Source organism: Miniopterus schreibersii, assembly GCF_964146895.1.
Source record: "Miniopterus schreibersii genome assembly, chromosome: 3".
Taxonomy (NCBI): Eukaryota; Metazoa; Chordata; class Mammalia; order Chiroptera; family Miniopteridae; genus Miniopterus; species Miniopterus schreibersii.
Window position 1 is genome coordinate 40,433,103 of NC_138103.1, and position 275,307 is coordinate 40,708,409.

The 275,307-nt window shown below is 38.4% G+C and overlaps 3 protein-coding genes across 5 annotated transcripts; all 3 read right to left on the reverse strand.

Moving 5' to 3' along the window:
* Positions 1 to 10,950: 10,950 nt before the first annotated feature.
* COMMD10 (COMM domain containing 10) lies at positions 10,951 to 133,322 on the reverse strand. 2 transcript variants are annotated; one of them, XM_081133619.1, is made up of 7 exons: positions 133,030 to 133,322; positions 131,593 to 131,683; positions 125,559 to 125,669; positions 122,706 to 122,861; positions 112,993 to 113,103; positions 12,503 to 12,562; positions 10,951 to 11,794 (listed from the first exon to the last, which is right to left on the reverse strand). In XM_081133619.1, the coding sequence occupies exons 1-7, from the start codon at positions 133,068 to 133,070 to the stop codon at positions 11,756 to 11,758; spliced, it is 609 nt and encodes a 202-aa protein (XP_080989745.1). In that variant the 5' UTR covers positions 133,071 to 133,322; the 3' UTR covers positions 10,951 to 11,755. The 2 variants fall into 2 exon arrangements, with proteins under 2 accessions (XP_080989745.1, XP_080989746.1); XM_081133620.1 differs by lacking the exons at positions 10,951 to 11,794; positions 12,503 to 12,562 and adding an exon at positions 107,537 to 109,856 and having other exon boundaries at positions 133,030 to 133,141.
* Positions 133,323 to 150,318: 16,996 nt separating this feature from the next.
* Positions 150,319 to 173,089, reverse strand: ARL14EPL (ARF like GTPase 14 effector protein like). Of its 2 annotated transcripts, XM_081131763.1 has the most exons (4): positions 172,991 to 173,089; positions 154,353 to 154,470; positions 152,635 to 152,774; positions 150,319 to 151,559 (listed from the first exon to the last, which is right to left on the reverse strand). In XM_081131763.1, the coding sequence occupies exons 2-4, from the start codon at positions 154,446 to 154,448 to the stop codon at positions 151,337 to 151,339; spliced, it is 459 nt and encodes a 152-aa protein (XP_080987889.1). In that variant the 5' UTR covers positions 154,449 to 154,470; positions 172,991 to 173,089; the 3' UTR covers positions 150,319 to 151,336. The 2 variants fall into 2 exon arrangements, with proteins under 2 accessions (XP_080987889.1, XP_080987890.1); XM_081131764.1 differs by lacking the exon at positions 154,353 to 154,470.
* A 5,837-nt stretch (positions 173,090 to 178,926) lies between these two features.
* Positions 178,927 to 230,207, reverse strand: LVRN (laeverin). The gene is made up of 20 exons (XM_081133762.1): positions 229,338 to 230,207; positions 217,323 to 217,465; positions 216,091 to 216,230; positions 212,560 to 212,686; positions 208,777 to 208,931; positions 207,025 to 207,138; positions 200,358 to 200,501; positions 199,759 to 199,824; positions 199,602 to 199,667; positions 199,011 to 199,183; positions 197,447 to 197,523; positions 196,973 to 197,112; positions 194,847 to 194,902; positions 191,771 to 191,924; positions 190,209 to 190,303; positions 188,299 to 188,406; positions 187,414 to 187,581; positions 187,064 to 187,201; positions 182,993 to 183,068; positions 178,927 to 180,367 (listed from the first exon to the last, which is right to left on the reverse strand). The coding sequence occupies exons 1-20, from the start codon at positions 230,024 to 230,026 to the stop codon at positions 180,227 to 180,229; spliced, it is 2,970 nt and encodes a 989-aa protein (XP_080989888.1). The 5' UTR covers positions 230,027 to 230,207; the 3' UTR covers positions 178,927 to 180,226.
* Between the last annotated feature and the right edge of the window lie 45,100 nt (positions 230,208 to 275,307).

Sequence of the window (275,307 nt, forward strand, 5' to 3'; positions counted from 1 at the left end):
TTAAACTGTGCTCAGTCAACCAGTCTTTATTCAGACTCTTCTATGTATCAGGCATCAAAAATGGCAGGTACATGAAGTGATCAAAGACATATGACGAGATCCCTGCCCATAAGAAACTTTAACTATTTCCTTAACCTAGTCTGTGACTACACAGAGATTTAAATAAGGGAAGTTTAACAAAGAACTAAGTTCATTAAGATAAAATGCTAACTATAAACATAAGAGAACTTTATAGGGTCCCATAGGGCTGAGAGTGCCCAAGGAAGAATAAACTTGGAAGAGGATTCCCGTCCTCAAGGCTGGGGTTCATGCCTTGTTGGAGAAGGTGTAGCTGAAGTATATTTGAATGGAAAACAAGTGTGTTGGTTTGCCCAGGCCAGAGCTTGTCCATAGCCACTGGGAGAGCAGGAAACAACCCTCTGCAAGTCGGTAAGCCACAGCCAATAACCAGATGTTCACAGGTGCACAGAGAAAGTCACTGTTTGTAGAAGGCTTGATGCACCCAGTGTCCATGTCAGGACTGCAAACCTGAGGGGCAGGGGGCATGTGAGCAGAGGGAATCTGGGCACAGGTGAGTCATAGTTGGTGGGCAAGGGAATGGGCATGCAGAGGAGCTGGAGGTACTGCCCTGGGCAAGAGGCCTAGAGTATGCAGGCCACAGGGAAGTGCTCACCAAGCGAGGCCAGGGCTGCAAAGTGGTCAAAGGACTATTCTGGACCCATGGCTGAAGCAGAGCCCCATCAGTGCCCTCACATCTACCCTGGTGACCTCTTCCTCCTGCACTGTTCCTCCAGCGCCCTCCACTGAGAAAGCTTAACATGGTGCCCACTATAAAGGAGAAGAGCTTAGGGGGATTCCAACCATTATTATAGAGCAGGAATTAAAAGGGACATTCAGAGCTGAGGCAAAAATTGATATTAAAATAGTCCTAAACTAGGGCTCAGAAATTCTGAGTGTACCTGTGCAGTCTTGGACAAGTGACTTGCTGTTTACTCATCTATAAAATGTCCAATTTATTAAACAGGAATACTGTGAGGATCAAATGAGATTAGGGGTATGAAAGGGCTTTGTAAACCGTAAAGTGCTACACATTTCCTGTGGGTCACTGCTGTGTCCGTTATATTCAGTATTACGTTGGCTGCCCCATCCAGCTGGGTAATGTTCTGCCTGGTATTAAGGCCACAGAGATGAGACCTTGTCCTATTTATTTTGAGTTTCTGGCACCTAACACACTAACTGGCATGAAGCAGACAGTTAATTAGTCTTCATTAGTAGAACTGTACTGTTTCACTCATTTACTGACAGTCTCATTAACTGAGGAGCTGAAGCTGAAGGTAATGCTATGCCTGACCAGGACCAACCATAGCTCCTCAGAAGTGGCCCACACCCAGGGTTCCCACCTTCCCTCCCACCACCAGAAAGCTGCTGGAGGAGTGAGGAGGGAGAGCCTCTCTGCCCCCGATCAGCTTCTTCCCGAGGTCCTACAGGATCTACAATACCCTTACTGTAGATCCCGATACTCAAGCAGAATAAGAGAATCCCAGCAGAACCCCACTTGTTGGTCTACTCAATAGTTGGATAAATAAATGTGTAAGTGAATGAATGAATAAGCAGAGATGTCCAGCTAAGGTTTTGCCTAGCCTCCCATTTGAATATAATCATAAGACTACCAAATGCATTTTCCTTAACTATAATGCCCTGAACACACAGAGAAAATCTCTGACCACTTCTTTCTGTATTATTCCCTTCCTTTTTTTTTTTTTTTAATAAATAAAGAAATCAAGGCATATATGCAAAGCAACTGGTGATTCATTCATTCATTTATTGTATTTCTGCAGCAGAAACCTCAGAGTACAGCAGGGCTCTGTCTGGACAGCCGGGGCTGTTTAAGGTCGGAACCTGCCTGATTTCTGAAGAGTCTGTCTTTGCCTGAAGGGCAAGCTCCTGGTGGTCTGGGCTCCCACTCTGCCTGTCCTGGGACTGCTTCTGATTCATGTAAGGGAGGAAGCTGGGAACAAGCTGTGGCTGGAGGGGGCCAAAACTGAGGACATGCTGATGGGTCTGGGAGAGGAGCCTCTGCCATCTGGCTGTCCTCCCCCACAATGGCAGTCCTGAAGGAGAGGCAGGAAAAGACAAGCAAATTTAATTACTCTGAAACATATCCCGGGACATTTCAGAGCTCCCTGCAGGGGATCGAACTGCTCTTTAAAGCTAAGCATCACATATAATTAGAGAAAATTTTTTTGTCCTGCCTATAACACATTTTGTGGATGAAGTTCAGCTAATAGGCACATGGATTTGGGCATGGTAGTGGTTAACTGTTTGAGGCAGAAACAACTTGGCATTGCAGAATCAGCTTGCTCTGCTTTAGATACACACTGGGATGGGGTAGATATTTAGCGGGGTGGAACCAACACATGGAAGAAGTCTTTCATTCATTCCCATCTGAAGCAAATCCTGTGTGTTTCATTTGATGTGTCAGCCCCACTTGCAGATAACAAAACACATTTAGAAAAGAAGGCGCAGAGTAGCCCTCAAGTGGCTCGGACGTCTGCTGCCGGAGCACAAAGGGTAACCTGGTCAGTCAGTGAATCTCACCCCCCTTTTTCTCTGTTTCCTACTTAGCCATGCTGCATTGTAAACGCTTAGTCTGAAAAGAGAGGAGCACTGTTTTTTATTGTTCTTTTCCTTCTACAAATTCACCAAATGGTCAAAAGACAGAATCATATCAGGCTACCAAAGGCACATTCATACATCCTTAGCTTCCTAGGGAGCTGGAGGGGGAAGTTCCAGTTCAAATTCTTGCTCAGAAATGCACAAGAAGGTGACCATGAGGCCAATTTCCATCCCCGCGGGAAGGTCTATTGTAGCAGATGAGCAGCCAGCGAGCCTTGGAAATTGACTCAGTGAAGTCTCCCCTCTGTTCTGAGAGGAGCGGATGTTTTGCTTATTTAGAATGGATGGTTAGAAGTGTCAAGCTGATCTTCTCCAGAGGGAGTGGGAGTCATTGATTTTAAAGCCCTCTTCTCTTAGTCAATGCCCACTTGAGAGTTAAAAGGTATGAATGATGCCTTTGACATTTTTGTCCATAGCTCTCTACACATTTACCACTGAAAAATCACACAGATTTGCTAAAAAGATGTATAAGGGACAGAGAGTAAACTGTGATCGCATTTAATGGCATTTGACTAGAGAATTTCCAAATGCCCAAATCTTGTCCTGCCAATCACTCCTCAACCGTTGACACTCCCGAGGTAGCTGCATACAGAAAGACTAATAGCAAATAAGAAACAAAGTGACACTTTATTATTACCTTTCAGAGCTTGAAACCTAAGAGCTTGAAACTTTACCTAAGGCCAGAGCACATAGTTCACTCTTAGGGCCTAAGAAGGACCCTCCTGCCCTTCTCCCCCACACACCTCAGCTTCACCTCAAATTTTGAACTGTAACTAGTCCGTTTCAGCCACATGGCAAAAAACTAAAGCAATGATGCATTACCGAGGCAGAGAAAGGTGGCTAGGCCCTGAGGAATCGCTGGTTCTGCTGGCAATTCCAACCCATGGAATAAAAGCGGGAAGTGTCACAGAGGCTCACCATGAGCAGACACGGTCTTTCCACAGTACTCTGTCCATCAGTAAACATGGCCAATCAATATTTTATAATTGGCCAAACAGAATGGCAAGTCATTCTTCCTTAAGAGAAAGAAAAACAGTTAAGTAGTTGAAAAACAGAAGCATCTCTTTCCCCATAAAACATTAACCCTCTCCCCACAAAAATGTTCTATTAGAAACCCTATACAGAAAAGCTTATGAAAGAGATGGCTTCTTTAGTAAAACTTAAAATTCATATTTAGTCTTAGAGGGCTGATGAAATAAGGACTAATTATTTAATTATAAGAGAATTTTTTCACTTCTCAAAAAATACAATTCTAAGAAAGAAAATTTGACTTTGTGAGGTCCTACCTTTTCAGGCAAACACTTTTGAAACCCTGGAACACCCACCATAGGCTACAGAGTTAAATAGGAAAACTAATTTAAATGTTTTTGAGATTATCCTGATTACAAAATTTTTTTAAAAATATGTTTTTATTGATTTCAGAGAGAGGGAGAGATAGAAACATCAATGATGAGAGTCATTGCTTGGCTGCCTCCTACACGCCCCCTACAGGGTACCAAGCCCAAAACCCGGGCATGTGCCCCAACAGGGAATCGAACCATGACCTCCTGGTTCATAGGTCGATGATCCACCACTGAGCCACACCATCCGGGTCTGATTACAAATTGAACTGAAAGTGTAATCTAAAGAAAAGGAGCCCTAAAGTATAAATGCATTTATGGGAATAGCATTAACCAAGGAAAATGATCCAGGAAAAATCAGAGATGGAAGGAGTGGTTCCCAGAAGCCAACAGAGGAGAACCACAGCACTATAAAGTCAGCATGTTTGGGAAAATTCTCATTTAGTGCCTGAAGGAGTAGCCCTACAGATGGTGGTCATGCTCTACTGGTCCATCAGTTCAGAGAAACTATTAACACATCTGTGCCGACTACGCAGACGAACTTTTATAAGACCTCCGTTTACAACAGAGGTTAATAGCAAAGACGGCCACTCCCAGAGTGGGTCAAGCCTGCTCTGGGTAATTTGCAAGTCCAGAAAGCTGATGTACCCAAACTGGCTGAATTTTTCTTACTACTCTACTCAGTTTAGATCACACAAGAAAAGTACAGAACACACTTTTCAGCACGAAAACTCTGACAAAGATGGCCTTTTCTGCCATGAGGTAGAAAGATGTTTCAATCACTCTCTCGAGGAGAAACTGATCTCTAGTGTTGGACTGTGCATTTAAAGGCATGGTCTCGGTTGCATAGGGAACATTTTAAGTAAAATGACGCTGAACAGTTTCTCAGTTTCTACCTGGCTCTTGGCCTCTTGCTTGCATTCTACATTATCTATGTGAGCTTGTTCAGATTTTTATCCAGTCTGTATATTTGTGATAACTTGGAACACTCTTGTAAGGGGACACTTCTTTCTAAAACTTTGTCACTGACTTGCCCCACATCAGTGAGGAAAGCCTCTTTTGTAGGCAGTGCACATATGTGTATGTCTTTAATCAAGGCTACTCTTTTCTATAGGAAATTAAAATCTGGGTAATGAGCTCATAAAATCTATACATATTTAAAATACATCTCAATATAACAATATACTGAGATGTCTTTCTGGAGCACTTCATTGGGCCCTGTCACATAAATCACCTCTGAATTTGGTAGGAACACAGTTGTTTTTCAGTCTTTGCAGCACTAGTACCAGGACATGTCTAGGTCAACTTCGCTACTATTGTAAATCTCACAGCAGTGAGAACTTCTGTGAGAAGAACTTCACAGCTCTAGCATTCTGGACAAGTCAAGTGTAAAACATTCTTTGAGAAATCTGGGCCTCTAGCAGGTTATCAGGCTTTTATTCTCGTGTGTATCTCTAGCTCGTGTGTATCTCTCGTGTCTATCTCTAGTGAATGAAAGGATCAATGACTTCAGGAGATTCTCCCCAGAAGAGATGTGGCTACTCCCTAATGGGATTACCAATGTATTTGGCTAAAGCAGTTTGAAAACTACTCTTGTAAATCTGAGGTTTATGATGGTGTAGTCTGTTTTCTAGAATACAGACGGTACTGTGCAAATAAGAGAAACAGAGGGAGAAAACTACTTATGTACTCCATTAATTCACTCAGCCAATATTTCTTAAGTACCCTGATGTTCACAGGACTACTTACATCAGCGTGTAATAGAGTGAGAGGCTGGATTACAAAGCGGAACACATGGTCTGGGATGTGTGAGTCACTACTTTCTCCGATCGTTTGGAAAATTACTGAGCTCTGCTGCCAAAGCACAACCACAATCCTGGACAGAAAGGGATGCTGAAGCTTCCGATGTTGAAGGGTTAGAGCAGGCTGTTTCCGGGGACAGCTTTTTGCTTTGTTAATAAGTAGCCTGGTTGAACCTGTAGGAAGAGTCTGAAATGTGGACTGGAAAAAGCTCAAAAGAAACACGGCAATCTCAGAAGCAAGGAGATATGGGAAAAGACCTTGTGAAATCACTGAGCTCCATGCCTCACAGCAAATCTATTTATTATAGATGAGAAAAACATTATTGGCTTTTCTTTAAACAATTCAGGTTGGATGTACTGTATTCTTTAAAACTCAGTTTTGGAAATAAATGCAACTATTAAATTTACTATTAACTGCTTTTCCCTTCTTTCCTTTAGTACTTAGATTCCTTTGAAGAAAATATTATTTTTAAAAAACCAAGTCTTTTATAAATTGAGATGCATAAATTCTCATTAAAAGATGCTAAAAATGACTGAACTCTGGTTTTACTAAGGGAACATTATTATATATTCATTATTTTTCCTGCCTTGGAGATTAAAACATTTTCTCTAATCCTGTAGCATCCCTTCTCCTTACATGTTTATAGACTGGCCCCGCTTCAGCTTTCTTGTCTTTGCAGACTATTTCTTTTGAAACAAAAACTAACAACTTTCCATTTCAAATAAAACAAATAAAGCAGGCTATTAAAACTGCCACTACTTAGATATGAATTGTAGGCTTCCACTCAGCTGGCACACCTAACAATTCAGAGAAAAGCAAGACATTTACAAAGATTCAGGGCGGTTATCGAGGAAGCGATGATAAAATCTTGAAATTCTCCAAATTTATAAATGCCATTAAACTTCACTATAAAATCCCTCAAATAAATGTGTTCCTAATTTTAGCATTAAATGAGGCTGGTGTATTGAGAACTATTTGCATAATAAAGTTTCAAGGAAGCAAAATTGACTCATCTGAAACTTAAATTCTAATTCCTGAGCAGCTTCTGACTAATGAGCCTGAACAAGTCAGAATTGTCCTGGCCCTCTTCTTCAACAATAGAAAAGGGGTTATGTCAAGATTCTAGGGGAAATTTACAATATATACCTATGGTTTCTCAAACTTTTCCTTCCATGTAACCACACTGGGGGAATAGGGTGAATATATCCTCCTAGTAGCTCTGTGAATTTAGCCTGAAGTTGCCCATTTTCTCTTTAATGTTCACATGTATTTGAACTATATGACATAAAATATTCATTTCTCTGTAAAAATATGAATGCTCTAAATTATTGGCTAATTAAAATCATGTTATACTCACAATAGTAAGGCTATGGGCTAAAGCTGCTGTATTAATAAGATCCCAAATATACTTGCTCGAACAAGATGTTTTATTTTTCATGTTAACAGTCTGGAGATAGCAGCTTGTTAAGGGCATATCAGCAGTACTGCTCCATGAGGACACTCAGGGACCCAGCTTCCTTCCATGTTGTTGCTCCCTACCCTTTAAGGCATTGTCTTTGTCTACTCAGTCAAAACTCACTCAGCTCCAAATCTATTTTTCAGATTTGGAAACACAGAAAAGTGAAGATAAGTATCATTTCTTCTTATGTTTCATGGGTGAGACCTAGTCACATGGCTGCAGTAGCTGCAGAGGATGGGAAACATAATTTCTAATTTCCAAGTGATTGACAAAAATTAAAGTAAAAGTGATGCTATAGAAACAAATACCACATCCATCTTACAGGTTTATGTATCCCCTATCAACTGCTATATTCCTCAGAAGACCACCTCCAGGGAAGCATAATATAAGGCATTGGTCTGCAAACTTTTCTATAAAGAGCCAGGTAGTAAATATTTTAGGCTCTCTGGATCATATGCTCTCTGTTGCAACTACTCAATATTGCTGTTGTAGCACAAAAGGAGCCGTAGACTACATGACTGTATAAATGAAAGAATCAGAATCAAATATTTCTTTTTCTTTTTTTTAAAATATATCTTTATTGATCTCAGAGAGAGGAAAGGAGAGGGAGAGAGAGAGGTAGAAACATCAATGATGAGAGAGTCATAGATCGGCTAGCCCGCAACCCAGGCATGTGTCCTGACCAGGAATAGAACCCCGATCACCTGGATTCCAGGTTGATGCTCAACTGCTGAGCCATGCCCGGCGGGGCTCAAATATTTCTGATTCTGATCTCATCCCTTAATATACCTACTACCTTATTTTGTTAATAAAAAATTAAGAGTGGGATAGATTGGCATTATGTTTGAATCCAGTGATCATTTGAATCCGGTTGTTTTAGTTATCTATTATAGCATAACAAATTACCATAAATTTAGACATTTAAATGAATACACATGTATTATCTCATAATTACCATGAACCCAGAGTCTGGGTCCTTCATGTAGGATCTCACAAGGCTGAGATCATGGTCAGTTGGACTATGTTCTCATCTGGAGGCTTGATTGGGAGATAATCCACTTTCAATCTCATCCAGGTTGTTTGCAGATTTATTTCCTTGTAGCTCTAGGGCTGAGGGCCTAGGCCCTTAGCTTCTTGCTGCTCCTAGAGGTCGCTCAGTTCCTTGCTATGTGGTTCTATCCACAGCCCCTTTCACAACATAGCAGCTTGCTTCTTCAAAACCAAAAAGGGAAAATGTCCCTAGAGTGAGTTTGGTAGCACAAAAGAATTTTACATAATGTAACAATCAAGAAGCCAGGAACTGTATTTATTTTGCTCATAACTGTTACCACAGTGCCTCAAGTACGCAGTTCCTGGCAACCTTAGGAACTCACTGATTATTTGTTGAGGAAATAAATGTCTAACTTCAATGCTCTTATACTTAAATACTGTGCTATTGCCTCTTACATTTGCTGATTTTAGAAGAGGAAACTTCAATCCCTCTGGAGGTATCAAACTAAAAAATCCAAAGTAATTAGTGATGTTCGAGTCTTCAACCCACTCTCACTCACACTCTTCCCCAAACCCTATCGCAGGTTAAAAAGAACATTGAGAATGAAATGTACCATAGGAGGAGGGGCTATTAAAGTTTGTTTGAGGCAAGTGAATACTCATTTATTGTTGGTTAGAGAATAAACTGATATGAGCTTCTGGAGAAACAACTTGTCAATATCAAACATAGTCTTAGAATAAATATAAATAAATACTTATACAAAGAGGGGGTGTGTGTGTTGGCATTTACGTAAGATGTGTAAAACTTTATAAACCAAATGTTTCTAAGTAGTTGGTAGATACTTCTGGGGAATGAGATGGCAAAACAGAGGAGGACCTTACTTTTTTTTTTTTTTTTACAATGGGCAATTATTATTTTTATAATAAAATTCCATTAAAGATAAAGATAGAAAACAAATCTTCATACTTTTAACATAATAATCCCACTCCTAGGAATCTACGCTAATAATAAGAGATGTGGTCTAGGGTTTATATATAATGATATTCACCAGTGAGTTGTTTAGTTCTTTCAATTTTAAAAAACTGAAAATAACATCCAACAATAGATTGGATAACTAAATAAAGTGTAGCTCATTCAAATTTAATATACATGAAAATTATATTTTAGACAATAAGAAAAAGAAAAATGTTCATGTTATAATGTTATATAAGCAAAGCAAAGTATGAGACCGTATATATGGCATTACTCCAATTTGTTAGGAAAGGATGCAAAAAAAGAGAAAAAAGAGAAAGATATGGATAGAAAAAAAACTTCAATAAAATCTGGTAGATTTTGGTAAAATGCCTTTAATAGCCATTTCTAAATGATGTAATTCTATAAATTTAGGTTACTTATAAGTTTTGCTATTTCCTAATTTAAAATAATCATATTTTATAATTGAAGAATTATAGATATTTGCAATAGGTATGAAAATAGTACACTGGTTCCTTTCTAACAAGTAATTCTATTTTTATTCAGTCCTCATGTCAAACACTCATACAAGACATATTTATTTGCTAAGATAGTAGGTTCCAGTCCTCACTTATCCTCCCACCCTCCTTATTTCTATTAAAAATAACATGCACTTAATACTTTTTGGGAATGATATCTTCTTTGACCTGTGTATCCAAACAACAGTGGTGCCTTAGGGAATAAAATGACCGGCAATTAAATATACTTCAGGAAAAAATATGTTCATAGTTGAAATCAGACCTTCTACTTGTCCTTTCTTCAATGCCTGTGATCAGACTTTCTTGAACTAGACTAATGGAGAGAAAACAACCACATTTTTGTACAGGTGTAGATATACAGCTAGAGAATATAAAACCAGCTCTTTCAGGGAGCCTAAAACGAGCTACTATTAGAAAATTCATTTTGAACTGTCGCATTTAATTTAGATGCCTGCATTAGGAGTTGAGTCGGCTGTGAGGCCAATGAAAACTTCTACCTATCCATATGGTCAGGAAGCCCTAACGAACTCAACCCGAGTGGATATACGTTTATTCCACTGACAGAATATTTATCAAAATGTTTACAGTAGGTAGTTCCCTCCGGGGTCTGGCAGAACAGAGCGTAAGAAAATAAGACAGATCTATCCCATAAGACACATATGGAAACAAATCTTAGTATATTATAAATATGTCTTCCAGATATGCTGTCAATGGAAGTTCAAGTTTTAAAACTTTTTAAATCGATCAACTATGGACAGCAACTATAACATTTACTTTATGAAATAATCCAAACTCCCAATCCTTATGCAACAACAATGAAGTGCACATATAAATAAGGGCATAAATTCTATACAGTGAATATTTACTTGGGAGACATTTAATACTTGTATTACTCAGATACCTCATGTAAAAAAATGTGATTTAATATCAATGGCTCTGTCTGTTTAGGACATTTCTGAAGTCAAATTCCTTCATGTGAAGAAAAGTCATTTTGAATCAATCTCTCTCTCTCTCTCTCTCATTTTCTCCCCCTTCCGCTCCCCTCCTTCCTCCTTCCCTCCCTCTCTGTCTCTCTGAAAATAATATAGAAAAAAATATTTCATTAATAAAAAATTATATTATGTTTTACAGGCAACCATACTCATATATATGTATGTTCATAGCATAAAGTACTGTGCACTTCAGTTCAACTAATTCTAAGACAAAAATTTTATTGACTGAAATGAATTAACATATTTACAGAAAGAGAATATAAACGTTATCTGTTTTGAAATTTTAAGGATGCCCGTTCAGCACTCATTACAACTCTTTTTATTCATGACTGAATCTGTCTCCCACATTATGAAGTGAATCATTATTAATCTTCAGTACAAAGAAAAGCATACAAAGAACATGGACTGTTATTAAATCACTAAACTCACAGAAAAAGTAAAAGTGCACAGAGATGCTCACACTGGAATCACCGGATTAACTACTACTAGCTCTATTTTTAATTTATTTCCTATATTATTTCCAAAGCAAAATATACTCACTATAGTCAAGAAAAAATACTGTAATGTGTTTGATTACATGTGGCTACTATCTTAATTTTACTAATATAATTACTGAAGTTCCGTATTTAAGGTACATTATACCTTGTATCCATGGACCCTCCTTGATACTTACAGGTGTCATCAAGTAGGTAAAAAATAACCTTGTTAAGCAATAAAGCAACAACAGGACAGTAAAAACAATATGGCATTCACTTTTTTTTTTTTTTTAAAGCAAGTGTTCTTAATTACTTGCTGTTGGCTCATGGAACTAGAGAATGTATACTGGAACATCGGTCCTCATAAAATGATTTTCCTTAGCTATTATTTGTCTAAGAAGTGATAAACCATATAATTTACAAGAAGAAAACTACTGAATCCTTCAGAAAACACAGCCTGGCAGTCTATCTTCAAAGCAAAGTAATGAGGTGGCAGGAGCGTGATGGAAAAACTGGTCTTCAGAAGCATCATGTAAGGGAATCCAGTTGTGCCTGTATGGTCTCTAGCTATTTACAAAGACAAAAAGAAAGAAAGAAAGCTGGTGAAGAGAGAGAAATTCATATGAAGTGTTGTTTAGAAATATGCAAATAGAAGAGAGAGAATGGCATGGGCAATTATGCACATTAAATCCATTCACAACAATAAATATACCACTTAAAATTTTTTTCTTTTTATGTGACAATATCAGAATTGTTGCTTGCTAAGTTTTCAAATTTGTAAAGGAGGATTTCTAAATACTACTGTTTTAAATATACACAGCTATTTCATTTTAAATGCTCACTATATAAGATTTTTAAAGGTGGTGGCGATGGTGGGGGTGTTCCTAGATTACAAAATCAGTATTTAGAATTATAAAATAGGCTCAATGATAAATCTTTAAGGACTGGCATCTTCCTTTCCCCTTGTACCCAGAAATTAAAATATTTAGCATTACTTTATATCTAAAGTGCCAGTGGCTAGGTACCACATAATTCATTACTTATTGCTGTAAAGCAATAATCCTATTGATTAATTAAAACCATTTCCATCTTCTTCCTGATTTAGTTTGTAAGATTCTCATCTCAGCAATGCTTCCTACTGTGAAACATAAGGAGTTTACAAGTAAAGTTTAAAGAACTTAGTTCCATAATAGGGAATTTTAAAAAAGAATTCATAAAATGAAGGGAACATGAAGAAAAAACCCACTTCTCAGAAATTATTTTTAAAATACTGACCTTGTTATAGAAATCAAACAACTCCTTGTGACTAAATTCTACCAGAACTTTCTCTAGACTCTGTGAGAAAGAAAAAGAAAAAAGAATTTAGTTGTATACAATTTATATTGCATTTTTTCCCTCTCCAGCTAGCCCCCAAATATGCCATATTATTCTGAGTGGTTTTAAAAGAAATATCTACTTAACACCATTGTTCCTAGAACTCACAAAGGCACTTAATAACACTCTAGCAAAAGGTTTCAACTCTATAGGGACATCTGTTCTTTAGGTTGACTCCGCAACGGTTAATAAAATATATGCCAGCAAGAGAACAATTTCATTATCTATTTTTTTCAAGACTGAGATAATACATGAGATTATATTTCATCTTTCTCAGCAGTCCATTTGAAATCTAGTAAATGCCATTACATACAGACACTGGGGGCGGCATATCTGATGGAGCCCAGCCAGCCATTCACGCCTCACATCAGCACAGCTGCTGCCTCCAGGCATCTAACCGCTACGATCCTAACACGCTGAGGCTGCCACCTTTTCCAATGTACACACTCAGCAAAAGCTAACAATTAGCACAACAGCTTCCAAGCTGGGACTTAAACAGGGTCCTTCCTTTTACTTCACATGCTATAGAGAAGCCTTTATGGATGCTACAGATGCTAAATAATATTGCGTGTGGCTGTATGGGGGTGGAGGAAAGCGCAACATTAACCCAGCCCACTCCAGCCTGCCGTGGGTTGATTTTGTAAACTGAGGAAAACTTAAACTAGTTTCTGAGATTGCTCAAACATGTCTATTTTATTCAAGGTGCCTTTGGGAAGTAAAAGTTCATGAGAAAAATGCCCAGAATGTGCTACCTGCTCAGACCACACTGTCACGCTCACATGACATAAAATAAGCACCAGGAACTCAGAAGCAGAGTTGCAGATATTGATTCATGTACTTAATTGGTTGTGGTCTATTAATTCTAGTAGTCAGCGTCTATGTTGACTTTATTTCTTTGTTTTATATTTTTAAAATGACTTCCATTTCTCCTTACAAAGCCAACAGTTTTAAAACAACGTATCTCCAGCTAGCCCAGGAGAGTCAACAGAGCGATGGCACCTCCCTTTCCATGAAGCCATTTGATCCCACAAGCACATAAGATCAATTCCACACTTCATTTTCTCTTATACACCCACCTAAGTATTGATGCTTTAAAATGAATGAAAAAGCATATCTTCTTTAAAGCCTCATCCTTTGGGAATGATTTAAAACTATTAATTTTTCACACTGTATTATAAAAGTTAGTTGGCTTATTGGCACACATATCATTGAGCCTCCAAAGGCTGAATGGGCATGATACAGCAGTGCTACGTTTCCTCCCAGCAGTTACAGGGAGATGGCAGGCCTAGGTTTAACCGAGGGAAAAGCAAGGCAAGTTCATCACTCCCTGAGCCAAAAGTTAGGAGGTACTGAAGACTGAATAAGTGTGTCAACAACTGATTTGCTGTACCCCTAGATAGGCACACAGGGGAAACACCATGTAAAGACACTGAAGGAAGATGGCTATCTACGGGCCAAGAAGAGAGGCCTTAGGAAAAAACCAGTCCTGTCAACACCCAGATCTCAAACTTCTAGCCCCCAGAACTGTGAGGAAATAAGTTTGTTATTTAAGCTACCCAGTCTGTGCAGCCCTAGGAAGTTAATATAGACCCCACCCCATCACCTTTTCTGGGACTGACAGAGAGGTCTTTAAGAATAGTGGAAAGTTTTAAGTATGAAAATGATATAAATACATTTACATATTAACAACTCGCTTTGGCTTTTATTTGTAAATGGATTGGAGTCGGCCAAACTGGAGATGGAGAAACCAGTTAGCAGCCTACTGCATTCATCCAGGGAAAAGATCTAATGTAATGGCAACATTGATAGAAAAAAGGTGAAAATTTTGAGATGTGGTTTAGAGGTAGAAGAGTTAGCACTTAATGACAGACTTGAGTTGGGGTGGGAAGGTGAAGGAATAGAAAAAGTTAAGAACGACTCTCAGGTTTCTGGCAAGAGAAACTGGATGGATGGAACTGAGACAGGAAACTCTAGAAGAGAAGGTTTGAAGGGAAGAATCAAAAGTGCAGTTTCAGACATAACTAGCTTGACGTCTGTGAGATTTCCCTGAAAATATACGAAGTCATTCTGGAAAGCCAGAAAAGAGATTTAGGTAAGAGATATACATTTGGGAGTTACTGATATATTGATATTTAAAATTGTAAGAGTGGATGAAATTGCCTTGGAAAAGGAAGCAATATGAGAAGAGAGGGTAGCCTGGGGCTGAACCCTATGGAATGCCAATGTTTAGGGGAGGCAGGTTTTCCATATGTGATGAGTATCACTAGATTAATACACATTTTCTGTGTGGTATGTGGCAATTATGGTGGGCATTCATTACATGAATCAAAATAATTTAGTATGCTGGTATACAGGCAATTAAAACTGGTGGCTTATTTTTAAATATGCCTTCAATCTTCCATTTTCCAGTAGGACCTATTAAAATCACTAATATTGTTAACTAAACACACCCAGACTAGAAGATTTACTCTCCTTCTTCTGCCTTATACATATAAGACCACAACTAAGACCCCATTTAGGAAATTAACTACTGAGCTGGTCTCATGCATTAATTCCAAACTTAAACTTTCTGCACTCTATCTGAAAACACTGCAAAGTAAATATGAAAGTGCAAAGATTAACATCCTGCCAATTTCTTAAGAGAAGATGTATTTGCTTGCCCATTCCTTTTCAGTTTTAATTTGTAATCCTGTCTATGAGTAAGTACCTGGATTATGTTGCACATAGCCATTAGCAAAATTTCCATGGAAACAGAACCTAGTAAGGTCTTCAGAGGGGTCTAACTTGATGAAAGCTGACAGTAAAAATATCCTTTGCTTTTCCATTAGTTAGGAATTAGGAACACATATACATTTTCCAAGAGAGAAATGCATTAGCCTCTTCGGAAATTATCCAAGCAGAAATATCCCCTAAATAATACAGATATAAACCAGGTAAGAATTAAATCAAATTTACATTGCTTAGCTTTGAAACTTAAATTGGATACCAGAATTAGAAATGATACAATTATCTTTTCACCTAGAAAAGTATGAGTGGAGGATACTAGTAAGAGAAAAACTACTAGTATTTTGTTCTAGTTGAATCTAAAACTACTTTGCTAGGTACTTAAAAAGGAAGTTTTCTCCTTTTAAGTTACAGAAATAATTGACAGAGATAAAAATTAAATAATATTTCAAGTTCTACTGAATGGATTTAGAAAACAAAAATCATTAGGCATCATTTATGAAATAAATACATCTATAGATTATATTCTCTATAATTAATACAGTTATAGATAATTATAAATATAGTCCAATATCTTTATTATTATATGTTGTCTATCTTTACTAATTATTATTCTTCAAAAAACTAGGGATCTAATTTAAACTCTTAACATAGACTGAAAAAACCACCAAGCTCTACTCATACATACAAGCTTTTGCCAGTTCTGTTACCCATAATATTCAGTCATTCAATACACATTTAAAGAGTACCAATAAAAAAAATAAACCATGGGGAGGAGTATATTCTTCACCAAAGAAAGGTCTTTCTCTAGGTAGGCACATTACTGCTCATAGCTAAGCTCCCGACTACTGAAAGAATGTACATGGGACAGAAGGAAGGAAGGGATCCTCTGCCCACTTGTCAGATCAATAGAGCCAATCCTGGTAACCAAAGGGATAAGAGGTGACACAATCAGCTCTGATTCAGAAAGTGCCACCTCAAGAGGTGCAAGCAAAAGCATTCTGGGTAGAGGGTAAGAGCAAATTCCCACTTTTCTGAGAGGCAGCTTGACTACATGATTTCTCAAGGTTCTTTCCAATTCTATGACTCGAGGATGTTGAAAGGCACACCTACATTGGAAAAGTAAACTGGTGAACTGAGGCGGTGAGAGCGCCGTAGCATGTCAGTGAGCAAGAGCCCCAGCAATAACCTAGCTCGGCCCTCTTATTCAATAGACGAAGAAACTGGTCCCACAGGGTGACCTAACTCACAGGACACAGCGGCGGGGCTCGGCCCTGTTCTTTCCACTTCATCAGTTATAGAAACTCAAGATAAAACAGCACTTTCACCTGCATATCAAGCTGTTATAGAAAACAATCTGCATGATCACTTCCCTTCTCTAACTCATTCTACACAGAATTACATAAAAGCTATGCTGAGGGTAAATATGGTTGAAGAGGTGCCAAGCTGTCTTAAGTAATAGAAGTATAATGTGAGGTTAAAGTCTGTAATTTCTTACACAATTGGGGGTGGGGGTGGGGGTGGAGAAAGCAAATCTCTTTGTCTTGGTTACATTAATTTTTTAAAAAGCCACTGTGAAAATTTCACAAAAGTTAACACCATTGCTATGTTTAAAACTCTAATTACAAACAAAAATATGTTAGCCTGGTGAATGTACTACATACAGAAATAATCCCTTTCACCTGACCGTGGAGCTGATTTCCTTCTCCATCAGTGCTGCCCTCTGAGTCAGCAGGCTCCCACCCCTCACAGCACCGATGGCCCTGCTGTTTAGGAGGGCGGTGAGCACACTGAAAACCCTGATTATATCAAGGTTTGATAAAAGTTACAAAGGGACAACTGCAACGAATAAATGGAATACAAGCCAAAAAGGGCATTTCCCAGGGTTAAATCAACCAAATCTTTTTTCAATCTTTGAAAAGTTTGAAAAAATTCTTATCTATTTAAGAATATAGTCAGTATATAAACAGCAAAAGGAAATTTCAAGCTTTTTAGTATGGCATTCAAGACTTCCAAAATCTGGCCAGGATCCTCCCTGCAGCCTCATCTTCTAGCACCTCCTGCTGCACTAGATGCACCAGCAGGACCAGGACGCTTTGCACACTGCCCTTTGGGACTCTGTTCATGTTGTTCCATCTTTTCCCAGCAATGCTCCCAAGTGCTCTTCTGAGTACAGAGTCACTGATCAGCTGCCTCCTGCATGACCCCTACTGGGGATCGAGCCCGCAAGCCGGGTATGTGCTCTGACCTCCTGGTTCATAGGTTGATGCTCAACCACTGAGCCACACTGGCCAGGCTGTACCAGCTATTTCATTTGGCTAGATCCTAATACTCACTTTAGCTGACATCATATCTCTATCATTGCTTTTCCCTACTACACTGTATGAAAATAGCTACCTTTGTGCCACAGACGGTAGGCTCTTCAGGAGGATAGGCTTTGCTTTATTTTCATGATTGTAGTCCAATAACCTAGTAAGGTACCTAAGCTTAGTACTTAATAACTTATATGTTTATTGAGCTTAATTTTAAGAAAAGGAGGTTGCTAAATTAAACATGCTTTTGCCCTCACAGAGAAAAATACACTATACATGGAGAATATTAGAATGAATAGATTTTGTCTAAATGATCACATTTTCCAATTATACTATAATATTTGTCCCAATGATTACAGTAGTCCTGTAGGTCTCATAACTCTTGTTTACTCAGTAAATATGTGGGCCAAATTTCACAGTAATTGAACTCTAAGTAATTGAACTCTAAGTGTTGATAGCTTTGACTGTCAACATAACAACAAAGTATTTTTGACCAGAAACGTTTGTTCAATATAAAAATTGTATAAAACTTAGCATGAAATACAGCACTAAATGTGTAATCAGAAGTATCTACTTCAGCTGTTAAAACATTTAATCTGCTATCTGTATATGCCCTTTTCATTCTGGCTAAAATATTACTTTGTTCTTGTATAGACAATACATTGTGTTTGGCAGTCATATCATTACCATATTTTCTGTCCTCTTAAAAATTACAATGTTCTATGCATGAGCAGATCACAAACTAGGAGCCAATCAAAATGCACCTCCTATAGTACTCATTAACTACAATTCATTATGTGTCTGCTGATATGTCATCATGATTTTCAGCTTTGGTATTGAAATATTTAGCTATGGTTGCTGAATATAATCAGCAAGATATGAGATTTTGAATATGATTACATGAAGCTCCTTAAATGTAGTGACAAATTATGTTAAGAATAGCACTGACAACTATAAAATGGAGGATTTTTATGTAATAAATATTATAGGTGATGCTATCTTTTTGTGGAAATTATACTTTATTCTAATTATAAGTACTTATCTGATTACTAAAGCATTATCACTAGATTTAGAATAGCTGCATTACTTAACTTTTCAAAACGTGTTAGTATCCTAGATCCTAGCTGAGGAATTCCAGATAAATTAGAGATACCAGATTGAAATCATATTATGTCTCCAGTGTATAGTTTTAAAGACTGAGCTCAATGCCCTTTGTTCATAAAAATCACTTTATTGCATTCATACACAGAAATTTAGATGAGTGTGTACTTTCAAGAGCTACTGTGTGTTTTGCATCCTAAATTAAATAACCTAATAAATTCGCAGTGTTAAGAAAAGGTAATTAAAAACATACGTTGGTTTAATTTTTTCTATTTTGTGCTGTCATGACAGTGTTCAAAGAAAAGAGGACCAATATGTGCACCTAAATGAGTATTAATTTCAATTTAGTTACAATTTACATTTCTTCTAAGCTAATTGGAAGCTCTATTTCTGCAAAATAAAAAGGGTAAATTCAGCATTTGCTTCATGTTATGAAGAGTACTGAATTTATCACACAAGGGGCCCCCCGAGAATCCATTGTTAATCTGCAACATCATAATGGGGCAGCCCCTATTTCACCCTCAACACAGTAGACCCAAAGTCCGAAAGACAGGCAGGTACAATAACTAATGTGATTATGGGGTTAATTTAAGGCAGTAACTGTCTAGAAGAAACTGTTGTAAGCATGTTGTTCCATTACAAATTTTTAACTTGTAATGGTGACAGATGAAGACGGAGCTCATTTTTCCATCCAAATTAGTTCCTGCTAACCTAATTACCAGGTTACGATTTGCAAAATCCTCTTAGAATCACCAAATGAACTAATAATACATATTCTAAAACCACAATGGTTCTATTGAGTTTATATTTTTTATAATCCTGAGTATATCAGGAGCTCATAAATAAGGCTTTTATTTTACATTTGAAATACAGTGTTTGGGGAATATTACTATGAATCCAACCCAGATATTATTGGCAGATAGTTCAGTCCGTACTACGGTACTTGAGTAAATGGTGGAGCATGGGTTTTAGTTAGTTAGTTAGTTATTTTAAATATAGGTTTATTGAGTCAAGGACTAATGCAGTTTTATTTTAGATTCGATGACAAGGAGAATGTTACTGACATCGGCAGAGGTATCTTTGTATGAGCTGGTAGGGAAAAGCCAACCCCAGTTGATCAGCGGGGTGAATATAAAGTGAGGAAGTCAAAGGACTGTAGGCCAGGGGTTGGTAACTATGGTCCGCAGGCCAGTCCTGGCCGGCTGGCAGTCTGTAAACAAGGGGTCACTGGAACACAGCCACGCCCACGGTTTATGTAGTTATTGTCTTGGCTGCTTTCCTGTTAACACAGCAGCGCGGTATTGCCTGTAAGCTTGAAATAGTTACTATTTGCTCCCTTGCAGAAAAATGTTTGCCAAACCCTATTGTAGACAAATGTCTTAAATGATTAGTTCTGTTTACCAAAAGTGACCTACTAAGCATCCATAGACCACATTATGTTCACTATTGCCAGTTAAAAAGGACCTGTTGTTTCCATGTAAGTGGAAGTAAAATCAGCCGTGTTGAATACTGCGAAATTACTCATCTCGAGGTTGAAACTTCAGGCCCTCTTCACCACCACCTGATGCCCTCTTATTTTATAGGAAAGGCTGGTGACAGCTACAGAGGCTGTTAGATCTTATTTTTGGAATAAATAGGATATATCACTTTGCAGCTCTAATTTATATACATTTTCAAACATTAGTAAAGTCTTACATCATGCAAATTTCTTTAAGAGAACACAAATGTGATTTAAAAATTGATTTTAAAAAATAAATTTTGCCTCAAGTTTTATCTCTTTCCTAAAGTTCATTAGCAATAAGTGCCTCTTTCAAGGATTAGTTCCAGGTATTTTATTTTAATGAGTCATATATTCATATAAAGCCCATAAAAATTTTGTTTGTCAGTTTTAAAATTCCAGTTTATCTACATTAAGAAGAAGCCAAAGGTTTGAATCAGAAATATTAAAACTGGACTGTTCAGCTTTTGCTTGTTATATGAGGTCTTTCCCTGGAATGACTCACAGCATAATAAAACTACACAATTTGGTTTAATATTTTGTATCTGTTGATGATTAGAGAGGCTAAATGCCTCTCTAGTCATTAATATTAATGAGTTTTGTGACCTATGCCAACTTAATAAAACAAATCGTTAAATATCCTATTAAGAAGTTCTCAATAATAATTTTGAACTTGAAATTACGTTATAAAATTCTTTTATTGTGCTGAAAAATAAACAAGGGTTTCAAAGGCATTTCCTATGCTGAAAAGGGGGAAAAAAAATGGTGAGAACATCTATCAAACATCACTTTTTTATTACAGGTCACATCGGGCTTTGAAATCATAGATTCACAGATTAGGGAATTAAGACATAGATTCTTCCATAGTTGAATAGAATACAGTATAAGAACAGGTTAAATCTATTTAACCCCAAGGTGATTACAAGTAATTTTTACTTTCAAGTCAGATCTGAGTTAACAAATATAAAATTGATAACGTTGGTGGAAACTACCCAAATAGTTGAGAAAGATAACTCATTTGTGTCACAAAGTTGGAAAAGTCAATGATATTGTATTGAATATGTGTGAAGCAATGTTATGTAAGGTGGGGTTAAAGAATGGCTTATGGGTTTCTCTTTTAGACATTTATAAAGAGGGTGGCTCAAATAAAAGCTTGCAGAAACTGGTAGAAGCAGCCAAGGACTCTGTTGCAACTCAGAACTCTTCCAAGTAGACACAGGCTCCTCCTACATGGAACAGACTTGTTTGAAACCAGAATCATTGGTAACAGAGCTTCTTAGAAGTTGACCTCCCACGTGGTGGCTTAGGAGTAATAACCATATTATTGGTCATGATCTCAGTTTGGTCTTGGTTTGGCATGTTAACCTAGTTCATGCAGAGGGCTTGTGTTTATGTGGTAAGAACTGGATTTGAGATAGGTAGTAAAATACACTAAATGCACTGAGCAGGACTGTTAGGACACTCTAACTTTCATTCAGGAATGCTTACCAAAATGATCATATAAAGCAGCAGCATCCCTTCCCCTTTCCTTTCTATCCCTCATGCCACTACCTTGTGTAAAAACTTATTTCTCAAATGTTCGAATGCTTGCTTAAATTCCTTTTCTTCAGTCTCATCATTCTCTAGATCATTCTAAATACAGATGCCCAACTCAATTTTTAAAGTGTCACTTTCATTAGGTTGCTTTTCTACTAAAAATAGTCAATATCTCCCCAATTACCCACATTTAAAGTTCTATCTCTTTTCGCCTAGAAGTCAAAGCTTCCATAAACTGGTCCCAGTCTATCTTTTACTTTTTAATTATAAAATATTTAAAATATTAAAGTTACAGGGACTAATATAACAGATGCTCATGTAACCCAACACCTAGATATAACTCATTAACATTTTGCCTTTAAAGAATACAGTTAAAACCTGCCACCGCTCACCCCATTTCCTTCTCTTTAGAAGGATAAAGACTTGCTGGAAATAAAAATATAAAGTAGGAAATCAGAGACAGTGAAAACAAGGCTTAAAAATGTAAAAATATAATTATTAACGACATCAAGAGTAGATGAAGAATTTGTTTAAACACCACCTGTTTATTAGTCTTAGGCTGGAAAGTTGAAAACAACAAAGTAACAGTGAAGTGATAATCACTACCCTCTTTCCCCTTCATCTCAAATTTGCGCTAGAAGCAAAATTAGGCCTCGTCTTTGGAGACAGGATTTGAATATTCAGAAACAGGGTACAGTATTTACTAATTTTCCCCCTCCATCCCTATTTCCTCTTAACAAAAGGTGGAGAAGAGCGGGGAGACAAAGACCAGAAGCGATGAATCCGATTCTCTTTTCTAGTAACATATATGTGAGCTCGCCTGGCCAGGCGGTGCAGCCGGTGGGAGCATCGCCCCGCCCCCAGAAGGTTGTGGGTTTGATCCCCGTTGGGTGCATAAAGGCGGCAACCTATCGATGCCTCTCTCTCACAGCAGTGTTTCTTTCTCTCCCTTCACCTTTCTCTGAAAATCAATAAAAACATGTCCTCGAGTGAGGATTAAAAATAAGAATAATAATGTGTATGTATGCAAACCGAGATGCCTTACAATCTAAGGAATCGAAACAGTTGACAAAAATCATTTCTCAATACATAACTACATTCATGGGACAGTAGCAGAGAGATGCTTAAGAAGGAGCTAAAATATCTGAAAAAGAATCAGTATGGTATTGAAGTGGCGTTTTAAGGAAAAGATAAGAAATAAACCTAAAATTAAAAATATATCATTTATTATATAAAACCATAAAAATTAACATGAAAAAGCCTGGAAAAAGGTATTAGGGAAAAATATGGCTCACTCTGATCCATTTTTTTCTAACTTAAACTGAGTAAGATTTTTTATTTTATTTATTGCCTGAAATCCAAAGGTCAACATAGTCTATGAATTAAAATGTGAAAGTCAGAAGGAGAAATCATAATCTGCATAATGACCTCAGTATAATTTGGTTCACAAATTGGGTCAGTGAATCACAGGTTTGGTGGGTGGCCCAAGATTTCTCCAAGCGTATCAGCTTTCCCCTCACAGGCTTGGTAGGAAATCTTTCCTCTAGAAATACCGTGTTGAGAGAATACTATTTCAGTACTTTGAGATAAGGTATTCACATGTAACCATTCACATCACAGTAAAAATAAAATTTTGTTGTCAGTGCAACTCTCTTTAATGTTGTACTTTAAATATTGACAGGTTATGACAAGAGATTTAAATTAAAGAGTGTAACAGGAGCAGTTCTTTAGAAGGTAAGTTTATTTCGTTGCATCAACTCAGACCTATTTAGTTCAGCTACAGAAAATGTCTTCTAAGATTAGATATAAAACAACATTAAAATCTGTAAAATATTTTATAACATCTTTATAAGAAAGCAATCTTAGTTCTTAGGACCTTGAACAGATTCCAGTTTGGATAATTGCTTTCCATTGAAATTTTCTCCTACTGCCAAAAAAGAAAAATGTAACAACTCAATTTTAAAATAATATATAATTTGATTCTATAATTTACTAATACCACAAAAATGATGTAAAGTTTCCAATTTTAAATGAAAACATATGCATTATATTGATGGGTCTGTGTAAGTACATTAATAAACACTGCCTTTATAATTATTCAAAGTGTGTGTACACATTTGGGGGGGGACATCCTATATTTGATGCAATTCCTAAATACGCTCTCTGTCCAAGTTTTACAAAGTCTTAGGGTCATTCTTCTCTTCCCTCTCTGGCCCATCCAACTCTAATCATGGACTTCTTTTTCTGGAGTGCAGACCCTTGGAAGATTCTCCATTTCTGGCAGATGTTCATATACCCTAAGTGGCCACTTCAATCCTTCCACAGTCCAAGTTGGACTATCTCTTCCCTACTACCTCTCCACGGATGCTATACAAATTTACTAATTACTACCCTTGAACACTTTTGTATTTTCTCAAAACAATGCCTTTGTTCCCATGGCCCCCTTCAATGAGAATATACTCCTCAACTTCCACGGGGTAAATTTCTGCCGTTCTTCAAGGGTCAGCTAAGACTTCTTCCATGAGGCCCTCGCCGCCTCCCAGCAGGGACGCACCTCTCCTTCTGAGCCAGCAGTGCCGCGCCTAACACATCCTACCTTGTGCTGCGTCTTCCCTGGAAGGCATCATTTTTCTAGCACGGAGATGTTCAACCTTTTCCATCCCATGGCACACATACGCTAATTACCAAAACTCTGCAGCACACCAAAAATACGTGTTTTGCCAATCTCACACACACAAAAAATAGGGATAATTTTAATTCATTCCCACCAGACCGCTATTGTGTTGGCTGTTGTCATTTTTTTACTTGACAATCTATGGGAAAAGAGGTCAGTGCCCCTGACTAAATAGGTATTGCACGTTTTAAAATGTTTTGTGGCACAACAGTGTGCCATGGCACACAGGTTGAAAATCACTGTTCTAGTAGGATGAAAGCTTCTTTAGGGTAAAATCTTGTCTTCATTTTAGTTTAGCACAGTGGTTAAGAGTATAACCTCTGGGTGTCAAATTGCTTGTGTTTTAAACTTCTCACTAGTCCCTGTCTTGAGCAAACTGAAATGCGACGTGCCTCAGTTTCCTCATCTGTAACACTGGGATAATAACAGCACCTACTTGGCAGGAATATGAGGATTAAATAAGTATTATATGTAGAAGCACTTAGGCTAGTGGCCTGGTCTAGTATTCAGCAAGTAATCAATGACTGCAAGTGTCCGCAACCATTGTCATCATCATCATCATCATCATTGTAATGCTCCACATGTACCTAGCCTAGGGACTTGAACATAATAAATGCTTAATAAATGCTTGCTAAGTGGAATAGAATTATTTTTTTGGCTTTTCAAATTGAATGGAAAATAAAAGCACATGTAAAATGCTGAGAGGGAAAATAAAAACTCTCTCAAATATAATGTTTTAAATAAACAATAAGTAGATAAACAATGACATACGTAGAGTTATATAAATGTTGTCCAAATAAATTACTTTTCGGAAAGGGTATAACATCACTGTTTGGATATAACCTAAATATGACTACAATTCTGAAAGCTATTTTCATACTAATATAGATTGTCTGAGAGGCCCTTTATATATATAATGAAGGTCGATTTCAATAGTATCAGAACTGCATGAAAAACCCTGACTTTCAGGGAGAGTGAAAACAAAAATAGCCAGTATGCAGAATATTATATTCTAGGCAGAGAACATGCAGAGGGTTGGGTTCCTTTCCTACATGACATTGCTTCTTATCAAAATAGCAACTTCTGGCTATTTTGAAATGTAGTGTCTTTTGAAGGCAGAGCCCCAATAATGCAAAACTGTTACTGTTTTGTGAAGTAGATAAAATGTCTTTAATAGAATGAGTCTAAGAAGTTCACTTTCACTGATGACTTTATCTAGAGATTAAGCCTTAATGTTACTATCAGAAATATTTTCACTACTCTTTTGTACGAACACATGAAAACAAAATGAAATGCCAACTGCTCTGAATATATACAGTCAGTATCTGAGATTTTCAGGACATGAACTTATTCATGGTAAATATTATATGCCATTTACATAATTCAGATTTTATTTAAAGAAGTAAATATCATCAAGGCAAATAAATGATGTTTTAGACTAAAAGACTTACCAAACTTTGCATTTAGGTGACACCTATGTTCGAAGGGGCTCAAGACATTTTTGCAAAACCTGACAGAAATGGTCTCTCCCTCCATCAAGCTCCTAACTAGGAAACATCCATGCTAAGAAGGGCAAGTGAAAAATTAGCAATATGATCCTAATTCACGCCCAACAGTAATAAAAGAGATTACAATGCTGTGTCTGTTATGTCAACAGATGGGCCTCAAAACTGTAGGCTTCTATTTTCAAATCAAGCCTTGATTTGTCTTTTACATGGCATTGTAGGTAATGCCCCCACCTTCTGATAAGAGAGGAGACGGAGAAACCTAGAAAATCAAATCTTTGCATGCTAAGTGCTGTAGTGGAGATTAACAGTAATATTAGGTGCTACGAAATGAATTATAAAATGACACAGCTAGATTTTAGTGAAGGTATATCCTGATTAGCTGAACTTTCACGAAGCAGTAATTTTTGTAACGACTGAAGGGAATGAACTAGAATATTAAACAGTATTATGACTTTATACATACATTCAAAATTAGACCTGAATTATAGCTGAACAAACCTGCAAAATAAAATATCTTTCTTCCCCCAAGACCATGTTCTGTACTTTGTTCACTAGGATTCACTGAAGGACAATATATACCTCTCTGAGAAAGCAGAGCTAGATGAATCCTGTATGGCAAGATGTAGGTGGAACCTGGAACAGTTTGACTTGATGTAGGGGCCACACTATTAGTTAAAGACTCTGAAACTGGCATTTTTAAACACCAGGGTACAGGTTCACACTCTGGATAAACTCGAGCTTTCTCTAACTCTTAATCTTCCCAGGATATGGTTTGCTGCAATTTAAATGTATCTTAGTGTTTAACACATAAAAAAAAAAAAGTCCTAGAAGAGCAAAATAAAAACTATTTATCTTCTAAAATGTATGTGTGTGTATAAAAACTTGCTTACATATTAGTGAAGAATTTCTATAAAACCATAGAAATTTTGGTCATGACAACCAAATATCTGACCTCACTTGAAGTTTTTTCATTAGTAGATTAACTGTCTATTACAAAGACTAAAGAGACCATTTCCAAAGCACTGTTTTCAAATTTTACACTCATTTTTAAAAACAACAACAATGGTGCCTGATAGTACACTGCCCTGGTCATTTTAAATGCAAGATTTAAAAATATTTGACATAGAAATATAGTCAAATATTATTAAAATAAGCCTAACTTTATCTCAATTTTGAAAATGAGTAACAAAATTATTTTTAAAATTTCATTTTGTTGGTATAAAATAAAAGAACAAAATACATAGGCATTTAATCCTTAGTTCATTTCAGAGTAAAAGACTTGAAAATGCAGAAAAAGTTGGAGAAATCACTCTACCTGATATCAAACTATACTACAAGGCCATAGTAATCAAAACAGCATGGTACTGGCACAAAAATAGACATATAGATCAATGGAATAGAACAGAGAGCCCAGAAATAAACCCAAGCCTTTATGGTCAATTAATATTTGACAAAGGAGGTAAGAACATACAATGGAGTGAAGACAGTCTATTTAATAAATGGAGTTGAGAAAAATGGTGCAGAACAATGAAACTAGACCACCTTCTTAACCATACACAAGAATAAACTCAAAATGTATTAAAGATTAAATGTTAAGACGCAAAACCATAAAAATCTTAGACGAAATATAGACAGTAAAATCTCTGACATTTCTCATATAGCAATATTTTTCCCCCAGCAAGGGAAACAAAAGACAAACAAATGGGACTACATCAAACTTAAAAGTTTTTGCACAGCAAAGGAAACCATAAACAATATGAAAAGACAACCCACTGAATGGGAGAACATATTTGCCAAGGTTACATCTCATAAGGGGTTAATATACAAAATTTATAAAGAACTTATACAACTCAACACTAAAAAAACAAACAGTCCATTTAAAAAATGCTCAAAGGACCTGAATAGACACTTCTCCAAAGAGGACATACAAATGGCCAATAGACATATGAAAAGATGCTTGCCACACTAATCATCAGAGAAATGTAAATTAAAACCACAATGAGATATCACCTGACACCTGTCAGAACGGCTGCCAGCAATAAACGAACAAACAAGTGTCGGCGAGGGTGTGGAGAAAGGGGAGCCCTGGTGCACCGTCGGTGAGAATACAGACTGGTGCAGTCAAGGTGGAAAACCATATGGAGTGACCTCAAAAAATTAAAAATATGACCCAGTGATTCCACTTCTGGAAATATATCTGAAGAAACTGGAAACACTAATTCGAATGAATATATGCACCCTATGTTAATTGCAGCATTATTTAAAATAGCCGAGCTCAGGAAGCCGCCCACGCGCCCACAGTAGATGAGTGGATGAAAAAGCTGTGGGACATCTGCACGATGGAGCACTACTCAGCCATAAAAGGGAAGGGCATCTTACCTTTCAGGACAGCGTGGAGGGGCCTGGAAAGGATTATGCTGAGTGAAATAAGCCGTCAGAGAAAGAAAAATACCATATGATTTTACTTATATGTGGAATCTAATGAATAAAATAAACTGACAAACAAAATAGCAATAGACTCATAGATAGAGAAAACAGACTGACAGCTGTCAGAGGGGAGGGCGCTCGGAGAGCTGGGTGAGGGAGGTGAAGGGATTAAGCAAAATAAAACAACTCATAGACACACACAGTATGGTGACTCCAAGAGAGAAGGGGCTGCGGGCAGGTAGAAGAGGGTTAAAGGAGAGGTAAATGGTGACGGAAAGAGACTTGACTTCGGTTGGTGAACACACAAAACAATATACAGATGATGCATTATAGAATTGTACACTTGAAACCTATATAATTTTATTAACCAATGTCACCCCAATAAATTCAATAAAAATTAAAAAAGGGAACGCAAGGACTAGAACTTGCCAACTAATACTTAGACAATAATCAATTTTATAATAAGTAAAGTTATATATTTCCAAAGAATTAACATTGAAAAACTGGCCCTAAGTTCAACCTTCAACTCTAAGAGAATCATACCTCAGTTGCTAACGATGGAATCTGGGCATTGTATCTTATTACATTATTGGCAATTAAGAAACTGAGAATTATGGATAAAATAAAAACATATATATGTACGTCACCTCTAAATCCTCTTAGGCCTCACTTTGAACCTTGTAATGATTGTTCTAGTTAAATTTAATTTTAAAGGGCAACAAAAAGAAATTTGTCCATAACATTTATTACACTCCCACTCTATTGAGAGTTACATTAACTGATACTTGGACAGTTTTGAGGAATGCAAAAATTTAACATAATAGGAAAATGTGGGCCAAGTGAAAATATAAAAACCTAGACTCAAAAATCTAGACTCAGAAAAACACAAGAGGAAACCCTGATTTAAAAAGAAGTATGGTATCTCGAGGTTAAAAGCTCTTGAGTCAGACTGTCTGTGTTTGAGTCCTGGTTCCACCAAGTTACTGGCTGTGTGACTTCACACAAAGTAATCAATTTCTCTGTGCCTCACTTTCCTTATCAGTGAGTGGGAATAGTAATACTAACTTATCTCAGGATTGCTGTGAAGATCGTATGATATATAAAGTGCTTGGAATAGTGAACTATACAAAGTAAGTGCTCAATAAATATTAGCTTTTATTATTATAAAACTAAAGGAAAAATAGTATTTCAGACAAACACTAGCCCAAACACTAAGAATGGCTGGCCAGTAACACCAAAGGTTGACAAGAGATCTAGAAGACAGAAGCACTGAGTCTACTGATAAATCTTAAACAAAACCAATTTAAGTTGATAAATGAAGATAAAAGTCAGACACTAAAAATTAGTGTTGGTTGATAGGAATGAAGCAGCCAGGGATCCATACTTATGCAAAGGCTGCAAAATAAAAATGAAAAAAAATGGATGAAAAGAAAAAAAGAGGCAGGTATCAGGTATTTGGTTAGTAATAATAACAAGAAAAATGTCAAATAAATGAACTGAAACGAAAACTTCTAGCCATGGTAATGTATTTTTGGAAGTACCCAGCTACAGGCTGTACTGACCTATTTGACAAAAGAACTTTACTAATATATGAAAAAAATACACATCGACATCACTCTAACCTTACTTAAAAATAAAAATAAGGAAAATCACCATACCCCTCCCCAACCTCCCCTGTAAAAATCAAGAAAATCTTCCCAATACTTGTGGAAGAACTACTTATTATTACCCTGGCAAAATTAGTAAAACCTTAAAAGGAAAAAGCAATTGTCACGTCAAGATTTTCAGATTCAGTGTCTCCATGGGTACACCTCTGATTTCTGATTGCATCCAACTTTTCTGTTCAATAAAGAGTTTCGAACATTATAATCAACTTCTTTTTCATCAAAACTAGTCACACTGGGAAATTAGGTAGTGCTGAGAAATGTATTTCATTATGGGAGTTTTCTTTTTAAGTATGTTTTTAATCAGTTTTGGATGCAGGTGCATCTTAAAAGAAAAGTAACAAATTTCCATGGGATACTGATGTCTCTAAAGTAGAAACTGGTTTTGCTAGAAAAAAGAAAAAAATTGAAATCAAATTTTGTAAGTCTCCATGAGGTAGTTTATGTGCAAAGCAATCTTACTGATTTGTTAATAATTTCTAACTTTTGCAAAGAGAACGTGTTGTTTCAATCTTCCTATTTTTTAATAATTCAATGGGAGAAACATAATACTTATACTATAAATAAACCAGAACTATGTAAACTATTTCCTTCTTCTCTTCTAAATACCTATTAGCAAGCTTTGTTTCAAAATACAATTATGAAAAATATGACAAATTCAAGCCTGAGGTCTAATTTTAAATTAATTTATTTTCCAAAAATGTAATTAAAATGAGATTATAAATAAATCAATCTGTCCACTTTAGCAGATGCTAGTTAATTTACTTGTACATAATAGCTATTGCTTTGCATGACTATTAATATGTTACCTGGTTTTCTCTTTTTATTGAAACTTGACTAGAATAAGACAATGAAGTTCTTATAATCCCTGTTTATTTCTTTTAATATTGATAAATTAAAATTGACCAATCAAAATGCTGACATGTCATGCTACTTTTGAAAATAACATGCCTACTTAATAAAATATGTCAATACTGAGCACTAAATGTATCAAAATAATCCATTTGTTACCATAAAATATAAATACCACTTAAGCAACTTCTTTTAAATAGAATGAATAACAGTCAATACTGCCCAAGAAACTTCTCCCAAGTCAGTAGCTTAAATATGTTTTTTTGTGGGGGGGAAAAAAAGAATGCTGAAGAAAGTTAATGCTAAATAACTGACTTTTATTAACACATTAAGCACTATCAACATTTAGCACATTTTCCTCCTTTCAAAATTGTTGATAAGCCTCCACTAAATGGCTTCATAATCTTGATAGTTTCTCTTAATATCAAAATCTGTACTTTACATTTTACTTGAAGAAAAAATGGATCACGTTGGGAGAGGGACACATTTACCTCTTCCCTTTCCTTTCAAATGCCACATAGAGTATATTTTTTAAAAGAAGAAACTTTAATAGTTCGGGTAAATAAGAAAGGATACCATTGCATACCAGAAAATTTGAGGAAGCTCTATAAACTAAAAATCAGAGTAGATTTGATTAAAGGAAAAAAGTCAAATTAGACAAAGTTAAAGCTAAAACAAGCAAAGGAGAAACTACTGTAGAGGCCCAGAGAAAACAAAGTTCATATCAACAAATAACAAAAGCAGGAGTATATTTTCTCAAATGTGATTTCTGACTGTGAAGACTCTCAGAGTGGGGTTAGAGAAACAGAAGAAGGTGGCCGGTCATTTATGAGAAGGGAGTCTCAGCCCAGATGATAAACCCCTGCAACAAGGAACACCCCGCCCAGCCATGCTCCCTCCCTCCTCCGGCAGGTCACTGAGTGAGAGCTTCTGCAATAAGATCCTAACTCACAGACACTAGATAACAGTAGGGCGATTACCAAAGAGAAAGGGGTTGGGGGAGGTCAGAAGAGATAAAGGGGGATACATTGTGACAGAAGAAGGCTTGACTTGGGGTGGTGAACACGCAGTACAATATACAGATGATGTATTATAGAATTGTACAACTGAAACCTATATAATTTTATTAACCAATGTCACCCCAATAAATTCAATAAAAAATTTTAAAGAATCTTATTACCTCAATAAATAAAAAGGGATGGATTCATTTGGGCCGAGGAGTAAATGCTCTCCAGCCACCAAAACTACCCAGTCTAGTTTTTTAACTATACAAACCAAGAAGCAAGAATCACCAACCATTTGAGGAAAAATTAGCAAGGCAGTCACTGAATTTAAACTTAAGAAATAATGTTTAGGCAGAGTAAAAGAAACAGAAGAACACTTTAAATATAATTGAGATTCTCAGTGAGATGAAAAGAGATAGCACATCAACAACCACAAGAACAGCAAGTTATTTTGAAAAAGTTCTATGAAATTAAAAACATGCCTAATATAATGAGAAAACAAAACCTAAAAAAATGGACTGAAACAAAAAAATTTTTTAAAGATATATCTTTATTGATTTCAGAGAGAGAAAAGGAGAGGGAGAGAGAGATAGAAACATCAATGATGAGAGAGTCATTGATCAAGCCCGCAACCCGGGCACGTGCCCTGACCGGGAGTCGAACCCCGATCGCCTGGATCCTAGGTCGACGCTCAACCCCTGAGCCACGCACGCCAGGCTGGACTGAAAATTTAAAGGACCCAGCTAAGGATCAAATTATTCAGCCAGACAAAAACAACAGATTCTCCATCATCCACTGCAAATGAGAAAATCATAAACAAAAATGGAAGACAGATTTGGAAGCCCCAGTAGCTACCTAATAGACGGACCAGGAAGAACTGGGTGAAAAGGTAATTGCAGAAATAAAAGAAGAAAATTTTCCTTGGCTAAAGACAGATTCAGGCTCTCAGACAAAAGGGGGCAGAGGCACCTGAAGAAGAACTCTAATAAAAATAGACACTTAATCACATTCTAGTGTAGTATCAGAACTCCATGAATACAAATTTCAAAATCTTCTGGGGGTATAAAGTTAAGAAAATCATATTGGTATCAGAATTCCTTTTACCAAATACCAGTAAAAGTCAATATAATATTGTCTTCAAAACTCTAAGGTAAATTATTTAAATGTAGACTTCTGTCAAGTCTAAAGAGCAATCAAGTGAGAGATTAAATACACATTTTCAGTCATGCAAAGACTCAGACTAGGTTAAGACCTTCAGATAGAATCTAAAACAATTACTAAATGATTAATTATAGTAAAACAAAAAAATCATTGAGGAAGATGTGAAATAAATTGTGATGTCCCAAGTCAATAAAACTAAATTTACTAAATTAAATTTAGTAAAACTAAATGTAAATAATTATAGATTGATGCATAATGTTTAGAAAAATAACAATCTAAAATTAAAGTACAAAAGTGTTTTTGAATGACTATCAGGGAAGAAGAAATACATATATACTAAAAAACTCTAGACATTGTTAGAAAGAATACCAATATTCAGTATGAGAAAAGCTCTTGGATGTCCTCAAAATATTCCTTTTATTCAGTTATACAAAGAGATGCCTGACAATGGTAAAAAAAAGATCCAATTTCTGTGCCTTTAGATTTAATATAAGTTTGTTTTTCTCCATAGACACCCATATTTGTACATCAATAACTCCTTACTGGTGTGTTAACATCACCATTATACTGTTCCTGGAGCTGCTGAACCATCTTTAAAACTAATAAGATAAAAATGTTTATATATGGCCTTGAATGTCCTACATGAAAAAGAACCAAATAATGAAATCAGGTATATAAAACTGTGACTCAGAAAGCTTCAGCGTTAATTCTTAGAAAACTTTATCTTGCAGATACACTATATAAAAGCAGGCCTTATTTGAGAATCTTCAACTTATCTATTGCTAATGTTCTAATTAAAACTGACCTTGAACCCACCATAATAATCTTCATTTTGTTCAGTAAATAAGTTCATGTCTCATTTTTCTTTATGAAAAATTTAATTAATTTTGTAAAGAACTGGTATTTACAAAAAAGAACACGAAATTCTAAACCAGCTCCATGATTTTAAGTGGAGGACTTGCTGCTATGCTAAGAATGCTCATGGAAATTAATTTTGAGGGCCTAAATGAGCCTTCCATTTATAATGCACTCACTAAGAGCAAAACAAGGGTCTAAGCTGTTTTGTCTTCATTGTTTTGCTAAAATGCCTTCCTGTGCATTTTCTTTTATAAATTTCAGATAAAAATAAATGTTTCTACAGCACAGAGTATCTGGAAATGGGCAATACAGAAGTTCAAAATATTAAATAGATGAAAAACAAAAGAAGTCTATCTTTTTATTCAGTTGACAACAGGCTATATATTTAAAATGTTTGCAAAGGATCTTTGCAAGATCTAGAAGACTTGTTTATATCTTGCTTGAAATGTCAAAATGAGAGGGGAAAAATGGCTTCTTGAAACATAAATTCAAGAACCATTAATCAAGACCCTTTAGATTTCAACTGTCACATGAATGCATGGAAATGGTAATTTCTACAGCATCCAAAGCACAAAACATAAACTCTATTACTGATTAAAACCAGCAACACCTAAATTTACTTTGGCATAATCATGTCCATGCTTACTGACCTTCAGAAACAGGTATAACAGTATTCTTCATATACTCAGTAACTCTAAAACGAGTAAAAGTTGGAAATTTTACTACTTGAAGTTTCCACTAGTCTCCAAGGTCAGTCTCATTCAGTGATACAAGATCATTTTGGACTTTACAACAGTATAGTTAATTTCATTACATTTAGATTCTTTCTTCTGACCATATATCCATCCAGAAGCTAGGCACAGCATTTAAATGAAGTAAAATATGGACTTCGCCACCCTTGGGATATTTTTCAAATGCTTTTGGAAATTTTTATAGAAGGTAATTTCAGTCATGAATATTTGAGCTAATTTATTTAGCTGAGAATGAATACAAAATAGCTCCATATGCATATCCATGATAATTTAAGGAAATGAAAAAAAAGATTGGGTTCTAATTGCAATTTTTCTGAATACAACAATCACATTACTAAATGTTTTAAAAACAAGAAATATGTTCTCTTCCACTTAATGAGATCAACCTTTCTCAATGTTTTAATAAAACATTCTATATCTCTTACGAACAAAAAAGATACAACTCAAGAGACTAAGTAAATCTGAATTTGCTGTTAGCATAAATGTATACTATTAAATATCAATATTACCTTATGCCATCACTAAATTAAAACTAAGATTATAAAATGCAAATACTATCTAATTGTTCCTAAATCATATCCCACCAACATATTAGCAAATGAAGGTGTCTTCAAAGGGAAAAGTAGTTTCTGGTAGATTCCTAAGACTGGGCTGCCAACAGTGAATTGCTCTTGAAAATAGAGTTGGTTTCAATATGTGGGGAACAAACACTTAATGAACAATAAAAACAAAAATTAAAACCTAACAGAAAATAAGCATTTGTAGTAAGTAATAGAAGGGCTTCCAAGATAATGCACAAGCATAATAATGGAAACAAGTTTCATCTGTCCTCTTGCCTCCTTGGTAGCGTTAACCAGGAGCTGTGTGTGCATGGGGGGGCTTGGACACAGGCTGGCTTCAATTTAGGCAGGAGCTGAGCGAGCAGGTAGGAAGCCAGCTGTCAGGCTGCAAGCCCTCAAAGGCCAGAATAACGTAGGCCTACTTGTGGAGTGCCAAGATGTACAACAGAAACCCTGCGCCTGCCCATATGGTTCATTCCTTTTCTGAGATGAGGCTCTGGTTTCTAGCCCGGGGATGTAGAAGTGAGGTAAGGGAGCCAATTGTCCTAGTTTCATGAAGACATTTAATTAATCCTCCTGGTTTCAGATCTACATGTTTTTCCTGCGCTTCATACTTCGGGATCTCAGCCTTTTTATTCAAGCAGGCTCTTTTTTATTCAAGCAGGCTGATCTGTTTCATCTCACCTTTTCTGCAGCCTCCTCACAGCCCATTTCATCTGTCAATTCACTCCTATCTTTCCTTGTCCCAGAAACTTCTCGAAAACTTGCAAGCACTAATGAATCTCTGATTTTCTCTGCTGCATGGACCTGTTTCTTTATGAGCTTCTATGCTTCTGTTTTGGTGAAGTCTCAGGGAACATGGATGCTCAGGCATCTATCTTTTACCAAGTAGAACTACTTTAAAAAATTTTAATCAGACTACTTCCATCTAGTCCCTGTAACTGTGTATAAAAAATCTTATCTGCTAACTTGCTGAAAAGCTAACCTTTCTAAGATCTAAACAAATTTTAAAACTCCACAGCATTTCAATTTAACATAAATTGTCTATGGGTGGGAAATCAGTTATTTTCACACCTGAAGGATAGCAAATTCTTATAACTACCTATACCCAATGCTTCATTAAGAAAACATAATCCAACTAGTAATCTCAAAAAAGTTCAGCTTCTGTTTCAAATTCAAAGGTACCCTTACAAACTAAAAGATAAAATGTATTTTTTCCAATTATTTCAGTAATTGAATAATTATCAATTAGCTGTAAGATAAGGAAAACTAGATGTTTGAAAGTAAAAATTTTTCTTAATTTCCCCAAAGAAGGCAATGAGTAAAAAGGATCAACTACAATAGTACATGGAAGTTTGAGAGAATATAAATTATCATTATTCACAAAATCAAATTAAAAAAAAACACAGAGGATAATCCTTAAAAATTAGAAAACAGATATTAACTTTATGACAAACATACCACTGAATAACAAATATGACTGTTAAGTGACTTCTGTGATTCACAATTAATTGAATCATTATGTCGATTTATTACTTTACTGCCATTGTCTCATACTTGGTTCATAAAATCAGATGTGGCACAGATCTCTAGCCAAGAATTTCCACAGAAACAGAAATATAACAAGAAGCACGAGTTATATAAAGATAGTTTAAACTATGTAGTGTATTACACACTTTTTAAAAGATTTTAATTAGCTATAGAAACACATAAACATTTTTTTAAATTACAAAATAATGCTGTTATTTTATATAAACCCATAGAACATCTCAGCCATATTGGCATCATCTTTCAACCTTTGAGAATTCAAATTTTATGTAGTGGAGGAGGAGGGCCGTGATGGGAGTGGAGAGAGGATCTAAACTGACCTCAACTATCTCTTCTCATTTCTAAATTCTCTAGTCAATTTCACATTCTCAATTCTTTTTTAAAAAATTTATTTTAGAAAGAGGAAGAGATAGAGAGAAACACCGAAGTGAGAGAGAAACATCGATAGGTTGCCTCCCATACACTCCCCAACTGGGATTGAACCCACAACCCGGGTATGTGCCCTGACCAGAAATTGAAGCCACCATCTTTTGGTGTATGGGACAGCGCTCCAAGCAGCCAGGGCACAGCAGCCAGGGCATCCATTCTTTATTTATTAACGCTTTGCAGTCGTATTAAATTTGGACATGGGTGTCGTACTGGTCGGAATTAATTTCCATTGAAAGAGCAGTGATACATAACATGCAAGATTATGAAGGATAAACAAGAGAAATTATGAACTGATACATGAATGAACAGAGTTAAGATTCATATGGTTCCTTGCTGTGGTGGCTGAGAGCAGACATACAACCGGAACAGTAAAAAAGCTTTGGTGGCTGAGAGTAGACAAATGACCGCAAAGGGTTAATAATTTAATACTTCATTGCCATTGCAAATAAGTTACTTTTAATTTAATATCACTGTAACTTCAAAATCAGATATTAGACAACTGTGTTTAGAATTAAAATCCTACATTAAGACAAATGAACACTAGAAAATCAGAGTTCATAGTCTGCCATGGTAGGGTCATCGGATTTATCCAGATGTCTGAAAGATAAAAGATCCAAGTGCTAATCCACTATACTCATTGGAATAATTTTTGGGAACATCCCTAATTGCTGTCATAAAACAAAAAGTAAAGAATTTTAAAACAAAAGTATATACTTACTCGTAATCATTTATATATTTGAAATAGCCCCAACCACAGGAGTCCTAAATATATCAAGGTAAAAAGAATATGTGGCAAAGTGTTGATTTTAAAGGAAGAGTATAGCTGATAACCATGCTTTGAAGTGAACTAATAAAATAATAAATATTATTTCTTTCACTAAAAACAATAAAATTGCTAAAAACAATATTATTGACATCTAATACAACATAAAATTGTAATAATGGATAGTGTACCATTTGGAGTTTTTATTTTAGTGTTGTTTTTAAAGATGGGTGGGAAAGTAAAGTAAGATTATCTGCACAGCCAGGCCACAGTCATTTTCAACTTTGGCTCTAATAGAACCAATAGGAACTTCTATTAAATCTTTTTCTATGATCAGGGCTACTCCCAAAGATTCTATAAATCTTTAGGCCAGTACAGATATATTAAAACAAACAAAGCAACATTACACCAACAAAGACAAAACTGCCTAGGCTACTATGATGCTGAACTAAGGTCTGGCACACTTGGCACAGGCCAGCTTAATTTCTCATGACTTCTGTTGCCTTTCCCAAGTCCGTTGTAAAAATCTTCATTTTTTTCTCCACTTTAACTTCCTAACTTTCATGTTATACTTTTTCTAATTATTCCCCACAGGGTTGCCTTGTAGTTCATCTATATCAGAACTGAAACTTTCCGTGTTGCCCAAAAGCTACCCTGAAGTTGATTTATATACTCTAAAATTGTATTTAAGGGGAATTCAGGGTCACAGAGGGTGAGTGTTTTTTAATCCTTACCCAAGGATATGTTTATTGATTGTGTGTGTGTGTGTGTATGTGTGTGTGTGAGAGAGAGAGAGAGAGAGAGAGAGAGAGAGAAACATTGATTGGTTGCCTCCCGTGCCTGCCCGACCCTGGGGATTGGCCGAGCCTCGGTATGTGCCTGGACTGGGAGCTGAACCTGTAACCTTAGGTGTGCAGGACCCCGCTCCAATGAACTGGGCCACCCAGCCAGGGTGAAGGTGACTTTAATGACTATTCTAATGTCAGCACATGGTAGCGGAAAGCATAAGAAAAAAATACTCAAGTTTTGATCCTTTATGCCTTTAAGAAAAGCAACACATGACAAAGAGTACTAGTTTCTGGTGAAAAGCAGTGCAAGTGAATTCAAAGACATGTGACTTATACCTGGCCACCTTCAATACCCAAAAATAGGTTGGTTTGTAACTCAGCAATCTAAGGGAATCTTTTGGTAAAAAGCAACCTCAGTGATAAGGGATCTATTATCACTCTCAGTTATTACAGGGATCTATTATAGTGGCCTTGCAAGGTGCCTCCTCTTTTAGATTGATTAGATTATGTGGCCTAGAATTGGTTAGGTGTATTGTGGTTCAGTTTGAACTTCATGTCTCCAATTTCTTTTACATTTCTGAACATTTTAAAAAATGCTTATAATGCTTTCCAACAGACTTCATTTTACTTTAATAATTTCTAATTCCCATAGCAATTAGTAAGCTCATATGATATCACAATAATTACTACTAGTATTATGATGCTAACATAAATAATCTACTAACCTTCAGACTACATATGCATGTTAATGAATTCATTATACTTCAGAAATTGCCTTGATTACAATAAATTTTAACTACATCAGACATGTGCCTTTGTTTTTCACTCTTCATATACAAACCTAAAACTTTTAATTTTAGCTCAACAACATTAAAATTGCATCTCATCAGAATTCAATCGTTCTGATAACTATGTCATCACCTTTAAAAACAAATAGCTACACAGTAAAAGTTATTGGAAAACCAGATGCTTAAATAATTCCAGGAAACCTATCTCCTTGATTGTTTTGAAACCTAAATAATACTACATTATTATTTAAATTGTTTTTCTTTTGATCTTACTTCACATACAGATTATTTTAAAGTTCATAGGATTTTATTTTTTATGCAGGGGGAATACTTTATTTATTAATTTAAATATCAATCTAAAATTTATATATATATATATCTTTATTGATTTCAGGGAGAGGAAGGAAGAGGGAGAGAGAGAGATAGAAACATCAATGATGAGAGAGTCATTGATCGGCTGCCTCCTGCACGCCCCCGACTGGGGATCGAGCCGGCAACCCGGGCATGTGCCCTGACTGGGAATCGAACCCTGATCTCCTGGATCCTAGGCTGACGCTCAACCGCTGAGCCACACTCGGCTGGGCAGGGAGAATACTTTTAAATAACATTAAAAGAATAATAATTTAAGGTGAGAAATAACCCCTATTTTTTTTGTGTTTAAAGATCTCAAATTAAGTTGTCTGAGAGATGAATAGATTAGAAGGTCAAATAAACAGATAACTCTGAGTTTGTTTTAAGCTGAGTGAAGGTTTCTTTTAAAATATGGCAATTCCTGGAGAAAGTAGATAACATAAATGTGCTTTTACTCCAAAATACCATTTGTAAATGGTCTAATCTGGAGATTGCTGATCCCACATATAAGAAGCTTTATGACAGGGAGAGAAAGAATTGGAGGACATTTATTGGGCTTAGTTACTAAAGTCATCATAAACCACAAACTTATGTATTGGAAAATAGAACAATTCTTTAAAAAAAAAAAAAGTCTTTGCTCAGCTATTTTTAAAAAAGGAAAAGAGAATTGTGCAATTTTTTTTAAACTTTTCATGGTTAGTTCAAGCCTTTTGACTATCTAAGCAAGTCTTATAAAAGTAAGAAACTCTTCAGACAAATGTATACTGTAAGGAGCTGTTTGGTAAATCACTCAAGAACTTAAAGTAGGAAAACAAAATGATTAAATCTGTACTTTTTAAAAAATCAAGTATTTGCCAAATGTCTGCCATAAACCTAACTAATCTGAGGCTGTGGTAGCTCTTAAATTATAATATGTGAAAATTTGGGTAATAGCTTCTACCTTATAAAATACCTTTTCAAATTAATATCGAGTAAAAATTTCCAAATAAGAGCACTCTAGTTGGACTATCAATGAGTTAAGTTTCTTACTTGACAGTTCAAATAATTTACTTGAAAATATTACTTGATTCTAAGAAAGGTTTTCATAAAGCATGGTGTATATAAATCAGGAAATGCTCAGAAGGAAGTGAAGGGATAAGCCATAAGAATGCCCAAGTTGCGGGCTCGATCCCCGGTGGGGATGTGCGGGAAGCAGCCGATCAATGACTCTCTTATCATTGATGTTTCTGTCTCTCTCTCCCCCTTTCCCTTCCTCTCTCTGAAATCAATAAAGATATATTTTTTTAAAAAAGAAGAATATCTGGGAGAACATTCCAGAGAAACCAGCAAGAACAAAGTCCCTGAGGAGAAAGTGTACATGGTGTCTTCAAGAAACAAGGAGACAGTGTGACTGGAATACAGTAAGCAAGAGGGGGATTAGCAGATGAGTTGGTAAGAAAGGTAGTGGTGAGGATTTTGGTTTTTGTTTTTGGATGGGAAGTCATTTGAGGGATTTGCACAGAAAACCAAAACTTCAAAGTATTTTGGGCTTTAAGGGTTCTAGAAGAATCCTTGGTGACTGGAAAAGTGAGGTTTTGCAAAAACAGAAGAGGGGAAGAGTAATAAACAAAAATAGTATCATAATAAATAAAGTTAACATGTCTGAAAGATCAGAGTCTCTATTTGGCCATGTAAAAGGAAATGAGAAGAAGCTACAATTTTCACTAGTATTGTGGTTGGAAAGACTGAAGTCTGAATCGACATCTATTACAGAAGCCAGGTGACAGCGAGGCAGAAGTAACAGCAAGGTAGGAAAATTGGCAGCAGGATCACAGTGATATAATGAATTCCTCATACAAACTCAGGGAAAGACAGACAATGTCATTGGACAGCTTTGCCAATCAACTAGACTAGCCTTGCTAACTAATAAACACGTCAGAAATTTGAAACACTGCCTGTTTTAAAAACAAACAGAAAAGTACTGAATAGTGCTAAAAGGAAAACAATTTTTTAATAATCATTAAAACAAGGTCACACGAACAGGGAAAATACCCATAGTTCACATATAAATCCTCATGGTAGTAATAATCTAATGCATATGGCTTTGAAGATGGGTAAAATCATTAATTCAGTAAAACGGATGAGTAAGGAATGACACAGGCTGCTTATACAAATATACTGAAATGAAGTAAAATTCAGTGTTCAAATGGAGAAGCTGTTGAAGTGTCCAGTAATGAGGCATTTAAATAAGGCAATTTGGCTATAACTGCATTCATCTGTAAATAATTTACACACAGATAGAGTTATGAACTAGCTAAAAAATAGTATGAGTTCTAAAAACATACCCAATAGAATAATTTTGTCTCTAAGGTTAAAGAGTGCTGATTTTAAAAGGGTCTCAGAGTCCCTTTTGCAAAGAGATTCCTTAAAGTATAAAAGGTTGGCAGAGCACAGGAAACAGGTGACGTGGAGCCTCAGGAGTGCTGCGGGGAAGGACAACAGGTCTACTAATGAGCCACTCAAAAAAGAGTTGGAGTCAGAGCAGTCCCTGCAGGCTCTGAGACTTTTCATTTTGCTGGGAAATTCACCTCATCTTCTATCCAACTGTCCACATCCTACCAATGAACCTCAACCGTGAGGGTGTTATTTGTAAGAGGACATAGAGATCAACCATTCGTATGCTATAATTTCAGATCTCTGCTTTTTATACAAATTTTGTCACTTTTTCCCATTTGTGCCACAATCTACCTACCTCCATTATTTATTTATTTTCTACCCATCTACTTTAAAAAACAAAACAAAGAACACTGATACAATTAAGAAAAGACAGTGTGGCCTAATAATAGGAAGCTCATAAGTCAAAAACACAGATTAAATGGAGAACAGGTTGATAATGAATACTTGCTAATTTCTTTGAGGACTCTTTTTGGTCCTTCAAGAATCAGAATTATAAAAGCTGTCATTCCTTTGGCTGCCAATTGTAGGACTGCTGCTCGTTTGTTAGATTTGGAGTTCCAATATGAATCAGTTGCCTTCTTGGATGGCTGCAAAGCTGTCATGTATTTCAGGTATTGCACTTTCCTGTTACACCTCTGGGTTAGATTCACTGTTACGTGGCTCTCACCTCTTCATCTACTGTGATTTTTATTGGAGATGCACGTTCAGAGTTCTTGCATGTCTGAATTATCTTTGTTGGTTCTCACATTTCATGGAGAGTTTGGCTGGGTATGTGAACTTCTAGTTTCAAAATCATTCTCCCACAGAACCCTAACGACATTTCTCCATTGTGCCTTAGAATTCAGGGTTGTTGATGAGAAGGATAATACCAGTGTGATTCATGTTCTTTTGCTGGTAACCAGTTTTGTTTTCCTCTTTGGAATCTCTTAGGATTTTCTTCTTTATGTTTGGTAGACTGAAATTCCAAGAGTATGTGTTTACATGGGAGTATTTTATTCATTCCTTCTGCCTGATACTTGCTCAGCCCGTCCACTTGAAGATGAATTGCATTCTTCAGATCTTGTGATTTTTTAAATTATTTCCTTAACTTCCGCTCTATAGTGCACATACATTATTTGTGCCCATCATTATCTTTGAAAATTCTTCTATGTTTTCACACATTATGTTCTTAAAAGATAGAACATTATTTGGTTTGTTAGAAAGTGATAGATGCTATTGCAAATGAAAAAGCAGAGCAGTGTAAGGAAGCTCAGATGCTAGGGTTGGGGCAAGGAGGGAGTGCAGGTTGTAATTTTTTTAATAGGATAATCAAGGTAGGCCTCACTGAGAAGCTAACATGTGAGCACTGAGAAAAGTCTGTGTGGCTATGTGGGAAGAACATTCCGGGGAGATACTAGTACAAAGACCCTAGAGCAGAAAGCCCGTCTCATGTATGAGGAACAGTAAGAACGTTAGTGTGGTTGAATGAACTGAAGGACAGTAGTTTAAAATAAGATCAGAGAGGGGACCTGGAGGGGGCCATGCCATTTAGGATTTTGCAGACTAATATTGAGACTTCTCAGTCTGAGTGAAATGGGAAGTCTTTGCAAAGCAAAACAGTAACAGTTAAATTTGAGCATTTTCTCTTTGATTGGTGGTATTATCAAAATAGATTAATGTTCTAGTTATAAAAATTACATGATTTATTTTTAATTTATTTCTATCATAAGTTCAGAAACTATTTTTAAAAACACAAACACAATACTACCACATGCAGATAAAATGTAGGTGTTACAGAAAAAAATTATATGCAAGGTTGATAAGTTGAAGTACTCTTAGAAAATATTTTAATCATATAAGTAGTTATCATCTCTAACCTACTTTTTATTATATGGTCAAATTATTACTTAGCTTATTTGGTTATATTTATTAAAGAAAAAAAATGCAATAAATACATTTTACATTTCTTGCAAATCAACAAAGTTAAGTTTTACATCTCCTGATTTGTTCTAATACCGTCAACTCCTAGTGAGCAGAGTTAGGATAACAACAGAAACCTTGGGACAGATTAAATGACAGCTAAACTAAGGGGTCAAGATATAATGTCATGGTTGTTTCAAAGCAATTTTCTTAGTAGTAATCAAAGCTAATTTAATAAAAGTAAAAAAAAAAAAAATCTGCTCCTAGAATGTTACAATCTCCTGTTTTGAATAAATTTATGTTATCTGGAAATCAATATGGCTCATGTTGCACACAACAAGTCTGAAAATAGTAGCACCCCAGAGCTCCAACAGTATGCCATATCCTTGAACTTTTAAGACCAATATGAGAGGCTATTTCCTGGAAGAAATGATGATTCTGAGCAAGACATTGCTTAAAATACTATTTCCAGAATTACTTGTAACCACCATAATAAAACATTATCAGGAAATAATCAGCCTGATTGTTCACAGCATTGGTGACATAGAAAAAACTGCTCATATTTACTGGACCACATGACAATTAAGAACGGAATAGTTTTATGATTAATAGGTTAAAAGGCAGTTTTCAATGAACCTAGATTGGGCAACTTTCAAATCTTTGATGATTGCCCTGACCACTTTTAATGAGTTAATGTAATTTTACAATGTTTCCTAAATGTTACATCTGTTAATAGTTAGAGACCAGCTTAAGTTCCCATTAAGTTTTATTCAACAAACCTCAAGGTTCTGCTCTGAGCATTGCATAAGGAAGTACCCTCTAAGCTATAACAGGATTAGTAGTGTATTTCAACATTAATCTAACAGTTGGTTTTGTAAATTTTTTAAATGTGTAGCTCCCCACGAATTCATATTCCATAGGACAACGTCAATTCTACCTGAGTCATAAAAACTCACTTCTTCTGGCAATAACAGGAAAACTCATATTACGTGGGGCAAACCCCCAGGGGATGAGCCCTACAAAGCAGTGGACTATGGCCGGCACTAAGCTTTGACAAAGTACCACTGGCTAATACTTACACCAGTAATCATGTCTGTCACTTACCAGTTTGGATCAGTTTAATGTCTTCAACTGTTCGGACTAACCAGTTGATGATGCTATACTGATTTGAAGCCTTTACATTTAGTTTTCCAAGCTTATGTTTTTGGTTTTGCTTCAGACTTAAAGTAATTCTAGCCTCCTATAGCAGCAACATGGTGCATCAACAAGTGACTACTTAAAAATGCTTTCTATTTAAGAGATCGATGTTTCTGACTGTTTTCTGTTTAATTAAAGAGAACAGCAAAGCTTGTCAAGTGTCAATCACCAAGGTACACTCAATTTAGATTATGGATTTCAACCAACAATGCTATATTAATATAACTCTTCTCATAGAAGGGTCTTAGTGGATTTTTTCACACTCTCAGTTTACCAACAATTCTACCAAGATTTAGAACAATTTTTTAAAACAAACCTCCATTTCTCATATTCAAACTTTTATTTCCCTTCTACATTTTTTTCATAGAAATGAGTACAAAAAAAAATAGGAAGATCACAGGAGATCACTATATGAGGCCAGGGTGTGTCTTCTTTTAGATTCAATGAAGGGAAGACTGAATGGCAAGTGAAAAGGGCACATAAATATTATAAAGGAAGTGAATAGAGGTAAGTGCAGAAAACAGGAAAGGAAATGGAAGAGGTAACATAGGAAAAGGAAGACAGGTAAGTGGAGAAAGAAATAAGGAAAGAGAAAGGAAACATTAGGAGGGCAAAAAGAAAATAGAATGGAGAAGAGAGAAATGAAAAGCCTTCAAAGAAGCGCATTTGAGGCAGACCTTGACGAGCAGATAAAACAGATGCATCGTGACAATATCACGCTAAGTGAAGTCAGTCAGACAGAACAAGTCAAGAACCATATGATTTCATTCGTATGTGGGATATAAAACTGAAAGCAACAAATGAACAAACCAACAAAAACTCATAAGCACAGACAACATATGGTGGTTACCAGAGGGAAAGGGGTGGCGTAGAAAAGGGTGAGGGGTCAAGTGCGCACAGTGACAGGAGACCTGGCCTGGGGCGGTGGGCACGCCATGCAGCACACGGACGATGCATCACAGAATTGTACACCGGAAACCGATATAATTCTAGTAACCAATGTCACCCCAATACATTTAATAAATTTTTTTTTTAATTCTGACTAAGTTGAAGGAATTTATCTGGAGCCACATTAATGAAATAGCTTAAACTTTCAAATGCAATTCAAATGTTTCCTTTAATCCTCACATTTATGTTTATATAATAGTGCTCTGAACAGGAATTAAGGGCACAACCTGAAGTGATTGTATTGTCCAAGAAGTACTCCTAATGGGAAAATAGAAAAAACACACAACTTACCGTATTTTTAAATTACGGTAAATACTGACCGCACTGTGACTATAGAAAAGTGCAGTTGTAGTTACTACATTCTGCAACATAAACATCCTACGTATGATTTCGGCGCTTTTAAGACTATCAGACTATAGTTATAAGAAAGCCAAAGCCAGACTGTCCCAATTTACAACTAAACAGGTGTTCAGGGAAAACTTAAACAAAACTAAAAACTTTAAATTACACTCTTTAAAACTGAACTGGAGAATTTCTTGTATTCGTTGCCAGGAAATATCATCTACAGAAGTAAAAATGTCAATACCTTGGTTACTGAAATAATGACTTTGAAAAAAGTAGTTCAAAAAAAAAAAATTATAAATAATAATTCCTACATGCAGATAGAGCATGATTCTCCAAATACCCTGGTATTTGAGCACATAAGTAATAAAATATAGTTTGTCCAAAAATAAACTAGCTGACATTAAGAAGCTCTACTATGAGAAACAGCAACACCACAAATTCCAAGTAAATAAGCTGTAAATTTATTAGCTGGATTCATGCTGGGATGGCTATGCTTTTGTCACTCAAAAAACAAAAGATGACAAGTGAGGATGTGGCAACCTAATTCCTGTACACTGCTGGTGGGAATGTAAAATGGTGTAACTGTTATGGAGTCAGTATGGAGGTTCTTCAAAATATTAAAAATAAAAGTGTCAGGGCCTGGCCGGGTGGCTCAGTTGGTTACAGCATGGTCCAGATACCCTAAGGTTGCAGGTTCAATCCCTGGTCAGGGCACATACAAGACTCAACATATGAATGGATAAATAAGTGAAACAACAAATCAATGTTGTCCTCTCTCTCAAATCAATTTAAAAAAAATAGAAATATCATATGATTGAGCAATCACACTTCTGGGATTTTATCCAAGACAACTGAAATCAGGATCGTGACGTGGTATTTGCATTAACATTCACTGCATCATTATTCACAATAGCCAAGATGTAGAAGCGGCCTGAAGTGTCCATCACAGATGAACGGATAAAGAAAATGTGGCAGATACATATAATGGATTATTATTCAGCCTTTAAAAAGAGAGACGGAAATCCTGCGACATGCAATAACATGGATGAACTTTGAGTTCATGAGTCATGTTAAGTGACATGAGCCAGTCGTAGAAGGACAGATGTTACGCGATTCCACTTATATGAGATCTCTAAAATATAGTCAAATACACAGAAGCAGAGAGTAGAATGGTAGTTGCCAGGGGTTACGAGGAGAGGGAAATGGTGAGTTGCTGTATAATAAGTATAAAGTTTTAGTTACGCAAGATGATTAAGTTCTGGAGATAGCTGTACAGCACTGTGCTTATAAGCTAACAATACTGTATTATACACTTAAATTTTTTTAAGAGTAGAAATCATGTTAATTGTTCTTACCACAATAAAAAGAAAAAAGAAAAAAAACTCCTAGACCATTATCACTTAGCAAGCAACAGAGAAACAAATAACAAAAAATCAGATGTAGTGAGGCCGCTTCACCACATGGCCTCCTCTCACAAAGCTAAGCAGATAACTATGCTCTTTGAGGCCTACTTTCTAATAAACACAGTTCAGAATATCTGGACATGGGAAAAATAAACTGCATTTAAAATACATAGGAGACTTCCTGCAAAATAAAGTGAATGACTCTAGGATATTAGAGGCAAGGAAAGAATATTGGATGAAATCTAATAAAATTTATACTCAATGGATTGAGCCATTAAAAGTATTCTTGAGCCCTAGCCTGTTTTGCTCAGTGTTAGAGTGTCAGCCTGCGGACTGAAGGGTCCCAGGTTCAATTTTGGCCAAGGGCACATACCTCAGTTGCAGGCTCAGTTCCTGGCCCCGGTCAGCTTTGAGCGGGAGATAACCAGATGATGTGTCTCTCTCACATAGATGTCTGTCTCTTTCTCTCTCTCTTTCTCTCTCTCTCTCCCTTCCACTTTCTCTGAAAAAAAAGCAATGGAAAAAACATCCTCGGGTGAGGATTTTAAAAAAAAGAAAGTATTCCTGAATTTAATTAATGTCTCATATACTGAAGTGATCACGTATTTAATTTATGTTTAGGCTAGGCTAAAGGATACTTTAAATAAACATCATTTAAATTACTTCTTTTTTTTCCCCATTTTTAAATAACCCTGAATCTCAAATAACCCAGGCAATGTTACTTTATGTCACCATGCAGAATTTTACATCACAGAGATAGGTCTTTTCACTTGCCAGACAAATAACTGTGCTTGTATTTTGTTGCAAAACAGACTGACACTTGATTATATATTGTCATATTTTGCTCTCTGGTTGTTTCATATATGAATCATTTGTCTTCCAAATTAGATGATCAACTTCTTGAGGGCAAATCATACTCTTCCCCTTTTGCATCATTAGCAGCTTACACAGTGTTGGGCTACAGAACTGCTCAATAAATGCTTAATGAATTGAACAGCACCCTTCATCGTTGCCGTTTCTTTCCTCTGAAGTACAGTTGAATAGATTTAATGCTGCGGCACTGTCAGCTTTTATGCTCCATCCTGCTTCTGTGACCACCTTGCTAGAAGAAGGCAAATTCAGTCTTTACACTGATTCAATCAATGCTGCTCCTGCCAGGATTATCAACAATAATGACAATCAATGCAGTTCAAGTGGTATGTTTTATTACACACGAATACCTGTCACCTAGAGATTAAACCCAAAATACCTGTATCAGACTTAGTCATTTTTGTCTGCAACTGACTCAAAACAAATGATCAATCTTAAATATAAGTTTGCTGACTGTATCTTTCATTTTATAAGTGAAAATTTTTAAAAAATAGAAAAAAAGGTTAATAATTAAAATAATTACTTTTAAAGTAGATAAGTTGTAAATATTCTCTACATACTGGCATTTTCATGTCCAAATGTGAAGGCAAATTAGTTTATTCTAAAGTGAAATTCCTCTACTTTAAATAGTAATGTCTATAGACAGATATTTATTTTACACTATTTTACAAGAAGATAAAATAATCTACCTTAACCCTATCATCAGCTAGGAGTCAAAATAAAAAATATGATTCTCATAGTAAGTTAATTTTCCAATTATAAAACTAACTATGTCTCAATGCTTATTTAATAAAGAAAATTCTCCTTGCCAATAAAGAAATATTAAACTGAATTAAGATGTAGTTAAAACTTGCTTAATCAGAGCTAAGTTATAACATGAAACTAATAAGGAGAATCGCAGTGAACCTTAAAGGTCCTATTTTAATAAGCTTGAGAGGAAAAGGATCAGAATTCTGACTAAATTGTCATTTACAATCCTACAATTCACGACAAACTACAACTCATGCAACCATGAAGACATTTATTTAAAATCACAGCAGGACTATATTATCTCTTCAGGTTTAATTGAAACTTTGAAGAAGAAAAAAAGCAGTGGCCTATTAAAGGCTGTTTGACAAATCTATTTTATTATATCTTTGTTTCTTTTTTCTTGATATAAAAATATGGGAACATAATAAATGTGATTTTTCTTACTTTAATTACTTTGCCTAAATGAATTAAAATTTCATTTGTGTGGTACAAAATGAAAAATAATGAATAAAATCTTATTTTTAAAAATTCTATAACTGTGGCCTAAAACATGGATGATGTTAGTATCAAAATTGTGATTTTGTGGGTCACACTACACTGTTTTTCATTTCTCTAACCTGATTTTTAAAGGTGAATTGGAAGTGTATTCTAAAATCAAACCACTGCAATGGCTGTTATCTATTTGGTTGCAGAATTCTTATCTGTACCAACCTCCAATGGCAAAATTGAGGTTTCTTTCTAATTTAAGAAAAGCAGGAAAAAGGCCAAAATGAACACCTACCAAAGAGTTATAATGACAGTAACTATATTCACATTTATCTCTACAATGAAAAAAAAAGGGACAGAAACCATGCTAATCCTGATTCCTATAAAAGATGTTAAGTTCCATTGAAATGTAAGCATATGTGCATTATTCTGATGACATTTTATTCCCTCTCTTGCCTTGTTGACATTTATAACATGACCCAGTTTAGCTAAAATTACCATAGTGAAAAAGTAGCTGCATTGTGATAAGTGATTTTACCTAGACATGCTGTCTGGTTCCCACTGGTATACTCACACTGACATCCCTGGGTGAGAGAGACTAATTCCTTCTACTTGTCTTTTTCATGATAAAAGGCATCGATAGTAACTTTTTAAAAATTCTCTGCTTCTAAAATGAGAAACGGAAAAGCTGTGAATGCTAGGCATCACCAATCAAGAAAACTAAATCTTGTAACAACACAAGCTAAAGAAAATATCCTGAAGCTGATAGCTTGGGAAATGAAGATAACAGGAGTGAAATCACCTAAATTGGTGGTCTCGGTATTTCCGGCCATGTTCCCTACTCCCCACAGGTAACAGTGGACCGGCACCTCAGAGGCATATGAGACAAGCATGGAAGTGGAATTTCAAAGACAGTACTATTATTCCATGTTAAGTGATCTGGAAATATGAATGGAATAAAAATTCTTTGCAGGTAGATTAAATATGTAAAATAAAGGGTCTTTCAAAGATACTGTGAAATATGAAAAAGGAAAATAGAAGAACACCTAAAAATGAATTGAAGGAGAATAAAGAGCATGGCAATCATAGTCAATTTACCAGAAAATTATTAAAACTATTGGTAGAAATAATAATGTCTGCTCAAAGGAATCCAATCCATGTTGACTGAAAATATGAAGCTCCATTAAAGAAAATACTACTTAAGAGGCTCAGGACCCCGAAATAAAAAGAAGATAAAGGCTTTCTCTCATGAGGCTGCATCCAGTACTTAAGCAGCGATATTTTTTAAGTGATCAACTCAAACTTATGCCAAGGACAGAAAGCCAGTAGCACCAACAGAAATAAATCCTGTTCACGGCCCTTATGACCCAGGAAGGCAAAAGAGAGTGCAGGATACAGCAGAGCAGCAAACTTACCTACACCTTGGGCCTGGGACCCATAAACGATGTAAATTTGAAAGAAATGCAAGTGAAGTTAGAGAAGTCTGAAAAAGAGTGTTTAATGCTTTAAACTGTCAAGATCAGCAATTTGATTATATGCAAAACTCCCAAAAGCGTATGAGGGGTTATAATAAAGCATAACCACTATTTTTTATGAATAAATATGGAATGTCAGTGTTGCTGCAGTTACCCTGGAATTCAGAGGCACCTGGAGGTCTGCGGCAGGATGGTATGGCAGAGCTGGTAACACGCCAGCTGTGCGTATGACCTGACTTGCACAGCGAGCAGAAACCTCGGAGCAGCTGACTTGAGGGTGGGTAGAGGGGAGGTAAAGAAAAGACTAACACTGGGCCTACGGGGAGGGTCTATAAACAAAACTAATTTTCAGAAAGGACTCTGTGAGACATGATGCCCAGCCACAGCAGTGATGACTGAAGTGAATGGAATGCCATACTGAAAGCTCCAAATCTGCCTGTGAGAGCACCAAGGGACAGCATCTCTAATAAGGAGGGAGGGACCCAGTACATACATCACAGAGGCAGCGAGGGGGGTCTGCCCTCGTGCTGAGTGCGAAGACGGGGTGAAGGGGCATGTGGGGCCCGGGCGCACCAGCAAAATAGCATGTTTATAAGAATAAATGGGGGTGTATTGCACAGGGAGGTGGAAGCCTTGCATTATACAGTTAGGACATGAACAAAATATAATTGAGTTATTACTAGTAATGTGACTACATATGATGCCCAGAATGGTAACATATGGAGAAACTCAGGTTGGGCACAATTTGTGTCTTGATCGTCAGAGAATGATTATTCTTACAGACAAGATGAAGGATAGAGAACGATTTAGAAGAGAGTGGAGGTTGGGGGAAGAGTACATATCCTAGATTAGACTTATTCCAGATTGCTAAGAAAAGCAGTCTTCTCTATGACCCTTTTTATAATATTCTTAATGGTGTTGACTGGGGTCGAGGTGGAGTTTTCTTAACAGTGATGATGACAACCACAACAAATGATATTTGCCTAGTGCCAGCTACTGTGAAAAAGACTTAATTATTCATTAACTCAATGATTTCTCAATATAGTGTTATGGGGTAGGTGCTGCTATTATTAACCTCACTTGATTAATAATGGAACTGAGTTTAGAATCTATCCAAGGCTACATGCACGGTAAGCGGCGGCAGCAGCTTAGCCACATTTCAGCAAGGCCTCTGCCCCAGAAGCATTCTGTCCGGCAGCTCCTCTGAGAGCGCAGAGTGGAAACCGGGAAGTATCACTGGACAGGCTAGAAGCAGCAATAGGGCCGTGGCAACGAACCACGCCCTCAGTCTCCATCCGAGGCTAATCAAGAGAGGACAGACTCAAGTGTTCTGAGGAGGGCTCTGTAGTACTTTGAAGTGTTTCTGCAATATGCTGGAATTCTCCAACTGTTTCCACCTGTACCAAGAAAAGTCACTGCTTTTCAGCATAAGATGAATTTCCTCAAATTCAAGTGGATTGGAGTGCAAGTAAGACATAAAAATCACTTTAGTCTTATCAGGTCGACCTCTTGTTTCCCCTCAAACGGTAGGAACTCAACATTCTATAGTTCATGAATAAAAGTGTGGATTCCACAACTTTAAGATCCTCCCCACAAAACATAAACACATTACTATGTCCAACTGTCTGTAATTCACTTCAGACCCAACTACTACTCAGTGTCTAAAAAAGTTAGTTAGAAAAATGTTTTCCATTGAATTCTAAAAACTCTCTGCATACACTCCATAGGAAATAGACTACCTGAATTCCCCAAAATAAGTAATAAATAATAAGCATGCATAATACAAAATGTCATCAATATGAAGACCAAATACGAAATGGTCAAGCTAATTTATGTATAATCATTTAAAAGTGATAAATGTTTCACCTTTAAGCAAGACAAAATTTCAGTTGATAAGTAGTCTGGAACACAAGCACTTAAATTTTTAAGACACATTTACAGTCTAATGTTACACACTAAATGCCATATTTAAGTGTGGCAAAATAAATTTATGGCCACATTTAAAATGCAAGGCTAGATAAAATCAAATACATTTTGATTTCCCCTCTCCACACTCTCTCACTTAATCTGAACTACTAGTGAAAAAACTTTCATTCAAGCAGTTGATAAAAACTGAACGCTTATTATGGACCAGACAGTGTGTGTAGCTTCTTTTACCCTCATGAAATTTAAATTTTAGAAAGACAGACAAAAATATAAGAAAACAGGCAAAATAGCTGCAAGCTGTAATAAATGGTAAAAAGGAAACTAAAAATGAACTGAGATGGGCATGGTGCTCATGACACACTTCCCCAAGGACATAACATTTGAGTTGAGAAAGTGAGAAAAGGAGACAGCTATGTGCAAAGCTGGAAAAAGAGTTCTAGGCAGATGAAAAAACATGTGCAATAAACTGCAGCAGAAAAATACTAGCGTCTGAGGAACTACAAGGCCATCAATGTGACTGTGGTCCAAGAACAAGATCTGGCTGGAGAGCTAGTGTTGGGCCCAATAGACAAGGTATCATAAACCAAAGAAAAGAGTCTGAATATTTTCCTAAGCACAATGGACAGTTATTGAACAGTGTTTTAAGGAGGGAATGATGTGATCCAAATAACAATTGAAGGTGAACTTTCAACTGTGTAAAAATGGATCAGAGGGGCTCCGGTGGGGAGTCGGAAAGTTAAAGGATAATGACACTTTGGAACAGGTGGCAGCAGACATAACAAAATGAGAGTAGGTTCAAGAGAGAATTTGGAGAGAGAGGTGGTAATCTAAGAAATAGACGGAGAACACCAAAAAAAAAAAAAAATTAAGGAATGAATCCTAGGTATCTGCCTTAAGCGACTTTAAGGTAATGTCACACCAAAAGCTCTTCAAAACAAATATCTGAATCTTGGCACATTCAAAAGTCCATTTAGGAAAAGAGCTATGATGTAGAACAAGTATTTAAAATGTCCCACCAATGAAAGAAAGAGGGAGAGATAGGGAGAGAATGAGGAAAGGAGGAAGTAAGGGAGAGAGGGAGGAGTAGGGGAGGGAGGGAGGGAGGGAGGGAGGGAGGGAGGAAGGGAGGGAGGGAGGGAGGGAGGGAGGGAGGGAGGGAGGGAGGGAGGGAGGGAGGGAGGGAGGTTGGTTCAAGAGAGAATTTGGAGAGAGAGGTGGTAATCTAAGAAATAGACGGAGAACACCAAAACAAAAAAAAATTAAGGGGAGGGAGGGAGGGGAGTGAAAATCCCCGCCATGCTTCGAGTCATTCCAATATCCCAACCTTATGTTACAATACTGGATAAGGTATCATAGAGCACATCTAAGCCGATTCTTGTTATTTATCGGCCCATCTCAGAATTATTTTCCATTCAATAGATAATTTGCATAAAATAAGCATACTCTAAAATGAAAACTCATATTGGAAATAATTTCTTTTACAGTTGTTAGAAAAACCTCACCTACATATTTACTGATGTTTTATTCTAAATAAATTTTTTAAATATGTATTTTGCTGCATATAAATACTTTGAAACCTGAAGAAACAAAAGAAGCTATATCTGCTAATCAGATCTAGATAATCAGATTAAGAAAATTTTATATTATAATTGCTCAGTGGAATGTTTTCTTGAAAGTGACATGAAAAGTTTCTGAAAAAAATGACATCACTGTAATTGTTCTGAGGAGGGAGTAGAATTAGATGTAGTAGAACAGGCAATGAAGCAAGGTTTAGGTCGGGTTGAAGAACTAGTTTTGATAATATATATTAATATTTAACCAAGTATATTATTACTTTACCTGATTGTACTTTAGTTTTTTCACCAATAAAGTAGGTTGTGGTACTAATCATTTGTTTCCCTTCCAGCTCTAAAGCTCAATAATTTTATGAAACTATATTTAGAATAGTTAATTATAGAGGTAATATGTTAGAAAAGCTGGAGAAACAAAAGTTCCAGTTTCAACAGAGCAAGCACATTTTACATGTGAAGAGGAGTATTAATCCACATCACATACAAAAGGCAATAACATACTGTTTATTTATTTAAACTGGGAACAATTTGAAACATTCTGAGTGCATATCAGGTACAATGCTAGCCATTACAGAAAACATAAAAATGGGTTAGCTTATAATAAAAGAAAGTGTCCAGCAACATAGTGTGAATTAAAAGGTTCCTTTGAGAATAAAAATATTAGCACTGCCCTTTAATCCCAAATCCCCCAATAACATCACCAAGTCCAATGTGGAACTATTTTCCAACCAAATGCCTAGAGATCTTACAGTGGTAAAGACTGAGTAGTGACTTTAATTACACTATCTCACACACACACACACACACACACACACAATTTACAGAAACTGAGGAGAACCCATAGCTAAAATAAAAATTTGCTGACCTTTAAAAAAAAAAAAGTAAAAACTTTCAACATAAACCTGGAAGAATTCAGGTATAAGTCAATCTCTAAAAATTTCACTTAAATGTTATTGAATGTTTAGAGGTTTTTTTAAAAAATGTATATTAAAAAATTAATAGGATGAATAAGTTCAACTTCTGGTACTGGTGGACGACTGGTCACACCAAATGCCAGATATAACAAGAAAATAATGCTAGATTAGTACAAACAAGCAAACTACATAAAGGCACTGGAAAGCATTCAAAAGCAGATATAAGGCTGAAGAGAGTTTAATGTTGGCAAATGAAAGAAAAATGGGTAAGAACTGAGAATTCATGGCTGGTCCCAGGGCACTGACCAAGCTCTACATCTGCAGCTGCAGAAGATGGGGGAAACTAATACAGCCTTACTGGCTAAGGTTCTAGAAATTGGAGTTTACGGCTGAAAATATAAAGGGGAAACCTTGGCAGCAAGACAATCTCAGAAGGCAATGGCTGGGCACTGGAGATACAATGATGAATAAAAACAGAGATGGTTTGTACCTACATGTAGCTTTTCTAATCCTAATGAACAAACATAAAGCAAATTTCCCTACCAAAGTCCCCATATAAAGACCTATTTATTAAATGCAAGATTTATGGACTATTTCTTAATGATAATACATTGGTTCAATTTATAAAAAAGAATTGAGCTGAACTTCCAAACTAAGTTTCCTTAGAGAACTTGGATTCAAGGACAAAAAATATTGTAATTAAGTGAACAGACCTGGAGATGGAAGTTGAAAATGCTTTGTACTTAAAAATGTACAACAAAAGAAGAGATTAATAGTAAAACCATTTCCATGGACTTATAATGTTGCTTCTAACACGTTTTCCTTTTAAAAATATGTAAAATAAATTCAGGACTTAGAAACATAAAAGTGCTTTTAAGCAATTAGTCAAGGAGCACCAATTAGAATACCTTCGTTCTTAAGGCTCTGTTGACTACCTTATTTTAATCAGATGATTTCAACTGTTGCCTTTAAATCATTCCAGTCTGACTTCACCCCATCTCACTGCCTCCATTCCAGTGATCATGAGCATCTTTCAGAGATCCCCACAGGGTTCTTGAACATACTAATCACACTGCCTATATAACATTCTCTCCAAACGCCTTTTCTCTCTCTGGCTCTGACTCGGTCTTACAGTTTCTGCTCATGTCTCAGCTTAGGTTTTTCCCGAGGTCCCCTGGAATAGGTTAAGGCCTCCTGAACTGTGCTCTGAATATACCAGAAGCCTCCGCTTCTCAGAACTCCTAAAATTTCTAATTACAAATGTAATGTCTGATTCACCAATATGTTAGCAAATACTATATTTCTGGAGCCTAGGAAAGTCTCTGGCACCTAGTTTGGAATGCAATAAATATTTGTTAAATAAATGATGTTCAGATAAAATATGAATAAACATACTCATTATTTCCTGCCTCACATATTACAATGCACTGAAAAATCTTTTCTCTAATTAAAGAACAGGAAATTGTCATTCTGTCTACCTTGATTCCTGTGAAACCTCCTGTTATTTTTGTTTTCCCAAGAAGTGAATGAAGACTTAAGTCTGATACTGCAGAGAAGAATGTGCCTTGCATAGGAGTGACCCGAAATACCCGGCTAACAATTCTCTGGGTGAACCTGGCATTTTAAGTAGAATCTGGCAGTAGTTCACTTATAACTGCATCAAAAATGTCCATGTTTTAAGAAAAGTGACTTTTCTTAAACATCTTTTATTTTTGCCTTTGAAAGATTGAGTATCTTCACCATTACTGCTAATAAAATTAGTGACTTTTTTCTTTATTTTTTTCATCACCATTTATCCCTCCTACACTCTTCCTCTTCCCCACACCCCCCCATCACTACACTGTTGTCCATGTCCACGAGTTGTTTCTCTTTTTTTCTTTTTTGCTCAGTCCCTCCACCACCCCAGCATCCCACCGCCACCACGAGAACTGTCTGCCTGCTCTCTATCTATGAATCCATCTCTATTTTTGCTTATTAGTTCAGTTTGCTCATTAAATTCCACGTATGAGTGAAATCATATGGTACTTGTCTTTCTCTGACTGGCTTATTTCACTTAGCATAATGTTATCCGGGTCCATCCATGAATCTGTAACATTAAAAAAAAAAATCTTTTCTCTAGCATATATATATTATATATATATAATTTATTTTACACTTCTCATCACTGAATAAGTAGAAATCCACTGATGTTTCTGAAGTAGTTCTGAGATTTAATTTCCTCATACTTTATCCTGTTTCTCATCTTTTAAAATAATATCACTTGATATAGAATATATCTGATTTCTATACAGACTCTGCAATGCATAATTTATAGATGGACAGCTAAAAATACAGTGAAAGATGTCAAATTGAAAGAAACAGACAAAATTAAAATAACACAAAATACTATTAAATATTTTATATAGTCTAATCAAGAGCAATCTGCCAATATCACTCAACTAAAAGAACCATAATGTAAAAAAAGTCTAAATGTTGGTTTTTTTGAATTCTAGTTTCTTTTGTGAACAAAAGGTCAAAATTAATAACTGAGATAATTTCTTGTAAGATTATCTTTCTCACCAGCCTCGTGTTCCTGAACAGAATATTAAATTCACTCATAAAACATTGTGTCAACTTTATGACTACAAGTAGACTCTGTTCTACTTCTAAAAGCACATTTCCATTCAACTAGATGAGTCAATAAGTCAACTTAATATTATTTGGAATATAAGAGTTTAATAGCCTAATGGGTACAGAAACTAACCAAAATAATTCTAACCTGTATTACAAGTTTCCACGTTTTTACCAAGAGAGATTTCAGGATGAGATTTCCAAATTAAACTTACAAATTAATTCCAATAGTCAAAATTAACTTTTCTCAAGATCCACATAAGCTGTCTTCCTTTTCAACTTTGGTAATATTTTCATGAGAATAGAGTAACGGGCTTAAGTTGGACTTAACTATCACTAGAGACAAAGACATGACAATTTCCTCTTAATTGTGCTCTGTGCCCTTCCTCCACTCTTTAATACCTCCGGGAACATTAACAATTTTCCGCCTTCCATCACATCTTTATTCGGAACACAGCACACACTTATCACTGCCGCTGAGGCTCCGAGGCTTAGCCCCTCCACCTGCTCACTGAAAGGTCATGCGCAGATCGATGCATGCAGCCCGTCTTCTCACCAGTCCGCTGCATGGGTTTTATTTTATTTTTCTGGTGGAATTATGTCTTTGTCTCCCTATTACCTATCTAAGTACCTATTTACCTATCTAGTTCTTCTTCTCCGGTAAGAAAAAAATCTGGAAAAATAAAAGACTCTAAAACACCCTTATTTTCTTCTTGACTTTCTACCCATTTAAACAAAGAATGGTGACTAGAACTAAAACATAACATCCAAACCAATCAGCGGGGCCACCTCAAAAATAGTTTATTAAACTGAAAGTACAAAAAACTTAATTTAAAAACAATTTTATAAAATTAGGAGCTATCCTATAACTTTCAAAAAGCAACACAATAACTGTCAAGCTGCACAGGGCCCACGGTCAGGAGATACAGTTATCTATACTTTGTCAAAGTTCAACACCGCTACTTTAGTTGTATAGCCTAGCACACACCGAGGCTATATGGCACAGTCTATTGCTCCTAGGCTACAAACCTGCACATCATGGTACTGTACTGAGTGCTACAGGCAATTGTAACTCACTGAGTTATGATATTACGATGGCTACGTCACTAGGCAATAAGAATTTTTCAGTCCTACTGTAATCCTATGTGACTGCCACTGTACATGAGGCCTGTTGCTCACCAAAACATTGTTATCCAGTACACAGCTGTATTTCAACCAATCTGCAGCCAGTAATTGCCGATTAATAAGCAAAAGTGGAGGCATAGGAAATCTACTTCACTTACCTTTTACATAGGATTATAAAATGCAATCATATTTCTCCTAAACATTATGATAAAAGTTTGCTAACAAGGTGGCACATATTTCACTGAGTACATTTCCCTGTTGTGTGTATCAAGGTCTGAGGTCCAGAGGCCATAATTTAACCACAGGTAAATGGAGACATGGAAATGCTAAAAAAGGAAAGGATCAGAGATTCACAAATCACGCAATTCAATTTAACAAATATTGAACCCCTATTATTGCCTGCTTTTGAAGGTCCCAAAGGACACCTTGTACAAGTGACTCTGTGTTTTAGTGCCCACATGAAAATGGCAGTATTATTTACCTCATCCAGTTGCAAAAATCAAATGACGTGATATGTAAAAGTGCCTCTAACAGGGTAAAGACCCAATAAATGGCTGTTAATTTTAGTATTTTTATTAGCATAGCCAATGTGCTTCATTTCTTTGGTGACAGAAAATTTCTTGTTTTCAAAATGTAATTCCTAAATCAGCAAAGCAGCTCCACATTTGCTCATTAATGTAGGTGGTAAATTTAATAACTGTGGGTGCTGGAATTTTGGAACAAGTTACTCATTGTCTAGTTCTAAAATATTAATTAATGTTAGATTGTAAGTACATCTTCTAATTCTTCTCTTGCTCATTTCCAACTTTCTCTGTGGTTCTACTTTCTAGGAAGCTTGCTTTCTTTAGGCAACACAAAGGTCCAGGAAGCAACAGCTAAAACCTTAAAGATAGAATCTGACTCTATTATAAAGCCCAGTTCAAACAGAATATTTACACACACTCATAATAACCACTGTTTAGTCTGTACTGTACTGTTATTTTCTGTACAATAAGATCTTATTTCTACAGAATGAGTTAAGGTTATATACTTCCATAAAAACAGGTATTTTCTGACTATGAAATTTTTAAATTCAATCCAAGGTTTGTTTTAAAATACTCTACTTCATGTAGAGATATGCATGTAAAATATGAAAGATTCCTTCTTTCCCCCTTTTAATAATGAATTCAGGTATATAAATAATAAAACTATGTAAAGCATCATTCAAGTTTTATCAATCACATTCATTCAGTGACACTACATTTGCATTAAAATATTGATTCACATAAAAATACCACTGCATTATGAAAAGGCCACAAATTTCCTAGACTGTAAAATTAAAATAAGACTGATAAACACACATGACATCTTTATTCCTCCAGAGGTATATGCTGTATATAAAGGAAATGAGACAGCAAATGTTTACTCAGTGTAAAAAGACTTCTAAAGAGGTTATGAATCTGTTGGTCCTTAACCTTTCCTGGGTCCAGACTTGATAGTACTCATCAATGCGACAGACATCAGAAAAAAAAGTGTACGCACATACACACTCTCAGGATCTCCATAGCCTTCTGGAGACAGAACCCATACAGGTTAAAGATCCTTACATAGACCCTTGACATTGAGTGAGTATTTTCACTGTAACCCATGGGCCCAGAGCCTGTGGTCATCTGTTATTTCGCTAAGGCTAACATTGAATCACACTAAAATAAAGCCGAAAGACTGATGTGAACTAGCAAGGCCCCCAGCTAGTGAGGAGCCTGGCGTTCAATCTCAGTTTGACTTTGGCTTCTTTGCCACTCATCGTTAGTAGAATAATGATTGAGAACTGCTTTAGTGGCAATCGTTAATACATTCAGGTCTTTGAACTTCTCATAATAAAAAGGGAACACTGTTTGCGTAGGCTAAGGCTCCCTGGCAAGTTAGATCATGAAGATTCTCTAACAGAAAGCAGGCTTACAAAAGATAACAAACCAATAAAAGAAATAAAGTATGTTATCTCCATAAATAGTCATTCATTAACATATTAAATCCCTATTTTATAGAAGGTACTTCCTAGCCACTCTGTAGTTCACAGAGTTAAAAGATAAAAGACCCAGTCTTGTAACAACACTCAGTATTATGCAGCAAGTTTTTTTCTGAAAATACTGACTACAAAGAACCACATGACCAAATTTTATTACAGTCACCCTAAAAAAAGTAGTTATGTGTCAGATATATTTATAATTTTCTTCAATTCCTATAATCATTAAACTTCTAACCTGGGTTTGCTGATAGACTTCAATGTCTTTACTAACTTATATACTTTATATTAAAAAAAACATTAGAAATCCAGTTAGTTTTCTTAACATAAAGAAGGTTGGGATCATAAAATGTGATGAATCCATTCTCTAATTTCAGCAAAAAGGCCAAGAGTAATTTCTTGAAATAGTATACAAGAAGCATGTTTGTTTTGAAATCAGAAGTTCTATTAGACTTATCACATCAATTGGTTGCCCCCCTCATCAAGCCTGCAACCGAGATGCATGTCCTTAGCCAGAATCAAACCCAGGACCCTTCAGTCTGTGGGCTGACGCTCTAACCACTGAGCAAAACCAGCTAGGGCTTCAAGTTTTCTTAATACCTGTGATGTGAAGGTGAAAAGAATGGTTTAAGACATTTTCTTGACCTTTTTTTTAGGTATTTTATATTTTTCCAAGGTACGAAATAGAAAGGAACAAATAACATATACATACAAACACACACGTGTATATCCATATACAAATGCACATATAGGCACATGTGTATGTATATATATAATGCATGTACACTTTTTTTTTTAACAAATCATGTAACTGAAAGAAAGTCTAGAGAAATTACCTAGTGAAACAGAACACTGGAATCTTTCCTGCCAGGTAAGGAAAGATTACAGCAATGCTTTTAGATGCCAGTAAAAATTCAGTAACACCAGATGCTACTATAGGTAGTATGGCTAATAAAGATTTAATGTACTTTACTGCTTCAACAATTAAATGAGAGGGACTGCAGGGAACTGTTCTATATTGCTAGGAAAATCAGGTAATGGTCAGAAAAGTGAAAAGTACACTTCCATGAAAATGTATGTTTTCTTTCACTTGTTTGAGGAATGTTTTCACTTATGAGGAAGCCTCCTCCCTTTCATATGGAATTTAAAATGTATGTTGTAGATTTTATTGCATTTGCAGTAAGAAGGTTTTGGACACAGCAAATGTATGTCCATCTAGGAAATCAATGTTTAATTTGGAATAAAAAGAAGAGTTGCTGGAGCTTGGCAACCATTTTATTACTGTCTGATTTAGCAGCATCTAACAGAGATGGAAAGTTTTATGACGCACCTTCAACTACTAAATTCACAAAACAAACAGAAGGCTTACCATGGGAGGCAGAGAGTGATCAGGCTATATCCTCTAGTTACTCTTCCAGTAAAACAGCATGTGTTATCTAAAATTGCTATGGGAACCTGGGAGCTCATAAGGAAAATCGAGTTTTAGTTGAACGTCTTCTTTAATATCCTATACTACAACCTTCAGAGTAAATAAAAGTTTACATGCAGACATCCATTATCAGCAAAATCAAATATTAACATTAAAATGGAGTACAATGATATTAAACTTTGCAATTTAATTATGGTGCTGAATTCTTATTAAGCACATAAGTAGATTCATTGCATGATATTTGTGTTTGCAGAGTAGCATTGATTTTAACATATTCTGTAAATTCAAAGGAATAAAAGAGAAGACAGACTTGTGCTCCAGTTCCCTTTCTGCCTATAGTACAGAGAAAGAGGGTTACATTATTAGATATTTTCTCCTCAAAAATGGCAAGTACTCTTCTAAATATTCAGCACAATCAGGAACCAGATCCAAAAGGGAGATTAATAAAGAATTACTGAAAAGGGGGGAGGAGAAAAACACCTAAATGAATATGGTATCAGAAATAATAACTTAAGCCACAGTGTAACATTTCCCTATATGAGCCATTTATATTACTTTTCAGAAAGGTGAAATTTAGTACAGTAGAAAGAGAATTTGACTGAGAGTCCAAATATTTAGGTTCTAGTCCCCCCTCTGTCCTTTACAAGTGTGTAACTTTGGTTAAATAAAAAACCTTCCTGGCATTTGCTTTATAGACTTAAAAGCAAAGAGCAACTTCTCACTCTCTTCATTTAATGCTGCCGTGGAGTCAGGGTGTCAGTTTATGAAATTAAAATGACTTCCACAGTAACCAACCGATATCAATACAGTATTAGGCATCCTTCATCGTATCAGTCAAAGGCAAGAGACTAGCTTTCAAAGGTGAACATCTACTAAAAGCATCCAACTGTAATATACAGCAAGGAGAAAAACAAAATGTACTTGAAAATTAAACTGCTCCTTCAAGGTTTTCTTTTCTCTCTCCAGCTGTGACTAATATTAAACCTTTCTCTTTAAGGGTAACAAAAGACATTTCTGAGGATAACTTCACTCAAGGCTATAAAATGAAGTTTTAAAAAAACTACTCAAAACTGCGTGCGGGGTGTATGCATATGTGGTGGAAAAATTATCAAAATAACCAATACTATGTGTGTGAGATAGGAGGAGAGGGGAAGGGAGGGCAGAGGAGGGGAGGGGAGGAGAGGAGATACGACATGAGGTGACTACACCTTTGGTTGTCAAGCTTCTTGTAATAACCACAAGGAAAGCATCATGGCTCTGCTCTGAACTGACTTGAGAATCAGGGTCTTGCACTTCAATTCCACCTCTACTGCTAACTCAATACGTAACCTAGGCAAGTCATGTAATCTCCTTGTGCTTCGTATCTGAACTGAATTCTACTCAAAGGGCAACTGGCTATTTCCATGGGAGCCCATATAATAATTTACATTTTATTGCATTTTCAGAAAGCTAGAAAAGTAGCACAATCCTTCCACAAATTTTGTATTTCTATAAAAAACTCTCCTTACAATTACTATTGGCCAGAAAGATAAAAATAAACAAACTGTTTATATGAAATACAATGACATTTTAGCAAGTAAAAAATGTTGCCTAGGGTGTTACTTCCATATTAAATCTGCAAAGCACATTACTATCAAATGGATGGGGGAATGAATGAAATAACCTTTACAGTTTCTTCCAAAACTAAAGATTCTATGATTGTAACTAGCCTGAGAAATGTGAAAGAACCCCACATTTAAAAATGCCAAAAGTGTTGACTGCAGAAAATATAAACAATTATAGATGTTTGTTTGCCAAAAATAATTATCCTTTCTTGATTTATATACAGGATGGGGCAAAAGTAGATTTACAGTTGTGAGTACATGAAACATAGTTTATTTTTGTATTATTATTTATTAACTATTGTATTATTTTCCATATGAACAACTGTAAAGCTACTTTTGCTGCACCCTGTACTTATATAAATTACTGACAATATATAAAGGGAAAACATTTATCATTAAGATGTTATTTTTAAGTAAGCACATACTAAAAGACAGGAATACAGGTATAGCAATGCTCCCAAGCTTTATTTAGAAAATCATCTGTCACACTAAAACAGTATCCATTATTTTTTAGGTTTTGTTTAGTGTCATTTTTCCCTTCATAAGTGTAAAAATTAGTAATATGCTATCCCTTATATATGAAGATAAAAAGCCAACATTCATAATATACTACATCAGCTATTTTTTCCAATCAGATTATGTCAAGCCATTCATACCCACATATTTTGTATTTCTGTGACTAATAATAGCATGAAGAATGCTTACATGTAAGCATGCCTTGCACTATAGCCATAAATAGTAAACTTTCTTTCTTAAAAGTAAGCCAGGCCAATATCAACTCTGTAATTCTAACTCATTCTCATGTGTTAATTACCTATATTAAACAAAGCAGGCCTGGGAGGGTTGACAGATTTGGCCATTAAGTTTTTTTATACTGGAAAGACATCATTATAGCTTTGTGTGTCTAAGACTGTTCATTCATGAACTAATTCTCATTGATAACAAACCAGTTAAAGTGGTAAATATTTTTTGCTAATATGTCTAAGTATAATTACTCTGAATTATCTGAATATGAAAAGCCTTTAAAATATTCATCTGTACTCTAAATTACTGATAAAACAATGGACAACAGACTCACTTGACCGACCACTATGTGGCTGCCTATGTCTACCCTGGTGTATTTGTATAACTTTCATTGAGATCAGTTTTCATAACAATGAATAGTCTCGAGTTCAGGAGAATTCTTTGTCTGCTTACCATAACCACATTTCCTCATACTGAGTCAATCAGCCCACCACTGCAAAGGGCCACAAGTTATAATAAAACTTTTAAAGTGAAATCTTAAACATTTGTTTTTCTTAAATAGAAAAACAAAATGAAAAAGCTTGAAATTTCATTTGTAGCTTGATTAGGCTTCAAGTTAAACAGTTCCAAAAACAAGCCACACGATCATGATACAACTTCTTATAGCAGTTAGCAGCCTCTGTGAATATATTTTATTCTGCTAAAATATACTTCTAGCATTTTATTAAATGGGTTCTGACCCTTACTTGATTGCCTAGCCCTCATAAAAGGAACTATATATAATAAAAAACAGAGCAAAGAGAGGCAAATTTCACTGAAATATGAGCTATGTTACAAAAACATATTCTCTTCAAGTTGGAGAAAATTTCCCCCATAGAAATTATGAACAGCAGTTAGACTCCCAGATTCACTTGTAAAATCTGACATGAGTCTTAATTTAGTTGAACTACAGAACCATTTTTAAACTCCAAATCCTAGGTATCAGGGACCATTTGGGAACAGCAGTGTTTATTATTACTGTTACTAGTGGTGGAGAGAATATCAGCTATCACTTACTGAGCACCCACTATGTGCTAGGCATTGTGATAAGTGCTTTACATAACCACTATATAAGATAGGTATTATCTTCATCTTACAGGTTAAACAATCAGGCTTTGAAAAATTAAGTGACATTCTAAGGTCATACAGCTGGGAAGTGGCTAAGTCATATCCAGGTCCATATGACTCCAAAGTTCATGCTGTCATTAACTTTACTACACTGCCAACCTTCAAAATACCCACCACTTTCCTTTTCACAGCCCAAACCCCCAGTTCTTCAATACAGGTGATCCCAGCTACATATTAGAAGAAACCATTCTAAACTAATTTAGACAGGATATAAATAACTAAATCTTACCAGAAGTAGTAGGATTACTAGTTTTAAAAAGGAGACAAGTCAACTGAATTCAAGAATGGTATACTAGGTAGTGAAACAAAAGCAAGCAGAACAGCTTGTAAAACAAAGTAGATCAGCCCTGCCCAAGAAGATATCTATACTAGCCTGGCATCTTTTCTTTTTGGAAATATCTCTACTCCATTCAGTGGGATTCTGATATAGCTTATCAATCACGTGGTCTTCCTTCTCCAACCCCGGATGGCCATGAGAACCAAGCAGGACCAATATTCCCTCCTCCCCCGGGGAGGTTTTTAGTTCACTGGGAAAACAAGTCACCCTTATCTGAAATCTGTACTGTAAGAATGAAATACATCTGGACACATGCAGTCCGTGCAGAGCGCCTGTCAGAGAGTAAGCCCAGCGCAGAGCAAAGCAGAACTGAAGGACACACACACACAAGCCTGTGGGGGAACTGCTTGAACCCTTGGATCCTGCCGAGACTGAAGCTAGAGATTCACCTCTTGTTTCGTAGGAGCTCTGGCAGGAAACTGTGACTGAGCTAATCTGTGTTAGGTCTCTGACACTAGCCCCCCAAAGAATGCTGGCTGGCAGAGGTTTCAGAGTTTGCTCTGGAGGTCATCTTCCCTCGGGAGTCTCTCCATTAGTACTTTTCTTCATCTGCTTCAATACCCAAGGATACGGGTAAGAAAGAAAGTGAAGATCAGTTTCAATTTCAAATCAAGGATGATTAGTAAAGGATAAATAATAGGGATACAGCATGCAGTTGGGGCGGTTAAAGGCAATGTTAATAAATGTATTTTCCTACTTAAAATATCTATATACAAAAATTTGGAAATAGCATGATTCTCACCTATAAACTCGTATTTCCAGACACGGTGTTTTATAAAAAAGCACAATGTTACAATGTCAAAACTGTAGAAAGTTATATAATAAAGCAACAATACAGTATAAAATATAGACAAGTACTTATTACAAATCAAATTTATCCAACTATTTGTAATATGTTTGTTTAATTTGACTTTTTAAACATTTTACATGAGTTAAATGTTATTTTTAAGTTTTTGTTTCCCAACTTGTATTTTATAGATTTAAATCATATAGAAAGTAAAAATACAGTTATCTGAAAGTTTTATAAAATTTAAGGTTTGAATCTTCATGCTTTTCTCTTTCTGGATTAGTACGTTACCTTCAAGTATTAGTTGCTTTTCCTTTTTAGTATTTCAGATACAAGTTAGACATAACTTAGATATAAATAAAGAGTTAATCCTAAAAATGTGGTAGCAATATATCATGATGCCAATTCAAGATGATTTGGCATTTACATTCCAAAGAAGCTAGAGCTCTTGGCTGCCAATGACAGAAAACCTAAAGCAAACTGGCATACACAAAAAGGTAATGTATTAGTTCATAGGATTGAAAGTGTAAGAGCAGGGATAGCTTCTGGCAGAGCTGGATTTTGGTCTCAAAATAGGTCATCAGGACTCAGTTTCTCTCTCTCCACCCTCTTCTCAGTTCTACTTTCTGATATGTTGGCCTCCTTCTCAGACTCTCTGTGACATGTAAGGCTGTGATGCTTGAAGCTGCTACAGCCATCTCTCAAAGAATACTAATATATATGTGCCCAATCTGAACCAATCAATGTGTGTAAGGAGATACAGTATGCGGATTGCTTAGGTGTAGGTGACATACACCATCTCTGAGTTGGTGGCTGTGACCTTACCCCATGAGCAGGGAAGGGGTGGGTTCTTCAAAGGAAATCAAGGGATGCTTTTCAGAATATCAGGAATACAAGGCCAATACAAATTACATTCTTCCATAATAAAGATTATGTGAACAAACAACATCTACAAAAACGGCTTTAAATTTTTTAATTTTCTGAAAATTATAAACATTTTCTTAAAAATAATACTCATTAGACTTTTGTTTCTATCTGATATCAATACTTAAATAATTTAAACATATTTCCCCCTTTCAAATTCCTTGTATAATGTTAACTGAAATTGAGGGTTTTGACAACTGTAGCTATAAAAAAAATAGAATATATTTTCAAATAGCTAGAGATTAATACTAATTTTTGTCAAGCGTAATTGCACTAATCAGAGTGGCAAAGAGCAGAAGCAATCTCTATTAAGCAAAAAAGAACTCGGGTGGCACACAAAAATGATGAAGCTGAAGAAACAGACTTGGGAAACAAGCGGGAGCTAGAGAGGGGACTGGGAAGCCAGGTCGCAGCCAAAACCACCCCGAGGGAAAGTCAGCTTAGGAGCCTCTGCCGAGAACGCCGGCACCCTCGTCACCGCCGGCACAGTGCCCCCGCCGAACGCTGCTACAGCAGCTGCATGGGTGAATTCTCAACTGTCCCCCATTTCTTTCCTTCATTTTTCTTTTAGTCGTGAAGCTTCATGCAAAGATTTCTAACCGGCTGAGCTTAAGTCGTGTGCCCCAAACTCTAGCTATATCAAGGGCCATGAGAGGGACGATCTGCCCGATTTGGGCTTTCACAGTGGGAGATGAGGCCTCGAGCACTTAGAATGACCCCTAACATAGAATGAGCCTTGATTAAATATAATTTATTATGCTCATAAAAACACGGTGAAGTAATTATGTGGCAAATTCTATTTCATCATGACACTGTAATGATAATAGCATCATCTTCATTAAAAAGAAACATGACAGCCCCGGCTGGGTGGCTCAGTCGGCTGGAGCGTCGTCCAGGGCACCAAAAGGCTGCGGGGTCGATTCCGTCAGGGCGCATGCCTGGGCTGCCGGTCTGATCCCTGGCTGCGGTGCCTACAAGAGCCAACCAATTGATGTTTCCCTCTCATATCAATGTTTCTCTCTCCGTCTCTCTCTCTCTTTCTCTCCCTCCCTCCCCCCTTTTTTCTCTCTCTAAAAATCAATAAAAACATATCCTCAGGTGAGGATTAAAAAAATAATAAAAATAAATAAACTCCATTCCTCTCCCCCAAATGTATCCTGTCTGTACAACATAATTTAAGTCAAGTGGGCTTAATGAGGCAGTAAGTAATCCTGGAAGGCAATCCAAGTTTGACATTCTGGGATAGATTACGGCAGGTCAGGAACAAGTTACTTCTTTCACCATGAGTGGTAATTGGTCAAGCAAATTCAGTCATTTACTGCAAAGTAGGTACCAACATCCATCTAGATTAGTTTCCATTATAGCTATTAAAAACTAACAGAGTCAATCTTCTACTGCAAACTAACAGAATGATGTGTTAGCTCACTCCTAAAGATTCCTGTCCAAATTACGGATCTGCATACTTGGAAGGAAAAAGCTGTCATTTGGCTCCTATATTACCAACTGCTTCTGTGATTGCAAGGCAAAATCCATTGTTAGTCTCTCAGAATTCTACCCAAGTCACAGCACTATAGTCTAGAGAAAATAAAGTATATAAAATAAAGTATTTAAGAGGAAAATTTGGCTTAAAACATACAATTATTGTTTTAATTAAAGTATAAGCACTTAGAAACCAGCAATTTTATTTATTAAAAAGTATTTTTAAAAGAGAATTTAATTATTACAATATGTTTTGTCAACCCAGTTAAATACAAACTACATTCATTTCTAATTTCTGTTATGAGTTTGAATTAGAACATGCTGGAATATATTTTACATGTAAATGTTAATACATGAAATAATTAAGAGATCATTTCATCTAACCTACTTTGTAGTGCTAGCCCATATTCTGTTACTCTTCTTTGCCATATCCATATGTTGGATCGGATGATGGGAATTTTTTTTTACATCAATAAAGTAGCTGTGCAAATAATATAAGGTTACTTTTAAACACTAAAATACCTTCAGAATTCTGCTCTAACACTATTTACCAATCCACAAAATATGGTAGCAATCTCTGTGCATATGTGCATTAGATTGTATTTAAATGCACATATTATTATTTTGTGTATAAATGAGAATTCTACAGAACGAACATACTGTCACCATTATCTTCTCCTTTATATATTCATTAATTTATCAGCTGTACTTTTAGTTATCAAGTAGTTCTTAATTATAAAGGTTTTGTAATATTTTATTTGCTAGAGCATTAGGAACTGATACCTAATATATTTAGCAGATAGAAAAGAGAAAATATAATTTCAGGAGTCTCTTTTAAATATATATATTCCTATGCTGTTCTTAAACTATATTTTTAAAGAAATTAGAATCACTTATCTACATTTTAATTTTTCAATTAGGGGCTAAACTCAATAAATATGTCATTTAATTCAAAATGCCATAATAAACAAAATACTCAACTTCCTAATAAAAAAGCTTTAAATTATAACATATTACACTTTACAGGTTTTTTAAAAAAAGCAAAAAGCATAGGACAATAAGAAAAAAACTTAATATGCTGTGCAGCTATTATTCAATATTAACTATACACTACTTAATAAGCCTAGCAGAGGGACTCATTGTTTCATCTCCACTTGAAATTTATTACACTCTCAAGGAAAAGAAGTTCTCATAAGGTCAAAGACATAACTGACCTACTGAGCCAGGGAGGAATAAAGTTGTTCATTTATTCATTTCTACAACAAATATTTCTTGAGCTCCTTAAAAGTATCAGGTCTTAAGACCAGTGAGATCCCTACTCTCTGGAAACTAACATTAAAAGGCACAAGAAGAAAGACACTAAACAACTCATTGCAAATGTGATACGTGCTATGAAGAGGATGTCAAGTAGGACGACTCAGCCGGGTCAGGTCAGGGACAATCTCTCTCAAGGGACGACACTGATGAATGAACAGTAAGCACGAGGAGCTGGAGGAGCTGAGGAGAGTGTTTTCCAAGTATAAGAAAAGAACCTGCCCGGCTGGTGTGGCTCAGCAGTTGAGCATCGACCTATGAACCAGGAGGTCACAGTTCGATTCCCAATCAGGGCACATGCCCAGGTTTCGGGCTCGATCCCCAGCAGGGGGCATGCAGGAGGCAGCCGATCAATGACTCTCTCACCATTGGTGTTTCTCTCTCTCTCCCTTCCTCTCTCTCAATCAATAAAAACATATTTAAAAAGAAAAGAAAGAACCTGTAAAAACCCAAAAAGGAAAAAAAAAAATTAAGTATATTTGCTAAAATGATGGGAGTGTGTATGAATACTAAGGAGGAGTAGAATGGTATGGATATAAGGCTAAGGATATGGGACTCTCACAAGGTAACAAGAAAGCTGTTAAATATTAAGCAGGGAAGTGAAACAAATTTATAAAAACAGTTTTGGTTACAGGAGCAGAAACTCTATTGAAGTCTAAAGACTATGAATATAAACAATTTGCTTTAAAAGTTTGTAAGAAGATAAGAGGGTTGTATCTAAACAGCAGATGGATGCACTGGTTACTTCATTTGGTGCCTGGCTCCATCTGATCACATTTAAATGTGAGTAGTAAGAGGCCCAGGGTAAGGAAGGTGAGGAAGATGGAGGAGAGAGGAACCACCCAATAAACTGAAAGGAATGGGACCCAGAGCTCAGGAGATTTGGGGCAACGAATCAGCCTAGTGTGTGATTTTCTCCAGCAATGCTTCATGGCAGAGTGAAGTCAGGCAGACTCATCTGGAGTAAGAGTTCTTGCTGGTGGGTACAGGGGAGAAAGCTTCAGGCCACTGAAAAGATCCATCAAGTGATGAAATCAGAGTCTAAGAGTAATATAGAAGAAAACGAAAATAGGAAGGGTCAACTCCAGAGATCGCAATAAAACCAAATAGAAGTAAGTAGAGGCAAGATATCTCTATTTGCTATTTCAAAGTTGGAAAATTGTTGGTGATGGCTCAAAATGTGGCTTTGCGTGGCTGGAGATCAACGCTAGAGCTAAGCAGGCGAAGGGACTTCTCCACCATGAGAGTCCCTTTTGCTTGGGACCGTTATCCTTTCATGATGGCCTGGAGGGCCCGGGACTCCCTTCCCCTTGCTCCCACCCATTCCCACAAACTTCAAAAGGCCAAGGAGAAAGCAGAACCTGAGAGCAAATGAACCAAACCAAACAAACTCTTACTCAGACAACAGTATGACGGTTACCGGGGGGAGGGGGGGAGGGGGACCAAATACATGGTGACGGAGGAAACGAGACTTTGGGTGCTGAGCACACGACGCAGTGTACAGAAGGTATACTATTGAACAGTACACCTGAAACTTGTATGTTATTAACCAATGTCACCCCCATAAATTTAATTTTAAAAAAAGAAAAAGAGAGAGAGAGAAAAGGAAGTCAAAAAATAGAGTGCTTGAGCCTGCTTTTGTTTTTTCAAACTTTTTAAAAGACACAGACTCTTTTATTCAATCAATATCTTCCATGGAAACACAAAAGGTAAAACAAAAAAGTGTACTGCTCTGCTGGAAGTAGGACCAGGGGTCTGGTAAACTCCCTCTGCTCACCCCTCTCCTTCCCATATCCTAATATTTAGCAGCCACCTAGGATCTCAGAGCCCAAAGTGACCTTTTGTTCTAAGTATATAAAAAAGTAAAAATTCCACACCTCCTTAAAACACTTATCTTTGTTGGGATCATTGTGGATCACTTAGGGGGAGACAATACAGAGATCTATGGGCACAAAGCTCTAGACAATTATGAAGAAACTTTTCACATCTCTCTTTCTATACTTAGTAGTAGGATTGACTTGTTTTGGGAGAAAAATCTGTATGTGCCGTAAGTTTCATTAGACATTTTGTATATGTAATGTCATTCAGTTCTCTCAAAATTCTTGTCAAGAAGTCACATTATTTCCATTTTGCAAACAGGAAGCTGGGGCCTAGAGAGGTCAAGTAACTTGCCCACAGTTACAAAACTAGTAAGTGAAGAGGTCAGGATTCAAAGCATCTTACCCCAAAGCCCCAAAGTCTATTATAGTACACTGCCTCCAAGTTCATAAATGTTATGTTGTTCCTCTATTACCATCTATACACAAAATTCTCTGGCTAAAATCCCATAAAATGTTTTCTCATACCTAACATTAAAAATAGCTTAACCCTTGAGAACTGTAACTATTTTGCAGTAATTGTGCATAGCAAAGTCACTCTGCTTAATCTGGTTTTTTGCGGGGAGAGGGGAATATGAGTAAATAATGATTCTCTCCACTGCAGCTAGAGTAAAAGTTGATGTTACTTCTTTAGTTTCCATTATGTCCTAATTCCACATCTACACGATTCATGAGGTTCTATCCTAGTAATTAGTGTAAACCAGTATTATTAACCCAGAAAGGCTGGCTGAAGATGAAACTGCAACCACTAAAATGTAGCTACATAAAGTAACAAAGGTATTGGAAACAAATATTTGAGAAAATAATCACTGAATAACAGGAACATGAAAAAAAAGGAGCTAAAGTCAATTCTAATTATTCTAGAGAAAAGCTTATTTTAATCAAGAGCTTCAAAAAATATTTAAGAACAATAAAGGAAGTATGGATATATAATTAGGGAGTGAATACAAAAGAACTGACATGCTAGATTTAAACAAGAGAGAACTATCGACCAGATAGAAAGGTCTGTCATTTTTCTATATCTGACTACAGTAATAAATACACCTACTATACATCCAGAAATAAAACCAAGTAAAATGAGGTCTTGGGATATCTCATCTGTCATCCATAAAACTTATTTCAATAGTCATTGACAGTGTTTGTCTCAAAAGTATCATGAACTCAATCTTGAGTATATGGAATTTAAGAACAACATAGGAAACTGAACAAAATAATTAAAATCCACACAAATTCTAAAAGGAATTTATAGTTGCCTTAAAATAAGACCAACTTCTGTAATGCATGGAAACACATAATCTCAAAAACATTCTACCCATTTCTGATTGGCACTAATACTACAGGGTGTCCCAAACAAATGTTTATGCACTCTGAATGATTATAAAGTCAGTGTTTATTAACATACAGTTCATTTTCAAAATTTAAAAGAATCTACAGAAATGAATAATTTTTTTTGTCAATGCCTTTGTTCAAAATGATAGGGCAAAGCAATGGGATCACAAACATCAAGAATCATTTTGTCTGGCATTTGTGTGCCCTGCCCTCAATTCAAAAAGGTGTGAACTCCACCCTTGGGGAGCAGTCCTCTCTTCTGAGTTGTTCTGTCCTTAAATACTCTCCTTCAGCTAAAGGATATCTGTTACAGTTCTCTTTACATTTTATTTTTATTTTATTTTATTTTTTTCCATCACAATTTATCCCCTCTATGCCCTCTTCTGCCTCCATCTACCCCCCTCCCGACTCCCACAATCACCAGGCTGCTGTCCATGTCCATGGCAACTGTCTATTGAGAATCTACAAAACATCAAGTTTGGCTTCAGGTACCATGGAAGACATAAACGACAGAGTCCATGCCCCTTGCTCCGGTAATATCTCTTCTGGGATAGTTACTCACCTATCGTAGCTTAATAATTCTTTATATTAAACTTCCTCTGTTTAAATTACTTTGTAGTTTCTGTGCCCTGACTGGATCCAGAGAGATAGTGACAACAATAGTAAAAAATAAAAATAAATTATTACTTGAGACTGAATAACATGAGAATAACTAAGAAATTTTTTTACAAATAATAAAATGAGGAAATGAAAGTAAACCATCTATTAAGAGTACAACGTTGTAGGACCTCAATATCAGAAAACATAGAATTTAAAGCTTTAGGTTAAGAAGAATTTGAGATACATAATAAAGTAAAAAATATATATATTAGAAAATACCATAAGTAAACTTGAGCTTAATAAGAACCTAGAAATGAGGAAATACAAAATTAAAGGCCTCAAAATAATACTGTCAAGTTCCCAATTCAGTGACTGTTAAGTTAAATACTTCGGGTTCTATTTGTTAAAGCCTAATGTAGAACCATCAAAAAGTCTAAAAAGCTGACAAGGTCAAGGTGAGATTCAAATTCAGAACAGCCTGCTTTCAGGTCCATTTTTTTTTCTTTGTTTTTTTATAATTATTATTATTGTAGTAAAATATACATAACATAAAAATCACTATTTTAACCATTTTTATGTGGACAGCTCTGTAGCATTAAGTACATTCACATTGTTGTGCATAACTTTTTCATCTTCCCCAACTAAAATTCTGTACCCATTAAACAATAAACCCTTTCCCCCAGCCCCAGACAACCACCATTCTACTTTCCATCTCTATGAATCTGACTACTCTAGACACCTCACATAAATGGAGTCATACAATACCTGTCCTTTCATGACTGGCATAATGTCTTCAAGGTTCATCCGCATTGTAGAATGTCAGGATTTCATTCCTTTTTAAGGCTGAATAATATCCCATTGTGTGTATATATTATATTTTTATTCATTCACCTGTCAACAGCGGCTTAGGTTGCCTCTGCCTTTTGGTTATTGTGGATAATGCTGTTATGATCATGGGTGTCCAAATATCGGAGTCCCTGCTTTCACTCCTTCTGGGCACATACACAGAAGTGGAAATGCTGGATCATACAGTAACTCTGTTTAATTTCTGAGGAATCACAATACTGTTTCTACAGTGACTGTACTGTTTTACATCCCCACCAGCAATGCCCAAGGATGACCATTATTCTTTTCATGCTGCCATGTAATAAAAACCCATTCAATGCCACATACTGTGCTGCGTTTTCACATAAGGACATCAACTTCAAAGTATTCATTCATTCAATTCATGTATAGTTATTTACTGAGTAACTACTGCACATTAAGCACTATTCTAGCCACTAGGACTACAGCAGTGAAAAACATGCCACTGCCCTTAGGTTTATATTTCATTGGGGTGACACAGACAGGAAAATAAGAAACAAATATACGTCAGATGATGATAAATTCAATAGAAACAAAACAAGGTAAGGAGATAGAAAGTAATGCAGAGGTGTTTTAATTGGGTGGTGAGAGAAGTCCTTTTTGAATGGTGACATTTAAGGAAAGGCCTGCGGGAAGTGAAAGAAATAGCCAGGAGAGACCAAAACCAACAAAAGAGACTTGCTCCCCACCACACTAGTTCTTCATTTCTTCTAATCAGCAGGCTATATTTTATCATATCTACCATAAAGTACAATTATTTAAAGGATAAAAATTAATTTGCTATTTTAAATCATGTAAGAAAATTTAAAACCTTTAGTAAACATTTAGAATTTGAACATTTCTTTATAGAAAAGTTAAAATGGGACTTAAGGGAAGACTGCTGGTTTTGATGAACTCGGAGAGGCTACTATTTTGGCGGTGATCAGAATGGTTAGGCAAAGGTTTCTGGGAACATAGCAGTAGGTAGGTGAGAGCACATAAGCTATCCTTAATGACCCGCTTTCTCTCACACTTTATATCTAACCAACAAATCCCACCACCTTTACCTTCAGAGTATTCCAGAATCCCGTTCACCACCCCACCACAGTCATCCTGGTCTAAGCCACTATCATCTCTTGACTGAATTATGTACTAATCTACCAGTTGGTTATTCTGCTTCTGCCATGGTTCCCCTGCAATCTATTCTCTGTACAGTAGCCACAGTAATCCCTGTAGACTATAATTCAGATCATGCAAATCTTCTGCTCAAAATCATCCACTCAGAGTTCCTACTAAGACCCATGAGGCACTACAGGATCCCACCTCCGCCCACCCTCTATTACTAGTCTGAAACGCTCTTCCTCCTCTCACACACCCATTGCTCCTGCCACAGCAACCTCCTCGCTATTCTGCGAATACTGCAAGCACCCCTCCATCTCCGGGCCTTTGCACTTGCTGTTCCTTCTCATTGCATTGTTCTTCCTCAAGATATGCACATGTCATTCAGGTCTCCAGGTAGAGATTGCCTTATTAGGGAGAAAGGCCTTCCCTGACCACCTTATTTCAAATGGTGCCCCATTATTACTCACTGGCCCCATACTCCACTTAGCTTTTCTTCATAGCACTTATCACTACTTGACAGGGTATACATTAATTCACTGTTTATGTTCTTTCTCCACCTACAGAATGAAATATCTAAGAGGACAGAGACTTTCGTTGGATTACTACCATATCCCCAATACCTAGAGATGCCTGGCATATGGTATGCTTTCAATTGATGTTTGTTGAATGAAGTAATGAAGGAATCCCTATCACTAATATTCTGATTACTGACTGTTCACATTCCGGGGATCAGAGGGACAGCTCAAAAATGTGTCACCAAGGATAGTAACACCCAATGCTTTGGCTCCTCTAGTTAGAACCTGCACTTCCATTTGAATCTGTACAAATATGTCTATAGAAGGTAGATGATTTATGAAACTCCTCTACTGAAAACAAAGAACCGACTATAACATTTGGAATGACTTCTGATCACAGCTAGAGAGGTGGAAACTGAAAGCTACCCAAAGTGAAAGGCAGGTGCCAAGGTCCTCATTATCTAGGATGCAAAATCGTTTTTTTAAAAGCTGTTCACAATGTGATGTCTGAAAATAACCACTACCTTTTAAAATATATCTATACTAACTAAATGAATTAAATTGCAAGATCCAGTGTGCCAAAGCAAAGTAAAAAGTTAAAATGTTAAAAGTCAGGAAATTCCAAAGTTTATACTCCTACTCTTAACATTAACTTGTTTACCTTGGCTTACATAACATTTGAAAGGTATATATAACAGGAAAATTGAAAATTACTGCACTCATAGAAATAATGTTGAACTGCGGCTGCTAGAGGAAGTATAGCTTAGGAATTTCCTGATTTCTAAGAAGCAGAGTTTAATGCCAAGACTTTTTCCATTTGTAAATCTCTTTAAAAATGAAATAAATGGGGAACAGGAGGCAGCTGCTAGATGAATTAAGATTATATGACATTGTCTTGATCTTAACTCATTTACTATCTAAATATTTTCATTATATATTAAAAGAAAATGTGAATATAAAACAGAGGGTTATATATATTAATTCACATTATTATAAACCTCAGTGAAGGCTCCAATACTGCCATAATTTCACATAGTTTAGATTTTACAAACTTAACAAAAGTAAAAGACAAAGATTTGATTATATTACATAAAATTATTTAAGCTGTCCCCTTGTACTAATGCAGTCTATATATTACTCAGACTTTTACAAGAATACCACCACTGAGCCCAGCTGGGCGTGGCTCAGCGGTTGAGCATCGACCTGGGATCCAGGAGATCGGGGTTCGATTCCCGGTCAGGGCACATGCCCGGGTTGCGGGCTGCAGCCGATCAGTGACTCTCTCATCATTGATGTTTCTTTCTCTCTCCCTCTCCCTTCCTTTTTTTGAAAGCAATAAAGATATATTAAAAAAAAAAAGAATACCACCACTGAAATACCATTGAACAATTTTTCAAAAAGTTAAAAAGCATGAAGAGTTCAAGACCCAAAGCCTCACTATTTCAAATGCACAAGTGACATTAGTACCTTTTACTTTTACCTACACATATGCAGTCAGGACTCAGAGGAACACAGGTCTCTGTTCCCCTCTTCTCCATGGCTCCTGGCCTGGCCAGGGCTGTGACTATGGGGAGGACACCCTCGAGACATGGCCTCACAACAAAGAACAGTGCCAGTAAACTTTTTCTTCAAGTGGGAAATCAGCTCTCTTGTAAGGTATCAGCCTAAAACTCTGCAGGGCTGAAGAAAAAGCACTTAATATTTCCTACGTAGGGCAGATACCATAAAGCCATGATCAGTCTGAGCACATGCTCCAAGTCTGAGGGAACCCCTATGCCTCTGTAGAATCAAAAAGCTAAGGGTGCCTGACAATTCAGGGTAGCAAATATAGAGGAGGAAGAAGAGGCAGCATCTACACTCCTACAAAACACAATCAGCACTGGCACAGGGTTTTTCTTTATATGAGCTCTCCCACTCTTCCTCTCCCTACCTCTTACCCCTGCTTATCCCTGAGGCGGTGTAAATAATAGCCTCCCACTCCTGGAATAACCCAAAACTCTTCTCTCTCCCACCTCCATCCACCCTTAGGTATTAACTTAAATCTCCACGAAAATATCAGCTGGTAAGCCAATATGGATGTTTCCTTAACATTTTACATCCTTTGCAATATGTAATATATAAGCTGGTTGGGCTAAGAGATGTATCTTTGCAGTCTTCAGTTACTCTTCTGTAAGCTCTAGACATATCACTAAGCAAAATCTTTTATTTGGGACACCAACCAAAACAAAGTCTAGACATAATTCACAAAACAAAGCACAATGTTTTGGTTTTTTCGCACGAGATAGTGCAAATAAAACTTGTTGGGACTTTCCCAAGCATACTTGTCCATATAGAATTTACAATTACTTCGGGAAAATAGGCATTTTTGGCTACTTACAGAGTCCTAAACTTGGAATTAGAAGATCTGGGTTCAATTCCTTAAGCTTTGCAAACAGTAATAAAATAACACTGTGTACATCTTTATAAAAATAACTATCCTTTGCATCTTACTTTATAGTTTTCAACATATTTTCCCTTAAAGAATCATGACCAATAACAGCTCTGTGGAGCAATAGTCATGTTACAGAGAAACTGACTCAAGTTCACAGAGCTAGCTATGCCAGAGTTAAGGACTGAAATTACAGAATATTTTAATGTGCTGGCTGTATCAGCCATACAGTGTCCAAGTGTGCCAGAAGGAATGTAGAATAGCTCCCCAGAAGCAAAGAACATGCTTAGTGAGTTTGCCACCATTACACACTCACGGCAATGCAAACCTCTTAGGGGCAGATACATGGTAGCCAAGTGTTATAGACAGAATGCTTGTGCCCCCAAAGTTCACATGTTGAGGCCCTAACCCCCAGTGTGGCTGTACCTGGATGGAGCCTCCAAGGAAATAATTAAGATTAAATGAGGCCATAAGGGTGGAGCCCTGATCTGACAGGATTAGTACCCTTACAAAAGGCACCAGAGAGCTCACTTACTCTCTCTGAGCACCCACTCTGAGGAAAGGCCATGGGAGGACATGGGAGAAAGCAGTAGTCTACAAGCCAGGAAGAAAGCCTGCACCAGAAACTGAATTTGCTGGCACCTTGATCAAACCTCCAGAACTATGAGAAATAAATGTCTGTTGTTTAAGCCATCCACACTGTGGTACTTTGTTAAGGCAGCCTTAGTGGCTAATAGACTATGAACATATGACCTATAAGAGTAGCTAATTATTCATTTACAATAAGAAAGTACAATTACCAAAAATATGATATAGTCAACTGTAATCCTTGTTAGAATGGCCCTTGGAGCCAAAAACCAAAACCAGGGGAGCTTGATAGGTAGGATGTTTTAATGGCCTGAAATATCCTTCTCACCATAGGCACTCTCTCAACTACAGAACGAGATTATGCTCTTTTATGAGTTAAGTTTCCCTTCTTCAGGCACTGCCAATTCTGGTGTTTGTCTCAGACCCTCTTTGGGCTTCCACAGCACGAGGCCACTTCAACAACTTCAGAGGGGCACGCACTTTCTTCAGATATGTCAAAAAACTGAAGATGCTAGAAGCTACAGGCTTTATCAGTGACTTGCCATATCTTGGCCATGATTCATTTTGTGTATAGACAAAATAAACTCTCAGAGGGCAAAGCAATTTCTTGACTTCCAAGTCCTTGGGGGTGGTTTTACTCTTGCCCCCAAGGACTTCAAACACATTTCAGGGCTCAGACTGTAACCCCTGTGCATTCTATTTTACCAAGAGCATATTATAGCTTATTAAGTAGCTATATATAAAATATTATATTTGTTCTGTACAACACAACCCCTCTGTGAAAAGTTATACTTTTTTCCTCAAAAATTATGAAACTGAATCTTAGTAAGTGGTAAGCCTAGAACTGCACTTTTTTTTTTTTTACTACTGCAACATGAGTAAATAAATGAAGAATTCCAAAATTCCTTGAAATAAAAAGCTATACGGTTATTTGTAAACCACAAGTTAGCTTTTATAACTAATGCTTTAAAAGCTAGACAAGTACTATTTTAGCTTAACTCTTTTATTTCACCAGCAGTAATGGTATGAAGATTTGACACCGTAGGCATGCTTAGAAGGAATACTTATCTAAATTGATAAACATTTCATCATAGCTCTATCCAAAGCTTTATACAAACAACTGTCAAATGCCCACACTTATTTGGTGGAAAAGTTAACTAGTAATTCAAAATAGAGACCAATCCAGAGTTTGTTTCCACTGGTTAGAGAAAACAGTTACACAAAGTGATGTCAATCACTCCTGTGTAGCTGTAAACCCGTAACTTCAATGAAGAGAGGAAAGAAACCATGTTTATTTACTCATATACAAGTTATAACCAAAAACACATAAATTTCAAATAAAAATTTGATGGATTTTTCTTTGTATATCATTTAGTTTTTAAATTAAAATACCTATATAATTTAATCTTTTTTAGAAAACACAGAAAGTATTCTAGACAAAAAATGGTTTCAAAAGTAAAATATCACTATTTGGTGCTTTATATTATAGTGACAATAAAGTGATCTGTTACTAATTCAAAATGCATTGCCACAAAATAAATCTAACTATAAACTATTTACAAAATGATGAAGATACTTCCCTTGTTTTTTGAAGTTTTTTTAATTATAAGATCTTTTCAAAAAGAAAAAGCCAGCATTTAAAAAATAAATTTTAGAAGGTGCTTTAAAACTATCTAAACAGCTCTAGATAAGAAGTACTAACAAGGTTTTATCTTTTGATATTAAAAGCATTTGTATATATGTAGTTAACTGCTGTATTATTTTAAAATTTCTTACTAAGGTAAATAATTCTCTCCCTTTAGCTTATTGTTTAAGTCAAAGACTCCTCTTTTCTTATTTGAACCTCTAAAGAAGTGGTAAGAAGCCAAAGGCAGTAGAGAGGTTTCTAGGAATTGAGGGGGGAGTATGATACGAGCAAGTCAAATTATTAACAATGCCTGACTCCCTCACTCCTATCCAAAGAGAGAGAGAGAGAGAGAGAGAGAGAGACTCTGAATGTTTGACCTATTTGAAGAAAAGGTGTTGCATCTAAAATAGTTCCAAAATTACTGGTCCAAAGTAGGTCCCATAAGGTGTCCTATATATGATAACCAAACACTGATGGGGACATGTACCATATCTCTTCCAAAAAACTCAACAAACTATACAAATTTCACAAGATAGTATACTAAGTGCCTTTTCAGACACAGAGCACACACTGTTGCTGCTCATTATACTGTTGTATTATCCCACCAAAATTCATTCCAAATTAACCAAGTTCATTTATGGAAAATGATAAATATACATAATCCAGCCAAACGGGCTAGGGCTTGGTCACCCTCTACCACCAACACATATATTCCATCTTATAGCAAAGACACTTACCACAAGCCACTGGGTTAGATGGCAAGCTATCGTGGTATCAGGGTGCCTAATTAGAGAGAAAACAGCTCTAAATGTTACAGTCCATGTTCAATTAAAATTTTACATACACACACACTATAGATAGAAAGAGAATAGATAGATATGATATATATATTATATGTCATATATGCCAACTGTATCATACCTCTGTGTGTGTGTGTGTATAGACAGATGATAGATAGGTGATAGATTAGATGATAGATAGATAGATGACAGATGATAGATTAGATGATAGATAGATAGATAGATAGATAGATAGATAGATAGATAGATAGATAGATAGATAGATAGATAGATGATAGATAAAATAACTGAATGAGAGTTGACTTGCATATGTTTGGTCCAGTTGACCCACTTTACGTGGAAATCCCCAGGTGTTTAAAGCAATTTGAAAAAGCCTCTCTAGCATAAGTAACTTTTTAAAACTTCGTTGCTCATAAACCTGGGAAAAAAGTATCTGGTCATCTATTCCAATTGCCTACACCACGAAAGATTTCCTTTGGCTGATTTTATCCAACTGCCATGGCAACATATCAGTTGTCACTGCGTATCAGTGCAAGCAAGAGAGTTCAGTGATTAGATACATTCTGCCTCGGAATTATTAAAGATCATTAATGTGACCTTGGGGAAATCATTCTCCCTTTTTATAAAACTCCCAACTTATAAGAATAAGAATTAAAATGTTTCATAGAAGGTAAGAGAGAAAAGTAAAATGCTAAAATACACTGGGTCCTAATAAAGTTGTCTCTGTCATAAATAATGGCAACAAAAACAAAAAAACTACACTAGTTATCTTAAGATCTTATTCTGGTTATCACTACTCACCATGACTAGCTACCCCAGTTACTTAACCTACTTACCTTCATTTTCTCTCATCTATTAACATTAATAAAATATTAATATGCAGAGTATATACATAGAAGCATTAGTGGAATAATGTGTGAAAATACTTTAAAATAATGAAGAACACATGTCTGGATTATTATGAATTATAAGTATAAATAATGAGATTGGACAAAGATACTTTTAATACTTTAGTAAAATGACTTATTAGTGTAAAACTGGTGGGTTCATCACCACAGTATTTTCATTATCTGATTCACTTTACTACAATAAAATTTTAAATCTTTCCATTTTTCTCTAAATTTGATTTTTCCCCTTTGTTTTATGACTCAAATATGATATTAATTCAAGTAATTTAATATCAATACATATTTATTAAATTCCAAATAGGTAGAAGGTACTATGCCATGTCCCTTTATCAAACTGTGGATTGCCAAGGCCCCTTCCTTCCTTAATTTTTCTCTCTTAGGTTTACATTCAATTCAAATGATAATTTTACCTGATATTCCCTTCACCTCCAGCTACTTTTAAGAAGAAAAAAGAGAAGAAACTAAATTTATTCAGCTCTTATTATGCACTTGGCACCATATCATTTATATACATTATCTCCCTCCTCACAACTCCAGGTATTCTCATCCCATTTTACAGATGAGAAAGGTAAGAACCAGAGCAGAGAAAGAATTTCAACTAGGTTTGCTGAATCCAAAGCCTGTATCTTTCCACTAAAACAGTAGTTCCCAGACTTTTAGGTTTCATAGACAAGTACAATACACACACACACACACAAATTGGTGGACCTCATAAGGCTGGCAACATTTTATTTCCTACGAAATTATATATAGACATACTTATATATATACATACATGTGTGTGTGTATATATATATATGTGTGTGTGTATATATATATTTAAAGCTCTACTATTTACCATCAGCATTATTTTATAAAGGAAAGGATATTAACATGAGAAAGACAATCTCAAAATATAAACAAGCGTCCTGAAGAAAGAACAGTAGGCACCCTTAGATTTTCACCACCGAACAGCACAGGTCCTCCAGCAGAGTGCACCAAGTCCTACATACCCTTCCACCTCATTGCAAAGGTGATAAGAATGCATTCACCTTCACTAAGGCCATGGGTTTTTTCAAAGTTTTACATGCCAAGGTTCTGAGGACAAAAAAATTATAGAGGCTTAAAAATAAGTTAAAGAAGCTTCTGGTATCAACAGGTCGACATTTTCAGTGTTACTATGTATTTTCACAGATAGCAGTGCTTCTTTAGGCTTTTTCCTTCAAATAAAATCTTTACACCTGATGCAATCAAAGAAGTGGTTAAGAGTATAGCTCTATTATCTGGTACCTAAGAGACTCATCCATCTTCACTTGTTCACCTGTCTTTCCAGCCTTATCTGTCACGTTTAATTACAAAGAACAAGAACCTTGTCTTCATCATGTTTTGAGGCAGTATCTGATATTAGGATGCTAAATTACTATTTGAGGGTCAACATACAATGAATTTATTAGTTCATTGCCAATGCCAGAAAAAGTATAAACTATTAATAAATAAATGTGAGCTAAATTTCAAATTTACATTTTTAAAATTCATAGTTTGTCTTCAAAATAGTAACTAGCAGCAAACGTCATTATTCTGAGACATACATATCTAAATACTCACTAAAGTCTCTTCCATATCTGTATTTCTAATTTCATCTATTACTTAGCAGAGGATGAGATCAAGGATCTAAGGAGGGAGGCAAATAGAACAACCTGCTGTTTGCTGTCCAGCTGCACTTGAAACTGACCTGTATCATTCATTACTTGGAAATAAAGTTCATATTTTTATACAATAACTCTTTTATGTCAAAATACTTGGAAAATTCTCTCTTTTAAGAATTAAATAGTATCCTGATTGATCTACTACATTTTACATGCTACAGTTAGGTTATATATCTCTATGGCTCAAAGATAAAAACAAATAAAAATATTCTTGATTTTGTCACTGACTCCTGTAAGATCATAATACAATGTTACTGGAACAATCTACTCATTGTACATGAAATGCTTTCTAACTGTAAAAAAAAGCTACAAGGGAGGTACATTATGCATTTTCCTGGGAATCTATTTGGGTTTTAACCTTACTGATTTTAGTCACTGCATAAACTCTTCCCCATACACAAGCTATCCATTCCTTTGTTTCACTTACTTTTTACGACCGAATTCAAATGTGTACTCCTTTGTGGAGCCTTCCCTCTGGATCTAGATAAGATCAATCAAACACATGTGTGCTCACACTGCACTGTGAATAAACCTCCATAATTTAACACCATTGGTAAGTATCTAGTACGTTGGGCAATGATTAACTGCATTGTTTCAGAACCTTTTTTTCATCACTGGAGTCTGTCCAGAGGAGGAACCTTAATACCCATTTTTATCCACTCAGCACCTATCACAGAGGTTGCTAGATAATAGGTTTTAAAAACTGTTCATACTTTATTAAAAGTACATATTTTATTAACAGAAATATGTAAATTGTATTTTCCTAAAATATAAAACCTATAACTTGATCAGTATCTTCAAGTTTTATTATTCTAATGCAAAATTTGATTCTTGACTTTCTTCTACTGTTGAATTGATATAAATAATTGCTTAGGCTCTGGCCCATGAGGCTCGGTTGGTTGGAGCACTGTCCTGTACACCAAAAGGTGTCAGGTTCGATTCCCGGTCAGGGCATATACCCAGGTTGCAGGTTAGATCCCTGGTTGTGCGGGAGGCAACCGATCAATGTTTCTCTCCCTTATTGATGTTTCTCTCTCTCCCTTTCACTCTCTAAAATCAATTTTTAAAAGAAAAGAAAAACAATCACTTAGCATCAATATGTTGCATTCCTGACTTTTTTTCATTTTACATAGAAAATCAATTACTGAAATAATATTATCTCTAAATTAGAAGAGTTAGTCAAACAGGCCTGTGTTCAAATCTCAGCTCACTTACCAGCCACATAATCTTGCTCAGTTTCTTCATTTATAGAATGGAGATAATAAATACTATCAATTTCAGAGAGCTATTGTGAAGAATAAATCAGATAACATATTTTCAGCACTAGCACATACTAAACATTCAGTAGACAGGCAGGTGTTGTCTCTGAGATACAGATTTAGCTCTAATCCAGCAATGATACTGGTCTTCTTCCTTTAGACCACTGTTACTTAGAGAGATATGTCTAACAAAGAACACAAAAAATACTGATGTAACTCATAAAAATACAACTAATATCTATTACCTCATTCTGACTTTTCTATTGGTGGAAGGACAAGGGAAATAAGGTATAGGCACATAGAATTAGGAAACAATCCTCCTATGACTTTCACTGTTTAAATATTAAATTTATTAAACCTTGTGTTCATTCCCAAGTCCACTTACTAACAGTCAAAATGTTGGATTTGTTAAAATGGCAAATTTGAATTTTCTATTTCCATTAAAATAGACATTTTATTCAACAAAGTATTTGTCTCTACAGCCAGCTCTCTTATCAATAAACACTTAATTTAAATCATGTATTATTTTTAAATCCTTATAAAGATTAAGGTCCTCATTTCCCCCCTATAATGTATTCCTAATTTGGGGTTTATTAGTCTTTAAAAATCAGGAAGACAATACCCTTATCAGCACTGTCACTGCATGAAGAGAATTCTTTCACATTTTCACCATGGCCAGATGTGCTCAGGGCTGGCTCAAAGCTGCTCTTCTACTATGTCAGAAAGGTCTCAGTCCTGCCTGCTGGTAAAAGTTCCTATGTTTTACTGTTGTTCAACTTAGCTATTTAGCTCAGCATTTTAGAACAGTCTGTAACTGTGAAATAAAAATACTGCAGTAGCCACTGATTCATTCATTAAAAATATAATAATAATTGAAGGTCTACCATGTGCCAGGCACTGTTTTAGGCATATCCTACTCTCATGGAGTTTACTTTCTAGGAAAGGGGAACAAAAATTAAACAAATAAACATACTAATATGTAGTATGTTAGAGGACAATACTTTTATGAAGAAAAAGAGAATAACTTGCCCAGCTGGGTGTGGCTCAGCAGTTGAGCATCGACCTAGGATCCAGGCGATCAGGGTTTGATTCCCGGTCAGGGCACATGCCCAGGTTGCGGGCTTGATCCCCAGTCAGGGGCGTGCAGGAGGCAGCCAGTCAATGACTCTCATCATTGATGTTTCTATCTCTCTCTATCCCTCTCCTTTCCTCTCTCTGAAATCAATAAAGATATATTTTTAAAAAAGAGAGAAAATACGTTAAGGGGATAAAGAATCACAGAAGGGATGCTGCAATTATTTGTAATGTATACAGGGCAAGCTCTCTGATAAGTTGTTTGAGCAGAGAACTAATGGAAGGGAAAACAGCAACCCATGTGGACATTAAGGGAAGAAGCATTCTAGAAGACAATGCAAAGGCCATGAAGCAGAAGCACGTGTGAAGTATTCCAAGAAAAGCAAGGTGACTTCCATGGTTAGTAAAAGGGGGCAGGTAACAGATGGAGTTAAACAGGCAGCACAGGTTTTATAGCTCATAAGATCTCACGGGCTATGTTAAGGCCTTTGGGTCTTACTTTGAATTCTAAGGGAAGCCCTTAAAGTACACTGGGCAGAGAAGTAACACAATCTGAATTATGTTTAAAATTATGACTATTCGGTGAAAAATAAACTACAAAGAACAAAGGTAGAAGCAGGGAGACTAAAAGCGCAGATGACAAATTCATGTCAAATGTAAATGATTAGCCACAGGAGAAATAAATTTCCTGGACTTAATTAATGAACATGGTGACCTAGACCCTCTATTCCCTGTGACAAGATTGCAAAAGATGTTTGCACCTGTTACATGTCAAACACAACAAATTTGTTTGCCAACAAATTAGTCAGACCTCAGGGGGAAAAAATAATTGTTTGCATAATAAATGACACTTCATTTATAGAAGTCTTTCTACAATGTACATTAATCCTTAAAGCTTTAGATGTATATCCCCAAATCTGTCAGATTCATGAAAGTCAAAACTACAAAGACAGGAATGAATTATTCCACTCCCAGGAACAGTAGACTTGCACCAACTCTCCTACTAAGGATTAACTAGAAAAACTTGACAAAAAATAATTTAAAACAAAAATGAAAAAGTATTTGTTTGAAGGCACTGGGGTCATGCAGGATCTCATAGGTTATGTTAAGGACTAACAACAAAGTAATGATTTATATAGTTCAGGATCCAGGAGCAGCCCTTTGGAGAAAACTCAACCTTTGGTGGAATTCCTGACCTTCTCCTTAACAATAGAAGATATTCAAATGGCTATTTTTAAAAAAAAAAGGTAAAGGTGTCTGGATGGTGTTGCTCAGTGGTTGAGTGTTGACCCATAAACCAAGAGGTCACAGGTTCGATTCCCAGTCAGGGCACATGCCTGGGTTGCGAGCTCAATCTCCTGTAAGGGGTGTGCAGGAGGCAGGCGACCGATGTTTCTCACTCACACTGATGTTTCAGAAATCTCTCTACCCCTCTCCCTTTCTCTCTCTCTCAAATCAAAAAAGGGTAAAGGTAATCCATCTTATTAGTAATTAAGAAAATAAATATTAAAACCACAATAAAATAAAACTGGACACTCACCAAAATGGCTAAAACTAAAAAGACATTACTAAGTTGTGGTAATGATGTGAGACAATCACAACTTTTATACAGTGGGTGTGTGTAAACTGAACAACTACTTTAAAATATATGACTTTAATAGATGGTAAAAGGACCCCAATTCTTCACCTTTTACTAAAGACATCACCTCTGAAATGACTCAGTAGCATCCTCCATCAATAATTAGGATCTATTTCCCTAATCCTTCAATCTGGCCTGTCCTTTCGACTTTCTTTGGCCAACAGAATGTGATTAAACAGTGTGCCAGTTCTGCACCCAGGCCTCGAGAAGCCTGCGTTGCTTCATTCTCCCTCTGAATCAAGTGAACAGGCCTCGGCTGACCTGCAAAACGCTAAGAAACATGCAGCCCCGTCGCCCCAGGGCCACAGTGAATAAAGCCACCCTACGCTAGCCCGCCACAGGAAACTGCTAACACACGAGCAAACTCAGCTGAGATCAGCCAGCCCAGCCAGCGAACTACCTTGTCCGCTCACAGATTCAGGAAGAATAACAAATGCTTACTGTTTTAAACCACTGAATTTTGGAGTGGTTTGTTACATAGCAATAGCTAATTGATGGTACCAGAAGGGAGGTACTGCCATCATTTAAAAAATAAAATACTGGCTTTAGAACCAAACAGTGGCCTAAGACTTGAAAAATGGTGAGCAAACTGCTAGCAAAAGCTGAAAGGAACATTTTCATTGGAGGCTGAAAAAAACACCACACGTGTTCTGTAGTAACAAAACAAATGACAAAATTATGCTGTCAAAGATAACTCAGAATATGAAAAATTACTTAATAAACAATTGGAATTGCCTGAGATCTCTAGACAAATATTGAAAGTCAATTGGTTGTTCCTACCTATGATAAGGCAATATGACAAAAAAGGAAGAGCTGAAGAAAAAACTAATTAGTTTACAAGCAAAATTTAGAGGGAATTAGGAGGTGCCAGGACTTGCTGGGTTGGAATATACAACTGCTTCTCATCTCCAGTCTTTCAGCTGGCAACACATTCTCCAAATATTAGAGACCAAACCAAGGGAGTACATGAAAACCCTTTGCTAATGCCACTAAGAGAATTATGGAGGGGCCTATTAGACCTTCTCCGTTAAATAAAAGGCCTTCTACAATCTTAAAGGAACAGCCTCACGGCAGTCTGACACACCCAAAGTAAGTCTAGAGAAAGAGGCATGTCTCAAAAATGATTTTAAGTGTGGCATTTGGCATAACATAATACCCAGCAATTCCACTCTCGGGAAGACACCCAATAGGAATGGGTGATCATACATAACAAGAGGCATGTACAAGGATGTATTCATATTAGTTAAAAACTGGAAACAATCCCAATGCCTATCAACATTACAATGAATAAATAAAATGTGGCCTGTTTATACACTAAAATACTACAGAGCAATAAAAATGAACAAACTATAGCTGTACATAACAAAGGTGAATGTCACAAACTAATTTTGAAGAAACCAGAAACATAAGCACACAATCAATATGATTCCTTTTAAAAGAAGGTTAAATGAAAGTCAAAACTAAATGGTGGTGTTTAGAAATGTAAGACTTGGAGTAAAAATATAAGAAAATATTATGATAGAGAGTAGATTACATGAGAGAGGAGAGAAGGGGAAGTTATTTAGAAGAGGCCACGGAGACTTCTGGCATTCTTGTAATATTTTATATCTTGAGCTAGGTGGTAGTTACACAGATATTAGCTTTGTGATTAACTGTACATTTGTGGTTTTTGTACTTTTTTGTATATACATAATTTAGAAAGAGATGTGAATAAGTGAGGCCACAGGTCAGACTGTGGTAGCCAAATAACTAAACATGTCCAGGTTTGTAAGCACTTTGGAATAAAACTATTTCTTTAAAATGATATGCTGTGCTGAGATTTTATTTAATGTATGCAATGAAAGCAACACTGATTTATTCTGTCAGCCCATTTAAGAAAGAAAAAAATGATTCCCTGTGTTTGCTTAGTCATTCAATAAAATCTAGCAGGTATTATTTATGAGATGAACTGTCACTTTCTCTCATTAGGGGCACCATTCACTTTCAATAATAGTTTATTAAGATGTGTGTTCTAATAGCAATTCAAAAAGTCCTAATAAGATATTATTCCTCCATTGTTTATCTAGTTGCTTTTCAGAAGTCAAAATTTTACTGGAATGGAAAATATTTGAGTAGAATTTCCCGCTGGTTCCACTATAGCTGAAAGCACAAGATCTAATCCCTTTCTGCCAGAGAAACACCAAAGCTGAGAGCCCACAAGATTTGACCTCTCTCAAGGCTTCAGTACTGTACCCCAGCTGACTATCAACTTGATGTATGTGGTAAGAGACATGTATAACACATGTATACCTAGCTTCCATTAGAACTTTTTCTTTAAAAAAAAAAAAGGCACCACTATAAAACAAATGCTGAAAAATAGTGATTTATAACTCTTACTTGTATACTTCATATTCTACTGCTACAGGTTTTGCAATCTGTAACACAAAGCATAAAAGAGAGTTACAGATTGATTCAGTTAAGAGAATACTTTTCTTCAAAGTTGTAAACTCAGTTGCCCTGGCCGGTGCAACTCAGTTGGCTGAACATCTTCCTGTGCACCAAAAGGCTGCCGGTTTGCCCAGCCGGCGTGGCTCAGTGGTTGAGCAGCAACCTAGGATCCAGGAGATCGAGGTTCGATTCCCGGTCAGGGCACATGCCCATGTCGCCGGCTCGATCCCTGGTAGGGATGCGTGAGGAAGGCAACCGATCAATGTTTCTCTCTCACACTGATGTTTCTCTTTCTCTCCCTTTCCTTTCTCTCCAAAAATCAATAAAAAACATATTAATAAAATTGAATACTCCTTAAATAAGAAAAAAGAAAAAGTTCAGCTTGAATTAACACATAACAACTTTAATTACGTTTAGAATGTATCAGTTGGCTGATGTCAGTACCGGATATACTACAAAACTATTAAAAATGAAACTTTAAATTTTCCTATGAATCTATAACTGTGAAATGGGCTACGGGTTACTAGCATTATATTTTGAAAAAGCATTACAAATCAGACAAAATGCAGTTTTAAAATACAAGCTAAAATGGTGAAATCTGTAGCAAATTTAATTCTCCAAATAGAGACATATTATCTTTTATCCCACACACCTCATACAATGTGAATTTAATATTTCTCCCTATAAAGAGGTGGGGTCAATATCCCCCCCCCCTTGAACCTAGCAGCCTTTGGGATTGCTTCATCCAATAGAAAACAATAGAAATGATGCTGTGTGACTTCTGAGGCTAGGTCATAAAACTGTCATGTACTTCTGTCTTAGGGTGCTCACTCTTAAAATTAAACTGCCCCTGGCATCAGAACTAGGTGGAGATTATTAGTGAAAGCCTAAAGGGCATTGAGGATAGTGTTAATGGAAGTCTAAAAGGCCTAGGAAGGGGCTGTTCATGAGGGTTTAAAAGAAAGTAAGGAAATGTGATTGGAAGCTGCAAGAAAGGGGATCCTTGTTTTATTTTGGAAGGACATTTGGAAACACTGATACTGGCAGAAAAATTTAAAATAGAAAATGTTCCTAATGAAATCACTTACTGAAAGTGCCACTGGTTTTCTGGCTGCATAAGGTAACATATGAGAGGAAACAGATGAGCTAAAAAATGAACTGTTAAATTTCAAGAACCAAGGACTTGCTGGGTTAAACAATAAAACAATGTGAGGTAGCAAGCACCTCCAGATGACAAAATGATTCTCAAATAATAAACAGCTTTCAGGTAAAGATCAAATCCAGAGATCTTAAGAACATATGTTAAGACTTCAGAAAGATCTAACACAGCTTCACAAAAATGTTCAGATTGACAAAAGGTCTCATAAAGTATATTAGTGTTTAATTGCTGTATAAGCAATTACCACAAATTTAGTGCCTTAAAACAACATCCAATTATTACTTCATAGTTCTGTAGGTCAGAAGTTCAGAAGGGCTTGGCTGGCCTCTCTGTTTTGGGACTAACAGGGGTGCAATCAGGTGTCCGTCAGGCTGGGCTTTTCTATAGAGGCTCTGGGGAAGAGCTGCTTCAAAGCAGGTTGATGGCAGATTCTAAGTCTTGCCCCTGATGGTCTTTCTTTGCTGTCAACCATGAGCCACTCTCTGTTCCTAGGGGTTGCCCTCATTTTTTCTCACCTATTTATCCATCTTCAAACCAGCAACATGTATAGTCCTTTGCACACTTTGAATCTTTCTGATTTTTTCTTCTGCTACCAGCCAGAGAAAACTTTTTGCTTTTAAAGAGCACAGCTGATCGGGCCAGGCCCACCCAGATACTCTCCGGTTTAAGCCAACTGACGTGGGACTTTAATTTCATCTCTTTAAAAGATAATTAAACAAAATAATGTTTAAACAAAATAATGACATAGTGTGGCATTTATAAAATATGTAAGAAAAATGTATAAAACAAGAGCAAAAGGCCAGGAGGGGAAAAATGCAATTATATTATTGTAAAGTTCTTATCAGTACCTGGAACCTGAGGCAAAAGGGAAAATGGGCAGCCCTATTACATGTTCCATATATATATTTTAAACACTTTTTTAAAAAAATATGTCTTGCCTGGCCAGGCGTGGCTCAGTGGTTGAATGTCAACCTAGGATCCAGGCGATCAGGGTTCAATTCCCGGTGAGCGCACATGCCCGGGTTGCGGCTGCAGCTGATCAATGACTCTCTCATCATTGATGTTTCTATCTCTCTTCTCCCTCTCCTTTCCTCTCTCTGAAATCAATAAAGATACATTTAAAAATAAATAAGTAAATAAAAATAAATAAATAAAAAATTAAAAATATGTCTTTATTGACTTCAGAGAGAGGAAGGGAGAGGGAGAGAGAGAGAGAAACATCAATGATGAGAGAGTCATTGATCGGGTCCCTCCTGCATGTCCCCCACTGGGGATAGAGCCTACAACCCAGGATGGGCCCTGACTGGGAGTCGAACCTAGATCTCCTGGATCATAGGTCGATGCTCAACCACTTAGCCATGCCAGCCGGGCTGTTTCATGTATATTTCAATGGTTAATATTTTCCAGAACATACATTGAAAATTTAAAACTCACAACCTTTTAAGTATTTATTTATATCAACAACAGAATTTGTTATAATTTTACTTTCCTGGCTTTAATGGAAGCAAACTCATCAATAACGTTTTAAAAATCTACTTCTTTGCTTATGTTATTCTCAATTGAGGTAAATGCCATGTTAAACAATTTCTCTTGACCAAGTGATTATTATAATTTCAAATTATCTTCTGTTTACTGAAACTTCTTTCACAGGACACCACTGTGACTGGTATTATTTTTTTAAAAGTTCTCATGGTCACTTACACATTTGGATAAAATTGCAGTAAGCAAATTTCATGAACTGCTTTTAGAAAGTCCAAACATCATGCTGACTTTATACTGCAATTATTGATACTGCATGCTGGTAAAACTATTACAGATAAAATTTCTACAGGATTTAACCTAAATATTTAAGAATCAAGTCAGTGACTGTTTTTTGGTAAGTAGATGCATTCCTAAAAATAACCGTGGTTAAAAATTGAAAATCTGAAGATACTTCATTTAATTTTTCATATCTTCATTACAAATGTTAAATTAGGATGCCTAAAATCTCCCTAATTTTCTATACACATTTTCCATAACAATTAAAACCCTATGTGGTGATTCATGAAATTCTAATTTCTTAACTTTTTAAATTTTATTTCTTGTTTATTGATTTATTGAGGTGACATTGGTTAATAAAACCATACAGGATTCAAGTGCACAACTCTAGAACGCATCATCTGTACCAAAGGTCCCTGTTGGGTGCAGCCAAGAGACCTTGAGCTTGGCAGGGTGGTACAGGAGCTGGAGGACCAGGTTAGTGCACTCCCAGGCTGGTGCTATAAGAATAGGAGTGCTCAACCCTGGAAAGATGGTGCCTGAGACCCGAGTGGGACAGGGACCTCAATGGCTGACCCTCCAGATCTCTCCTTGGAGCCACACATCCAGATCTTCCGTTTAGGACTCCCATATGCCCCGAGTCACCTTCCCTCTGCCAGAGCCCTGGGTAAGTGTCTGGGAGCAAGATCCTGTGCATTTACCCTTTAAGAGAGCACCTGGGTTTCTGGCAGACTCCCTCCTCTTCCAGGCAGACAGAGTCCCTGTTGATTTTCACTGCCAGATGCCATGCAGGCTTCTCTTCCCAGGTCTGGTGCTCTGGGTTGTGGATCCCAGTGTGGGGTTGAGACTCCAAGCTCCTCAGCGCTACTTCTGCAGCCAAGATATCCTCTGGCTTCTCAGCCACCGTGCGTGGGTGCAGGGGCCAGCGCTCTCAGCATTCCTGCCCTTCCTGCCAGTCTCTACGTGGCTGCCTCTGTAAGTCTGTGGTTATCATACTCCTGTTCAGCCGTCCTTCAGCTGATTATTCAGGATGCTTGCTCTATAATTTAGATGTAAACCAATTTGGCTCCAGAGATGAGGGTAGCTTCCACCTACTCCACAGCCATCTTGGAATCTATCAACTTCTTAAATTTTAAAATTGAGTACTATTCATGACTCTTGCTAAAGTTTTATATTCATCAAACATTCAAAGTTTCTCCCATTTGTTATAAACATTTTTTTATTTATTGTAGAGCTTTATTAACTTTTCCACTTGGTTCAAACAGCCACCATAAGTCCAAAGTTGTTACCCCAACCCCAGTGATAAAAGTTAAAATTTTGTGATACTAACAGAAAAATAACAAAATGAATCCTAAGATCAAATACCACTAGTATGCCTAATCCACTAAAAATGCACCTAACAAATTAGTATCTACAAAGCAATGTATAATTACCCAATATACTCAGTTCAAGGTTACATGCAAACCACATTACAATTAAACACCCAGTAGTTTAAAAAGATACCAACTTTAAAAACAAGAGAATAGCCACAAATTCAAAAGTCAGTCCACTGCGTTAAGATTTCCTTCCAGTGCCCTGGCCGGGTGGCTCAGCTGACTAGAGCATTATGCCATGCACCAAACGGTAGCAGGTTCGATTCCCTGTCAGGGCACATACCTAGGTCTCCGATGGATCTCTGGTCAGGGAGCATACAGGGGACAATCAATCAACGTTTCACTCTCTCTCTCTTCTTCTAAAATCAATAGAAACACATCCTCAGGTGAAGATTAAAATATATATGTATTTCCTACCATTAAGGTACTAACAGAAAACTTTGACGAATTCATAATCTTTTATTATTTGTGTTTGATTTTCTTTGATTTTACATTTCTAAATATAACAGCATTTCTTTAAAGGTTCAAAATATTACATATATTCTAGTATCCCTAAAACTGACATAATCTCTAAAGATGTACATAAGCTCAAAGTCATTCAAAAAGAAACAAAATTGGATCCAACATTTTGCCTGAATATTTACTTAGTGTTCTCTCCTGATTCATGTTCAAGTGCTTAAGGAAAAGGTCACTAGCACCAAAGAACAAAATCCAGGAAAGTCTTTTACAGACCTAACCTTCCCCTAAATATTTTCTCCCAATTGCTGTCAAATAGTAATTTATCTTAAATATATTAGAGACTATAAAAAACCAGCAGGAATTATCTTCTTTATGTCTTTTATGTTCACAGCCAGTTTCACTTTTTGCAAAACTCAATAATGACCTTATAAAGAGCTGGGCATTTCCATTCTCCTGCTCTAACCTGGAAAGACCTCTTTAAGAAGACATCAATGAGCTAACACTGTGCTATAATAGACATTTCTATGTTTCCTGTCATATTTAATTCTCAGAAAAACATTGTGACATAACCATTATTGTCCAAATGTCCAGGTCAGAATTTGAGCCTCAGTCAGATAAGTAACCTGCTTGAGTTTCTTCAGGTACTTCCTAAGAGGCAAACAGTATGATTCCAAGACCTCTGCTGTTTTTACTACATAATGCCACACTCAAAGTCATTCACCTTTTTCTCTATTATCTGTCAAAATGTAATACAAGTTATTTTTTAGCTGAATGATAGAAATCACTTAATGCAATCCCTTTATCTTGTATATGAAAGCACTAAGAGAGGAGAAATGCTTTGTCCCAGGATACACAACTATTTAGTAACAAAGTCTAAGCCCTTTCTACAACATTAATATGGGGGGGAAAACAAACAAAAAACGGAAAGGAAACCATATAATCTCCAGCCAGACCTTTTAAAGTACAATAAATTAAATGTTATAGCTGTTCTCAAAAATTTTAAGGCCTTAATTTGTTAGGATAATTGACTTTTATAACTCTTCTTATATTAATGAACGTGATATGTTTTAATGACCTAAAATGGAGAAAAATTAGTAGATGATTAATGCTGCTAATAAAAATAAAGGCAAACTCCTACCATATAAAACAATGTAAGTAAAGCCTACAAGAGTGAAAACCATGGGAGACAGTCATATCTGAATCTAAACACAATTAAAATAACTTGGCTGGTAGCAACAGAACCTGGCTCGAGATATTTGGAGAAAAACAGAAAATCATATTAAAATTAGAATTCTTCAAATTGGCACTAAGTAGGTAAATATATTCACATTCCTCCCTGTCAATTTTTTTAAAAATCAGCAACTACCACCCTTATTTTCCTAACCTCTCCTTTTTCACTAGGACACACCAAATGTTTATTTATCAACAATGTTTTTACAAAAATATATTTAGCTAAAAATACAGAATGCTAATGAGTTTATATTTAAGAACCTCTTCTCTCTCCTGAGTGTGAGATGTAAAATGTGAATCTCCTCAGTCAATACAGGTTGAGGTCTCCTGCATAGAGGGCGATTCTAGTGTTAAAAACACACAAGTACTCTAAATGTTTGACTAAAGAAACAGCAAACTGTTCTAGTAAACTGCTAAAGAAAAATAATGTGGCTGAAATGAACTTATTTAGAAATGTTATGCTTGGATACAATATGGTACTTTCCAAAGGGATTCCCTCTCCCTTCCAAGAATAGTCTTGTCTCTGAAATTATAACTTTCTGCAGTTAGATCCTAAAACCCATCTCTTCATGAGATTCCACTGTGTGTAAAACAAACAAAAAAACTCATCACTCTTTTTAACATTAATGTGCAAAAGGAAAAATAAGAAGTTTTGTGGCAAAGTCTGGCAGAAATGAGGATTTTCCCGCCTAGGAGAAACTATGTGGGACTAGACTAATATAGGTACCTTTGAGTGTAGACTTCGTCCAACTTGCTATATGAACTACTTAATGTATGTTAATGATTTATAAACTAAATCTTAACTATCTGAAAGAATTTTTATAAAAGAGCCTCAAAAATCACCTGAAACTACTAGTAAATCAAAGTTTCTCAAAAAGAATATTGGAGGTGAAAGGGACTCTCAGAAAGCAGGCCAAGTTTGCCCTCTGTTAACCTACACAATCAGCTGGTGGACAAATACTGGTCAGGAAATGTTTATCCTTTTATGCGGTCACTACTGTTAACTTTTGCAGTCACTAACAATATGCTGCCAAGTACAACTTTCAAGCACCAAATTCAGTATCACTCCAGCAATTAAACAATAGGAGAGAGAGAACTAGGTTAAAAATATTTTAAAATTTGTACTTCTTTTCATTTCTGAAGAAATTATGTTTCCTAAGCCTAACTCACATCCTGGCACTGAGAGAAACTGATGATATTTTTACCCTACACTGTGGTCAACTAACAAAGTAATTTGAGGGTAGGTGACTGACTGGGACTCCAGTTCCCCCAGATACTGCTTGCCTGCCCCAAGGGCTTAAGAGGTCAACCAATATCTCAGCTGACCTGTTACCTACCTAAACTTCAGTGGAGTATTCTCTAGAAAAATACAGTACAGACTCTATTCTATCAGAAATTATGATTCTGCAGTACTATAAGTACTTCAACACTTAGCCTCACCAGAAAAGGAAACATTTTCAGTTCAATCTTTTATCAAGGTCCTTCTCTCTCTCCTCACACCTGAGAAAATGAAATAAATCACTTACCCTCAGGAGAGTTTCGCAGTCATCAAAACAAAATGTTTAAGAGCAAGATAAAACCATAAAGACTGTGAAAACAGAGTTTACTGGACTAGCCATGGACCTCACTCAAGACAGGTGGCAAAGTACTCACTGTGAAAGCATGTTGGCTACTTTATTAAATTGTACCTAATTTTCTTGTAGCTCTTCTGGGACAAAAAAAAAAAGGTACTCATCGCTTATTAATTTCAAGGGTCTGATGAGACAAAGCATAAAAATACATAAAATAATACCTGGCATATAATATAGTGGTCAATAAATGTTATCTATCATCAGTATCTTCTTGTTTGCATGTGGTAGTATCCCGTATAGTGGTTACTGTCTGTATACTGCAGCTACTGAGACACTCAGATTTGATAAGCTCCACCAGCCCAGCCTGACTAGAATTCAGGAAGAGAAGGTGTCAGCACTAACAGAGAGACAATGAGGTATCTCAGCCTGCAAATTTTATATAATACTATGAAGGACTTAGATGTCTCCTAAGCCTCGAAATGGGCCCTGACGCATATTCACTGAACCAAGGCAATTTATAGGTTTTTTTTCTTAACATAAACAAAATGTTATGAGAACTGTATTATCTTTTTTTAGGAATTACTATTAATTAAGCCCCATTTTTAATCATATTATTAGATTTATCTGTATCTTAATCTATACAATGTCTCCCCATCTCCAAAGATCATCACTTATAAGAAATAGGCAGCCAAAATATATAGGATTAGGTAGTACTTTATTCATAAAGGGCATGTGCATCATCAAAAAGAAGCATAAATACATTATTACTTGACAGCAGTCTTATATATTTTTAAATTATCTTTATTGTTGAAAGTACTATAGATGTCCCTTTTTTCCCCCCATTGATCCCCTGCACCCGGGACCTGCCCCCACACACACACCCCAGGGCCTTCTCCACACTATTGTCTGTGTCCACAGGTCATGCATATATGCATCTAAGTTCTTTGATTTATCTCCCCCCCCACTCCTCACCCCCGCCTTCCCTCTGAAATTCTTCAGTCTGTTCCATGCTTCTATATTTCTGTATCTATTTTGTTTATCAGTATATTTTGTTCATTAGATTCCACATATGAGTGAGATCATGTGATACTTGCCTTTCTCTGACTGGCTTATTTCACTTAGCATAATACTCTCTAGGTCCATCCACACTGTCCCAAAGGGCAAGAGATCCTTCTTTTTTATAGCTGCATAGTATTCCATGGTAAATGCCCCACAGCTTTTTTATCCACTCATCTACTCATGGGCACTTGGGCTGTTTCCAGATTTTAGCTACTGTAAACTGTGCTGCTATGAACACAGAGGTGAATAGATTCTTTCTAATTGGTGTTTTGGGTTTCTTAGGATATATTCCTAGAAGTGGGATCACTGGGTCAAATGGCAGCTCCATTTTTAATTTTTTGAGGAAACTCCATACTGTTTTCATAGTGGTTGCACCAGTCTGTATTCCCACCAGCAGCATACTAGGGTCCCCTTTCTCCACACCCTCGCCAGCGCTTGTCATTTGATGATTTGTTGATGGTAGCCATTCTGACAGGTGTGATATCTCACTGTTGTTTTATTACAAAGCCACTGTAATCAAAACAGCCTGGTACTGGCACAAGAACAGGCATATTGACAGCAGTGTTATTAAATAGTTGTTATCATGCCAAACTAAAATATTGGAGGAGGTGACTATTATGTAACTTTTGCATAAATGAATACACAATATCCACCCTCAAAGCCAAGAAATCTATAAATTATTTTACTTACCTATATAACAGCAAAAAGGTTTGATAAATTTAAATCACCACTGTAGGTACATGCTTACAATTTTCATATTTTCTTGTACTTTAGCTTCAAAATAAGTCAATGTACATTACAATCAGTTGAAAAGTAGAGAAAATAGCCAAATAAAAATGGGAATGAAATTTTGAGCATCATTTACATGAGGAAGAAGAACTTTTAGTTTCTCAATTTAAAATAAGACCATTTTATAACTAGCAACATATTTTATTAGGCTAATTTTCTCTTATTATAGCATTAACAATTAAATAATACCATCTTCCTCCTCTCTTAACAAAAAGGATGATTACAGTGTGCCTGCCTCAAAGGACTCAATATTTGTCAAGAGTTTTAGGCCCTGTAGCTGAAAGCTACCACGTACATACTAAACATTATAATTGAGAATAATGATACAAATGAAAGATGGTTTAATATAATAGAAAATTACATTTATAATTGGCACGTTGCCACACTACCCCTGTGGATTTGTTCTTTCAGAGCACATACTCTATGAAAGGTCACCGTGGGTAGAAAAAAAATCCCACAGGGAGTTCAAGTAGCCTACAATACAATACTAGTAATTAAGGATGTGGTATTCTTCCTCTATATTCTTTTGGGAATCATTTCTACTAATTAAGAAAAAAGGAACAATGATTTGTTTAAACTGATGGCTAAGACAATTCAATCTCAATTCTAATAGCCTGGATACAAAATAGAATATTATAACACTGAATAATTGTTTTTATAAAGAGCAAACTATTACACAAGCTACCAAGTCAGTATTCAACAACCTTCCAAGATAATATATTCCTAAAAATATCTTCCTGAGTAATTTATGTTCCTAACACAATGTTAAATTACAGCATTACAAATTCAAATTCAATAAACATTAAGCGCCTACTATGTAAGAGTTCTTATAATAAGCATTTTACAGACATTGTATCATTTAATTCTATCAATAATCCTAGGAGGCAGGTATCACTAGCCATTTTAACAAATTGGGAAATTTTCCACAGAAAGATTCAGATTCTTGACCACAGTCTAAGAATTTTAAATTAGTATTCGTACTTTAAATCCAATGTTCCCTCCATTATATCAAATTAAGGTCTTTCTGACTGTGCTAATAATCAACTAACAAATCATTTAACTTCACTGGGCCTGAATTTTCTCATCACTAAACTTGGAGGGTTAAAACATAGGGCTGCATATATTCTTTCAAATTAGTGTTGCAAGTTTCTTCAGATAAACTCCCAGAAATGGAATCACTGGGTCATAATGCAGTTCCATTTTTAATTTTTTGAAGCAACTCCATACTGCTTTCCACAGTGGCTACACCCATCTGCAATCTCACCAACACTGCATGAGGGTTTCCTTTCCTCCACATCCTCGCCAACTCTTGTTTATTAATTTATTGATGATAGCCATTCTGACAGGTATGAGGTATATCTCACTGTGGTTTTAATTTGCATTTCTCTGATTATTAGTGATACTGAGCATCTTTTCATATGTCTGTTGGCCATCTGTATGTCCTGTTTAGAGAACTGTCTGTTCAGGTCCTTTGTCCACTTTTTAATTGGATTGCTGTTGGTTTTTTGATGTATATAAATGCAACTGATTTCTGGATATTTGTTTTGTATCCTGCTACTTTACTAAATTCATTTGTCAATTCTAATATTTTTTGGTGGACTCTTTGGAGTACTCTATATACAGTATAATGTCATCTGCAACAAAACAATTTTTCAAAACTTAAAATATGACATTTAAATGTTGTTTACAGTTTGTTATTTCATTTATTAGACTTAGCGATCAAAACTTTTTGAAACAAGAAGTTTTCAGGGTTTGTAAAAATTAGATTATATTAGTTGTATCTGTCTGATATTTTTGCTAGAAACGAGGGGTGGGATAAGTGGTAAGATAAGAATAACACTGCTTCACTAACCCTACTTCTACCCTCCTGTTCATCTATGACCCTGGTTATATGTTCCTACTGTCCAAGGATATAATTCTCCATTATATGAAAAGTGACTGAAATACACTATTCTCTGTGTACTGACTGAATAGCTACCTTCAGACCCTCAAAGTTATATCCAGATATAGACCAAAAGCACAGAACTGATGATGCTGAGCTGATGCTAAATATAAATAAGAAAATAGCCAAACCAGATTCATAATCCTTAGGCATCTTAGGATGGCCACAATTCCAACTAAGAAGTCAGGTGATGCAAGTTTGAAGATCTGAATAAACCCTTAAAACACTTTATATAGACATAAGATTTTAAAAAATGATTACACAGCCCGGCCAGGCGTGGCTCAGCGGTTGAGCGTCGACCTAGGATCCAGGCGATCAGGGTTCAATTCCCGGTCAGGGCACATGCCCGGGTTGCGGGCTCAATCCCCGGTCAGGGGCATGTAGGAGGCAGTCGATCAATGACTCTCATCATTGATGCTTCTATCTCTCTCTCTCCCTCTCCTTTCCTCTCTCTGAAATCAATAAAGATATATATTAAAAAAATGATTATACAATTTTGGGTCATGAATATTAAAGACACTTGAAAATTCAAAAAAGAAAGAAAGAAAACCATAAAGAAAAAATTTTATATGTGAACTTATTAGAAAAATATTCACTTTTCCCAATACCATAAAAACAGCCAACAGCACCCAATAATCTGTTCTAAAAAGAGAAATATATTATACAGTAAAAGTGATTCCTCTTCATATAAATTTAATTTCCTCTAAATAATTTTCATATAAAGAAAAGAAAAATGTGAAACAAACATAATTTGCAGAATCCATTAAAGATATATTTAAGCATTCATATAGTACCTAACACCAAACATGCTCAAAAATCTCATTTAATCTAGGCCAGGAAAGAAAAGTGTTTCTCATCTCCCTTTGGCCATTTTTTTAGGGCTGAATTCAATATTGAGCAATGCAATTTATTCATGAGAAAACTTAATCTAGCCATCTTTACTTTGTCTTCAATCTAAAACCTACCATGCCCAAATCAGAATACTAGATTAAGAACACCAGTTGAGAAAATCACCAATGATGTTCAAAGTTAATACATTCAAGTGAGATATAAAACATTCCCATCTTAACTGATTTCTGCCTATAGTATCATTGGTATTTTTCTAGCAGATGCTGGGTATGTTACCAACCAAGGAAGGAATAGGTCAAGGAGCAGCCACCAGCCACACGTTGGGAACTGCTGGGATACGGAGCAAATCTTCACATAACTATACCACTTACGTTTCCAATCTGATGTAGAAGTCAAAACATACCAGGTATCAGGCTTTACTTGCATCTAATTCTCCATCTTAAAGGATATTCTGTACACCTGTACACAGAGGTCTGAAGATCAAAGCCCTTGAGTGATCCTGGAACTAAGGAGTCTATCTGAGGCTCCGCTGTACCGCACCCTGCTCAAGGGAGGCTGTCCAGTCCCGTCTGCAGTCAGTTTCCCATTCTCCACCACACCCCCATCCCCACACACACCATATCTTCACTCTCCACATGACCCTACTTAGAATCCATGGGCAACCACTAAAGTTACTCCCTGTGTATGTACACAGCCAACCCTTTGTCCCTTTCTCCCTCCATCTGATGCACCTACCTGGCAAAGATAAAACCCTGATTAAACCCAGTTATCTATCTACTACACATGTGCATTAGAGCAACTAAAAATAAATGAAGAAAAATGTACAACTTTCCAACACCCCTCATTTCACATTCATAGCCACAAATCTGAAATGGGCAACCATCACTGGTCAGTAACAGCGAAATATCCTATAGTACCTAGTTTGTTCATCTTCCCAATATCCAAAATAATGATTTTGTACTTTCTCCCCTGTTCTCAAACCTCCTACACCTACCCACTCCCCCAACTAATGGATGCATTGAGAAAATAAAAGCAATCAGACACAACTAACTCTTCCCTCTACCAAAACTACCTACCTAACCCATCATCTTCCTTTTTTTCTATTAAAACGAGTGATATGTTACCACTCCCATCGAAGTCCACCCCCTCCATTTGTGTTCTGGACCTCATTATCTTCTCACTTCCTCAAGGAACTTATGTCCTTCTCTGTCCTGCATCATCAGTTTCTCCCCCAATGGATCTGTGGTATCATCATACAAACTGCCTCTAATACGTCTAGTCAGTCACTGAAGTCACATTCTGCTACATTAACTATCCTAGTTCTTTTCTTCTTGAAAGAGTTGACAATATGGTTGCTTTTACTTTCTCTCCTCATATTCTTTATTTAGTTTAATCAGTCAGGTTTCTTCTTCTACTCAGTTGTAACTGAGGTTACTACTTGTCAAGGTCATTAGAGAAGCCCATCTACCAAACCCAACATTCACATGTCTCTTCTCTTTCCTGACCTCTCAATAGCATTCAATGCTGCTCTCCATCTTAAAACATCTCCTTCTCCTGCCCCACACAGTGATCACCAATAACCTTTATGTCACTAAATTCATTTTTTTATCACTATATAGTGATTATAAGTTCAGGCTATTGAGTCAGATGGACCCAAGTTCAAATCTTGGCTCCATCATTTTCTAGTATCCAATTTAGGAAAAGATACTAAAACCACTTGTCTCTGCATCTTGATCTACAAACTATGGGAAATATTAATAACTAATTCATAGTTGTGAGGTTTACTTAGCAGCATGTGACATAATCTGTCCTCCAAGAAATGCTCTTTTCCTTTGGTCTACGGCTCTTCCTTCCCATCACTGTCATAAGCTCCACCAGCTCTACTTCCCTTTCAAATTTAGGAGTTCATTTAAATTCTATACTCTCTTCCTAACTGACCGATCTCTTCCATTCTCATGACTAACATTTTAATCTAAACTTCAATAATATCCAATCTCAATTTCTAATCTATAATTTTCTCCCAAGCCCCAGACTGCCAACCAAACAATCTTCACTAGGATATCTCAGCTACCTCATACTCAACATACTCAAAACATAAGTATCCTTTTTCATGCGCTCTTCCTCCACCTAAAACTCCTCTGCCCTTGACACCTCGGGTTCCTTGCTAGTTTCCACAGTTCCATGTATTTCCTCTTTCGAAACAGTCACTAAGCTTATATTTATTGGCATAATATACAGTGGTGGGATAAGTAGGTTTACAGTTGCTTGTATGGAAAACAATACAATAATTAATAATAATACAAAAATAAACTGTTTTGCATGCTTACAACTGTAAACCTACTTTTACCAATCCCTGTGTGTATTCCCTGCTAGAACATAAGCTCCATGATGAAAAATAAAACCTGTCTACATCACTAACACCTTGTCTAGCACTTCATGCATAATTAATGATTACTAAATATTTCTTGAATTGTATTCGAGCTAATAAAGGAAAGTAAATTTAAATTACTAAGGGAATATGCTAGAATATATTCACTACATGGTTATATTAATAACAATACATTTGTGAAATTCACACCTGTTCTTGAGAGAGGCTCAGAAAAATTAAAGGTCCTTCAGAATCAGGCAACACAAACATCATCATTAAGGAGATCAAAATACTTTAAAATACTTGTATTAGAAAATACAAGAGTTCATGATCTGAATAGCATATGTATTTTTTCTTACTGAGAAATCTGTCATAAAGAGATCAGAGGATATTTTTTCTTTTTAATGATATAGCCTACTTCTTTGTTCACAAGACATCAACATCAATAATGTCATACAGCCCATACAATAAGGTTGTTCATAAATGTAACTTCTATTGAACTGAGATAACAACATCAAAACATACAACTTTACTTACTATATAAAAGTGTTTTAGTGTCTCTCATTGATTTAAAGTGTAAAATTGTTTCAACTTAATCAAACAAAGAAAAAGAAAAATAGAATCCATACAACTATAATTTTATAATGAAAAATAACAATCATTGCATTTTAGAACAATTTTAACACTTTGAAACATATACACATATTACAGGATCAAGTATTAAGTTGTTAAATAAGCATAATACAGTATTCTCACAATGAATATAGCACAGGGCTCTGAAATAAAACTGCCTAATTTCAAATCCTAATTCTGCTGTTTATTAGCTATATAACATAAGAAAATAACCCCTATGTGATTTCATTTCTCCATCTACCTATAAAGCAAGAATAATAAGTATTCATATCTGGTAGAGATGTTTTAAATATTAAAGGAGATAATACCATGTCTAACACAAAAAGTAACCACTAAAACAAAGCTTCCCTCCATCCCTTTTCAGCACTCTAGATAGAATTTGTCATAAATTTTGAAAACAAAAATAAAGAACTTTAACTCAAAAAAGCAGTCTTGAAAGTCCTAACTTCATTTGATCATAATTACCCATCCATTAAGTACTTTCTGGAACCTAAGCAGAACCCAGTTCAACATTAATATAAATGAAAGTTCTCTTGTCAAGGAGGTTTCATCCCAGCTGAAGAAAATAAAGTGAAACACAGGACTTTCCTAAATGATGTACAAAAAAAATTCAGAATCACTTACTAACAAACATAATTGTCCTGAACAGCAAATTTACTGGGGGAAACGCAATAAAACAAGATTAATAGCAACACTTAAATATTTTAGTGTTTTTAGGATATTCGAAGTTAAAGTTTTGATGTCATTCAAAATTACAAACATTTGTTACATATAAAACTGCTCTTCTCCATAAAAAGAAACTGCAAATGTCTATGATTAGCCTGGAACTAGTTACAGTATAACCTAACACAGCCATTCAACTATCTTGGGGATTTTTCAGTCTCTTCTGTCATAAAGAAATTAATACAAGTGACAAAATATAACCAAAAAAGTCAATAGTGTGGAAGGTTTTTTAATGTATTTCATCTTGGCAAATGATCACATACAACTTAAACACTGAAATCATGATGATTTCATTTATTTGTTCTGTACATATCTGATTAATGGGCATTAATTTTGTTGATGCAAACAAGCAAATTCTATTGTAATATACAGATTAGAAATGTAAACACTTAGCATTTCCCACAACTACTGACTTCACAAATTATTCTGAATGTTATTTCAAATAATACTGTGACTACCAGAGTTAAGAAAGCAAAGAGCTCTACTGCCCCCTAATGAAATAGGCAAAAAAATAAGTAAATAAAACCACAACAAAACCTAAAAAACAAAAACACTCCAGAAAACTCCTTTTGAAATATCTGTGAAACAGGAAAATAATCTTACTTTGCTAAATGCAATAGACAAACACTAAAACAATTAACTAAAAACAACTAGAATATATATCAAATACTGTAGGAAAAACTACAATCACCCAGTTTCCATGATAAAATTAGTAGCAAAACAGGAAAGCCTTGAGACAGAAATGTTCTAAGAGAAAGGAGACCAGTACAACAATGTTATCAAATGTGATAGCAGTTAAAGCTTCACTGCAGGCTACACTTCTCATGTGTATGTTGGAACTGAATGAGAAGAAAGAGATTCTTAGAAATCATTCTTCGGTGAGTTACAGTAAGTTTTCAGTTCAGTGGCTCAAAGTAAATACCATCAATTCTCACAAATTTACACAGACTATAATCTTTTCAGAATAATTTTAATATAGGTATATTTTCAAGATACCTACTCTGTAAAATATACCTTTAAAATAATTTTACCTAATGCTTCCTGTTTGAAATAAGTGCCAATTTCATAAGTATGACAACTTTGTACTTTATGGTTCTTTGCATCATAAAAAAAACAGTGATTAACTTTTAATTTTCTTAATAACAGCTCTCCCTTCCTTTAACAAAGTTGGTTTTTAAAACACCCTCCATACTCATATTCCTTTTACCTAGCATTCCAACCTGTCAAGAATTCTGGAATTCTCATTTCAGAAAAGGACAAATGTTTAGGGAAAAGTAGTGTGTGGTTCTTAATAACAGGAGTTACATAACAGTTAACATACAGGAACCAGATATGGTAACAGTACAAAGAATAGAATGCTAGATCATAAAAACAGAATGTAAACAACAACAACAAAGTAAAAATTCCAGGCAGCTTTTCACTGAGGGGTGCAGAGGTGCAGTAGTTAACTGTTCCTTTACGGCTAGGGCACACCGCATCACTTGGGGATGGAATGTTCCTGTCCAGGTTGACAGTGGTTGAGCACTCCATCACGTGTATATTTCAGGAGATGTAAGAAACAGAGACCAATTCCACACAATGCTACAGGGGACATAGGCAATACAGTGAAAGAGGTTTACTTAAATCTGCTCACAGAATGAAAATATCCTTTACATTTGTGTACTGCTCTTTTTCCTGTCTATTTATTAATGAAAATGTTTCTTCATCTCTGCAAGTATAAGGGTGACCAAATGTCCATTCAAAATTTCAGAAAAGCAACACAAAAAATACAAAACCTATATGTATTCAAACCTATATTGCAAATGAGTGGAATCTCGCATCTGTATAGACTTCCTGAATAATATAAATGTAAAGCATGACTCTTTTACTAGAAGCATTACTCATTCATTCCTACTACCTAAAAATATAAGAGAGACATTGACATATTTTAAAGACATCATAAAGTTGCTGGGAGAAATTAATCCCAAAGTCAAGTATTGCTAAAGTCATGATGCTTAAAGCATATCCAATACATGGTCAAAATAGTATCCTTCCAACCTATAAATTGCATTTAGCTACTTACACTTAACATATAGTAGTCAAGAGAAATGCAACAGTGAAGTTATATAGCTACTTGGAGAACAAATGCATGTGTGTGTGTATGTGTGTGTTTTCACTCATGGAATAGTTCCAATCTACACCAGTGAGTTCCAGATTATTATCCTAAACCTAAAGAAATGCCTTCCCTAGTTCATAAGAGGGGGGTGGGGGGGATGCAGGAAAGGATTTCCAGGTTCTCCTTTGCTTTCCCAATTTCCAATAAGAACAAATATGAAAAATATGATCAATAAGTAAAAAAAGGAAGAATGCAAGAGAAGAAAAATGAAAAGGTTAACTTCATCAGAAATGACAGCTTTGGTTTAAAACAAAAAGATTTATTAATTTATTAGCCCAATAAAGTTTTATTGATGATGATGATGCTGGTAGCAGCCAGCATTTGTTGAGCATTTACCATACTACTAGTCATTTAACTAAGCACTTTACAAACACTGAGTATTTAATCTTCATAAAAACCCTGTGAAACAGGTAATACTATGCCTATTTACAGATGAAAAAATGGACACTAATAAAGATTAAGTAACTCGCTAAAAGTTACACTGCTACTAAATTGCAGAGAATATATAATATACCAATCAGTTTGACTCTTAACCAGTAAGTTTATATTATTTTACACTGAAAATGTATGAAATGAAATGATACTTTTGAAACAGTCCAATAAGTTAATAAATTATTTATATAAGACCCAAATCAATTTGAGATCCAAGATGGTGGCAGACTAGGTGGGTGTTACATTCCCACTCACTCAGTACCAAACTGGAATTACAACTAAAATATAAAACAATCTACCTGAATAACCACCTGAAGACTAGCTGAACAGAGGTCTTATAATCAAGGATTTACAGAAGAAGCCACATTGAGATTGGTAGGAAGGTCAGAGATGCAAAAAGGGCTGGCCCCACTCCCACAAGTGTTGGCTGAGATTCCTGAGGAATATCTCAGCTACAAAGCTTCCTCCTACAGTGCATGGGGTTGAGACCCCGTGCTGGGCTCCCTAGGTCAGAACACCAGGGCCAGGAAGAGGTGTCCACATAACATCTGGCTTTGAAAATCAGCAGGGTTTCTGTCAGTCAGGGAGAGACTAGAGTCTGCTAGAGACACAGGCATTCTCCTAAAGAACCAACACACCAACTCTTGTTTGCAGCTACTCATCCTGAGTTCCGGTGGAGGAAGGGCAAAGCATACTGAAGTCTTGTGAGGAGAGACTGGGGATTGTGGCTCTGGGAAGAGAGCTGGGGAAATAGCCACCAAGACCCCTGTGCTGAGTCATTCTCAAGCACTGCAGACGCCATCTCCCTTGGGTGGAGCACTCCCCTCTATACAGCATCAGCCTAGAGAAATGCAATAGCCACACCCCCTGGATGCCTTGTCATCCCACCCTACAGAGCTTGTGCCCTACTGAGGAGTGAGCTGCCTGGGCCAACATATAGCAGTCTGAGCAGACTCAGGTGGTGTCAGTGATTGACTGGTGTGGCTTTGAGGAGGAGGCCATTCCCCACACTTTCTCATGAACCTGACTGGCACCTCCTCCTCAAGAGATCTGCTAGTCCCACACTCCAGGCTCCAGGTGGTTCCACTCTTCTGATTCCAGACTCCGAGGTCTGTACAGAAAAGACTGAGTTGTGTGTATCTGGCACTGGGGCCACTCCTCCCACCTTCTTTCAAAACTGACTGGCACTTCCCTCTCACAGAAGATCCACTAGCCCTACCCTCGCGACTCCCAGCTGCCTCACCCTGTTGAGAATTTTGGACAGACTGAGTTGTATGGCTCTAGAATGAGGGCCATTTTTCCCTCATATGCCCAATCACTGCAGAGTCCTCCTTTCACACAGCCAAATCTTGGTCTGTTTGGGCCTGGTAAATTCTGGTGGCCTCTCCCTGATGACTACCTAAGACCCCGCTCCAACACAAACATCTATGGGTACCTGGCAGGTAGCAGCTAGACTTGGTATGCCCTGGGACATTTATATCTAAAAGTATAAAAATAGCTCTCATTGATATCTGAAATATGCATTTCTCTCTATTCTACAGTAAGAAAAACTATTCCATGAAACTCTTTAACCACTGATAAAACACTCAAATTTTCTGAAACTAATACTAAAGAAGAAATCACCATGCAGTACAAAACTAATTCAAAATTCTATTTTGCAAGAACTGGAATCTAAACATATGCACACACATACTATAGGTTCACAAACACAACTCAGGTCATCATATTCCAGTATTGGCTGAAAAACAACAGTATTCCTTCTACCATATGTATTCAGCCTAAACCATAAAACACACAGAAATATCCACAAATATCTAAGACATTACAATCATAATTTCACATGGCTACTACCAATTTTTTCCATTGCAGAATTTAAAAGAAGACATTATGAAATATTCTTGCGAGAAAGGCACCTTACAAGATAAGCTATTTCTTCAAATAAATAACAAAGTGATATGTAAATGTGACATCAAAACCTGTAACAAATAAAGATCTGTTAATTTGTTAATCCTTGTTTCATTTTAATCGAATTGTGTTTAAACTTTCAATCCAGAGAGCAAAGACCATGCTAACGATAAAGTACAAGATCTAGTAAAATAAAAATCATCTCAATGTGCTACCATTTCTTACCTTTGAATCTTCATTGCCCACGCCCAGCTGTAACACAGCTTGAGGAGATTTTAGTTTTGCTTGAGCCGAGTGAGCCATCTGAAGGTTAAGCTGCCATCCGACCGTCTCTAGCTATAAAAGAGAAGTGCAGATTAGAATCAGATAATACAGAAGAAAGAAAACACAACTTTAAGCAAATCTCCGCTCTGCAGGAATGAACATGGATAGTCTGGACTTCGTGGAAAGTCAGCTCCTGAGCTTTAAACTGCCAACTCTGCAAATTCTTCCTTTAGGCTCATCATATTGGCCTCATGCCATGCCTGTCAAATTCAACAGTAAAACTGGTCTTTAAATACAATCTGTTCTAAAAATAAAAGTTCTAAGATTAAGCAATAAAGTACACTAAGAGAGTCAATGGTTTTAAAATAGTATATTACTATTTTAAAATAGTACATTACTATATTAAAATAGTATATTTTAAAGCCAATGATTTTTAAATAGTTATAAATTTTAACTAGTAAATAGTGTATATTGGTCATAATCACTTCAATGACCTTCCATTATCTTTTAAAACTCCTTGCATGAGGTAGAACATAGGTAAGAGTTTTTTTAATTTAGAGGGAAACTGAAGTACCCAGATGGTAAGAGTTTCACACATTTAGACACAGTTAGTGAGACTGGAATAGCGCCAGGCAAAGAATTGCCATCTACTAGTGAGCAGGTGTTACCCAATAGACTCTCATGCTCGCTAAAGTGCTCTACCTTCCTATGGTTCCCAGTTATGACAGAAACTAATTAGAACATTTCCTTTGAATTTATTAACACAACAGCAAAATTTAATCAGGTAAGGCAAAAATAGTAAAGACAGACTAAAGCAGCATAAATGTGGCTTTATTGAACTTGAGAGTTTACTGGTTTCTCCAACCTCAGAACTATAAGTATAAAATTTTATACTTAATTTCCAGTAAATCTCAAGTACCAATATTTAGGGAAGTGTTGTGAAATGGAGTTGTCACATGCCTCTGACAACGTGACTTCAATAACTGATTTAGTAAAACTACCTTAGCCGCGTTGCTAAGAACAGCAGCCTCACAACAATTTTTACTTAACCAGAATACTAATTGCTAACTTGAAAGCCTGTTCAACAGCTAGAATCACAGCAGTGACTCAAAGCCGAACTGGAAAGAGAGCAATGAAAGTATTATCTATTCGAGAGAGGATGTGATGTGAAAATAAAGATACAGTTCTGTTCTCTCTGGCACTGAACCTTTTAGAAGTTATGGGGAAGATGGGGGAAGATGTTGCAGAAACATAATCCATAATACCACAAGTAAAAAATCAATTTAATAGTGTATGTTAAATAAGGACCCTTAATGCACTGATCTTTAACGCAGACTACAGCAAGCACAGTCTCTATACCAGCCTACCACTATTTGTAATAGTCACACACAACAGACCCTTCAATAAAACAGGAAAGAAGCATGACATAACCACTCCCGTATATACAAACATATATACATGTCACCTTCTAGGAATTCATATGAACCTATAACACACTGTTTTGATCTCATTTAACTGATCCCATCCCTGCCCTGTAAGCATTTAAGATAAATAATGAAGATAAATATTGCTTTAAATGAATAAATTAAGCATACCCCCACTGTGGTCAGACCTTTGCATAAATTAATGTATGCTTAGTCACTGCATAGAGGTGGTGTGGGAGAATTAAAAAGAACTTAAAGCTTATGTTTTGGTTCATGCTTAAGCTGTCACTCACTAGCTATGTAAACCTGGTTAAGTCACAATCTTCTAAGCTCTCAATTTCCTCATATGAAATGGAAATAAATCTATCTGAACTATCTACTTTTCTGAGTTATTGGTAATAGCAAATAAAAGATGCATATTCAGAATATTTTGGAAACTGTAAAGCATTATAAATATAAGGCATTTTTATCACCTAATTATTTTCTATAGTATCTTTTACATAGAGTAGGCACTTTATATATAGATTGAATTAAATTGAAATGACTCAAAGAAAACTCAAAAGGAAAGGTAATTTTAAAAAGAGTCATGACTGAAAAGAGTTTTGTGGATTGGCTTTCTTTAATTTCATAGCCCTTCTATTGAATTTTTTGATTTAAAAAATATTTGTCCCAAGATCACATGAAAGATTTAAAAAGTAAATAACATTGCTAAGCTCATATGTAGGTATATGCACATATACACACCCACACACAAAAATTTACAGAAACTGCTCAGCCTTCAGAAACCTTAAATGAAGAAGAAATAGGGAAAGAATAACTAGAGTTACAAAAGAATAACTTTACAGTTACACAGAACAACAAAACAAACTCTTCAGTGAAACTAGGAGACAAAACCAACACTACTTGATATAACTATTCTTATTATCCCCATTTAACAGATTAAAAGTAAAAAATTAGTGAATTGGAGTAAAGAATATATGGAGGTTCCTTATGTTATTATTCCAACTTTTCTCTACGTTTGAAATTATATCAAAATCAAAAGTTACAAGAAACTAATTCAAGTAAGAATCAGCAATGGATACTAAATCTAAGTGGTGAAGTTTGATGTGGAACGCAGAGTCACAAAGTATCTACCCACAATTGCTTTTTAGTTACAGAAGAAAAAAAGTAATTATGCAGTGGAGAAAATAAACAGCATCTTTACAGAGAGATCAAAATTAAGATCACCAAAAAGTGGCAAATGAATTCTGGCACAATACAAAATTTAGAGGTTGTGGAAATAAGGAGAAATTAGCAAACATGGCTAAAAGCAACAGCCAGAAAGGAGAAAAACCAGAAGAGTATGGACCTAACTTATATATCCTCTTAGATGCTGGGGACATAAAAGTGAATAAACTTACCATCTCTGCCCCAAAAGCTCCAAGTCTAGAAATGAAGACAAACATGTACAAAAACAATTGTGATATAATGTAAGATATCAATAAATGAAGAGATATTCCATGTTCATGAATTTAAAGTCTCAGTATTGCTGAGATGTCAATTCTTCCATATGTGATTTATACATTTAGGTTATTCCAATTAAATTCCCATCAGGCACTTTTTATAGAAATTGACAAGCTAATACTAAAATTTAAATGGAGCCCTGCCAGCAGGGCTCAGCAGCTGAGCATCCACCTATGATCTAGGAGATCGAGGTTCAATTCCCAGTCAGGGCACATGCCTGGGTTGAGGTCTTGATCCCCAGTAGGGGGAATACAGGAGGCAGCCAATCAATGACTCTCATCAGTGATATTTCTATCTCTCTCTTTCCCTTCCCTTCTTCTCTCTGAAATCAATAAATACATATTTTTTAAAAATAAAATAAGTAAAATTTAAATGGAAATGCAAATGACCTAGAAAAGCCAAAGTAATTTTTTTAAGTTGGAGAAGCTATACTACCTAACGCTAAGATTTATTGTAAAGCTATAGCAATAAAAACAATGGGGCACTGGCAACAGGACAGACATATAGACCCATCAACTGACTCCTGACAAAGATGCCAAGGTAAATGATGCTGGAACTACTAGATGCCTACGTGGAAATAAAATGAACAGCAATTGTACCTAACACCAATAACAAAAATGAACTAAAAATGGATCACAGACCTAAATGTAAGTACTAAAAGCTTCAAACTTCTAGAAGAAAACACAAAAGAAAATCTTTGTGATCTTGGGATACGTATTAGATAGAACATTAAAATCATGAACCATAAAAAAATTATAAACTGGACTTCATCAAAATTAAAAATTCTGTTCTTCAAAAGTCACCATTAAGAAAAAGGAAAAGCAAGCCACAGACTGATAAAATATTCGCAATACATTTATCTGACAAAGAACCTGTATCTCTATATAAAGAGTTCTTACCATTCAATAAGACAAAGAAATCTACACAAAAATGGGCAAGGATTTGAACAGATAGCTCACAAAAGAAATATATAAATGGCCAATAAACACAAAACAAATGATGTTCAACATCCTTATGTTCAATATCCTCACACTCATTAGAATGGCTAAAATTTAAAAGCCTGGCAATACCACGTGCTGGCCAGGATGTAAAGAAATTGCTGGTTAGAATGTAAAATAGTATACACACTTTGGAAAACTGTTTGGTAGTTTCTTATAAAACACCTACCCTATAACCCTGTCAATCCACCCCTAAGTATTATCCAAGAGAAATTAAAACATATGTCTATACAAAGATGTGTACATGAATGTTAACAGATTAAAATAGTCCCAAACTGGAAATAGCCCAAATATCCATCAGTGTGAATGGATAAACAAATTGTGATAAATCCTTATTACAAAACACCACCCTACAATAATAGAGAACTATTAATATATGCAACAGCATGGATGAACCTCAAAATCATATTCAGTGGAAGAAGCCAGACAGAAAAGGTACATTTGTATGATTCCATTCTTTAAAAATCTTAGAAAATGCAATCTATAGTGACAGAAAGCAGATCCTGGGACCAGGGTTAGGGGAGGAAAGGACTGCTAAGGAGTATAAGGAAACTTTTGAGGGTTATGAAAGTGCTCTCTGTATCTTGATCTCATGGGTATACAACTATCAAAATTCACCAAAGTGTATAATTTTAAAGGATACTGATTATAATGTGTAAATTATAATTTAAGAACATTATTTTTTAAAAGATACAATATGTTAAAGGCTTTAACAGGAGGAGGTATAGATGCAATGGGAGAACATCTCCCGCTGGCCGCTACTAAGCACCTTCGCCATCCTCTCGTAACTGGCAAGAACAGAAGGCAATAAGCCTCCCAGGACCAAGCCACACTACTTGTGTTCTAGAGAAAAAAATCCTCTACTGTGACATCTACAAGTATAAAAAGACAATGTCAGGACCTCAGAAACGACCATTATGCAATATGGTATCCATATTATAGAGATGTGTGTATTACCATATATCACATAGTTGCAAATGGATTAACTTGTCTAATCAATACTGGAGTTATCTTGCACCCAGGTGACTGCCTACCTCCACAAAGCACATTGTACAAATCACACTGCACAAGGCTACCCTTTAGGCAGCCCCCAGAGGACATAAAAAATCCAAAAGTAACTGAATCAGTGTCCTTCTTTAATGTCACTGCTATACCAAATCGTAAGAGGTACAAAGGTTTATTACAAATATCACAACTTAGGGATACTTCCTAACTTATACCCACAAGTTTAGATGCCACAAAGGTCAACCTAGCCTCACTGCTAGGGTGGAATGGAACTTAATTATACTCCTTGACCCACAGACTTGGCCAAAATACCTAATCACATTCTTCATATCCAAGTTATAAGGTGTTGAGGAAAAAGATCGATGAATCCACCTTCCAACTGTTTGCCACCTCTCTACATCCCAAGAACAGATGAAGCTAATAGTTCAAGTTGAGGACACTGAAATCTAATTCAATACTCTCACAATTGGCAACACTCTGAAAAGGTACCTCAAAATTATTTAGCAAGTACACATCTTTGAATACTCTGACATAATAAGAGTAATTTTGCTAATAGCACGGCTCCTTGGCATTAGTGAACTCTTTATTTAATTTATTAATGGTTCTGGTTTGAGCTAATTATTTATGAAGCAGAGAGTACATTTCTGGTCTCTTAGATCTAAAGCTCTTTAAATTGATTACTGCATCAACAGCAAATGACGTCACTTTTTTCCCCTAGAGAATTTGTTTCAAGCTAAAGCAACTCTCTCTATATTCCTACTTTTAAAGAGGACACACTGTAAATGACTGAATCTAGTATTCCAGCAAAACTCAAGAGTGTTGAAATAGGTGAACCACAAAAGGCTTAAAGTACAACCAAAATAAAAACACACCAAAAAAACTAGGAAATATAAAATACAATCCATACCCTCCTCTCTTTACTGTTCTTTTCTCTACCGGTAAATACAAATATCCCTTTTACAAGAAAACCTAACAGACTGAACTTCAAATAACACAATTTCTAAAGCATGGGTATCCATGCATTTATTCATTCAACAACCTTTTTTTAAAAAAAATATATATATATCTTTATTGAGAGAGGAAAGGAGAGGGAGGGAGAGAGACAGAAACATCAACGATGAGTCATTGATCGGCTGCCTCCTGCATGCCCCCAACTGGGGATTGAGCTGCAACCCGGGCATGTGCCCTGACCAGGAATCAAACCCCAATTGCCATGATCCTAGGTCCAAGCTCAAGTGCTGAGCCACACCCAGCCGGGCAACAACCAGTTTTGAGAACCTACTATACCCCAAGGGCCTTTTAAAGCAGTGAAAATACAGTAGTAAACAAAACAGACAAAAATGTCTGCCCTTGTGAAGGTTATAGTTTAGTAGTAGTGACAGACAGGCAGACACACAGATAGACATACAATAAATAAATAAATAAATAAATAAATAAATAAATAAATAAATAAATAAATAAAATATATAGTGGGCCAATAATAAATGTTATGCAGAAAAATGAAGTAATAAAGTACCATAGAAGTGGGGGCACTTTTCATTATGACAATCAGGGCAAGGCTCACTATCAATGTGACATTTGAGCAAAGAGCTAAACAAGATAAGGGAGCCAGTCATGAAAATCCAGGAAAAGAAATTCAGGTATCCAGACTGAGCCAGGTGAAAGGGGTTAAGAGGTGAAGGTCAAGACAGGTAGTAGGCCTAGGGGAATTACAGATCCTGTGAGCCCTTAAAGGCAATTGTGGGGCTGAGAGCAACATGGAAAGCCTTTGGTGGACATGGAGCAGAGAAGGGATGGAATAAGATGTAACAATTTAAAAGAACCGCTTTTAGAGTTCCTAATCTGGCCCTGGTAGGAAGTAGTGTGCATTACATCAACCTCCTTGCAAAGAAAAATTATAGCCTCTAGACAAATATTTAAAACACAATAATTTGAAGGCACTGTAGAATGACTAAGTTCTGCAGGCAGAGAATTTGACTCATAAAAGAAAAAAAAAAACATGTAAGGTGAGAGATTCACATTTATATGATTTTTTCCCAATCCATGCAGCATGGGGTGGCTAACAGTCAAATAGAAAGCCTCAGGTTTGGCTTGAGGGATCAGCAGTATCATTTCTAGATATTTACCCAAGAGAAATAAAAACGTATGTCCACAGAAAAACTTGCATACAAGTGTTCATAGCAGTCTTATTTATAATAGCCAGAAACTGGAAATAGCTCAAAAGTCCATCCAGAAAAGTATGGATAAATAAATTGTAGTATTTTCATACAGTGGAATACTACTCAGCAACAAAAAAATTACCAATACAGGAAACAACATGAATAAATAATAGAAAAACATGCTGAGAGATATTAGCCAGATACATTTATTTGAGTTCATTTATATTAAGTCCAAGAACAAACAAAACCAGTCTATGCTGATGGAAAAGAACTCAAATTGCGCACTTTCCAGGTCATGAAAATATTCTCTATTTTGTTATGAATAATAATTAAATGGGTGTATATTCTGAAACTCATGAAAGTGAACACTTAAAAATCTCTGCAATTTACTGCAAGTAAATTATATTTCAATAAAAAGTAGTAAATATAGCACCATTAAACCTCACATTTATATTCAGTTAATTTCAGTGCATGGAAAAAGCTTTTATTTGATTCATAACATGCTAATAACTAAAGTAACAAAAGAGGCAAAAACTTGAGTTATATGTGGATATAATTACAATAAAATACATTTCCTATGAATGCAGAAGATAATATTAAGAAGCATTTAAATGTCAAATCCGAATTTCTAATTTCTTATACTCTATATAAAATACAGGTATTTCACAATTAACGAAGCAAACAATTAGTTGTTAACACTTAAAAAATAAAGTTAATTTTATTATAATGGCTTTAAAAGGGTATTTTTAAGAATGTTATAAGAACATTATTTTCTTAGGAACAATGACCATCCACTTTTAAATGTAGGTTTCTCAAGAATCTATGAGAAAATATGATGAAATTTCAGTATATAATGAAATGAATACATATGAATAAATTTGCCATATAATCGGTAAAGTTAAGAATACTCTTAACAAGAGAAAATCACATTAAACAGATTTTGAACATTCAAAGCAGATATAACTGTCAAATTTGTATTTTAAAACGCCCTAACAAACACATGAATGCATTTTAAGAAAGGGAATCAATGCATGTAGTCTTTAAAGAGCAGATTACTCAGAGTGCTTAAGTATGCCTTACGTATATCTCTCATAATTGTATCTGGTACTAACTAAGGAATAAAGTTAACTTAGAAATGTAAAAATATTTTAGAAAAAATGTTGTATAAAGAGAATACAATTATTTTCCTTAAAGTCTCAGAAAAAAGATATATATGTCAATAACATTTAACATGTAAGTATGTGTTGGGACGGAGATGTTGATCATGCTCTGTTGACTGTGATTATTAGCTATAGTTATAGGAAATTATTAATCATGTTCTGTTAACTGTGACTATTCTGTTCTAATTAGAAAAAGCACTTTCTAACCCAGCTGGGAGTTGTACACCCCAGGACATGGGAATTATCCTTAGAATGCGTTCCATTCTCCTTTCCCGAGAACTGCCTATCATCATGGACAGATTAACAACCTTATCCCAAAACAACTGAATCCTGGAGGCACCTGCCCATTGCAACTCCTAGCCCCCATTGCCTGCAATCTGGTCCCTGAGGCGCCAGCCCTTTGCGAGCCCTTTGCAACCCCAGCCCACTTTGCCTACTTCCCCATGCCTAAGTAATTCCTGCTTTCCCACGTAATCTTTGTGCTTCTATCCAATATAAGCAGCTGGCTTATGGAGGATGGCAGAGCAGATTTCGTGGATGACCTTACTGCTCTCCCAATTTGCTGGCAGTATTGGAATAAATGCTCATATACGATTCAACCTGTCTCCGCTTAATTGGCTCAAGTAGTGACAGGCAGCCTGGACCCATTGTCGTCTGGTTTCATATGTACATTTAGTTTAGTAGAAATATATGTAAAGAAACTATAAACAAAAATTCAGGAGTAACATTAAACACAGTACTGAAGTTCTGTCTAAAAGGGGATTCATAATTTAATAACTGTCATGACTACATTGGTATTATAACAAAAACCAAACAGAAAACCCTTTTACAAGAACACTGCTGGCAGAGTCAACACTGATAAAAAAGAGACAGATACAAATTATAATAAGTGGTGGTGACATTCAGTCTCATATCTCCAAAGAGGTTAAGATAAAATATATTTTTTAAAACAAAAGAGTGAGATGGGATAAAATTTTAAAATTCCTTCAACCATATCCTGCAAAAAGCTATCACTAAAATTAATTTTCAAAAAATAAAAAATGAAGAGGTGTTTTTAAAAACTGAATATAAGCACCTGTTGATTTTTAAACTTATTATGTAATTGACTCTCACTCTTAGAATTTAGAATTATTACCCACAGATCTTCTACTATAAGTACCCACCAGACAATTCATGTGAGTGAGCCCCTAAATTACCATTAAAACCATTACCTTAAGTTATAGAGGCACATTTTAAACTGCAAATTAAAATTAAATCACATTGTGGTAGAAAATATGTATGGAAACAACTTTTATAGGAATATTGTCTATATACTCTTTTGCCTGACTTTACCCCTACAGAATATTATACCTTAAAAACTCTTCAGGTATAATAATCTATGCCATACATTATTGAAAAATATCTTTGATATAACATAACCTATACCTTGTGGGGAGCGAGAATCCTCTGCCTGAATTTTTCAACTGTTTCTTGACCCATGGAAGACCAAGTATTGACAAATGCTTCTGCTTTGTCTTGTGTAAGGTGAATGTTCTCCAACTGCTGCTGCAAAGCTGCGGGCTTCACATTGTGATATACTGCCTATCAAAGAGAAAAAAATTACATACATCTCTAATATCCATACACAGACCTTGATCTATAATGAAATACAAAATTAATTAATTTAAATCAAAAGAATATTTTACATTTCTATTGCACAGTCGTTTTATTATTTTACAAATAATATACCATTCCAAGGGTTGAAAGATTTAGGATTAAATAAATGGCCTAAATTATTCAGGCTAAACTTTAGTTACACCTGAGGTATAAGTAATCCTAAATCTACCTAACGGAAAACCCTCTTTGCTTTAGCTATGTAAATGGTACCCTAATTAAAATTTCATTTCCTGGGTTCTCCACTGCCCCATCTCAGGTCCAAACAGCCTGGGCAGCGGCCAGGCAGCCCAGGTCCTCAAATGGGGAGAGGGGGGAAACTGGCCTGCATCCTGCTGCCAAGATGCCCAAGAGGAAGGTCAGCTCTGCTTAGGGCACAGCAAAGGAGGAGCCCCAAGAGGAGATCAGCGAGGTTGTCAACTAAACTTGCTCTGTAAAAGTGTAAATGAAGCCAAAAAAGGCAGCAGGAAAGGATAAATATGCAGACATAAAAGTGCAAACGAAAGGGAAAAGGGGAGCAAAGAGAAAACAGGTCAAAGTAGCTAACCTTTGGAAAATGGAGAAACTTAAAAACAAGGAAAGTCCAGCCTCTGATGACGCAGGAGAGAAAGAAGCCAAGTCTGATTAATATCATATACCATGCCTTATCAGTGGTACCTGTCTCCCTTTTTGTACAATCCAGAGGAATATTTTTATCAACTATTTTGTAAATTAGAGTTTTTTAGTAGCTCTAGAAACATTTTTAAGACTGAGGGAATTCTACCTCATCCCATTTTTTTTTTAAGTGTAAATGCTTTTTTTAAATAAGTGTAATCATTTGCTGGTTGTTTATTTTTTGATACAACCAGAAAATAGTGGGATATTAAATACGAGCGGCTTTGACTGTTTGGGGTGTCAGCTTAACATTCCATAGACAGGGGTAATTTTATATCCTATAACACACAGCATATTAAATGGCAATTTGGAGTCAGTTGTATATTTACTATGTCCTGAACATTTTAAATTACTTCTATTCTCATGTTTTTGGTAGAACTGTTTCCTAAAGAAAACCACTCCTTGATCTTGGCTCTCCCTGTCAGAAGTTTGTGCACTCTGTAACATCTTTGGTGTAGTAGTCCAGCTTTCCTAGTAACTTTGTTAACGATGTACTGTGAAAGATTGAAAATTTGACTATGTAGTATATATGATATTAAACTGTGAAATAGTGGGACTTTGATGTATCAACACTTAAAGATATTAGTAATCGATACTCTATTAAGAAAAATTAGCCTCCAAATTTTAAGCTGGGAAGTCACTGGAAAAGTGTTTAGAAAAGAATCACAACTACATGACTTTAGGTTTTCAGTACATATGTTAAGAATTGTGTACAAATTGAAATGTCTGTGTACTTATCCTCAAAACAACCAATAAAATCTCAATTATGAAAAAAAATTTTAATTTTCTCATTTCACTTAATTATTTCAAATAAGTGTACAATGGTTTTGTTTCTCAACTAACAAAATTTTCCAATAAGTACTTTCTCAAAACTACCTTCCCTCTCCCAACTGCCTAGGTAACAGATAATAAAATATTGTAAAATGTTTAACAGTGCTATCTGTTCCATTACTTACCTTACTCTGGAACAACTTCCTCATAAACTCCATGCTGCTCTGTCTTGTTTGATTATCCTTTTCACCTACTGAAGGCCGGCCAAGGACAGCCATCGTTACATTCTGTAATTTGTATAAGGCTGTATATAGTAGATGCCTGGCAGCTTGTCCTTTTAAAGGTATCTGTCACTAGAATGCTCATGAAGCTACAGTACTATTTAAAATTTAATTTCACAAGTATTCTATTTAATCAATAACAGGAATTTCAAGAGAATCTATTCTAAGCCCAGCAATATGCTAGGTTTATATAAGATGCACGCGCGCACGCATGCGCACACACAAAAACACACAAGATCCTGGCCCCACACAAATTCAAAACCTAGCGAAGAAGATGTCACTGACACCCATGAAATAATAAAAGACTAACAATGTTCTCTACTATGATGAGCCAAAGATAAAAGAAATCCAAATAAGAGGCAGATTGCAAGTATAAGGGGTCAAGGCTACAGTGGAAAGAAATGTGACTTAAAGGGAACTAATAAAATAAGCTGAATTTAGGTAGAAAGAAGAGATGCAGAAGGGCAGCTCAGTAGGAAGAAACAGTATGATAAAGAGTCGTTTGACAACTACTTCTTTTCTAAATGTTTCATTTATCATCTTAGTCAAATAAATCCCCCAAAATCATTTATTAAAATTTTTAAATAAAGTGTGTTCATTTTTCCAAGTTATTATACCAAGTAACAATAAATTAAAATCTTTTATAACTGTCTCGAGTCAATAAAGTCTTGATTCATATTGTCAAACACTTTATTCACACTACTCAACATTATTAAGACTGTTTTGTAGAATGCAATACCGTGTGTGTATGTGGTGGGGGATGAATACATTAAAATATTTTTTTTTACTATACTGAAATTCTTAATAAAAATATATTCACAGCTTCCACTTGCACGCTTTTAAAAAAATGTTATACATATAATAGCAATACAAACGTACTAAACAACAATGGTTAGGAAGTTTGGAGCCATAAAAATACCTGTTCTAAAATGAATGATATTGTTTCAAGAACTAGGTGAAGATCCTGTTTCTCTAGAGAAAATGCAGCTTGAAGTTTTTCTTCCTCTTCTTCACTGAAACTGTTCTCAGCCTGTAACACAAAAAGCTCACATTCAGGCATTCGAAACTCAGATAGATACTCAAAAGAATTCATTTAGTCACATATGGAATGAGAATTGAGAGAAAAAGTAAATCCAAGGTGAAAGAAACTGATATGCTTGTAAATTTCAATATCTCAAAATCATAGCCCAGTTCAATATCTGGATCTTGCCAAATAAAGTTCATTTTTAAAAAGCAGCACTTTAAATTCTTTGGAGATAGAAAATAACAGTAAATACCATAACTAATGGACATTTAGAAAAAAAACAACTAGAAGGTAAAACCCCACAATGTTAACAACAATTAACAAAAATTTCCATCTTCACTCATTCAAAACATTTCCTGAGTATCTATTTTGTGCTACATAGACAATTCATGTCCTCAGGTATCCCAAACTCTAGTTAAAAAGACATATAAAAAATTATTCAAATAATTTCCATTTTGATGAGTTCTGCAAAAGTATGGGTTATTATAAGAGTATATATAAAGCAGGAAATTGTCTTTTGTATAGTTTCCATGTTTTCCAAAACTTAAATATTACACAATTACTTTTTTAAGCAATACATGATAGAAAGAAGATAGCCATCTGAGTATAACCTCTGGCTAGTGTCCTCTTTCATTTCCAAAATAATCTCCTGACATAAAGATACTGGTTTATCAAATATGAAAAAATGCACAGTATTCAAATGGCTTTTAAATAAAAATAACTACTTTATGCACACATACTAAAAACAACCTTTACTACTACCTCTTCCCCACAGCAATATGGAGAATTTCAGAAATTCCATGAGCCTCTGCCTTGACAGCTTAGGATGATGTACAACTACACAGTTATTCAACTGAAGCCTCTTTAAAACTCAAACTGGCATATTTGGGGGGGTTGGAGGATAGTCACAAGAACTCCCAGTCTCTACTACCTGTTTTATGACTGAGAAAAGCATGAACCCAATTTGGCCAAAATGCCAATTACTTACCTCAGGAACAATGTTTTTATCTGAAAGTTCCAGAATTTCTGTGACTACCATACATCTTCTTTATATAATGAGCTACAGTACCAGGTTTTATCAATATGAGAAACATAACAATATTATGTATAATTACTGAACCACATGTTGCATTAGATTAAATGGATATTTACAATTTAACTTACAAGCTGGTCAATCTGATTCATTTTAATATACACCAAATAAGATATTTTGACAAAATAAAAATAGTGACTGAGCATGTAGATAAATAAACTGCAGTGTCCCCAATATGTGCAAGGAAATAAGATTTTTTAAAAAGAAAGCAACAAAAAGAACCACCTTAAGAGCTTCAAGGACATTATATTAACAAAGTGGTTGGAGTGAAAGGAGACAGGGAATATTTATTTATATGCCCCCATACACTGGTACATCAAATATGCACCCTCAAAATAGAGAGGAAAAGAACAGCACATGAAAAATACAGCTATAGAACAAAGTTTTAAAGACATATTCAACCTCTTGCTCCAAAGAGGAACTTAAATATAAGTTCCTCTATTTGCTTTCAAAGAGAGGCAGTTGAACTTTTGTCTATCTACCAATAGCAACCCACACATATCTGGGAGTTAAAGAGAAGATAAAGGAGATATATTCTTTCTTATCCTCTCAATGAGAGAAAATTAAGGCCCAGGTTTATAAAATTAGAAAGTATCCAAGAAACTTAAATCTTTAAAATGGAAAGTGGGATGTTAATTTTTCCTATATTAAAAGAGCTTATGTCATAAACATATACATATACATAGGCAGAAAGGAAAAACAACACTTAAAAAGAATAAGATAGTGCTATATGGACTGACATGGAAAGATCTCTGATAAAAGAGAGAGAAAAAGGTAAATAGCAGGGCAATATATACAGTATGATACCACTTATATAAAAATACATAGACAAACTACATTTTTATGTATATGTGCATGCATATGTGTATGTACATCTGTATTTATTAATACATGGGAAAAGATCTGAAAAAATAAAAAAACTGAATTGATAATAAAGTCTACCTCTAGGGAGGTACGGTGGTTTTATTATTCTGCAAATTTTCTAGCACTCCTCCCTTCAAAAAATGGAGCTTAATTACCTTTCCCTTGAATGTGAGCCAAACCTAGTGACTTACTTTTAACAAGGAGAATATAATGAAAGTGAAGACATGTGATATCCAAGGCTAGGTCCTAAAAAGGACAGCACCTTCCTCCCTAGGATCACTCTCTCTCTGGAAGAAGCCAACCTCCATGTCGGAAGGAATGGCTTGTATGGCAAGGAACTGAGGCCTCCGCCCACTGCTGCCACCAGCTAGCCATACTAGAAGGAAATCCTCTAGCCCCTGTCAAACCTTCAAATAATAGCAGCCCTAAACCTACATCTGTCAGCAACTTCATAAGAAACCCCAAATGAGAACCATCCAGCCACACCACTCCTAAATTCTTGACCTACAGGAGCTGTGAGAGATAATAAATGTTTACTATTGCTTTAAGCTGCTAAGCTTTGGAGTAATTTGTAATTCGGCAATAGGCAACTAATACAGGAGAGAATTAAGATGGAAAGAAGGGCAAGAGTTTTACATATATATATGTAAAATTGGCTTATAGAGTAAGAAATATTTCTTACTCTATAAGCCAATTTGTAAGAAGCCCTCCACCTTATATAAAATACAAAATAAATACATTTTCAGAGATAAGCTACCCTCTTCTTTTTTGTCCATATAGGTGAGACCAATTTTTTTGTGTGAAGGACTGTCCTGCACATGTAAGACATTTAATGTCCAAGAGCACTGAACGCCAGCAGCACCCACCACACACTGGAACAACCAAAAAAATCCTCAGGCATTTCTATATGCTGGGGTTTACATGTGATTGTCCTTTTGTTAATGAGACTGCTCTATCATAAGGGGGAAATACAGTGGTACAAATGAATATTAAATAAATGAACTTTTATTTTAAAATTTTTAAAGAAATATTTCTAAAATGTATGACATCTATTCTAGAAATTCTTATGCTGACTCGGGTCATGATTACAAGCATCAAAATTCTGTGCTGAACAATCCTAAAGAACTCCTAAGACACATCTATGTTTCACTTCAGTAAAAACACCCCTCAGATTTCTGTGCTTTTATATTTCTTCTGTATGATTTTCATAACTCTTCCACTTCATTCCATGATCAGTAGTCAATTCTTGAAACTGCCTAACATGCTTCATCACAGCAGGACCTTCATCCCCCAGTTTGCTGTTTCTAGTCTGCCATGCCAGGAACCCAGACAGCTGATCTCTCAGAACTAGACATAACACATAGTTACATTAATAGGCTTCGTGTGAGGGCCAAAAACTCTCTCCTACGGAGCAAAGTACATGAGTTTTTTTAATTGCATGAGTTGTGACAGTTATTTTTGAAACTCAAAAGCCATAAACGTTTATTTGTAAGTTTTCAGCTATGGCAGTTGCTCTGACTTCCCTCAGTATTTCCCAGTGCGGACTCTATTAGCATGATGGCCGGGGCAATTCTTTGTGTAGGACTGCCCGTCACATTGCCATGGCCAGGAAGATGGCCAGTTCAAGGAGGACTCCCAGACCAATGCTGAGGCATGCCCATATCCTATACCTAAGCTGTCTTAGTTTCCCATGTTTATTCCTAGTAGGGATACCACGGAACCAGTCTGGACAAAAACGGATGATCTCTGCCCATAAACACATTAAGCTTGGTAAAATCAAAGTGCAAGCTGGTGTCATTTAGAATAGCAATCAAATCCCTAAACCTCCATCAATCTACCAGTATCAAGTTTCACTGTTCTCAGGGCTCTGCTTGTCCAAAGGAAAAGGGCAACTTGACAGGCCAGAAGTAAATAAAAGAAAACTGGCAGATCCTGAATGGCACTGCAAACTTCACTTGATAAGAGCTCTTAATACAATAGGAGCCCTTCTGAAAGAACATTCCCTGAAACCATCCAGAAAAAAAACAAAACCACCCTGCACCTTTCCAGACTTTCTCAACAGTCAAATACTCACAGGTGCATGCTTCTGTCCTCAGTTGCTTCAGCTCTCAGTAACCACACCTTCCCATCGTCACTCCCCTACCCAGGACGCATATCATTCAAACAACTCCGCAGAATGCTGTGGCGGCTCAGTTACTCTAAGATAAACATTAACTTATTCTCAACTCCAGAGATGAATGACAGGGTCAAAGACAAACTACACATCCCAACTTCCCCTGCAAATATTCCCTCCTCCCTCAGTATGAAAACAAAATATGTACATAAAGGAGTTTTGACCTATACTGTTTTCTATGTTTAAGAAGGCAGCACCTACCAGCTCAGGGAATAAAGCAAAGCATCTGTATAAACTGCCTTCATCGTCTACTTTTAGACTGACTTATATACTACTTCGCACTCCTTTCTGAGGTTAACTGTAATGGATTGAAGGGCTGGATTCTGGAACAGACTGCCTTGCTAGTTAGCTGTGTGACCTTGGTCAAATTATTTAACTGGTTTCTATCTCAGTTTCCTCATAGATAAAATACAGATGGCAGAAGTACTTACTTCCTAAGTTGCTGTAAGGATTAACTCCAGCCTGAGTTAATAATACAAAACCATTAGAATGGTAGCAGTTACAGAGGGAACAATGTAACTGTAAATAGCAAATTCCTTACAGGCAGGAATTTAAAGGACTTACATTTGTTTTGTGTTTCCCATAGGAAGGAAAAGAATTAACTCCAAGAACAGTTATTGAGTGCTGATTGTATAAGTATCAATGTATTATGTATGGGAAATATAAAGATGAGTAAGACATGATACTCAAGTTCAGAGAAAGACCCTATACTCATGAAACAAATAGTTATGATACAGTGCTAAAGTGAGGTGATAATGAACCAAGTGTTTTAGAAGCATAAAAGAGAGAACTGCTGAGAATGATACTAAAATCCTTGAAAGATGAAAACTAGTTTATTGACTAAAGAAGGAAAGAGGGACATTGCAGGTAAAGGAAAGAATATATATACACACACACAGTCAAAAAAGTTCACGGAACATTCTAGTAAAAGTGCAGTCCAATGTGACTGAAGCACTTGCAAAGTGGAGGGAATACAGGTTGTGGCCATATTATGTTATTAAGGATTTTTAACTTTTCCCCATGGGGCAATGGAAAAATCACTGATGACTTTGATATAATCATTTTTTTTTTTTTAGGAAAAAAATATTTGGAAAGATAAATGAAATAGCATTATGAAGAAGCAATAAGAAGGGAAAGACTAGAGGCCTTGAGATACCAATTTGAAGATAATTATTGTGCCCAAAGAAGAAATAATAAGAATCTGAACTAGGACTATAAGAACAACTTGGCTTTGAGAGACACTTTAGATGAAGGAAGGGCTTTGGGGCTGACTCCTGGCCAGGAAAAAAAAGGGGAAAGAGTTCAAGTTCCTGTTTAATGGTGATGCCTGGCACCGGGCAGAAGAGTTATTGGGTGCTCCATAAACTTGTGATGGATGGAATTAAATTTTTATAACCTGCTAAAAAAGCTAACTTATATTGGTGAGCAAGCTGTGAATTACTGAACATCAAAATGTCCAAAATAACCACACCCTTGAAATAAAAGTAAAAGATTAAATAAAAGATTAAATACTGATTGATAGACTACCACAGAATTATTTTTAAGAGGAAGAATGAAGTCATAAAATCAGAATTTTCCCAAAGCATTTGAAAAGTTCCATAATAAAAAAAATTAACTTTAATAAAGACACAGCTTCCCATACTTTTGACCATAGGACATTATCAAATTTTCTAGGGACCTGGTGTTCAAAAAGACACACTAGGAGACTATTCTCCGCAAAAAGTTCTTTAAATAGAACACTGAGTTCCAGTGGAATCACAAGAAAGTACTGTAAGCTATAGAAATGCAAACGTACAAACCTTCAGGTGAAGTTTCTGAAGAATTCGGGTGAGCAATCTTGGAAATCTTCCTATATCTATTGCATTTATCAGCGACACCGCTTTTTTCATGCTAAATAAATTAGTAAAACAAAGTTTTTATGTGAGCTTTCCAAGTGGAACTCTATTCACTATAAGTACAGTTGTCCATAACTGCAGTTGTCTATAAGTTTTCATTTCAACAACTGTGACTGCTATAAGATAAGCATGAGTGAATTAAAGAAAAACAGATGATGGCCAGCAAAGGAGACAGGGCATTTCCCAACAGATGCCCCCCCCCAAAAAAAAGGACTATTGCTGAAAAGGTCTATTTGTCAAATTTTCTCTTTTTTGTGCGCAAGGCAAACTACTAGAGGAAGCTTACACTGTGTGGGGAATGGCATTAACTTAGCAGTAGGTGTTTAAAGTATCCACTTAACCCAAAATGCAACCCTGCAAAGAGTGGGAGGAGGGAAGTGGCTATTACACCAAAAATATAGAGAAAAGAATGCTGCATGGCAGATAATAGAATTTAAAAAAATACTACCTACAAAAATCACTTGGGGTCACTAAGTACACAGCTGTTTTAAAGCCCTGCTTCGACCGTAATAAATAACTTTCAGTTCCGTGACAGGCACAACGCCTCGCGCCGCGTTACTGCGGTTTCCCGACGGGGAGCGCTGTTGGCCGAGGCAAGGAGCCGGCCGTCGGAACTCACGGACCCAGGAAGCGGGGAAAACTTTAAGCCGAAACTCTCCTCCCCAAGATTCCCGCCCAAGGCGGGCGCAAAGAAGTTCCCTGCCTGCGCCAACGGTTCCCGACACCACCCACACTTCAGCGCCTCTCCCGCACCCACTCGCCGCCGCGCGGAGGTTCAGCCACTTTTCATTACACGGAGTCACCGTGACTCCAGTAAGTTCGTTTTAACAGAACCTCCCATCACTACCGTGGACGGCCGACCTCGCCTACCCCAAACGGAGGTTCGCTAAAAATAGGTAAAACGGGGACCAGAGCAATGTCACGGAATTCTGACCCCCCTGCCCCCGCCCGGCCCGAGTCCGTGTCTCTGTCGCACCCCGAGGGGAAGGGGCTGCGGGCACGCGTTAGGCGTGGGGGCGTCCGCGGCCCGCGGGCCGGAAAGGGGCCTGGGCCCCGCGGCCCCGCCCCGCGCTCTCCGGCTCCGCCCCAGGGGCCCGGCGCTGCGGCCACGCGGCTCCGGGACGGTGAGAGGCCGCCCGGCGCAGGCACCCCACGCGGGGGACCCACCGCGACGGCGGCGGCGCCCGCAGCCCCGGGCCTCCCGCGGGGCCCCCCTGCGGCTCCGACGGCCCCGCCCCGCCCGGCCCGCGGGGGCGCCACGCGACAGGCCCGGGGGCACCCTCGCCGCCCCTGCCGCGCCACCCAGGGGACGGCCACCGCGGCGTCCGGCCGGGCGGCTACCTGGGGCTCTCCCGCAGGATCAGGGCAGCCGCCGCCGCCATCCTCCGCGCTCGCTCCGCGGCGCCTCCCGTCAGCTGCTCCGGGCCCAGCCAATGGCGGCGCGCGGACGGCAACCCGGACGGGCCAGGCCCCGCCGCCCGGCCGGAGGCTCGCGCCTGAGCCGGGTTAAGGCCGTACGCGCATTAATTTACTCATATTTACATATTTACAAGTTCTATGTACCTGGCCGTGGGCGTGTGTGCGCCCGGGGTACCGTGCATGCAGTGCGCGTGTAAGCATACGCATTTAGGCGCGTGTGTGCGTGTGACAGGCACCCCTGCAGGGCACACGCCGCACCTCCATCTGCTCCGCAGCGCTCCCCGAGCGCCTTAGGCGCCAGGCGCTGTGCCAGGCACTGGGGATACCAAAGGCCCAAGTGTCTGCCCTCTGGGTTTGCCCGCAGCACAAATGGACAGGCATCTGTGGCTCCCTTCTGGGGTCCTACGCGGAGTCAGGCAGTGCGTGGTGGGAGAGACGGAGGCCACAGAGACGGCCACTAAGGATCTCACAAGGGAGCAGGCAGGGTGATCATGCGGGCTCACAGACACCTTGCTCCACCTCCAAGGGAAAGGTGTCAGAGGCGGGAACAGTGATGAGGCATCAGGCAGGGTCAGGAGGCCTTCCAACGGCAGGTGGCATTGAGGAGCCTGTGGCATGTGCACTTAATCTGGTGAAATTAAATGTTTTCAAGCAAAGGAATTCTTGTGATGAGAGCTGAGTTCTTCGTTTTTTTCTTGTTTGTTTTAAGCTGTCAGCAGAATGAAGATTGGATTGGGAAGAGGTAAGCAAAAAAAAAAAAAAAAAAAAACAGATAGGAAACTTGCAATAATCTACCGAAAGCAATAAAATCCTGTGGTTGTAAAGTGGCCTTGGAGAATAAAGATAGTGGGTGGATTAGAGTTACATTTCAGCTGTAGAATCTTCAGGAACTGGCAGAAGATTGAATTTCATTTTCCTACCTAATTATGTTTTACTTACATTATTATTTAAATTAGTTGGCATTCCTACAGCAGCCCAAGAAACATCCTGAGAGGAGAAGCCAGATTGCAAATTAAAAGCCAATAATCCCCACATGGATAATTGAGTCAATTATATACTGTGCTGAACACATACAAATACGTTTAGTTCCACCACCCTCCACATACTCCCCAACTGATGCAATATGTAAAAAAGATGTATGTGAATCTACGTAAATTACAGGTTCTGATAAAAACACATTACCCTACCTGGCACAACGTTAAAAGAGTCCCAGTTCAATCGCCTTTGAATCATTTCCTCAGTTGTCTTCATTGCCTGAAGTGGAGCCACTAACCAACCGAAGCCCTTAGGAATCTGAAGTTTTCGTCCCCCTCAGTTGCCTTCAAAACCATTGCTAGGATTTTGAGCAAAAGAACATCAAGTTGAGTCCTGTGTCTCTGTAACCTGGAACAAAGCACTTAGCCTCACTGTTTTCCATTCCTGATCTGCAAAATGGGGGTGAGAACCATGTCTGCCCCCCTGCACTGTGGTGAGAATTATGTGATGTGATGTATATGCACAAGAAACACTCTACCCTCCCTTATAAAGCAAAGCACAGGTTTCCAAGGTTTCTGCCAAAGAAAGTCTCCAGTGGATACAGAGGCCTCTCATTCTAATTCTTTTCATTTTCACTGATGGGGGGGTGATCATTTCTTAATGCCATTTGCTATAAAGGCTTGATGCAAAAAATAATTTTGCCCCTTAATTGAGACCCTCACCCAAAATATGTCTATGATCCCTGCAATATAGGCATATATATCCATGAAAAAAATCCTTGTAGTTGTCTACCTGTTGCCACCTGCTAGAGAACAGGAAATGTACCTTCTGGAGACATAACTCCATAGCCACACTTTACCACTAACCCCCAAACTTGTCAGCCTATCTTTATGATGGATCCAGAACCCAGACCTGCTGTCCCTGGTCTTTTATGGCTACTAAACATGCTGAATGCCCCAAAGTTTCTTCATAGCCTTACCTTCATTGCAAACTTCCACCAAATCCACTTTTTTTTTTTTTTTACATTTTATGTTAGTCTGGTTTCTCCAGAAAACAATCTGATTACATGTGAGTGCTTCACTGGGCACTATAACTGTAGGAAAGGAGGAGTGAGGGCAAAAGGGAAGGAAGTAAAGAAAGCATATACAAGGCTGTATGTGATCCAGCTGGTTACTTTAAAACCTAGCTCATTTCTCAGGACTGTCAGGTATTTCCAGAGAGACTATGCCCAGTCATTGTGTCTTAGAATAGCCAGGAGGTAGGAGTGAGGGAAGGAAATTTGTCTGCAGACTCTTTTATATCTCCTCTCTCGTGAGTCAAACTTTGTCCTAAAAATAAAGAAAAAAAATTTGTCCTATAGCTCACACCTCCCCTGTACTTCTGGGATATGTCACCTGGTGCCTCTAAACAAGCACTGGAAAATCCAGAGCTTCCGTGAGTCGAGTCTGGTAGAGTAGGAACCAAGTCCTGAAGTTGCAGGAGAAGAGGAGTCCATGGCCTAATCCCTAACCATACCCCCCTCTAGGTGTCTCCTTCCCTCCCTCCTGTCCCACCAAGGGTGGCAGCAAGTGGCACGGGCTTTAAGACTATGGGAAAGTTCAGAGTTCCCAGGGGCCACTTTATTGGGAAAGCAAAGCAACACACTGAATCCTGAGACGCAGGAGGCTGACCGTATCTGGGGAGGAACATAACTTGGAGACAGTTTTACCCCTTGAGTGGAATCTCAACACAAGAATTGCCTGGGTCCTGACTGCTTCAGCTCTTCAATGATGTAGCCTTTCAATTCACATATACCTAGTTGTTTTACTCAAGTCTATCACGGCACAGGTTGGGGTGAGGTTGGTGGCAGCCCTCCACTGTAGTTGGATAGTTAGCACTTCCTCCTGGGCATGGCCTTTGTCCTGCTTAGAGCCCCTCCTTTTTGGTGGGTTCCTCCTCAAGGGCTCCAAGCAGCCTCCTGCAATATAGCCTCGGTCTGCACCCACCCTCTCCCCACTAGGAATGATTTATGTTTTCAACGCTTTATGAAGTAGACCAAGGTCTGAGCCTTTTTTCCCCAGAAGTGTCCTCCAACCCTTAAGTAAGCCCGGGGCACACCGAGAAGCCCTGCCTAAATTAACCCCTCAACATTCCAGCCACAAATGCGAATGACATCTTTGGAGGAAGGGTAACACCTACTTACCCACCAGAAAAATATCTGAGCCCCCAGGAACTCAGTCCAGCTGAAATGACATTTTACATAAGCTCTTGATATATATTGTCATATTAGGGGAGGGGGGCAAGTAACAGATTGTTCTGGGAATGGCTTAGCTAGGTATCTGGCCTGGGTCCTCAACATTTTAAAAGTCTGTAGTCCTAACTCACCTTGAGTTTCTCAGGTGCATTTATCAAAGGAAGTTTAGAGTCACACACTGTCAGAGGACTAGAACTACCTGCAACCCATGTCCTATCCCCAGATGACTATCAAATACAAAATTCATATTCAGCTGCTTTGTCACATTCACTTGCAGAAGCCACTGGCCCAGTTTCCTCCTTACTTCCATGCTGACACACACCTCCCCCTCTCCACACCATCACTCAGGCAGTGCTTAGCCTGTTTTTAGCTCTGTAGTCAGCACTTGCCTCATAGGTGAGATAACCAATTGGGAAATAACCAAAGCACACCCTTCTAAATGTTTAATATGTAATTGTTTGTTTCACACTTTCTCTCCAGAGTCTCAGGGGAATGAAGTTTTAAAATTACATATTTTTATTTATGAGTTGGTTGTGTGAATGTTCCTGCTTAGTGTAAGCTATATCAAGAATAAAGAATGCATGAATGTAATCTATTCTTTGAATATTCGCATTCCAGGTTGTGATGTGGAAAGGAAGCAAGAAGTTTAGAAAGAAAGAGAGAGAGAGAGAGAGAGAGAGAGAGAGAGAGAGAGAGAGAGAGAGAGAGAGAGAGAGAGAGAGAGAGAGAGAGAGAGAGGAAGAAAGAAAGAAAGAAAGAAAGAAAGAAAGAAAGAAAGAAAGAAAGAAAGAAAGAAAGAAAGAAAGAAAGAAAGAGAAAGAATATTAAAGTTGCAGGCCACTTTTGCCCATAAAAAACATTATTTATGTTCACCCACCCTTAACGAAATGGAGGATGGGGAAGGATGTGGGACGTAAATTTTTGTTAAAAATGTAGCAAAAATATACTTCATGATAGATGAGCAGATCCCTTTCTAATCTATTCTCAAACCCAAAGTCGAAAACCATCTCAAATTATCACCCCTCCATTTTAATTTGCACCTAGTTTTCTCCATTCCACCTCCCAGAGGCCTGTGCCATTAACAGGACTGATATTTACACATAGGATGTGAGAGAGATTGAATGGTTTCTTCAGTAATTTTCACCAGCGAACACAGTTTGAAGAAAAGAATTAGATGGTGCTCCCCGTAGAGACATGTCAAGTGAGGCACGATGACAGATCCTCTTTTACCCAGTGACTAGTAAAGGAAATAAAAATACCAAACAACACGAATAGGCAACAGAAAATGAAAAATCCATCCATCAACAACAAACAAACCAGGAAAGAAGCATAACTTAATAACGCACTCGACAAAGTGTCTGCCAAGAAAAGAAACAGAGCATCTACCTGTATTAGCTAAGCTGGAGTCTAAAGGTGATTCCCAACCTGTTGAAACAGACACCTCCTCTGTCCCTCCTAGAGAATATGTCATTGTTTCCTAGAGAAGGAAAAGAGGTTGTCCACAAAGCCGTGAGAATTCTCTACACAGCTCTGGATTTGGGGAGGAGCAGAATGGGGGGTAGCCAGTCTAGGGCTAGTCTTGGGAAACCCCTGGAGAATATAAGTCTGGGGGGGCAATGCAGGATTCAGTGGAGGCTAGGGGGACCTCCAGGCGTCATTCTTTTGGTGCTTCTGGGTAAGGGAGAAAGTAGAACAATAGGCAGAAAAAACAAAACTATATATAATACCGCAAATAATGAATAAGGAGCTAGAAATTTGAAAACAGACCATAAGTAGAAAAGATACCCTGATGCAAAAGCCAGTGGAAAAGGTTACGTTGAAGCCACGGTGAAAAAGCCTTCCCTCAATGCCCCCACCTCATGGTTAACACTAGCTGAAACCCACAGGCCCTCCGATCCTTCCCCACACTAAGTGGAAATGAAAGAATGAAACAGGGAAGCCAACTACCAGGGCTGACTCGGGAGGAATCGGAGCCTCCGGGCGCTACAGTTAATGAAGGGCTCGGCTGAAGTGTGGAGTGTCTGTCCCCCCTCAGGGGCTGGGCATGCCCCCACCCAGTGGAGTGAATCCTGATACAGGTCAGTTAGCTAAATTTCAGAATCGAGAAAGTGGAAATTAAATCCACCAACAAACGGTCCCCTCAGCCCCAGCTTCCCCTGAAACTTTTGGAGAAAAGGAGATAGACGCAGTATTGAACTATCAAGCTGGCATCCTGGATGGAAAAACAGGTCTCACATTAAAAACAAAGGAACTAAGGAGACTTTGGCACGACATCAGAGAAAAGAGAGGCCTGAGAGCTGCCCATGCTAAACACGGTAGGATGAAAAGAAAGGGCATGGCAACTATGCAATCATCGGGCAGAAAAATACACGAAAGAGAGGCAAACAGCATGCACCCCCCCAAAAAAAAGATTAAAAATTCAATCTGGAATAAAATGTAACCTAAGAGACTGAAAAAAATCCCATGTGAATGCTCAAGATAGAACAATAAAATAAATTCAGTGGAACAAGAGCTAAAAGACAATTTGATAAAACAGCAAAATTAGACGTCAAAGCCATTGCAAAACCAAAGAGAGAAATGAAGGACTAAAAGCTCACCATTTCCTAAGTAATGCACAAATTAGAAACTGAAAGATACAGATGACAAAATTGCAGATTGGATCATTGACTGAAAGGAAGAGCTATTCATAGCCCCGCAAAGGAAAGAGACAAACACAAAGTAGACATTGAGAACAAAGAAAAGCCAACCTAAAGATAACTCTGTCCCCAAGGCAAAGAACCCAACAAAGAGACACAAAAATGCATCCAAGTACTGTAATGCTGAGCCTGACTCCATTTTATTTTATTTATTTTTAAAATATATCTTTATTGATTTCAGAGAGAGGAAGGGAGAGGGAGAGAGAGAAACATCAGTGATGAGTCACTGATCGGCTGCCTCCTGCACGCCCCCCACTGGGGATGGAGCCCGCAACCCGGGCATGTGCCCTGACCGGGAATTGAACTGCGATCTCCTGGATCCTAGGTGGATGCGCCGGCTGGGCTCCATTTTATTTTTAAAGAATAGTTTATTTATTAGAGAGGAAAGGAATAGTTGATTTTTAGAGAGGAAAGGAGAGGGAAAGAAAGAAACAATGTGAGAGCACAACATGGATGGGCTGCCTCCTGCACACCCCCGACTGGGGATCAAGCCCCTGGTGCTCAGGATGACACCCAACCCACTGAGCCGCACGGGCCAGGTCTGACTCCATTTTTTATGTTTAATTGCTGACAGCTTTCAAGTCCCCATCACTCCCTGTCCCCTTCTGCTCCACCCGTGGACATACTGATAAGGGAGCCCAGGTGCTCCCTCCTTTGGCACTGGCAAGAGTTCAAGCCACACAAGCCCCTGACAGCATGGGAGGGCCCTCATCCTGGCCCCACTCCCTAACCACCACAGAAATCCCAAGCCAGTCGCCCTTCCCTGCCCTCTGAAGCCATTTTTGAACCTGCTTGGGAGCCTCTCCTACATGTCCCAAAAAGCCTCCTTCTGTGAGTAATGAACCTTTTCATAACGCCTTTGTATGTGTGTAGCACCATAGTTCTCAACACCAAGCCAAACTTGGGGTGGGAAGTCATCTCACCTCTATGAGATAATCATAACAAATGTCTCCTAGAAGGCAATTTCCCTATAATGTTGGAAAAACTGAAAGGGCATATTGTTTTCTGGAAGACACTGATATAGAATGATGATGCTGGGACAAATTCTGGGAAAATTATCAAATTCCACAATAGAGAAAAAATTTTTCAGGCTCCAGGTGAAAAAAGTTAGTCACTTACAAGAAGAAAAGTCCCCAAGTCTCAGACTTCTCCAAAGTTTTAAGAAAAATGCATTATGTCCAGCCAGGAAGCTATTACTAAGCAAAAGTCAGATATTCTCAAACATGATTGCATTCACAATTTTCATGAGTCCTTTCTGGGAAAACTGATAGTTGAAAACAAGGCAATCAAGAGACTAATGAAAATAAAGAAATCAGAAACGGGGGTGCTAGGGCCTGTAGTGAACATTAAATCCATATAGAACTAAGACACACTTAAAATAGAAATTATGTTTATGAAATTAAATATATATATTTTAATGTTTGATAATGTCAAATTAATGTATGCTAAGAGAAGTAATTTTAAAATGGACAAAATAGGTGCAATAAAGTTTTGAGTACTAATTTCTTAATCTTTCATGCTATCTTAAAATAAACACTTCACTTAATAAATTGACTGTAGCTTCTCAATCTGTTTTTAGTTTTTGCTAGGGTAACAATCTGCAGAACTGTAGTCTGAATATGGCTTATGGGACTGTGGAAATATTTTGCCCAATTTATTTTACCTACTCAGTGATGATATAAACGGTGTAATCAGGGAGATCTTTATTCTGAAAACAATACTAGCAACTTAATATCTACAACTTGCTTCATGAATCATCTTGTCACTGCTTCTGAAAGCACTTGAGTCTGTGACCCCTGCTTTAGAGGAATATTTTAGGAACACACATATATTTGTTAAAGAAACAGCTAGCTATATAATAAAGCAATTTATTCAGTTTATTTTCCTTGTCTTATCTGTTTTAATAAAATAATTTCTATATATCCATGTATAGACTGCATATGTCACATATAGATTGAGATTTAGATATATACATCTGTATAGAGATTACTGGAATTTGATTTGGCTAATGTTCATAATATTATTTCTGGTCGATAATATTTTCTATATTTTTTAACTTCTACTTTCTACTTCTCTGTATTGCTTGGATTTCCAATAATGAGAATGTATCATTTTTACAAAACAGTAAAGTCGTTATTCAAAATATAATGGAAACAAAGTGAATTAGTTATATGTTCAGGCTTTTTAATGTTAGGCACTAAAAGAGGTTACGTATCAATAAAAAATACTTCAGTTGATCCAAATATTATCATTCTCAGGGTAATTTGTAAAGGACATCAATTTATTAATCATGGTCAAAATTTACTTTTTTTGTGTGTTCAAAGAAAGAAAGGTCCAAAGTAAATTATTAATACTATTGCATTTGAAAAGAATGCACTCATTCATCTCTTCACTATAATTATCATTTATTTAGACAGGGTTTCTAAAGGTTTTCTCTTTACTCTTTGCTTAGATTAGTAAATTGACAAGGTGGGCACAGTTACTTTTCCTCAGCATAAGTCAGCATAGAATTACTAAAGATAAAGTGGTGCTTCTAACAAGTCCAATAGCCAGAGAGGCCCTAACCTGCCTCACTAGAGCCCCAGGCGACTATGCAGAGCTTGTTGGACCCTTCCCCCTGTTGCCTCATTGTTCCAGCAACTTTCCAGCCGTTCTCAGTTCTGCATCTGAACGGAGTAGCTTCTCCTTTGTGATACACTCTCAAAGAGAAAACGGGCATTAGAAAAATACTAATAAAGCTGATAAAGTATTCATTTTAGATAATATATCACTATTGGTTCATTAATTGTAACAAATATGCCATATTAATCTAGGATGTTAATAACAGGGGAAACTGGGGCTTATGGAAACTCTTTGTAATATCTTTGCAATTTTTCTGTTTTCTAAAACTGTTTTTTAAAAAAATTTTATTTTTTAAAAAAAACCTATTAATTCCATGGAACTTGTTGAATTATGAAGGAAATACTGCTGTCAAAATGACACATATGAAACTTAGAAATATCATCATCTCTGTGCTTTCTCATAGCAGCACAAATAGATCGTGGAGGCTGTGTGGGGGCTGTGCTGTGCCGTCCATCAGGAAGGAGGGGTATATTCCCCCAGCTGCTGGGCAGGTCGCTGGCTGACAGCTCTAAACTGTCAGTCTTCTTCAGGGATTGTCTCATCTGAAGAGCACCATCTAGCCCAAGGTCACATCTACCTCCCAGGGCAGCCTGTCTCCAGTGATTGGTTTATGTTAACTACCAGCTCTCTGAAGAAAAAAAAGAAGCCCTAATATGCAGCATTGTCCAATTTCTATAGTGTAAATGCTCCTACTTCTGCCCATTTCAAGCTACTAATGTTTAATTATTGACTGCATATTTGAGAAGAGATGCATACAATTGCTTTTCCCGAGCTGGTAGGAGCCAGCTCCAGCATACCACTGGGTTTTCTAAAGTCAATTTGGAATAGTTTTGAAGAACCATTTCAACTCCAGGGCTTCCTGTAAGGCCAGCTACCTAATCCTGCTTCCTTGCCTCCTGTTTTCCAGACGTTGAACTCAAGGGTACTCCTTAGCTAACTTCCTGCATGTTAATGTCAGCTCAGATTTGCCTTCCAATGGAATCTAATTTGCAATGGGGATTTTTTGTTGGACAAAGCACTCAAGAGGTTTTCATTCAATGATTATATAAGGGGCTTGAAGACCAGGATGATGGTGATGATGATGGTAGTGCTGGTGGTGATGGGAAGACAAAGGAGAGGAAAAGTTTCTGTCTGACAGTCTCTTGAATTTTATTTGAACAAGGGTTCAGGATATTTGTCAAGTGGGAATGAGAAAATAAAAATGATAGCCAATGAAAAAATGAAAACAATGTATGTTGTTTCCTAAGAAGCCCAGAAGACCTTTCATAACCATGCCTCCTTTACTTTTTTTTTTGTAATCCTCACCTGAGGATATGTTTTCCATTGTTTTTCAGAGAGAGTGGGAGGGAGGGAGAGAGGGAGAGAGAGACATCAATGTGATAGGGACACAGCAATTGGTTGCCTCCAGGATGCACCCAGACCAGGGCCGGGGATTGAGCCCTTGGCCAGAATCAAACCCCGGACCTTTCAGTCCGAAGGGGCTCTAACCACTGAGCCAAACTGGTGAGGGCCTCCTTTACTTTCTTATTCCCCTCAGCATGGAATCCAGGATGTCTCTCACCTTCACCCAATATGCATTTATTGAGTATCTACTCTGTGCCATGCTATGTGCTAGGGACCTGGTATTTTAACAACACATTACTCCCCGGTAAGAAATTTGCAAACTAATGTGAGGCCACAAAGGAAAAAAGACAAAGTAAAAAAAAAAAAAAAAAAAAAGCGCCATGACTGATGTGAGCACAAGAAGGGTGGAGGCCCTGAATACACAGTGATAGCCAGCACTTATCAGGCTCCGCGCACTGCGTGCCCAGCATTGTTCGAAATGCTTCACAAGCATTATTTCATGAAATCTCACAACCATCCTGTGAGCAGCTCCACGTTAGCAGATAAGGAAACTCGCATGAGCCTCGAGCAGCTTTCCCACGGTCGCTCAGGGCGTGCGTGGTGGGTAGAGCCAGGATTTGAACCCCGCATGCTGACTCCAGACCCAGCACCCTTAACTGCTGTCCTGCTGAGAGACTGGCTGTAACAGGGACTGTGCCAGTGGGTGGAAGACAGAAATTTAGTGATGAACAAGTAACCAAATGACAACAAGAGAGGCTGGGAAGGAAGAGTCAGAGAGGAAGGAGGGAATCGAGGGTTGAGGCAGTTTCAGAAAGCAGAGCATGGCCAGCAGAGTCAAATACGGAGCGGAGGTCAACCAAAGTAGAGAAAGAAAGGTCCTTGGGCTTTAACCACAGTGAGGTCCTTGGGGACCTTGGTAAGGGAAGTTTTGGTTGTGTGGGGAGGGATGAGAGCGAGCTGATACCAGACCACAGTTAGTTGGGAAATGAATAAATAAGTGGCAGAGAAACAAACACAGTGAGCGTGGAGCATTATTTCTGGAAGCCTGGCTGTTCAGATAAGAGTGAGCAGTAGATATCAGGTCAAAGAGACTTTTTCTACAATTGGTTTTGCATTGATTTTTCAAAGGGAGGGACTTGAGCATGGTTAGTGCGTGGGCGTTGAGTTGACCTGACCTGCCTCGCTTCTCTTCTACCTTTTTTCCCCCCACAACAGCCTCTAATTTTTATTTGGGATAATCCTTTTCTTCCCCTTGATGCTGTTTTTATGGAACTGCTAACGAGGAGGGGTGGAGGGTGGGGTCCCTGACCTACCTAGGACCTCCTGACACTCTCCCTAGGGACTTCAAAACTTGATGGACACTAGGACATAAAAAAAGGGTAGAGTTGATTCACCCCAATAATGATGAGTCTGGCTCTGGTTATGAAACCCATGTAGGATTGTTAACGCCTGACCGCAGGCAATCACAGAAGCTTCACCTGGCAGGCCTCAGGGGAAAAGTTGCCCTCCTGGCACCAGCTTGGGCACAGCCAGTGCGGTGCAGTCTGGGACAGTACTGTCAAGGGTTCCCGCCCCCTGGGCTCCTGCTCACAGCATATTTGCTTCCCTAGCCCCAGTGGATTCATTCCTTAGTCTCTTAACTGAGGCCCTGAGCGGAAGCCTTCTCCAGGCACCTCCGCCGAGGCCTCCTTATCAGGGAGAGGAAGAAACCTCGAAGACACTTTTCCCCACTCAGACCCAATACCCACTGCTTTTCCACTTCTAGCTCTTACCCCTCCTGGCTCCCCATCCCAGGATCCATAAAACTGCAGGAGCCTCTAGCTCAGGGCTCCTAGACAGCGAGATGACTCCCTTGTCTGTGCTGATCCACGTGACCCTCAGCCAGTGCCTGCTCCATAGGGAAAATGGGACAGGGGGAGTCGGCACTGTGTCTGGTTTTAGCCTCTTGCTTATACCATTGCAGAGAGTGCATAAAGGCCTCTTTCCTTTGGGTTCTTTGCTTTAATCTGCTACTTTGACACCCGTAAGCTCAGTTCTCAATCTCCCAGCTCAGCTGAGCTCCTGAGAGTTGGACCCAGGAAACTCAGTCCATGATGCAGTGCTGCCCAGCTCCACAGAGCTACTCTGGCACTGGTTTTCCCCAAGGTGGGTTCAACATTTCCTTACATGTGAGGGGCTTTTTTTTTTTTTTTTTTTGGCTTAAATTAGCCAGAGCTGTTTGCAGATAAAAGCCCTAGCTGACATAAGCATGTCTATATCCTGATCATGAAAAGCCAACAAAGAGTAATAGTGCAAGAATATAGAAAATGAAGAGGAAACATAACAAGGATCAATACAGTGGAACTCCTGGAGAATCAGGGGAAATGGGACTGAGGTCATTCCAACTGATTGGCCTTTGACAGGAGAGAGATTTGTTTCCCTGAACCCAGAGCGATGAAGGCAAGAGGAGACATGGGTAAAGGTTTGTATGAGGATTTGAGGCAGGGGAGGCAATAAGGGTGTCAAAATTATGTGTGTTGGATGACCTCTAGCATTTCTAAGGAGGAGGAAACCTTGCTGAGAAGATGAAGAGGCGGGTGGTGAGTTAGAGGCCAAAGATTTAAGTAGCTGCTGGGGAGGGTGGCTGAGGAGCTGGTTGAACCAAGGCCATGGGAACAGGTAAGAGCATCAGTCTGTATAACTGGGTACCTCCCCAGAGACAACCTGAGAAAGAGACAGAGGGAGTCATGCATTTTATCTGAAGTATTTTCTAAACTTTATTTTTTGCTAAATGTATCCCTTGTTTTCAGTTATAATTTTGAAGCAAAAAATCACCAACATAAATATATGTTTATCAAATTTTAAAGATTAAAAAATTGAAATAATAAAAATAAAAAATTGAAATAAACTTTGGGGAAAAGCCCAAATCTGTTTCAATAGCTGTGTCTTGCTTTTGTTCTCTGTGAAAAACTTAAAGTACACAAGAATGGCCAGCAGAGGGAGCCCAAACCACGCATGGACATCTTTTCTGCACAGTTTTTACAGAAGCGGATTAAAAACTGCAAAATGCAAACGAACCTCATTTTCCAAGAATATATGCAAAATCATGGAAATCATATAATTTAATGCTACTCTACCCCCCAAGTACTGCATAGAAAATTTCAAAGCTAGAATGAGATTCTGAGTCTCAAGTAGTTCAAAGCAGCAGCATCCCTCCCTCACTTCCTTTCTCTCTCACTCTCTCTCTTCTCTCTGGGACTTGTTTGGAGTGACTCCCCCAAAGCTAGGTAATTTGTATTCTATTTCAGTGGAAACATCTGTGAGTTGTATCAACACTTTTTCAGTTCCGGTTGCCGGGAGCATATTGGTTCATACTGGTTCCAGTGTGCTGAAAAGCAGCAGGAGGGCCCCTAGCTCAGACCTATTGAATCAGGCCTTAGGTATGTATCCCTTAGGAAAGAGGAGGGACACATTTCTTGTGGAAGTTTGCAGAAAAGGAATTGGCCGCAGCTACATGTAAGCGTCTCTCTATTTTCTGCATGATACCTGCATCGGTTAGGGAGTTTTGTTTATAAGCAAGCGAGTCCAACTGTGACTAACTTAAGGAGGAAAGGAATTTATTGACAGGATACTGGTTTGCATCTTCCTTCCAAAGGGGTATAAGTAAAATTTGGGGGAAATATTGTATAACTAAAAATGATAGTAAGAGTTTATTTTGTACAACTCTATTTCATGATAAAATGGATAATTTGTAGAAAAATATTCTCCAAAATTAGTATGAAAATAAAAGACTAACAATTTTTACAAATAAATGTATAATTAAAAACTTTCCTATAAGCCAGCTGGCATGGCTCAGTGGTTGAGTGTTGCCATTTGAACCAGGAGGTCACCATTCAATTCCCTCAGGGCACATGCTTGGTTTCAGTTTGGGGCTTTATCCTGAGTAGGGGGCAGTAGATCAATGACTCTCATCATCATCGTTGTTTCTATCTCTCCCTTCCTCTCTCTGAAATCAATAAAGACATTTTTTAAAAAAAACCTTCCTATAAGAAAACAAACAAAAAAACCCTTCCAGGCCTAAATGGCTTCACTGGCAAGTTCCAACAAATATTTTTTAAAAAATAACATTGTCATCTGAAACAAAGATCACAGGGAAAAAAGACAAAGCAGTCCCCAATTCCATCATGAGGCTCACATTACCTTGATACCAAAGCCCGAAAAGAGACTTCCACTTCCAGAAAGACATTCTTTTTTATATTCCTCTCAGTAAACACAGCTAAAAAAGCGTGGCATTTTAAGTAAAACAAGTAAGACAACTCTGTGATGTGGAGAGAGGAAGGCAGACATACTTCATATGCCAGGTGTTTTCCTTACCCACTGTATTCTTAGGACCTCATAAAGTGTCTGGTAAATAGGAGGTGCTTGATGGATGAATGGATGAATCAATGATCACTAAGTGATGTATCTATTAAGCATACACAACTATTAAGAGCATTATTGGAGAAAAAACAAACTCAGTCCCCGATCTCTTTGAATTTATTACATCTCACCTAAGCATTGGTCAATTTAAAAAAGACAACTGTACAAAAGTGAGGGGGAAGAAATCTGCTAAAACTATAAACACAAAATAAACTCTTCGTTAGACAAAGATAGTCATGATAAGAGAGTCATTTTCCTTCCACAGAGTAAAGAATACTGTGGAAAAGCAGAATTTTAGGAAATCTGTAAATATGAAAAAGGATATTTCAAATCTAAGATTAAAATATAGATTCTGAAAAAGAAACAAAGTATGAAAGCTGCTTAGGCTAGGTCCGATCTATGGACGACTTTCCTAAATAACCCCCAAAACTATCTTTTGCTATTCTAGACCCCTTGGAAAGTGAAGGAAAAAGTAGAAAGAAACAGGAATCAAAGGTTTTCTTTTCATTATTTTATACAAGAATATAAACTAATCTAAACACTCAGTGCCTAGAACATACTATATGTCAATAAATACTAGACAATCAAGAAAGCCACACATCAAACGGTACCTGCCTGCAGGGTCACGTGGCTGTACAGCTCTCGGGGACACTCTTGGCAGGGGCGTCTATGAGGAAGGCACCCCCTGCACCTAAGCCACAAACAGCCTTCATGGCCAAGTGCTGCAGCCCTGCTCATGTCGATGTTCAAGTTTCCAAGGTATTATAGAACCACAATCTGGTTGCCCACCCAAACATCTAGGTTGGCCTTGTTCACTTTCCAGAAAAGCAAATAAATATATAAAGGAGAGGTTCAATGATTTTTCTGTCAGTTAGCATCCCAAGGTTTATACCTGAAATGGATCCAGGATACTGTGTGGGGAAGGGGTTAGTACAAAAGGATTATCTGGACACTGTACGGATGTTCCTTGATTCTTACAAATTAGGTAAAGTCATTCTGAAAACGGAAGTGATATGGCATTCCAATTGCAAATCCTTGTGTAAATTGGTATAGGATGACTTGTCTAAATTCTTCAGCATGTACCAGTTTATATTTAAACGACCTTCTGTGAAACAGCTTTCCTTGCCATTTCTATGCATATTCATTTAGACAACCTGTCAGCATTAAAAGATAGCCAAGCAGAAAGAGAAAAATCCTAATACAATAAGACAGTTTCCTCAGTTAACATAATCAGATGGTGCAGCTGTATTCTTCCTTAATTTGAATTTAGTTCAAATAACTAAAAAGCTTTGTTCACTTTGTGATAAAATTAAATGCAAAATAGGTTTCTGACAATTCACATAAATTTATTTTTGCAATAATCATTTAGGGCAGGAGGCTTTTTAAAAATGCATAGAATTGGCATTAGGTCAGGATGAAATAACTTGATTTCCAAAAAAGCACTCCATCAAATGTCTTACCGGGTCTCCAGGAAAGCAGTATGAGGTGTCTGCTTAGTAATTGTGCAGTTTTTTTAACCTTATTTTATTTATTGCTTTACTTGGAAAACTTACCAACATAATTTGCCAACACACTTTTTAAACCAGATTATCTCATCTAGATTAAGACTGAATGACAAGAAGAGACAAAAGGGAAAAGTACTTTAGTACTAATTTGCCTAAGTTTTTAAAAATTTTTGATTGATTTTAGAGAGAGAGGAAGGATAAGAGAGAAATACTGATTTGCTGTTTCACTTATTTATGCATTCACTGGTTGATTATTATATGTGGCCTGACTGGGGATCGAACCCGCCACCTTGGCATATGGGAACCATGCTCTAACCAACTGAGCTACCAGCCAGGGCCCCTAAGATTATTTTTTTAATATGAAAATTGGACAACTAGTGATAAGGCAGTGATTCTCAAACTTACCTGCTCCTGAGACTTCCCTGGGGTACTTGTTTAAAGTATGGATTCCCAGGTCTCATCCCTAGAGGTGGTGATACCAGAGGTTTGGGATGGGGCTCAGGAATGTGTAGTATTAAAAGCACTTGGATAAGTTTTACAATCAGGCAAATGTGGGGAACGCTCCATGTCTTGGAGAGAACACCGACCTAGGCTTAGAGTTCTAAACACCAGGGTTGCCAGCTCTTTGAAGTGTCCTTAACAGAGTGATTTTATCTCATTGGTTCTAAATTTCCTCAGTTGTAGAAACCAGACCAGACCAGACCAGACCAGACCAAACCAAACCAAACCAAACCAAACCAAACCAAACCAAACCAAACCAAAACGACTGGCTTTAGTCTATAAACCCCATGAAGACAGGAAGCAGCTGAGTTTCACTCCCTGCTCGACCCCCCAAATTTATGAACCAACAGCAGCCTCTTGGTTCATATTTATTGACTAATTTACTATTTAGACAACCTGTAAGATTACTTTCAGTTTTAAAAATTATATGATTGTAAAATAAGTAATAAAACAATTCATTTGGTTAGTCATTTATAAAATAACAATTATTCTCTGAACAAAACCTAAACGGAAAAGGGCCCCCATTCCTTTTGACTGGTTTCAGGGCTGCACTTTCCTGGTGGGCATTTCAAAAGACCTAACTTGGGTGATTTGACTTTGTATCTTCCTCAGTTGCCGGGACGGTTAAAGGTAATCAACTGGAAGCACTTAGCACAACGTTAGGCTCAGTAAAAGTGAGCTGGATCTGGAAAACTCAGTCAGTTCTGTGGGAAGCAAAATAAGTTCTCCTGCTACACATACAGGAGCACTGCAGTCAGCATGATGTTTAAGATTTTAAGTCTCAAGACATACTGTCAAATAACAAGTCCAGAGTCATCAGGAACCCTCCCTGGGACATGTGGACTGTGCAGAAAGAAGTGCTTTTGAAAATGATTATGGAGGAAAAATAAGCCCTTGAAAAGTATAGTTTAAAATTAAATACTCTTAATAATTTTTTAAGGCATTTATTAAATTATCTACTTAAACCCTTCCATACATTATGTATCTAATGTAACTTAAAGAAGTGGTTCTCAAAGGGTGGTCCCCACACCAGCAGCACCAACATCACCTCAAAAATGTGAATTCATGGGCCCTGCTTCAGACATAATGAACTAGAAACCTGGACGTGGGATGATAAAATCTATGGTACAAGTCTATCAAATGAAGGTAAATGGGATTATAAGCACAAATTCAAAGCAGACCAAACTCAACTTTCTATAAATCTCCCACAATGCATCAGATTTGGAAAAAGCACATCATATATCTATTCAACTGCATAGCAATACACTTAATTAGCAAACATACAAATGCATTTTGTATAATAACTTGTTTTCTTCTCCTGAAAAAAAAATTCTGAAATACTGAACCTGAAATGAAAACAATATAAACCACTGGCTTTTAGGATATACATAGGCCTAATTTCTCAATTTTACAAGTAACATATAAAATTTTTAATAAAAACATTGCCAAATTTAATTTTAATATTATTTTTAAAAAATACAAAATGAGACTACGAATATGCAATGCAAAGTCACAAGGTTTGGGTATTTTTTCTAAAAAAAAAAAGTCCAAATAGCAATTCTGATTGAGAACTAGTGATGTGTACTATTCTAAGGGTAACTAGATATAAATTTAAGATTCTATGTAAACAAACAAACAAACAAAAAACCTTTCAGCTAAAGAATTTTGAAAATCTTAAAATTCCGTTTTCTCAGATAGGCCAGCAGAGAGGAAGTGGGTTTTAAACCTGCGGGAGCAGAGCCGGGGTGGGTGGAGCGAGCAGCGGCGCGGCCCCTGGCCCGGGTGGAGGCGGAGTCCGCGCCCCCGAAAGGGGCTGGGCCGCTCCCTCGGGGCTGCAGCTTCGGGGGCTCCCGCTCCGTGTGCTTTCCCAGCCTTCTCCCCAAGCCCTGGAGCTCCCGAGAGGAAGGGGCCGAGTGGCCGCGGCGGAGAAGAACCGGGCGAGCGCGGGCAGGGCCCTAGTCGGGGACGCTGAAGGGCAGCGCGCTGATGACCTCGCCCGACTCGGCCACCAGGGCGTCGTACACCCACTTGCGGCCGCAGCGGCACTCGGGCCCGCACTTGTTGGAGTTGCACTTGGGGCAGGGGTAGAAGCAGCCCAGGCAGTTCTTCTCCAGGCAGTCGCACAGGTCGGCGTCGTTACAGATGAGCCTGCCGCTTTTGTCATACTTCTTCAGTACCCTGCCAAGACAGAGGGGACGCTGACGCGACAGGGCGATCGACTGTCCTCGACACTGAGGGTCAGTTGTTACGCCGCAAACTGCATTCATCAGGGGAAAGGCACCCTAGGTAGCCCTGCAACACCTGAGAATGTTACATGGCAGGGATGTCCCGTAGGTGTCCCGCAGTTTCATCAATGTTGATATAATCACACTAAACTCTGCGGACTGGGGGTGGGGCACTTCTCCCTGTTACTGATGGGGTTCAGTATCCTGAGTGTTTATTAGCCTTTTCTTCTAGGAAATACCTGTTCGTTGTTTGGTTCATTTTTCTCAGAAGACATTTATCTCTCTCTCTTTTTTAAAAATTTTTTATTTCAGAGAGGAAGGGAGAGGGAGAGAGAAACATCAGTAATGAGAGAGAGTCATTGATCAGCTGCCTCCTGCACGGCCCCACTGGGGATCGAGCCCACAACCTGAGCATGTACCTCGAGCGGGAATCGAACCTTGATCTCCCGGATCATAGGCTGATGCTCAACCACTGAGCCACGTCAGCACGTTATCTTTTTTTTTATTGACTTGTAGAATTCTCTATATGTTTTAGATACTAACCTTTTAAATTATAAATAACTTCTACTACTTTGTGATTTTGTCTCATTATTTTTAGGGTGTCTTTTAATGGGTATAAATTCTTAATTTTAATGCAGTGGAATTTATCAGCCTTTTTCCTTATGGTTTACTTAGTTGATACTTCTGATGTACTAGCAATCATTGTACTTAAAATACTTTGTACCTATTTGATACCTAAATCCATTCCCATGGTTATATTATTTCTCCTCCAAATGATACATCTTTCTTACTTTTAATCATCTTTCCTACTAAAGTTGTTACTCTAATCCAAGGGATTCTGAAGCTGTTTTTAAAAACTGAATTCTAGTTTGAGACTATAGTTTATTCCTTGAAGTTGGGGTGATATTGTACTTTAGAAAGCATATTTTTAAATCATAGACAAGAGAAAATCTTTAATTATTTGGCTTTGTCAAGAACTCATGTATTTTATTATCCCACAAATCAAATATAATAAATCATGATCTTACTTGTATTTTACAGAAAAATACTCATTCATCTTTGACATCCGTGCTTTCTTTTTCTGCTGTCGTGTTTCAGGATTAAAGTCTGCTACCAGGGGTCCAGGGTTTTGAAATGCCAAGCATCTTAACTGTCGCTCTATCTGTTGCTATGAAACAAATAAAATGTGTTAGTAGTAAGAACTGGGTAGTTTTATCTGTTTTACATTGTCTCAAAATAAATTTTCTGTAACTTTTACCATAATGGCATGAAAGGATAAATACTATTACCGAAAGAACCAGTTTAAATCTGATTAAGTTTAAAAAGATGATGTAAATTTCCTCAAGTTAGGTCATTCCTTCTGAACAAAGAAATCCATAGTGTAAAACTTATATAATGAAAATATAAAAAACAGCCAAACGGAAACGGAATTCTTTTTATACCTGCAAAACACCAGCTGGCTTCTCAAATAAGATGGGGACAAGAGAGAATTAGCATTTTAAGGGGGAAGAAGGGCAGGGAGTAAAGGCCTCCCACAGTTGTTAGCTCAAGAAGCCCAGGTAAAGTGTGTCAGATAACAGAGGGGCCCGGGTACTGGTTAGCACAGTCCTCCCCTCGCTGCCCCGGGAGTGTGGGCTCCATCAGGGCTCCATGCAGGATGCAGCCAACCGAAGTTTACACTCTCAAAGCCAGATCTGAAGAAGAAAATCTTGCTAGAATGGCTTTCTAGGGTGTTAAGTGTAAATTTTCAAAAGTCACTGTTGGGGATATTTATAATTTTAAATTAAGTGGGGCCTAATCCGGAACATAAGTAACAAAGATGCTTCAAGCAATCCTGATAACTTATTTTGAACATGTAACATATGTGTCATGAGGGAAGGGAGTACTCTTTTAAAGGATTTTAAAAGAAAATAACCTGAGTGGCCCAAAACCATATAGGCTAATATACAGTACATATGAAACAATAGGGAAACTTTCAATGTATGAATTTCAATGTAAAAAATTAGTAACAGAATCTCAGGCTTTTCTACTGTTTGTTTAGTGTAATAATAGTTTAGTCCACCCAAAATAATATAAATATATTATAAATATAATATAAATCTTTAAAATTTCATTTTGGTGTATGCATATGGATTTGTTTTACAAACATAACCTTACGAAACAGTTCTGTATTTAGGTATAGCTGTGAAATGAGTACAACTGAGTTCCACCTATTACTATCCTCAGTAGCACAGGTAGAGTTTAGGAACATAGACAGCATGGCAAGCCTACCTGTGTTTCAACCTGGGCTCTGCCACTAGGTAATGGTGTGCCTTGAGCAAGTTCCCACTTCTCTAAGCCCGGTTTTTCCCTTTGTAAAATGGGTTAACAATAGTATCTTGTGAGAAAGATTAGATGAATATATATACCAAGTTTTAGGACCACATCTAGCACATAAAGGAAAACCCAAGGGTTTGTTAAATAAAAGCACTTGACCGTATTCTGTAGAATATTCTACTCCAAGGACAGTACACTGGGCTGAAAATCAGGGACTGAGAGGCGCAGAGGAGATATGTGAGGTGAGCCCAGCTTAGTGGTAAACGGAATTAAAAGGAAGGAAAGGCCCATCATTATGGGGAGGGGGTAGAAATCCTTCCTGAGGAGTCCTGAGTGAGCCCACCTTCCCTCCCAAGTCTGGGGCCTCTCAGAAATCCTCACACTGGGAACTCCACAAATACCATGGAATTGTAGTATCAATATGCCATACCAGTTGCTTTTGTCCAATTTGACAGCTTTTCTCAGGAGAACGTTGACCTGTGTGCCCCCCTTCAGTAGAATTGTTTTTTTCTGATTGTTCACTCATTTCTGATCAGTGAAAAAAGTAACTAGAAAGAAGTAAAACACATTAATTTCATACATTCCCCAGTAACTTAATCATGTGACTTTTCTGCTCTCTCCATACATCTTGCTTTCAAAGGCGGACTTCCATCTGCACTCCTGGTTATTTTTTACCACTCATTCTTTTTTGTTGTTGTTGTTTGTTTTTTTTTTCTTCATTTATTTTGACTTTTAGGTTCCACATATAAGTGAAATCATGTGCTATTTGTCTTTCTCTGTCTTACCACTCACTCTTACATCCTGCACCTGCCACCTAGTCCACCCTACTGATGCTCCTCTTCGCTGGTGCTCCATGAGCAAATCAACTGCACCTTGCACAGTTCTTAGCATCACAGACCTCGCTGGAGCAAGCAACACCGGGACCATCCTCTCCTGCCTAACAGAACTGTGAATTCTGAGATCTCTGTTTTCCCCACATTATACTCCCTTAAAAAAAAGTAAAGCACATTAATGTCATACACACATCTCCAGAGGTTTGTGAAAATCTTACTCCCATGGTTTTAGTTGTCTCCTCTTCAGAGACCATTCCTCAAGCTGTCCTCCTCACTCAAGTTTTCTGAAAATTTTCTAATACAAGTTGTGCTAAATGGAAGTCATCAGTTGCCCATAAAACTCAGCTGCTACAATGCCTGTACTTTACTTTGAAATATTTCAGTATATATACAGGGTGCCACTGCGTGCGCACGCGCGTGTGTGTGTGTGTGTGAGACATAGGTGAAGCTAACACAGGATGCTAATCACAAATGCACTGTCCAGGCTGCTCTACAGGCTCTGTCAGGAAGGACCACACTCCATGCCCGGCTGGCGTGGCTCGGTGGTTGAGCATCGACCTATGATGCAGGAGATCATTGTGGGCTCGATCCCCAGTGGGGGGCACGCAGAAGGCAGCCAATCAATGACTCTCTCATCATTGATGTTTCTATCTCTCTCTGTCCCTCTCCCTTCTTCTCTCTGAAATCAATAAAGACATATTTAAAAAAAAAAAAAGGACCACACTCCAGGGGAGGCTCCCACTGCCCTGCTGCTTCCTCTCTTTCTCTCTGTCAATGGTGTGGACTATAGGGTCCTGTTTCTACCAAAGGAAACTAAGAGTTATGCTTTACCAAGTTGGCCTGGGTCATCTGGCACCACCACTCTGCCTGCCAACTGTGTTTGAAATTCCATTTCTGCCAATGCACCTTCATCTTCCCTGTGTCTAGGGTCACTGGACATTGACTGCTCACTTTTCCCCTCTCCAATTCATTCCCAACATTAGGTTAGGAAGTATGTTGATTTTTTGTCCTAATGTTGGTTCTTCCTTTCCACTATCAGTTGCTATCCCCCTGAAGACAGTAGTACTAGCAGTAGTACCTTACCCTTGACCAAGACAGCCTTAGTGTTCCAGTCAGCTTGACCAAACTTCGGAGAGGCTTCTTTGGGACTATAGGCCCCTGACCTCCCTCTTCTTGGGGCACTTACTTCAGAAAACTTGTAATTGTAAATTATTTTTCTTCCCCATCGAGATGTAAATGATCTCCCAGACTCACTCACTTTTACAACCCAGCAGTGTCTTTCTCAAGGATTAGGAGCCATCCCTTAGAAATGTAATCAGCTGGAAAGACAGTGTCCCTATTTGCCAGTCTCTGTGGGGAGGTAGGAGCCTACCTTGCTAATTGGTAAGCACCAATTAGCAAACACAGGTGGCCAAATCACAGAGATAAACATTTGCAATCTTGGGAATACGTCAACGTGCTCTGCGCATCCCACTCATCTCTCTCCCCTGAAGCACTCTAGTATTTTCCTCCCCCCTTTCATTTAAGCAGAGTTGAGTTCAGACTGAGTTCTGGTTTCTCTCCCCTGTTACAATAGCCTTGAATAAAGTCTTGGCTGCCTGTTTAACTCTGTCCAGAGCAATTTTTGCCTTGACGCCCTCACATGCGATTTCTCATCTGATCAGACCAACATTCCTGTGGAGTATTTTCCAACTTGTCTGAAAATAAAATCACACGGAGCTGTTTTAAAAATGACAAATCTTAGGCATAATGGGGTTATAATTTGCAGAGCAGAAGCTTGGTAACCTGCATAATTATTAAACTCTCCAGGTGAATCCTATCCTTAGGTAATTATGGAAGACATTAAGATAGGGAAAGCAGGGATAATTTTCTCCATCCAGTCTTGCCATTGGATTCTAAAACTATCATCCATATTTTCTTCTCACACCCGTTTCTTCTAAAACATATGGTCATGTTGATATTCCTGTATCAGAAATTTCTTCATGTCATTCTTACTAAGAGATTTCACTGATTCCCTCTGCCAATAATGTTCCACATTCCTGGCATATCAGTGAAGATCCATCACAGCCATCTTCAATCTACCTGACTAGGCTCAAGTCCCCTCATACTTACACTTGGGCAAAAGCTGCCTGACTTCCCCACTTCCATTAACACACCTCCCATCTCACCTAACTGAGCCTTCGCCTTTGAACGCTGATCTATTTGCCTGCTCCAAGAAGTCTCCCCATCACTCTAGAATTCCAAGATCCCTTTCTTTCTTGGGCTCTGTTTATAGCTTCCTCAAGAAAATTTCCCCTAAAGAAGCCCTAAGCCCTCTAGGTTCTCCATGTAACAAATTTTCCTCCCCATGGGAATAGATATGACCTTATGATCACCTTTGTAATCAAGAACTGTTGCTTATATAGGCATCCATTTAACTGCACTGGGAGGAACTAATATTTTATGCAAATCCTCTCCCTGAGATGCCTTTGTTTAAGTCCTTTGTAGAATGTAGGTCTCCACAAATAGATTAGAGAAAAAACTTGCTCCTTTGTATTGCAAATAAAGCAAAAGAAAAATTATAATAGAACCTCACCAGGGACTGAAATTGTAATTGGATTTTATTACAAGCCCCAAATATTTGTCCCAAGAAAAGTAATAAAAAGGTTCAGAATTCTCCTTTTCCCACTATGGTATTCCCAAAACAAGGGTTCTTAACCAGACAGTGAAGGCCAGGGTCCTTGAATGTGGATGAAGAAAGAATACACATTTATTTTCACTAACCTCTCACTGAAATTCTGGCATTCCCTCTACTACAATGCAACCAACAAACCACAACAGTGTTAGCAATACTTGTGACTTTGTTACTTATGAAAACACAGATGTTTTCCTAACCACCAGAATTGTTATAGATATATCAAAATGTTATTTGTGCTTATCACTTCTTCAACATAATGATAGTTCTTAGACTCAATGCTAGATTTTGTTATATGTTAATAATGAAACACATTTATATTACTATTACAAATTGTTTTTAACATTTTGATAAGTATATTTCACTATAATCGGTTTCCTTTGTAACCTTACAAATTTTATTTTATATGATTAAAAACATCATTCTAAGAAATGGTCCGTAGTTATAACAGTTGGCCAAAGGGGTCCATAACACAAAGAATAAGATTAAGAACCCCTGCAAAGAGACAGGGAGGAGCGAATCACCACCACCTCCATTGATCACGGCGATGGAAAAAAATCGCTTCTGGCTGTAGAAGATGCTGGTGAGGTCGGACGCAATGTGGTATATCCTGGGTTATTATTGCATTTAATGGAACAAAAAGTGTATGACATCAATTTAACAAACTCTCTATTTTGTCCTAATATTGTGCCAGATTGCCTATAAAGATCTAAAATACAGTTAAACACAAAGAGAAGAGGCTCCCCCAAGTGGCAGATGTAATAGGTTCCAAGAGCCGAGATCTTGAAGTGTGGACCAAGGACAGTACCAGGTTTGGGTCAGAATGGAAATCAACTGCTTCACTAAGTACATTGGGTAGTTTAGCTGACACTTTTCCTCAGAGCAAGACTGTCTTCCCGGACAAGGCGGTTCATTGATTTCACATTCTGGCATGAGCTCCTAGATTCACCCTGAACAGGAATCTTGAGTAGTACTGGAGTACATATTGGCTATAACACTCATTTTTCTTCTGTAGTTAATTTTCACATGTAAGTTCCTATTTCTATTAGGTCAATAGCTCTGGAATCAATCTTATACTTTTCTTTACCCCCAAGAAAGCCTATAGTCAGGGCTCAATAAATATCTCATGAATATTATGCTAACAGTGCCAATTATTAGGCACTTACTATGTGCCAAGCACTTTGCTAAACATTCTACATGTATTACTTCATTTAACTCTGTAACAACACACCAAACTTATATATTATTATTTGTACTTTACAGACAAGGAAACTGAGGCCCAGAAAGATCATTTAGGCCACATAGTTACCAGCAGGCTGCCTGGGTTTGACCCTAGACTTGTCTGGCCCCTCAAACTAAGCTCCTTTCAGGATGTTACACTGTTTCAAGATTTGTTTTAATGATGATCACCATCTTAACAACAGGATATTGCCGAGGGATGGGGTGTAATCAATGTCAGCCACACAGAGCCTTTTCAAAAAGCAGCCTGGAGGAGAAGGAGGAGGGGAAGAGGCTCTACAGATGACCTTGAGTCTGCCCCTTTCAGCTCCTCTGACAGCACATTCACAAAGGCTGTGCTGGGAAGAGGCTGCCATTCAGATACATGAACTACATCTGACCTCGGGACAGGAATCAGAAGTCAGCATAAAAGAAGGAAGTCACATATAGACAAAACTATCCTTGAAAATCCCTGTAGAAAATGCTGCAGGGGACAAGTCCTATACAGCCAGGCAATTTTCCAGCACTGAAATAGATTATTGTTTCTTGAGTTGAGCATCAGATGAATTAGTTGCCTAATACCTGGGAGCTATCATGGTTAAATTATGTTTACCTCTAAACCTCAGAATCACACACCCTGGCATGTTGCTCACTATATGGAGGCCTCAGGAACTGGGTCCCATAGAAACACCACCAGGTCCAGATCTCCATCTTCTTGCTCACTCCGAGGCACAGGTCATCAAGGGAAATGCAGGCAAATGACTCAGACTTTAATCACTTACACTCATCTTTAGGATGCCCCCAGCACTGGGCAGTTGAGTAAGTATTTTTTCTACTTTTACCCCTAAGGACACTAGCAAATTATCAAAACAAGAAAAGCATTTAGTTTAAATTCTAGCTCACAAGTTGGTCTCTGCTTTTACTCAGTAGCAGATAAAGAGGTTTAATCAGAGACACTATCTGTAAGACACACCCCAGAAAACACTTAGGAGTAAAAGATACACAACACACATGGACACCAACAGAGAACATTCAAATGGGTAATATATTAGTAACTTAATCAAAAAGTGTTCATTGAAAGCAATCATAGTAGAGAATCAAGCTATTTTAATCTCTGTCTGTGGCCTTAGTTTCTATACTTACTAAAAATGACAGGTCACTAGGATAGCTGACAGATAAGTCAAATCCCAGCAGGAACATATTTGGTAGAGAAACACTTGCTGTGCAGGTGATCAAGTAAGTCATTCCCTTGCTGCTTCCTCCCAGCTCATTCAGCTGTTTTCAAAGTCACAAAAACTGCTCAACAACCTCTAACAAAATCTCCATTGCCATTTGTCCTTAAAAATTAAAAGTAATTTTGATTTAAGCCTTTGAGAATGTTTTTTAGATAAACAATGTTAATGCTTGATAAGCAACTTTATTTACAATACATAAATTTTCCTAAAGGCACTCTTATTGCTGTATATTCCAACACACACACATATACATGCACACTCATATACACATACTTATGTTGCGTAGTATAATACAATGTGAAAACAAATATCATATTTTTAAAATAATTTGGAAGTGCACTTAGCAGAGCATTTGACAAGCTGTGGAACACAATGAGACCATGTTGTTGTTTTAGCTAACGCCCGGGATTCTGCAACCTGGTATTACTCTGAAACCAAGCCTCTGAAGGGCCCATCTGAGCCAGTTACAGATCAGCATCCATGAAGGTCTCTCTACTCACACCTTATTTTTAATCTGGATCTCTTGAATTATACATTTAAATTCTTCCTTGCAATTTTAAGGATCATAAAAACCAGAAACCTATTTACTCTCCCCCATCAACGGAAAGCAGAGAAGGAAGAAAACTCTTTTATGAGACCAGAAGATTGAGCCATTTTCACCAGTATCCTGATAAATACAGTCAGCATTATCTAGATAAAAATACTTCAAAACCACTCATTCCAAATTTCAAGTGTGGAGGTTCCTTTTTCAGATCCGTAAGGCCTTTTATGCCTTTTTTTTTTTTTTTGCTTTCATTTTTATTTCAGTCTGCACTGCAACAAAAGAATACCAATTTTCTTTCACTCTTAACTACAACACATTACTATGGCAATATATATTCAGAGTCAGCATTCGGTGGCTTGCTTTTGCCTCTCCTCTCTCTACCAGCCTCAGAGGAAATCAAGTTTAAATGCATCACTGAAAAAGAAGTGCCTTTCTAATAATGACCTTCCACAGCTCTATCACTCCCTACTTCTTAATGAGAGCTGCCTTGTCAAGCTGAAGCAGCAGGTGGTAAACAGAAAGTCCACATACCTTTAAGTTGGATGAAAAAGGAAAGAATACTGGAAAAGGAAAAATTGTACTGCTTTGTTTCCTTTGTTTTGCTGAGAAATCACAGATCCCTCTAGGGAAAAAGTCATAGGCCCCTAAGGTGCTTCTATAATTGAACGCTTTAATAATATCGGCCAAGAGAAGGAAAGGCAAAAAACAGAGAGGTTTTTTGGGGGGAGGGTATAGATGTAAACATCGTTAACTTTCTCTTCCAACAAGAGTCTATTCTAAAATCATCTGAAATCAGGAAGTGATAATTCATCTGCGTGCTCATCTTCCATTTGCATAAGAAATGAATCTAGAGTTTATGTTTTGATTCTCATATCTTGACTTCAAATGATCAACTAATATTAACACCAAACTGCCCCCTGGCTATTTTTCTACGTCAGTGTAAATAGCATATATATCCTGGCAAGTTGCTTAAATATATATATGTATTTAAGCTAAAAATCATTTAAAAAAAAACTGTTGTCCCAAGAGAGAACTAAACCATGTTCATAAATTGTGTCTAAGACATATTAATCTCTAAATTACAACCTTCTAACCATTGTCCTCCACCACTCGGACTCAGATATTGTACTGGGAGTCACTAAAATCACTCTACTGCAGTTAATACTCATCTGTTCATTTGTGAATTTAGGATAAAAACCGTCATTTCATTCCTAATTACTTTTGCTCTAAAGAGCAAGGAAAGGAAACCAGAAAAGAGCTTGAAACCCATCTGGAAATGATGTGAAACCTTAAGGTGATACCAGAATTAAGTATATTTGACCTGAACTTTATATCCATTAAACAAGTGCTATATTTTTGAGATTACACAGTACATTTTGCTTATCAAAAATTTGCCATATAAGGATTGTCAATGCCATCTTGCCAATTAAGGATCAATAAACCTCAAAGAGGGTAAAAATCCTATCAAACTTTACACTGTAGATCAAACCTTACAAAAATACATCCTTTGGCCAATGTCTGCTTTGTTCTTACACAATCAACAGGAGACGGTACTTTTCACTGATTTAACCACACAAGATGCTAACCACAGAAAGAACCAACATATCAAGGGCCAATGAAAGGGCAGTAATCCTCTTAAAAACTGGATGGAGGAAAATCTTCTAAAGGATAAGGATTGTGACCAACCAAGAAAAGTCCCAACTGAAAACTTTTATAAAAATTAAAGTGCTGCCCGGCAAGCATGGCTTTGTGGTTGAGTATGGACCTGTGATCCAGGAGATCCCAGTTTGATTCCCCAGCAGGGCACATGCCGGGGTTTCGGGCTCCATCCCCAGCAGGGAGCATGCAGGAGGCAGCCAATCAATGACTCTCTCTCATCATTAATGTTTCTATCTCTCTCTCCTTCTCCCTTCCTCTCTCTAAAATCAATAAAAAAATATTTAAAAAAATTAAAGTACTGAGAAATAATAGTGCACCACAGAATAAAAAGTTATTTCCTCTTAATCCTTGAATTTAAAAAGAAAATAAATCATGTAAAATAATTACCCTGTATTATTTCCGAGTTTCTCAAGCAAAATCTAATAGTTTTAAAAACTAATGGTGTTGTCCTGCCAGGCGTGGCTCAGTGGTTGGGCATTGGCCTAAGGTCCAGGAGATCATGGTTTGATTCCTAGTCAGGGCACATGCTCTGGTTGTGGGCTCGATCCCCATTCGGGTGCATGCAGGAGGCAGCTGATTAATGACGACTCTTTCATCATTGATGTTTCTATCTCTCTCTCTCTCCCTCTCCCTTCCTCTCTCTGAAATCAATAAAGATAAAAAAGAAAACAAAAGAAAAAAACTAATGGTGTTTAACTGGCAAATCTTCACAAGAACTTTACACTATATTTCTGAAAGATAACAATTTAATCTTAAGAGATGAAAGAGTGTTTTTCAGTTAATAATGCCTTGCTAAATTTACTAGTCCAAAATTTATTGACATGACTTTTATGAAGAAAATATATTTCTTTCTCTTCAGATGTTCTCAGGTTTTCTATGGAATACAATGAATGTAATTTAGAATTGGTTGCTTTTTCAACCAATCCCTCAGTCTATCTATCAATTCCTGGAGAGTAAAAATCTATGTTTCTGAGTTGAATTAACTTATCAGTTTATAGCTATCTCTATATAAATTTGTACTATATACTATGCTTAAAAGTAACTCATAGGCTTATTTATTGTAGTACTGTTTATAATTGCAAAATATTGGAATGCCCACACATAGGGGAGTGGCTGAATAAACTGATACATTCACATGTACCATAAACATGGAGTGCTATGTAGCTGTGAGAACAGAATAAGGAAGATCTCTATAAAATAATGTAGGGTGATTTCCAGAATATATTATTAAATTAAAATATCAGGTACTGTTACATTGTGGAACTGTAAGAGTTGTACTTTTGAAAAGGCAGACTTCCTATGGGAATTACCATGGAGGCCCAGAGGTAAATGGAGCTAATAACTTGGGCCAGGACCCGTGGCTCCATCACTGAAGGTGCTCAAGCATATCTATCACCAAGACTGAATCATTCACGCAGCAAACACTGATTAAACACCTCTTATCCGCTAGGCACTGTGTGAAAGATTAAAAGACAAATAAGACCTGGTTCCTCTCTTTCAAGAGCTCACAAATCTAGTAGAAGGAGATATGTAATCAAATAAATACAAGATGACTATCACAAGTGCTTAGAACACTGCCAGGGCCAGTAGTGAGATGGAGGGACTGGTGGCTTTTCCTGGGAAGGGAGGAATCAAGAAAGTCCCTTGAAAAAAGGTGCCAATTGAGTAAATCTTGAAAAATAAACAGAAATACAGGTAGAAAGGGAGTGGGAAGGGCATTCTAGGTGAATGCAGCTGCTCTAAACAAGAGTTTCACGTAGGGGAATTGATATCAAGATGGCGCGTAGGTAACAGCTGCATCCTCTGCCTCCGCAACCACATCAAAATCACAACTAAAATCCAGAACCACCGTCACTCGGAGCCTCCTGAGATCTGGCTGAACAGAAGCCCCACAACCAGGGAGCTGAAGAAGCACCGAGACCAGTAGGAGGGGCGGAGATGCGGGTGGATAGCGGCTGAATCACAGAGACTTGGCCAAGGGCCCACACCCGGTGCCGTGGTTTAAACCCAGGAGGGACATCTCCGTGGCTGAGGTTTCCCGGAGGAAGGAGGGGTCCCAGCCCCACAGCAGGCCCCCAGCCCAGGGCTCCAGGGCCAGGAAGTGACGTCCCCACAACCTGGGGCTGTAAAAACCAGCGGGGACTGTGGCTGAGGGTCTCGGAGGCCGCGGGAGCCCCAGCAGCTCCTCTTAAAGGGCCCGCGCACGGACTCACTCGGACGCTCCCTCTGAGCCCCAGCACCAGGCAGCAGCATGAAAGGACCTGGGACACTCGGGGAGGAACTAACCTGCCTGAAATCTGGGTGAGAGGTGGAGGGGCAGCTACCTCCCAGGCAGAAGAGCTGGTGGAGGCCACTGCTCCTTTGGCGAGTCCTCCCCGCACACAGCCCACAGGCAGGCGCCATATTTGAATCGTCAGCACCTGACTCACACCTTTGACCCCGCCCCGTGATTCCCGGAGGCCCCGCCCCTCCCCCCCTGCAGGCTCATCCAGGCCATTTCCAGGGGCCTTTCTGTGCAAATGGCCTCTCGAGCCTCATGCTTAGGACTTTCCTAAAATCTCTCAAACAAAAAGCAGCGCGCCCCAAACAGCTTGATAAGTGGCCCCAGGCCTGGCACTAGTGGCAGCTGCATTGGCTCATAGCTTGGCCTCTCCTGGGCACCTCCAAGCCCAGCACAAGTAGCAGCCAACTATGGTTTGCTGTGTAGCTCATGCTGGGTGGCTCTGGGCAAGGCACTGGCACAGGCTGACTTTGCACCTCCCAGGAGGCCCCAGAGACAGTGCACCCAGTGGTCAGACTCGACCACGCTGGATTATAACCCTACCACATCCACGAGTGACACACTCAAGGGGTGCACTTGGCGGACACCAAAGCTCCACTGAAGTAAATCCTGCTCCATAGGGGTGTCTCCAGCACAGCAGCTCTTTGGCTGTAGTTGCAGCTGGTCCTCACAACTGATTGGTCTGGGGGTCAATTCCCCCCAGTGACACCAATAGCAACCAAGGATCAACTACAATAGGACAGTGCATACAGCCCACACAGGGGAGCACCTAGAAGGCCCAGCTCAGGTGACTGGGGAGGCTGAGCCACTGGACTCTACAGGACACCTACTACACAAAGCCACTCTACAAATTCCAGGAGACATAGCAGCTCTACCTAATACATAGAAACAAACACCTGGAAGCAGCCAAAATGTGGAGGCAAAGAGGCATGTCACAAAGGAAAGAACAGAAGAAATCTCTAGAAGAGGAACTAAATGAAATAGATCCAAGCAAGCTAACAGATACAGAGTTCAGAATTTTGTTTATAAGGATTTTTAAGCATACTATTATGGAAATAACTGAGAAAAATCGATGACATAATAAAGTACCAATTTGAAACGAAGGCTACACAAACTGAAATGAATAATTCACAGGGAGTCAACAGTAGAGTAAAGAACGCTGAGAATCAAATCAGCAATTTGGAACATGAGGAAACAAAAAACACCCAACTAGAAGAGCAAAAAGAAAAAAGAATCCACAAATATGAAGATAGTATAAGGAGCCTCTGGGACAACTTCAAGAGGCTCAACATTTGTATTATTGGGGTCCCAGAAGGGGAAGAAAGAGAGCAAGAAATTGAAAACCTATTTGAAAAAATAATGACAGAAAATTTCCCCTACCTGGGGAAAGAAATAGACTTACAAGTCTAGGAAGCACAGAGGGTCCCAAACTAGAGGAACCCAAAGAGGCCCACAGCAAGACACATCATTAAAATGCCAAAGGTTAAAGACAAACAGAGAATCTTAAAAGCAGCAAGACAAAAGCAGTTACAAGGGAGCACCCATACAACTGTCAGCTGATTTCTCAACAGAAACCTTGCAGGCCAGAAGGGAGTGGTAAGAAATATTCAGAGTGATGAAAAACATGGAACTACAACCAAGATTGTTCTACCCAGCAAAGCTATCATTTAGAATTGAAGGTCAGATAAAGAGCTTCACAGATAAGAAAAAGCTAACGGAATTCTTCACCACCAGACCTGCACTACAGGAAATGTTGAAGGGTCTTCTTTAAGAAGAAGCTAATGAACAAAAGAAGCTGACGAACTAAATAGATCCAGAGACATTGACGCATGCAACAGACAATCATATTTCAGAGGAAAGAGGGAAGGGGGGTAGAGGGTGGGAAGAGATTAACCAAAGAAGCTATATGCATACATGCATAACCTATGGACACAGTCAATAATGGGGTGAAGGCCTGGGGAGGGGGTGGGAGCGAAGTGGAGGTGGTCAATTGGGGGGAAAAATAGGACACCTATAATACTTTCAACAATAAAGATAAATTTTAATAAAATAGTTTTATGTAGGGAAAATCTACATACTGGTTGGGACAAAAGTAGGTTTACAGTTGTTCATATGGAAAATAATACAATAATTAATAAATAATAATACAAAAATAAACTCTGTTTTGTGTACTCACAACTATAAACCTACTTTTGTCCCACCCGTATTTCAGAAGGATCTCTTTGGGGTAGGAGAGGTTGTGCAGGCCATGATAAGGCTGAATCCCAAGTGCACTGCAATAGCATCTCTGTGTTTATACAGACTCTAATATATGTCATTCCCAATAACAAAAATGGTATCTGCCAGTAAGATGAAATATTACAAGGGAGAGGAGAGTAAGCAGAATTATATAATTTCAGATCTTCCAGCAGCTCCATTTTGGAAAACCATTAAGATGGTTTTACACAACTTCTAACCTGAACGGAGATCAGTGTAAGTATATATAATGTGTAGGTGAAATGTCGTGCTATTATTACTATTATATTTACTATTTACCACAATTACTATATATTTACTAATAATTAATATTACTATTAGCATAATTATTATGCTAATATTCTACTAATTTGATTTACTAATGTCATAGCACACTTTCTACTTCATGGACTACTTTCCATTCTCAGGACACATTTTGTACTTGCTGTACCTAAAATTGTTTCTGTTATTGTCTCTCCCAGGAATGCCTTCCCATCATGCCTTAAAAATTTTATAGCCATTGTGTAACCAGAGCTTTAAATAGGCATCTTTAACCCAGTAATTCTTCTTTGGGGAGTTTCTTCTAAGAAAAAATAAAACTCTTTGCAAAAATTTTTTCATCTTATATTAATTGCTAGATTACAGAGTTGCTAGGTTGGGAGAGTAAAAATTTAACACCTTGATTACCAAACAAAAGTATAAAATACATTGCAGACATTAGAACTAGAAAAAAGAACAACAAATAAAACCCAAAGTGAGTAGAAGAAAGGAAATAAAGATCAGAGCAGATAAGTGAAATAGAGTCTAAATAAACAACAAAAAGCTAAATGAAACCAAGAGCTGGTTCTTTGAAAAGATAAACAAGATTGACAAACCTTTAATCAGACTAATCAAGAAAAAAAACCAGAGAGGACCCAAATAAATAAAATCAGAAATGAAAGGGGAGAAGTAACAACTGACACCAAAGAAATACAAAGGATTGTAAGAAAATATTATGGCCCGGCTGGAGTGGCTCAGTTGGTTGAGCGTCATCCTGTGCACACTTGCAAATGATTGATGTTTCTCTCTCACACCAATTCTCTCTCTCTCTCTTTTCTCTCTCTCCCTCTCTCTAAGCATATCCTCACGGGAGGAGTAATATATATATATCATTCCAACAACTATAAATATGCCAACAAATTGAACAATCTGGAAGAAACAGATAAATTTCTAGAAACATACAATCTTCCAAAACTGAATCAGAACGAATTAGAAAAACTGAACAGAGAGCCCGACCGGGTGTGGCTCAGCGGTTGAGCATCGACCTAGGATCCAGGCGATCAGGGCACATGCCTGAGTTGTGGGCTGCAGCCGATCAATGACTCTCTCATCATTGATGTTTCTCTCTCTCTCTCTCCTTTCCTCTCTGTGAAATCAATAAAAATATATTTTAAAAAAACCCACAAAACTGAACAGAGAGATTACAACTAATGAAATTGAAGCAGTAATTAAAAAAAACTCACAACAAACAAAAGTCCTGGACTGGATGGCTTTACAGGTGAATTTTACCAAACATTCAAAGAAGAACTAACACCTATGATTCTCAAACTATTCCAAAAAATTCAAGGGGATGGAATACTCCCAAGCTCATTTTATGAGGTCAGCATTATCCTAAATTCAAAACCAGATAAAGACACTGTAAAGAAAATTATAGGCTAACAACCCTGATAAACACGGATGCTAAAATCCTCAACAAAATATTAGCAAACTGAATCCAGAAGTACATTTAAAAAAAATCACACACCATGATCAACTGGGATTTATTGTGGGGATGCAAGGTTGGCAGAATATCAGCAAATCAATAAATGTGATGCACCACATAAACAAAATGAAGGATAAAAATCACATGATAGCACCAATAGATGCAAAAAAAGCATTTCATAAAATCCAGCACCCATTTATGATAAAAATTCCCAGCAAACTGTAATAGAGAACACCTCAACATATTGAAGGCCATAGATAACAAACCCACAGCCAAGATCACACTAACTAGGCAAAAACTAAGTGTTTCCCTTAATATCAGGAATAAGACGGGGATGTCCACTTTCACCACTGTCATTCACATAGTACTGAAAGTCCTAGCCACAGCAATCAAACCAGAAGAAGTAAAACACATCCAAATTAAAAAGGAAGAAGTAGAACAATAATTATTTGTAGATGACATATGCTTTATATAGAGAACCCTAAAAATTCCACCAAAAAAAAAAAACTACTAGAACTTATAAATGGATTCAGTAAAGTAGCAAGATACAAAATAAATATCCAGAAATCAGTTGCATTTTTATATGCCAATAATGAACTATCAGAAAGAGAAACTAAGAAAACAATTCCATTCACAATTACTTAAGAAAAAAAAAAACACAAAAAACCCTAGGAATAAATTTAACCAAGGATGTAAAAACCTGTGCTCAAAAAATTATAAGACACTGAAGAAAGAAACTGAAGAAGATACAAATAAGTGGAAGCATATACCATGTTCATGGATAGGAATAATTAATACTGTTAAGATGTCCATACTATCCAAAGCAATATATAGATTCAACACAATTTCTATCAAGATACCAATAGTGTATTTCACAGAACTACAACGAATATTCCAAAAATTTATATGGAACCACAAAAGACCTAGAATAGCCACAGCAATCCTGAGAAAGAAGAACAAAGTTGGAGGTACCGTGCTACCTAATATCAAACTATACTACAAGCCATAGTAATCAAAACAGCATGGTTTAAAAACAGACATAGAGATCAATGGAACAGAATAGAAAGCTCAGAAATAAACTCATGCCTTTATGGTCAATTAATATCTGACAAAGTAGACAAGAACATAAAATGGGGTAAAGACAGTCTATTCAATAAATGATGTTGGGAAACCTGGACGATATGTGCAAAAAATGAAACTAGACCACCTTCTTACACTATACACAATAATAAATTATAAATGGATTAAAGACTTAAATGTTAGACTAGAAACCATAAAAATCCTAGAAGAAAACATAGACAGTAAAATCTTGGACATTTCTTACAGCAATATTTTTTCTGATATATCCTCTTGGGCAAGGAAAACAAGAAAAAATAAACAAATGGGACTATATCAGACAAAAAATTTTTGCACAGCAAAGGAAACCATCAACAATATGAAAAGATAACCCACTGGATGGGAGAACATATTCTCCAATGAAACATATGATAAGTGCTTAATATCCCAAAATTATTAAGAACTTTTGAAACTGAACATGAAAAAAATTCCAATTAAAAAACAGGCAAAGGACTTGAATAGACAAATCTCCAAAGAGGACATACAGATAGCCAATAGACATATGAAAAGATACTCAACATCACTAATCATCAGACAATGCAAATTAAAACCACAATGAGATATCACCTTACACCTGTCGGAATGGCTATTATCAATAAATCAACAAACAACAAGTGCTGGCAAGGATATGGAGAAATGGGAACTCTTGTGCACTGTTGGTGGGAATGCAAATTGGTGTAGCCACTATGGAAAACACTATGGAGTCTATTCAAAAAATTAAAAATGGAACTGCCTTATGATCCAGTTATTCCTCTTCTGGGAATATATCTGAAGAAACCTGAAACACTAATTCAAAAGAATATACACCCCTATATTTGTTGCAGCATTATTTACAAAAGCCAAGATCTGGAAGCAGCCCAAGTGCCCATCAGTATATGATTAGATAAAAAAGCCTTGGTACATTTATACAATGGAATACTACTCGGCTATAAAAAGGAAGGAAATCTTACCTTTTAGGACAACATGGGTGGACCTGGAGAGTATTATGCTAAGTGAAACAAGCCAGTCAGAGAAAGACAAGTACTATATGAGTTCACTCATACAGTATGTGGAATCTAATGAACAAAATAAACTAACAAACAAAATAGAAACAGACTCAGAGATAGATAAAACAGATTGACAGCTGTCAGAGTGGAGGAGGGTTGGGAGAATGGGTCAAAAAGTTAAAGGAATTAAGCAAAAAAAGAAAAAACTCATAGACACAGACAACAGTATGGTGATTATCAGAGGGAAAAGGGGGTGGGGGAGGTAGAAGAGGGTAAAGGGGGGACCAATGGTGATTGGAAGATACTTGATTTGGAGTGGTGAACACACAATACGATATACAGGTGATGTGTTATAGAATTGTACACTTGAAGCCTATGTAATTTTTTAAAGCTGATTTTAGAGAGGGAAGAAGGGAGAGAGAGAGAAACATCAATTTGAGAGAGATACATCTATAGGTTGCCTACTGTACTCGCCCCAGCTGAGGATCGAACCTGCAACCTAGGTATGTGCTCTGACCAGGAATTGAACACTCAACCATCCAGTGCATGGGGCAACGATCCAACCAACTGAGCCACACCAGCCAGGGGCTGAAACTCATATAATTTTATTAACCAATGTCATCCCAATAAATTCAATAAAAATTAAAAAGCAAACACAAAACAAAACAAAAAGCACAACCAAAGCTGAAAGAGAACATATTCTTGTGTGTGTGTAAAGAAATACCATTAGATTTTAATAGTAGGTATCTCTGGATTTTTGCCTTATCCTTTATTATTTCCTATACTTACACTTTTCCTATAATAAGCATATACTTTACAATTTAAAAATATTAATATCTTAAAGATACTTCTGAGAATAAATGTACAGTTCTCTCACAGTATGTACAAAATAAATATGACCAGCAGATGGTGCAAAAACCCTAATCCAGAATTAAAACAGATTTAAAAAGAATAACCCTTATTTCTTCAAGAATGCCATGTGGAGGGTATGTTTCTAAGTGACCAAGGATCAATCAAAATGGATACTGGCTCCAGAATTTTCACATCCATTAAATATAATTTGTTTGACCTCTTCTACAGTCAAAGGTGAGTCTCTTCAGAGGTCAGGAAGAGGCCTTTGAAGAAGGAATGTGTGGGACCTACAGAGGCTGCAGAGCAAGATGATTTGTATACAAGAATCTTGAGGAATGGAGAAGCTACATGTCAATGTGATGTCGTACCAGAAAAGGGCTTTGAGGATCATATCACCCATCAGTATTCAAATTTGTTTTTTTAGATTTTTCTCTAAATAAATCCTAATATATGAAAGCAACAAAACTGGAGCCATCCTAATTGAAGTGGGGGTTGGAGACAAAAGCCATGCTGGGCCTTCTCTTTACCCCAAATCCCCACCCCTGCTTCCTTGGTGGCTGACATAATCAACATCCATGGAATCCACAAAATACTTCCAATAAGCCCTAGAGAAAACCTCTAATGCAGTGTAATACTGTCACTTCACTACTGATAAAAGGGATGCTCAGAGAAGAAGAGCTTCCCATTTGAAAGGCAGGGGTGAGGGAGTGTGGGAGGGGGGAGAGATTAATCAAAGAATTTATATGCATATATGCATAACCCACGGACACGGACAATCGTGTGGAGAAGGCCTGGGTGTGGGGGCAGGTGCCTGGCGGGGATCAATGGGGGGGGAAGGGGGACACCCGTAATACTTCCAACATTAAAGATAATTTAAAAGAAAAACTATATATAAAGCAAATAAAAATTAATTGATTTTAAAGGACAGTTCAATAAGGTCATTCAAAATGCATCAATAAATTCGACATCAATATTTTTCACAAAATTGACATTTACAGCATTTAGAATTTACACTGAATGAAGTTTCTGATATTTTAAACTTCGGAGTCACTTCAATCCTTTTCATGTATACGGTTTATGAAAACTGTAGGAATTCAGCATTTAGCTAAAGCTAGCTTTCATGGGTAACGTAAGCATATTCTTGGGTTATATTTCTACCAGCAAAGTTTACTTGTATCAACAAAATGTCCTTAGACTGTAGTTCCTGTATGGTCTATAATTTCTTAATGCAATTATAAACCATACACATGGTGATCTGACAGCATGAAGCTAGTTAAAGAATTTTGCAAGCCCTTAAAAAAATCTGCCTAAATAATGTTTGCAAAGTAGATACAACAACATATTTAAATAAATTGTCCTCGTTTCTTTTCAATACAGGTCCGAATTTAAGTCTCTTTTAAACATCATTCTTAGCAAGTTTGTGTTGAAGGGTGATGTCTACCGGAAGCTCCGCCTGTTATTTCCAAGAGCTGCCCACTTGACGCCCGGCATTTCTGGTCCACAGATGTGTGCGGCTCGAAAGCTTTCTCGGTGTGGGACAGTATCTTAACCGCGTCCCAATGTAACAGGTAAGAGAAAGACCAAAAGTAAATGGGGTTCGACAGTAAACAGCCTGGGTCTTCAGTCTGGCTTCTGCCTCGGCCCTAAGCCTCTTGTTTCCCCTCTCGTGTGAAAATCAGGACAGTCACACTGACCTGCGTCGGTTACTGAACCACCTCCTGGTTCCAAGTCCACTCTTCCGGTCTCCTCTGGGTGGCGTCGGGACTGGGACTCTGCAAACCGCCCGTCACCGCAGCAACACGGGGCCCTGGGGATCACCGGAAGGCCGGGAAGGGGGAGGGGCTGGCTCTGTCCTTCTGCTTCCGGTTTCTATCAGCATCTCCTCAGCACCGGTTCTTACTAGGGACTGTGGCTGTCGGTTCCGGTTCCGGTTCTCAGGATTCACGGCCCCCCCCCCCTCAACCTCCTCCCACCCCAGTCTCCCAGACGCAGCCTAGCTTGTCCCCTCACAGACACCAGCACCTAGGCAGAGCCACCTCTTCAGGGGTCCGGGTCCGGCACCAAGAGGCCGTCGCCTGCGTTCCTAGAGCATGAGCGCCAGTCCAGCCCTTCCCCTCGAGGTCTGGGTCCCAGCTCTGCGGGACCTTCTCTGAGCGGCTGTGGCGGCAGCACCGGCTTCTGGATTCCAGATCAGCCCGTCCCTCCCCTCAGCTGCCCCGGCCCTGGTACTGCTCGGTATTTCTTGCAGTTCCTGTCTTGGGGTTAGCTCATTGTTCCTCTTTTGCCATTTTCAGATCCGCATATACCAATGCATTATAATAAGTTCTCTTACTAAAAAAAAAAAAAGGCTGATCTGGTTTCTGTTTCCCTGACTGGTACCAGCAGACTCCCAGAAGGTAGAATCTCAAGGGGAGATTCTGAGCATGCCCTGCCCTTGGGCACAGCGCAGCCCTCGGGCCCAGGTCATCGGTCACCTGGGGCCGGTTCGGGTGAGGCGCCCACCAAGGCCAGCGCTGCCGGGGCCCAGGCGCTGTTCGTATCTAACCACTGTGACTGCAAGGATATGGGATGGGTGGCTATTTCGGAGTGTGCTGGATGATTACAGGAAGAAACGATCAGCTCACGTCAGCGATTTTCAGCCTTTTTCATCTCACGGCACACATACGCTCAGTACTGAAATTCTGCGGCACGCCAAAGTATATATATTTGCCGTTCTGACAAAAATCCTTGCAGCAAAAGCGGTCTGGTTTCTGTTTTTCTGACTGGACCCTAATGGATACACTGCCTTAGAGGGTCATTTTGAGGATGAGATAAAGTGGACATAACTTAGTACATCCTATGCAGAGGGCACTCAACAGGTAGCAGTGATCTCCTGCTACCACATCTCTTCTCTACTCTGCTACTTTGAGTTGAATAGGTCATAACTTCTCTCTGAACTTATTTATAAAATGACTATATTTTCTTTAAAATTTGGAGTATGTGTTGGGGTGGGGGAGATGAGAGGGAACATCAGCCTTATGAAGAAATAATTACTCTCATCCTACTTCCCTCTCACCGGAGTTCACAAGTACTGAAGCCACCATCTGGTGCTAGCAATTAGGAAGGCCTTCTGCTTACTACTGGTAAGTTCAAAAACACTTTCTGAAAGAAAACATACTCCTTTTCTGTTATGTGGTATTCTTAAGACAGTTTCCTAAATGAGGCCTAAGATCCCTGGCATCAGAAAGAATTGTTCAAGATCATAGGAACTGATGAGACTAACAGACTGTGCTGATCCCAACTAAGATATCCTGAGTCAGGGGCCAGCAAATAACAGAAACCCCCTGCAAACCCCATGCTCTACTCCTGTGATATACCTATGAACCCTCAGGGTCCAGGACTCATCAAGAAGTCACCAAAATAGCCCACTTTCACCAGTCTGACATTGTGAGAGAAAGTAAAGGGAAAGGAGAGAGAGATAGAAACATCAATGATGATTGTGTGTCATTGATCAGCTGCCCCTTGCACGCCTCCTAGGGCGGATCGAGCCCAAAACTAGGGCATGTGCCCTGACCGGGAATCGAACTCTGACCTCCTGGTTCATGGTTGGATGCTCAACCACTAAGCCATGCAGGCAGGGCTGTTTGTTTTTTAATCCCCCCCCCCCCCAAGGATATGTTTAGAGAGAGGAAGGGAGAGAGAGCCAGAGCGAAACGTTGATGTGAGAAACATTGCTTGGTTGACTCCCATGGGCACCCTGATGGGGGATCAAATCCACAACCTGGGAATGTGCTGTAACCGGGAATCAAACCTGCAACCTTTTGGTGTGGGGGACAACGCTCCCACCAACTGAGCCACCTGGCCAGGGCCTTAGCAAAGAGTTTCTTTTAAAATCAATATAGTAGTAAAGAATACAGAACTATATAGCAGGTATTGTATACTATACAACTTCTAGACTTCTACACCATTTATTACTAGTTGTGTGAAATGGCAATATATTATTTAGGCATTACTCTGCATAGCTTAAGTTACCTTGTTGCCATAGTGACTTTTTAAGGTTACATTTATCCATGTATTTATAGGCTTTTCAAAAGACTTAGTTCAGTTTTAAGTTTTAATAACTTCAGAAGCATAAATGCTACAAACTTACATATAATTTTCAAGTAAATTTTATTTTACATTTATGTAACTTTGCTAATTTTGAATAACAAATTTGTATTTTAATATTTTAGTCCCTTTGGTTTAAGATGGAAACTATTGGCTGAAACAAGAACTTAAGTCTTTTGGGACAACCTGTGTTTTCACTTTGTGCTTACTGAAATGCTTGATAGATAACTTCAGGACTGTGGCTATGGCCATTACCAAGTTTGAAAGGGAAAAAAAAGATTTGAAAGAAAAATGTATTGCAGTTATAAAAAATATTTATTTTTAAATTTAATTTATATTCTTACAAATTTATAGAGAAGTTAGAATTACAGTAAAAGTATATTTTTTCTGTATCATTAATATTACATTGTCACACCTATGGCCCATTCAACCCTTGATGTGTATTTCCTACAACAGGGATTTTTTTCTACAAAAATACAACACAACCATCAAAATCAGAAAGTTAAAATTTATACATTTCTAGTACCTAATCCTCAGACTCCATTGGAATTTTTCCAGTTGTCCCAATAATGTCCCTTATAGCAAAAGAATCCAGTTCAGAATCACGTTACATTTGCTGTTCCATATGTTCAATCTCCTTTGGTCTAAAATAGTCTTCCATTTTTCCTTGACCTTCATAACCTTGACACTTTTGAAGAATATTTTGTGGCATGTAACTTGAGTTTGTCTGATGTTTCCTCATGATTAGCTTCATGTTATACAGATTTGTTGAGGATGTAACAAAAGTGATGCTGTATTTTTGTCATTTCATCTTATTAAATGGAACAAATTTATTTATCCCACTGTGATGATGTTCACATTGATCTTACAGAGATGTCTGCCCAGTTTTCCCATGGTAAATTACTTTCCCCTTGTAATTTATCAGTGTTTTGAGGGAAGTTACTTTGCAATTATGTATGCATTCTTTTCCTCATCAAAATTTCAATTTATTCATTACTTAGACATATAAGTATAGATTCGTGAATTGCTATTTTATTCCATTAATGTCTTTATTTATTGAAATATCAGTTTTCCCAGATTTGATTAATGGGGGCCACTTTAAACTGGTTTTTGTGCCCTTTGATATGTCTTATCATTCTTTGAGCAATTCCTTGTCTTTTAGTACAAAAAGATGTCCCATCTCAAATTGTCCCTTTCCTGCCTCAGCCCTGAAATCCTCCATTTCTCCAAGAAACCCTGGTTCTTCTAGCAGAACATGGCACTTAGAAGCCAAGATCTGCATGCCACCTATGCTCAGGTATTAGCATGTTGCTGCTCCCAGGCTCTCTGTTGAAAAGCTAGGGTCTATGTCTATACCTATCTCTATCCATATCCATATCTATATATATCTATATATCTGTATTCCTATCCATATCTCCATATATTTATAGCTATAACTACATACCTATCCATATAAGAGAAAGAGCAAGATATGCTACAAACACATTTACATCTATAGGTATAAATCTACCCATACATTGAGAACTGTGAGATCTGTTCACATCAATACCTCCAATTCTAATCCAAAACTAGAGAGTTCATTCTATTTTTTTTTTTTTTTCCTTTTGAATATCTGCAACTCTCTTCTCCAACAGTGAGAAACCTGGATCCCATTTTCTTACTTGATTCATAACCAATGATATCCAAGCTCCCATCTCTGCCTTTCCCCGCTCCTCAGGCTCTGATACTTCATGCTGGGCCCCCCCCCCCCCCCCCCCGGGCCTGGACCTACACATCCCACCCTGTTTGGGCTTTGACTGCTCACTCTGGTGGCTTCCCTGGATAGATGCTCTCCTTACCCTGCTTGGCTCTGACCCTTCATGTCATTAGCCTCCCCTCTGCACGGTGTGGCCACCTGACTCACTCTTCCTGGGCTCTGGCACCCCGTGCCAAGCTGCTTGCACAGTGTGGACTCCCCCTTTGCCCCACTCAGGCTCTAACACCTCATTCCAGGCCACGGGTCAGCGCGGCTCCCTCTTGGCTCCCACTGGTGTAGACGCTTACCTCGCTCCGCCCCACCTTTAGGACTGACCTCTTTATGAAAGGAAGGGAAGAGGAAGGGTCCAAATAACTCCTAAATATGTGTGTTGTAAAGAATCTCTTTGCTTAATTTTGTGGAATCACAGAGAACAAGCTGGAGGCAACACATGGGTGGTTTCAAATGCTGCTGACTGTGTATCACAATTCTTTGTGAGGGAAGACAGTTATATTTAGTTGTAAGCCCCTTTAAGACTCTGCTTTGGATGTATTAATTTGTTCAAGATTGGATGGAACAAAAGTAGTATTTATTGGGGTAAAAGGGAAAAAGTAATCGTGTAGAGCTCCCTTTTAAATCTCATCTTATTTTACTTCCTCATTCGTTCCTCATAATAATTTCCTGTACAGACAGATTGGCCCCAGGGTTCTAAATTACAGAGGATCTTCGGTCTTCAAGACTAAGCCATTTGTTCTTTCACTTAAAGTCAACAATGGTAAGTCACTGAAAGTGTTTGACCAGAAAAGAGGTATTAGATTATGAGGAAAACTTTAATTTCCAATGGCCAAACGTAAAAAAAAAATCATGAATATATTGTACATTTTGCTAACTTTTCTTAGGATGAACAGTGTAAAGAGAAACTGTTTTATAGTTGGGGTGCTAATAGATAAACTGGCTTATTAATAAAGTATTTACACCATTTAGACAAATCTGCCTCGGTATCATTCCCTGACTTACTGCTATCACAGTAATCAATCCCATAATGTCTTCTTTTTATCCCAAGTATAAGGTACAAAATAATAGAATGTAATTCTTATCTGGAGTAACTGGCTTTATCCAAGGCAGAAAAAAAAATTACATTATTCAAAATTCCTTTTCATATTTGGAGGAAGGGCTATTAACTAGATATTTGAGCATTTGATTTTGGATAAACACTTTCAGCAATGTTTAATTACTACAGAAGCTAAGATACGATGGGACTTTAATTTTCAACAGATGTCTGGAGAGCCTTGCCAAGGTGCTTCTCGGTGGGATGAGGCAGAGGCAGTGCTTGGCATCATCCAATGACAGGCATCAGAGCCTGCTGTGGCCCCGAGTGCCAGCCTCCGGGTGCCCTTGGTGGAATGAGGACATGGCAGGGTAGGCAGGCCAAGGACAGAGGACATGGACAACCAGGCAGAGGACGCTGGAAAGGGAGAGGGAAGGCAGGGGAGCCGCAGGGAGAGAAGGAGGATGGGGGGAAGAAATGCAGTTGAGAGGACATGTGACATGGTTATCAATTGATGATCAGAGGAAACAGAAAGAATGTTTAAGAAAACATAGGAAGATATATACAACAATGTGAAAGCATGGGGGTATTTTATTGCTTAAATTTCAAATTCCTAAATTTCAAGGAAAAGCTGTCTGAGCTGTGACCCACGGTCAGATCTGAGTAGACTGTGCTTTGGTTTGTCCTCACGGCCACGCCACACAGCCTCCCACTCCCACTCCCACTCAGGGAGCATCTTCCTGTAAAGTGAATACACAGGTGAGCTTTTGAATTGCATTTTAATTTGTAGCTGCATTAACATTACATAAGAAATTGGGTAAAAACCTTAGATCACATTGTCTTGAGCTCATATAACATAGTTAAAGGCCTTTAATTGATGCATTCCTTAGTCTTTACAATATCACTCCGAGGTAGATAGGAGATCTGTAGTTTAATCCCCATTCTACAAAAACAAAATCAAAATTAAAACACAGACTTCAGTCAGATACACACAAACTCTAGAGTGGGAGGGTTTGCCTTAGCTGTCCTGATTTAATCAGGGGTAGTAAGACCAAGGTCATTCCATACATTGTGACCGATGAAAATGTTTAAAGTTGTCCAAACTACAAGGAGGTTCAATTTGGCCAGATGAAACCACATGTCAAACTTAATGCCCTGAGTGAGGAGCTGTAAAAGTTGTGCTCTGATTAACCTTTTAGTTCCATCTCTCTTTCTTTGAACATCTCCCTTTGTGCTGAAGATTAGCCCATAATTGCTCCCGTCTGTTCACATCATTAATTTTGCTCATAAACTTTGGCTAAAAGGGTGCCACAGGCAAATGCAGCCGAGAGCTGCAAGGCAGGGCCTCCCTCTCTAGCGCGGCCTCCAGCCGTGAGCCCACAGACGCTTCAGGGGCCCTGCGACCCTGGGTCTTTTTGAGACCCCCTGCAGTCAGGAGCCAGCGAAGTGTGGCACGAAGCCTAGGCGCTCTGGGGAGACAGGAGGGGCAGCAGCCACAGTTCTCGCCTGCAGGGCACTTCACATGGCTTGTAATATTGTCTGTTCCTTCTTCCTAAAACTCGCTTTTTTTCAGCTTTTCTGATTTCCAGGGAGTATCATTCTTCTAGTTTCTATCTTTTATACCCGTGTGTTATTTGCTCATAATTCTTGTAAATATTTGAACTAAATAAACCCTGGAGTATTGCAAATCTGTATTTCCTTCAGAAAAGAATGTACTCACTTAGCCAATGATTGAATATTCCACTGGCCTTCGCAGCAGAATAAGCAAGACTTTCTGAGGTAAATTTGTTTTTACAAAGCATTTAAAGTAAATTCTGTGGTTTCATAGCCCGACTTGAAGTGAAATCTTCCCCCCAAATACAGCAGTGCTGGCAAACTCCTCAGCAGTCGCTGAGCTCAGAGCCAACGGGACAACATGGAAGGGACAGGACTCTGAACAGTAAATGTGACTGAAATACAAACAATGAAACGTGGTTTTCAGACTCACAGAGTACTGGACGACAAAACTGTCAGCAAACGACATTATAATATGCAAGGGGAATGCCAAAGGTGGCCACTAAATTATGTGTTTTTCCGTAGCCATGCAGCTATCCTGGCACTTCGGTTTTTGTTTTTCAGATTTTCGTTCTTTATTGTCTGTAATTTGGCATGAACTGTGAGCCTCTGGTGCTCCTCCAACATGGGACTGAAAAACTGCTGCAGCTGAAAGGACAGAGAGATGGTCAGGGCAATCTAACTTCTCATTCAGACAAAACAAGACAGTTCATGCTAAGTCGCGACATGATTTTGCAAATGGCCAGTGACAGCTGGAATGGGTAGAAATGTGGGAAGACCACCTACCCTGAAGAATCAGATGTAGGCTGGAAGCTCTGTGAAGTGGGAACTTCATCTATTTTATTTATTGACCTGTCCTCAAAGCACCTAGTAGGTGCTCAATAAAGATCTACTGAATGCATACTGGATATCGCACAAGATTTGTGGACAGAGACACAGTGAGATCTTTTCTTATTTCAAAAGATACTTTGCAACTTTCAAAGCTCAAAACTGGCAGGCATCCTTTGTGTCTTTATTACAAATATTTAGATAATGTATTTGTCCATTGGCTAAATTCCTTCATTGAGTCAACTCAAGCATTCAGTTATAGGAACATATGCAATATTATGTACAAGCCAGACCCCAATTGACTAGTTAGTTATATTCCAAGTCTATTTCTCCATCAATGAATTAGAACTCAGAACATGAGAGATGACAGTGTACCCATGCCAGCTCACAAAATGTCACTTAAACCCTAATGCACTTGAAATTGAGTAGAAATAGGGCTATCAAGACCAATTACAATGTAAAAGAAAAGGAAGGCTCTAGAAAAAAGTAGGTTAAGAAACCAGAACAAACCTCCCACCCTCTCCCACCCCTGCCCACCCCTGCCAGGTAGGGGTAGCCATGTCCCCGCAGCCCCATATGATCGTGCACCTGCAGTGGGTGGGAGGGGAGTGAGGATCTGTGGCACTGTCGGTGGGGTTTCAAGTGTGCTCGAGAGCGTGAGTGAGGCCAGGCGCCAGCAGGGAAGAGTATAGGGAACAGAGCAAAAGAAGCAAAGAGTGTACAGAAACTGCTGGTATGGAAGCAGAAGGGACCCATGTGACTTTCTTTCCATTCTCTTTTTAGCAGTTATTTTCGATATTATCATGTGAATTAATACATGATAGTAGGACTGTTGGGTATTAATAGGTTTTTGACAAGGATATTCACAATAGCTAACTTGTTTTAAAAATTGCAAAAATTTAATCACTGTCAAATCCAGTTTTACATTTTAAAAAATAAACTATCAGTAACTATAGAGTTTTGAAACTTTGAGGACTGCCAAACTTAGACTGATACAATCTTCATTAAACAACAAGCCCTGGCAAGGGTGGCTCAGTTGGTTGGAGCGTTGTCCAGGACACTAAAAGGTGGCAGATTCGATCCCCGGTTGGGGCATGTGCTGGAGGCAACCACAATGTTGTTCTCTCTCTGTCTCTCTCTCTCCCTCTCTCTCCCTTCCTCTCTAAAAATCAATAAAAATTAAAAACAAACAAACAAAAAACAACAACAAAACTTTACTGAGTTCAGAGATAAACTACAAAGATAAACTAATACACTTTAAAAAACACAACACTGGGAAGATTCTAGAAACTTCCCTTCCAGCATTTTTGGGTGTGCCCTTCGCTCTCCAGTCCAGGGAATCCCTGATAAATCAGGTCCTGACAGCTCAGCCTCAGGCCAGCCAAATTTAAAGGAAGATAATTCCTCCAGGAATTAGCAGTTCTTCTCTCTCATTACAACAGCTACATAACTTACTGCTTCTCTTTTTCTTGCTCAGGATCAAATTTCAGGACTTTATGATCTACTCATTCATTTGTTTACTTGCTGGGGCAGAGGAGTTTATTTTCCTTTCTTATTTACACAAGCCCTTTCTATTTTTATTAATATAGTTACAGGCCATGGTTAAATGCTCCAATCAAAAGATACAGGGAAGCTGAGTGGGTAAGAAGACAAGACCCAAGTTATGCTGTCTACAAGAGACCCACCTCGGAACAAAAGACTCACACAGACTGAAAAATAAACAAAACTTCTGGAGGACTTTAAAGGAGAGATCAACAGCAATACAGTCATAGTAGGGGACTTTAACACCCCACTGACTTTACTGGATAGACAGTGACTCTAAATGACACACAGATGAGATGGATTTAATTGAATTTACAGAACATTTCATCCCAAAGCTGCAGAATATACATTCTCCTCAAGTGTACATAGGACATTCTCAAAGATAGACCACATGCAAGGACACAAAATAAGTCTCTACAAGTTGAAGAAGACTGAAATCATATCAAGCATCTTCTCGAACATTTACACCATGGAATACTATACAGCTGTAAAACAGAAGGATCCCTTACCCTATGAGACAGCATGGTGGGCCCTGGAGAGTATTATGCTAAGCGAAATTAGCCAGTCAGAGAAAGACAAGTATCACATGATCTTACTCATATGAGGAATCTAATGAACAAAATAAACCAGTGAACAAAACAGATCCAGAGACAAAGAAGCATGGAATAGACTGATGAATCTCAGAGGGAAGGCAAGGGTGGGTGGGTAGGTGGGGAGAGATTAACCTAAGAATTTACATGCATAAATACATAACCCATGGACACAGACAATAGTGTGGTGAAGGCCTGTGGGGAGGGATATAGGGTAGAGGGGATCAATGGGGGGAAAAGGGGGATATTTGTAATACTTTTAACAATAAAGATAAATTTTTTGAAAAAAATTCATAATATCTAAAGTACTTACCTCCATGACCTGTAAATCTGTACTGATGGTTTTCCCTATTACATACATTAGAGAAACCAATGATTGTGTTCCATACCTGCAAAGCAACAAGGTGCTAATCAGCGTTGGGAAATGTTTTGCAAGACAAAGCTATATTTTATTTGCCAGATAAATGCTAAGTATATAGCCCTTTTTAATTTCTGTCTCCCAAATCTAAGAGAAAACATGTATGAACTAATTTGCCTTCATCTTTTAATAGAAAATCTATTACATAAAAAATTCTAGCCCTGGCTGGGTAGCTCAGTTGGTTAGAGCATCATCCCAATACGTCAGGTTGCGGATTTGATCTCTAGTCAGGGCACACACAAGAAGCAACCAATGAATGCATAAATAAATGAAACAACAAATACCTCTCTCTTGCCCTTCCTCTATCTTTAAAATCAACTAAAAAATTCTATTAGTACTAAAAATATTTATAGTTAAAAACTGATTTGTGTAACACAATTTTTAGGTTACTTAAACGTAAAAAACTCTTCTTAAAAACAACAACTGTTTTTACTTTTAAAATGAGGTGTTTAGAAAAGATGTTACATACTTCAAATTAAGAAAATTTGTAAGGGAGTAAGTAAATATGCAAGTTATGCCCCTTAAAAAACAGTAGTTAATGTGGGATCGATTGAAGAAACTCTGACTAAAATACCCTGAAAGCTCATTTATAATGTTATATTTGTATATGCTTTTTTTAGAGAGAGGATCCATATCATCTGAGATTCTCCAGCTATTGGTGATTGCTCAAGGCTAAGTACCTAGGTCTACTCTATGTTCCCACAAATAAGCTTGGTCACTGAAACTGCCTCCATAGTTTAGTGTCCTTGAATACCCAATGAGAATCATCTAAAAGAAAAAAAAAAAAAGCCATGAAGTGTTGCTGTAAAGAGCAGATACATACCTGCCCAAAGTGGTGCTGTAGTTAAAAAGTAAAGAGACTTTTGGATGCATTAAAAAAGAAAGAAAATTAAAATAGGGTTAATAGGGACTGACCAAGAAATGGTCGAACTGCCTTGATAATTAATACACACACTTGATTTATTTTAAAAATGTATACTTGAAATTAAAAATTGTTAGAGTTAATGTTGGCATAATACACAAACAAGGGTGGGAGAAAACAGTGCTTTTGTTCTTTTAAGGTTCCCGGCTACAGTGTAAACTGTGTTTACTTGAGCGAAGTGGAGGACAAGAGATGGTCTACATGTAATTCAGACAAGCAAACCTATTTCTATGGGGAAAGTGGAAATATTTCTTAGTTCTTCATTTTTATTGGCCAGGTATAAAAAGCCTGTGAGATGACTCAAGAAACTTGGCAAAATTTGCAAAGCAACTAAGTTCCAACCTTAAGAAAAAAAGTGGAAAACTACCTAGGGTGCTAAATGTGTGATTTTCTTCCAGATCCAGGAGAAAGTTTACCCCAAGTGGCAGGGCTCAGTTTAAAATTACCTTGAACAACTTATAAATCACAAATATGGGGAACAACATATAGTTAGAAGCATTGTTCTGGAGAGTAAATAAGATAATGTATGTTGAGACATCTATCAGAGTACCCGGCGCCCATCGTTCCTTTCCGGTCTTGCCAGCTTCAAGAGGAGATATTTTTGAGACAGAGGATTTGTCACCCTTGTTGAGAAAGCAATCTCTTTAAAATATTACTGAACAAAAATATATTCTTTACAAATATTTTATCTCACCAATAGTTAAATGCATTCTAATTAAAATAAAGACAAGAGCTAGTGGGTGTCAATATAGTTGCCCTTTTAAAAATAATAACATTCAATGCTAGTGTGGACGCAGTGATATGGGTCCTCTAGTCCCGCTTGCCTTCTGCCTTTTGCCTTTCTCACACTTCTCCTCCCCTCCTCTCCCTTCCCCTGCCGTGTCTGACTTCCTGCGGCGAGCACGGCCACTACACAAGCGGAGGGGCACCGAGGCCTCCAGCCCAATTCAGCGACAGGCGGTGGGAATGGGTCCACTCCAACCACATCTCAGCTCACTCAGCTCCCTGTGCTCCTGTGTACCCATTTCAACTCTGCACTCCCCATCACAAAATACTGTAACAGAGTGGAAGTGAAAATAAGTGCAGGTTTCAAGCTTAGGACTTTAGGCAATGTAACAATCTTTGGAAGAGAAATCAAGTGTTTGGTAAAGAAAAGAGTAAGATCCATTTTTGGACCAGTTGAACATGAAACTGATTATACCTTGTGTTCCATACAAATAAAGCTAGGGTGTTCCTGTAGGCGGTGAAACCCACATTGTGTTAAGAAAGTCAAAAGCAACTTGACAAGGATGATAAAGGCACAAATATAATTCCTGCCACACGCAATAAAAAGTCACAAAAACCCTACTGTTCCGTCTCTATTCACACATTCTTCCATAGAATCTATCCATGTCTGCGTGCATGTATTGATTTTCCTCTAACCTGAAAGTTGTCTCTATGGCCAGCGGAGGGAGGTTCCTTCATTTAGATCAGTGTTTAAAGGATCATCTTTGGACCAGCAGTTAACTAATTACTCTCAGCGACCAGGGCAGTGCCTGCACATGGGAGTGAGAGGAATCCCATGCTGAAGATGTTTTACTCAAGCAAATATTCCAAAATATATTTTCAGGTTGGGCTTCCTGAGGAGAGTCCTGGGCCTGGTCGAGGGGAGCAGATGTTCCTGAACAGCAGCTTTCCCTGGATGGCTGGTCTTTCTAGAACATTACTTAACCATACAACCACTGCTATGGGCAGTGTGCTCAGCTCTATCACTTGACCAGCCCTGTCTCCTCCCTTCCAGCGCTTTAAGCTTCAGCCAGTGATGTGACTAGTAGCAAGTCAGTCTTTCAGTCCTTCCATGTAGAAGGTGACTTTTTCCAACTCTGCCTGTTCAGATCTCACTCAATTCCCTTTCTGCCCTTTCAATCCCCAAAGCCCTCTCCATCTCCATATTCTAATCACTTTATATCCCCCAACAACAGCTTAAACGATTTAAGCAAAAATGAAAACATCATTTACCCCCAAGGTCTTAAGGATCCCAGGGAATTTAAGGAACTTGTAAGACCCTTTGAAGCACCAAACCTAGAATGATAAGTAATTTAAAGCAGGAGATAAAGACTATTTTCTCAATATGTGAGTAGGTTATGTATATTCCACTGAAAAGCCAGTAAATGGTATTGTACAAATAAGTTTTATCTACACATTTTAAATTTCTGACTTAAAATTACATTTTTTGGTATAATAAAGGTGTTCAATAAATGTCCACAAACAAACAAACAAACAAACAAAAAAACCTACCCCATTCCATTATTTTGCTCTCTAACAGAACCATATTCACATTCTTAAACATTTTTATTCTAAATATACTTTCTGTTTCAAAAGAACTTATTTATACAACATATCTTCCAACTTGACAGGTGTTTGGACCTGCCCTGTTAACCACTTTGTATCTGCTAACTCTACAGTATGTGATTATAGGAATGTATGGTTAAGTAATGTTCTAGAAAGACCAGCCATCCAGGGCATGCTGTCTGATATTTGCATGTCAATGTATATTTTACCTAATAGATGGGCTATGAAGCAAACAGACTAATCTTAAACGATGAGAAACATAAAAAAGTTCAAGACTATGGAATCCAGATATACACAGGGAATCTGACAAATAAAACACCTGAGCAACATCCAGGCTGACGTAACAATGAACACCATTGTTTCATCAAGATATGGTGATGGACTTCACAAAATAAACGAATGGCTGATGTACCTGCATACCAAAAAAATGTGACTTGCTCTAATGGGTGTTTCAAATTTCTTTGCAGGCACAATGAGGAAATTGTGGTATAAAACTATCCCATGCAAATCCATTTTCAGTCAAAAAGCCAAAACTGAGGATAAGTGACCTTCTCTTGCACAACACAGCCAGTTTGTGGTGAGACCAAATGCAGGAAAAATCATCCCTTTTCTAGTCAGTGCAAAGGACTCTTGTGACCCAGCCAGACTAAAGCTGTGCTTCTAGCACCAATCCATGACCTAAATGAAAGTGTGGTCTCACATCTCCGGCTTACCTCTCACTCACAGCTTGCCAATTGTTGACCAAAAAGTCTTTTGCGACATACCGGCCAACTTCAGATGCTGCCACAACGTCGATTATATTTGTTTGACTCAAATTGAATAAAGACGTAGTGATGGCATAGTCCATATATCTGCAAAAATGCATTTGCAGGAAATAAATAAGTAAAAATTATCCAATATAAAAAGGTAATTTAAATAAATGGAATAAAAATCCTATATGATTCTAAGTTAATGTTGCAAAAATATTTATTAATTCTTCTCTTAGCACAGTTCTGTCTTCCCCCTTTGGTTCATTAATTGCATTCTCCCACCGGAACTTTCAAGGTAGATCGGCCATAATCACCTGTTAAGTATCCATGGGTCTTTACTGCAGCCCATTGCATAAATAAGTTGATTCCTTTCTTCTTCCTCTGTGTTATTAGTGTAGATATTTAACAAAAAATCCCATTCTTTATCGGTTCCCAAGGCAACGCCATAACATAAAATCACAGTTTTAACTGGATAAGGTATTCTGTAAAGCATAACATGCAATGATATTTCTCATAGTAGTTATGTTATATGCTTATCTCGGTGGTCACAGATTTAGAACTGTATATCTAGAAAAATATGTTGAGATCTCAGGTATAAAGATCTAAAGTGGGGATCTAGAAAAGCAATTGTCAGTAGCATTACTCTCATGAGATGAGACCATCAAATCAGCTTAGAAACTAAGGAGTTTAAGGGAGAAGTACATTAGAATAGTACAAACAGTAAGTCTAGGCTGATAAGTTTGGTTTTATATCTTACTATCTATCACATCTTCTAAAAGTCCCTCGGAGGCGATATATTAGAGGTAATGTCATAAAACCAAAATAACAGACTCTTAGTCTCAGCTCTCAGTGAGACAGCAAACTCACATAGAAAAAGGCGCTCTGATGCATATATATAAAGAACATAAAGAACAACCTAGATAAGATTCAAAATAAGCACCAGCAAATGCTTACAGGGAATGCACTGACAGTAAGTCCTGGGTGACAATCACTGTATACACTCTAACCTATTACCATGCATAGACCTACATTAGACAATTGTTTTTAACAAAGGGATACTTGAAAAAAAATATTAGGAGAGAGAGATTAACCAAGTGAAAACAAAACAGTCACTCCCAGAGTGAGAGCATCAAAAACATAGCAGACTTGCTGGTGTTGAAACAGGACAAAGACCAGGGCAGTTACGATAGCATTCTTACTCATTTCCTGGATGGCTCATCCAGCTTTTGAAGAGTTCTCTGGACAGCTGAAGACAGTCCTCATGGCCCAAGAAACATACAGTCCCCAGAAATTTTTCCAGTGATATTCTTGAAGGAAAAGTCAAAGAAAAACATTTTATTTTGCATTACCACGTTATTTTTTCTGCCTCCAAGAATATGTCTCATAAAAGGATGGGTATTTTAAAACATCATTCCAATAACATCAGGTTTAAAAAAAAAAAGCTTTTGTCAATAACAAAAGTGTTTAAGATTCAGAGAAATGTTTTCTGAGGGGCTCTCACGCACCAAATAAGCTGGCATTTTTTGAAAAGTTAGAAATAAATTACTGCCATCCTTCATCTCCCTCAATCACACATGGTGTACACACAATCCACATCTGTTATCAATTTATTTTTCCTCCCTTTTATAATAATTGCTTGTGGATAAAAAATGGCTTTAGAGTATTCGATCTAAAAGAAAGTTCTTTATGCACGGCAAGGAAAGGGAATGGTTTATTTCTCTCCTTCGACAATGTGCTTTTCCCTTGCTTAAGCTTCTGTTTCTTTTTTAGCTCCCCCTGGTTATTGTATTTATGGCCAGAAAACGAATAAAGGTTTTGAAGGGGTGTGTATTAAGATTCAAATCAAGTAGGTTCAAAAGAATACAGTGACGAACAATGATACATCCAAATAAGTGGTGCCTGAGGTGTATCTCCCTACACTCCCCAAGTTTGGAGTCAGAGGTAAAGGAATTCAAACCGGCTGTAAGGTTCCAGAAAATGCAAGAGCCAAATCTCTGTTGCTCCACCCTCTACGTTCAACCCAGCTTGACCTGATTTTCTAATAAGCAGAAGTGGGATGTCCAAGGGTGGAGGCCCTCTGAGAGACAGCTCTGAGCATTCATTACTCACACTCTCTCCCCCCACCCACCCCAAGCTGGCTGCAGCAAGGTCCCTCCGAAGAGACCTGGGCTTGGGATGCTACAAAAAGCAGTTCGCTTCCGTCCACTGAGCTAGTCACCAGGCGTGCCGCCTGGCTGAGCACACTTAGGCCTTCCTCTATTCACACATGCCGACACACTTACCACCTCAGCTAGTCCCCCGTCTTTGATCTCATTGTCCATTCAGCCCTACGTCTTTCCAGTCACAGGCCCTGGCACTAACATTTCCCCCCCTCGCAGAAGGATGCATGTGAGAGAGAATAATCGCATTTTATATATTTTGTATTTCTTGTTTGGTCTCATTGATTTTCACTAGATTTGACTAGTGCTGTAAATATAACCCCTGGGCCATAGCTGATTACAAACTCCCTCCTTAAATCTGGAAGCCCAGCATACATACACACGGGGGCCCAGCAATAGCACAGCTGTATTTCGCCTTCCCCCCCCTTCCCAGATCATCATGACAGCATGCTTACTCCCCTCACCAAACCAGTGATGTGCAAATCAGTTGTAACACTTATGATCACACGCAGTGACTGATATATTTCACTGTCAGCCTCTCTCATCAAACTTGCACAATCGCAGAATTTCTGTCACCTGTGATATACGGAGGGGACCCTTTCCCCTTGTGGCCTTCCCATGTCCTTCAACTCATTGGCATAGGTTGACTTTGCTTAGCACAACCCTTCACCAATAGTATGACATATTTACAACTTTAACCTAAGATTTAAGAATATAGACCTATAAATTCCTGTGTATACACATATGGGCATTGCAGGTAAATGAAGATCCTAAACTATTATTTCCTGTTAGGATACAAGTAGCTCACCAATCTCAAAGCTACTGTTCTAAAATAGCATACAAAATCTCTCAGTGAATCATAGGTATTAAGATCTTATTATGTAAATCTGGAAGCCTATTTATTAAGATGAGTCATTTTATGCAATTATTACTGTTCAAAAAATACTTACAGAGTTAAATAGCTATCTTGCAATGCTGCCATATTTTCACGGATTATAGTTGAATAAGTATTCCATATTGGGGTAAGTCTCTTTAGTAGATACTTCTGTAAACAATAAAGAAAATATATTGTTAGTTCTGGCTTACAACACTGAATTTGCACTGTATTTCTCTTTTTCTGAAAAAACATTCATAATGACAGATATTTCTTCAGAAATGAGTTTTACTTGTTAGTAATGTGTAACTGGTTTATTTTTTAACTTCCCTAGGTTCAGTTTTCTCATACAAAAAAATGGGGTTTACAGTAATACCATTATTACAGTTTTTGTGAAGATTAAGCAATGTAATGTATGTAAGTAGCCTGCCTGCACATAAATCAATTATTATCATCTAATATCACCCCATCCATTTCTGGTTGTCTTCAAAAATAAGAAAAAAGTAAAAATTTAAACTATTAAACTTTCTACCTTGAAATTTCCATGTTTAATATATATACCTTCAAGAAAATACTAAGGAGGACTGATTTATGCCTCAGACAAATTTAAGGCCTGAGTCTGAAATAAAGTTTCTTCAATTGAGCTATCAGCTGGTAAATAATAATATTATAAAAGCTATACATTTACAATACATTCCTGAGGATAAACTAGCTGTTATTCCTTGAAATTCTCTAAAAGCAAATATGAGTTCTTACTTATTTATCCCAAACCAGCCACCAGATGTAATCAATGAGCCTCCTCCACCCCGCAAACACTTTAGTGCCTCCTATTGGTCACCATCCCCACATTCAGGTTAAGTTCCCATCAGCACTTTGGACAGTAGAGAAAAAGGAAGCCTGGGACCCTGAGGTATTTGTGATCTCTCCCTCAAACTGCCCCAGTGACTCACTTAGAATCACCACCACCTAACTTACTTTCTGGATTTGTTTGTGGCCCTTAAGTCTCCGAAGGGTTGCTCCCTAACTTTTGCTTTCATCTTACCTGTGCTATCTTTCTTATGATCACTGTTGAAAACCTATTAATGGAACGCTTCTCCTTTTATATTGTTTCAGTTAGGATGGCGTGTTATTTCTTCATTTTCTAATTCTAACTCCCCCCTCTGTCTTTGCAATATCAAGAGCAGCATTGAAACTTTTACTTCTTCCGGAACACATCTCTTTGGTTTTAAGTGCTGGCCTTGTAAATCAGAGTATTTCTATTACGAATATAGAATTGTTCAAAGTAATTCTGTTGAACAATCTTTTAGGAAAATAGTTGCTAATACATACTATCTTTTTCTGTAAGAAGAAAGGCATACCATTTCTACCCACTTCTGGTTTCTTAGGACACACTGCCACTTCCAGAAGGATTAAATGCCTTTCAAAACTTCTATCATATTCATCTACGAGACCAGGTTTATGACTAAAGTATTTTTTCTTTTAAGAATAATCAGTCATTCCTTTAAAAATGAATATATGTATGGAACTAATATAATAGACTATTACTTTTGGAAAGGCCTGTTTCCCAGATACTCTTTAGAATATAGAAGGAGGAAGAATGGATTGTTTTTTAAACCACAATACAAAGAATGAAATTACCTTTAATAATGTGTATGTATCATAGTTGCCCACATCAGAAACAAAATTCCTGGGTAGCAGGTTCACCAAGACTGTATGCCATACTATGATTTCATCTTCTTCAGCAAGGTACTTGGTTAAATCAAGTGCTGTTTCAATCTCAATATAATTGTTTCTGTTTGGTTTAAAAACACACACTAAAAAACCTTCACTTGCTAAATGATTCGCACACTTTCCATATTTGTTCCATGGTTCAATGCCTGACTCCAATAAGGTATGTGAAATCAAGAAGCTAGAGGGTAAAGGTCCCATCTCATTGATGAGATGGGAACCAAGCAATGTTGACCGAGCTTCCATTTCAATTTGGCATGTTCAAGTATCCAAATTCCTGGAGGCTATAGAAAATCCACGCCAAATATTGGCCTGATTATGGGGCAAAAGAATATTTGTGCACTTAGTATGCGTTCTAATGAGAGTATAGTTTCCATTCAAGAAATATTAATTAAAAGTCATTCTCTAATGTTCCGCCAGCACAAACTAGAATATAGGACAATACTCTTGCCTACCATTGAGGAGCGTATTACTTCAGCCAGGAACTGAGATTTATGCATAAGTAGCTGTTAACAAAAGGTCCCAAAAAAGGCAACGAATACAATAAAGTAGCAAAGAAGGAAAATATGCACGTGATGGAAAAGTCAGCAAAAGCCTCCTGGAGGAGGAATTTGAGAACAGTGAAGGATGGGAGGGAGTGAAATGGGTAGCAAAAAGACGAAGACAGCTTAGGACAAAGGTAAATGGGAGTTAATAGGATGGGCAGAACCAGCTAACCTAAGCAGAGGGTTTCTTCTGTGTATAGCTGAGAGGTGCGGCCTAACCGGAGGGGTGGATCAAAACTGTGGAGAGCCAGCAATGTCACGATGAAGAACTCACATGTGGTGGGAAGGTGTCTAGACGACTGCATAACATCAGGAAATTGATGCCTAAAAATTTTATTGCAATTGTGCTGAAGAGGGTAGAATGGAATTCAAAGGAAATGAAGGCCGGAAGCTAATGCAAAAGGCCAAGCAAAAGATGACGAAAGCTTGGCTTAGTGAAAGTAGTAAGGTGAGAATCCAAAAGACTTTCCCAAGAACAAAGAGATAAGACATGGTGACCATCTGGGAAATGTGGAGGAGTTCTGGACATCTCTCATGTTTCAAGTTTGGGTGATGGGAAGAATAGTGGTACCTTTGACAGAGAGAGAACAAATGATAGCAGGAGCAATGTAGAGACAGAAATAAAGTTCAATGTCTCGGGTGCTGAATTTAAACCACACAGGATAAACAAAAGACAGGAAGAGACAAGCAGAGATGTAGACTTAGAAGTCACCAACATATCTTCCACAAACATTTACTGCGCGCCTTCTACCTTCTAGGCACATTACATGTACATAACAGAAGGACCACTGAAATTAAAAAATGCATGTGTTATCCAAAGGAAAGACAGGAGAAAATAACATGACCATCACTGGTCTTGAGGATGCTCACAGCAGCAGGAGAAGTCAGATATGTGAGGAGAACCGGGTTTGCATATTGGAGACTCAGGAAGCCAAAGAAGAAGTTTCCAGGAGGATGTGGTATTAAAGTCATGGTGACCTCAGAGATGAGTTTCAACAAAGTAGCGAGCAAGGAAGTGTGGTGCATGTCACAGAAGGGAAAGTAGTAAAGAAATGAAGGGTAAAGTAAGCAAACATTCATTCAAGAAATATATAAGCCAAGAAAGAGGGAACACACTAGGTAATTTATTAGGTATAACCCTTAATTTTATTGTCTGAAAATTTAAATTCTGAACATATATTAATTTACTTGGCTAAATACTTACCAGAAGCTTTTATATATTTTATATATTGCATATGTTGGGTAAAGATGATATAAGTAAAATCAATAATTTTGTAATATGTAAAAATACAGGTCATATCGCATTAAAATTATGCCCACAGCCATCACCATTGGGTAACATAAATCACTTCAAAATTTCAATTCATAGTTTATTTCCAGCAACTCGTTTTTAGATGTCAGCTACTTTATTTCCTTAACCCTCAATATCACAGAAAAGTATAAAGACACCAACAATCTTCCAAAATTTATCCATTTTAACATTTACTAGATTACAAAGGCAAGCCTGAATCACTTGTAGTTTATCTAAATTTGTATTCCTGACTGATACTTTAAAAATAACGATTTTTATACGTTTTGTAATAATCCTATAAATATTTAAACACCATTATCTGTTTACTATTTATATCTTCTCTACTGTATGCCTTCCAAACTTTTCCCTTAAGGGGTTCCTTTTAAAAAGTTGAATCATCTCTGCTGCTTTTTTTAAAAAACCCTTTAAAAAATTCTCCATAATCAGTTTAAATCTTATTGCACCGAAGTTAATTTAACTGAAAATTTATAGGACTTTGGATATCTGACAGCCAAGTTTTGACTTGAGAAAGAACATATTTTTCCTCTCAAACTGTTGTGAAAAGCATTTTTTTCTATGGCTTTGTAATTGTAATAGACAGTATTGCTCTTTCCTGATAGGACCTTTTGAACTGTCTTTTTCCCTTTTTTATTGTGAGAAAGTACACATACAGTTTACCACTGCAACCGTTTCTCAGTGTACCGTTCAGTGGTATCAAATACGCTCATAACAGTGTGCAACGTCACAACCATCCATCTCCTTAACCGCTCTCATCTGCGCAGCTGTAGCTCTGTGCCCGTTCCGTAAGGTGCCCCTTGCCCCTTGCCCCAGCCCCTGGCCGCCTCCATCCTGCTTCATGTCCTTCTGATTCTGACTACTCGAAGTACCTCGGACAGGCAGGATCTTAGAGTACTTTCCTTTTTGAGACTGGCTTATTTCACTTAGCATAGTGTCTTCAAGTTTCATCCAGGTTGCTGCATATTCCAGGAACTTTTATGCAATACAATTCCATCACAACCACAGAATTGGATCCTAATCTTGACAAGTTAGGGCCTGGATATACTAAGGGGCCAACTTCACGGGGATGAAGGTCATGATGATAAGTTCTCAAGGTGCACGCTAAAGCCGCGAGAGAAGAAAGTATACTCACTTAGACAGGGAAAAGGCGTCATCCATCAACTGCAGTCTGTGAATAACGGGGATGGCCTGCAATTAGACCCCAGGATGTTCAGAAAAAAACGAGAACTTTTTTCTTTAGTTAAAAAACAATTTTAAAAGAATAACATTTAAAGCTCATTGCGTCTTACAAAGTACTTTCATGGGAATTGTCTCATGTGCAGAGAAATGATAAATACTAAGGGCAGCCCCCATAATTTATTGATTATACATCTGTTTTTGGTAAACGATCCCTCTGGACATGAATCACCAGGCTTAAATAAGGCAGAGACTTTTGCCAAAATTCTCCCTGAAAACATCATGTTAAAAAATAAGAGCAGGAAGCCAAATATAAAAGGCCCCTCCAAAAAGGAAAGTATACATAGAATGGTATTACAATGTCCAAATTATTGTCAGGGGGATTTTGCAGCATAGGAGGCCTTAAATAAATATTATTTGGCGCTATTTTGGTAATATTGAAGTATTATTTTAAATGGTATCTCTCTTTTTAGATTTTACTACTTTGACACAATACCATTAATAGAGCCCTTTCAATCATGGGAGGCAGGGCTCAGTTGCCAGCCTAATTCCTTAGGCTTCTGTTTGAGCTCCTTGGCATTGCCAGGACACAGGACTCTGCCTCAGCTTTAGTGTCCTAAGGATGCCCAGTGCCTCCCTCAGTATTTCTTCACCACCTCCTGGCATTTTCATATATGTGGCACTAGAAAATCTACCTTCACTACATCCCTTCGATCATCTGAACAAGCCAAGTTTAATTCTTTCCTTGGTGGTACTCTCATTTCTTTTCTGGCAGTACTAACATATTTTCTAGATCAGATTAATAATTGAAATATTTTTTATTTGCTCACCAATCATGAGTAGGAATAATTGACTTCAGTCTTTAAATGAGTAAATCTACAATGGTTTCAAGAAATCATTGCTATAATGACATGACATGACCTAAAGCTTCCATAGCTAAGAGCGCCCTTAAAAATGAACAAGAACTTAGCTACTCTGAAAAATCTTTAAAACAAAATATCATCATAGGTGTTATTTGTAGCTTTATTCAACAGCGCAACTATAATTTTTAATAAAAAGACTGAACATGTTCTGAATGCCTGAATTGTGTCACCTCTGTTAAACATAACACATGCATCACTTTATTTAATCTTCACAACAACACGTTAAGGTTGGTTTGTCATATCCATTATTATACAGATAAGGAAACTGAGGCACGACTGGCCAAACAAGAGGCCTAAGGTCACACACCTGGTAAATGATGAACTATATAAATATAAACACAAATCTACCTGACCCCAAACCCAAAGTCTGGACCAATGTTCTTTATTGCCTCTTCTGGTAGAGAAGCTTCTGCATGTGTGTCTCCGAGAACTTTCGAAGAGAGAGAGACATCTAAGATTTTTTTTACTTCAACAATGGTTTTACAAAGGGAGTCTCAATGAACTGCCTAAGGTTTCTCAACTGAGCCAACTCTACAGACTTCTAAGCCAGCATCCATCTCTACCAATGGAGATTTGGTTTAATTAACTAATCAAAATCTTACTGATTAGAGTTAGCCAACATTTTAATATTTACATATTGCATAATGACCTAAAGTTGTTTCACAATTTAAAGTGATATTGGATTATTATTAATTTTGAGGATTAAATTCTCCCCTCCGAGGAAGAGTGAGAATATAATTTTTTAGAAAATTAACATTTTCTGGCATGTACTGCACATCTATTATGGACTTAGACAGTTTAAGTGTATGTTTACCTACATCATCTCTATCCTCATGATAAATAAGAAATATATAATATTATTTACATTTTAAAGTGAAGAAATGAAATCAGAATATTTCAATAACTTGCCTAAGATCACAAAACTAACGGTTAATAGGGAAATGTATTCTTATTTTTACCTAGAAAGGTAAAGTTGTTGTGAAAAAGTGAGATTAATGTTCAAAAATACAATGCATTCAACCAAAATCTCCCCTTTCTAAGAATAAGAAAAGAGGGGAGGGTATCTTCCCACCAGACAGGTGCATGAAAGTTCAACTCTGAAAGGCTAGAGAGAGCAATATTAATGATATTTAATAAAAGATATAAAAAATAATCTTACCTTAGGATCTTTTTCAAGCTGTTCATTTAATTTCTTCCAACCTAATTTATCATAGTTAACTCTATAATATCCAGTCATATTCAAATTTAAAATCACCCAGTCATGATCAGAATCTGAAACTTGCATTTCAGGGAATAATTCTGCAAAGGAATATGTGAAATGTTTGAAATGGTACATTTGAAAAACATTTCAATATATGTTTATATTATATTCCCTTAATTCTAAACAATAAACCCAATGAAACAAAAATTAAAGGAATTCTAAAAAATATATATTGATCTTAACATATAACTATATTTTTTCACATTAATAGCTTTTGATTTGAAACTCTCTATGTTCAACAGGAATGATATAATACTTTAGTTTTAAACAAGATAGCTGCTTAAAAGCTAAATAATTCAAATTTTTATTCTGTCTTTATATAACATATATTCATGTATATGTGTGAAAATATTTTAAAAATTTGTTACTTACTGCTGCTGTTATCTAGCCAGACTAAAGGCTGTGTAGTTCCATTTTTCATCCAAAGAATAGGTACAATCCATGTGTCACTTATTGAAAAAAGATTTCAATTCAGTTAATTTTCACAGGTAAGAATGTAAGCACTGAGACAATATTAAATGAGATGATAAAATGACAGAAAGAACTAGAAAATCTTTTCTCACTCCCTCTGGATATGTGGGCCTTGGCTCTTACTATTCACCATTGTTTTTACAAGCCAGTTTTGCTTTAGCTATTTGTTTACTCTCTCTTGTTGTAACTCATAGACTTACTTCTCATAACTTAAGGTAGCTACTAAGACTATCTTGTATCTGAAACTTGGCAAACATTTCAAAATATTTTTCTGCGTCAAGCTCTCTTCCCATCTGAAAAATATTCAGCACGAATCAGCCAGATTATTCACGTTTCCTGAATGCTGGCCCCCTTCCCGCATTGGTGGACATGACCGGGATGAAGTAGCTGACCACAAGGAGGACATAAGTCATGTGAAGGGACAGGCTACTCGGAGTTGGAGCAATATTTCAATCTTGCTCAAATGCTCACAGGTCTGGGTTCTCAAGGGCATTAAACTGAGGGTCTGTGTTTTACCTGATTGCTAAGGCATTCCTCTTCTCAAAAGAATATCACAGAGAGAAGAGACCTGTAGGTCTCTCATTCCTCTCCCCTGGGGTTTTAAAGAAAGGGTAGGAGGACCTGAAAATTTTGGTGGTGGTATTTAAAAATTAAGTACCCATCTCATACTACAATGAGATGTGAGGATCAAAACTTTATGAAAAACATTGAAAATTATCTAACAAATTAAGAAATACAAGAGAAGGCAAGGAGAAAGTGATGAATGCCAAGCCACTTTATACTCATTATTTCATTTCATTTTTACAACAATCTCCTGGGACATGTTATTATATTTACTTTATAGCTCAGGCAACTGAAACTCAGTGATTTTAAATAAGACTTACCTAAGGTTTGAATTTTAGTGAATTCAATATTTGAACTTAGGTTTAACAGTAATATGTAAAGGTCATAATTCTAATATTATAGGTATGGCTATGAATACACATATACATGCCTGTGTAGACATGCACAGAACTATTCCTCAGACATAGTTACCATTCGGTACTGTTTCTAGGGAAGAGAAGACAACCTTATACTAGGATTTCCTTTTCTCTTAACTAGCATGAGGTCATCCACGGCTCTAGTGTATTGCCTACCACCCAGAATCCTGAGTAATTCATTATTTCTGTCTGAAGGACAAAAAAAGGTATACAAAACACCCAAAGCTTTGGTCACTGGTGTGGGGGAGGGCACTGCCTTGAATCCTTAAATGCAGATCTTTGGCCTGTCTCAGGACATCAGGGGCTCTACCTCTTCCTAGCACCCCAGTAACATCCTGCATGGAGTCCTAAGTCACCATCCCAGAGTCACTCTGCAAAAGGGTGTATAGCCAGCAGGGGTTATGCTTCCTCACCCACAGGCTGGTTTCCATTTGATCGGAACTCAACCCCAAGGAAGGTAAAGACAGAGGAGCAAATCTACCTACTTGTGGGTTAGAAGAGTCTGATTTTTAACCTTTCCAAGATAAAATGGCTCCTGTTTCATGACACCAGTAGATACATTTAAGGTGATAACTGGAAAACCACTCTGGTGTGTCCAGCTGTCCATTATACTTTTGACTGTTGCCGGCAAAACAATTTTACTCTGGTCATCTACGGCCTGTATTAAAAAGTCATCACAAAAGCAGATATTTATCACCAAATTTTTTGAGGTAGAAATCTCCTAAAGAAAATGCGTAACTACTCTCTACAGTAATTCCCAGTGGTTGATATCTTGGGCCAAATTCAGAACTCTGTCCGATTCCATAACTGAATGGTACCTTAGTTTGTTCGTTCATTCATTCATTCATTCATTCATTCATTCACTGAACACATATTTTTAGATCTAATATGTGCAGGCTCTGTTCTGGCCCTAAGAATATAGTAGTGAAGACTAAGGAAACAGCCCCAACCTAAGGGAGTTTCACAAACAAGGCAAAACTGTTTTCCTGTGGCATTGCCATGTAGGCATGGCCATCTTGTTGAACTCTATCACTGAGAACAACTCAGCAGAAGCATGTGAGGAAGTAGGACAATACCATTTGAAAATGCCTCCATAGATCATCTTGCTCAGCATTTGCGTAAGAAAATGTCTTCAGATACGACTGTAAAAATAGAGAAGTTAAGGTTAGAATAAATCACATCCCAAAGCAATTTATGTTTACTGCCTTCCAGCAAACAATTATGTAAACTCACCTTAAGTGCGCTGATAAATAAATTCTCATTCAGGAAGCTAGAAAGCATCCGGGCCAAAGACGCTCCCTAAGACATAAGAAGCTGTCCATGATTTGAAAAAAATTCAATATTTAAATCCTGATTCATTCTGTTTTGATAAGCATTATTCTGGCCTGTGTTCCTGATTGTATTGTGCACTTTAGTTGAATGTTTCAGTTATTCCAAAACATTTTAATAAAATCGTAGACTGTCACTAATTAACAGGTAAAAGGTGAGCTAATGTCCTACCTAGAAAGAGTTCAGGGTACACAAAATGTTTTAAGATATATTTACATAGCAAGAATAAATTTGTACCAAACAGAAAGGTTTACCTTAAAAGTAGCAAGTGTCTAAGTCTATTTATAATGGTAGATGGTACTAAGCACCTAATATGGGCTTGATTAATATTTACTAGATAATAATTGATTTAATTACATTTTCTGAAATCTTTCTACTGAATAATATTAGGGCTATTTGTATCAAAAATTGTACAGCAGCATATTAGCCTACGATACTTAGAATCCATTTTATGCAATTTTCTGCAAGAGTGTAAAACAAAAGGAAATGTATGACTGTTTTACCTTATTGTAAATAAATATGTCAAAGAGCTCATTTATTTCATTCATTTCTTTGAAATTTTCCATCTTCAAGGATACAGCTCTAGACACGAGGGTGTGATCTTCTCTGAGAACATCATATAAAACATTAAAAAAAAAGATCTCATTCTAAAAGGAAAAGATGGAGTCGCATTAAGTTCTGAGGTGTCACAGAAACACAAAATTTAATGTTACCAAAATATGTTAAAAAACTGACATTAAAGAGGGGGGAAAAAACCAACAATAACTAAGAAGTGCCCTGTGAGCTGCAATATGCCAAGTAAGTCAGGGTTCTTTGAATAATAAAACTCTAGAATACTTTCCTTCCCATTTGGTGTACTTTTTAATTCCAATTTTTTAAAAATCAATTACAAAAATTAATGTGATTTCTAAGAGAGCCATACATATTTCCCCTAAAGATTCCTGGGGGAATAGCATCTCTGTGGTTTTAATCCTCTAGAATTTTATATATCATTTTAATAATCTAATATTAATTTAATTACTAATAGCAACGCTTAAAATCAATCAGTCTCTCTCACATGGACATTTATAAACCAAAAGCATGCCATATTTATAAATTCACAAGGATGCTGATGTAATAATTTATAATTGGAAATAAATCCACAGACTGGATACAACAGCTTATATATAGCTCATGCATTAGAAGAAGGCAATTTGTTATATTTTAATGAGAAGTACAGACCTCTGCAAAGAACTAGATCTCTATGACCCATAACAAGGGTCATTTCTTTCTGAAGGAAAGCTAGAAGGATTAGCAAAGCATAGCCAAGAGGTGCGTGGGGTGGACAAGCCAAAGAAAGGGCAGTGGAAAAGCTGCAGGCTCGCTCATACCCTGGAGAGCAGGGAGAGTCCTTGATAATCCACATGAAGCCTCTCTCAGAGGGTTCCCACAATGACTCTCTCACCCCTGCACAGTGTCAGATAAACTTTCAAATTCTGTCCTGCTTCCATTGGCCAATGTTCCAATCAACCCTCTCCTATTAGCAAATTACTTTTAGATTTATTAGTAGCGTTGATTAGGCTGTGATCAAACTCTGAGAAAGCCTGTCATTTAGGGCAATGCATGTCAATAAAGACAATCTTTAATGTCAATAAATATTACCTGGGGATTTTGTCAAACTCATATTCTAATTCAACTGGTCTGCGTTGGGGCCTATATTTTTAACAAACTACCAGATGATAATGACTTTGCTAATTCGAGAGTCATACTTTGAGTAACAAAAATTTAGGGGAGATATCTATATAACTCTGATTTTATTCATTAAGTATAGGTTTTACTAGTTTAACACTCAAGAGTTCTATTTCTGCATATGGTTCTCTAATTTTTATACTCAATTTCAATCTAACAACGAGATTAGAAGTCTATGATCTCTCAAAGATCACTGAAATAAGGCCTTAAGTTTTTAAAAAACAAAGCTTATAGTAATTTTCTCGTGCCAGGATGTGATGCTCTTCTAGAAAGGGTTATATTCACTTGATTCCATAAGCAACTAAGAAACGTAGACTCAGAAAAAAGTGATTAAGAACCAATGATGAAAAAAATAACTAAATGGTACCAAAAGAGGCTAATCTTACCATCTGAGCTTCAAAAACACCAGTAATATGTTTTCATCAAGTTTTCTAGACTGGGAGTCATAGAAGATCTACCTAATACGTATAAACAAACCCAAACAGTCAGCCAAAATGGGGAAAAAAAGAAACAAGCCCCAAATGAAAGAACAAGAGAATTCTCTAGAAGAGCTAAATGGAGATAAGCAATTTATCAGATATGGAGTTCAGAGTAATGATTATAAGGATGCTCAACAGCATGAAAAAAGATATAGAAACAATGAAAAAGAATAACTTGTAAATGGAGAATGACATAGTAGAAATAAAGAATGCATTGGAAGGAGTAGACAGTATATTAGAGGAAGTTAAGGATCAGATCTGAGAATTAAAGACGGGATAGAAAAAAATCATTCAATCAGAGAACCAAAAAGAAAAAAAATTAAAAACAGGAGGACCGTTTAAGGGAACTGTGGGACAACATGAAACGTAATAATACCCACATCATAGGAATGACAGGAGAAGAAAGTGAGCAAGGACTAGAGAACCTCTTTGAAGAAATAATGGCAGAAAACATCCTTAACCTGGTGAAGGAAAAAGTCATACAAGTTCAGGAGGCAGAGAGGCCCAAGCAAGAGGAACTCAAAGAGGCCCATGCCCAGGCAGATAATAATTAAAATGCCAAAAATTCAAGACAAAGAGAGGATCTTAAAGGCAGCAAGAGAAATTTGTTACCTATAAAGGAGTACTCATAAGACCTCAGCAATTTCTCAACAGAAACTCTACTACAGGCCAGAAGGAATGGCATGAAGTATTCAAGGTAATGAAAAGCAAGGATCTGAAACCAAGACTACTCTATTCAGCAAGGCTCTCATTCAAAATAGATGGTGAAATAAAGAGCTTCCCAGACAAATAAAGGCTAAAGGGGTTTATCACCACCAAACAAGCATTGCAAGAAATATTAAAGGGACTGCTGTAATAAGAAGAAATATATGTATAGAGAAAAACATAGGCATAAAGAATTAAAATGGCAATAAATAAGTATCTAGCAATAATAACCTTAAATATAAATGGATTAAATGTTCCAATTGAAAGACATAGAGTAGCTGAATGGATTAGACAACATGACCCAAATATATGCTGTCTGCTAGAGACCCACCTCAGAACAAAATACTCACACAAGATGAGAGTGAAGGGATGGAAAAAAATTTTTCCATGCAAAAGGAAATGAAAAAAGAAAGCTGGGGTAGCAATATTCATATCTGACAAAATAGACTTCAAAATGAAGACCATAATAAGAGACAAGAAAGGTCACTACATAATACTAAAGGAATCTATCCAACAAGAGGATATAACTCTGGTAAACATATATGCACCCAATATAGGAGCACCTAAGTATATTTAAAAAAAAACTTCTGGAGGACTTTCAGAGAGAGATCAACAGCAATACAGTCATAGTAGGGGGCTTTTTAACACCCCACTGACTTCATTGGATAGACCTTCCAGACAAAAAAACAACAAGGAAACAGTGACTCTAAATGGCACACTAGGTCAGATGGATTTAATTGACATTTACAGAACATTCCACCCCGAAGCTGCAGAATATACATTGTTCTCAACTACACATGGATCATTCTCAAAGATGGACCACATGTTAGAACACAAAACAAGTCTCTACAAGTTCAAGAAGACTGATATCATATCAAGCATCTTCTTGGATCACTATGGCATGAAATTAGAAATCAACTACAATAAAAACCCTCAAAAACATTCAAACATGTGGAGGATCACATGATCTCACTCATATGTGGAATCTAATGAACAAAATAAACTGATGAACAAAATAGATCCAGAGACATAGAAGCATGGAAGGGACTGACAAATCTCAGAGGTAAGGGGGGGATGAGGGGTGGGAAGAGATTAACTAAAGAACTTATATGCATATAAATAAAACCCATGGATACAGATAAGAGTGTGGTGAAGGCCTGGGGGGTGGTTGAGGGATGGAGGGGAGTCACTGGGGAAAAAATGGGACAGCTGAAATACATCAACAATAAAGATAAATTTTTAAAAAAATTATGGTAAAAAAAATAGGAACCCCCCCAAAAAAGAACATAGAGGGTAAAGTTAAAAAATGGGCAGAAAACCTGAATAGATACTTCTCCAACGAAGACATACAGATGGCCAATAGACATATGAAAAGATGCTCAATGTCACTAATTATCAGAGAGACACAAATTAAAACCACAATGAGATATCACCTCATAGCTGTTAAAATGGCTATTATCAATAAATCAACAAACAACAAGTTTTGGCAAGGATATGTAGAGAAAAGGGAACCCTTGTGCACTGTTGGTGGGAATGTAAATTGGTGTAGCCACTATGAAAAATAGTATGGAGTTTCCTCAACAACAAAAAATTAAAAATAGAATTGCCTTATGATGCAGCAATTCTACTTCTGGAAATATACCTGAAAAAAATTGTAAACACTAATTTGAAGGAATATATGCACTGCTAAGTTCATTGCAGCACTATTTACAATAGCCAAAATATGTAAGCAACCCAAGCGCCCATCAATAGATGAGTAGATAAAAAAGTAGTGGTATATATATACAATGAAATATTACTGGGCCATAAAAAGAATGAAATCTTACCATTTGCAACAGCATGGATGAAACTAGAAGGCATTATGCTAAGTGAAATAAGTCAGTTAGAGAAAGAAAAATAACAGATGGTTTCACTTATATGTGGAATCTAAATAACAAAATAAACAAATGAGCAAAATTGAAATAGTCTTATAGATACAGAGAACAGACTGATAGTTACCAAAGGGAAGGGAGTTGGGGGCTAGGTGAAAAAGGTGAAGGCATGAAGAGGTACAAATTGGTAGTTTCAAAACAGTCACAGGAATGTAAAGTACAGCATAGGGAATATAGTCAATAATATAGTAATAACTATGTATGGTGCCAGGTGGGTACTGAAAATATTGGGGGAGAATACTTTATAAAGTATATGATTGTCTAACCACTATGCTGTACATCTAAAATTGATACAAATAATACTGAATGCAAACTGTAATTGAAAAATAATATTTTTTTAAAAAAAGAACATAGAAGGTAAATCTAATTGTTTCATGGGAATGGAATTTCTTTCCTTATTGACTCTAAGCACAGAGGTATAGAATATATGGAAAGGGCTTTTGAAGAAAACTAAGATTTACTATATGTATATGAAGTTTATATATATGAAAAGAGTCACACACACACACACACACACACACACACACACACACACACACACACACACACACACTAGCTCCTTGAGAACAAGAACACTCCAGAGGCTTTCTCTGCAGAGCACGGTGACTAAAGGCATGGGCTTTGCAGTCAGAGAAACCTGGAATTGAATCTTATCTTTGATATTTTATAACTCTGCCGAAGCCTTGCACAATTTACTTAATGCTTCGATGCCTGTTTCCTCAACTATAAAATAGAAAAAATAACAACTATATTCAGATGATTGTTTTGAGGCCTGAGTAGGATGATGTGTGTGTAGAACTCACACTACCCGGCACTTGTCCTAAGTGCTGAGTGAATGGCAAATACCACATTATTGTTACTGTCATCATTACCCTCCTCATCAGAGCGGATCCAGACAAGTGGGTTAGAATCACAGTTCTGGCCCAGTCTGGGAAATTAACTTGGGAAGTCACTGAACCTTTGGATACTTCACTCTGCTGATCTATATAATGAGTCCGATCCGAGGGAGGAAGAGCCGAGGCAGCGGAGTGGCTGGGCTCAGGGTGGTGGGCCTTTTATAGGGTGCCCGCAAGGGCCAGGGTGGGTGGCGTGGAGCTGGGACAGTCAGAGGCTACCACATCATTGCTTCCCAGAAACTGTGATTTCACAAACAGATGAAAAAAATTTTTTTAAGTTCTCTGAGGCCAAGATAGGCCTGTCAACTTTTTACTCTACCATCCTTTTAACCAACAGAAACCAAGTATCTATCAACCATCACCATCCTTTCATTTTAAAGGGCAAATTTTATTACCAACATAATAGAACATAATCTTTACAATCTCCTTCAAAGTGGATAAATTTAGCCTGTAAGGAAGAGTGGGCCAGTGGAGTTCAACATTTTACATAACAAGACACTCTTTAAGTGAGTGAGGGTAGGGAGAGGGCAAAAGAGGCCAAGCATCCAGCCTGGGAGACACTTGGGAGGGGAGATGAGAGAGGCTGGCGAAGAGCAGCAGGAAGAGCGACCCTGAGCACCAGGCAGACGGCAGGAGGCAGAAACAGAGGGAGGAAAGGACAGCTGGCTTGTTATAAAGAAGTGAGGTCTGGGCCAAAGGATGATATTAAATCTAAACACTTAAACATCTCAATCAAATAAAATCAACTTGGCTTTATCATGCCATCCTGAAAGCACTACCTAATTACTCTAAATAACTTATCAGAAATATAACTTACAGTTGAAATCATCAGAATTGCATGCCCATAAACTTATCCTTTTTTTCACATTACTATTTATTCAAAATAGCAAAACAATATAATATATAAATGTCAGTTATTAATATTACATATATCAGCTATATTATATGTAAAATTATATAGAATATTTAAAATATATAATGTAGCATGTTACTTATCATTAAAGTCATAGACCACTATTACAACTGCTTTAAAATTTAGGTTAGGTAGGAATAAGTGAAAATAACCTAAAATCAAACAATAGGAAAAGATTATATACATATACCTTATAAGGTTATATAATAAAGTAATAGGCAATCCTTAAAAATCTTGTTTTCAAAAATAATTAATGATTTGTGGAAATGATTTTGGTATAATATGAAGTAGAAAAGGCATTATACATATCTGTGTAATTCCCACTTTTATGAATATTTACAATAAGTAAGCCTGGAAAGAGAAAACACATTAAAAAGATAACCCTGATCATCTCTGGTATTACAGATAATGTAGTATTCCTTGTATTTTTCTATAGTTTACACATTTTCAACAATGAATATGTATTACTTTTATAAGTAGGAGAAAAAATTATAAATAAATTTAATAGACATACTTACTCCTGGGAGTTCAGAATTGAAGTGGCTAACTACTTCAAACTCAAAATAAGTTGCAAAACCTTCATTGAGCCAGATATTGTTCCACCAATTCATGGTAACCAAGTTTCCAAACCACTTTTGGAGATGGAAAAGAAAAGAGCTTTCTTAAATTTAATTTAAGTGATATTTATTGAAATAGCATGTTAAATAAATATAGAATCAAAGACATAAACTTTATTTGCTATCAATAAAACAGGACTCCAAAAAGCACGTTGCTTTAACATGAAGAGATATTAGTCATGCATTCATTTCTCTGAAATAATTATTCCACATTCAAAGATTGAAAGCAATTTTTGTTTTAAACCTGTGATGTTCAAAAATAATGACAGCTAGAGTAGCATTTCTTAAACTGTCCACTTTGCCCATAAGTTAAATAAAACAGAAGTTCTGAATGTTCACTTAATACCTACTAATTACAGCATCTTATACTCTAAATAGTCTATGTCAGGATTTTGCTGTAAGCAGTTATTATGCTTTAAAAATATGATTTGATCTGGGTCATGCACAAATCACTCAAGTAATTGTGTTCTGCAAAATGGTCCAGCTATAATTATTTTCTATTTAAGCTTAACAGAAAATGTCGAACAGATGATGAATAGAATCAGAAAAGAAAAACACGATAATTTCCAAAACCAACAAATCCACACCCTGGTATTTAACCAAATTCTTATAACAGCTGTGATGTACTAAAAGTTGGGAGCCTGTATTCCAAAACAATGTGTCAGTTGGGATATAATATAAAACGATGCTTTGGGTGGCTGATGAAAACTTGTGGAAGTGTGTATTGACCGTTTAACAGGGTTTTTGTTATCCAATCCATGTAAATCACTCTTTCCCAAAATTTCTTATGGATCCATATAACAAGATAATTTCATAGTTGATGATTTCTTTCTTGACAGATTTGTATTAATGGAGTCAAGGTCAAAAGGCACATGTGAGAATTTCCAGTTAATCAAATAACTAATCTTCACAAATCACAACATGAAAGCATATAGTTCTAATGAAATGAATCCTCGTTTACACCAATTTTGGGGATGCACCTCAAAGATTAATTACTACTCATCTTACTGATGAAATGTGGATATCTTTCAGTGACCTTTTAGGATGTACCTTATTTTGAGGTGACGTGAAAACAAATAATCATAGCTCTGCTTGGCTTATTTTTCCTGAAGAGGACTTTGTGGAGCAAAGTCAACCTTTGGATGTAAATACCTGACCCTCCAGTGGACTGTAAGGTCTCACCATTGTGATCCATCACCAGTTGTTCAAATCCACCCAGGATCTGATTACACAGAGCCTTCCTTGTTTTTCTCACTGTCCTCCCCTTTTTCTTTTTTTTAAAATTGATTTTAGAGAGAAAGGAAGGGAGAGAGAGAGAGAGAGAGAGAGAGAGAGAGAGAGAGAGAGAGAGAGAGAGAGAAACATTGATGTGAGAGTGTGAAATCAATCACCTGCCTCCTGAACACCCACTACCTGGGACAGGCCGAAACCCGGACATGTGCCCTGACCTGGAATCGAACCAGCAACCTTTTGGTGCATGGGACAAAGTCCAACCATACTGAGCCATGTTGTCCAAGGCTCTCATTGTCCCATTTTTTTGAATAATTTCTTAAAATTTGGTGTATGGCAGGTATTGTTATTATTTTGCTATTTTTGGTAGAACAGCTGGAGAACATCTTCATGTGAAATAAGAAAACACATTTTACCACATGCCTGATGTCCGATCTCGTGGGAGACAATGTGGGAGATCACCGTCTTTCCTTCTGGTAGTTCATCATTTTGTTGCAGCAACAATAATGACTCATCAAACACCAATAGTCCCCAATTTTCCATTGCACGGTCGTCAAAAGTAGGCAAGGCAATCAGATCTAAGTGGATTTAAAAGAAGGAAAAAATAGAATCATCTCTTCCAAAAAATTTGAGATTTCCAGTTATAAATATCTCAAAGTTAAATCATACAATTACTGAAAGAAAATACAAGTGAATATTGAAAATCTGAGAGGAGAGAAGACTTTAAAGATTAATACCAAAGACATGACCTAGCTGGTTTGGCTCAGTAGTTAGAGTGCTGGCCCCTGCACTAAAGAGTCTCAGGTTTGATTCCGGTCAAGGACACATACCTCAGTTGCAGGCTGGATTCCCAGGCACAGCTGGGATCCCTGCGAGAGGCAACCAGTCGATGTGTCTCTCTCACATCGATGTTTCTCTCTCTCTCCCTCTCTCTCCCTTCTACTCTCTCTGAAAAGCAGTGGAAAAAATATCCTTGGGTGAGGACTGAAAAACAAACAAACCAATAATGCAACAAAAATAGCAATGAGATACCACTACACATCTATTAGGATGGCTAAAATCCAAAACACAACACCAAACACTGGAGAAGATTTGGAACAACAGGAACTCTCATTCATTGCTGGTGGGAATGCAAAATGGTACATCTGCTTGGAAGGTAGTTTGGGGGTTTCTGATAAAGTTAAACATAGGCTGACCATACAGTCTAGCAATTGAACTTCTAGGAATTGACTCCAATGAGTTGAAAATTTATGTTCATACAAAAACTTGCACACAAATGTTTATTGCCTCTTTATTCATAATTGCCAAAAAATGGGAAGCAACCATGATGTGCTTCAATAGGAGAATGGATAAACAAACTGTGGGACATCCATAGTGTATTATTCAGTGACAAAAAGAAATTATCTATCAAGCTATGAAAGGTCATGGAGAAGCCTTAAATGCATATTACTAAGTAAAAGAAGTCAGTCTAAAAAAAGCTACCCATGTTGTAATTCCAACTATACATCATTACAGAAAAGGCAAAACTATAGAGACAATGAAAAGATCAGTGGTTTTCAGGGACTTAGGGGAGGGGCCGAACGAATAGGTGGAGCACAATGGATTTTATGGCAGTGAAGCTATTTGGTATGATACTATAATGGTGTATACATGTATTATACATTTGTCAAAACTCATAGAACTGTACAACACAGAATAAACCATAATGTAAACTCTAGACTTTAGTTAATAATAATGTATCAATATTGCTTCATCAGTTATAATAAATGTACCATACTGATGAAAGATGTTAATAGCAAAAACTGGGGCTGGGTGGAAAGGAGGAAGAAGAGGTAAATGGGAACTCTCTAAAAAATAAAATCTATTTAAAATTAAATATTTAGTTCACTAAAAGACACCATAAACAAATTTGAAAGGCAAACCACAAACTGTGTAAAGTATCTGCAGCATATATCATAACTAGACAATATTTTTTCAGTAAAGAACTCTGACAAATTAAAAAAGTATGAACAACTCATTAAAGAAATCATTGAAACAGCCAAAATTCTTATTTAAAATGTTCAACTTCTTTAGTTATCAAAACCAAAGATTTTAAAAAATGATATAACACTCTTCAAATGTATGTGAAGCTTACTAATTAGTAGTGGTTAGCACTAGCATTAATAATTAGGATTAATAATTATAGGAAAAGTGACACATAGCTGGCTGGTGAGGTGTGAACTGCTGCAGTCTTTCGGAAGCAGTCAGCAAAATGCTTCATAATCTTTAGAAATGTCCCTATCCTTTGACTAAATCATTCAACTTTTGGAATTTATACTACAACAAAGAGCACAGATATTTGGTTTTTGTTGTTGTTTTTTAAAATATATCTTTATTGATTTCAGAGAGAGGAAAGGAGAGGGAGAGAGAGAGATAGAAACATCAATGATGAGAGAGTCATTGATCAGCTGCCTCCTGCACGCTCCCGACTGGGGATCAAGCCTGCAACCCGGGCATGAGCCCTGACTGGGAATCAAACCCCGATCGCCTGGATCCTAGGTTGACCCTCAACCGCTGAGCCACGCCCGGCCGGGCCACAGATATTTGTAAACATTTTCTTACGATGGTTTTCTTTAGTGTTCTGAAAGTAGCCACCACAAAGTGGTAGAAGCAGTCCAAATATTCAACCACTGAGAAGTAAATAAAGTATTCTATCAACTTTCTATGTAGGCATTCTATGTCTCAAAAATGACAAAAAAGAATATTGAGTTATCTGGATCATATCACTACATACAAAAAAAAGCCATTCAAAGAACAGTGTCAACTCTATGTTGCCATCTTTGCCAAAAACAAAGGTGGCCCCATTGGCTAGAGCTCCTGTACACCAAACTGTTGTGGGTTCGATTCCTGGTCAGTGCACATACCTAGGTTGCAGGTTTAATCCCCCATCAGGGTGCATATAGTAGGCAATGGAACAATGTTTTTCTCTTACATTCACGTTTCTCTCTCTCTCCCTCTCTCTCTCTGTCTCCCTGCCGCTCTCTAAAATCAAGAAACATGTCTTTGGGTGAAGACACACACACACACACACACACACGCACGCACACACACGCACACGCACGCACACACACACGCACAAAGAAGCAAATGCAGAGAAAGACAGAGATCCAGACTGACAGGCACTGGGATATACACCAATGTCAGCCATGGTTATATGTGTGGCAGGCAGCATTACAGGAGACTTTTCTTCTCTTTTTTGTGCTTTTCCCTATTTTTCCAAGTTTTCTACAGTGTGATCATTTATTTTTATAACTAGAACAATAAAAGTGTTTTTAATTTCCTTTTGCTAATAGAAGAAATATTATTTTTATAATACATGCTACATCTGCCTAGTGAATATTCTCTGCTGTGCTAAGTTCAATCATTTAAGTTGACCTTACACATGGTTGAAGTTGACAGTGTGTAATAAGGTGTGTACCCAGGTCATTACATAGCCTCCATAGATAATGCTCTATTATCTTGGGACAAACTTAGTTGCCTTAACCTAGGTTTCTCATTCTTCTAACCGTTCTTTTCTTCCACCCACTCCCCTCCCACCCACCAATCCATGTCAGAGGAACAAAATACATTTACATGATACCCTCATTTTAGAGAGAAAAAACACAACTTTCTAAGCTGAGTGGCTCACACAATTTTAAGGACATACTGCATAGATCTATAAGAGATAAAATGTTTACATATTTCCTCAAGGATCATATTATATTCTCACATGATTCCAATTTTATATAGCAAAAATTCACAGATGGAGCTCTTAAATCCTAATCCAATGACTCAGAGCTAAAGAATATTTTTAAAAAAACAACAAAACCTTACTAATGGTAACTGGAATAATTCACATAGTCCTGCTAAAAGGATCCAGAGCCTTGCATTTCACACTTGCTTGATGTGAGGAAAGAACAGGATGCAAGAGAGAAGGCAGGGTCTGGAGGATGTGAGGCTGCTAGTTAGTACCTGGGAGGTATCTAAAGCCTGAGCACTCTCTGAATACCTGCTGGGCACATGAAACCACACAGAGAAAGAGAAGACAGAACTCTATGTGTTCAGAAGGGGATGGAACTAACTCCAAATAGCAACTAAATAGTGACAATGGGTCCTTGGATACACTTGACCTCAACTTGGAGCCCCCATAATAGTAAATCAACTGCACTGGAAGGGAAGATGACTCACCTGTTTTTGGAAGAGGGTAACTAATATTAAATAAATCTTCCAGGAAAGAGAAGATGGGACCTGTGATGTTCAAAGCAAAGTCTGCATATCCATTTGCGATGGCATCTTTCCGGGCCCAAATGCGTATCTAAATCAAAACAATTGTGAAGTGATTAGGAAAAGAAGTAGTAATATTGGAAAGTGGCAGCCTACTTGTTCCAGTTCCCCGATACTCCACAGCCAAAGCCACACTTTTCAAAAGAAACCGCATAACAAAATGTCTAAATGTATATGCCTGCTGAGAAAAGCCCAGAAGGCTCCTCACTAAGTTGTGAACAGTGACTTCCCCAGAAAGTGTGTTATTTCAATCTTTTGCAATAACATGTATAACTACTATAACCCCAAAACAATCTGTGCCTACCCTCATGGAAAATGTAGATTGTACGTTAGAGTAAATGGGCACCTTGGGCCCTTATTTCCCTGTTCTGGACATATTTTGATTGTTCCAAAACAGAATTGTGCAGTTAGTGGGGGTTATACAGTATGGTACATATTAAACAAACTTGAATCATGCCAATTTAAAATGGTTTGTCAATGAAGTCCCATTAATAGTCCCATCTTATTTTCAAAACATGCAATACGGTTAATTTCCCTAATTTTAAAAAGTTCATCAAAAGTCTTCTGATTTGCCTGGCCAGCGTGGCTCAGCGGCTGAGTGTTGACCTATGATCCAGGAGATCACAGTTTGATTCCTGGTCAGGGCACCTGCCGGGGTTGCAGGATCATTCCCCACTAGGAGGTGTGAAGGAGGCAGCCGATCAATACTCTCTCATCATTGATGTTTCTATCTCTCTCTCCCTCTCCCTTCCTCTCTCTGAAATCAAAAAGACATATATGTTTTTTTAAAAGTCATGATTTTATAGTTGTTGAAGCAAGTAAACTATATTCTCCGTTTATGACACTTGCACTTTAGTTGGTAAAAAGAAATCCCTGCTCTGTATTGTTAGTTTAATGTAACCATGTTGTTTGGGCACTTGGAAGCTCCTTGCATGACTCTGGTGACTACTGTAATTTGCTGTTGTTTTAACATTCATTATTATTTTAATATGAAATTATTTTATACCCCAGAACAATGCCATCTAAGCACTTTTTAATGGAGTTGCTAGTGTTAATGCTAAAGAACATGTATGAAACTCAATAACCCTGGAACGAAAGTTAGAGGGAGATGAGGGAATTAAAGTAATTGTCGTGATGTGAGTACAGTTAATTTGAGAAAGAGCTCTCTGCAAAACATTAGAGAAAATTCTAAGGAAATGAAAAACAGCACAATATTTGCAGATTATTGTACTCCAAGAACACATTCATTTCCCTTTGCTTTCATTTGTGCTAGAAAAATTTGTCTTGAATTATGTAAATTTTGAATTATATGAGATCTTCAGGAATGCTCCCCTTTCACAAAATGCAACCACCTGTTTTGGAAGCCTCTTGCATTGATCCCCTCATTCCTTCCAACATTGCCCTTGCTGCAGAGGTCTCATTACCCTGGGAAAGAGGGGCCCAAGGCTCAACCCTGCTCCTGCAATAAACTTACCCTCCCCCACTCAAGTTCTAATTTCTGAGGCAACAGGAAGACTGCTAAACCAAAGCCACACTACTGAGTGGAAAGAACAGTCTCCTCTCCCCACATTCAAGATAATGAATGCATTTTAATTCACTTAAATTTTGGGACATAACAATTAAAGCCTGTATGTTAATTTTGAGTTTATAAAGCTCCTCCCACAAACCACCATTCTATAAGCCAAAAGGTGGGCAAATAATGGATATTTTAAGCTGGGTGGGAGGAGTGCGTGGCCCCTGGTAAGGCAGCAAGGAGTACTTGGAGATGCAGCCATAAAGTTCCTTCAAAATCACAGCCAGTGCACCAGTGTGTTCTTGTGTCCCTCCTGACACACAGCTGACGTCAGCCTCTAAGAGAGAGGAATATCTTTACACATGCCTATATGTGCTAAGTTCTACTCAGAATATGTTATCTCCAACCCTAGTTCTGTTTTCTATGTTTATCCTCGCGCCACACATTAATCACATTTTCAATTTCACTAAATTTTCCCCTACTCGATGAGCAACTTTTATATAGTCTGGGCCTAATTCCAAGAGTACATTCTAGCTCTCCTGTGGAGTATATGGTGGACTCCTTCATTTGTAGCGCTGAGCCTTAGCCAAATGCAACATTCCACTGATAAACTCAATCCCAAATTTCAATTTTCTGGCTGACAACATTGCTTTCTTAGGCATTTCCATTTTTTCTTTGCTTCTACAGCAGTTGGCTTTCTTTTCAGGGTGATCTTTCACTAAGAAACAGATTTGATACTTTTATGAGAATTGTTCCCTGTGCAGTAGCATTGAGAGCAACAAGCCACTTGAGATGCGGGTGCTGACAGAGCACCTTGTGTCACTCGTGAGCTCTGGGACCCACTCCTTCACGCCAGACACAGAGCATGTGCTTTCAAACTGTGCCCGAGAATGTTGATCAATATAGATGTCATGAACATTTGATGTGGCCAGTGTTATGTCTGTAAATATCAAGGATTTGCCAGGTGGAAAATCAGGCTGGGGACAACAGCTGAGGAAGATAACGAGGTGTTGTCTGCGTCCAGCACAGTATTTCTATTTCATCGTTAGGTTAGGAGTGCAGGAGGAGCAACTTTGAGTAATTCTCCCCCTGATGACAGGCTTGGCTCATCCACAGCTTCCTTGTCTCCACAAGTAGGAGATAAAGTGGGGGCCCAAGAGAGAGCCTCCGCCAGCTGGAGGGCCTCTTCTTCCTCGGCCCGTGAGGTCGATCCGACCAGAAAGAGCTGAGACTGCAGACAGCAGTGGCCTTACGCACCTCCACACTCTAGCTTAGGGAGTGAACCAGTATACAAAGTACTGGCACAATAACCTGGGTATTTTCCTTAAGGATTATGATGTTATGAGGATATAAATGGGTGAAAACTAGGTATTTCAGGGCAGAGCACTGACTTTATACAACTCTGGGGAAGCGCTGCATGCCCAGAGCCTAGGAACCCAGCAGCCCTGCTTCTCAGCAGGGACAGTGCTCAACCTGCAGGCTCCATCTCAGCTGCAGCACTCCCCCCCCCCCCCCCGGCTGTCTGTGCTCATGCCACACTGAGCATCGCCCAGCTTCAAGGCTGCATGAACACTGTGAGCAAGGTAAACGGGTAAACCTGAGCTTCAAAGAGCTAGTATGTCAGCTTTCCCTATTCTCTCTTGCCCTCGGAAAGGCAGCCTGGGAAGAGAGGGCTCAGAACCTACCTTGAGTGGGCTTAATGTTTAGCCTTCCATGGAAACCCCTCCACCGAGCTACAGCAGGAATTGTTATGTCTCATTCCTCAAAGCCACACTGAGAGCTTTAAAAGGGCTTGGAAAAAGTGGGAGCCAGACCAAGAGGTGACGATGGGATGTGTAGCCATACCCCCGGGTGTGGAAAGAGTGGATGAACACTCCACAGCCAGTACAAATGTACCCTTACCTGGACACTTCCTTACTCACCTCCTTGCCCCTTTCCATTGTGGTGACATGGTCATAGTCACAGACAGCAAACGCAGTTAAATAAGTTGGCATGTGGGGTGTGATGGAAAAGGTGGTAACCATCCATTTGCTTCCATTCACATCTTCTTTTTCAGACTGACCTGGAGAAATTTTAGTCCCAAATCACCATAAACCTAAGTAATAATATCTACCTTTAAATTAATTTGTCAAGTTGACTGTCACCTGGCTACTTTGTCCCAACTACTCCCCAAGGTCTAGCAGTTTGGATTTCTTTACCCTTAAGCTATCAAAACCACATCAGGAAGATCTAAGGACAACGTCTTGGTCCTGAATTAGTATGCTGAGTGATGTGGTCTCGACTGAGGGCCACATCCATGAGCACTGTAAGTTAGGCCCACGATCTGCCGCCTCTCTTTTCCATCCACATCTAGTTTTCTACTCCAGCCCTTTGCTCACAGATTTAATCTAGAGCATCCAAGGCCCATGGTAGGTCAACAAGGTACAATTCTGCCAATCTCAGGTTTCAGCTAGGTCTTCATTGAAAAGAGGCTGGAGCCTTTAAACCTGAAATCACAAATTCGACTGCCTGCGAGGGCCAGGTCCTTGATGTAAAACAGGCCAGTGTACACTGAGAGGGATTGGTGGGGATCCTGGCAAGCTAGGGAGCACAGGCTAGGGAGTCTGCAGGAGGCGGCCTCTTTTCAGTTGTAAATCGTGCTGTCCTATAAGAACCGCAGGCTCAGTGTTGTTAGATCTTTTAAGTTTTCAAGGGAGTAAGAATTTTTATTTTTATGAGAAATCTCTGAATTTTTAAAAGTAATTCAATCAAAAGAAAAGAGTCATGTGAGCTAAATAAAACACACTTTTGCACCAGATTCAGACCAAGTTCACTAGCTTATTATTATCTCTTATGATTAATAGTTGAAGCTCAAACTAATGGACAGACAGTTTGCCAATGTATAAGAACAGCATAATGTCCCAGCTTCTAATACAAAAAGAAAGAATTCAAGACATGGAAACAACCTAAGTGTCCTTCGATGGGCTATTGTATAAAAAAGATGCGAGATATATATATATGTGTGTGTGTGTATGTATATATATGTATACATACACACACACACACGATGAAATACTACTCAACCATAAAAATGATGAAATATGGCCATATATATGTATATATGTGTGTGTGTGTGTGTGTGTGTGTGTATGAGATGACAGGAAACATTACTTACCTAGCTTTGGCATGTTGGAAAGAGCCACATAACTTGGATGATGAATAATTGTAATATTAAAAGTTGCCTTCAGAGCTGGTTCATCAAAACAAGGGAAAACATTCCTGGCAAATGTTGGTTCCATCTGAGACGCTAACAGGACCCTAAAATACATTTTTGGGAAAAATCTATTTATTTTTATCTCAAACCAGTGGAAGAAAAAAAATACTGAGTGATTATGGCTTATAATTATATACAGGAAGGAGCTAGAATGTTTTCCCCTCATCTTCCTTGCTGCCCTCCTCATAACACACAAACACTCCAATTCTCACAAGACCTAAAATACAAAAGAACTATTTAATTTTCAACCACAAAATAATATTTACTTCATTACATCATATGATTTTAAAACCTTTTACAAACAAAATAGGAACAAAAATAACCAATGTGCAATGCCAGGCTTTTGAAAACCAAGTCTTTTTAAAATGGGATTACTACTTTGGGTATGGTCTATTGCTTTTATCTTCCTTCGAAATGCAAGTGAGCTGAAGAATGTCTACATTTTTATCTTTTGCTCATGTTTCCTCTTCTTCCTGGTTGAAAACATACAGAATGCTTTATTTTGCACATTCTTGGGGTGTAAACAAAGTGGGCAAATGCCTAACAAAACAACTTGTATTTTACTTTTTGAATTATCCTGTATACAGGTAGATTTATCAAATCCCTACTGCCCCTTCCCCCAAGCTCCATGGAAAAAAATAAAAAATTACGTTATCCCACTGTGCACTGGTGATTTATAGGGGAAAGTTTAGGGGCAAGAGTACCCTGAGCAAACAAGGAGATTGTCAGGTTCACCCTCTGTAAAAACTGAGTCTGACAAGAGATGGGTCCTAGCAAACAACTTCTTCCTCAGAATATACCTGCAGTCTCATTGTCCCATTTTCCAAGATTCTCTGACCTGGAAACCTGTTTTTAGATAACAATCATGGAGGCTAAATTCCATTTTCCACCTTAGGTCCTGAGACGTAATGTGAGGCACTTACTCTTGCTTCAGGCCCCATTTTTTGGTAAGTGAGAGGTGAATTCAACAAAGGTATCTTGAGAGAGCGTGGCCCATGAGGTCATCTAGGGTTGGGAGAAATAGTCCCTTGAGAGCTCATGCATGAGCTCCAGGAGATCTATGGGTTCTCTGAAGTTGTAGGACCTTTTGTACTGACAGTGATATACTAGCATTAAAGGGTGTAATGAAGAGTGAAAAAGCACATCCATTTATACAATACCTGATTATATATTTGGAAGGCCAACAAATGCCTATTGTTTGTGCAACAAAAATTATAGCAAGTAAAGCTTGATAACATCTTCTCCACTGCCATGACTTCACAAAGCATATAAATCTCAAGGAGGCTGCACAGTGAGGAGGAGGGAGAAAATCAGACTCTTGCAGGAAATGGGAAACTTTTATGCTTATCAAAACTGGGTACAGGTTCAAAAAGGCTAAGAGACAGCAGCTTGGAGTCACCACTTTAACAAATCAAACATCAAGCAAGTGCCTTTCGGTTTCATGATTCAGGTCTCAGGAGAAGTGAAATTAAAGAAACTCTCTTGGATTTTACTCAACTATTTCCCTCCCTGGTTTTATACAAACAAACAAAAAAGGGAAAAATCCCTACAATACACAGTCTTTCTGGCTCTCAATCTTGACTGCAAAGGTCAGAGCCAACCAGCAACACATACAATCCAGTTATGCCACATCTGGGGACCAAAGACTGGTATTTTTATTTCCCTTCTCTCTGCTTTGGACTCAACCTTCCCTGTAAGGATATTCTGATCTCAGAAAATAGAACCATGCACCACCCTCTCCTCCCTTCAGACCTCACTGAAACATGCTATTATGGTGCCCATGAAGTCTGGGTTTAGAGGGCTCAGCTGGTGAGGGAGTTAATTTGGGAGAATTTGTCTCCTAACAGCTCAGTATTGCAAAGCCACTTTCTTTCCTGCCCTCTTGTACAGCCAGAGAATCATGGACTCACCACTTTCATGTGCTGGAAGAGGTCTTAGTGGTCAAGAACACTTGATGTCCTTGGGGATAAATCTATTACCATATTAAAAATATCCACTCAATAAGGTATTTCATTCCAAATTATTCTATGAACTCTGTATGCCTATAGCTCTAGTTAACAAGTGCTAAATAACATAGGTGGTCAAAGATGAAATAAGACTCTTTGAAGAGTTGTCCCTTTTTTCTTTTTCTTTTTTTAAGTAACACACTCAGAAATCAAAATATTTAGTAGAGACAGATATTATACCACTGGACTGTGGTTCAAGGATTGGCCCATGAATCATGTTTGTTGTTTATTACTTGTGTAATAGGATCTTAAAACTGAAGTTTCCACCAGGCACCAATACATAATAGATGTAAAATTCCAAAGAAAGATGCCAAACCATGTTATGAAGATTTTCAAAGTAAGTGGTCTCAAGAAACTGTGGGCTCCTCTAGGACTTCTCAGCTATATCAAGGAGAGAAAAGAAGTGTCAGGAAATGGAGATTAAAAAATATCAGAGAAGAGATTTCTTGGAAGTGTGTGTTTGGGGGGGGAGGTGGGCATTATTTTGCCAGGCCCTCCTGCTCTCAGGGAGTTGGGAGGAGGTGCAACCCTCTAACCCTGAGCTAAGGAAGGAAGGTCCCTCGGAGAGCAGTAGATGTGTTTCCTGAGGCTGAGGTTTAGAGGCTGGTGCCCAACTGACTCTTGAGAAAATTGAAATTGACACTGTCTGGAGTCTAACTCCGACCAGGTGGCAATCAGAAAGGCAAGAGAACTGACTGCTTTGGAGTCAGAACCAGAAGAGTGCTGCTGCCTTGGGACCCACGTCAGTCCCAGGCAAGGGATATATGAGTGTTCCCTGGAAGAACCATGGGCCCTGAGACACAGAATGAGCCAGTATGGGGACTATCTTGGGTTCTGACCAGTAGAGCCACCTGGAGGAATTTGGAGATGAACTTCTCAATGTCTAGGGGCTGAGGAAGGAGCCACAAGTGACCACCAGAACAGAAAAATAAGAAAAACATCCTGCAGAGTCAAGGGAATTGTAGGAGAAAGAAAAACAGTGAGAAAACTCTGAAGAGTCCAGGAAAATGACACCTCAGGGGAAAAAGGCATGTGCTAGACTCAAGTGAGATGAAATGACAAGAGCACTGGTTCAAGCAAAAACTGCCCTGTGTGTCACCCCTCCCTGCCTCACCCAGTCCCACTGGACCTAGTGAGGTTGAGATAGCAGCTCTCAAGATGGAAGGAGAAGACTAGAAATATGAGGGGAGAAATGGAAGGACCACTACCTCCAACTTCACTGCAGGTTTCCATCCTGAGAAGCCAACCCAAACTTGGAGAAATGAGGGTAGAGGGGGAAGGAGGGAGATTTAATAGTAAATTAAGTTCAAAGTTTTAAGTATCACACAGGACTGGATTTTCTAATTTCTGCATCTGGACAGTGTTTGGGACTTAGTGACAGATCATCTGCCACCTAAGAATGACCAGGAAATTTTAGGCTATTAGAATATTCATGCACAAGCAAGAAAGATGACCCCAGAGACTAAGTTGTGAAAAGACAGTGGAAGAAGCACAGCAGCATTTTTACTGAACCATGAGGTATGCTTTTTCAGTATGCTGGTTACACTGGTTTTCAAAAGATACAGGATCTAAATCTTTGATGAGCAAAACCATGACCCAGAGAAAGCTGCTCATCCACATGAAATGTGTGGGTTTAACATAGGATAATGAAATGACCTCTTTTCTCTGTGACACCAATGACACTATGTGCCTGGCACTTGAGTTCATTAACCTTGTTTTGAGACTTCTCAATTCTTTCCTAATATTACTCAGATTTCTCTCTTGTGTGTCATACCCTGAAGGCTGTGCCAGATTTCCCAGATAAAACAATGGCTGGAAGGAAGTTCCAATTCTCGGTACTCTCTTTCTACACCTACACAAATTGATTGATTTTTATCATGCTGTTCTCACTTTAATTTGTCCCAAACAAAAATCCCAGTTTTCTCCAGCCATTTCACACCAGTAAGCTGCTCCTGCTCCTTTGCTCCTGATGGGGAAAACTTTGAGGTGTGGTTCACACTCTCTCCAGAACACTTCTCCATGGGACTTTGATCTCACATCCTGACTTGGCCTCCTCATCCCAGTCATACTGCCCCATTTGCCCGTTGGTTTTTCCTGGGAACACTTCCTAAGAAATTACTGTCACAAGGAAATTTGTCTCAGGGTCACACCCTGTCAGAAGGAGAGTGAAAAGTAAAGACACTTGTTTTGTCCATTTGTCTTTCTCTCTCTCTTCCCAGCCTTCCTTCCCACTCTCCCTTACTATATAGCAACTGCTCTTATAAAAAACTGAGGGGAACAAAGGCTGATTCAATATTCAAAAATCAATTAATACACCTGGAGCAGGGAGTAGGTGGGGGGTGGAAGGGGTTAATGGGGGGAAAAGGGGACATCTGTAATATTTTCAACAATAAAGATAAATTTTTAAGAAACTCAAATAATAGACAAAAGAAGAAAAACCACATGATCATATATCAACTGATACAGAAAAAATGTTTGACAAAACCAATACCCATTCATCATGGTAAAAAAAAAAACAAACCCTCTCAAATAATATAGAGAGACGCTTCCTCAACTTGATAAAGAATATATACAAGAAAACTTACACTTAACATCATACTTGTCAGTGAGAGGCTAAAATCTTTCCCTCTAAGATTAGGAAAAAGGTAAGAATGTCCAATCTTATACTGTTACACACAGTGCTGGAAGTTTTAGCCAGCACAATAAGGCAATAAAATAAAATAAATGGCACAGAAATTGGAATAGAAGAAAAAAACCTCTCCATTTGCAGATGACATGATGATCTACATAGAAAATCCCAAGGAACACACACACACACACACACACACACACACACACACAAAAAAAACCCTACTCAATTTAGTAAGTGAGATCAGCCAGTCATAGGATACAAGATACACATATAAAACTCAGTATTTCTATTAGTGGCAACAAACACATGAAATCTAAAACTAAAAATACAATACCATTTACAATTGCTCAAATAAAATGAAATACATGAAAATCTAACAAAACAGATACAGGGTAGTATGCTGAAAACGATAAAATGCTGATGAAATAAATCAAAGATCTAAATAAATGGACAGACATTCTGTGTTCATGGATTGAAAAATTCAACATAATAAAGAAAGGCAGAAAAAGAGTGGACAAAACAGGAACAAAGAACATGGGCAACAAATAGAAAACAAGAGTGAATATGGTAGATATTGATTCAACTATATCAATACCAATATCACAAATGAAAGCAGGGACATCACCACAGATCCTACAGACATTAAAAGGATAATAAGAAATACTATGTAATACTCTGTGCCCACAAATCTGATAACCTAGATGAAAGAGACCAAATCCTTGAAAGACATAAGCTGCCAAAACTTCCACAAGAAAAAATAGACAATCTGAATAGACTTATATTTATTAAAGAAATCAAGTGACTAATTAATAATTAAAATCTTCCAAAACAAAAAGCACCAGGCCCAGATGGGTTTACTGGTGAATTCTACCAAACATTTAAGGAAGAAGTAATACCAATTCTCTACAATTTCAGAGGATAGAAGCAGAAGGAATGCTCTTTTACTTATTCTATGAAGCCAGTATTACCTTAATACCAAAATCAGACAAAGACATTATAAGAAAATAAAACTATAGATGAATATCTCTCATGAACAGAGATGTAAAAACCTCAACAAAATATTAAATATTAACAAATTTAATTTGACAATGTATAAAAAGAATTATACACCACAGTCAAGTGGGATTTATCCCAAGTATGTAAGACTGGTTCATTATGCTAAGTGAGCTAAGCCAGTCAGAGAAAGACAAATACCATATGATCTCACTTATATGTGGAATCTAATGAACAAAATAAACTGATGAACAAAATAGAAAGAGGCATGGATACATGGAACAGACAGACAGCTGTCACAGTGGAGGGGGTAGAGAGGACTGGATGAAAGAAGGTGAAGGGATTAGCCAAAGTATATATATGCATAATCCATAGACACAGATAACAGTGTGGTCATGGCCTGAGGGAAGAGGGATTGGGAACTGGGTAGAGGTGGGGAAAGGAAGGGAAAATGGGGACATCTGTAATAGTGTCAACAACAAAAATAAAGTTAAAAAAAAGAAAATCAATTAATGTAATCCATCACATGAGACTAAATAAGAAAAACCTTATGATCATATCAATAGATAGAGTAAAAGCTTTTGCCAAAATCCAACAACCATTCATAATAAAAACTCTCAGTAAAATAGGAAGAGACAAAAGAAAAGATAAATAAATTAACGGAACAGAATAAAGAGCCCAGAAATGGACCCATATAAATATAGTCAATAGATCTTTGACAAAGGAGCAAAGGCAATACAATGGAGTAGATATAGTCTCTTCAACAAATGTTGCTGGAACTACTGGACACCCACATACAAAAAATAAAAATAAAAAATGAATCTAGACACAAACCTTACCCCCTTAACAAAAATTAATTCATAATGGGACATAGACATAAATGTAAGATGCAAAACTATAAAACTCCTACAAGATAACAGAAAAAGAAAACCTAAATAACCTTGGGTGTGGTGATGTCTTTTTGGATACTACACTAAAGATAAGATCCATGAAATAAATACATGAGAAGCTGGACTTCATTAAAATTAAAACTTCTGCTCTGCAAAAGACAACATAAGAGAATGAGAAGACAGTCATAGACTGGGAGAAAATCTTTGCAAAACACACATCTTATAAAGGACTGCTGTTCAAAATATACAAAGAATTCTTAAAATGCAACAATAGGGAAACAAACAACTCAATTCAAAAAATGGGTCAAAGATCTGAACAGACACCTCATCAAAGAAACTATACAGATGGCAAACAAGCACATAAAAAGATGTTCCACATTCTATGTCATCAAGGAAATGGAAATGAAAACAACAATGAGATACCACTACACAATTATTAGAATGGCCGAAATCTGGAACACTTAAACCAAATGCTGGTGAGGATGTGGAGCACCAGGAACTCTCTCATTCACTGCTGGTGGGAATGTAAAGGGGTACAGCCACTTTGGAAGACAGTTCAGTGGTTACAGTTACAAAACTAAGCATACTTTTACCGTACAATCCAGTAATTATGTTCCTTGGTATTTATCTAAAGGAATTGAAAATGTATGTCCATACAAAAACTTGCATACAGAGTTGATAGCAGCTTTCTCATAATTGCCAAAAATTGGAAGCAACCAAAATGTCCTTTAGTAGGTGAATGAATAAGCAAACTGTGGAATATCATTCAGTGCTAAAAAGAAATGAGCTATCAAGCCATGAAAAGAGAAATCTTAATTGTATATCACCAAAAGAAAGAAGTCAATCTGAAAAGGCTATATATATATATATATATATATATTTACACACACAATATATGATGATAAAAGGCTATATAATATATAGCCATTATATAGATATAATGAATTTCAACTATATGACATTCTGGAGAAGGCAAAACTATGGAGACAATAAAAAGATCAGTGGTTGGGGGGGTGATAAATAGGCAGATAACAGGATTTTTAGGGAAGTGAATATATTCGGTATAATTTTATAATGATGGATATATGTCATTATACATTAGTTCAAACTTACAGAATGTACAACACCAACAAGGAACCCTAAGGTAAACTATGGACTTTGGGTGGTTATGATGTGTCGATATACGTTCATCTTTGGTAAAAGAAAAAAAAGACCATTCTGGTGAGTGATATTGATAGTGGGGGAAGCCACGCATGAGTGGGGGCAGGAGCTATATGGAGCTATATGAGAAATCTCTGTATTTCCCTCTCAATTTTGTTGTAAACCTAAAACTGCTCTAAAAAAAAAAATAGTCATAAGAAAAGAATTCTTAGACATGACACTAAACGCATGACCTATAAAAAATTGATAAACTGGACTTCATTAAAATTTAAAACTTTGGTCTCTGAAACACATTATTAACAGAATGAAAAGATGAGATGCAGGCTGGGAGGACCTGTTTGTGAACCATATATCTCTCAATAGACTCAGATATAAAATATATTAGAAACTCACGGAACTCAACAGTAGAAAAAGCAAACAGTTCAATGAGAAAATGGGCAAAAGAGATAAAAAGCCATTTCATTGAAGGTGATATATAGATGGCAAATAAGCATGAAAAGATGTTCCACATCATTGGCCATTAGATAAATGTAAATTAAAATTACAATGCGCTATCACTATACACCTATCAGGACAACTAAAATAAAAAAACAAAAAAACAGTGACAATACCTAATGGTGGCCAAGATGCAAAGAAACTGTCATTCATACATTGCTGGTGGGACTGTAAAATAGTCCAGACACTCTGGGAAACAGTTTGGCAGTTTCTTAAAAACTGAACATGCAACTACCATATGACCCAGCAATTGCACTCCTGGTCCTTTATTCCAGAAAAATAAATACTCACAATCACACAAAAATTTATGCACAATTGCTCATAGATGCTTTATTTATACCTGTAATAGCCAAAAACTGGAAACCAAAATGTCCCTCATTAAACAACTCCCCACTCCCCCAGCCCTTAGCAAGCACAATTCTACTTTCCGTCTCTATAAACTTGAGTACTCTGGGTACCTTATATAATGTCCTCAAGGTTACCCATGTTGTAGAGTATTTCAGAATTTCCTTCCTTTTAAAGGCTGAATACTACATTCCATTGTATGTACACACATTTTGTTTACCCATTTATTCATCAATGGGCACTTGGGTTGCTTCCACCTTGTGGTTATGGTGAATAATATTACTATCAACATGAGTGTACTGACCTGGAATTTTTGATGGTGTGCCCCAGGAATCTGCATGTTTAATTAGTTCCTCTGATGGTTCTGACGCACATTAAACGTTTGTGAAGCACTACTCTAATGCAGGATTTCCCAAAGTGTACATGGAAAAAGATTTCGGTAGCCCTCAGATACACTACAAAATAGATTTGACTCACACATGAGAAAGTCGGTTCTTTTCCAATTTTATGAATCATCTTGACTGAGTCAAGACAAAGCCTTGGTTCTAATTCTAATTTTCCTTTTTAACAAAGAGAGAGCAGCCCTCAGATTCAGATCCTTCAGATGCTTCAGTAGGCAATAATAATAGGTAAAACTTATTAGCATTGCTTTTATTGTGTTAGCCTGTGCCATTACAGTCTATAAATTACTAATGGTTTTCCATTTATGACAGTGGTATAGAGTTGCTTTTCAATAGTCTTTTTAATATTTTTGTTTAAATCAAGTAACTTTTTTTTAGCAAATAATATGGCTGGAGATATGTAAATATGACATTACCTGAAATAGTGATATGCCAGTGAGTAAAGTTTGGGAAATACTGCTTTGAGGGACATTAACATTTTTATCTTGCTTTCAACTTTCTGCACATGGAAGGAGGGAACCAGGCACTGACACATAGAAGCACCTGTCCAAGGCATCCAGGAGGTGGTTCTTATATGGAAGAAATGTGATGGCACCTGCCAAGTGGAGATAGGCCAAGAACAGGTGGGAAGCATCCCCAGAAACCCCTGAAGGTAGAAAATCATAACCTAAACATTAGAAGTAGGAGTCAGTGATGCTCTTTGAAAATCATTTTCTGGAATGATTTTCTTTCTCTTTTCCTCTAGTGTTGAGTAAAATTATTTAAAAACATTAGCCTGTCCAGGCTGTGGTAAAAGGTCACCAAAGTAGAGGTAAACATATTCTGACTGCTGCAGCTAAAATTATAGATACCCTAAGAACGATGTGAGATCAGTAGGCAGTTTTTTCCCATATGGAAATCTTAAACTCATCTTTACCAGGAATGTGGCAGGTTCCATGTTTAGATAACAGGAGGATGCTCCTAACAATAATGCGCAGAGGTCATGATAGCAGCTACCACTGCGCAGGCTGTGAGTCAGTCACTGTCTCCCCCTTTCTCATTTAATTCTCACAACACTCTCACTCTGTGTAAACTCAGAGAGGTAGAGACACTGGCTTAAGTCACATGGCTCAGGTTCAAACTCCGCCTGTTGGATTTCCAAAATCTGCCTCACCACAAGTCATCCCTTTGTCTTTGTGGCCTTGGTTCTTTGTGACCTTGGCTTCAAGCCCAACTGCAGGTTTCTTTTCCTTGTGGCTTCAGAAGCAAAGACCCCGAAGAACAACTCTGAGGCAACGGCTCGTTTAAGATGCCACAGATCTGGAGCTCCACCTTGGTCCGTGAACATCTGTAAAACTTTATTAAGATTTCTGCCTGTTTGAATTTTAATGTTTTCAGAATATGGTTTCTAGTTACCACTGGAGTTGGCAGCACAATAGAAAAGGGGACTTTCCTTTCCCTTGTTTGCTAGAGCAGTTCATCTGGGCTGCAGCCCCCGTTGAGACTTCCCCTTAGGGAAGAAGAAAGAGATGGGTGAACAGATGATATACTTACTGACAGCAGGAAACACTGTCAGATACGTGTGCACAGAGTGGACATTCTTTCCCTCTGAAAAATCTTGCACCCTGAGCTAACACAGTTATTTCAAAAGGTTCCCCAGTGCTCATATCCCAGACACACATTGTCCTAATCTGAAGCCTTTCAAAAACTATTTTTCAAGCATTGATGCCTTTTTTTAAAAAAGAGAAACACCAGGCATACTGTCCTTAAAAAACAAAAGTTACAGATTACACATCTACTAAGGCAGCTTATTAAACTTATTTTAAAACCCCTGAAGTTTTGAAAATAGCGCAGGAGATGATTTAAGGGGGTAATTTAGTGGGTTTCTTTCCCATGGAGAACATCTGAGAACATTTTCTCTAATAATAAAGGGTAACGTACATGCAGTTGTGTAAACCGCAAATGCTCCACCAGTGCGCGAGTGAAGGAGGTCTCCAGTTTTGGGGGGGGGGGGGACTTGTTTGGTATCTTCCACCTAAACCATTTACACCCCCCCCCCCATGCTCGCCGGAGGTCAGGTCCTGCGGCCGCAGGCCGTCGCAAGAGGCCGTTCTCGATCCAGAGACATTCCGTGTGGGAGGCGTTATCTCAAATGAGTGTAAGGCGCACCCACGGACGCTCCGCGAGCCTGCGGGCTCCGAGGGGCGGGCAGCCGCCGCTTTTCTCTATGTACTTTCCCCAGCAGAGGGACCCCGAAAGCGCAGCGCGGGACGGGGTAGGGGTGCTCACCCGCACACCCCGAGGCGGGCCCCAGGCAGGGGCGGGCGGGGGTGGATTACGGGGCACTGGAGGGTTTGGAGATCCTCAGCAGATAGAAAAAAAAACGAGAACAGACAGCCCCGACGTGAGCCCGCCCGCCGCAGGAGCAGCGGTTACCCCGCGCGGAGGAAAAGGGGCGGGGCGCCGAGCTCGGGGCGCCGGGAGGGAGCCGCGCGGAGGCCGAGGGTGTGGCAGCCTCTCCGCAGCTCCGACTGTACGCCCGCAAATCACCCCGGGGTCTCACTAAAACGCAAATTCTGAGCCCTTAGGTCAAGGGTGGGCGGGCGAGTCGGCGTCTGGAACCGGCCCCCACGTGTGGCAGCTGCAGCCGGTGCGCGGACCAAACCCTGAGAACCAAGGGGTTTGCTCGCTGCGGCGCAGAGTGCGGGTCGGAGGGAAGGGGGGCCTTCTGAAGTGAACGATAAACCTCTGAGGGTGGCAGAGGCCTCAAAAGGGGCGAGAGGAACAAATGGGATGGGCGGGGATGGGGGTGCAAGCCGGCCACGGTCTGGGGGGCTTTGTCCCGAGCAGGGTCCCCGGGAGGGAGGGGGCGCCCCCCCGCTGGGTCCGGAGGGAAAGGGCGCTGGGAACGGGCCAGGGGCGTTGGGGAAGGGCGGAGACGCGCGCCGGGACCCGGGAAGGCAGCTGGACGGCCGGACGCGGGGCCGAGGGGGCCCGGGCCGCCCCGCCCTTACCTGCGCTCGCCCCGGTCGGTGTAGACGTTGGTGAAGAGGCCCTCCCGGGTGCTCTGGGACGCGCGGCCCGAGAAGCTGAGCCGCAGCTCGTACAGGCTCCCGGGCCGCAGGGCCTCGCGGAGCTCCAGCACCATGTACTGCATGTCCGGCGCGAACCACACGTCGTCCACGGGCACGCGGCCCGGGGTGGCGTTCTCAGCGCGCGCGGACAGCGGACCCCGCACCTCCGCGCCGTCACAGTCCAGCAAGAAGCTGTGCAGCAGCAGCCGCGGGGTGGCCGCGGCGCAGCGCACGGTGATGGTGACGCGGCCGGTGAAGCGCGGCGCGGGAGGCGAGAGCTCGTCGGGCCGCAGCCGGGGCCACAGCTCCAGCTCGTAGTGCAGCGGCACGAGCCAGGGCGGCAGGCGCAGCTGGTCCCAGGGTCCCGGGGGCTGCCCCTTGTCCGGGGTGGCCGCAGCCGTCGGCTCGCGGGTGGGGTCGGTCATCCGAGCGGACGGAGACCCGCCCGGCCGCGACGGCCCGGCGCCGGGGACCCCGCAGTCGTGAAGCTCCGACGGCGCGGCGGGCGCGCAGTGGCCGTAGAGCGCGGCGAGCACGGCCAGCGCCAGCAGGAGCGCGGCCGCCAGCGCGGCCAGCAGCAGGGCTACCGCGCGGCTCACGTAGAAGCCGGAGCTGGAAGGGGGTCCCATCGCGGAGACCTCTGGCCGGGACGAGCTGAGGACCCGGAGGCGGCGGCCACGGCTTAGACCCGCGGGCCGGGTTCTCGGGAGTGGGGCCCTCTCCCTGGCCCCGTCCCTCCTCCCCCCGAGGAACTGGGAGACGGGAGAGCGCGATTGGGACCACGGCTTCCCCCTCCCACCTAATCAAATCCAGGTCCCTGCCTACCCACCCCCTCCCGCCGGAGCCCGGGGAAGAGGCGGACCCGGTGCGCCCAGGAGCGCGCCCCATCGGGTCCGCCGGGGAAGACCTTGCGGAAGAGGCTTCCGGAGTCGGCGCGAGTGGGGGACAGGAGGAATAAACTCGAATGTGCACCCCTCCGGCGGGGATATTTGGATTCATGGGCTTTGCTGGGTGTGCCACGGAGCCGTTCAGGTGCTGTCGGGGAAGGGGCAGGGCCGGCGCACCTTCAGCGCCTTGACTGCGGTGCGGCGCGGCGGGCAGCGCGCACGCCGCCACCGCCTGGTATTCGCGCGCCAGGGGCTGGGGGAGGCCTGCGGGCCGGGACTTTGGGGTGCTTTCTGAAATGACCCTGCGAGGGACAGCTGCGCTGTGAGAACTGACTTCAGGAGCCAAATCTCTGGCGCGAAATTCGCCTCCTGAAGACGCTCGAGACTCCCGCAGCACCGGAGCGAGCGCCGGGACGGAAGCAAGGACTGGCGTCCCGGTGCCTTTTCGGAAGGAGGGCGAGAGGAGGGGCGAAAAAGTGCCCGGGGAGCGCGTCCGGTTCTCCCGGGTGAAGGAGAGGGGAGGGCCGCTTGACCCCCGGGCCCCGCGGGGCGCGAAGCCCCCTCTTGGCTCCGCAAGTGCCAGGGCCCCGGTGCCCAGTCCTGAAGCCGGGCTTGGCTCTCCCGCTCCCTTGCCCGGGAAAAGGCGAATCCTGCTCTCAAAACCGGGCTTTTCAAACCAAGAGACTAAGACGGTCCGGCGGCCAACCTTCCCCTCCGGAAACAGCCGGCTGGAGCCCGTCTCCCGGCGGCGCCCTGGTCGTGAGCCCTGGCAGGCGGGCATCTGTCTGCCCCTTAGGGCCTCCCGGGGGAGCGCGGCCGGGCGCGGAGCCCCGGGTCTGCGCTCGGGCGCGCGGGAGCGGGCGGCGGAGAGGGAGGGGGTGGTGCAAGATCCCGATGCTGGCTGAAGGCTTATCTGAGTGTATCCTGTCGTTAGACTCCTTCAGTTCCTTGAGATCGAAGAGAACTTTTCCCGTCACAGCCATAAAACACAATGGTCTTCCCTTTCCTTCTTTGAACTGTGTCTCCCTTCCAAGGAGAAAACCCTGCCACCTGGGTTCTGTCTGAGAGACAGAAAACCCGGGTGATTCTCCTGGGAAAAGTGATCTTCCCCGCTCAGGGAGCTGAAATTAACCCCATTACCACCACCACCACCACCACCACCACCCCCCACCCCCAGAACAGGATGGAGAAGGGAATCTTGACACCAAATTCACACAGATGGTTGTGGTGTAATCTGTGGACTAGTCTCCTGATTCCAGATTTGATTTGCTTCCTTCAGAAAAGGGAACAACCATATTTAAAAATAATTATGACCACATGCATCACTTCCAGAAGATCCTGGATAGAGTTGGGCAGAGACACTCCTTTTATTTCTCTCTGCAGAACCTGCCCTAAACCGTGCTGCCAGGCTGTGAGCTACTTACTGCGCCATCAGGGGCCCCTGGGTTTAGGCCGCTGTCAGATGGGATTGTCACAGATGCAGTGCTAATTAATTATTTTCCTTATGACACCCTGGAAATTTTCTTGAAGAATTTTAAAGGATACCAGACTCCCATGGAAAGGTTAAAAAAAAAAAAAAGTCAGTAATAAAGTAATTTCAAGTTCACATAAGAGGTGTGTGCCTCCCCTCAATTTTATATAAGGAACTCCTGAAAAGTGAGTACACGGACACTTGTATTTAATTCCATTTCTCTAATATCGTTAAAGATATAAAGATTGGCTACCACACAAAGAGTTTCAAAGTAATAAAGTCATACCGAATGATTCAGTAATTTAAATATCTTTTCAAGAAAGAAAATATTTCTGATAAATCATTAAGTCACTCAGAAGAAGTTACAAAATAATATACTGGCTAAGTCATGCTTGTGTTAATAAAAAGAACTGGATAATACTACTTACTATATGCAACATTAGAAAATACTATTATGTGAAATATTTAGCATCTCAGAAAGAATAGTTCTGGGACATAAATCAGTTGACAGAAAAACACTGACTAAAAAGTAAAAAAAAAACCCAAAATCCCAAAAAACATTTTTAAATGAGCTGCTCAGAAAACCTACTTAGTCATATCAGCTAAAGCAGTGATTCTCAACTGGGGAGCTCCAGGTGTCCTCCTCTCCTGGACATTTGGCAATGCTTGGAGACATTTTGGGGTGTCACAACTTTGTGGGGTTGCTACTGGTAGAGGCCAAGTATACTGCTAAACATCCTGCTACGCAGGGGACACCCACCACCACAAGGAAATATCCTGCCCAAAATGTGATAAGAGCTGCTGTTTAGAAATCCTAAACTGAAGCAATTATTCAAGCCTTTGAAATGATGCTCAAGTGAAACTTCACCTTTATATCCTGTGTCACTATTTACTTTTGCTGTTTGCACTTATGCTTTGTCATGTCTCCTATTTTGCTTTTTTTTTTTCCCCCCTTGGTACTTATTCTGAGGGTAAAACAAGCATGATTTCCTGACTCATTGGATATAGAATGTGAAAGAAAAAGAGACTTCAAAGATGATGACAAGGTTAGACTGAGTAATTGCTGGGGTGAAATTCCCACCAACTGGGATATGGAGGATTATTGGGTGAAGCTGGACGAGGGGTCATCGTGTGGTTTTTGGTTAGGTTGAGCTGGACATGCCGAGCCAATCACTTGGGTATTTGCTATCACCTTTATTCCCTACCTTCTGCCCTCTTCTGTATCTCAGGAGACATTTACCACACTTCTTTGCCTCTGGTTTCAGGATACTTTTCACCAGTGGGAGCCACAGGAAGAATCCTAGAGGAGAGCCCAGGGAAGAGGGGGTAAGGGGCTGGGTGGCAAAAGTGAAGAGATTAAGCAAAAACAAAACAAAACTCATAGACACAGACTACAGTTTGGTGATTACCAGAGGCAAACGGCTTGGGAGGAGATTAAAGAGGGTAAAGGGGGGATAAATGGTGATGGAAGGAGACTTGACTTCGAGTGGTGCCTTCACAATACAATATACAGATGATAAATTATAAAATCATACACCTGAAACCTATATAATTTTATTAACCAATGTCAGCCCAATAAATTCAATAAAAATAAAAATTTAAAAAAGATGTAACAGTGATTCAGATACAAAAAGAAAGGAAGAAAAGGCTGCTATAAATACTCTTGTATATGTGCTTTCTGGCATACATTTCTGTTGAATACATATCTAGGCATTAAATCATTAAACCATAGGATATGTGTGTCCTTCAACTAAAGCTATTGGCAGTACCAATTTGCACTCCTACCACCTGTGTATGAGTTCTCAGTGCTCCATAATTTTATCCATACTTGATATTGTCAATATTTTAAATTTTAGCCATTTTGGTATGTTTGTCATTTTAATTTTCACTTTCTTGATTTATAATGAGGCTAAAGGCTTTTTCACATAATCATTAGGTCTTTGGATTTCCTCATTTGTTAAATTCTTATTCAAAGGTTTTGAACATTTTTCTACTGGTTGTCTGTGGGTGGTTTTTTTTTGGCTTGTGTATTTTCTAGACATGAGCCATTTGTTGGATATACAAGTTGGAAATACGTTTTCTGATATTAAAACAGGATAGAGACAGTTGAAGAGAGAATAGTAGTAGCTTTCCAGGAAGAGAAAAATTTCCTTGTGGAAAACAGTATGGAGTTTCCTCAAAAAATTAAAAATGGAACTGTCCTTTGACCCAGCAATCCCACTTCTAGGAATATACCCTAAGAATCCTGAAACACTAATCAGAAAGAATTTATGCACCCCTATGTTCATAGCAGCACAGTTTACAATAGCTAAGATGTGGAAACAGCCCAAGTGCCCATCAGCAGGTGAGTGGATAAAAAAGCTGTAGGACATTTACACCATGAAATACTATGCAGCTATAAAGAAGGACCTCGTACCCTTTGTGGCAGCATGCATGGAACTGGAGAATATTATGCTGAGTGAAATAAGCCAGTGAGAAAAAGACAAATGCCATATGATCTCACTAATATGTGTAATCTAATGAACAAAATAGGCTGATGAACAAAATGAAACCGAAAGCATGGATACATGGGACAGACTGGCAGGTATTTGAAGGGAGAGGGGTGGGGTGTGACTGGATAAAGAAAGTAAAGGGGTTACCTTAAGAATATATATGCATACCCCCTGGACACTGACAATAGCTTGGAGAAGGCCAAGGGAGGGGGTGGCGGAGGTGGGTGGAGATGGGCAAAGGGGAACACCTGCAATAATGTCAACATTAAAATGTTTTAATAAAAGGTTTTTTTACCTCAATTTATATGAACATGCTATTTTTATTCTTGGAAGCATTTTTTTAAAGCAGTTGTTGAATAGAACTACCTTATAAGTTCAATAATAAAATAAAACTAATCTGTCATTCAACAACAACAACGAAAGTTCCTTTTGAAATTCCAAACTGTAGTCTTCTCTTCTAGAGCCTGGTTGGGGAAGCAGTCTCAAGACTACTTTGTTTTGTTTGGTTTGCTGTCCTTTACTAATTCTAATAAACTTTTAGAGTGAGTCCATACTTACCATTTACAGTGCTCAGGTTTACGGTTTCAGCTAGTTTCCTGTGGTGGCCGTGAACATGCATCATTCAGATCTGCTGGAGTGAGTACAATGACTGCCAGCCCCACTGCTGCTCTGAGTCCACCACTCTCTTCACACTAAGGCCATATGTCCCTTGGATGGCTCCCAGCCCGTGAATGACTGAGTGTGGCAGAGATCGTAATGAAGGTCCTGGGAAAGGATTCCACTGATAGGCAGCTTTGGCTGGAAGACTTCCCATTGGCCCAGAAACTTCCTTAATACTGCACTGCAGCCCAAGACCCTTCTTTTCCAGCTCTCCTCTCTTCCCTCCCTCCTACATAGTGGTCAGACTCGCATCGCAGTGTGACAGCTCTCTCCACCTCCTCTGGCTCCCTGCCCTGTCCCTCTCACAGTCACTTTCCCCCAGCATGTCCTTCCCACATCTAATCTCCTCTTGGGGTTGCTTCTTGGAAGGCCCAAAGTAGCACACTATAGAAAAAGTCCTGTTTAAAATTCAGTTACACTTCCGTCAGGATACATAAATAACTTTTTTCTTTCCCTTATAATTAAAAAATTATTGCTAGGGTGCGTTTAAAAGCAAGCCTCTTTTATTGATTTATTTTTATGAGAACATTTTCTTTTGAGATTGGTAATCAGTTTTTTTCCAGTTGAAGAACATTCAAACTTATGTTTTTAATTATTGCTTCTTCTGTTTCAATTGTTCTAGTTTCTTCATCAGAAATATTCATAATTTTTAGATTGATTCTCTGTCATTTGTCTTCATTATCTATTATGCTTTTTCTCTTTATTTTAATCTTAAGTCATTTTTCTCTGCAGTTGTTGGAGAATTTATCAAGTGTTTCCTCCCCACAATGTAGCTGCACACACACAAAAAATCAGTATTGGGACTTGGGCAAGGACAGTAACCAGGTTGAATACTGACAAAGACATTGACCAAGTAGATAGAGGGTGAGATCACGAGTCCTGCACACCTGCGGATGGTGAGAGTGCATCTAACACAGGGCTGTACTCCACGAGGCCGAAATGACGCCTCCACTCTCTGTGCCCACTACCACCTGCACCTGAGGCCGAGTAGATGGAATACAAGGAAACTCTAATGCCTAAAGGCTTTGTTGGCTCTTATTTCCATCCTCCACTTAAAATAATTTACTTTGGGAAATAATACCACGTTGGATGCAACAACTGTCTCGGAGTTGTAATTATTTATTGGTTGTAATGAAAGAGGGGAAGGAAAGAAGAGAACTGGGAAGCAATAGCACTATGGCTGCACCCAAAAGCCAAACTCATAAAGCAGGGGGTCCCTGTCAGGCTCTTGTGAGGTGCTGTTTACAGAAACCTCTACTGCATCACTTACAGTCCTATATGAGACATGTGCAAATTGCTCTTTCTTTCTATAATTAAAGGTATTTGTCACAGAAGCCATGGCTTCAGTGTCAGTGAAGCACTGAGCACAGCATTCTCACAGCATATTATGTTCAATAAATGTTTGTGGAATGAATAATGGGATTGAAATGATTAGCTCCCAATGATTTTATTTTTTCTACTCTATCATATTGCGTACAATATTTTAGTCACTTCCACTAAGTTACGGTGTTCAAAGTGAAGGTCAACTGTGAGTAAGCCAGTGCTCTTTCCCGAATTAGAAAGCACACTGTCAACTTTGGCAATTCACATTTAATAACCGGGAACACACACTAGCGAAGAGGAGGGTGAAGCCTTGCTTTCCTCTCTGCAGAGTCTTGCACACAATCTGATGTGCAAACAGTCGTTAAGAAAGGAGAGGGAGGAGAACACATGGAGGGGAACACCATCCCAGATGCGATGCTAAAAATCATATAGGGAAGTATGTGCTCATTTCTTTTTCAACTCTTTATTTAATTGCATAGACTCCATTAAAATCCTGATTTTCAACAAAATATGTTGTTTGGTCACCTGTTTGGATGGGAAGGTAGGAACACAGAACCTGCACAAATTTACACAAAACCATCAGTTGGCATGTTACTTCCGAATGAGCCCTGATGTATTAGTTAGGGTTTAGGCTAAACTGTTGTAACAAAGGGATTAAAAAAAGAAAAAAGAAAAAAACAAGCAGTGGCTCCAGCAAGACAGAAGTTCATTTTTTCACATGATAGTCCAGAGGCAAATGGAGGACCCAAGGTGGGCAGGTGACTCTACAATGACATCGCCCATCCCCCAAGGGGTAGTTCAACACTGGCTCCCACCACCACATCTGCAACCTGGCCCCGTGAATGGAAAAGACAGGAGGAGGGGGGCAAGTGTTTCCTTTTAAACAAGTGATGCAGATGTGCTGCACATGTCTTTTTTTGTTCATATTCCAATGGTAAGGAAATCATATGGCCATATCTAGCTCTAAGGAAAACTAGATTTGTCTCTAAGTTTCAGTAGGGGGATTTCTATCACTAAAAGGAGAAAGAACAGACACTGGACGACAATTAGCAGTCTTTGCCATCCTTGAAAAAAAAAGTTTACTACAGTCATTCTTGCCTCAGGATGTAAAAGAAACGCATACAAAGAGGAAGCTCAAGGCTAACCCTCAGGGAAAAGGTTGTGTAGTGTCAAACATTATTTTTATTGAAGAATGCAGAGACGCGCTCAGTGTGGTTTTCATTTGTCACATAGTTTATGAGCCATAGAAAAGCAATGAAGTTTACCCCCAAAATGGAGCTCCAACCTGCCAACTGCACCTTCATGTGAGCCTCCTGTGTTTTCTCTAAAATTACCACTCTACCCCATTTCCTACGCTCGAGGAGGCGTGGGTGTTACTGAGCACCTCCCTGCAATGCGCACCTCACTCAGCCTGCTCAGAGGCCAGAGGACCCTTAGTCAGCATCAAGTGAAGCTTCAGCATTTGTGTGAATCAGATCCTTATACAAAAGCAAAAAACTGAACAACAAGCAAAGAGTTAATTTCATTTCCCTTCCAGGTTCTATTACTACTCCACTAAGATGCTTTGCCCAAGAATACTAAAACATTTTTTTTTAATTTTTATATCCTGGGAACATCCCATCAGTGGCCAAAGAGAAATTCATAAGCAGCAAATGCCAAGATCAACAGAAATTTCATAAAGATCTGTTTTGCTCCTATAGCAGCTTCTGGGAAAGAGATTGATATCTTGTGCTAATTATTCTCAGTTCCCTGTCACCTAATTCAATCTTTGCCCTTTTCCATGCTCTGAGAGGCTGATCTCTACTAAGTGTATTAACTAGCCTCTCTTGACCTCTGAATCCAGTTGGGTTTGATCAGTGGGAGGGAGGTGTGGTGAAGAGATCAAAAGGAAGAAAGAGAAGCTGAGGTATTTCTTCTCCCTGGCTCCTGCAGCCCAGCACAAGGATTCTGGCAAGGACTGAGCTTGTCTATGCCATAGCTCTTGTTGAATCACTCTCTTTCACAGTCCAGCTTGCTCCAGGCTCTGCAAAACCTTTTCCTCTTGCCTCATTCAAGTCTAAGTGTGGCAATGATTTCTCATTATTGCTAATCCCTGGGTGTATAACAATTCCTTGTTGTTTCTTTTAATCCTACCACCAGAAACAGCCCCTTTGTTAAATTCTCTCCAGTTAACCCACGGATCGTGTGAACTGTGTTTCTGTTGGGACCTGATACAATAATTTTATCAGGAGTTGTTCCAGGAAATAGATGCCCAAAATGTGACTATGGGATTGGGCGGCTCACAAATCTAAAGAGTACATGCATACCTACCCTACTGGAAGACTCTTACTCAGATTCTCACCAATGGTGGCACAGGATAGATTACAGGTAGAAAGCAAGGTATTGGGAGATGGAGTGGTAGTAAGATTTCATGATTATGGTGACAATGGTGATTATGAGGTTTGTGGATTATTATGGCATCTTCTGACTGCCATGGAGAGAGCCAAAAAGAAAAAGATTAAATTAAGGGTTTGCAACTCCCACCTCAAGATATAAGTGAACAGTCAGAAAATCTCTGTTGTCACCTTAAAGTTCCATATCTAGCTTCAAGTTAATATAGTTTGAATTAGGTCAGAAGTTGCAATGTCAGTAAAATGTGCAACCCCACCGGGTCTATAATGCTAAGGTAAGGGAACTGTTTGGAAAGGAGTGGGATGCTAAGACTTGGGATGGGGATATTTGGTGTGTTTTTTGTTTGTTGTTGTTTTTTGACTTAGACTTTGATAAACTTTTTAAAAAAAATTTTCAATTACAGTTTACATTCAATATTATTTTGTATTAGGTTTAGGCATACTGCATAGTGGTTAGACAATCATATACTTACAAAGTGTTCCCCCTGATATTTCCAGTACCCACCTGGCACTGTACATATTTATTGCAATATTATTGACTAAAATCCCTATGCTGTACTTTACATCCCCGTAACTATTTTGTAACTATCAATCTGTACTTTTCAATCTCTTCACCTTTTCACCCAATCCCCCAAACCCCCTTCCCCTCTATCACCTATCAGTCTATTCTCTGTACCTGAGTGTTTCTATTTTGTTTGTTGATTTATATTGTTCTTTAGATTCCATGTATAAGTGCAATCATATGGTATTTGTCTTTCTCTGACTGATTTACTTCACTTAACATAGTATCCTCTAGGTCCATTCATGCTGTCGCAAATGGTAAGATTTTGTTCTTTTTATGGCCGAGTAATATTCCATTGTGTAAATGTACCACCACTTTTTTACCACTTGTCTCTTGATGGCACTTGGGTAGCTTCCATAGCTTGGCTATTGTAGATAACACTGCAATCAACACAGGGCTGCATATAGTCTTTCAAATTAGTGTTTGGAGTTCTTTGGATATGTTCCTGGAAGTGGAATCACTGGGTCATAAGGCTCCTCCATTTTTAATTTTTTCAGGAAACTCCATACTATACTATACTATACTATACTATACTATACTATACTATACTATACTATACTATACTATACTATACTATACTATACTATACTATACTATACTGGCTTCACCAATCAGCATTCCCACCAACAGTGCATGAGGGTTCTCTTTTCACCACATACTTGCCAACATTTGTTGTTTGTTGTTTTGTTGATGATAACCATTCTGACAGGTGTGAGGAGATATCTCATTGTGGTTTTAATTTGCATTTCTCTGATGATTAAGGATGTTGAGCATCTTTTTATATGTCTATTGGCCAGCTCTATGTCCTCTTTGGAGATGTGTCTGTTCAGGTCCTTTGCTTTCTTAAAATTGGGTTGTTTGTTGTTTTGGTGTTGAGTTGTATGAGTTCTTTATAAATTTTTAATATTAACCTGTTATCATATGTATCAAGGGCAAATATGTTCTCCCATTCAGTGAGGTGTCTTTTAATTTTGTTGATGGTTTCCTTTGCTGTGCAAAAAGTTTGTAGTTTGATGCAGTCCCATTTGTTTATTTTTTCTTTTGTTTCCCTTGCCTAAGGAGATATATAAAAAACAATATTACTAAGAGAAATGTCCAAGATTTTACTGCCTATGTTTTCTTCTAGGAGTTTTATGGTTTTGAGTCTTACATGTAAGTCTTTAATCCATTTTGAGTGTATTCTTGAATACGGTGTAAGTTGGTGGTATAGTTTCATTTTTTGCATGTATCTGTCCAATTTTTCCAACACCATTTATTGAATAGACTGTCTTTATCCCATTGTATGTTCTTGTCTCCTTTGTTAAATATTATTTGACCATAAAGGTGTGAGTTTATTTCTGGGCTTTCTATTCAGTTCCATTGAGCTATATATCTGTTTGTATGCCAGTACCATGCTGTTTTTATTACTATGGCTTTGTATATAGTTTGATATCATATAGCATGACTCCTCCAAGTTTGTTTTTCTTTCTCAAGATTGCTGTGCTATTTGGCGTCTTTTGTGGTTCCATATAAATTTTTGGATTATCTTTTCTCGTTCTGTGAAATACATCATTGGTATTTTGATAGGAATTGCATTGAATCTATAGATTGCTTTGGGTAGTATGGACATGTTAACATTGTTAATTCTTCCTATCCATGACCACAGTATATGCTTTCACTTATTTATATGTTCTTCAATTTCCTTCTTCAGTATCTTATAATTTTCTAAGTAAGGATGGGGATATTTGGACAGACATAGACAAAGCTGAGAATTTCACACCATCAGTTCCCCCTGCCCCTTTTTTACCAGTGGAAGCAGCTCTCTATTCTGTTTGAGGAACACCTCTCCCAGCAGAAAATCCTTTCTTCCTCTCCTGGAGCAGTTGCCTTAAAAAGGAATAATTATTCTCAGGTCTCACCCACCCACTCACTATTCATTGCCTCCAGGCTCAAAATGAGACCCCAAAATAGGTCTTCTCCAGGAAGAGAGCCTACACACCTATGATCTTGCAATTTTGTATCAGCAGAAGTCTGGGGATCCTATAGGGAAATAGATTCTAAGGGTGTTAGACCACATATAAGATTGAATCAGGTCAGATGTATTTATACTGATGCTCTAATTTAAGACTCCATATTTAATATGTTAGCTTGAAGATCTGGATTGAAATTCATTGGAACCTAAACTCAGCAGTAACCTACAGTCCATAAGCCTGATATACCAGGATTAGAGCAGTGGTTTCAACCATGGCTGCACATCAGAGTCACTTCAGTTTTCAACATATGTTGCAGCGTCCTCTCTCTGTAGCAGGCATCACAGTTCTGGGACCCCGCTCTCCTTGGCTTCTTTCTCTCTGGCCCATCTTTTCCGATACCTTTGCTCAACATTCTCTGCTCCCTGAATATTAAGTATAAGAATTCCTCAAGGATGGTCTTGGGCCCTAGTCTATTCTGACTCTGTGCTCTCTCTCCTCTGCGATGCCACCCTATCCCATAGGTCTAAATATCACACATAGGCTGACGAGCCCTACATTTGTGTCTGTAGTCTCAACCCCTGTGCTCACCTCCTCTTTGACATGCTCCCTGACCGTCTCACAGGCTCCTTGGCCTGAGCAGGACTCTATCTCCTGCCACCACATCTGCTCCTCTTCTAGTGTTTCCTGTCTCAGGAAATGGCATCACCATTCCCACCCCCAGTTGCTCAAACCAGAAAGTTGGGAGTTAGCCATGTTTCTTCTTTCTCATTTCTCACATCCATTCAATCACTAAATTTGGGGAGTTACCCAGATTTTCCCTTCCTCTGCATTCCTCACATCCAATCAGTTGCCAAGTTTTATCAGTTTTGCCTCCAAAATATCTAATTTTCTCTCTTCTAAGTGCCTGTATAGGCCCCAGGCCAGGCTAAAGTCATCCCTGCCCTGGAGCATTGCAAAAGCCTAACTGGTCTCCCAGCCTGTGATGGCTTGTTTGAACCCTGTCTTATCTCTGGACTGTCTACTCCATTACAGCAACGATAAAGACTGCCTGATTCGCCACCTTATTTATAATTTCTATCAGGCTACTTGGCATAGTATATACCCAATAAATCTATAAAATTAATGAATATAAGATTCCTGAATTCCAATAAACTACTATAGCATTTCAAGCAAACACATCTTTCACTCATCCAAAAATCTGAAAGTAAGAAAATATCACTCCTTTCCAGCAGTGATAGAAATAGGAGTCACAAATTTATGTACTCTGCTCCTCGGCAGCCATGTGAAGCTGTCTTCAGGATAGAGGTGAGGATGGGAAACCATGTGACTCACCCCCACCACACAGCTGGTTGGGCGAAGAGTAATAACTACAACTCCAAGCTTCTGGCTCCCATTCAGGTCCCTTTTTTCCACATTGCTACAGACAGAACCTATTAATGCAGAATTAGACATAAAATTAATCTCACTGTCCTAACAAGTTTATTTACCTACTCCCATTGGAATTCTCTGTAGGTTATAACCACAGTTCATGAGGAGCAGCAGATTATAGAAAGGTGGGAGTAGGAGTAGAAGCCAGCACCTGGAGAAGTAAGGAGATTGCAGACCATCAAACATCATGCTCACAAACATTCTGGGACAAATTAAGTTAGATGCAAACAGCCCAAGACCTTCATAATTCATTTAACAAATATACATATGGAGCTCCTTCTAAATGCCAGACACCGTTGAAGTTGCTGGAGATACAGCGGTGAACAAAACAGCCAAGTCCAAGGCCTCATGAAGATGGCACTCTAGTCAGGGGAAACGGACAAATAATCAATAACACTAGGTAGAAATAAATGTTTTAAAGAAATATAAAGTCAGTAAAAAAAGAGAATAGTGCAAATGGGGCAGCTGCAATTTTGAACAGAAGGGCTAGAGAAGATCTCTCTGAAGAAGGGACATTTAAACAAGTGAGGAAGCAAGCCATGCGAAGATCTGGAGGAACAGCATTCCAGGCAGAAGGAAGGGCAAGGAGTATGCTTGCTGAATTTAAGAAGCGGCGAAGAAGCGAGTGTGGCTGGAGTGGAGAGAGAGGTGAGGGGAGATGGAGCAGAGCTGCCAGGGCAGGATCACCCCCCGCTCAGGTAAGGACTTTGGACCCTCTTCTCTGCTACAGGGAGCCACTGGAAGGTTGTGAGCAGGGAAAGATAGTCAGGTTTTATTTGGAAAGGTTTGCTCTGCTGCTCATAAAGACTAGTTAGGAGACCATCTCCAGGCAACAGATGATGGTATTGAAGCATGAAACCCTCATTTTTCAATCATGAAGCATGGAACCTTGATTTTTAATCTGTCAACCCTGTTCTATATCCCTGAACAAACAGTTATAAGTCAGTGCCAGGAAAGAGCCAAGTGTAACGGTTAAACAGTGCTTGTTTCGGCTTCTGTACATTGCTTTGCTAGGTGCCCACCCCTCTCCGTGCCAAGCAGGATGCAGCTTTGCCTTTAAATTCTCCCTGTGGAGACTGTTCGGGCTGCGAGTCTGTTTAGGGATGAGCCCCCTCGTAGCCGCCGGCTAAATAAATCCCAAACGCTCAATTCGGTCTCTGTGTGAATTAATCTTGCGGAAACAGGGTATAAGAGTATCTTGGACTAGCGTGGTGTCAGTTCAAGGTGTTGAGAAATGTTGGATTTTAGCTTTATTTCGAAAGCGGAATTAAGAAGATCTGACAATGAAGGACATGTGGAATGTGAGTGAAAGAGAGGAGCCAAGACTGACTCCAAGGCTTTCACCTGAGAAACAGGATAAAGGTTAAGTGCCGTTTGTTGACATCGAGAATGCCTGGTAAGAATTAGGTGTGTGGAGGAAAACTGCAAATTCTGTTTAGATCATTGATTTCGATATGCCTATTAGATAACGCTGATGGAGGTGTTGAGTAGGTTGTCTGAAATTCAGGGGAGACCTTAGGTCTATACGTAGAAATATGGGAGTTTTCAATAGTTGGGATATTTTTATGGCTTTAGCCATAGAAGTGGGTGAAATAATCTAGGAAAGGTGTGTGCACCCCAATATTTAGACTTTGGGAAGAGGAGGAGGATTCTACAGAGGACACAGAAAGGGGGAGGCCAATGAAGTAAGAGGAAAGCCAGATGAGTGTAGGGTCCCGGGACCCACGTGAGGAAGCGTTTCAAGGGAGAAAAATCGAGAAGTTATGTTAAATGCTGTTGATGGGTCAAGTAAAATGAGGACATGGATTTAGCGTCAGTGTGTAGCTTCAGAGCATAATCTCATAATTGGCCTCAGGGGTAAAGGATTTCAGTTCTTGCCGGACCTTAGAAATCAACCCTTAATTTTAAATGTGAGAAAATCGAGATCCACATGAGTGAGTGATTTGTCCAAGTTTACAGAGTTAGTTATAACTAGATCTCCTGATCCTGTGCTTTTTCTAATGTATCACTTCTCTGCTTTCTAGATATTCAAAATGATTACCCTGAGTCATCGAGGTCAAAGTCAACAAAGGTTTGGTTATATCCTGTCTACTCTGCTTAATGGGTTTGAAATCAAACAGATTTCCTCAATTAAGTAGTTAAGTTAAAAAAAAAATTCTTTGGTTCTTGCTTGCAAAATTTATTTAGGTGTAACAGCTCATTCTCTGGCAATACCTGATAAATTATAAATTACCTTTTTATGGAAGTTGCAAATTCAACAAACAATTTTAAAGAGTCCTGCTTCTTCCTCTGTGTTCCAACTCTATTTATTCCCATGGAAGTTATGTTTGCTAGCATAAAATCAGCTTTAAGAATGTTATTACTAAGGCCAAGGATTGTTTCCAAACACTAGAGGGCTGGGGAAGATGAAATGATTGCACATAATTTAAATGTTCATTTCCAAATCAAATCTGCTGTTCAAGATAAAATCAAAGGTTTATGATTTCCCATGATTTTTGGCTATGACTATGTAACCAGTTTTCCAATTATTATCTAGTGGCTTTATAAATCATATTATAAGGTTGATTGTTGACTTATATTGCATGTTATTAAAAATCTTTGGTTTAGATATTAAGTTTCATTTTACCCTGCCCTTTATTTTCAGCATAATATAAACTTACCATTGCTTCAAACATTCTTTTTCTTTCTGGAACTCAAGTTGGCTCTCCTCAATATTCAGATAAGCTTAAGATGGCAAGAATTAAAAATGTTAAAAACTGTATTGAAGTCATTCTATGCCTACAAACTCGGCAGCCTCCACTCTATTTGATGTACTTACCCTATAATTCAGTTTGAAAGGTGTAGTTGCATCAAATCTTACAAAAGAGATGTTCAGATACTTTTGCAGTGCCATAAATACTGTACATTAGAGAAACATAATGGTATTTTGGTTTTTTTTTAAGTTTTTTATCCTAGAAGCCTTTTACCTAATCTTTTCACCTCCGTTACCGTCTCTCTCTGCATCAGACCTAGTTCTCTATCATGTCCGCTTCACCCTTCATGGCGAGGCTGGCGATCGGGCCAGCACAGTGGTGGTGGAAGAGCACATATATTGCTATCATGTGTTGAACAACTACTATGTGCTACTCACTGAAGCAAGTACTTTATACGCATGCATCTCATTACCCCTTGTAATAGCCCTGCAGGCAGTTGTTTTTTTTTAATCTCTGTGGTATAAACAAAAGCAACTGGCTCAAGAACACAGAGCTAAGAAGTGGCAGAGTAGGATTTAAATCCTAGTCTTGTGCCCTGAAATCCGTGATATTTCTCTTGTTAGCATGAGTCAAGAACTGCTCTGCTTATATTAATGTTGGGAAAGAACATCTAAATGAGACAAAAAGAAACTTCTCAAGTTTATAGAATATATTCACTTTATGAAATGAAGGAAACTCCCTGCTATCTTCGATCCTTTACTTCTGTTTTTGACCTTTAACTTATCTCATCTTTCCTTGAAGTTCCCTGATTGCATGGTCTGCCTCAGCCTTCCTCCTCTGTCTCCAGTTACAGGACCAGCTCCGCTTGCCCATCTCTGCAGAGTTCTAGTTGGTTTTCTAACACATAGTTAATCTGACAGGGGCACCTTAAAGCATTCCGAATTACCATAGGGGACATTAAACATGCAAATGTGTCCCATGGCCCTTATAAGAAGGGGGCAGAAATCCTAGACCACCGAAGCTTGGAGAATAAATGGTAGCAGGTGCGGATATTTAAAAGGAAAAGTTAGATTTTGCATCTTTTCCATGGAAGTTTTAAAAAATTGACTCAATTAGACAACTCATACACTTTGTGGGAACATTACAAGGTTATTAGTGACATATTTGTGCTGGCCTGAGCCACCTGCTTAATTCTACCCAGGATCAGCCAGCCAGTCTGGCATCTGCCTGTCCCAACTGGGCTGCTCCCCTCCCTTTGTTCTTACCCTTCCCAAATAGTCATCACTTGGGAAACTGCTTCTCCTCCAGTTCTTTCCAGGATGTAATCTTATGGTTATAAGGAGAGAAGTTCATCTGGGCCATAATGAAAATCTAGGAGAGGCAAGATGAAAAGAAGGAAAATTAAAAAAAAAAAAAAAAAATTTAAAAACAGGAGAAAACATCCCAGTATAGAGACTCTGGTAAAACAGTTTGCTCCACTAGCCAATGACATAACTTGGGAGAAATTTTGCCACAAGTATTTGCCAACTACTGAATTTAATTAAAATAACCTTCGTGACCAAAACCATAATCCACTATTAAATGTTTGTGTATAAAGCACTGGAAAGGAGATCAGTACTTTGTAATGATATGACACACTTTTTAAAGAGAAAATTATAAGTATGTTTATGGGGAAAGGGTGGCTGCCGCCATCGTTGCCAGGATGAGGGCCCTCTATTTGCTCTGCTAAAACAATCTACTTCTTCAGTTAGAATTGGAAATTTCATTTGGTCTTCTACAGATGCAACTATATGTTTGTTTATGCATTCAGAAGTGTTTATTGTTTACCTCTTATATATACTAGATTCTGGGCTAAGGAAGTTAAGACATGTACACAAATAATTGTAGTACAAGACAGAGTGTGGTTAAGTGTGATTAGAACAGTGGGAACTATTCTCAAGACCAAAGAACGTGGAGAAGAGCCCTCACTGGCTGCCAGACAGGTGCCACGGGCGGCCTAACTGAACACTAGCTCAGGGCACGTACTTGGGAACCAAGCATCACCCTGTCTTTTCCATTAATCAGCTGTGTCATCCAGGACAGGTTTCTTGCCTCCTCAAAGATACAATTTCTTCATGCATAAAAGGGAGGCAAGTGCTGCTTACATCAGAGGGTGACCATGAAGCTTAACTATAATAACCTAGGTGAAGCATTTGGCACAGGCCTGATCCACAGCCAGTGCTGAAGAAACGTTTCATAGTAGTATTATTGTGCTTCATGTATCTTTTAGGAGTATCATGTTTAATCAGTAAAAGCTAACTTTGGCTAATATAAGCAAATAAATAAAAAGGAACATATTGGTCATTTAAGGGGATAGATTATAGACGCAAGAAAAGAGTTAAAGCATCAGATCACGGAAGGGATAGGCCTCAAAGAACAAAAAGGTCCAGGTAAGGGAGATGTTGACTTTTTTTTAAAGAAAAAGAATTCTTTAAAAGTCAACAGGATAGCTAGAATAAAAATATCAGACAGTAACAAGTACCGGAGAGGATGTGGAGAAGATGGAACCCTCCTACACTGCTGGTGGGAATGGAAAATAGTGCAGCTGCTTTGGAAAACAGTCTTGCAGTTGCTGAGATGATTAAACTTAGAGTTACTATATGACCCAGCAATATGCCTAAGAAAAATAAAAATCTATGTCCACACAAACACTTGCACATGAATGTTTATAATAGCGTTATTCATGACAGCCAAAGAGGGAAACAACCCAAACGTCCATCAGCTCATGAGTGGATAAACAAAATGTGGTATATTATTGGGCCATAAAAAGGAATGAAGTACTGACATAGGCTATGACATGAATGAACCTTGAAAACATTAAGTTAATTGAAAGAAGCCAGTCACACAAAAAACACATATTGCCTGATTTTATTCATATGCAAGCCCAGAATAAGTAATTCTATTGGAGACACAAAGTAGGGCAGTGGTTGTTTAGGGCTGGAGGTTAGGGCGATTGGTGGGGAAGATGGGGGGATGGGAGAGTACAGGGGCAATAGCTAGAAAGAAACTATTTCTTTTTGAAGTGATGAAAATGTCCTAAAATTGACTGTGGTGATGGTACATATCTGTGGCTATCCTAAAAACCATTGAATTGCACACCTTAAATAGGCTGTATGATATGTGCATTATATCTCAATCAAACTGGTTTTTTAAAGTCAACAGGATGTGGCCATTTAGTAGAATGGGAAATGAAGTAGAGAAATGATCAGCCTACTTGGGTCGGAAGGAGAGAGCAGCATGACACAGAGAAGGAAGACAGGAGAAGAAACCTGGTTGGGCGGCAGAAAGAAACACCGCATTGCCTGCTGCGCAGGCCGAGTCGCAGTGACTGTGAGAGAGCCACGTAGGTAATTAGAGTCACCAAGAAGCAAAGGATGTGAGAAGGCTCTTGGTCCGGCTACGGTCCCTCTTCCTGGGGACCTGGGCTTGTTTTAGAATGACAGAGGAATGCACCAGGGCCAGAAGGCAAAAAGGCTGCCAACTCACACAACTTTAGGTGCAGAAGGAAATTTTTTATTTTCCATACAGGGCTAGGTGGCAGGTTATTCATAATATAATGTTGCTTTTATTACAAGGCTTCCTTGAATTCTGTCGATTGCAGATCCTGGATGGCTCATCTCAATGTCTGCATTCTCCACCCTAGCTAGCTCACTGTCCTGCCCTTAAGGGCTGCTCAATAATTCTAATAGTAATTTCAAATTTAGATTTTAACCTTCACTAGTCTACCAAATATTTGAAATAAAGACAGTTCATACCATCAGCCCATACTCTCACCCCCTAGCTCCATCTGTGTCACCTTACAACTCTGCACAGACATTTCGGTTGCCTTTTTGTGATTTTACACCATCTATAAGAGTGTTCTTGCTTATCCTGAGATATTTGTATTTGTGGAACAGTATTGCATGTTTTGGATGACTTTGTCCTTTGTGTTTGTGACATTTTTGGCCCTCTTGTTTCTCGTTCGTCTTTTTCATGACAAAAACATTCAAGGAAAACCTGTAATTGATGATAACTAAAGGTGGCACGCCTAAACTGACAACCTGAAGATGCTTGTTACAGCAGAGCCCTGACCAAACTCTACACACTGTGTAAAACTTGGAAGCATATACCTATTTCAGATTGGCTCTGATACAAGAAAGGCTATAATCATTGTTTTTGCTACAGTGACAAAAACTCATTTTTCCCTCTATTGAGGACCAAATGAATCTGCAGAGTAATGAACGTTTCAAGGTCTGAACCTGGCACTTTATGTACATTGTCTTATTCACTGCTCATACTAAGAAGGACACAGGCCCAGAAAAGCAGAGGGATTTGCTCAGTCACTTAGCTAGGATTTGAAACCAGATCTTTTTGTTTACAAAGACTGGGCTGGTAACTGATATATTATAACAGCTTCAAATATTTAATACCTTCATTAGTGTTATATCCTGCATTTATGAACCACGTATTTGTGAGCATTAAATGCATTTGAGTGATGAGCCATCACTCAGTAATGCCTTTGGACAGTGATGGTCTCCTAGCCCGTGCCAGTAGTTACATTGCATGACAGTTCCCACAGCTGGGGAGTGGCCTCAACAGAACCATGATAGCAGCTCCTTGCTACTAGGGATGGAAAATTCTGAAAGTCGGCTTGGTTCTCTGCCTTACCTTTCAAATACTTTAATATCGACCTCCTCTAAACTGGATATTGCCAAATAATTCGCTCCCTTCATTTTGAAGACCATGCTCATTTAAAAGGAAATGTAATCCATATGTTTCTGGTTCCTTTACACTTAACTCACCAATAATACATTCTTTTGCAATAGCTACTAGATGTCCAAATGTCTTTGGAGACCTTTTTTTTTTTTTTTTTCCTTCATGAGGACAGGAAGCTGCATTTGGACAAGAGTAATCACTAAAGGTTTAGGTTCACAACTTGAAAATTTAATCCCATAAGGTTTAAATTATAAACTTGCCCACTCCTTATTCCAAAAGGGCCCCAAAGAACAATAATAACAAGGATCTGGCAGGTCATAATACATGAACAGCTGGAAAAGGGGGTTGGTGGCGGGATGAGAGAAGACAATGACTGATGTGGATGCCATCAGGAAGCCAGGCCAGGACAGGGTCCCTTGACAAATACAGGAGACACAGTGTCCTTGGAATCCTGATGTTCCTGTGGAGTTAGCAATGGCAATAGCAGCCAGAAGAACACACCAGGAGCCATATGGGAATTCACGGGTGAAAATAGAGCCAGGACTTAGATCCATATTTGATATAAAACTAAACATCTGTGGCTGCGCTCGGAGGCTCCTGTCTCTACTTCTGCTGGGCTCTGACAGAATCTCAGTCTGGGATACAAGGAAAAAAGGATAGAAAGATAATTTTTCATAATTAGTGTATTAAACAATAACTCTCTTTGATGAGACTTATATTATCTGATACCTTATTATATGTTTATTTTTATCTTGATTTAGAAAGGACTAAAGATTTTCTCAGTTGTACATAAACATCAAAAAATAAAAATAAAATTTGATTATCTTGAAAAAAACGAGAAAAATTATTCTTTTTTTAAATATATCTTTATTGATTTCAGAGAGAGGAAAGGAGAGGGAGAGAGAGAGACAGAAACATCAATGATGAGAGAGTCATTGATCGAGCCCGCAACCACGCATGTGCCCTGACTGGGGATCGAACCCCGATCGCCTGGATCCTCGGTCGACGCTCAATTGCTGAGCCACGCCCGGCCGGGCGAAAAATTATTCTTAAAATTATTAAAAAATATATTTTCTATCATTAATTGTAGATATAGAGAACAAAGACTTAGTACTGTATGAAATCTGGCTAGACGGGCATTCTCTTGGAGAATGATTAAAATAACATGATTTCTAGTTAAAGAACTAGTTGTGGAAGTAACAATATAAAAGGCATGATGGGGTTCCTCTGTGACATCATGGGCCTCAGAGTCACAGGCAACATAGGAAAACATGAAATTATTGTCTCATAAACAAATTCTACATTGGTTGGTATGTCTCTGAGTCTCATTACTCACACATATATGTCTGTCAACTGCTACTGCTAGCCCAGGAATGGGGACAGGTGGGTAGGGTGACCAGAAAGCCCAAGGAGACTCTAGGAACCAAGGAATACAGGAAGAGAAAAGATGTCTATTGTGGCTTGAGTGGTGTTTATACATTTTGTTGCTTTACCACTTGGAAGCTGTGGTCTTCAAGTTAATTGGAGTAGAAGATAGATATTATGGTGGAGACCTATCAGCTCTTAACTACCTCAACCCAGAAGTGCCATATATAGCTTCTGCTCATAGTCTATTGGGCAGAACTAGTCACATGGCCTAACTTGACTGCAAGGAAGACTAGGAAATGGGGAGAAGTACGTGGACAGTTGGTGAGCCCCAATTGTTTCTGCCATAAGCACCTGACTTATCTGTGCCTGTACTTTCACTTCCTTTGGGTCTCTTTGGCCTAGTTTCCTATTAATGAGTTAAGTTTTCAATCTCCCAACAATTCCCAACTCTAAAAAGTGAATCAACAGTTAGGGCAGAACATGGAAGGAATTTTTGATACTGGAAATACATACATCACATAAGGCCTGAGCTATAATACAGAGCAAACAAGGAGCTTCCTGTCAGTGTCTCTGCATCATTTACACTATGTCTGAATTGATTAATGTTGAAATTGAGAAAAGATGGTTCCAACAGATGCTCAATTCTCAACTACCTTTTCCATTTTTATTTAAAGAAGGGTATGTCATTTTTATTGGGAGAGAAGACTGACAAAGAGGGTTCGGGTACAACTTGATGGGAGAATGACACTTTTCAGGAGGGTGTGTGGGAGTGTATGGGTGCAAGAGCACATAAGCATGCCCTACATGTTCTGTTTGAGTTTTACTCACTGAAGGAGGCAGGCTGTGAGGCTGCACAAAGTATGACCCCTGTGATGCCCCCCACAGTGTCCAATGTGAGAAACAGAATAATGGACCATCAGGACAAACATTCTATTACTGCCTATCACCCCAACCTCTACCACAAAAGCTTGCCACTACTCCATAAGCCGCTGTATTGCTAAATGGAGAAACCCTGAAAGAGCAGAGAGGGGGCGGAAAAGAAGAATACAGGGCTCTCTGTCTCTCACTTGGTATAATAAATATGAAATCCAGGACAGTGGTAAACAACCTAGAGAGGAAAAATGAGGGCTCAGGTAGTCTATAACTGCCAAATAATGAACATAAATGTACCTGTATATCCTGGCCTTTGGATATACCTAATCTTTGAATATGCATGACATCACATGTATGGTAATGCCTCAAAAACACTGCTTTGTGTACTTAGTAGCAGAAATTTCTGGCCCCACATATCTTCACGTGGTGTTACCAACGTGAGTCAGAAATGTACTGCTGTTCCTGACACCAATGCTCCTGGAATAGATTCAGTTCCCTTGAGGCCAGTGGGGGCCAAGGGTGGGATGTAGAAGCCAACTTGTAGATTCTTGAATAGCTTAACTTTTCAATTCATTATACAAATTGGACACATTCTGGGCATGAAATACTGTAAGGTTATTGTGGCAGGGTGGGTTTTCCAGAAGCAGATGCTGAGATGAAGTTTGGGGTGCAAAATGTTTATTAAAATCAACACCTTTGACAGAAAGGGGGGTGAAGCAGAATGTGCAGAGGGAGAAGTCAAACTGCAACATACACCAGCCCAGTGGGGAGCTCTGGAGTGAAAAATGCCCTTCAGAGTTGTCCCAAAACAGCTGCCTGGGACTTTATTTCCCTGAAAAAAATAGCCAGCCCAAGTTCAGTCACCAGATGCAGTCTGCCCCAAGATGGGCATGGCTTCGGGCAAAGACTCTCTGTAGGTGAGGCAAATCCTGAAGGAGCTGACAGCTGGAGGCTGTCTAGTGGTTGCACTTCCTACTGCTGGTCAGCAAACCTTTCCTTGAAGAGGGGTGGCCATGGTGCATAACCCACACTGATGGCTTAGCCCAAACCAGGGTGGAGGGAAGAGAGACGAGAAGATAAAAAGATGTGAATGGGCAAGGAGTAAAGAAGCTGGAGCCAGCTACAGTATGAGGTCAAAGCCTGCTCTCAATCTTGGGCCTGGGAAGACACTGGAGTCAGCAGTCCCTTCCAGCCTCCACTACTGTCACCAACTCCATGGAGTCCCTAACAACCTGACAGGCCTTGCCTCTTTCAACTCGATTCCTCTTGGCCTGGGTCTCAGCTTCCTCAATGTTAATGGGGCATGGCGCCACTCAGTGTCCACACTTGTACAATCCAGAGTGTGGAGGTTAAGGGGGTGGGCAGTTAATGTCCTATTTATTGACCCGTTGACCAATCGGAGGCAGAATATAAATTTTGCCTTTCCCTTAGGAGACAGTCCTGTGAGACTGAGCAATCAGTTGTGTTTGGCATCAGCTGTGGAGTGGGTAATACACTGTCATGTTGGCTTTCCTACCTTCCCATCTCAGTCCCTGTCCCCACTCTTTCCCTGGGATTGTTCTCTCTAACAAAGCTGTAGCCCATAAACTTATGCTTCAGACTCTGCTCTTTGAAGAACCCAGGCTAAGCTGGCTTGTTTCTCAGGTTAGGGCAAAATGTCTCAGGATCAAAATTTCCTACTCAGCAAAACAGCGTCATATGCAAATGGGTGGGTGGTCCAGGACCTCAAGACTGTTGCTGTGTAGAAAGGAACTCCCAACCAACACCCCCAGCCATCAAGGAGAAAAATCTAGATTCTGATCTTGTCCCTTCCCTACTTCCTCTTGTAATTAGAAGTTCAATGCATGCAAATCTGTCCTAATCCTTTACCTTTTACTATGACCAAAGAATTAAAAATTTAGGGAAGTACTTATGCCATTCCCCCCACAACTCAGAATGCTGGAACTATTAAGTGTACTTACGTTTCTTCTTTTATGACAGGGAACTCAAAAACATAGAGAGCAAAAAAACGTTTCTACATCTTGAACCTTCATCTGGTATCCGGTGTTCAATATAGAAACATTGCTGCCATTGTTCAGTCAAACGTCCAGCCTCCAAAACACCTACAAGAGCACTTTCAGATGTTCCTTTATGAAGAATTCCTAGGGGCCGTGGTGGAACTGGGCCAAATGAAAACTGGCCTATTATATCAAGCAGTATGGCTTACAATTCCAAATAGATTATTCCCAGACCAGTGTGATGGACCAAATGGAGCCTCTTGGCAATGAAGTTTATTTTTAAGTGTCACTCACAGTTCAGCAGTTGAGTTGCACATCAATGTACGATCATGTAGCTGAATCACCTGTTAGAGATTAAGCATATATTTTCTCCCTCTTTAGGACAGTGAAAGCCATTCCATCTGAAGGTAGAAGTGTTCGGGTGGCTATCCTTGGACTAGAGGCTTGTAGTCCCATTGTGGGAAAAGAGAGCAGGATCAGCCTTTTAGTGTCCAAGGTTGTTACACTCCCAGCACACCCCAGACCACCTTCAGGTACCAAGAGCCTTGAGATTGGTTAGAACCTGGTGCTACCCTCAGGCAAAAAGTGAGAAGCCCAGGGGTGAGCTGGGGAGGAGCTGGGACCCAAGAGCCAGAGGGCAGGACTTATCAGGACAGCCTAAAGTTATGGAAGCCTTCAATTGTTATCTCCCTGTCTCCTTCTCCTTTGCCCCCAATCTCCAACATTAAAGAAACAGATGCTTCACCAAATAGTTCAGCATGTGGCTCAGAGGAAATAATAAGAGATCAAGAGAGTTTGTCAAAGCTGCATGCTGTCATGGCACTGAGGGAGAGGCCCGAGAGAGCTGTCCAGATGTTTGCACTTAGATGTATCCTTACTGTAGACTCCATGGGCTCTCTCCTCCTGTAGCCACAGCTCCTTTCAGGATTCTGTGAACAGGGACCTTACTCTGAAAGGACTTTTCCAAATGGAGAGGAGAAATAAAACAGGAGGAGGAACAGATCTATTCGAATGAAGTGTCAGGGGCTGGGGGTAGAGACAGAGTGGTGAGAAAGCAAGAGCACTGGTCTGAGAAAGAGGCCACTTGAATCCAGTCCATTGCTTCCCAAGGAGAGACATCTGGGAGCTCCCCAGTAAGGGCCAAACCTCTCAGAACAGCAGAATTCTCATCTGAAAATGAGGGTCTTAGCCTATATTAGAGATTTTCCAACTTGCTTGTTGTGAAGAATGACACTATTCAATACAGGTGGGTTTTTGTGTTGTTTTGTTTTGTTTTAAAAAAACTAAACTGCTCTTGTTAAACTTGGAAAGAAAACAATTGAAAACTATTGGTCTAAAGGACTGCTAAAGTCCCTGACTGAAAATGCCTTCCCCTCTCATTTCCAGGAATGTAGAAGGTGAGAGAGTTAAGGAATGTACCTGCTTCAGCTGGGGATTGGAGAATACTTCTCTTTAGGATTATTTTAGTTTTGTGACTAACTGTATTTGCACCTACTACTAGTTAGTTGCTTAAGTGGCCTTCGTACTTCACAAAGAAACAGGAGTCTAAGGCCCAGTCTCTGATCTCCTGCAATCTCCTGCAATCTAGTTGAAAAGATTATGTCACTTGAAAGAGAAGCCTATATAAAGCAATTGAAACTTAGTTAAGTGCACTGTTCTTCATATAAGTTGTTGTTATTATTGTTATTTTAAGAACTAGCTCAGTTGACAAAACTTGAATGAAAGATTCCTATCAGCCCAGAAGCTCTTCTGTAGACGAATGGCTATGAAATGCTCAGGCTGGCGGTTCGCATCTCCTCGGCTCCTCCCCCTGCTCCAGTGTGCAAGTTGCTGGGAACATTTGGATGTGAGCATCTCTCTCTCAGATTGTGGGCTCTTTCTAAACAATTGGAACTGATCCCCATGCTTTCCACATATGATGTCAATGTTCCTCTGGCAATTTTTTTTTAAGTTTCAATCTTGACATTTTAATTCGTTTTACATTTGGTTTCTGTGAGTCCCTTCCTGGTTGTGAAATGTTAGGGTGGTTAGTTTGTGTTTCATTAACTTCCCCTCAAGCCTGTCAAGATTTCTAGTTTCCTTAGGGCATGTGGATGTGGGCCAGACCCGTAAATGTTAGCTGTGCACTGACCCTTTCTAGCAAAAGCCAAGGGAGAGTTCCCTGCGTGGTAAGGAAAGCAGGTCTGGCTGACAGGAACAGGGAGGGAGTGGGCCAGGCTGAAACCTAAGCGGCAACAGGTCTTCCCAGAAGTGGTGGAATTGCCAAGGGACATATTGGGACACAGGGCTGCCAGGAACACAGTGCAATTTTTAGCCTCATTTACACTAGGGAAGAACACAGCCTCAGCATTATCACCTCTGAAGGAGAATGTTCATAAAGTTGTGAGGACATGGGCAAATTCTGCTCTCTCAGAGAATGACCTTTGGGGATTCTAAGGGATAGAAGTCTGGCCACACAATCCAGGAAGAAGCTCCAACATCTGTTCCCTCTGTCTTCGGGCCCAGCCTGGGACCCCGCAGAGCTAACTGGCAAATGTATTATTTCCTCTAGTCAGAAACACAGCATCTTGAGAAACCTAAATTCACCTTGACTTTTCTCCCCCTTTCATAAGTTGTTTTCTTATTGGGCTTTGTTTTTCTTCTAGTTAGATTTTCTTCATAATTACTCCAAAGCTTAAACTTGGACACACACTCAAAAAGATAAATGCTGCCACTGCAGATTCTGTGAGCCTGGAAGATAGGAGCTTCAGAAAGAACTAGAAACAAATTTTGAACATCAATTATTTAGAAATGGATCTAGGTGTTTCACATACATTTGAATTTATGTTGGATCTGTCCAGATCCTTCGGTTGCCATAACTCCCTCAGGGGTAACACTGGTGTGGTAAAAGTAACACTTCACTTTTATCTCTGTCCCAGTTATCAACCCTTTACAAATAATCGCCTTGACTTGCACACAACTGCTTTGCTGACATAAATAAAGGATTAAATTCTGCTTCCTCCTTATTTTATTCCTAGTCCTAGAGTTGGTCTATTGGTCTTATAAATTCTCCAAGAACTCTGACAGCCTGTAATCGTCTACAGCCAAATACCTTCTTCAGGGTGGAGCCCTCAGAAGAGTGTGTTGATGATACTTAGGCTTTATAACATTCCTCTAGCTAGTGAAATCTTAACATGCTCCTTCTAAGAAGACAAAAATGTATGATTTTTCTGAAAACTACAAGCCAGTAATCTGGGTGAATTAAAACATTAAGACACATACCCACCATATAATAGAAATCCCAAGTGAAGGCCCATTGAAAAGTAAAGGCTGTAGAAGAATTTTAATATTCTCTTGTTTCTAGTTCATTTCTGTTCTGGTTGGCTTGTTTACTTGGAAATCTACATATGTGAACACTTGACTTATTTTAGTCAGAAGTTTTGGACTCTCGGCCTGGGACACAGAATAGCAATGATGGGAAGACAAATGGGGAGGAAGATGAAGGCAGCAGGAAATGGGAGTGAGACTCAGATTGTGGTTTTTGTTGCTTGTCACTGGACTCGGATCATTCCTGAAAACTTTTACAGCCTGCTTTGTATGTTTAAAGAGGAATATCAGTTTCCAGGAAAAATGAAGTTTTCTTTGTTCCTATGGTTTATAGGCTTGGGGAAAATACTGATAAGTCACATAACTTCTACTTGCACACAGAAGACATTCCAGGAATGTGTATTTGCTCAATTTAGATGAATTCCTAAAGGTTGTATGTGACTTCCATTTTTATAAGTTGAATCATACTTTTAAAACATATGGGGAGCACATTTAAAGGAATCCTGACTGCACTGGGTCATTTTGTAAAATTAATACCCACCTCCTGATGTATCTGTTTTGTAAGCAGAATTGGGTTTTGTATGGACAGAGAAAAAAGGCCTCTCTTTTTCTTTGCTGTGGCCTTCCACAATTTATGAGAAGCACCTGGTTATTAAACCCCAAGATTGTTGGCTCCTCTGATGCAAACAGCCCCTGTGTTCAAACTGCCAGACAAGATAAGCTACTCTCAAGGCTATATTCTTGCATGTCCCTCCTCCCTGCTGTTTTCACAACTAAGGGGTAATTCACACCAAGGAGTCTCTAGTTAGTAGAAAGTTCTCTTTCCCCTTCTCCTTCAAACAAGCCTCTTTTGAACTCCTCATAACTTTTGCTCTAAGCACGTTTTACAGGCTTGGGAAAAATACTTATAAGGCCCCTCCCTAGGACATCTGCTGGAGTGTCTCCTGGAAAGCAAACTAAGTATAACTTTTCTAGACAACCTCCCTGGTATCTGCTCAACTTCAAGACAACCCAAACCCTTCCCTTCCTTGTCGCCTAGCAACAGTACCTGCTTAAAAGCAGGCCGGCCCTTTTGTTTCTTGCCCTTGTATTGATTAGCAATGCACTGGTCCTTTCCTCTTCACGGGGAAAGTAAAATAAACTTTCTTTCTGCATCTTTTCTTTTAGTTGTGAAATCTTTCACAGCTTGGGTCACTGGCCCAAACCCTAATAGGTTTATCATGTTTTCTTAAAACCGAGCACATAGATCCTCTGTTCTTCATCTGTAACATGAGAGGAGTGGACTCAGTGATTTTGGATATTTCTTCCAATGTTAAAATTAAATTAGAAATGGGGAGATTAGACTACCTTTTCTGCTTTGAGGGACAGGGAGGAAAATTATAAAGCGATTCTTCTCATATTTTGTCTTCTTTTCTTTTATTCATAACTAATCCCATATTGCAATTACATTCACCCGAAATAACATTTACATTAAGTCAGACCCACCTCTCACCATAGGCAGCGCTCTACTGTAGATTAAATGGATTGTTTGCTTTTAGACGTGCTTTACTTCTTGGCTACCAATGAACTGAGTTCTGCTGAGTTGAGGTGGGAACATTGATCATTTCTTCTCCCCATAGGGGCTAATTGTAAAAGATGTGCCCCGGCCGCTTCTGCTCACTGGTGAGAGCACTGGCCCACAGCCTGAAGGGTCCCCCGGGTTCGATTCTGGCCAGGGGCACATACTTCGATTGCGGGCTCGATCCCCAGCCCAGTCCAGGGCACAGGAGAGAGGCAGCCAATCGATGTGTCTCTCACCTCAATGTCTCTCTCTCTCCCTCTCGGTCTTTCCCTTCCACTCTCTCAGAAAGATCAATGGAAAAAATATCCTCAGGTGAGGATTAAAAAATATAAAAACAAAAGATGTTATGTATCTCAACAGCAAAATCACACAATCAAGGTCCTTCTCTCTCTCTCTCTCTCTCTCTTTTGTGGGAGTTTCCACAGGAAAAAATTGAGACTGTCTTTTTGTTTGTTTTTGGTTATATAATTAATTGTATTTAAATATACTGATGGATTGTGGTAATTTAGCAAACCCTCTCTTGATCCAAATTTTATCCCACAAATCCTTACAAAATGAAAGAGTATGTTGGCTCCTATCATGTTGTGCTCGCGGGACGCGAAGAAAACTCGAGACACGGAGAATGTAGAATTTAGGTGGAGATGCAGAGGCTCTGGAGGCGCTGCAACAACCCTCCTCACCATCCAGTGATTTTTATTGTGAGCTACAGAAATGCAGGTGTGAAAGATAGTGATCAGATGAAACTATAAAATGCGCATAAACAAATGACTTTGTTTTATGCTAGTGCTTCACATTTGTTTTTAAGGCCATAACCCTCCTGGGGGCAAGCTTCCCAGATCGATAAAGATCTGTTTTCAGTTCCTGTCAGAAATGTCTCCCTCCTTTTTAAGGGGATTTCTGCGATTCTGGGGAAGCTTGCTACCCAACTCCTTCAGAGTTTGTTTGTTGTTTGCTGGCCTTTTCCTACACTATCATAACTAGAATATTATCAAGATAAAAAGCCCTTGATGGTTAGCACTTTTCTCTCCAACTTCATGTAAAAGACATAGTGACTTTAATAGTCTGATAGAAATAACATGATTATCAAAAATAATTCAGTTTAGAAAATCACCACGAATTCCACTAGTCAGATACAGCAATCCTTAAAATGTGGTGAACAGCATTACAGGCATCTTTCTATGTATATATACAGAGAGAATTGATGGAAGAACAGATGGATGTATGAGTGGATGGAAAGAAAGAAGAAAAAGGAAGGAAGGGAGGAAGGGAGGAAAGGAGGGAGGGAGGGAGGGGAGGAAGGGAGGAAGGAGGGAAATGAGGAAGGAAGGAAGGAGGGAAGGGAGGAAGGAGAGAAAATCATACTATAATCATGCTTTTGGATTTTTAAAATGTGCCTTTAAATATTTATAAATTTTAAAATAGTTTTATATTTACATAAAAATTCCAAGAGTAGTACCCACTGTCTAGTTGTCCCTACTGTTAATCTTACATTAGTATATTAAATTTGTCAAAACAAATGAATCAAAACATTATTATTAGCTAAAGTCCATACTTTATTTGAATTTCCTTAACTTTTATGTGATGCCCTTTTTCTGACCCAAAGTCTCACCCAAGATACCACATTGCATTGTCATCATTTCCCCTTAGGCTAGTCTCATCTAGATTTTGATAGTTTGGCAGAATTTTCTTGTTTTTGATGACTGACAGTTTGGAGGAATACAGGTCAGGAAACCGTAGACTGTCCTCAGTTTGGGTTTATCTGATTTTTCTCATGATTGGGGTTAAGGTTCTTGGAAGGAAGACTGCAAAGGTAGGGCCATTCTCACCACAGCATATCCAGGGTACCTGCTATCAACATGACTCATCCCTAAAAACATTAAGCTTGACTGCGAGGCTGAGGCAGTGTTTTCAGCATTTGTCCACTCCTGTGCCTCTTCCCATACAGTACTGCTTGGGTGGACGCTGATCTTCTAAGCTCGCTGGTTGTTGGCAGAATTCAGTTCCCCACAGCTACAGGACTGAGGTCCTTGTTTTGTCAACACTTTGACTTTTGTGCAGCGAAACTGATTTCAGATTTCTCACCTCCAGAACCATAAGAGAATAAACTTCCATGTTTTAAGTTTAAAGCCACTAAATTTGTGGTAATTTGTTACAGCAACAATGAGAAACTAATACATTGCACATTAGGAGAGAAGTGTATGTCCAGGGGATATGTTAAAGTACAACAGGGATTCTCAAAATCTTTTAATTGCCAACTTTTGGTAAGTAATGCATTTTACATCAATATCCAAGATAAACAAGCATACACAGTTGTACATACACAAACACATAATCAAAAGTTTTGCAAATCTATACTTACTCTACAAAGTATATATTCTGATATTTTCTGTACTATTTTATTCTACTCCATTATTTCATTTTTTAAAGAAAATGCTGGTTAGGACTCACTAAATTGATTTCATAATCTCCTGAGTGTCTTGAAAAACACTGCAGTTCAGGGAAGGGACGAGGTCCTAAGAAAGGTAGATTAGGATCAACTGAGATAAGCCTTATTTTGATTTTTTAAATTTTTATTTTTTATTAATTTTAGAGAGAAAGGAATGGGGAGGGAGGGAGGAAGAGAAAGGGGAGAAGAAAAGAGAGAAAGAGAGAAACATCGATTTGTTCCACTTATACATTCATTGGTTGACTCTTGTATGTGCCCTGACTGGGGATGGAACCCACAACTTTGGTGTATTGGGATGACACTCAAACCAACTGAGCAACCAGGCCAGAGCCTTGAGATAAACTTTAAATGTCAACCTCCTGATAGCATTTGATAAATACTTCTTAGTAGTTCATAGGTGGTGTCACTGCTATCAGGGGCCTCAACAAAATACAGACAGTACAAAGTTTTTCCCTGGAATTCTGAATTCTCTATTTCAGTGGTTCTCAACTGAGGATGATTTGCAGCTGAGGGGACATTGTCTAGAAACATTTTTGCTGTTATAACTGGGAGAGAAGCCAGTTCTGGCATCAAGTGGGTAGAGGCCAGGGATGCTTCTGCTAATCATTCTGCAATGCACAGGACAGCCCCCCAACAATGAGCTACCCAGCCCCAGATGTCAACAGTGCCAAGGTTGAGAAACAAGCTCCAGCTGCCTCTTCTCTTGGTCAGCTGTGTCCAGGCTGACTGTGTTCATCTCTTTTGACGCCCTTCTGCTGGCTTGTCCTTCTTTACAATGTCATATGGTCCAAAATTATGCATTTCCTACCCAGCATAAAATATTCACATGCTCTTGTGAATTAGATTTGTGTTTTAGTCCATTTGGATTGCTATAACAAAGACACAGACTAAGTAGCTTATAAACAACAGAAATTGATGTCTCATAGTTCTGGAGGCTGGAAGTCCAAATCAGGGTGCCAGCATGGTTGAGTGAGGGCCCTCTACCAGGTTGCAGACTTCTTGTTGTATCCTCATATGCAGAAGAGACAAGCAAGCTCTAGGGAACCTCTTCTGCAGAGGCACGAACCCATTCATGAGAGCTCCACCCTCATGACCGACTCACCTCTCAAAGGCCCCAACTCCTAATAACATTACCTTGGGGATTAGATTTTGACATATGAATTTTGGAGGGACACAAACATTCAGACCATAGTAGCGTGTGACAAGTGACAGCTGCATTTAAGAGAGTTTATTCATAAATCTGAAAGCAGTAATTGACAAAATGTCCAAGAACCTCCTTGACATACAGTGGCTTATTCCAGGCTGCTGCTCTCAGGGAACTAAACCACCATACCTGCAACTTGTTTCAAACTTCCAAATGACAACGTACTTAGCTCCTCTAGCCACCTAAAATCAACTGCTTTAGGTTGTTAGATTGTTAGATTTTGCTACTGTTGGATTTGAAGTACATTTGAAAATCAAGTGAGTGGGACACAGGTAGCACTGGCCCACTGAAAACGGGAGATAATGACTTCCACATTATAAAGCTGTTTAGGAGTTTTTTTCCACTCTAAATATAATTTTACCAGTCCCTAGTTCTATATTTTCCATTATAGGGCACTAGAAAACAGCTGAAAGGTAGAAAGAATACTCAGTAATCAGCTTTTGTTGTTTCTACAAATAACTGATATAAAATATACCAGATGTTTAGGAAATGACATCCAATTAAAGTGAACATGGGACAACTCTCTGAGGGAGGCGCAGGCCACACTGGGGTAGGGTGGGAGGTGGTACACACAGAGCGAGTGGTGGTACTTAGTGTCAAATGGTGGATTGTGAAAATAAGCTATTTTATCTTTCATGTTTGGGGGGGTGTCTTTGGGAAAAAATGTCACATGTATTGTTAATTCCAGAATGAGTGGTTTTGCGGTTTGGGTGTTATTGTCTCTTCTAGTTTCACAGGAACATGAAAGCACCTATAAAAATAAACTCCAGGAAGTGAGAGCTACATTACAAAGAAGGTTTCAAACATAATAATTAGAATTCCTGCCTTCTGAAACTAAGATAGCTTTATTGTGGAAAATACTCTGATCTTAATTTCTGTGTTGCAATATGTCCCCCCAACCCCTGGGGAGGTTGGAGTCCTGGTGAGGAGAGGTCTTAGGAAACCAAACTTCAGGAGGTTGAATAGTTAAGGAAGGTGTCTGAAAGGGAAGTTTCCAGATCATTGTTCCAAAAAGAACAAACCCTTGAAAGTAAAAAATATTCTTTACTAACTAGTCAGGACCCTTCTGTATTTGAATGTAGGCATCTCCCTCTGCAACAAAGGCACATAATTTTTTTGAGTGACCATTTTATTAAATGCTCACCTTGTGTTCAGCACTATGCTAGGCACATTATATGGATTATTTCATGCAGTCGTCACAGTAATTCTAGGAGGTAAGTACCACTGTACATTAGAAAACAGAGGCTTAGAGGGATCAAAGCACCAAGCCAGGTTAGAAACAGGCATTTGACTCTAAAGGTCATGCAAATAATCATCCTGGAACACACAGTGCATGGGAATCTTTCAAGCCCTGGCATAGATTTATTTTATCATGGGCTCAAAGTGAAGGGAATGGTTAAGGTATAGATTGAAACAGGGGAGGTCTCTGAGTTGCTTTTTACATTTTCCAGTCCAATTCTCTTTGTTAATTGAAATATATTTGACATATACAACATTGTATAAGTTTAAGGTGTACAAAATGTTGATTTGATACATTTATATATTGCAGTGTGATTGCCATTATAGTTAGCACCTCTATCATAGCACATAATTCTCATTTCATTTTTTGTGGTGGAAATAATTAAGATCCAGTCTTTTAGCAAGTTTGATGTTTATAATACCATATTGTGATCTATAATCACAATACTGTGATTTAGATCTCTGGGACTTATTTATCTACTAGTGGCAAGTCTGCACATTTGAACAACATCTCTCCTATTCTCCTGCCCTCCAGCCACTAGTAACCACCATTTCATTTGCTTTTTTTATGAGTTCAGCAGTTTTTAGATTCCATATGTGATATCACACAGTATTTGTCTTTCTCTGTCTGACTTACCACACTTAGCGTTATGACCTCAAAGTCCATCCATGTTGTCACAAATGGCAGGGTTTTCTTCTTTCTTATGGCTGAATAATATTCCATTGTATGCATATATACCACATCTTTATCGATTCATCTATTGATGAACACTTAGGTGGTTCCATATCTTTGCTACTGTGAATAATGCTCCAATAAATATAGGAATGCATATATCTCTTAAACATCATGTTTTCATTTCCTTTGGGTATATAACAGGACATGTAATTGCTGGACCATATGATAGTTCTAATTTTAATTATTTTGAGGAATCTCCATACTGTTTTTCACAGTGGCTGAGCCAATTTACATTCCCACCAACAGTTTGCAAGGGTTCCCTTTTCTCCATATCCTTGCCAACACTTGTTACCTTTTGTCTTCTTGATGTAGCCATTCTAGCAGGTTTGAGGTGATATCTCATTGTGGTTTTGATTTGCATTTCCCTGATGATTAGTAATGTTGAATATCTTTTCATGTACCTGTTGGCCATTTGGATGTCTTCTTTGGAAAAATGTCTGTTTAGTTCTACTGCCCATTTTTAAATTGGATGGCTTGTTGTTGCTTTGAGTTTTTATATATTTGGGATATGTACACCTTAGCCAATATATGGTTTGCAAATATTTTATCTCATTTTGTAACTATCTTTTTATTTTGTTGTTTCGTTTGCTCTACAAAAGCTTTTAAATTTAATATAGTCCCACTTGTTGGTTTTTACTTTTGTTGTTTGTGCTTTGTTATATCCAAAAAGTCATTGTGAAGACCAATATTGAGAAGCTTCTTACCAGTGTTTTCTTCTAGGATTTTTACAGCATCAAGTCTTATGTTTAACTATTTGAGCCATTTTGAATTAATTTTTGTGAGTGGTGTAATATAGAGATCCAATTTCATTTTTCTGCAAGTGTTCATCCAGTTTTCCCAACACCATTTGTTGAAGAGACTATCCTTTCCCCATTAGGTACTCTTGGCTCCTTTGTCAAATATAGTTGACTATATTATATGTGTGTCTTGGGGGTGTTAATTCTGGGCTCTCTATTCTGTTCCATTGATCAATGTGTCCATTTTTATGCCAGCACCATACTGCTTTAATTACTATAGCTTTGTAATATAGTTTGAAATCTTGAAGTGTGATGCCTCTGGCTTTGTTCTTTCTCATGACGGCTTTGCTATTCACAGTCTTTTGTGATTCCATACAAATTTTAGGATTTTTTTTTCTATCTGTGAAAAATGCCTTTGGAATTTTGATAGGACTCCATGGCTTTGGCAAGGGGTGGGGAGTGATGTCAACACAGCTAGAAATCTTGAGCTAAAGAATTCAATGAATCCATTGAAGAATGAGCTTTGGAAATTGTGCAGATCAGATTGAAAAAAAGAATTTGCAACCTGGAGAACAGGAGTTTAGAAATGACTCAGAAGGCCCAGCTGGTGTGGCTCAGTGGTTGAGTATCAACCCATGAACCAAGAGGTCACTAGATTGACTCCTGGTCAGGAAACGTGCCCAGGTTGGGGGCTTGATCCCCAGTAGGGGGCATGCAGGAGGCAGCCAATCAATGTTTCTATCTCTCTATCCCTCTTCCTTCCTCTCTCTCTAAAATCAATTAAAAAATATTTTTTTTTGAAAAAAGAAATGACTCAGAAGAAGATAACTAAGATTTTAAAAAGTGAAGAAACCCTGTGAGAACTATCAGATACGATGACAAAAGCAAATATAAGAATAATTGGTCTACCAGAGGAAAAGTGAGGGAGAAGAAAGCAGAGAGTGTATGTAGAGAAATAATAGCTGAGAACTTCCCAACCCTGAGGAAAAATTTGACATACAAATCCAAGAAGCTAAAAGAATCCTATTATCTCAATGGAAAAAGACCTTCTCCAAGACTCATTATAATGAAACTGTCAAAAATCAGTAATAAAAAAATCTTCAGGATAGCCAGGAAAAAAAGAAAAGTAACCTAAAAAGAACCCAATTAGGCTATCAGCAGATTTCTCACTAGAAGCTCTACAAGCCTGAAGAGAGTGAATGAAATGACATATTCAAATTGTTGAAAGATCAAAATTGCCAGGCAAGAATACTTTATCTGGCTAAGTTATCCTTCATATGTGAAGAAGACACAGGGCTTTCCCAGACAAACAAAAACGAAGGGTGTTTACCACCACTCTGCCTGCCTTATAAGAAATGCCGAAGAGTTCTTCAAGATGAAATGAAAGGTGCTAATTAGTGACATAAAAGTAAATGGAAGTACACAGTACTCCAGCAAAGATAAAAAATAAACAGAATATAGATGGTTTGGGGTAATATGGACATTTTAACAATTTACAAACACATGATGTCTTTCAATTTGTGTCGTCATTGATTTCTTTCAACAAAATCTTGTAGTTTTCATTGTAGATTTCTTTAATTTCTTTAGTTAAATATATTCCTAGGTAGTTGGGATCCAATATGGCATCAGAGTAGGTGGAAGTAACAGTATAAAGGAACAAACAAAACAGAAACAGACTCAGATACAGAGAACAACAGACTGATGGTTGCCAGAGGGGTGGGAGGTTGGAGGACTGGGTGAAAAAGGTGAAGGGATTGAGAAGTACAGGTAGGATGTTACAAAATAGTCATGGTTTGGGAAGTTTCAGCTATTGTTTCTTTAAATAAACTCTGTTTCCTTTTTCCACTTTTCGCCTCTGGAACCCCAATTATTCTAATACTTTCCCTTTTGATTAAGTCCCAGATCACTGAGGCTTTCTTTGTTTTTTTTGCCTTTTTCTTTGTTCACTTCTGTTATTTCTAAATTCCTATCCTCTAAGTCACTTTTTCTATCTTCTATCTGCTCTATTCTACTTCAGATGCTATCTATTGTAGCATTCATCTCAATCAATGAATTTTTAAAAAAAATATATCTTTATTGATTTCAGAGAGAGGAAGGGAGAGGGAGATAGACAGAAACATCAATGATGAGAAAGTCATTGTCTGCCTTCTGCATGCTCCCCACTGGGCATCGAGCCCGCAACCCGGGCATGTGCCCTGACAGGGAATCGAACCATGATCTCTTGGATCCTAGGTCGACGCTCAACCGCTGAGCCATGCCGGCTGGGCAATCAATGAATTCTTTATTTTATTTATTAAATATATCTTTATTGATTTCAGAGAGATGAAGGGAGGGGGAAAAGAGAAACATCAATGACGAGAGAGTTGTCATTGACTGGCTGCCTCCTACACATCCCCAACTGGGGATCGAGCCCGCGACCAGGGCATGTGCCCTGACTGGGAATCGAACCGTGATCTTCTGGATCTTAGGTCGATACTCAACTGCTGAGCCAAGCCAGGCCGGGCACCTTTGGTTCTTTTTTTTAAGGATTTCAATCTCTTTGGTAAAGAGTTCATTTTGTTTGTTCATGTATATTTTCCCTAACATCATTGAATTATCTGAGTTTTCTTGTAATTCATTGAATTTCTTCAAAACAGCTCTTCTAAATTCTTTATCAGCTAGATCACATTATTCTGTAGCTTTGAACTCAGTTGTTGGAGAATTGTATCTTTTGGGGGTATAATTATACATTATATATGTGAAATCATATTTTGATTTCACATGTTCCTCGTATTTCTGCATTACTGTTTTCCCATTTGAAGTGGCAGACACCTCCTTAAATCTTTACTGGTTGTCTTCCCATGGGGTAGTGGTCATTGGTGTTGTTGTATTTGGGGTTTCCTCAGCTTTTGAATGGATAGACCCACCCGCTCCACTCTTGCTCCCCCTTGAGGCTGACTTGTTAAGCTTTTACATCTTTTCTAGTCATAACTTACTAGGCTGACTGCTGGAAACCTTTCGTTTCCCAGAAGGTGGCACTATAGCTCCAGTTTGTGATTTCTCCCTTGCGCACCACAGACCCTAGCCCATTTTTCTGAGTGCCAGAAGTGCTCTCACTGCTGCACTTGGGAGCACTCACAAAAATCCTCCACAGTGTTCAGGGACGTGTGGGTTTAGCAACCTCGGGTGATGCGGGAGCCCATGGACTCAGTGGGAGATTCTCAAGTGGGATTTCCTGCTTAAGTCTTGAAGCAGTCACTAGGAACCACTTCTTCAATTCCCTTCGATATTCTTATCTGCTTCCTTCCCTTTTTCTTCCCTCCCCCAAGTCCCGGAGATGCCACCCCAGTACTCTGAATGCTCCTAGAGAGAAAGAAGTTTCACTAGGCCCAACCAACAAAAAGGATAGCCAGACATTCACTCACAGCTTTGCACAACACTTGACAGCTGAGCCCCATGCATTGCCACAGGGTGGTAGGGGTGGGCTTTGCGGGAGTGTAGGGTTCTGCGAGAGTCTCCCTCTCCACTGTGTGCAAACTCTAATCTTTTCCACTCAGATGGTGTGCTGAAACCTCCCCTCAGGCACGCTGGACTTCTACAAATTCCCTCTTGCCTGTATCTGAACAGACAAGCAATCTCTAGGTTTTTCCCCCTACTGGGGTGAGCAGGGATGGGGCAGCTTCACTGACTCCCTCTGACCCTCAGCCCTTACCAGCTCTGTCTGTCTATTTCTGAAAGCACACTTAGGAGAGAGCCCTCTCAGGCACCTTAGGGTAGGTTGTTGGGTCCCACATCTCCCACAGAGGCACTTTTGTTCATAGATGGATGTCTAATTAATTGTTAAAAAGGGGGAGAGAAAGGAGAAACATCTTACATTGCCATGATGCTGACCTCACTCCCTATCAATTCTTAGGGAGAAATCTATTACAGTAGGTAATTCTAATAGAAGTTATATTCTCCAAATTCTGTGATCTCACATGAATAGTAGCCTGATAGGTATCCTCACCTCTTCACCTGCAATAAACTATTCTTCAGTTTGATTTCAGCCCCCCTCTCCCACAATAGGATATTTTAACATCTGATTTTGGAGTCTGAATGAGTTAAGTCAGCATCTGGAACCCCAGCAGCAGGGTCCTGATGAAATCTATCTTCCAAACAGTTGGCACGATAGCAATTTTTTTGGTGCTCTAAAAGATACTTTTTGGGTCAGACTTCAAGAAGATGTGGAGAAATGAAAGATGACGACTCTTCTTTGCCAACTTTTTTTTTTTTTTTTTTAAACCCTCACCTGAGGATAGTTTTTTCCCATTGTTTTTCAGAGAGTGTGAAGGGAGAGAGATAGAAACATTGATGTGAGGGACACATCCATTGGTTGCCTCCCACACTCGCCCTGGATTGAGCCTGCAACCGACATACGTGCCCTTAGCCAGAATCAAACCTGGGTCCCTTCAGTACTAGGGGTGATGCTCTAACCACTGAGCCAAACCGCGTAGGGTCACCAACTGGTTTCTTGAGATGAGGAGCTTGAAATAACTGGAGGGCAGCTGTACGTGAAAGGTTAACGTGACTCATGTTGTGGCACTGAAGGAAGCATTTTCCTTTCTGGGAACCAAGCCCTCTAGATCTGTAAATCCTAGAGTTGTGAGGACAGGAAGCACAAACTACCCTACATGGGTCACTAGGAGTGGTGTAAGTGAAGCTACTCCCACTCTACTGCTTGGTGCCTGGAGCCAGGTAGTCTACCTGTTGGAAACAGCACCATATGGTTGTCAATTTAAGGTATATGTACATCCTGGAGAATGTTGCCCCATCTTCACAGGGTATCTGTCATCTTCAAAATGGTGCCTCATCTCTGCCTTTTTAAAAGATCATTCCATTGCTCTATTAGTCCAGCAGCTTTTGAGTTGGGCAGCAAATGACACAATCAGTAGATCTGAATTAGTGCTGCACCTCTTTTGCTGTAAAGTCCTATGTGATGCGATGTAGGATCCCAGGTAGGTCAATCAAACCCTTTACAAGTCTTTGGATAGTGATGTTGGCTGTGGCTATGCAGCCAGGAAAGAGAAGCTCACAGCCAAATTGTCAGTTCTAGTCAGGATTAATTCATTCCCCTTTCTAAGGTGGAAGGGGTCCAAACTTACTTGGTCCAAACCAAGTGGCTGCTTGGTTTTCTCAGCAAGAGGGCTGTATCAGGGGCTCACAGTTGGTCTCTGCTACTAGTAGACAGAATACAGGGTGGGACAAAAGTAGGTTTACAGTTGTGAGTATTCGAAACAGTTCATTCTTCACCTACTTTGGCCCCACCCTGTATCTGACACAAGCAGTAGCTAAATCAGTCTTGGTGAGTAGGCGGCCATGGAATACCCGCCATCTCTGGCTACTTCACTCAAATTCCCATTGTGCCAAACACTGCAGTGGCCAATAACGGAGGCACATTGACACTTTGTGGAGTTATTCTGTTGTGTCTTCGCTGATGAGTAACGTACAATAGGTTAAAAAACCTTCATATTTTCATGTTCACTCCTATAGGTCTACCCACATGCCTCTTCTCCAAACTTTCTTGTCCCTGATCTTCTCATCTTTCTCCTTCCAGGTCTTTGGTTAACCAGCCAAGCCATTACCTACTGCCTCTCAGTCTACTTTGTTGATCTGCTCTAACAAAGATACCACATCTGGCATAGCAGCTACAATTGGAGCTACAACTTGGTCAAATTTGGGGTAGTCCACTGTCATCCTCCAGGATCCATCCGTAGGGAGCAGACTAGCCAATTAAATAGGTATGTGATGGAGACCACCATTCTTATATCTCTTAGGTGTTTTAGTGTGGCACTAATATCTCCCATGTCCCCAAGATGCAATATTGCTATTGACTTATTATTGTGGCTGACAGTAAGGGGACAATTTCAAAGCTTCCACTTAGTCTTCCTTTCTATAATAGCTCTTAACCCATAGTCCAGGGGTGGGGAACCTTTTTTTCTGCCAAGGGCCATTTGAATATTTATAACATCATTCACGGGTCTTACGAAAGTATCTACTTAAAAATTAGCCTGCCATATTTGGTCAGACATTTAATTGAATTGATTGAATTTTGAGTCCTGCCTATGGTTGCCTTAGCAGGGACATTCTGCACCCCTGCTACAGACTAAGGAACCACTACAGAATTTTCCCCAAACACTAAGTGTGTCCATAACAGTTAGATATATTCAGGGATGAGGAAAATCACCTCTAGGTGGACCTGTGGACCCAGTGGACTCGCTATGAGCTAGACATGGACCAAGATTGAATTTATTACCCAGCTCCCTTATGCTCCCACTGTAATAGGGACAAATGGGCATGATGATGTTTGCCCATCAGTGTCAACTTGGAAACTGTGCCTATTAATCCTTAAAATATTGGATATTTTCCATTTCCCAGTGTATGGTTACCCAAATAAGTCTCTTTGGAGAAGCTGTGGGAAGATCATTAACATACACTTGCTGTGGTGTGTAGGGTCCTTCCTCTTTCTGTCAATCAATGAGTTCTGGGTCTGAGAACTGGCTCATGAGCAGAAACTGAACAAAGAGTTCATAACTTTTTATTGTGGTGGCTGCTCTCAGTCTCCTGATCATCCATTTTTAATTTCTTCTGATTGTAAGATTGGGCTATGCCCTTACTGACAGACCATCTACCTGGTTCCTACTGGTTCCATTAACCGTCTCTATAGCGCTCTGCAGATCAGAAACTAAGGCTGCCACCCTGACCTTGCAGTTAGTTCATTAAGATAATTTATCCACTTTGTTCCTGCCAGTTAAGTGCCACAAACTGGCATCTATTATTTCAGGATCTCATCCTCCCCACTGTTATCAGGGTACCCAACTCGATAACATCATTTCCTACTGAAAGTCCTGGTCTTTGGAAGACAGCCACTACTGAGCTGGCTAAATGCCCAGTGGGGGCTTCAATCTGGGAACTCACGTTCTTATGATCTAAGTACTACAATTTTTAAAAACTTTTTTGACAATTTTCTGTTCTACTTCTTTTTTTTTCTTTTCTTCCTTGTCTGGAACTCCTACTGGTCAGAGAGTGGATTACCTGGAGTAATCCTCTAACTTTACTTTTTCTTTTCTTCTCCATCTTTTTGTCTTTTTTTCCTACTTTCTGGGAATCCTCTCAACTTTCTCATCCATTCCTTCATTAAATATTCAATTTTATACTATTTAAAAATATATCCAAGAGCTTCAGCTTGTTCCCCAAATGCTCCTTTCTTGCTCCTGTTCTTGCTCTTAGCCTGGGCTCCCTGAAAGCAGAGCCTGTGAAAAGGCTTATACACAGGCAGTTCTGAGGAGAATGTAGTCCCAGGAAGGGGTAGAATATGGGACTCAATGGCAAAGGAGGAAAAGTTAAAAAAAATAAAGGATCCAGGCAACTGTCTCTCAATCCCATAGGACTGAGAAATCTTTTTGAAATATTTTCAGAACTCTAAGGTACAAACAGGAGAAGTAACTAGTCCACTCAGGGGTCTCGGAATGGTGTTAATCTCCCCTCACCTCCAAACTGTGCATACGGGAGTGCCAAGGGGGTTCCTGCAACATCCCAGCTGGGGTGGCAGAGAAGTCCAGGGTAGAGTGGGGTAGGAAGCCTGGCTGCCGACAATCCAGGAGCTGTGGGCAGGAAGTGGCTGAGGTCCCAGCAATGAGAATGCATCTTTAGGGTCATCTCCTGGCTCCTAGTTCAGTGCCCCTGCCCTCAACTGTGCTTGTACCTCTCCTGCAGGGGACAGTCAGAGGCTACAGCAATTGCTAAGGTTTGTGATACGGTAAAAGGGAGAGACCTCTAGGTATTTCTCCTATTTTCACTCTCACTAGTACCTCCAATTCCTAAAATCTTTCCGGATTCTGCAGTGCAAATCCACATACCTCTATGGTTATTCTACTGCCAACTTAAATTTCAGCTTTCTCAGGTTTGCTCAGTTATATACCACTCATTCATAAGTTTTCCAGTTTCCGAAGTTTTATAGTTATCACCTCTCTGACATTTTTTGTTCTTTTGGGTTTATTTAAAAAAAAAATTCTTTACTGTTACTTTAGTGTGGTCTGAGAGAACACAAACATAACTGTGTTTAATAATGTTTAACTGGAAGTTTCTGCCTTGTTACTTCCCCAAATATTAAAAAGTTTTAAAAAGTTATTTAATATCCCCTTATTGTGTACCATCCATGAGTAAATGCTGTAAGTGATTTATAATGAGAGCCATTAAATAACTCACTCTCTCTTTTGCCCTTTCTGCTGTTGGCTCTGTGCTGTTTTCCAAACATCTCAAGCATGCCCTTACATCTCTGGGCCATGCCAATGCTATTTCCTGTCTGGGTTACTTTTGCCCCACAAATCCCGACTCTTTCCTTACTTCTTCCAGGTTTCACTCAAATGTTACTTCATCAGAGATGCCTTCCTCTAGTGACTCTATACATCACAGTAACAGCCCAACTCACCCCCTACCCTACCACTCCCTATCCCTTTTTCTCCAGCTTTCTCCTACTTATCACCTGACATATATTTGTTTGAGGCCATTTAAATTTATGCTTTAATATAAACTATTTTGTTCCCTGCTATATCCCAGTACCTAGAACAAACCTGGCACATAGCTGATGCTCAGTAAATATTTACTGAAGGAAAAAGGAAGGGGAAGGGCAGGGGAGAAAGAAGGAAAGGAGGAACACTGATTGGTTGGGCATTATATTCCATAGAATATAATGGAAATAAAACCCTTTTAACTGTTTCTTTAGATTCAAGTATGATCTTGCCCTGAGATTTCCCTAATTTTGGCATATCCTTAACAAACAAACTTAATCTTTCCATAAATTCCCCCCCCCCCAAAAAAAACAAAGAAAAAAGTGACATGAGGAAAATACTGCCAGGCATTGTCTGTGGTACTGTATATAGCTCCATGAGAACAGGAATCACCTGGTACAATAGGCACTTAAAACATTTGTCAAATGACTGAAGACCAAGGATCTCTCTGAATGTTCTGTTTTGTATAAAATTCCTCTACGCCTTGTACACATCTGTGAACTGATGGAAATCCAAAAAATCACCAACTGAATTTCCAGTTGCCTCAACAGAACGAGGCTGAGTGTTAGATTAATTTTATTTAGAAAAAATAAGTTGACTTTGCTTACATCCCAGAGCTCTTGGAGTAAAATTCACACATGCCACAAATCTAAGGAAATGTTTCCAAAAAGAACATTTGGGGAAGGAAGACTAGAACTGTAAGGAAAACCTTGGTATAACTGAAGAAGAACCCCTAATGGTTCACAAAGTAAGGCCAAATTAAAAATGTGGGCCAATTATGAGAAATCAGAATAGGAGTGTTAGGACTTAAGAAAATAGGAGTGTTGGGATGAAACAATCAAGTGGAGCCCAAAAGGGTTTTGTGTTCAAAAGCAACTAAGTATTTGCTGAAGTTATTTTTCAATATCTGAGCAAGGAGGGATCAGATGCAAGGTTTAAACCTATATGTATAAAATAGATTATACAATTTTTAGAAAAAGATTTGTCATTTCCCACTCCAGAACTCATCCTACACAATGTGTTATGAGATACACTACTCTTGATTGTGAAATAATTGAACTTTAGAAGAATAATTCAGTGAGTTTATGAATACAGTGGAACTTCGGTTCTCAAACTTAATTAGCTCCAGAAGCTATTGGAAGAAGATCTGTTAGAAAACTGAATCCTTTTTCCCATTAGAAATAACGTCAATTGAATTAATCCATTCCAGACTCCCAAATGATTCCATTTTAACCTTTCTTAATTGTCTGTGATCGTTGTTTCATGAGCACCTTCACACCCTTGGCAACATCAGCACTCTTTATGTTTTAAAATTGTGCTAATTGT

Bases quoted from the DNA above. Each gene is read 5' to 3' on its own strand.
- LVRN (XM_081133762.1), bottom strand. From the start codon at position 230,026: ATGGGACCCCCTTCCAGCTCCGGCTTCTACGTGAGCCGCGCGGTAGCC. The intron at 194,903-196,972 runs GTAAGATTATTT...GTCTAATTGCAG, and splicing joins AGCTTGAAAAAGATCCTAAG to GCCATCCCCGTTATTCACAG. The intron at 187,582-188,298 runs GTAAGAATGCTA...TATGCTTTACAG, and splicing joins ATGAGCCATCCAGGAAATGA to AATACCTTATCCAGTTAAAA.
- ARL14EPL (XM_081131763.1), bottom strand. From the start codon at position 154,448: ATGAGTGAACAATCAGAAAAAAACAATTCTACTGAAGGGGGGCACACA. The intron at 152,775-154,352 runs GTATGGCATATT...TTTGTTTCATAG, and splicing joins AAATTGGACAAAAGCAACTG to CAACAGATAGAGCGACAGTT. The intron at 151,560-152,634 runs GTAAGATCATGA...CTGTCTTGGCAG, and splicing joins TATTTTTCTGTAAAATACAA to GGTACTGAAGAAGTATGACA.
- COMMD10 (XM_081133619.1), bottom strand. From the start codon at position 133,070: ATGGCGGCGGCGGCTGCCCTGATCCTGCGGGAGAGCCCCAG. The intron at 125,670-131,592 runs GTTTGTACGTTT...TTTGTGTTACAG, and splicing joins TTCAGAAACTTCACCTGAAG to GCTGAGAACAGTTTCAGTGA. The intron at 12,563-112,992 runs GTAAGAAATGGT...TCTTTCTCACAG, and splicing joins TGGGCAATGAAGATTCAAAG to AGTCTAGAGAAAGTTCTGGT.